The sequence below is a fragment of the Bactrocera tryoni genome, chromosome 2, assembly GCF_016617805.1.
Source record: "Bactrocera tryoni isolate S06 chromosome 2, CSIRO_BtryS06_freeze2, whole genome shotgun sequence".
Lineage (NCBI taxonomy): Eukaryota > Metazoa > Arthropoda > Insecta > Diptera > Tephritidae > Bactrocera > Bactrocera tryoni.
Genome location: NC_052500.1, coordinates 27,377,397 through 27,634,162, shown reverse-complemented (window position 1 = coordinate 27,634,162; position 256,766 = coordinate 27,377,397). Strand labels below are relative to the sequence as shown.

The following is a 256,766-nucleotide window of genomic DNA, read 5'->3' as shown; positions in this document are numbered from 1 at the left end:
TTATTGAATTAACATGTTATTTAATTTTTCACGCAAATCTTAATAAAAGTAATATTTAAATTTTTAATTCCCAATATCGGAATAAAAATAAAAGAATTAAGAAGGGCTAAGTTCGGGTGTAACTTATATATGTATGTATGTAGGATTTCGTATATGTATATTTTAATTAAAAGCATGAAGTATTGCATTCATTACACCGGTCAACAAAAAAAATATTTTTTTGGCGTTTCTGTTCTCATGCTTGAATTCTGATTCTAGACATTGAAAAACACTTAAATATCATCGATAAGTATAATTGGGGTTTAATACGAGCGAGCTGCTGCAAAAGCTGCTTAGAAGAAGATGCGGCAGAAACTAGCCAGCACTTCCTTCTTGACTGTCCCGCATTCGGGAAGTTAAGACTTAGATACTTGGGGGCACATACCTTCAGACATCCTTCCGAACTGGTGGGAGTAGATATCAAGCGCATTTGCACATTTGTATCGGCCACCAAACGTTTTGCCGATCTTTAAGTCCGAATACGGGAGTTCTATTTTCTATGGCATCACAAAGGACTACGTATAGTCCACGTGCGATCTTAGATCGGCCATCCAACCTAACCTAACCTAACGAGAGAGCTCATGTGAGCATAAAAGAAATACAAAAAATATTCACTTTTAGACAGTAATTTCTTGTTATTTTACATTTATATATTATTGTTTATCACACATCTTGAATAATAACGACTCTTGTATCTAAAAAACAGTTTTCTAATTATAATCTATAGTGAAATTGTAGAAAAAATATAAAAATCATCGAAAAATTGCTCTAATTTCTACGAAAGCAAACTTTAACCGACAAAAAAATTTTTTTCCTTATTTTTGTCATAGGCGAAACTAAAATTTAACATGTAGATGTCAGACCCAAAAATCGTGTTGACCGGTGTTATTTACAGTCACAGATACATTACTAACGGGTGATCCAAGTATAGATGCTTTTTTTCTTAGCCTTTCTTTTACAGATCACTCGTTTGATGCCTGAATTGAAGCTCCTAATCTCGGCGACATTTGGTTTCAACAAGACGGCGCCACTTTCCACACATCGGCCAAGATTCGAAAGAGATAATCTTCAAACAAAAATGGCAAAGAATGATCTTTCGAATGCTGATAAACATTTCCCATTAGATTTGAAGTTTATGTGTTACTTCTTTAAAAAGTAGGGAACATCGTAATGGATCTCCCTTTATTATAAAATTTTTTTCCTGAATTTCATTAAGATTTCAGACATATTGACCGAGAGATGCAGTATAAATACAAATGAACTGGGGTCCAGATATTTAATGTCTGAGTCCTCGAAAATGTATAGCTCGATTACAACAACTTTTTGGCGTGAGTTTAAAGACCGAGTTTTCCATTTAGTGATGATGATCATTTTATGGTCCTAATAATCGTCCACCTGTGCTCGCTATTCGTCGAATTGTTGAAAATTTCGAGCGTATATTTTCTTTAGATAATGTTCAAGTGTCAATAAGACAAAAAACCGTTCGATGTAATGAAAATATTGCTGCCGTTCAGGCAAGTGTTACTGAAAACAGCAACTTGTCGCTTGCTTGACAACTTGAAAACGATAACGCTTTTTTACGAAAATCATCTTCCCCGATGAGGCTCACTTTCATCTGAATGGTACAATAAATAAACAAAACTGTTATTCATAAACAATCTAAATAGACAGTTTAGTGTGGTTTTTTGGTCTGGTAGAATCATCGATCCGTACTTCTTTCGAAATGAAGCTGGCGACACCGTTACTGTCGATGGAGAGCGGCATAGATCGATAATAACCAACTTTTTATGTCCGCAATTGGACGAAGTTGATCATGATCTTGACTTGGTTCCAACAAGACGTGGCTACTTGCCACACAGCACGTACAAAAAATGAATTATTTGCGAAATTATTTCAAGAAATTCTGACATTGAATGGCCTTCACGAAGTTGTGATTTAACACCGTTAGACTACTTCTTGTGGAGTTGTTTGAAGTCATTGGTCTTTAGCAATAACCCAAATTCTACTTAAGCTCTAGAAGCCAATATTGAACGTGCTATTCATGACATACGACTTGATTTGGTGGAAAAAGAACTCAAAGATTCGTTAGTGCAAATGCGGTCCGGCACCCATATGAATGACGTTATGTATATTCAGAACTTAATTGTATCGATTGTAATTCACGTTAAATAAAAAAACATTTAAATTAACCTAACAATTAGTGTGTGTTTTTTTTAATCATATCTCTCTTATTGGAAAGCTCTGTACATACATACAAGTATGCAAAGTGATCGCGTCATATTTAATTGATCTGATAAGGAATTAAATTGTATGTGACATGCATTAGGTCTTGGGCCTGGGCCGAGAGCACAAAACTTCGCCGGTTGCCTCTATCGTTTCGAGGTCACGCCAGCTGTACATCCCAAGTCCAGACAGGTGGCTATGCGCTTGGCCCTTCCATTGTATGCATTACGTTGTCCACCCATCAGTCTCGCAACGCTCTTCACTGGACATCGTCTTCCATGCAACCGACATGGACTCCAGATACTTTGTCTTGCCACAACATCACCACATCTCTTTCGCTTCTTTTTCTAGACTGGAAAAGGCTGCGTAGCCCAGCAACATTGTACTTTTAGAGTAATGTGTTCCACTGCCGTTCAGATTAGCGACACATATAAGTCTTTCTAGCATTATATTGAAGAAGACGTACAAGCAGAAATCACCCTGTCTAAAACGTCATCTGGTACTCGTAATAAACGGCTCGGAGAGATCTTTCCCGATTTTGACGTCGCCGTATAAGTTTCGTAAAGAACCCAAGACATGGCGTCGAATAGGCAGCCCCTGTCAGTGCTGTCGAAAACGGCTTTGATATCGACAAAAAAGTGATGGGTGTCGATCCTTATGTCAAGAGACTTCTCCAAAATTTTGCGTATTATGAAAATCTAGTCTATGGTGGATTCTGTGGGTCTAAAGCCACCCTGATAAGGTCTAATCCATTGTGGACTGGATTATATTTTATAAGCCGAAATTTTAACATAAAACTCATGATCATGTCACAAGTCTCATTCCTCTCTGAATAACAAAAATACAAAAAGCTTATACGAAAATCTTTATATTTTTACCTCGGATTATTACTTTCTAAGATGTGCTATATGTATATCTTTATATTTAACAAAGTGTGTGCATTGCACTTGTTGCAAAATTCTCCGACAATGCTGATGGTACTACGCGATGTTTTGCAGAATTCCTTCAAAAAATCTGTTAGTCATTTGCGACTCATCTTATGTTTACGAAATGCGAAGAGTGCATTCATATTTGCTTTGATCTCAATCGCTTCAATCATCAAAGCAACAGCGAAATCACAAACATCGATATTCCAGCTAAGTAAGGGATATATTCTACGTATGTATGTATATACATATGTATATGTTTAGATTAAAGTGAAAATGAGATGATGTAATTCCGGTCAGCACCACTCGCATTGATTACTATTTAAAGGTAATTTCTCTAAACACCTCTTATCTTAGCTTAATTGCTGACCACGGGCACATTTAACTTCAATTTAAATACTGATTTTGCATGATTTTTGGCACAAATTGCCACTTAATTTTAATACGATTTTAATGAAGTTGATTATTCTGCCCAAAACTAATCAAAGTTCACTTACACAGATAGACAGCGCATTTTTTTTTTATGCAACAAAGTTCTTTTGAAGGGTGATACACTGACTATAGCGACAATCAAACTTTTCGATACCATTCTTCACCTGTGGGCTCAAAATTTTGAAAATATAGGCGTTGCCAAGCACTCTAATAGGTCTACTCTACATATGCGCTAGGCCACTAAACTGTAAAAATGGCTAAAATCGGAAGATAACCGAGTCCATTCAAGTAGCAATTGATATACATATGTAAGTAGATACAAATTTGCACTAATACACAAATCCAACTAAAGCTGTTCAAGTCCCCAAATAGCGGAAATTCGGACTCCAATATCTGTATCTGATTTTTGACCGAATATATAGGTCAATGTATGGAATATGCAATAAAAATTCAGAGAAAATCCTCTACTGATAATCTCTCTGTATTAATAATATACAAATTTCTAACTTCTGGTAACTTTATACTGCATTTATCGGTCAATTTATGAGTTATCTCATTGAAAATGAGAGAGTGTATTTTACTCTTAACAGTGTATCTTTGTGCCTAAAATAGATACAATTGGGCGAAAATTTTACCTAGCCCACATATAACTAATATCGGGACTTTCAAACATCCAGCTTTATATGATTGGTGATTGCATGTAGGCTACCTTACCGAAACCCGAGGCACATTATTTCAGTATGGAACATTATATAGTACGTGTTACTGGCTAAAAATATATAAATTCGGTATAATACTACGCTCAACTGCCATATTTTCCTAAAGGAATTTCTCGGCTTTGATTCTTGCAAGTTGCAAGAGTGTAACAATTTCGATTACACACGAACTTAGCTCTTCTTTACTTGTTGTGGTACGATTTATTCATTGCTTCGAAATTGTTCTCAGTTTCGGCGATCACTTCTTCATTCGATGAAACATTCTTCACAGCGAGCATACCTTTGAGATCTGAGAACAGGAATTGTTGTAGGGTTCAGATCTGGAGAATGCGGTAGATGTGAAAGCAATTCCAAGCCCGATTCATGAAGTTTCACTGACTTGTGACACATCCAATGCCTTTGTGAAACAGCACTTACTTTTTCTCCACCCCCACAGAAAAAGTCTAACGATGTGATATCATACGATCATGATATTTGCTCACCGAAGTGTTCTCTCAAAATCCATTGATTGATGCGATGTGTGAGAAGTGACGCTGTCTTGTTGAAACCAAATGTCGCCGAGATCACGAACTTCAATTCCAGGCATCAAATAGTCGGTTGTTAGGGCGCGATAACAGTCGTCTTGACAGTTACGTTCTCACCGGCAAATATGGACTGATGATTCCACAGACCAACAAACCACACCAAACCGTTATTATTCTGGATGAAATGGCAGCTCTTGAATCTCTTCTGGTTACCCTTGGTCCCAAATACGACAATTTTGATTGTTTACATACTTATTGAGCTCTGGCTTCTTGGAACTTTTATGGGCTAAAGCGAAGCGATATGGCTTGGGAAGGTTGTACGACTGCAGTTCTTGCAGAAGCTGTATTTTGTATGCTTTCAATTTAAGATATCGACGTAAAATGCGGCAAGTCGTTTCATACGTCAGTCCGTGTTGCTGCGAACGGCGCCGAATCGCCTCTCAACAGCCTTCGTGTACACTCTCATATACGACTAATATATTTTCTTCAGTGCTTGCTGGATGTGGTCCATTCGTTCGAATATTATCCAATGATAAATGCGGGATCTTCAACTTGGGAAGAGTATTATACCCACGATGCAGCCGAGTTTAGTATTTTTGCTTGTTCTTACTTACTTGCATTTCGACATATTTTATTTTTTACTCTCAGAAGAATAAAAATAAAGTTAAGAATATAGTCCCTGAGCGTGTTCATTGCGCGCACCAAGTGTTGACGCTTTTAATTTTAAATTGTGATGCCAGCAGCGCTATCACAAATTTTGTTACAGTCAAGCGGCTTACACCAGAAGTTGACTTCGCGGAGTCGGACGCTGAAGGTGTCACTATGGTTGTTGAAGAATGCAAACGTGACAGCTGAAAGTGAGAAAAAGAAAAGCAATGCAATATGAAAACGAAATGATAAATAAAAAATGTACAATAGCAACTATTTACATTGTTGTTGTAGATTCACGACTGCAGCCTCAACGTGTGCTGTAATATTGCATACAACTTAAGTTGATAACTTAGTAAGTATTGTTGTTGTATATATCTCCGACGGACGTGCGAATACCATAGTGAACGAACAGTGAAACTTTATGATTTATGAAGTGGAAACTGACACAGGGTACGCGCGACAAACATCTTCCTTTGGCCGGTAGTCCGTAGAACCGCTGCTAGGAGCATCAGTGCTAAGCAGCCAGTGCGAGAAGATCCCATAAACTGGTTAAAGATATACAAACTGTGCGTATGATTTGATTAAAATGCGATGAGATGAATATGAAGTTGGGGAGGAATGTTTCGCCTTCTCACTTTAGCTCGCCTTTTCATTTTAGCTCGCCTTCGAACGAAGATTTTGTGGCCACCCAGAGGATAGTTGGTCTAAGACCGGAAGATTCGTTTGCGGCCACTTCCAAGTGAATGGCGCTCTGAGAACTTTACTCACTTGCGTGAACTTCTACACATGGGTCCATACAAATTCTACAAGTCACTCATCATTCTCGTTTCGCCTTCTCACTTTAGCTCGCCTTCGAACGAAGATTTTGTGGCCACCCAGAGGATAGTTGGTCTAAGACCGGAAGAATCGTTTCCTTCCAAGTGAATGACGCTCTGAGAACTTTACTCACTTGCGTGAACTTCTACATATGGCTCCATATAAATTCTACAAGTCACTCATCAATCTCGTCCTACTATATGGTGCAGAAGCATGGACGACGACATCAGCTGTTGAGTCGGCGTTACGAGTTTTCGAGAGAAAGGTTCTGCGGAAGATTCATAGTTCTTTGCGCATTGACAACGGCGAATACCGCAGTCCATGGAACGATGAGTTCAGCGAATTAAGAGACAGCGGCTATGCTAGCTAGGTTATGTCGTCCAAACGCATGAAAACAGTCCAGCTTTGAAAGTATTGAACGCAGTACTCGCCGGAGAAACAGGGAAAGAGGAAAACCACCACTTCATTTTAGAGATTAGGTGGGGACGGACCTGGCTGCATTTGGTATCTCGAATTTGCACCAAATAGCGAAAACGGAAAAACGACTGATGCGATGATGGAATCGCCGATATCGGACCACTATAATATATATAGATGTCATACAAACTGACCGATTAAAATCAAGCACTTTTGTGAAATATTTCGCATTTGTTTCGGTTCTTGTTTTCGTGTTTACATTGCATGTTTGCTTCTTCTTCTTTTTAGCGAATACGTTTCGAATCTTGGTGATCATAAAACATGAAATAATAAAGTGAAGTACATAATTTATGTGAGTGCCGAAACAAAAGCAATGCAAATTTAAAAATGGAGCAATAAACTGAAATGCCACACAGCCACAATATGACAGCGCTAAGAACAGAGATACATACCAACATCGAGAGACCGCTTCACCGCTCATCCACATGCCATTGTCTGTTTGCACACATACATAATGCATAAGCGCCCCATCACTACTTCGGGTGTGGATAGCCGCGAAACCACCTTTATTGGCAGCCGCAGGAAGGACATCTGCTGTTGACAGTGCGCGGTGCGGCACTCGAAACAATTCATTACGTAACAGTATTCGGCACCCGCACCAAACCCATTTAACACTCCTGGTGCTGCATTTGCATTTCCATATGATTATTGCACGGCTGTTGGATTGTGTCGGTGGGCCAAGGGCGTCAACGAGGCAGTCTTGATGTTCCGTGATTGTTGTTGTCGCAAATTAATTTAATTTTGCATAAATTCGTGTTTGAGCGCCACATTTAAAATGCCACATTTTTGCCTCCGAGTTTTTTATTCATTTCCGCATTATTTTTTGTACAGTTACCGAGGGGCGTTGGTTGAATTTTTAAACACTTTGATCATCAGTTTAAGTTTAATGAATAAATAGGCGCTTACTGAAATATACTACTGTGAGAGAAAAATAATAAGTCTTTGTTCATAATTTTAAAATTCATGATTTATTCTTCAAAATCTATGTTGTCCCTCTCAAAGTAAACGCCCTTGGCACCAATACACTGGAGCTAACGTTTCTTCCAATACTCGAAACAGTTGTTCAAGTCGATTTCCGGAATAGCTTTCAATGCGATTCATGTTTAATGTCTTCAATTGACTCAAATCGGTTTGCCTGGAGCGGTGGTTTGAGTTTATTGAATAGCCAGAAGTCACACGAAGCTAAATTAAGCGAATAAGATGGGTGCGGCACGACATGACTTGAAAATTTGGCGAAAAATTGACGAAGATTCAATGCAATGTCGTGGTGCCAAAAGCAAGAGTTGTCGGCCCATAATTCCGGCCTATTTTTACGAAGAGCTTCACGCATAACACTCAAAAAGTATTTCTTGTTGACAGTTTAGCCGGTCGGAAGAAATTCGGAGTACACCATAGCTCGATAATCGAAGAAAACTTTCAACATAACTTTGATTTTTGACCTGCTTTGACGTGGTTTTTTCGGTTTCGGCTCACCTTTGCCACGATATTCGGCCGATTGTTCGTCTGTTTCCGGGTCGTAAGCTTAGATCCAAGGCTCATCGCCAGTAATAATATGTTTCATGATATCCTGAAAGTCGGAAAGCATTGCTTCACAGATGTTAAGCCGAAGCTGTTTTTCGAAAAAGTTTAGTGATTTTGGAACCAATCGTGTTTTCAGTTTTCTTAAGGCCAAGTGATATTTCGAAATGGTTTTCACTGATCCTTCCGATATTCCAACGATACTAGTAAGATCTCTGACTATTAAACATCGCTTCTCAATCACGAATTCATTTATTTCATTGACGTGTTGATCATCAGTTGATATTGATGGCTGTCCAGGAAGTGGTTTGTCGTCAACGCGTTCTCGATCCTCTTTAAATAATTTGTACCAACCAAAAGCACGTGCTCGCGACAAACTATTTTCACCGAAGGCCTTTGCCAACATTCTGAATGTTTCACCACCAGATATTGTATTCCGCATACAAAATTTAATGGAACTTCTTTGTTGAATAATTTCACTCGAAAAAATCGCCGAATGCACTTTATGTACTTTGTCAGAAAGACCAGCGTATACTAAACTCTAACTATTATTTTGATGTGACATTTGGCACAGATGTCACTGATAGTCATATCAACCTACATAAGAAATTAATTTCGATGATTGGGTTTTCGCGCGAAATTTAAATTAAACAGTCTTACTATTTTTTGCCCACAGCTGAACTTGTGTGGCAGCTAAATGTTATAGCGGTCCGACATCAGTGATTCCAACAATTGATCAGCTTCTTGAGATGAAATGGACAGGTATTACAGATTCAGATCAATATCTAAACAATCGAGTGATTAGATTGCGTATATACAGACAGACGGACGTGACTGAGGGGGTTACATGGGTTTACGGGTTTCAAACAATTTTTTATTGTCGTATTTAATTTTGCAACACCTCTGGAATATTGTCCTAAACTTTCAAGTTGATGCGAGTAATAGTTTCGGAGGTAGTGGCTTAAGAACTTGTGCGCTCGAGGATAGCTACGCTAAGTGCCCCGTCTTTAAACGCATTTTTTTGAAACTGTGTTCTTTAAGTTGGAGGCAAGATTTCTCGATAACTACTCAACCAATCTTCATGAAATTTTACACAGGTCTTTGAGATATAATTCTTAAAGACTTGAATGAAAGATTTTTACTATTACAACTATTTGAAAAAAAAAATGTCGCGAAATTTTCAAATTTTTTTTAAAGTCGACCAAAAATCAAATTTTCAGTCTCTTTTTCTTCGTCCAAGTTCTAAGTCAAAGTTTTAACTGAAACACGTATTTTTCACTTCTTATGATCCCGTAAGGAGTTATCCTGCCAAAGCCGCCGCATTTTTTTTTTGAGGTGTCACCGGAAATAGCGACGCAATATCCGAGTTTGAAATATTTTTTCCCATAAATTTCAAAATCTTTGTTAATAGCGTTTGTTTGAAACAATAAGAAATTGCTATATATATTTTGGCCTAGGGCAACACTAAGTGTTGCCAGGTGCAATCTGACATTTCCATTGGAAAGTTTGACATTTTTTAGCATAACATCACTCAGAACGTTTTGTCATTTAATCGTGAATTGTTTTATTTACAGGAATTAAAAAAATTCATCTCGGCCAAAAAATGGAATTAACTCGTGAACATTTTCGTGCGATCATTTTTCACAACTTTCGACGTGGATTATCACGACAAGAGTGCATCGATGAACTAAAATCTTTGTATGGCTATGAAGCACCATCCTATAGCACTGTGAAAAACTGGTACAACGAATTCAATCGTGGCCGACGCTCGCTCAAAGACGAATTCCGTGAAGGTCGTCCAAAAACAGCCGTTATGCCAGAAAACATCGATGCCGTACGTGAACTGATAATGCAAGACCGTCATGTAACATACCTTCAGATAGAGGCATGCCTATGCATTTCTCCCACCAGCATACATTCGATATTGCGTGAACACAATTTGACAATCGCTCAAAAAAAGGCTCGTGTGGATTGGTGTAAAGAAATGCTGAAAAAATACGATCGCGGTGCTTCAAAAGACGTTTATAAGATCGGTACAGGTGACGAATCATGGATCTATGCGTATGAGCCCGAAACAAAAAAGCAATCGACCGTGTGGGTCTTCCAAGACGAGCCAAATCCAACGAAAGTTGTTCGTGGAAGAAGCACTTCGAAGCAAATGGTCGCCTGTTTCTTCGGCAAAACTGGTCATGTGGCGACTGTTCCGCTTGAGCAACGTTGGACGGTCAATTCTGAGTGGTACACCACCATTTGTTTGCCTGAAGTCTTCGGAGAAATTCAAAAAAGGAACAAGAGAAGACGAATCATTGTGCACCATGACAATGCGAACTCTCACACATCGGCTCAAACCAGCGCCTTTTTGACCGGCCAAAACGTCGAATTGATGAGTCATCCGCTGTACAGCCCTGACTTGGTACCCAATGACTTCTTTTTATTCCCACACATCAAGAAAATAATGCGTGGTCAACGATTTTCGTCGCCAGAAGATGCTGTTGAAGCATTCAAAAACCATGTTTTGGAGGTGTCTCAATCGGAGTGGAAAAAGTGCTTCGAAAATTGGTTTGAGCGCATACAAGAGTGTATAAATCTTGATGGAGAATATTTTGAAAAACAATAAAACTATTTTCCTTGATAAATATTCCTATTTTCATTATTAGGCCAGAAATATATATAGCAGCCCTCGTATACACGTGGAAACACATGTAACCCCTGAATTGATTCAACTCGTCTCTCTGATAATTTTTAAGTGTTACATACAGCGTCTACTAACAGGGATGACTTGACTTTGACAGCTCGCGACGGTTATGTTTGTTTACAGATTTGTGTCAAATTTTATCAGTGTGTTCGATTCCAATTTCCAATTTCATTATGTAACGTTCAACTTGGTACAACGCTTGAATATTATCGAAGATTTTAACGCAGATTCACGTCCCAATTTTGGCTTAAGACTTTCTCCAACAAACAAAATTGTCACTATTAATGTGAGACAAATGTTTGTGTGGTTCAGGAAACGCAATTCCAGCCCCAAAAACTGACCAATTGGTGCAGATTGTAGTATGGCGGCATAATCGCGCCTTCCTTCAAATTTGAAAACATCGATGCGGACAAGCTCTGTTTAAAACAAGTTGGTGCACAGCCTCATATATCACGTCTAATTGTGGACACATTGCGACTCGTTAATTTTGAGAAATTGCCGCCAATATCATGCGATTTAACACCTCTAGAAACGCTCAAGAAGCATGTGGACAACATTCCGCAATTCCAACAAAAATTCTGCACTGCACCGGGTCATCGAAAATTAGCGTAAACGGATGGAGATATGCAAACGGAGCCGTGGAGGCCATTTGCCTGACATTTTTTTTTTTTTCAAATCATAAATGATATAAAATTATCTTCATAACAAAACAAAACAGAACCCATTTTGAAGAAATTTGAGTGTTTTAACATAATATCGTTCTTGTTGGTAGACCCTATAAGGACTTCGTGTTGTGCGATGAATGCGGTGAGGCGCAGAATATTATTGCCACATTATAAATTATTATGGAAATTATGCGAAATCACAATTCCCCATATTTATTAACCCGACATACCAGACACAGGATCTTTTTTGCGTCGTTCATAACCAACTCATCACTGTACAATTGCACAGACACAAGCGGCTGTTTGAATTGCTCGCATAAGCTGTTAATGACATAATTAATGCATTGCATGCCACATAATTTATAGACAGTCAATTGAACAATGCATTTAACACTGAGCGACAGCTGAGCTATATTCATAAATACATATGTATAAGTCGTTGTCGAGATCTATGCTTGTGTGTATTCAACTAGATGACCCTGCGAAAATTGGATGTATTCCAAGCAGACATGCAAAATGTATTCCAGTGGGGTCAGTACCCTACAACATTAAATATCTAAGATCCTGACACTAAATTTTCAAACTACGAAAGAGAAATTATTATTTTTTTTTTGAAAAATAGCTCAAAGGACTCCATTTTGTATGTATTGAGTATTATATTGGAAACTGGTATTTAATCTTTTAATTTTCCCCTTTTTCTCTTTCTTAAGCCTACTTAGCGGAGGATGGAGCCAAGTGTAGAAGGTCACTAAAGTGAGAAAAGTTCTCTAAGCTCCATTCGCTTGGGAGCACCCAAAAACGATTCTTTTACATCTGGCTCAAACAGCTCACGACTTCCGGTCTTAGACAAGTATCCTCTGGCTAGCCAAGAAACATCCGTTTGAAGGCGAACTACAGTGAGAAGACGGAACATCCCTCTCTAAGATTGTGCGCTGGGTTTGGAACCCGTTACGTAAAAATCACCCCCAATGAAAAGTCGGTGTCTCGTAAGCAGTGCCTACGGCAATATAGAGGACACCTTGGCTAACCAGTTGAGTGCACATATTGTAGAGATCACAATAGTCAAAATACAAGCAATGATTATCGAACAAACAGTCCCTGAAAATATTTAAATTTGGTCCGACTGAAAAGAATTGGCGAAGTAATTGTATCTTATTCTTAAGAGGCTAACCTTTTGAAAGCCAAACAGCGAGGAGAGAAAGAGAGCAAGGCATTGGTCGCCTTATACTGTTGCACCTGTATACAGAAGGTAGGTAGGGGCTTAACGCTGAAAGCTGCTATTAGACTTAGGGAAGATGGTTATATCATGGGCTCTGGGCACGGACACACTGGTATTATCTACTGCTTCGATTGCATACCTTACAATCTATTCTGGCGTTAGACCTTTGGACCGCCAGTGAGCTCAGACAGCGCTGATCAACTACCAGAATTTGTACAACTGCGAGATTCTTTTGACCCAGAATGGGTAAGAGGTCATCTGAACTACTGGCCCTTAGCAAAGCAATCTGGCTGCAATGTTAAATATTCTGACTAGACACTATGCAATAAGTTCACACGGGTCGCGAAGTTTTATGAAAGAAGTCGAGGTGGAATCAGCTTGCCATTTCCTTCTCTATTGACCGCCTTTTGTCTCCTGAGATTGAAATATCTTGGTAGACCTTCGGCGAACCTAGCGAAGTGGCTGGGATAGCTTTAATAAATTTGTGGTATCCTCAAAACGCGTGGATCTATGAAGATCGAGTGATCCACGTAAAGAAATTCCTTGGTAACACAAATAACAAATATCTATCACATGTGAGATCCCTCGATTTTGAATCAACCCTACGACCTAACTAATGAAAAGAACTGGTCCAATACTACTTTGCTTAAGAAGATGTTGTAACTATTTTAACCAATTAACGATTCATGTTTCGACGATTGTTTTTACTTGTGTAATAACAAATGTACAGAAATGTTTTACAATGACAATAAAAAAGTACTGCAACAAATGTTTATTTATTTGCATTAATTAAAAAATGTAAATTATAAATATACATATGTAAGTATACATATTAAATACATTTTAATTTTTTGGCCTGATACAGGCACATATCCACGAAGCGTAAATTTACGTCAAAAGTGAAAGTCTGCAATGAAGAGTTGGTCGAGTGCACATTTACCATGACGTTGCGGAAGCGCCAAAGCCAGTGCTAATGAGCGTTGACAATTAATTCCATACGTTTTGGCAAACGCCAGTGATGGCGCAGTGTCTCAAATGCTTTGTACTATAAGTACAACAGTATGTAAACGCGTACGCGTTCTTCTTCTGAAATATATTAATACATATTTGTATGAAATTTAAAGGTTTAACCGCATGACTATCCCTTGAGAATGTTTTTATTTAGACCATAAATTTCGATATGCATTTTGTTACTAGCTAGGTTATTACTTTGGAGCGGATGGTCGAGGAAGAGCGAGGCGCTAAGAAGTATTGCATTGAACTAGTTGGCAGAGAACCTGGAGAATGAAGTCACTTCTGTTTAACCTCCAACATGCTAAGGCGTTATCCACTCCACTGCTCTTTCTGGGAAGAGAAAAGCTCTCAAGCTAAGAATACCTGAGTACTTACGTGACTACGAGACTGGGTATTCCAGAATTTTTGCATACAAATATACTTGAATTATGAGGTACCGATCTTAGACTAGGCCCACATACCTTCTAGAGAACTTTGAGAAAGAGGAACTCAAACAGGGTCAGGGTTAGTGGAAGTTCCACTTTTAGGCTTCATGACAGCGGGCATGGTTTTCTAATCGGAAGTAGCTGCCATAAAAATAGCATTGTATCTACTGCTCCAAAGCGTAGCCCAGCGTTGCTCAACTAAGGGGTTCAATAGAGGCGCTACAAAAGTAGAACTATAGGGACAGGAAACGACGTCAAATCAGTCCCAAATCAGTCTCTCATACGCCGTTCTCAAACGTTGAGCATCTCTGTGACGTCGTTATGGCGAATTTTGCGAAAAGATCCTTACAAAATCAAATTGACGCAAGAACTGAAGCCGTTTGTCGTATGTTCGTGAATTAGGCTGAGCAACAACTTTAAAATGATCCCAATTTTCATCGAAAAGTCATATTCATCGATGGGGCTCCTTTCTGGCTGATTGGTTTCGTCTATAATCAAAATATGTGTTATTGGTCGCATCCGCATGTACTCCCTGAGTCATCATTGCATTCCGAAAAAATTACGGTTTGGTGCGGTTTATGGGCCAGCGGCGTCATTAGGCCGTACTTCATCCGTTATGATCAAGACCGGCACAATACTGTAAATGGGGCATCGCTACCGCTCAATGATAACTGAGTTTTGTTGACCCGCATTGGATGATATAGACTTGGAAAATATGTGGTTCCAACAGGATGACGACACAAGCCACACAGCCCATGTTACAATCGATTTATTAAAACCAAGTTTGGTGAACGTGTGGTCGCCTCGGTTGTGCAATTTGACGCCATTAGACTATTTTCTCGGAGACTACATCAAGTCTATGGTCTATGCCAACAAGCCAGCGATGATTTATGAACTTCGTACGAATATCGAACGTGAAATTGCAGCAGTATCGGCCGATTTATTCTTGAAAACTGTCGAAAATTGGGTTCAGCAATAGTTCCAAATGAACTCAGTTATATCCACTGATTTTAATTTGCCAATTGTTAAGTTGACGGGTTAAAGAATATCAAAACCTTAAGCTACAGAATCCTTCTACAGCACAGTAGTCGCAGCACCCCACACATAACAAGTTATACTCGTATACGCCAGACAATGAGTAAGCAAAAGGAAATGTTGACTTGGAAAGTTATAATAAAGTGCAGACATGCGTGGGTAGACACTTACGTATGTCCACATTATAATCACAATCCCAAGGACAAGTGCAAGGTTGGGCAAGTGGCCATAATTTTGCAGACTACTATAGACAGCAGCTGTCTAGTACGACTGATTTTTATTTTATTTGCATCCTGACATTCAGATTTATCAAAATATGTGCACAAATACAATTAGGCGAATGCGAAGCAATTAAAATAAAAAAGAAGGAAAGACGAGGCTTTTAACGGCAGAAGTTGGCATTGATGAGTAAAGAGTGAACAAGTTGTCGAAGGACAAAATGAAGCTGCAGTGTTTAAAATATCGTCTTCAGTACTCGAAAGCGCGGTTCATTTCTAGCTTTTTTTAGCTGATAACAGAAAGAGATATGGTTGTCCTCGCTTGGCCCGAATCAATTCAGCCATAAAAACTATTCGCGAACATATTCGCACAAGTCCCCCCAGAAAAAAGAAAACTATGTCAAAGGATAGGAATATATCAAACAGATCAACGTCAAGACTTATTCGAAATGATATCCACTTGACAGCCCATTGTCGGGTAACTTGTCATCTTCTGACAATGCGCTCAACAGATGCAAGGCTTCTTCAGTGGCACGCGCTCATCTGCCATGAAAGTATACTTTATTCACATGAAAAAACGTTCACTACTGAGGAACTTTTTAATAAGAAAAATTACAAAAATTACACAAAAACTTTCAAAGACTCAAAAAAAAGTTATTCCAAAGGATAAACGTTGTCACCATCTACCTGCTGTAATGCTTTGGTGGAAGTCTCCTGTAAAGGCTTTACACCTCTTCCTTACTGTGAGAAATGGACTAAAACCTAGACGATTAGAAATCCAGATTTCTCAATTCATTGAAAAACAGTTTGTGTTCAGATTTGAAGAAAAAATATTATATTTTCATTTTTATAAAGCTCTTGTTACCGAGCTTATGGCAGGAGCAAGTACTCATTTCAGTGATCAAAAAGTAAGACAAATTTGGCTATAAAATGTAAATTCTCTATTTATTCCTTCAAATCAATATAGTGCCTTCAAAATAATCCCGTGGGATAAGACACATTTTGGTCAATGATTTTTCAGTTCTACGACCCGTCGAATAGCCTTCAAGATCTTCACCTTAAACGTGTTGAAACGGCGTTCTCGCCTTGGCCTTCTGAATGTGCTGAATAACCCGAAAATGTACAGCGCCAATCAGGCGAATACGCTGGTTTCAGAACAATATGAACCGAGTTTTTGGCAAAAAAAAACCAATGCAGTATATTATGCCAATAGAGACTTGAAGAGTTTGAGACACAAAATATCTTCAAAATGTTGCATAGTTTGATCAAACCAAAATCTATCATTATCCCCGTCCTGATATATGGGGCAGAGTGATGGACGAAAATAACATCCGATTAGTCAACGTTACGAGTTTTCGAGAGAAAGGTTCTATAGAAGATTTATGGTCCTTTGAGCATCGGCAACGGTGAATACCAGAGTCAATCAAACGATACACGACCGTGAATGTGGTTCAGTGAATTAAGAGACAGCGGCAACGCTGACTCGGTCATATGGTCTTATTGGATGAAAATACTCCAGCTCTGAGAGTATTCGACACAGTACCCGCCGGGCGATGCAGAGGAAAAGGAAGACCTCCACTCCTTTGTAAAGACCGTTGTTAACCACCACGAATAAACCACCAACAAAGGCCTTCCACAACATTTTCAACGTTTCTGCAGAAGAATATTCGATCAACCATTTTAGAACACATTTAATTCGGGGATAAGAAGATTTTTTGACAAACAGACACTTAACATATTAGGTCTACAACTTTGCTTCCGCCATTTTCAAATAGATGTCTCTAGGGTCAAGCAGTGGTCGATTAAATCGTTTTATATCGATCTTGAACATTTGTGTCAACACTAACCCAACAAAATATTTGCAGAGATCTGTTTGCAACCCAAACTTATTCTCAATTGAAAAAGTCACTTTTTGAGCCGAATTCTCGACTATATTATACATAGGCCTACGAACCCGGAAAAAAATTTTCCTGCTTTTATTATGCCCAAGAGTTTTAATCGACGACTTCACCTTGCTTTTGATTTGGAAAATTTCGGTCCTGCAGGTCCTCCTATAGCCGCTTAAATTTCTACCACAAATTTTTTGAACGAACACCCCTAAAATTTATATATATTATAAATCAATTTGTAAACTGCATGCCTCGCATTTGTGGGATTGTTGCAGCATTCCTTAGAGTACAACGATTGCCGCCATCTTTTGTATATCACATCAGCTACTACGGAAACTCAAAGCGATACACACAACCACAAAACACTCATGATCACAATCACTTAGTTTTGCGCTCATTACGGACATCAAAACAATACCGTACAGCAACAATAACAGTGGAAATATAAGACAAGCCGTAGCGAACCCGACGCCAAACTGAAACAAGGCATGAAAATTGCCTTCTAGGCCTCCATTAAGTAGCAGTTAGTAAAGTGCGACCGTGTAATAACATGATTTTCAAAGTAGAGTAGAGTAAATAAGAATTTGCGGATGGGGGAATCCAACTCAAACGCACTGGACAACGAGAACCGGCGGCACCAACGCCAAACCGAGGAACTCTTGCAGCAAAGACGCCATCGCTTTCAACGTCGCTCGCTGCAGTTACTGCCACAGATAGTGCTCTGCTGCTGCCTGGCTTTGTAGCGTTTCACCTTCAACACAGATCGCTGCAATGTACAATAGGCGACGATTGTGTGGGCGAGTGAACTGGCTTATCGCCCGCTTAGCCGTCTAACCGAAGCTAGTCGCGAGACATACGACAACAATGACGCAAACAACAGCCCGAACTCTTGGTGTTGATTGTGTAATATCAAGCAATCGTTGATAGCTCGTTATTGCTAGTGGTGGCGACGTGAACTGACTGCCTTGCGGCATGCACTTGGTGAGCGGCACTCAATAACAATGGGGACCCCTCTTTCTCAGACACTTGTGGTGTGTCATACTGGAGCTACCGCGCTACTAGGCACCTTTACAGCACCGAGCCTATGCGCACAATGCGCACCACCTCAGACATACCGTCGTTAAATGGCGCCCGAGGGCGCATTAAAGATATATCAGCGTAACTAACTGCTGTTCGATCGTGTTGCACGGTCGTGATTGCAACAAATTTCATCACAAGCTCACAAGCGTATGAAAACAACTAAAGGCACTATATCAATTATTAGCACAGGGAAGATTCGGCATACCTCGCTGCTTCAGCTGCTAATGGCTGGTAATGCCAAATTTTAAATTGATCACTTTGGCGAGACCCGCACGCTTCTTTTAATTTGCTGTTTACACGAGAACATTACTAGTGGCTAAATAAAGGCTTGCAATATCATGCATTCAGACAGTGGCAATAACAACAACAAGGAGTACCGTTGCACTAAATGAGGAGTTAACAACGTAGGTGCTCTAGCGAATACCCAAAACGGTGACGCTGCAAAAATTTTGTGTAGAAATATCGACTGTTGGCAGCGGCAACGAGCTGGAAACTCATGATGCGGTACTCCATTCAGCGTTGGGTTAGCGAATTGCGGTAGCTAGAGTAAATGTGGCAATAAATTGCTGATGTGGTATAAAACATGGCATTGTGGCAATTGAAAGCGAGGCATTAAGTACCTAAATGATTAGTTTCAATTTCAATTCGGTTTAATGAGAATTGCAGCTGTTAGTGCAAAAACGCTGCTATTATTTTATTAAATTTGCGAGCTAAAAAAAATATGTGGAGACTCCCACTTTGGAATTTTTGGCAATAAATTGCATGTCTGTTATTAATATTAAACAAGAAAAAACATTCGATTTGACTGAAGCTATAATACCCTTCACAAATGCAAAATATTCGTTATGAGAACTTGATTTTGATCGTTCACTTTTTATGATAGCTACGTGGATTACTAGGTCGCCGAACCTTCGAGGAAAGCTTGAGAGGGATGTGCTCGCTGGAAGAGAGCGGCTGTGAGCTCTTTTACGGATGGATGAAAGCTTGCAGAAAGGATTGATGGAGGCACCAATTCTGGGCTTCCTAATCACTTCAGTGTCACCCAAACGGAAGCGGCTTGAAGAAAGATAGCAGTACATATTTTGCTTCGTAGCGCAGCCTCCTACAGAAGATCCACTCCGACAGTACGGCAGTGATATTAGCTTAAAGCTCGCTAACTAATGAGTAGATGTGAAGATTTTTTATCTCTAGCATGAGAGTTATTATACGATTAGACTGGTTTCTGTGGCTGTCCATGTCAGTGTTGCAGTAAACTGCAATGCTAATGAGCATACTAGGACGGATATTTAAGAATCAAGAACTGAAAAATGGGAACGGGTAGGAATTCGTTGGCTTCCTGTGGTTCAGACCAGCTCAGCAAGCGATCAACTACTAGCAGCTGTACATTCGTAATACCCAATTCAAATAGAACTTTTGGTTCGCTTGGCGTCAGATATTTGTTTTGATAACGTTGGACATCTCTCATTCTTTTATGCTTTGCCAACCAATAGTTGCCATTTTTATTCGAGAGAACCTCTGAAAGCGAAGCGTTAATTGTGGCATATACTTTCTTTTCTGCGTTTTGTTTTTTCGGTACGAGGATAGTTGTATTGGAATGGGCATTAAGCTCCTTCTGGACCAGGGTAAATCGTAAGTAGTTGAATGAACTTTTTGCTCTCAGCAAATTCCAACTTTCTATGGTTGTGGTAGTTCTAACTAGACATTGCCGATAGGATCGATCATTCTTAAAAAAGGACGTGTACAAAATTTGAAATCGATATCATCCGGTTGATTTACATCTTTTTGGGCAACATGTTTTTAAATTCCTTACCTGATAAGATATGATTTAGTTGTGTTCAATGAAAAGCTGATTTTTGTTATAAATAAAGTTTGACTTTGAAACTATACACTTGTTCCTCACAACAAAAAAACATGAAATTATTGATATTAGGTTGTCAAAAAAGTCTTGCGGTATTTTCGCTAGTTGGCGCTGAAAGCGCGTAGTTCTAGTTTTATTCGTCGCATCGGGTCATGCTATACCTTTTTGGAAAGCTCATTTCACGCGCTAGCACGTGTTTGATTGATTGTCGTTTCTTTTAAGTCGTTCGTGAGTTATAGCGTCGCAAACATGGAGCAAAATAAAGAGAAAATACGGCATATTTTACAGTACTACTACGATAAAGGCAAAAATGCATCTCAAGCTGTCAATAAAATTTGTGCAGTTTATGGACCCGATACAGTTTCCATTTCCACCGCACAACGATGGTTTCAACGTTTTCGTTCTGGTGTAGAGGTGGTCGAAGATGCGCCACGCTCCGGAAGGCCTGTCGTCGAAAATTGCGATAAAATCGCTGAATTGGTCGAAAGAGACCGGCATAGTAGCAGCCGTAGCATTGGTCAAGAGCTGGGCATGAGTCAACAAAAACTCATTTCAATTTCAATAATAAAAAAAATAAAATTCAATAAAAATACCGCAAGACTTTTTTGACAACCCATTATAATTAACGAAACTGTTGCTTTAAATTCGTCAAGGATAGTGCACATTTCATATAAATATCCACCCCATATAAGTATGTATATCGCTAGAATAATTTTAAACTGGTCTTGCTCGTTCGACGCCTATATTTTTAACAGTGAAATCTGTTATGAGCAGTTGTCTGCTAATTGTTAGAACAACTTTGGAAAAAAACAAGGGCTCACACGGTCTCGAGAGGGCTGACGGTTATTGGTCTAATAAGAGGTCACAGCCTACTGTCACCACACGCGAGCGGGATGGGCATAAATAACGACATGAAAATGTCGGAAAGTAGGCATGAGAGAGGCGCTTAACTCTTATGTAACATTAGCTATCATTATCATTAGAAATCTGCTTAAATACCCAGAAGCTTCACAGTTCAAGGGACTAAATGAAGTATCAAAATTATCAAGTCGCTTTTAAGATTTTCAAAAACGTCGACGTCCTATATGACGAATGCTTCAGCTGAAATTAAACAGTACCTCCATTAGGCTTTACTAAGCACCCCTAGATGTACATATGTATGGTATGATAGCCGCACAGTATAACCTGACCTAACCTAGTTTAACAGTCTATAGAGTCAGCATTCTCCAAGGCATTTCATCAATGTCATCAAATACCAAGCCATCAAAAACATCTCCATCAACTGCGTGTTGCAAACTACATAATTATATTGGAATATTCGTTTGTATTTGAAACCACAATGCTTTTCTACTCTTTTGGTTAGATAACGATTGTATGTATGATCTAAAACTAATCAATATATGTAGATAAAGGGTTATATATTTATATCAATGATCAGGATGATAAACGAGTTAAAATTGAGGTGACTTTCTGTCCGTCTATGCAAACTGTAACTTGAGTAAAAATTAAGGTACTTGTATATTGATGAAACTTGGGACACATATTCCTGTGCACCTTAGGAAGTTTATTATTGTAGATGGGTATAATCGGACCACTCACCAGCCCACAATAAACCATTATTCGAAAACATATAAAGTGCGGAACCAATTAAGCCATATTTACACAGAACAAACTTTTTTACACCAACTATGACACAGTGTCAAAATTGGACGATGGACGCGGCGCCGCCTACTTTTGAAACCCGTGAAACCTCGGTACCTGCTCGACCGAGTGCAACCAAATTCTATACATAATTATCTTTTAATATTCCTATTGGACAGTGCGAAAATTGCTGAAAATGGACTGCAATCACGCCTACTTCCCATATAACAATTTTTAATTCCATCTGATTCGTTCACATTCCAGTATACAAATGAATCACTAATTAATGTAGCGGCATATAACTTTTCCCGAATAGTGCCAGAAATCTCCGATTGCTTAATTCAAATTTAATTTTTTTTATAATTTTTTTAATTTTTTTTCTTACTGTGGCTTCGTTTAAACCCAATATTTTCTCCATTTCGAAGGCAAAATAAATTTTAAATATTGGTTTCTAAAGAAATGTATTTTCTTGTTCCGAATAAATCATTACCGTGCTGCTTCAATAAGTTTGTAGTGCACTAAATTTTTGAGAAACAATGTTTTCTGAGCTGAGAAAAAGTATCACCTTCACTTCTAGATACGTGTTCGATGCCACAGTTCATTTGACAAAATAGGTGCAGCAGAGCACTGAAGCGCAATTTTACAACTTTATACACTTTAACCGCGTTACTCATACAATTTGCCATGTAAAATCGAACGTTGAAGATTGAAACCGATTGGCTATGTTAACTTTCTTAGCTGCTTTTATATACAGGGTGTGTCAGCTACAATTTCGGCCTGTAAGCATTGAATAACTTTAACATTTACTAACCATTTGTGATAGTTAGACTGGTTTTCTAGACCTCAATCTAGTTTTGACAAAAAAAAATTTTCTTTCTTCAAAATCATTTGAAAGATACCGACATCTACAGGGTGACACACCCTACGACCAAGTACGTACATATCTACATACAGGGTGGCTGATGAATTTTGCTACATTAAGAAACTCAAATAATTTTTTTTTTTCAGTGTATGGAATTCATTTTTCTTTTATTCATGTTAAGGCTCATTCAATTTTATTAAATATAGCTTAATTAGTTTTAAAAATATGGAATTTAAATGCCCCTCCTGCTCGTTGATGCATGTGCGGCATCTTACCAAAAAGTTGTTCATTACTGCTTGGAGAGTTGAGACAGGAATAGCCGCAATTGTTTCTCGAATGGATTGCCTTAGTTCATTCAAATTTGTTGGTTTTGCTTTGTAGACTTCCTGTTTGCAATAACCCCACAAGAAAAAGTCAGGTGCAGTAAGGTCAGGCGACCTGGGTGGCCAACGGAATGTGGAGTTTCTGGATATCAGCTTATTGGGAAATTTTCGTCGCAATTCTGTCATAACAGGTTGGGCTATGTGAGGAGCTGCACCATCTTGCTGAAACCACACAGAGTTGAAAGAAATTGTCATTCGGCGTAATTCTGGATAGAAAAACTCTCTCAACATGTAAGTAACGGTCTCCAGTAACCGTAACGGTGTGACTGTTTTCTTCGAAGAAGTAGGGCCCGACAATGCAGCGTGATGAAACTGCACACCACACTGTGGCACGAAGTGGATGCAATTCCGCCTCATGGAGTATCTGTGGGTTGAAAGCACTCCATATTTGACAATTTTGTTTGTTTATGTTGCCGTTTAAATCGAAATGGGCCTCGTCGGACATGAAAAGACAGTTCAACATGTTTCCATCCTCTTCCACCATTTGAAGCGTCTTCTGGCAAAATTCCAAGCGAGTCGGCAAGTCTGCAGCGTTCAGTTTGTTGGCCATTTGAATTTTATATGGGAATAAGTACAAATCTTTGTGCATAATTGACTGTAATGACTGTCTGCTTACACCCATTTGAGCAGATAAGCTTCTTGTCGAAACACGTGGATTGTTTTGTATGGCAGCAGCTACAGCAGCGATTGTTTCCTCCGTTCGAACTGAAGGGTTTCGATGGTAAGGTCTTCTGTTGACTGTCCCATGCTCGGCAAAATTGTTTACAAGTCTCATTATGGTCCATCTGCTCGGAGGATTGCCGCCAAACGTGCGCCTATACTCTCTTTGAACCGAAACTACGGACTCCAGTGCGTGATAGCGGCGGACAATCCAAATTCTTGTTTCAGTGTCCCAGTTATCCATTTTTGTTAAATGTAAAAGTCAATCTATAAAATAAAACAAAATTAACCAGATTCATTAAATAGAAAAAAAGTTATTTAATTTTTTTTTGGTAGCGGCTTTCATCAGCCACCCTGTATATGTTTATCACGTTTAAAAGCAGCGCCTTCACGTACAGTCGTAATTAAGCTATCGTTGAAGAATCAACAAGAAAAGAGGAATAATAAACCTGGAAACATTGTCGAACGATTGGAGTAAGACGGCAACATCGTGTGGATAAAAGTTTTAATATACAAGTATGTAATATGTGTGTAACATGGAAATACTAAGGTATACATCACTGCAGTTAATTTTATAATTTTCCGCCTGATTGAATAGCAGAGGTAAAGCAGTTAAAATGATCAGTCAATAAAAATGGCGTCTTTCTTTTGCGTAATTTCCTATAAAGCTCATACTTATATGTACTTACTTTGCGTTTTTAATACATTATTTTCCGAGAAACACCTCTTTTCCCTCATACCAACATATTTCGACGTACGTGACGTTTTGGAAATATATCTCTACTTTAATTCCATTAAAAAACTCAGCCTTGCAGCCTTTTCTCAATATGGATTTCTTCAATTCATGGGTTACCTCTTTTGCTGCGGTTTGTGATTGCTTGGGTTAACAAGAATGGAAAGTCGAGAGCGAGAATCCTTGGGTGTATGTTGTGATTGCAGCTTTTTGACTTCCAATTATCCCCCTTCACTGCATTAAGGCGTATTCATACTTTGGCCGCAATAAGGGGGTGATATGAGTCGATGTTAGCCCTTTGGATCGAACATACGTTTAGCACGATGGAAGTATGCCTTCCGCCTGTCGTTTTGTTCTGATCATAGGACAGCTAAATAGCTTCGTGGGTATTTAGATGCTGAAACCTCGCGCTACAAACTATATTTTTCCGTTTTCCATTATCGAAGCTGTTGTCGTGAAGATTAAATTTTCAAACCGTCAATACAAAGATGCTTTCTTTGCCCATTCTTTTGTATCGTTGTCCTTTTCTTCTGTCAGGGCGAACGCACAATTTAGTCTTATGTAATGAAATATAGTCTTGATGTAAATTGGGACTATCCTTTCACTATTTCGGTGAATCTCGAGACAAAGTAGCTATATATCCTATTCCTAAATCCTACAAAATTTATGCATCGTCCCATGGCAGTTGCAATAGATGTCACAACCTGCATATTTCGTTCCGCCATGTCCAATGCGTTGATGTCGACTTTGTTTGAGTACATTGAACAGTTGGATAGCGGCACCTCCTTTACAAAGGTTCTGGACATTCGAGGTGAATATCTGTAAACCATGTACTTTTGTGAGTTTGCTATGGTGATCAATGCTTAGGCAGGTCAATATCCGAAGCTTTCGTATTCCTTTCATTGGAATTACATTTTTACGTGGTAGGTCCCGAATTCAGCGACACAACCCCTACATAGGAGAAAGTTTTATTTTTTCACTTTTTTGTAGAGAGCACCTTCCTTCTTGTTATGAGTACTTCAAAGCCATCGTGCAGCCGATTGTGAAGAGGGCTGCAAAAGAACAAAACCACGAGTAGAAGAAGGAAGATAGTCTTATTTTTAACAATAAGTAGAGTGAGGCAGAAAGACGTAATTGCGAAAAGCTTGAAAAGCTGGCTAGCATAAGTTCATCTCGAAAAACGTACCAAAAATTAAGGCAGCAAATAAATAAATTCAAGAGCGGGGCTGGCGTCTGCAACGGCAGTAATGGGAATCTGATAACAGACACCCATAACACACTCGAAATTTGGGTCGAAAACTTCTCAACACTGCTAAACAGCGAAGACAGTGCTGCGACGGATGAAGAAGATCCCGCACCAATATTATCGTCCCGCCCCTCGACCAAGACGAGGTAAAACCAGCTCTAAGGCGGATTACGAACATCAGAGAACGAGAGGTTATGGGTTAGCGGCGGGGAGAAGCTAGAAAGCCGTATGTTCCAGTGTGTAACTCTTCGAGCAGTTCGATATCATACTTGGGGATTCTCCTTCGTGCGTCTTTTTCAACAAAATGCCGGAAATGGTGATACGCGCCACTAATTTGAATTGCAGTGACACAGTCTATACTAAGAATACAGTGCAAAAAAGCTTCTTCGATTCGAGACATAAGAATTGACAACAGAAACAAGGGTGTCCACACCTCCGATGAAAGAACCAAGTGCATAAGGAAATATCTACACTTTGAATGTACAACTGACGTGGCCTCGCCAAGGATAGAAGCAACTAGCGAGGTTTTGTCTTTTCGGTCCAGTCCGACCCACGATTTTAGCGCGAAAAAAGGAGAAAAAGAATTACAAAATTAACTATGTCATTTTATTTTTTTAGGTCCCTCAAAACACACAAGTTTCTCTCTTAATAAAATACTAAAAAGTTCATCACTTTTCCCTAATTATTCTCCAATATAATGATTGCACGAATATGTATATTAATCCTTAAACACAAATTCAGGAATTATTAAATTCATATCGCACTTTACCTACTCCAGTAAAGCGTTCATTACCCTTTGAACTTTAGGTGCATTGGCAGTTTCCTCAGTTGAGCTGCATTTCATGAAAAACCTATTTACAACACAACTCAAGCCTTTCGCTCCGGCTACCCGCCGCTTTCCCATCACTTAGCTTTCATTCATCTCAATTACCCTTCATTGCATTGTATCATCACCTGCGCATCCATGCATGGTTTGAGTAAAATAAAAATGCTCTAAAAAGTAATGGAAAACTTGGTGAATGCAGTTCTAGTCCTTTCATGCACATTCTGCAAGCGCGCTCATGGCAGTGGCGGCGTTACTTTGTTGACTTCATTTCAGTAGGTATGTGCTGCGCGGGACTGAAACCATTGTCTAATGCAGAAATACCTTCGCTGCTATACAGTCACTATTCAGTCTCATTACCTCTATTATACGGTGATATTATTTTACTATAAACAAACTAACAAAGTTGTGAATACATGTGTGTGTGTGTGTGCGGTTTTCCCCACTATTTTCTGTTTTTACGCCCCTCTGTGCTTTTTCTATGTCATTCGTTAATTTTGTTGTTGCAGAATGTGGTTTCAGTAGCACAGCGAGTGAATGACCGAATGACGTTGGTGTATGTATATATAGGTATGTTATATATAACTGTACATATATAATATTTATGGATCTGAGTCTGCATCCCAGCATAACAAAACCTATTTATGGTACATCCAAAAGCCACAATGCATAAATGTCTCGGTAAGCTTACGCATAGCTTCATTTACCGTTTCATACCGCAATCATCGCTTGAATTATTCTATTAGTTAAAATTTAACTTCGCAGAGGAAAAAACAGTTAGTTTGGACAATCTTTATCCAAAAAGTCCAATTAGCAACCACACTTATTAAGCTAAGTCTAGCACTACATCACCGACACCGCTGACATTGTTTGACGTTTGTGTCGCACATGCTGATCTTATTAGAGTCGCTTTAGTACTTTGGCCGGCAATTACGGTGACATTGTATTTATTTTGAAATTTCTTTATTTATTCTTCCAAATCAATTTCATCCCCTCCAAAGTAATCCCCTCCCGATGCAATGCACTTATGCCAACGGATTTTCCAATCTTCAAAACACTGGTTGTAGTCACTTTCCGGGATGGCCTTCAGTTCCGTCTTCGCTGCGGCTTGAATCACCTCTATCGTATAAAAACGGTGTCCCCGTTCCCGGAGCGGTCTTTTGAGCATGGTGAACAGCCAGAAGTCGCACGGCGCCAGGTCAGGTGAATACGGTGGTTGCGGAAAGATATGGGTTGAGTTTTTGGCGAGTTAATCATGAATTACGAGGGCATTATGGGATGATGCATTATCGTGGTGTAAAAACCAAGGATCGTCTTTCCAGAATTCCGGCCTTTTTAGGCGGATAGCGTTACGCAAACGACGCATAACGTTCAAATAATATTGCTTGTTGACTGTTTGACCGGTTGGAAGGAATTCATAATGCACAACACCACAATAATCGAAGAAAACAGTCAACATGACCTTGATTTTTGAGCGACTTTGGCGCGATTTTTTTGCTCTCGCCTCTCTTTTGGCACGATATTCGCTCGATTGATCGGTTGTTTTAGATCCAAGTCTCATCGCCAGTTATAATGCGTTTCATCACACCCTGGTAGTCGGAAAGCATCGTTTCACACACTTCAACGCGACGCCTTTTTTCCAAAAAATTCAATGTTTTCGGTACCAGTCGAGATTTGACGCGCTTGAGGCTCAAAACATCCTTCAAAATGGTATTGGCTGAGCCTTTCGATATGCCAACTTCATCAGCAAGGTCTCTAATTGTTAATCGACGGGTTTTCAACACCAAATCTTTGATTACTCACTATACCACTTGTAAACATTTTTTTAGACATAGCCTCACCACCAAAGGCTTTATGCACCATCCTCAACGTATCCGCAGCAGAAAATTGATTCCATAAACAAAATTTAATGCAAATTCTTTGCTCAACAAATTTCGACATCGCAAAAAACGAAGAACTCGCTTTTAGCAGCTCACAAAACGACACGTATCTCAAACACTAATGAATATTTTGACATGAAATATGACTGACAGTACTACCAACCTAAACAAAAGAATTATTCTCCAAATCCTTCGATGCGCGCAGTTTAAATTCAAATGTCACCTTATTTTTTGGGCACAGTAGTAAATATTTCAGGAATTAAAAATTTTCGAATATCCGACTGAATTTATATCTCGGCAAATATTTGTGTTGTCTTCATAAAATTATGTGAACGTGTTTTCTACTAACGGTGTATTTCCGTACCTAAAATGGATAAAATCGGCTGAAAACTAGGCCTAGCCCACGTATAACTAATATCCGATTAACTTTACTCCTTATATCACTGTGAGCAAAAAATAGTAAGACTTTAATTTTTAATTCTTAATTTATTCTACAAAATACATGTCGTCCCTCTCACAGTGATCCCCCTTAGCTCCAATATACTTAGGCCAACCTTTCTTTGTAACCTCAAAACTGTTGTTAAAGTCAATTTCCGGAATAGCCTTCAAAAAGTCTAGCGGTTCAAGTTTACTGTCTTCAATTCACTCAAAACGGTTTTCCCGGAGCAGTCGTTTGAGTTTGCTGATTAGCCGGAAGTCACCCGGTGCCAAATCTGGCCTATACGGTGTTTGCGGCACGATATTAGTTGAAAATTTGTCGAAAAACTCACGAGAAATCAATGCAGTATGCGATGGTGCATTATCATGGTGCAAAAACCAAGAGTGGTCGGACCATAACTCTCAAATGGTATTACTTTTAGACAGTTTTACCGGTCGGAAGAAATTCGGAGATCACTCCCTCTCGATAAGCGAAAAAAACTGTAAACGGAACCTTGCTTTTTGACCTGCTTTGACGTGGTTTTTTCCGCTTCGGTTTTCCAGCTCCAAGATCCAAGTCCCATCGCCAGTACCACGACCTGGAAGAACTCTTTTAGATAAAATAAAGTCGTTTCGAATAACAACTAGGGAGACTGCTGCTAAAATAAATTTGCCCAACACGACCGTTCCAAGAACATAAAACGTCTAGAATTAGTTTCGAAGCTTGACATATGGGTTCCTCATGTACTCACAGAACGAATTTTGCTATGTCGCATTAACGACTGTCATTTGCTTTTACACTTACTGGTGGTGAAAGTGTGTCGCTTACAGGAATGTAAAGCAAACGAAATCGTGGTCTAAAAAGCATGAACCAGTTCAAACCGATTATGTTTTCTATTTAGTGGGATTGCAAAGAAACCGTTTATTTTGAGCTTATGTCCGACAATTCCACAGTTATTTCTGAACTGCATTGTGAACTGTTGGAAAAATTAAGTGATGGACTCAATCAAAAGAGGCCAGAGTTGATTAAGAGAAAAGGTGTAGTCTTCTAAATGGAAAAGATCTTGGAGCTTGAATGGTATATGCTACCACATCCACCATATTCTCCAGACTTGACACCTAGTCTACTTGTTGCGGTCTCTGCAAAGAGAATCTTTAACGTCAAATCAGGAAGTCAAAACGCACTTGGACCAGTTTTTCCCGCTAGAAAAGAAAGGTATTAGATCAAAATGGATAATAGTAATATATTCAAAAAATGTTATACATATTAAATGTTTAAGTTGCCCTAAACACACGAAATTACTTAGTAAACGACTCAATATTTATAAATTGCTTGAAAATATGATCACGTGTATAATCGATCAATTCCAAGAGTTAACGTAACAAGCCTAAACCTTTCTCTGCCTAAAATATACCCCATATAGTGATTTCCGAGTCTCCACCTCACTTTAAAAGGTTTGGATTAGTCAGGATGTGTTATATTTTAATGATTAGCAGTTCCTGTCATTCTCTCCTGTCCAATCGGGTATTGCTGGACTGCTATTTTAAACGTTTTTGAAAGCTTAGATATTATAATAAGGACTCAGTAAAAATTTGTTTTGTAATTTTTCATTGTGTGAGCCTAGTGAGGCTTCAAATCACCAAAGGCTTTTATATATAGTACACGCTTTCCATGCATAACAACAAAATATGACATTATGCCTTCTGGCATTACTTGGCCACCGCTTCCAAAAAATGAGCCTCCAGCGGATGTAGGAAACTGATCCAGATGTGTGCGGAAAACAGAGCACGGCTCAAAGAGAAATTAATACGGAATAACGAACTAACAAAATTGTGGCTTCTCCAAAGAAGTTGGTTCCATATCATGTCATTCCTCACTCTTCGTCCTTGGCTCTGGAAATGCTTAAAATGCTGAGAAATTGTTTATTTATGTGTGAGACGAACCAGCAACACTAATCCACCTCAATACAGTGTAAAAACAACAACCGTTCTGCACTCAGTTGTTCACAGCTGTGACGAAGCCACGGACAAAGTTGACACTGTTGTGGTTGTATGCAACCTAAACATTGCCAGTGACAAAGCCAGTTGCAACAAATGTAAATTGACTGAATGGTTTCAAGTGGAATTAAATTGTTGAAGGCTACACGAGGTTGCAACAAGTGCAACGGGCAACTATGTAGTTATGTTGTTAATGTTACTAAAATTGGTTTTACAACACAACTTTTTGATGATACAAATAGCTTACTGAGCCTATATTGGTGGGCCTAAAGTCGAATGCTGGACGATTCAATTTTATGTGAGTGAACACGAGGGCCGTTGAGAGTTGATTCGAAGTTCCAAGAAGATCCGAAGTTTTCGAACTAATTTTTGGTCAGCGGTGAGGCCTATTTCTGGCTCAATGGGTATGTAAACAAGTAAAATTGCAGTATTTCGGACGAAGAGCAACCTGAAGAGGTTCAAGAACTGTCATTTCTTCAAAAATGATGCGACCGTTATAGCGCCATGATAACCGACTATTTGATGCCTGAAATTGTAGCTCGTGATCTCGGCGACATTTGGCTTCAACAAGAGGGCGCCATTTTCCACACATCGCTTCGATCAATGGACTTATTGAGAGAACACTTGGGTGAGCAGTTATTTTCATGTTTTGGTCTGATTGATAGGCCACCAAGATCGTATGATATCACAACGTTAGACTTTTTCCTGTAAGGATATATGTATAAAGTCTAAAGTATATGCGGGCAATGCCGCTTCGATTCAAGCCATGTAACAAAACAACTCGGATGTCATTTGCCAGTTACGAGCCTAAATGCTCGAACGAGCCATCGAAAATTGTACTCAACGTATGGACCATCTGAGACGTAGCCGCGACCAACATTTTAAAGAAGCAGGGAACTTTAAAGTACATAGATCAGCCTTTACCTGCATGATCGAACAAAAAAATTTCTCCCTGCATACATGATGATAAATGATACCACGCACCGTCGCAGTGTTTCAGTCCGGCTAAGAGAGCTAACCATATATGGGGGGCGCGCTGAGAGTTTAAAATGTACTCTTAGCGTCAAAAGCTGCAACTCACTCTTATATTTCTATTGAATTATTAAATGCGAGTCAATGTCAGAGCGACTAAATGACAATTATGCCGATGTCCGGTTATAGGAATTGATTTTGTATGAGAATAATAAAGAAAACGATGTGTTTTCCCTTTGGATTAGAGCAGAACGCAGAAGATCAACTCAACCACTCGCAAAGTTAATCTTCCCGCAATCGTAAGAGTTCTTACTAGACATTGTCGAACAGGCATTCAAGTTGTTAAAGTTCTTTGGAGGAAGATGAGATGAAACATCTACACTATCCCGCCCTTGCAAAACTTAGGTTGAAACATCTTGGTAGTCTTATCTTCTCCACCGAAGGAGAGGTAGTCTCGGTAGTTGGTAGTCTTATCTTCCGATCCAGGAGACATAGTCGAAACGGTGTAACAAAGAACCAGGGTTCTTATCTAATATATTACTCACCTGCAAGGTGCGAATTGTAAGAACGTCATTTATACCAGCCAAAAGCTCATTATTCTGATACGTATGGTATATGTATATGTATACGTCACTGTATCTATTTTTATTTTACTCTTGTGAAAGAGCATTCGAGTACAAGATTGCAACGCTCTACGCCATAAACTAAGTGGACCAAACGAAGCCTTCCCTCCTTCCGTTCAAGATGTCACAGACTCATGTACTCTTTTGTCAAATCTCTTCCGAAAATAGTAACGGAACGAACTACCGCAAGTCCTAAATCTCTGTAATACCCTACCAAAATACAAAAGTTTACAGTATAGAAAAGTGGTCCGATCTGAACAATTTGATCGGAGATGATGCCGTTGCCCTACAAGGACAAGCGTTTGATAGATTTGTAAGGCAGCTATATGCTCTAGTCTGTCATCAACCAACAGTCGTCACATTAAGAAGTATAGTCCTTGCGCTACGAACAAAGACCGAATTCTACAAGTCATTCATCATCCCCGTCCTGTTTTATGCAAGTAGTACAGAAGCACAGACGATGACAACATCTGATGAGTCGGCGCGAGCTTTCAAGGAAAAGATTTTGCAGAAGATTTATGGTACTTTGCGCATTGGCAACGTAGTCCGTACCGTAGTCGATAGAACTATGAGCTATACGAGATATACGACGACATTGACTTAATTAAGCGAGTTAAGAGTCAGCGGCACTAGCGAGATCATGTCGTCCGAATAGATGAAAATACTCCAGCTCTGAGAGTATTCGACGCAGTCTCCAATAAACTCGGCTCTAACAGCGTATGCGTTGTTCACGCCAATAAAAAAGAAGAAGAAGATATGCTTTGGTGGCCGACATCGACGGTTCCGACAAATGAGTAGCTACTTGTCTCATGACTAAACCGGCGCAGGTCATCATGCTGATGACTACTTATAGACACATATATTATATAGGGTCTCCGAGACTTCTTTCTGGATGTTACAAACATCGTGGCGTACTTAATATACCCTGTTCAAGGTATAAATATATCAATTCGAAGAGTTCATGGCAGCATCCTTACGCGCAAATCTGCCTGCAGTTGTCTACTCCGTGTTACTACAACAACAATAATTAAGGACATTAGATGGGAAAAGCGACAGCACAAATTGTTGAAGCAACAGGATTGCGCCAATGGCTTCCTGCTGGTCCAGAGTTCGGTCATACTGCGAGCGTTGAATGTATTATTCGAGACAGTGACGTTGTTGTTGTTCCACCGGTTTGTTCGCGCTTCTGTTTCCGGTTGGTAGTAAGTAACCTTCGCGCTGTTGAGAATGCCATTGTTGTTGGCCTTGTTGATTGGATGGTGCTACTCCAGTTGTCTGCTTGCTTGTTTGCGTCTTTTTTTTTTGCTCCTGTTGCTTTCACCTTCCTGGATTATGTTTTGATAATCGAATTTGTGCAAACAAGTGGAAGCGCAACACACACACCTCTGCAGTTACAAATGCAAGGGAAAGCATCTGGCTGTTCTTGCATATTCAGTACTTCGGCAACGTTGCCAAGCCCCATTAACAGGGTTCAATTAACGTTGAGACTAGTGCGAAACGAGCAGCGCCGAAAGCAACAAAAACACAAAAACAACCTCAACTACAACTATACGCGCACAAGTCATCGTAATATGAGTGTTTGCGTCTGTGGATACTTCCTGCCAAGTAGAATCTTTGTGCTATCAAGGAGTTTATTTTCTCCGGCGGCACTTAATTGGCCAAAGTGGCTGCTGACGCTGTCAACCATTTATGCCAAGGTAGTCTTGCTATCCGACGCTTATTATATAAGTATTGTACTCTTCATACTTCTCTTCCATAATTTATAGATATTTAGGTACTTCAGCGCACTTCGGCAATATTGACATACCTTAGAAGAAGTGACTACTCGTAGCGTTATGCAAGGGAAGTATTTTTTGGTTTGGCTGGAGCTGCAGTATTTTAATTGCACTGAAGAAATATTTAAATAACATTCTGAGCAATATTTATTTCTGTCACTGCTAGGTATGATAAAGGTGATGCCATCTTGAAATTTTATATTCATAAAAATCTTCAGGGAATGGGAAATAGCAAACCACTCGAAAAACTCAGCGTTTATATTTACTCTTTAATTACATTCTTTAACGAAATTTTCATTATTTCAAGAAATAACGGGTGGTTTTCTATGATACAATACTTCTTTGGAGTTTGGAGTTGGCTTTCTGACAGCTCTTACTTAATTTATACTCAATTTGGTTGCCATTTTATAATAAACAGACTTGATCCGCAACAACGTTTGCAAATCGTGCAAATTTATTACAAAAATAATCGTTCGCTTCACACAGCAGAGTTTGTAATACGAGCAACTAGGGATTGGTTTCATATTACATTTACTCTAGTGAATAATGCTCAGCCATTGTTGAGAAGCTGTGACATTCTCAAAAAGTCACTGTTTGGTATGCTGTATGGGCAGAGGGATTTCTTAGTTCATACTTAGTTCTTCCGAAATGATTCGGCCGAAAAGTTACAGTCAATGGGAAACGCTATAGAACCAACAACAGGGCGTTACATCCCAGTCAACCAAAGAAACAATCAATTTATTGCAGGAAACTTTTTGTAAGCGCTTTATCTCGCGTCGTGGGCCTATTGAGTGATCTCCAAGATCACGTGATTTAACACCGTTTGATTATTTTTTGTCGGGTAATGAGAAGGCGCTTATCTATGCAAATACTCGTAAGCCCGACACGATTGACCCCTTGGAAGAGAATAATTGGCGCATTATTACTCTTATACGACTCCAATTTTTGCAAAAAGTGGTCGAAAATTGGATCTTTCGGGTAAAATTTATTCGAACCAGCCGCGGCGGTCACTAGCTCAATAAGACCGATATGCTCTCTAATCGCATAGTTTAATCAGTGCGGAGTCGCCTTGGCTTTATATAGCCTACTTCGCAAATGATATTCATGTAGTACGCGAATGGATTTTAAAAAGAATTGATAAAGACACGACTCAGTCCTGATGAGTATCTGAACGGATTTTTCTTTATTACTTCTCCTTTTATATGTAAATTATATTTTTTAAAGAATTGCAAACTTATTTCTACGTAAGGCGGAAGAAGATACAAAAGCTAAGCATACCCTCTAGGATTTGTAAGGCAAACTATGGGTGTTAGCTAATGGACGTTTCCTTACAGCCTATTTTCGGGGAATAGTTTCATCTTTTTGGTATAACCACATACATATTATTAATGGAAAAATGCGCTCTGAGTTCTTATAGAGGGGTTACATAGGTTTCCTCCTAAAAAACAGCCTTTTTTTCAACAATTTTTTTCTAATACACAACATTAGATATTTTATTTAAATTTTTTTTTGTTACAAACATACACCATTAATAAAGAAACATACACCATTAATAAAGAAATTCGCAAAATTAGGGAAAAAAAATATTTCAAACGCGGCCATTGCGACGCCATTTATGGTGACCCCTCGGAAAAAAAGATACGCTCGCTTTGTTAGGATAACTCCTTACAGGATCATCTAACGTGAAAAAATATGTATTTTAGTTAAAACCTTAGTTATAAGTAGGACGACGGAAAAAAACTGAAAAATGGATTTTTGACAGACATTTTTACAAAAAAATTAAAGTTTCGCGACATTATTGTTTTCAAAAATTTGTAATCGAAAAAACTATCCTTCGTCCAAGTCCTTTAGAATTGTACCTCAAAAACCCATGTAAAATTTCATGAAGATCGGTAGAAGTTCTCGAAAAATCTTGCCAACCGACTTCAAAAACACAGTTTCGAAAAAAAGTGTTTAAGCGCACAGGGCTGTATTTCCGAAACTATTACTCGGATCAACTCAAAAATTTAGGAAAATATCCTACAGTTCTTGTAGAATTTAATAATACAATAAGAATAAACGAATTTTTGAAACCCGTAAACCCGTGTAATCCATGGTGTGTGATTCATTTATGGAGTTAAGGCACTCGGATATTATATGTTTGTTATATGGGGGCTGGGTCAAATTTTCTCCGAAATTTATCCATTTTAGGCACAAAAATACACTACTAAGTAATAGAAAGACACGCTCTCTCAATTTCATTAAGATATCTAATATATTGAGCGATATACTATAAGTGATATAAAGTCAACCGGAAGCTCGAAAATTTTTACATGGGAGCTAAGGCAAGTATTGACCAGTCTTAACCCATTTTTGACATACAGGCAACTATTATCTCCCAGATTATCCGATAATTTCGGAAAAAAGTCAGTGGGGTGCCCATATTTATAGTCCGATTTTTACATTAGATGGCATACATTCAAGGTTTGTGAAAAGGTTTATCCCGATACATTCACTGATTCCTGATTTGTATACTGTTAAGTGAAAGAATCATTTAGAATTTGTAGTTCGTTATATGTAAGAAAGAAGGCGTGATTATATTTAGTTCGATCGCGGCCGTTTCCGCTCTCTAGCATAGGAATTTCAGGATAATGTTATGTGTGTTTATATGTAATTGTTGTTTATTTATTTGTAACCAATTTATGTATGCAAAACTCGACTGAACAGTTAGTCGGTAAAACCGCTATGTTAAGCGCGGGATAACTTCGTAAAATCAATTTTCATAATTTATGCCAAAGCAGGTACACTCATGTACATATCTTTTTCCAAAAAATGGCATATACGCCTGAGCAAAAATTAATGTGCAAAATCGCAAAATCCCCTTTTTTGCTCGCCTGTGACATCAATGAATGCGAGTTGGAAAAAGTGCTGGCAGTGAACGGAAACAGTAGCAATACCCATTTCAGTGAAATAAGTCTGAGAGTGAATTTTATATGCTTTCGCTTTAAGTACACAAACATATGTACATTAATAAATACTTTAGAACAACGCCTATGGAGTCGACTAAAACAAGGCTGCTGATAAAAAATTACAAATATTGAAAACAAGAATTTTTAGTTAAAACACTATCAATTTTTATTAATATATGCAGCAACAGAAGTGAAGGCTTAGAAGAACAACTTTTTAGTGAACAAGTAATATGGAATTGCCGCTTTTTCAATGGATGCTCTTGCATTTCTCAACCTTACTTAACATTTTTCAGCGAAATAAAAATGGAGCATTGGCACAAAAACACCTCTGAGTTAAAATTATTCACGTATTCGACACGAATTCCACGTTCAATCGCTTGTCACGCGCTTTCAGTTTCGCACACTTTTCTTTGTTGTTAGGAGCAACATTATCTTATCACCGTTCACCGAATAACGAACACCATGAAGTAATAATAGAGATCGCATGATACCAAAGCTAACAAACATTGACTCGAACGGCAGCCAAGTGACACTGCAGCAGCATTACCCCGAAAAAGCCATTGGCGCGTTCCTGACAACCTAATTGATGAAAGTGACAGACATGTCTCTTGGCACCGTATCAGCCTTGCCATATCAGCCGTCGTTATCCTGCAGCTTGCACGTAATGCAGTAATAACGCACGCCTCAACTCCTACTATCAGATACCTAAAATCGCTTTAAGCAGCAGCTACGATGCACATATTCATAATAACACCCACCTCATTGGACTTGGAGGCTGTGTGGGAGTCGACAGGTTGCGGATAGCCAGAAATTAGTTTCGAAAGGAGTAATATCAAATGAACAAACTCTGAAGAGGAACGCCAGAAGTATAGAATTCGGTATAAAAGCCAAAACATGAAACTCCTGCGACAAAGGTAAGTGGGTACCGCCTCTCTAAAATAGGTGTACTCTTGACCATGCTTATATGGTAGGTAATACAAAAGTCTAGACGCAACGGACTCTCAATGAGCGGCATCTAGCCAACGTCTGTTCACCGAGTTAGGAACGGCTGTAGCTACTATGAACGGTCTATAAAGGGGCGCACTAGGAGTCGTGGTCGAAACACCATCAGCTGTTTCCCACTGTTAGAGTGGATGGCTTTGCCAAAGTGTTAGTTCCTTCAAGCCTGGGTCAGCATTAGTAGACTGCGTTGCTTCGGTTCATTTGTGTATAACGAAAGGTAAACCGAATACAGACCTTATTGAACTGGGGTGAGACATCGTCGTGGCGAGTATACCAGTTACTGTTTATTTTGCCAGGCCTCAGAGTTTACTACGTAGGCGTATTGCTCCGCAAGTTCGGTATGGAAAAACAATGCTAACTGGACGTGGTCTCGAATGTGATATACACTTTATCAAACAGTTCGAATTGTGCTCTGAAGAACCAGCATAATGTAAGACTCCCTCTTCGGTAACAAAATACCAAAAAAGCAGACTCACCCACATCTTAACATACTCGTATTTGCATATGGAAACAGGTTTGTACTTATACATATGTACTATCTAGTAGTCAGTAGACATCCATATACATTATATATTTACACCGCCATATGTACGTGCAAGTTTGTCGTGAATGCACAAGACTTCACTATTCTCGCACACGCTTCGATGTGCGTGGGTGTGCTCAGCACTGACGAGATGACTATTATAGGATAACAAGTAAAGGCTCCATAATTTGCGGAGCTTCGACATTTGCTACTGATAAAGTCACTAAAAAGTGGTACGCACGTAGCGTCGAAAAGGTCAATAATGAAGGGAAGGATATGTTCAAACGGAGCCAAACATTATAGACACACCTAAAAGCTTGAAAGATTCGCAGTTTATTTTTAAGTGAACTATTTGTGATCGAGATCTGATTTTCTTACTTACTAAACCGTATGGAGAAGAGACATATGTATAGATAATCACAACAATCGAACTTCTACCTATTCTAACAGCCTTAACTGAGAGTTTACACGAAGATCATGGAAAGTCGATGGCGCCGTTTGCAGCAATTCTGACTGACATATGGACGAATTGGCACATTTTACGCCAAGATCTTTAATTGAAAACGCACAAAATACAGCTTGTGCAAGAACTGAAGCCGCTCGACCTTCCAAATACACATCGCTTCGCTCTATGGGCTCTTGAAAAGTTCTAAGAAGATCCAAAGTTCTCGAGCCAAATTTTATTCAGTCATGAGGTCCATTTCTGGCTCAACGGGTTTATAAACAAACAAAATTGCCGCATTCGAGACGAAGAACAAACTTAAGCGTTTCAAGAGCTGCCATTTCATTCTGAAAAAACAACGGTTTGGTATGGTTTGTAGGCCGGTGGCATCATCGGTACATATTTCAATGGCGACCGTTATCGCGCCATGATAACCGTCCATTAGATACCTAAAACTGAAGCTCGTGATCTTGGCGACATTTGGTTTCAACAAAACTACTTCCCATACATCGCATCAATCAATGGATTTATTGAGAGAGCACTTCAGTGAGCAGATAAAGTAACGCTTTGGGCCGGTCGATCGTGTGATTTATTTTATTACGTCACCAAGACGCAATCTTGTTTCCATCATGCTTGGTTAATATTTATGCTATCAAATTTAATTCTTCAACACAAGTAGTTTCCGCTTGGTAATTTCAATGCTAAACACGGAATGTTTCTCAACATCCTCTCCCCATATACTCGTAGATTTCTTTGGCGTTGTTTGTATTTAAACACATAGATGCAAAAGTGGGAGTAAGGTCTCTTCGTTGCTATTCAACACATTTTCTTCTCCAAATATATATGGTACATATGGATATAACTCTTCTCGTCTATTTGTATATGTACTACATGACGCGAGTGCGAAATGTCACGCTCTCCGAGCCATTAAAGCATCTTCTCTGGCTGTGGCTGATTAATATTTCGCATGTTCCTACTCGGTAGGCTCGATTAAATGCGTAAATGTCAGTTTGTGAGTAGATAAAGCATTTAGATTATATTTTCACATTTCCAAATGAATTATTAGACTGTGTTCAGACGAGGTCTCTTCTTGTCGCTCAATGCGCAATGGATCATAAATATTCCGCAGAACGTTTCTATCGAAAAGTCGTAAAGCCGACTTGTCAGATGTTGTCATCGTCTATGTCTCTGCAACATATAGCATGACGAGGATGATGAGTTACTTGCGGAATTTGGTCTTTGTTCTTCGAGAGAGGTTAGGTTAGATGGCTGATCAAAAATCAAACGTAGACTAATAATGTAGTCCCTTGTGATGCCATTGAAAAAAGAGCTCCCGTGTTCGCACTTACAGATTGGCGAAGCGCTTTGTAGCCAATACATAGTTACATAGACGCTTAACTTCAACACCCGCCAGTTCGGTAGGATGTCCAAAGGTATGCGTCCCCAAGTGTCTAGGTCTTGACCTCCCAAACGCGGGACAGTCAAGCAGGAAGTGCTGGCTTGTTTCTACTGCATCCTCTTCCAAACAGCTTCTACAGTCAGCATCTGGTAAGATACCCATTCTTACCGCATGTAAGCCAACAGGACAGTGGCCTGTTAAGAGTCCCACTAATAATGAGAGGTTAGCCTTGCTGAGGGCTAAGAGATCATTAGATCACTTGCGATCTATTCTGGACACGAAGGCTTTTGCAACCGCACAAGTACCGAAGTTGGCACAGCGTTGAATTAGCATTCGCGTGGCCCAGCTATCTAGTAGTAGAACACAAGAAGATACAGGAGGACCGATCCGCTCCAATCAACCGATAAAGATTCTAGGGTGCCTTTCCTTGCTAACTCATCAGCTTTGCAATTACCTGCAATTCCGCTGTGGCCCGACACCCATACCGGTCTAATCATAAAAACTCTAGCTGTAGAGATAGCGACGTTAGACATTCTTCGACCAACCCTGAACGCGCTGTGAATGAGTTCAAGGCTAGTATTGCCGCTTTACTGTCGAGAGAGGACTTTACTTCTCAAATACCTACTGAGTCCGAAGTAGCACCTGTTAATACTGCTTTCAAGATAGACGAAATTATCTACGACTTTGAAGTTATGACTGTCAACAGTGACTTGGAGACACGTCGCGAGTGCAACGACTGTTTTTTTAATAACAGGAGATATTTCGTTTTGTGCCAGGACACAACCAGACCTAAACTCTTGACTTCTTTATTCAGTCTGGAGAAAACAGAACTAACGGCGCAGTTACTAAAGTAAATGATATCAATAACATCACAAAAGCGTGCCATCCGAGCACGAACGATACGATGCCTTTTTCCTTCCTCGTCGTCGCCTCGCGTACAAAAACCGCTGTGGGTGACAAAATGAGTCTTCGTGTGAACATAGTCTTTCATATACGTAATTGGGAATTCTTATAGTTTTGTTGTGGTGGTTGCCGTGGCAGTTGGCTACTTAATTCAAGAATTATTCATTAGGTACGCGACTAAATGTGTTGTTAATATTTCTTCACGCAAGATTAATTCGCTTAGGGCCATATTTACTACGGCAGTTCAAACCACAAGAGATACAAGTGTGTGTTAGGTAATAAATTACGTAGCAACGTATAGAATCTCATTAACTTTTGCAACTTAATTTTCAGGAATATCCAGTGGGACCGAAAGTAATCTCCTACTAGGCCGGTCTGCAAAAGCTCCATGTATAAAAAATGTCTTCTAATTTTTCATTTCGTTTCGAGCTTATACATATTCTAGCTCGCTTACGACTGATATTCCAGCCGAATCCTGCATGCAGTGCTATGGTTATTAATTTCATTTATACAAATATAATCTCCATCCATCCACCATAAATTGAATGCGATGACTGCTTGTTTGATGACAGGAAATATTTCGTCTTGTCGTGGTTCACAACCAGACCCAGAAGTGTTACACTCATAACTTCAGTATGCACTGAATATCACTCACTAGATCGCCACTTTGGGACCTACAATAGTTTGTTCCGGTCTTGAAACCTTCCCTTAGTCTCCGCATCTTTTCGTAGAATTTTCGAGCATCATTCCTGTTGACCAGCTTCTCAAGCTCTTCATACTCACGAATTTCCACCTCTTTCTTTTGCGTTTGCAAACGTTTCGCATTCCTCTTCAACTCTCCGTTTCTACCGGGTACTCGTGTTGTGGTCGACCGCAACATTGCAAGGTAGGCTGCCTGCTTTCTTTCCATACAACACGACAATCCTCATCGTACCAGCTGTTCTTTCGGCCTTTACAAAAACGGTTTTGCTTGCAGCTGAAAGTAAGGGCTTGAAATGCCATCCAAAGTTCTCTTATACCGAGTTGCTGTTTACCTAGGTTCCGCCATAGAGGCTACGTTTTCCGACTATTGTACCGAAAATGTTTTCTTTGCCCACCCTGGCGTTAAAATCGCCCAAACACTTTATATAACCGCTATAGTAAATGTCACAAAGACCTACTCTTCTCTGCTTTTGACCTACTCTTCTGATGTCAGCCTTTACTTTTATAAGAAAATCAACCATCTAAGCATCGGCACCTTCCCAATTGGGCATTCTAGGTGCATGCCCTTAAATCATAGTTCTTATTACGTTTGCTCTAGTCGTTATCAAAAGTGAGGTCTTTCATCCGAGCACGTTGTTTCTTTTTCATTGGGAGTGGTTTCTACGTGGCTAGCCCCAAACCCAGCGATCAACCTCTCTAGGAGAGTAGTATACAGCTTTATACACATTTTTATAGCGAGCCGCTTGTTTCAAGGCCGACGCCCGCTCGCAGCCGCACCTCTGGCGAAAAGACGACTTCAGCGATCCTTTAAACGAAATATGCCGGAGTGGCTCGGCTGAAGCTTCCTCTCTTTTAGCCATGACCTCAGGCTCCACACAAGTTGGTACACACATATTCACTACTAAGGTATATATGTATGTATATCCAACAGTGACAGTATTGAACCAGTCATGTACCAGAGGATGCTATACGAGTACATAAGTATGTATTTAAATAAATGTATGTACAGCAAAATATATTCTTACCATTCATTGTTTATATTTTTTCATCATGTTATTTCCACTAGTAGGGAACACACCCGTGCTTACAAACACACATACATGTATATATCTGATGCATACACCCGGAATGGTTGAACCAGATTGTGGCAAGTGCAAGGTGAACTCGCTTCAGTGCCAGGCTGCGTTCACAACCGGACTCTTTTTGTCGCCCAAACCGGTTTTTGTTGGCAAACAGGACGACGAGCACATATGAAAGGACCGTCATGTTCGAAGCTGAACCGTAAAAGAATTTGAGAATGTGAGAAAATGCAGACATTTGTCCGATTGAAGTTGTCACACTCTTGTCGCCAAAAGAGAATTAGCCAATAATGAGCAAAAAAATGAGTACTCTGAACGCAGTCTTAACGAGCAATTTCACTTCTGCTGTTGGGCAGTGAGAAATTCGTAGACTGTCTAGCAATCAGCTGCAACAGTAATGTTTTGTTGCAGATAAGAAGTTTAATTTATGCGAAAACATGTTGCGCCCAACCAACCAAACAAACAGAAGAGCAACACTGAGTTCACACACGTCGCAGTCGTTGTGTAGTGTGGTTATCTAGTCCCCACTGGGGTGGTAAGGTCAAGTTGGTTGTCATCGAAATCGTCTAACGGTAGACCCAGGAGACGTGCTTTTTCGACGTGGACGGAACGCCGGCAGAAAGGTGTTAAGTGAGTGGCTTTGGCGCGGCATATAAAAAGGTGGTTACTGGCTTTGCATTTTTTTCTAGATCCTCAGACCAACTCAAAGTCTGTGTCGGCAATGGTTGGTGATTTGACTCTCAGTACGACCTTCGCTGAGAGGTAGTCGGTGAAAGTGCTGATGGCTTCACTGTGAATGGTGTTCAGCGCGTGTCCAAAATTTGTTAGCCCGAAGTCGGATTGGCGGCTCCGCTTCAAGCAGACGGCTGCTGGATTAGTTTCTACAGAAACATCGCAGGAGACACTGTTCGGTGTTCCTTAACCGAAAGCATGCAAATCCCACTTTTTAAGTGTCCGACAGAAGACATCAAGAGACATGCTGTAACGGTATGGAGTGCTGTATTTTGAGACGTCTGAAGCTTCTTCGTCTGCATTTCACTACATCCAGGCAACCATATTGGAGCAGCGTAGTTGATGACCAACCGGCCGACCAAGTATCTTGCTATCAACGTTTCTTTTCTCTTTCCCGAGAAGCTGCCAGCTAGCGACTTGAATATTTTGTTGCGGGGTGTTTTTGTGTGGGTCTTAAGCAATAATCCTACTAGTATGAGGAGTGAAGAAGCACAGGCTCTCAAGTGTAACGCCTAAAATCATAAGTAATTTTAATGGCAACGTGGGTCATATTAAGATCCAGTCAGATATTAATTTTTCCAGTTAGTGAATATGGCCGCTGTGGATAAACTGAAAAGATTGTCAGGTTTCTTGCAGAGAAGAAGCGAGAAAGATCGGATATAAAAGCTACAGGGATCACTAATTCAAAAAACATGGTTTTGAGAAAAGGTCTTTGATGTTTTACACTAACGTTCCGCAATACCGAGAACCCTTTGTTAATTATCGAAAAGCTCGAAAAGTATTTGCCGGATTTGCTTTAAGCTTTCAAAGTTCAGCTCCGACTAGCCTTAACCTCTTATTTGCACGAAATATTGACGGCTATTTTTTCCCTACTTTTCGTACGCATTTATCGAAGTGCCATAACACTGAGAAGTAAAAATTCATTTTGTTAAAAATGCGAATAACCGTTGCGGTCAAAGCCACTGAAGAGTGTTGGATAGAATTTCCCTTTTGACAATAATATAACACAAAAAATACAGCAACGGCGACAAATGAAAGGAAAAAGTTTCAACATTGCAAGCTCTAATTTGTATTTTCGCACAGCTCGCGCAAACTCTGGGTACCACCTATTGAAAGCCTCATGGGGCCATAAACATAAAAAACAACAGGCGGTTGCAACATGCTCGGTATCAATAACAACATCAGCACAGCACAATAACAACTGCGAAGCCTTTGGGAATGCATAAAGACAAGTGAACAATGGGAAATCGGCGACAATTACAACAACGGTCAAGTTGTTAACAAATTTAAAGCGTTGCACATACTCACATGCATTTTTAAGAGGGCAAAGAAACAAGGAAAAGTCACAACGAGAGAGCCGTTGGAGCAAATGTAATCACGATGCACGTATTTTATCAAAATTGTCCAAAAATAAATGCAGACATTTTAGCGCCAGTGGTGGGAAGCACAATTTCAAGTCGATTGGAGTAAAAAAAATGTGGAAATAAGAAAAAATATTACCTTCTACTGCAGCGAAGCTTAAAATCGAGAAAAGATATTTTCCTTGATTTTGATCGGTCAATTTATATGACAGCTATGTATGTAATACAGCGATCCAATGAGAACAATATGTTCGGAGATTGGCAGCGATGCCTTGGATTAGGTTAGGTTAGGTTAGATGGCTGATCAAAGATCACACGTGGACTGCTATACTTAGTCTTTTGTGGAGCCATAGAAAAGAAGAACTCCTGTACAAATTTACACAGGAGTTTAATTTCCACTCCCGCCAGTTCGGTGGGGTGTCTGAAGGTATAAAGTGTTTAAGTATGAATCTCCCAAACGCGAGACAGTCAAGAAGGAAGTGTTGAGTTATTTCCATCTCATCTTGTTCCATAAAACTTCTGCAGATGGCGTCTCAACAACCTTACGGCATGGACGCCAATAGGGCAATGGCCTGTCTTAAGCTCTACAACTAGAGGCTAGAGATCCCTGGATCTTTTGCTCTACCGATAGTGGTTCTAGGGTGCCTTTCCTTACTAGCTCATCAGCTTTGCAATTTACTGCGATACCGCTATGGCCTGGCACCCATACCAGTCTTTTCACAAAGACACTCTCTGCTATTGACAGCGAGGTTAGACACTCCTCGACCAACCCTGAACGCATTGTTAATGAGTTCAAGGCTGGTATCGCCGCTCTGCTGAGTGAATGATCACCTTTCTGAAGGAGGTCGCAATCCTGATCTACTACTACCTTAATGGCTGCAACTTCAGCTTGGAAGACACTGCAATAGTCAGGAAGTCTGAAGCTGGAGTTGATAGAGAACCCGAACAGTAAACCTCTCCACCAACGTTCCCCCCAAGCTTTGACCCAAGCGTAAAGAAACTCACTGCTTCTCTTCTTCAACGGCTTCTTCTCACCCTGAACTCCCCTGTCGGTATATGGGCAGAAAAGAAGCCGCCAGAGTTCGGTTCGACGATTCCATGCTCCAAGTGATCCGATATGAAGTCAAATTGTGTGAGGATATCCGAGTGATCAGGAACGTTCTTTTAAGAACCTATATTCTTTGAGTCTCGTGGCAACTTTCGCACCTTCCGATGATGACTGTGGACTAGAACTCCTAGGTATGATCAAAAAGATCCTCTCATATCGGCAAAATGCCTAGAGGCAGCTTATATCAATTTCGTAAAAAGTTTGGCTACCGAGATGCTTCAACCATAGTCTGTCGAAGCTGGCTAGTGGAGCAGAAAGTGTCTAGTGTCTGTTTTCACTTCATCTTCCTCCTTGCAACATGTTGTATCCTCGAAAATATTTTGCTTCACTGCGTCAGTGTCAATGGGACAGTGTCCAGTTAGAACAACTATCATTACAGCGATGTGAGCCTTGATAAGAGCAAGCAGTTCAATGGACGTTTAACGTTTCAGTCCGGACCAGAAAGACTTCGCAAGCCTTCAAGTGGTAGCTGCTGACCAACGCTTACTGAGCTCGCGCAAGGTACTTAGTTTCGCCCGAATGCACGAAAGCAGGACAACCCCTGTTCGTTAAGTAAGTTCATACTTCTGCTAGTGAGGTCACTAGCCGTTACAGCGAGCTCAAAGTCGCTCAAAGTCTGTACAGCAGCTCTGCTATCGGAGTGGATGCATACCTCCTTAAATAAATTCGGAGAAGTCTATCTGCTGCTGCCTTAATGACTGCTACTTCTGCTTGAAAGACACTACAGTGGTCTGGGGCAGTCTAAAACAAAATCTGATTGCGAGATCTTGACAAAAGACTTCCTTCCAACCTTTCCCTTCAGTTTCGAGCCATCCGTGCAAAAGCTCATTACACCTATTTTCCAGTAACCCACATATCTCTCGGAGGTATGTGCACGAAGAAAATGTCGCTAGGAAACCGCACCGCGGCACAGTGGTCCAAGTTATAAGGAACGGATTCGAATTGAGAAAGGATTTCGAAATGTGCCTCTCTGGGTGCTTCATAGCAACATTCGCAGCAATACACCTGTCGGCTGTTCCCACGGGTGCTATATGTAGAGTAGAAAATCCATAAGTGCCAATAAAAATTAGATTTTCGAATCATGGATTTTTTTCTTCTTGTTTTATTTACAAGATGTGTTGATATTTTCCAGCATTTCAAGAGTCAAATATACTCGCAATTCTATTTCGACTTATGAATTTTGTGTTTCATTTCATTTCGTCCTTTTATGCCTTGATACTTTATCCAGCGGCTTCAGTTGCCGCAATGCGTTTTCACTTTTTTGCTTGTAGTGTCGCGTCTGTGTGCTGTTTATTTATTTTGGCATAAATTTGTCTAGACTGATAACACTTTTTCAGCACCTCAATAAATATTTCTAGTAGCTGTGCTGTTTTTTTTTTGTCCTACTTCATTGAAGTGGATGATATGTTTTTCCACTTATTCTCTTCACATATTCTAGAAAGTATGTCCATGATTTTGTAGCAGCAATATTTCTACTGTGTGCAACGCTTTATCATTGTCAATTGTCTGTGACTATATCGTATGTGCACTAGCATAAATTAATTAGTTCGAAGCAACCACAATCGCAGATTTTATATAATTACTAGCTTTCTTCACGCCTTGGTAGGAGATGCGCTACTCTGACCACTCGCTCTCTAATAGTTTTTTGTTATGCTGAGATGGTAGTTTAATTTTGTTTGCATAATGGTTATTTTTTAACATAAAACAATCAAAATATATTTTATGTTAATAAATTTTCCGTTTTTTTTTAATTTAAATCTAAATCATTTTTCCTTTTTTTATAGTTTGTATTAACCAAATAAATTTCCAACTGTGAAAAAGTGATTTTGGGATAGAAAATTCAGCGCTCTACGAAAAAGATCTTAGTTGTTTTTCCAATAAACCACTTCTTAAAAAATTATACGCGCTTAAAACTATACTTCAACTGACCTGAGCATTCATCTAAGCGATTTCCCCGTTGCTTATACGACATGGTGTATTCTTACAAGTATTTCCCTGTTGCTCATACAACATGGTGTACTATATGAATACGGCAAATCGTGTTCGCCCATTAACGCCTTGTTCAGTACATAGTCCAAAACAATGAGAAAGAGCAGCGGTGACATAAAACGTCCGTAATTTACTTCAGTTTTCGCATAAATTAGGTTCGATAGCTGTTTTTTGTGTAAGATTTTGTGCTCAAAGCCAACATGACCTTTGATGATGTTTATGCACTTGTCGGGTGTGAGTATTCGCTTGCTACACGATTTGTTTCTTGGAAAGTCTGCTTGCTGCTTCCTCAGCGAACCTTCACGATGGGCCTGTAATTTGTTTAGAAGAAATTCGGTGATAATTTTTTATGGGATGCTGATTAGTGTAATCGCTTTATAGTTTATATACGGATAGAATACCTCTTTTGGGAACCTTCAGCCTGTTAACCATTCGTCCGGTTGTTGTTCTTCGCACCAAATTGCATCAAAATGAGCAGCGAAATAGAAGGCGGAGACTACAGGGTTAGTTTTAAAGATTTTGGTAGGAATCATGTCACCATGTCTATGGTATAAATTTGCAACTCCAGGATTGTCTCTTATTTTGTTTAGGCTTCGGTATTGATTCGCACAGATCAAGAAAAGATTGCTTGATGTTGCGCTGTTCATATCTTACTTTATGCAGTTGTTTAGTGGTGTATATGAATCTTTCCTCCGCTTGTAATCATACATTCACCATACCCGCACGAACTGCATACGCTAATACACAGCATAACGGACTTGAATCTGTGGAGCTACGAATATTGAATTGATGCAATTTGCCGGTATCACATACAGTCTGAACATTCCAGTATCTACTTCAGGCAACTTGTTCCACACCAAATACGGTCATCTACTTACGTTGTTTTCGAGTTTTCCTTCTTTACGTTTTTATTGGTTTCAATAATCCAGAGTTTTCAGAAAAGTAGGCGATTAGGTCAGGTTTCTTAATTCGTTGGAAGGGCCGCTACCTTGGTCTACGAAAAATATAAACCTTTATAACGCAATCCGCTTGCTCCAAGACATACGGCCTCTATAGCCGTAACTATCATGATAAACAGATGCTACAACCTCTTTCGCGGAAGGATTGTGTTATGTGGATTGTTTTAACTTTGGTAATCAGATTCGACCTTACCCCATTTTCGAGGCGCTGCCAGTAGCGAAGCTACCGCGGGCATCGCTGTCAGATTCACTGTACCACGTCCATCTGATGCTTTCACTTTGCAATATACTATACAAATCAAGCACCAGTGAATATATTGAGCGAAAACTTGTATATCATCTGTAGTCTAAAACTTGTAAAAAATGGACCAAAACTGAGCAGAACTGCTTGCCTTGCAGAAAGTGGTAAATAGTCCCTTTGAACCCAGATACCTATTCTAAACATTTTCGAACATCCTGCTGACTTTATATTCCATATGTTGAGATCTTAAATTGAAAGCGTACAAAATACAGCTTATGCACGAACTGAAGCCGCTCGGAAAGGTCGAACTCTATGGGCTTTTGAAAAGTTCCAGGAAGGTCCGAAGTTTTCGAGCCAAGTTCAAGTTTTTGTTCAGCGACGAGGCCCGATTCTGGCTCACTGGGTATGCAAACAATCGAAATTACCGCTTTTGGTAAGAAAAGCAACCTGGAAAGATTCAAGAGCTGCTATTTCATTGAAAAAACGGGCCGGTGGAATCATCGGTGCATATTTCTTCAAAAATGATGCCGATGAAAACGTAATCGTCAATGGTGATCATTATAGTGCGATGACAACCGACTATTTAATGCTTGAAATTGAAACTCGTGAGCTCAGCGACATTTGGTTTTAACAATTCGGCGCCACTTCCCACATATCACATCAATCAATGGATTTATTGAGGGAACACTTCGATGAGCAGATAATATCAGGTTTTGGTCCTATCGATTGGCCACCAATAACGTGTGGTATCAATTTTTCCTGTAGGGATATGTAAAGTCGAAAGTTTATGCGGACAATCTGGCTTCGCTTCAGGCCTTTGCGCAGAGCATCACGCGTGTCATTTGCCAGTTACCAGTCGAAATGCTCGAACGAGTCATCGAAAATTGGACTCAATGGATGGACCATCGGAGACGTAGACGCGGCCAATATTTGATGGAGATAATCATCTAAAAGTAAATGCCAAAGAATGTTCTTTCGAATGATAATAAACATTCCGCATTAAATTTGAAGTTTCTGGTTTTATTATCATAAATTTAGTCTACGAATTACCCCAACTCGCATTAGCTACATATGATGATTTCATTACATTTTATTCCAACAAACCTTATGCCGATTATGTCGGTCAGTGTGTGAGTTGAATGTTTATAAAATTTCTTGAAAATATGTTCTGCCGCAAAAAGCAAAAGTATTAACTCAACACTTCTGTGGCTGCAATATTTACCACTTGATTGTGTCCTGCTTTGGCGAAACCTTGCTTAAATGTATTTCATGGCTATCTACATTTGTGCTTTGTGTTACTTACCACATCATATTCTACGATATAATGCTTTAGATCTTTGCAACCATTTCACTACCTCGCTCCCAAATTTGAAGAACTCATTCAATTTGTCTCTTTGAGCGTCCGAAATGTTTTAAGCATTATCATAAGACTATGCATATTTATATTTTATCCAGTCACACATACTAAAATATAAGTATTACAACCCTTTAATGTATTTACATATTTATGGGCTTTTATGAATATTAATGCGTGCAACGTACCTTGAGATTTATCGCCATTTCAAGTGAGTATGCCTTATAGGAAATATGTTGCAAAGGAAAAAAATGTTTAGCTTAAAAAATACTTGGAATCCTAAAACCAGGATTTAAAAGATACTACAGTGCTTGTCCGGAAAGTAATGGGACTGAGTCGATTTAAAAAGATTTATTGAACCAATCGCTACAATTCTTTAAAAACTTCCATTTAGGCTCATTCTGCGTCGATACAGCGCTGCCAGCGCACTTTCCAAGCATAGAAGGCGTCATGGAAAGCATTCTCCGGAATGGCCTTTAGAGCCAAGGTGCATGTTGCTTGGATCCCCTCTGCCGTCTCAAATGCTCGCCTTTCATCGGCCTTTTCAGGCTAGGAAACAAAAAAGTCCGGGAGGGCCACATCTGGGCTGTAGGGCGGCTGCGGAAGCGTTGCCGGCCTTGGTTAGGTAGCTGTTCACATAAAAGACGGTGTGAGCCGAGGCGTTGTCGTAGTGCAACTTCCAATCGACTGCGATGTCTTGTCGGACTCGAGTCTCTTAAGGACTTCGACGTAAAACTTGGCGTTGACGGTTTGTCCAGGAGGAACAAATTCATGGTGGACGATGTCTTTGATATCAAAAAAGACAATTAGCATCGCTTTCACTAAGGATTTGCTCATTTTTCCCTTTTTTGAACGAGGACGACAGCGACGTGATCATATAAAATGTCTCTGTGGCAGATTTACCGAGTTTACACAGAATTTAATGGCGTACCTCTGCTCTAATGAACGCTGCATTTTCGGCTTGCATCACTCACAGAAACACGCCGCACGAAAATGTTTGTACTGACTCTCCACGTGATCGAAGTCAACTGACCAGCCGCTCGTACTTTAGCTAGAAGCGCTAGGAACGAATCCAGTCGGTGCGTGTGCGCTCCAAAGTACACTAAGAAAATCAGTCCTATTACTTTCCGGAAAAACCCTGTAAATAAATTAAGCCGTTTTTGATGTATCTGAACTCGCCTAACCTCTTAAATGAGGTAAAACTTAAACTCCAACAGCAGAGAGGGAATACTAGCACTGGGATCGCTAACTTGCACTCAAATCTAGTCAAGGAGTGTCTGTCCTCAATGCTTCAAGCTACATCTTCATCAGACTCGTTTGGGTGCTTGATTACAGCTGGTAGCTACAAAGCCGATGCGCTAGTCACCCTTGGCGTCTTGGGTTCTAGCTCTATACGCGAGGTCCGTGTGCTCAATAAGCGATGGTCGACGTTGCGCTCAAGTCCAAGTCAAGACTGCAAGATCCTTTTGGCACAGCAGATCTTCTGAACTACTTGCAATAACAAAGCTTCCATCTCAACAAATTTATATTACGTTCAAAGCACTTTGACGGTTTGTAAGAGTCTTATGATCTATTTTATAGGAGTCTTAGGTGATACAACAGTTCTAGTCTGACCAAGTGAGAGCGCTATTAACATCGATCTCTTAACCTAACCTAATCTTTTAAGTGGCAATTCAATATGTTCCGTCATCCTAGAGCTTAAGATATGTAGTTTTTAAGTTTAGGGAACCACCAGTTTTGGAATTATGTTTTATAACATTAACACTATTTTCAAAACTTCTGTTTCATTTGCATATAATTACATACTTCGTTTCGTATGAAAGACTCCCCTTTTGAAGACGACCACTGAAAATGGACTAAGGATTTCGATTTAAGGGCATGCACCTGGAATGTCCGCCCATCTAATTGCGAAGGGGCCGCTGTCCAGCTTGTTGAAGTCCTTGTGAGAGTAAAGGCTGACATTACCACCGTCCAAGAAGAGTGTTGGACGGAACAAAGACTGAGACGAGTAGGTCCTTGTGGCATGCACTACAGTGGCCATATAAAAGAGCACCAATCGTTAAGTACAGATTTCTTTGATTCAAATCTAGAAGTCGAAAATCTCTAGGTAGCTGACTATTATAAAATGACAAAGAAAACCGATTTCAATTAAGGCTTTTATTCAGAAAAGCCCTTGAATTGAGACGATGTGTAAAAAGCTCTTAAATCGGATTTAAGCAACGCGAAACTAATAGCATTTTGAGATTTATAAATTGCAAAGCGTATTTACCGCAGGGACAGCAGATCTCTCTCTATTTTTATAAATTTATTACCGTAAGCGCTATCCGAAAGTCCTTGTAACACTTTCCTCAGCGTTGCCGTACACTAACTTGGCTTTATGCGGCGGAATTGTGTCAACTGCATCAACACGGTTTTTACTGCTGCATATGCAATTCCCACTTAACGGATTCAGCAGTGTGCTTTAGAGTGTACTTGTGTGTGTGTGTGTGTGGTTGCCAGCAATGCATCATTGAGAAATCATTTAAAAAGCACACATTACTTAAGAACAGGCGGTCGGAAATGAGCGGAAAGAGAATAACTCAAGAATTGGGAATGAATGGCAGCGAAGGCTGCAGCTTCTGCTAATTTTGCCACAATGTCAAAGTGGAAACTGAAAAACACGAAAACTGCCTCTGTCGCTTTTTACCTTCTTTATGCTTTACTGCTTACGAGTATGTACTCATGGTTGTTGCTATGCTTTTGAAGTTTCAGTGTCATGCACTATTTAAGTCGAAGTATAGTATGCTCGTCCGAAAATTATTCCAGCCATAAGGTGCAGCGAAAAGCGTTATTCGGTTTAAGAGTTCGCTGAAGTTGAATTGCAGTATCTGTTCACCAGAGGTGTCTTGGAGCAAACGGCTCGCTTTATAAGTGCGTATTAAGCTTTATACTATTAGCCTAGTGAGGCCAATCGTTGACCATCGAACAGATGTTTCATTGCCCGACTATGATGCGTTCAAATAGCAATTCTTGTTGTTCACTAAGCGGCAGCAGCCTATGGATTACTGGCCGAGCTATTCAAAACGACGAAGAGCTGACAAGGTGCACGCATCAGCTTCTTTGCAAGATATGGTCGGATGAAAGCATGCCCGTCGGACTCCACAATCTGCACCAAATACCGTAGGATTAACCTCCGTATATAAGGTCTTATCGAGCGCAGTGTATGAAAGACTGAAGACTACGGTCAATAAACTTATCATTGTGGCTTTAGACCTGGAAAATCTTCTATCGCCCAGTTTTTAACTATGCGCCAAATCATGGAAAATACCCGTGAAAGGAAAATTGACCTCTTCGTCGATTTAAAGCCGCCATTGACAGCACGAGAAGGAACTGCCTCTATGCCTATGTCTGAAGTTGGTGTTCCCAATAAGCTGAGAGCAGTAAGCTGAGGCTGAGCAACACTAAAAGCTCAGTCAGGATTGGGAAGGACCTCTACGAGTTGTTCGATACCAAGCAGGATTTCAGACAAGGAGACTCCTTATCGTTTAACTTCTTCAAACTATTGCTGGATAAAATAATGCGAGCTGCGGAGCAAAAGGGAGAAGGTACATCTACTATAAGAGTGTAGAGCTGGCGTACGCCAATAATATTGATATCATTATCTTCAATAAGTTCTGCTTGTGAACGAGGACAAGACGAAATACCTCCTGTTATCAAACAAATAGTCATCGTATTCGCGACTCGTTCAGCGAATTTAGAGACGGCGGCTACGTCATGTCGTCCGAATAGATGAAAATACTCCAGCTCTAAGAGTTTTCGACAATATGTACAATATCCGGAGGAAGCTGAGGAAGACCACCATTCCGTTGGAAGGAGTAGCTGGAGAAGGACTAGGCTGCATTTGGAATCTCCAATTGGCCCCAAACAGCGAAAAGGAAAGACGGCTGGCGCGTTGTGGCAAACTGGGATTTAACATCGTAAGCGCTGAAATTTGGACGTTATATTTTTCCATTTAGTCGACATGATGAAAGAGTGTTCTTCTGATGTTTCTAGGAGCATGCTTCGGTTCAAGCTGATTACTGCATATTCTTTAAGCGATTTATGGCCGATTTACTTATCAATTGATAATGAGAGGACAAAAAACAATAAAAATTATAAACTTCAAAATTTAATAAATAATTGTAATGTGGCAACGTCAGTAGCCTCAATACAAAATAAACAAAAACATGTCAAAACAAAAGGTTGTTGACATTTGGACACAGCACCAAAATCAGCTGGCGGTGGATATAAAAAACACTCCATTGTGAACGCACAAAACATTAATACAGAGTGTTTCATCTTCACTTAATAATTGATTCTTTAGAGAAAACCTGAAATATTAAACAATTACAGTTATGTATGATAAAATAAATGCAATAATTATAACTACAGATATTATAACGGTGAATGCCATTAACAACAAACCAACACTAACAAAAATTTTAATATTTTCCTGTCGTTAAGAAATTATAAGAAATAGTATTAGAAACTTAATAAATTGAACTTTTTCTCTTTGAGAATTATATTATATCAATTTTTTTTATGTAAAAATTTTAACATATGTAAAACTTTTAATAAAAGGTGAAGAGTAAATTTATCGGAATAGAGATATAAGAATCGATATTTTATATCAGTTGTCAGCAATGCTATTGTGAATGACTTACAATTCATCAAAATAAAACAAATACACGTGTGGAAACATCTTCAAATAAACAAATATTAAAAATTAATATAAAACACCGAAATGAGTGACAGTGAAGCTGAAGAAAATAAGAAGATTTCGACGGAACCTGTGGATAATGCGTGGACTTTAAAAATTCCCGAGTTCAAACCTGAGCATAATCCAAATGGCATGGTTGAGGAAAGCTCCTTTGCTACACTGTTTCCAAAGTATAGAGAAAAATATCTAAAGGAAATATGGCCGCTTGTAAAGGAATGTCTTGCGGAACAACATCTTAAAGCGGAACTTGACCTAATGGAGGGCAGCATGGTGGTGAAAACAACACGCAAAACATGGGATCCTTACATTATCATCAAAGCCAGAGACATGATAAAACTAATGGCACGAAGTGTACCCTTTGAACAAGCGCGACGAGTTTTGCAGGATGAAATCGGCTGTGACATCATAAAAATTGGTAACTTAGTAAACAAGAAGGATAAGTTCGTTAAGCGACGTCAACGTTTAATCGGACCTAATGGCGCGACGTTGAAATCCATTGAGTTGCTAACAGATTGTTATGTGTTAGTACAAGGAAATACTGTAGCAGCTCTCGGCCCTTATAAAGGTTTACAGCAGGTCCGTGACATTGTATTAGACACAATGAACAATGTGCATCCCATATATAATATTAAAGCGTTGATGATTAAACGTGAACTTATGAAAGACCCGAAATTGGCCAATGAAGATTGGTCACGTTTTCTGCCGAAGTTCAAGAACAAAAATATTAGCAAACGTAAACAACCTAAGGTTAAAAAGCCCAAAAAAGAATATACACCATTTCCACCTTCACAACCTGAGAGTAAAATTGACAAACAACTTGCATCTGGTGAATACTTCCTTAGCAAGGAACAGAAACAAGCACGCAAGCAACAAGAGCGTAATGCGAAACAGAGTGAGGCTGCTAAAAAACAAGAAGAGCGTCGTAACCAAGATTTTATTCCTCCAACTGAGGATGGACCTTCTACTAGCCGTAAAAGACCGGCTGATGAGGATAGTAATAAATTGGATGTTAAAGCTTTAAAGGCGAAAGTGGCAAAGGCAAACAAAAAGATGAAAACTACTTAATAAAATAAAAAATAAATAAAACTAAAGCGAATTTTTTAATATAGTTGAGGTTAGAAATTACTGTCATGCAGTGTTTTAGTGTTAGGGACTATACTGATAGAGTTATTTGGTTTAAAGTAGAATACAGGTCTTTTACAGTTACAGTAAATTTCATCATCATACGACTCAGATGGAATTCGACAATAACAATGCTTCATTTTTGAATGTCTCTTTAATTAATATACCTAGGTGTCACTATTATGAAAATACTTAAGTTCAATTGTGTAAATTGGAAAAATATATTTGCAAAAAAATTTAGAAACAATAAATCGGGAGTAATTTAGTTGGATATGGCTGACTTTTAACAATGCACCAAGAATTTGTAGAGGGATATTATAAATTAAAAGTAAAGAAAATGGATTTAAAGATACACAAGTATTAACAGACAAGCAGGAAACCTAACACTCTCCCCTACTAAATCAACAGCGACCATATTCACTAATTGGATGCCGATGGCGTTAAAATTCCGACCGTTAATTACCCTAAGATTTTAGGAGTGATTTTCGACAGACTGTGCTCCTTCACTCCTCATACGACCGCGATTATCGCCAAAGTACAGAGTCGCTAGCCGGCAGCTCCTGGGAAAAGGACAAAGAAACGTTGTTGGCAACTTACAAGGCAATGGGCCGGCCAGTCCTTAACGACACCGCACCAATATGGTCGCCTGGATGCAGTGAAACGCAGACGAGAAGCTGCAAAAATGTCAGACCACTGTACTCCGTACTACAACGGGATGCTTCTTGATGTCTTCCATCGAACGTCTGCACACCGAGGCCCGCATACTCATACATACCAGTTAAAGACCATAATGAACTTTTCTCCAAGCAGTTTCTGCTGGGATACTTTCATCGAAATCATCCCTGCAGTCACCTGCTTGAAGCGTAGGATTCCGCATCAAGAGGTCCTTTTTAAACTACGTCGACGACTTAAGACAATACGCCGACCAGACTCCGTGGAACCATAAACACCTTCACCGACTCCCTCTCAGTGAATGTTGTACTTGGAGTCAAACCGCCACTCAATGCAGACGACGAGCTCGAGAGTGACCCTTGCGCAGCTTCGTTCGAGATATTGTAGCAGGGTAAACTCTTACTTATCCAGAATGGACCCTGACATATTAAACATATGTCCAGCGTGCAATGAGTCCTCGCATGACAGAACCCACCTCTTTACATGCCCAGCTAACCATCAGACACCCCTTTCCCAATGGTTCGACCCCGTCGAAACAGCATGTTTCATGACCTCGATGACAACTTTCCTAATCCTTACCATCCCAACGGGGATTAGGTATCCGTTACAACCACAACCACAATAAGTCCAAATCAAAATAAAGATCTTTTATAACCTTTCTGCTATAAGCAGCGTACCTATAAAGGGTATTTATTATAGCAACGTTGCAACCAAAATTTAAACTTTTTCTTGTTTTTTTTAATAATATTTTATATTGGTGTTCCTGCTGTAAAATAAAACGAATGGTGTATTTTATATGTATTTTTGTAAGATTTTCTTATTTTTATTTATTTATAAGTAATTTAAATGTTTAAATTTTCTTTTAGTTGAACTTAATTACTTTAATATCATTTATGTATGTATGTATGCAGTAATTAATTTTTTGTTGGTTGTTATTTGTTTGCAGCTGCTTTCTCGCTATTATATGTTTGTTTGTATGTCTGTATGTATGCATGTATGCTATTGTACGCGTATGCAAATCTGCATATATACTAATATTTAGTTTAAATAATATTATTTTGTTTTGTAAAATTACTTTGCTTAAATGATACACATAATGTATTTATATAGTTAAATGTATGAATGTGTGTGCATACGCATGCATATATGTATATGTATGTATGTATGTAAGTATTTACGCTTGTATTGTAGGTTATGAATGTGTTTGTATGCATGTTCACATAAATATACATAAGTAAATAATACATATGTATAAATATTTATATATAAGTATATGCATGTATGTATGTAGTTCATAATAAGTTAATATTATAATTACAACTGTTTAGTTTTATCTTCATTCTTTCATTAAATATGTAGCTTTATTAATATAAAGCAATTATGCTTTGAAAACATAACGACACAGCATGTACATATGTTTTATGTATTTATGTATTATGTGCTGTGTGTGCATGTTTTTATTGACGCAGAACTTTAACCTGTAATATTTACCGCATTACAAGTATATTCGCTTTTGCATATACATACATACTTGTATGTAGCTTCTTCAACATTTCTGTTTATCCTTCTTTTTTTGTTATTTATTTAATTTACTATTTATTAATCAAAATTCAGTTTCTCTTTAAATTGATATTTTTTATGGTGAAAAATGTGTTTACAATTTATTTAGATTTACAATAAAATTTATTAGGCTTTACAAGAGATTGATTAGCGCTTTCTTATCTACACACTACGACCACGCATTACTCATTACTACTTATAACGGTGCAGTAACTTTTTTCAAGCATATACATATATATTTTTTTTTGTTTTTCATTTAAATACAAAACGACCGAATAGCCTATATAAATGACAAGCTTTTAAATTTTAATGTGATTTATTTAAAAATTAGAAATAATAATTAAAAAATTCTAGCTAGCTTACTTTTATTTAAATACATATTAAAAAAAATACCAAAAAATGTTAAAAGTAAAAAAAGTAAAAATGGAAGCAAAATTTAAGTTAAAAAAAAAATATTTTCTTTTAAGTAAAATTAAAAAAAAAATTAATTAAAATTAAATTTAAAAAATAAATAAAAAAAAACAATAGTTTAATATTAAAAAAGTAAAAAGAATTGTAAAAAAAATTAAGATTAAATCAAGTTAAAAATTTTCCTTTTAAATATGTAATATTAAAACATTTAATTAAAGTTAAATTTTAAAAATAAATAAAAATTAAATAAAATAAAAACATTTTAAAATTAAAAATGAAAAAGATATTCAAAATTTTTTAATATATAAATGCATTAAATTAAGATATAAAACACTTTTATTAAAATGAAATTTAATACATTTAATCAATAAACAAATTAAAATTAAGTTAAATAAAAATTGATAATTGATTGAATAAAAAAATATAAATAAAAAAAATTAAAAAAACATTAAATTAAAAAAATAAATAAAAAATAAAATTAAAAAAATAAATAAAAAATAAAATTAAAAAAGATCGGAAGAGCACACGTAAAATTAAAAAAATAAATAAAAAATAAAATAAAAATGTATAAAATTAAAAAAATTAATTAAAAAATGTATTAAATGTATTTAAAAAAAATTAAATTAAAAAAAAAACATTTATGAAAATGTTGTTGCCACTGAGGTGGTACTAAAAAGTAAAAGAATTTAAAAAATTAAAAATGTTAAAAGAACGAAAAAATGTTTGAAATAAAAATAAAATCAAACATTAAATTAATTAAAATTATGTAAATTGTTTTATTAAACAAATGTATTTAAAGCTTTTAGATAAAAGAAAACGATTTTAGAAAGTTAATAAAATACTTCTAATAAAATAAAATTAAGTGAATTTAATTAATAAATAATTAATTATTTGAATTAAAAAAAAAAAACAAAAATTAAATTTAAAAACTAAAAGATAAACTAAAATGTAAAGAAAATAAATTTTGAGACCAAATTTATTAAAATGTCGTAAGAAGAATTGAACTTTTTTTTAATTACAAATAAAAAATTTAAAAATAAAACTAAAAAATAAATAATTTTCTTTTAATTCCATTAAAAACAGAAAAATTAAAAGAAAAAAATACAAAAATACTATTAAAAAAATAAAAAATTAAAAATATTTTTTATTAAAAAAATTTACAAAAACACAATTAAAACAAGAGCAAAATATAAAATTAAGTGATATTTATTAAAAAAATTGATTTAAAATTTTGAAATAAACAAAAAAAAAGATTTTGGGAAGTTAAAACAATACTTTTAATAACTTAAATGAATTAAATTTATCTAACATATTAATAAAAATCTAAAAAAAAATTGCAAAAACATAACTTAAAAAAAAGTAAAAAACAGCGAAAAATTAAAAGAAAAAAATTACAAAAATACAATTAAAAAAATAAAAACTTAAAAATATTTTTTATTTAAAAAAAATTACATATTTAAAAAAGAGAAAAATATAAAATTAAAAGTGATATTTATTAAAAAAAAATGAATTAAAAATTTTTAAATTAAAAAAAAAAGATTTTGGGAATTTAAAAAATACTTTCAATAACTTAAATTAATTAAATTTATCTAACATATTAATAAAAATCTATCTTTAACTAACATATGCATAAATAAAATTAAAAAAGAATATTAAAAATATTTAGAAAAATACAAAAAGGAAAATTAAAAAAAAATTACATTAAAAGAAACGTTTATTAAAAAAATGAATTGAAATTTTTAAATAAAAAAGGTTTTTGGGAATTAATAAAAAATACTCTTAATAAACTGAAATTAATTATATTTATCTGACATATTAATAAAAATAAATCAAAATGAAAAAAAAAAATATTTAAAAAATCAAAATTTAAAAAAAAATTATAAAAAAAAAATGTTTTTTATTAAACAAACGTATATTTAATGCTTTTTGTTGAACAATTTATTCTACTAACCCACAAAATATTAAAAAATTGCGCTTGAATACAGTCGCCTTGAACCTAACATTCCCAACAATGCTAACAGAAGCGGCAATGATTTTGCACAAAATGAACTGAAAATTTGCTAAACCAACACTTCCACATAGAAATTGCGTGCAACAACACATAGCGCCCAATATAGATAGCGCTTAGTAAACCGAAACACAAAATACATGTACATACAAAATAGTTATAAAAAATTTATTCAGAAATAAAATATTTAAATTATAATTTGTTTTATTAAAAGTAAAATTAAAATAACATTTATCAAAGACAATCATGGTACAAGACAACGTTATACATATGTATATAACGATGTACGTATGTGTATGTATGTATGCACATATAAAAAGTGAGCGCAAATATCAATGCATTTATTGGATTTTATATAAAATATAAACTAAAAATGCAAATACAATGTCAATTGAAATAAAATATGTGTGTGTATGCATATTGGTTTGTTTGTAGTTCTGCTACGTGTTTATGCGGCATTATGCTTACAAATTAGTAGTGAATATTAATAATAAAGGAGGCTAGCTAAGTTTACAATGAAACTATTACTAAGTGGTGGCGCTTGCTTAGGGTGCACGTGCACAAATTGTTGTACTAGTCTCAAAAAAATTGAAAAAAAAAATAATAAATTTGGGAAACTTTCACTTAAAGCAAAAGCTCTAGGAGACGCTACAAGTGGCGTTGCAAATTAATTGTATTGCAATTAATCAAAATTAAGTTTGCTTGAAAAAAGTTGTTAGAATTTGCTTTAAGCGCCTGCAAAATTGCTGCATGACAATATTGGAAGTATGAAAATGTGTATGCCTGTGATTAACTGTTATATGTCAGCAACGTGTGACCTTGCATTGCAGCGCCGCTGTGCACAGCTTGCACTAAACTTACACACACTTTCGGCGCTAATTACAAAAAAAAAATATTGCTAAAGTGGTGCAAATTCGATTTTGCTTGCGGCTAACGCTGCTGCAACAATTTCAAGTGTGTGAAAATAGAAAATCACAAATAAAATAAATTTCAAGTGTGTGAAAATAGAAAATCACCAATAAAATCAAAAAATTGTTAGGTTAGGTATTTTTTCTTTGTTTGTATTAAATGACAACAGACTTGTTTGCTAACTTATTCTTAATATGCCTGCATTTGCATTACTTTATTATTAATAATATTTGTTTTTGTTTCTTTGACACTATAAACTGTAATAATTACCATAATATAATCAAAACAAATAATTAGGTTATTAAAAATTAAAAGTTTAAAAATAAAAAATATATATTATATAATTTATAAAATACACACGTTTAAGAAAATATATCTATGTATATGTATGTATATATAATTGTATATGTGTAAGTTTTCTATTCAATTATTTACGCTTTTCGGTTTTTGTATTTAAATTCTGCAAGCGATTTCGAGAATTACGCTCATCATTATTACAAATACAATGCATTACAATACAACTACAACTATCATTATGCGTTACAATGATCGATATCAGTATTATAAACGTCGTAAGCTCCATTTTTATCGTTACGGTCTGTAGTCTAGCTTGTGCATGCTACAATATTAACGTAAATTATTAAGCAATCCAATTAAATTAAATTGTCGTTATAAGCTAAATTGATTAATATTAATATTTTTTGTTGTTTTTGTTTTTTGTTTTCTTTTAGCAATAATTTATAATAATAACTGTTCATTTTTTTATAATCTGTTTATAATTATAAGCGCTTTTCATAATAGATTTCCGTTCAACACTCTGCTCAGCCCTTCAATATTTACTATGTCAGAGAGAACTTATACATATGTATATATATTATTAGATATACGAGTGAGGAGAGAGGCGCGCAACTGCAGCTGAGAGTTCAACAAAGAGAAACGTATGCCACTTGTCGAATTGAAATGCAGCAGTATAATTGACAAGCACATGTGTTTTGGTGATGGGCAGACTGGTCGGCCGGCGCTCAAGCGACCAAATGGCGTTTGCAGCAGTTGCCATTTCGCGCTTGCACGCGCACAACACTTTTTCTGCCCTGGCAGCATTGCATTACAATAGTGTGAAATGTGTGTGGTTTTCTGTGAATTTGCAGCAACTTTCAGAAAACGCATTTCATTTGTAAGCGAGTACCGAATTGCAGCAGCAGCAGCAGTAAGCATTCGATAACTCGTTTAGTTGGTGGCGTTGAACCAGTAAACGTACAGGAAATTTTTTAGCTAATACTAGTAATTTCTGTTGACTCCTCTCTCCTCGTTTTCACTTTGATCCTTGCATAACTATACTTGCAAATTCTTAATGCTTCTTATTAATTATCTTTTGTTTTTGTAGCCGCTTCGTGCGCGCATGTTTGTCCTATTTACTCGTCATCAGTCGCGTGGTACGTCGCAGTACTCATTCGTTCTTCTCATCAGCCTCGCTATTTGTTGACAAATTCAGCGATGTCTCTAGGCTGCCGCTCGATTGGCGCGTGTGACGCGTTGAGCGCAATTCGCGTCGCTTTTCGGGCGGTTGTTCGCTAAGTGAATGATCATTGCCCGTGCGTGGTCGTTTCAAACGGCTGGATGAGCGACGATGTTCTTCGTTGGCGGAAGCTGCTGCCGCCGCCGCGGCCGCTGCTGCAGCTGCAGATGTTGATGGCGTGGGTGTAGTGGTGCCACTGGTGCCAGCACCACCGCCCATGCTAGCAGCTACAGCTGCTTCCAAGTCTTCGACGCTGCCGTGTGTGCTCGATGCAATGCTGGGCGCCGTCGATGTTGGTGTATTTTGCGGCTTCTTCAGTATGGGTTGTATTATTAGCTCGTCGGCTTCCTCGTAAGGTGGCGGCAATTTCGCCGCATCGGCAGCATTTGTGATGGTCAATGAGATGCGCGATTCACTGCGTTCGGAGCGTTCACTGCTGGAACTGGCACCGGAACTGATCGGTGGCGCAATGGTGATGGTGGTCTGCGATGGCAGGTTGGCCGCAATGCCAGCGGAGTTGAGTGGTGTTAATGTGACTTTGTCGGCTTCGGGCATCGTAGCGCCACCACCACCACCGCCACCCATGCCGATACTGCCGCTGCGTAGACTCTTCTCTATGCTGGTCATGCCGCCGCCAAGATTGAGGGGCAGGCCACTAGCCAACATTGCAGCGGATAGTTCGTCCTTGGCGTTTGCTAATGCAGCCGCATGTGAATCGACACGTGAACGCTTCGATTTGTGATGGTCATCAAGTTGTGCATTCGAAAGCGAATTGGATACGCCGCTAGTGCTCATACTTGTCGCAACTGAGGTGGGTATTAGCGAGATGCCGGATCCAAGTCCTAATGTTTTTGTATAGTACTCCATTTGTTGTTTGAAGGCATCCTTGGTCAAGGCATCGGGATCAAGCATATTACTATTAGTACTACCACCGCCACTGCCACCGCCGGCGCCGCCTCGTTGGCGTTTCGATGAACTCGAAGTGCTGCTGCTGCCGCCGCCGCCCATCATTGATGATGCGCTACTGGTTGGTGGCGCAGTCAAGCCCGCCAAACTAGCCAACGAACCAGGAGCGGTCAACGCATGAGCCATGTCGGCTATCATTGCTGGTGCAAAATCACTTGGCAAACCAAGTATTTGCGGCAATTGTGCAGCTAGCGCAGCAGCCGCCGCCTTCGAGGCGTTCTTGCTCGACGAAGCCGACGAAGTTGTCGCCGACGATGACGTGGAGGACGGTTGACTACCACCCGTCAATGAGGCAGGGAATTTGCCTTGCGAAAAGGCTTGCAATGTGGCCAAGTCCGTGGGTAGTTGACCGCGTGCCAAACTCTCCATCCACTTTTGCTGCTCCTTTGCGGCCTGCTTCTCTGCCTGTGCTTGCTGGGCCGCAGCTATTGAGGCAGCTGAATTGCTGTTGGACGAACGTTTATCAGCCGATGATGATTGTACTGAAGGCGTAGCGATTGGTGGTATGCCCAAGGAGCTCAGTAAACGTGTACTTTGTGCTAAGTCCATGCGGCTAAGTGCTTCCAGCAGGTGAGGATCTGTGCCCGGTAATAACAGACTTGAAAGCTGTGCCATTTCAGCTACCTGAGCGGCAGCGCGACTTGCCGCCGACTGACGACCGCTACTGCGCGATGAGGACTGCGAACTGCTTACGCTGGTTGGTGGTTGACCGGCTGCACCCATGCTCGCCATTGCGTTCATAAGACTTGCTACAGAGGCAGCTGATGAGGCGGACGATGTGGATGCACGCGAATTACTGGATTTCGATTGAGATTGATGCGATTTTGACTGCGTTGTGGAGGAGTTGCCTGCCGATGAGGTTACACCTGCGCCACCATTTAATAGGTTGTATTGTTGCGCTAATTGATCATACGCTGAGCCAAGACCCGATGAACCCAATGAATAGGGATTCAAGCCGCCAAGACCCATTGGTGGATAAAGTAATGACGGATTAGGGAACAGATACGGGAAACAGCCTGTCAGTTGCGATGCTGCCGCAGCTGCAGCGTTGGCGTTTTTATTCGACGAGTTTCCACTGTTGCCACCAGTATTGCTGCTGTTGCCAGTATTTCCTGTCAATGCACCCAAACTCATGGCATTTTGCTGTGCATCATTTTTGTTTTTCTTGCTCGATGAGCCACCAGATTGTGAGTTCTTACCAGTACCAGTGTTGCCGGTGCCGGCATTCGGGCCACCCAAACCAGCTAACGTCGATCCAGCAGCCATTAATGCGGCTAGTGTTTGCGGATCCATAGTAGCCAAGTTGCCGAGTCCACCCATGCTTGCTAAGCTGGCAAACAGATTCATGTTGTTCAAATTATTCAGTCCAGGTATGTTACCCATACCGGGCATGCCGGCAAATGGCATTGAGAGCAAAGGATTCTTTGGATCAAAGGCGCCCAGCGGGTTCTTTGGATCAAATGCACCAAGGCCTGGTAAACTGGCTAATAGATTCGGGTTTAGTCCAGCCAATGAGCCAAACTGCATGGCGGCATTTGCCTGATCGATCGCCGATTGCCGTGAAGACTTCTTGGAAGACACAGTGGGCGACGGCGCTGGTGACGATTGTGCCGATGAGGACTGTTGCTGTTGCGTGTGCGCGCCAGAAGACGAGCTGCTCGACGTGGACGATGGTCGACCGCCGTGCGACGATTTACTTGTTGACGCATAATTACTGTTGTCCACAGAGCTAAGTTTGGGCGATGGTATCGACATGGGATTCTGTATTTGTTCCAACCATTTGGGATCAACCTCGTAAGCAGGATTTTCAGTTAACCTAATTGAAAACAAATACAATATTTTATATAACACATTTGTTGGCACAAAAGAAAAACAAATCACTCACCATTGCATCAGACGCTTCAGTTGTGGCGCTTTGCTGCCCGAAATACGTTTGCCGGTCTGTTTATTGACCACAGGCACCGGCTCTTCGCCGGTCAGGCCTTGAGGGCCAGCCATAGCCGATTGCTGCTGTTGTTGTTGCTGATGTGCATGCGATTGTGCGGATTGCGCAGCGGCGGCTTTATTCATCTGAGCCACCGATGATTGATGGGACGCGTTACTGCTCTGCTGCCGATTCGAACGTCGACTGTTTGTATTGCTACTCGTGCTCGCTGCCGCGGCATTGCTGAAGTCCATATTCAACTGGTCAGTCAGTGGTGTACTCATGTCCGTCAACCATTTATTTACCTTAGAGTCAGGCACGTTATATTTAGCGCTGTTAAATGGAATTTAAAACAAATTATAGTATATGAGCAAATGCATTATTGTTTTTGTACTAACCTCAACTTCATGGCTTGTTCTATTTCGGCGAACATGGCTTCATATGCCTTGCGTTGCGCCGGTGGCAAGCACTGCATCATCTTTTGCTGTTGCTTAAGTAAGGTCTGCGGATCCGAAGCCATGGTTTGGGCAACAAAGGCATTAATATCTTTTAATGACAAACCGCCGCTCATCAATGGCATGTTGCTGTTGGACAACGAAGGCGCGGACGCTGGCGAAGGCATTGAAGAATTGCTACCAGACTTAGATTCTATAAAAAATAGAAATAATTGCACGTTAATAACTGTATTTGTTTGCGATATATCAGCAAGCTAAAAAATAGGCTCAGAGACTCAAACTCACTTCCAGGCACTGTCGTAACAGTGATTGTAAACGGCTTTTGATTTTGTTGGTTTTGATTGGAAGCCGAAGTCGGCAGATTGGCTGGCGTTACCGAGACGCTTGGTGGTATTTGCGGCTTCTTTGATGACGGCAGCGAGGGATCAGGGAAGGTTTTCTGTTCCTTGGCTGCTGATAGACCCAACACGATTTCATCGAGCTTCTTGCGTTTCTTCTCCTTGCCGATAACGGGTTCTTCAATAGTCTGTAAGTTAAATGTCACAATGAATGTTATTGTTTTGACACTCTGCCTCTAGTAGAGCGTTTTATTAGCGAGTTTTACTTACGCAATTATTCTTCTTCATTAATTTGTTGAGGGTGTCATCAAGTTTGCTCTTGCCGCCCATAGATGGAAAAGCGGAACTCAGTGAAGCCTGTAAATGTGAGGTCGACGACTTCTTCGAAGGCATTGAGAAGTCTTGTACTTCACTCAAATCAATGGCACCGGACGCGTTAGATGCTGACTTCAGTATGTCGGTCATGTTCATGCGCGGCAAACTATAAGAAAATAAGCAATACATTAGTTATAAATAAAACATTCAAACTAAAGATTCCCCAACGCACCTTGAGGACAAGTCCATGGGTGCACCCATTTGCGTTGGTGGCGTCTTGAGTGGTGGTATGGCCGGTTTGCTGAATTGTCCGGATGATTGGCGCGCTAACGAAGCATGTTGATGCGCAGGTGGTGGCTGCAGTGACATATTAGTGGCAGATGCTGCCGGCGCCGCCGGTGATACAGCCGAAGCGCTACGTCGTCCTGAAGGCTGCGCCGTGGCAGCTAATGGCTCCATATTTGCAATTTCAGTCTCCCAATCTTTGAGGCCCACTAGAAAATTAAAAATTCAAAAGGTTATTTACAACTCGAGTTTTATATGCATGAATTTCTACTCACTATTTTGCGAACTATTTAACAAGGCGTGTAGTTTGGCACGCTCAGTCTCCACATCGATGGCTATATGTCGTTTGCGTTTCTTGCCCGTACTCTGTGTGACCGGTGGTAAGGGCGATGGCACAGTGCTCGGCATATTCGCGGCCTGCGGCACCACTGGTGCGTTGTTCAAGGCCGCCGCCGCTGCTGCGGTGGCTGGCGTCATGGTCATGCCGGGTAACAGTGCTGATAGCGTATTCGCTGAGAGTGCATTTGGATTGTTGCCGGCGGCAGCTGCAGCAACGGCAGCCGCAACTGCAGCATTTATGCTGTTGGCGTCCAACGGTGGCGCAGCCATACTACCAATACCCTTGCCAGCGCCATTAATGCCAGCTACGGCTGCTGGTGGTGGTAGCAGTCCCAGTCCTGTAATATTTGCATTAACCACAGGCGGAGTGGTTACCGGTACTGTTGGAGCTGGCACGGTGCCAGCGACTTGTTGCATCTGCGATGTTTGCAGTTGTTTTGTAACACCCTGTTCGGTAGTTATGGTGATTACATCGGGCGTCGTTGGTGCGCGCTCAATATTTTTAAGATGTGGTATGGCCTCGTGCAGACAGATATTCAGATCAATACCCTTACAACCGGCAAATGCGGTGTAGTTTCTATTTACGGGCCACTTGTTAGTCTCAATGCAGATGACAATGTGCGAAATCCGGCGTTCCAGCGCGAAGTCTTTAAACCAACGTATCATACACATTTCCAATTTGGGTTTATCCTGCTTTTGTTTTACGTTAGCTGGTTGTATAACCTCTAAATCTGGGAAACGTGCCTTCAATTCAGCAGCTTGCTTTTTGCACTCCTCTTCAACAGCCTTTTCTTTTTCTTTCATGACCTCCTCATCATCGGGATCAGTCGCACCGGTGTTGGGCGCGGCCAAATCCAGTATTTCTTTACCAGCCGTTGATTTTTCAGCTGCTGCTGGTTTAACACCGCTCTCATCTTCGATTGTTAGATCATCTACTTTAGATTTGATGTCTTCAGCATCTGCATTAGAAGCGACAACGGCATCTTTATTCGTTCCGTCTTCTTGTGCAATGACAACATCTTCGCTGTCAGCAGATTTGTTTTTCTCACTATCAATAGCCGAAGAAGTTGACTTTTTATCGTCATCATTATCTGCATTAGATTCTGTTTCAACGGTAGGAGTTGATTCAGTTTTTTCTGAGATTTCTGACTTCTCAGCAGCACTGTGCTCAGTTTCGGGTGAGCCACCAACATCGTTCGTCGTCACTTCTTTGGACTGCTCACGCTCAGCATCGTCCGTGTCTTTTTCCGCGATCGCATTTTCATCAACATCCATTTTTTCACATTCGTCTTTGGATATTGCATCAGTAGTTGGCTCTGTCGCAGTAGCGGAAAGCTTTTCAGCCGAAATCTCGTCAGTTGATTTATCGTGCGCGCTTAAAGTATCGGTCTCTGGGTCATCATCTGGTATCTCATGTATCACATCAGCGTCTTTGTTTCCTGCAACCAAATCCTTGGCAGCATCTTGAGCCGCCATTTCACTATTTACTGTCTGCTCAGCGCTTGATTTGCGTTCTTCACTGACATCGCTATGGTCATCAGCGTTCTTACTGACCTGTTCATCGGTCTCAGATGCCGATGTTTCTAATTCGGCTTTTGTTGCACTGAGTTTATCGCCAACTTCTGCCAGAGGTTCGGCTTTCACTTCAGTTTTAACAGGTGTGAATTGTTCCTTTTTGATTAGGCTATCTTTTGTTAGCAATTCATCGTCTAAATCGATTATCTCACCCTTCACAATGGGCATCGACGCTGGCAATCGCTCAGCATTGAAAGACTCCAGCTTGATTGAGCGTTGTATTTGTGCCTCTAATTCGCGTATAAAACGCTTTTCGGATTCAGCAAAACTGAAATTCGGATCATTGAAAATGAACGTCTCCGAACGGTAAAGACCATGCTTCAACACGGCCGCTATGAGTTCTTTATCATGTTTGCCCGGCTCCCACCAGTCCGGTGTGTCTGCATTCATCTGACACAACTTCAGACGTTCCTCCAGCTGTGGATGTCTAGCGACTTCACGCAATTTCGAGAGCAATTCCAGCCGCTCCAGTATGAGTTTGGCGTGATCTTCACTGATTTCATCAATGATGCCCTCAAGACCACGTTCATTTTCATTGAGTTTGACACCGGCCTTGCGCTTGCACATCGCTATGAATACTTTGTAGTAATCGCTTAAAGTTTCATCACTTTTGCGCTCCAAATGCGCCATTTGCTTAAATTTCGTCCAGTCTGGCGCCAATACGATGCCCAGCGAGGTAGGTGGCTGCAGATCTACACCATAACCAGTGAGTACACGCAAGAATTCATATTCTTCGCGGCGATTCCACTTCTTGGGTATTTGTTGTAGACGTTGGCTCTCGCGTTCCTTGGCTGCCAACTCCATTTTGCCTTGACGTTCCATTTTCTGCAAAATTATTGAAGTGAGCAAATGTTTAGTCGTTATATGTCAAAGTTAATTTAGCGAATTTTGTGAGTTTTGTAAGAGTGAGTATGTATATGCATATGCGGGGGTTGATTGTGTTTGCAAGTTAAATGTGTAAAGCAGAAATGTTGTGTTGGTAATTTATGGGTGGAATTATCATGATTTTAGCGGAATTCCAGGTAAGTGCAAAGCATTAGTAAATCCTTCCGAAATTTATATACAAATACAATATAGACAATCATATAAATTGAAAGTGGATCATCAAAGTATTTTAGTAACAGATGTTGATAAGTCTATCGTTAATAAGAAAATAAATGTTGAGGCAAATTCTAGTTTAATTTTTTTCGGTTAGTTTTATTAAAATCATTATTGGGAATTGCGAATGAGTTGATCGATTCATCCTCATCATCTTCAGGGAAGGAAATGAGGATATTAGTTGTTTAAAGAAAATCCCTACCCAGGCTGAAAGGATTCGTAGAAGACGTTCTGAATGCTTACTCAGACTCAGTGGTAAAAAATAGTGTTAAATGATAAACTTATTTTCATTATTTTCGTAAATTAAAGTCTAACAAGTTTAATGTATTGTATACACTAATTATGAAAACGAAAACAATTCAACAGCTGATTTATAGTAGGGTTCCATTTTTTTGGTTCTTTTATCATTTCCAAAATTGAGTATTTTTGCAGGGTGTCATGGAATATTTGCACAATGTTGCTATATAATGAGGCAAAATTCTCATCGAGAAAACAAAACGCTATTAATAAGCCACAATGTTTGTAACACCCACAAGGAAACTTCAGAGGCATGGCAAATTTCTAGTTTCTAGTTAACATTTAAAGTTTGGATTTTAGAGGCGGCCTCTTTTTGAGTATAACATACTTTTATCCATCAAGTCACAAATGGCTGCATAAATTTCCATATGACATTTTTGTGATAATTGCTTAGGTAACATATCAATATCGATATTTGTGCCATTTGAAGACATCCGATTTTATTGTAGTAAAATTTTAGTGAATATAGTTAAGGAAAGATTTTGAAGCCATAAAATACCCTAAATGCTTAAGTAAATTTTTAATAAACGAAGAAGTTTAGTATTTAGTGCATTGCATTTTCTAAATGAATAATTTATATTATCTTAATATGTACACATGAAAGTAAAAATTAATCCAAAACCAACCAAACTCATGCTACCTGAAATACTATATAATTTTATCATGCTTAGTGAATATAATTAAGATAAGATAAATAAATGGATGAGAATTGCACCGCGATCTAAGGTCGCTAAGTCACACTTAACCCCAGCATATTGATAAGTTCCAATATACTGCTAGATGCTAATGAGGAAACATGGATTCAAGGGCCTTTATGGAGTTCTGGAATTTCAGGATCAGGTATAGAAAGTTTTCAGTTTTATATTATCTACATAATAAATTATTTGACATTAACGAGAGAAGTATTTTTTTTAACAAGAATTGAAGAAATTTCTAAGAAACCGAAACAATAGTGATAACACAAATAAATGACAAACACACATATATACATACATATGTACAACATGTTGATTTAAACCGTATCTTTAAGTCACTCACTCATATATAAATGTATGTATGTATATAAATAATATACAAAGTTTGTATGTAGCTACAAATTTTGCAGTAGTTGTATGAAAATGCTTAATTTTAACATTGTCGGAAAAACGATTTGTGAAAATAATTTAAGATTATTGGGTGGTTTATAAGTAAAGTTTGGAAAACAGTATAAATAAGCCTTTTTACAAAATTTTTATGAACTTAGTATACAATTAGAAACATTCCAAAAATAAGTTCGTATATTCGAATAATCATATGCATTTTCATATGGAATTCTTAAACACCGGATAGCAAAGGGCATTCATTTGGGTAATTATTCAGCAATATGAAGAGGTTAGATTAGATATAATAATTTCATATTCGAATATACAAATATTTTATTGTCATTTTCGAAAGTACGGGAATTCATATAGATCAACAGTTACCACTGCTGAACACAGGGTAGTACGGAGTACTACAGTTCATATTCGTAATTATTTATACTATGTATATAAAAGTATTCGGATATTCGAACATCAGGTGATTAAGTTGTAAGACATTTTTTTAAAGAAATAAACAAAAAAGCAAAACAAATTAACGTTATATTTTCTCAATTCCTTATTTCTTTTGGGCCAACGAATATCAACACAGGCTAGATTCAGTTCGGATGTGGCGAAAAAGTTAAATCGTAAACAGAAATCTTCAAAAATATTAAAAAGTAGGAACCAAAGAATTGTTCGTAAATACTGCTTAGTCCTGATGAATGGAAGCTAATGCAGAAAAAAAAACAAACAAAAAAAATAATAATAAAACCATATCGAAATCTTATTCGAAGTATGTTAACTCTAATAAAAGAAATAACGAAAATAAAATAAAAACTATAAAAAAAAATTAGTAAATAAAATAAAAAATAAATTAAATGAAAAAAAAAAATTAAAAACAGATTAAAAATTAATTAAAAAAAAAAATAAATTAATTTAAAAAAAATATAAACGATATTCACACATTTTTTTTAATTGATAAAAACCCAACCTTAAGTAGCATATTGACTTTTGCAGAAAACATATTTCGAAATTAAGTGAAAATCTGGAAAAATTCAAAAGAATCAATTTCAAAAACTTGAAACCGAAAGTTAAGCATGATGAAGGATCAGTCGAGCTGTTTATCTTTAAGTGAATGAATCATTGGAGGCCTCCGAATATATTCAAGTATTTCAATACTGTTGAAAATATCATTATATGGAGATAAGGTTTTGTGAATAAAGTACTTATACGCTAATTAATGTGAACAAAGAATTGGGTTAGTAAATTCTAAAAAAGTGGTTTACGATTGATACGTACAGTAGGGTTGAAATATCCGCAATTAACCACCATAATATCTAATTAATTGTTTTTTAAGGCATCCTATTATAAACATTTTTTTGTTTTTTGAAAAAAAAATTAATATATTTTTTGAAAAAAAAAGTTAATAAATTTTTTGAAAAAAAAAGTAATATATTTTTGAAAAAAATAATAATAAATTTTTTGTAAAAAAAAAGTTTATATATGTTTTGAAAAAAAAATTCATATATTTTTTGAAATAAAAAATGAATATAAATCAAATAAATTCTCAATTTTCTTTTATTTTTTTTTTTTGAAGAAATTTGGTATGCTTCAAATAAATTCTCAAAAATAGTTTAAAAACGTAAAGAGTGAAAAAAGTTAAAATTTAAGCACATTTTTGAAGCACATAAAGCGAGAAGTAACTTAACAATTTTCGAAATTAATTTCGAAACGCTTAGTATAAAGTGTTTTCGTACTCATACGAAAGAAACGTGAAGTACGTGCTAACAAATAAAATATATTGATGACTAAAGAGCCACAGCAATTAAATCCAAACGAACTGAACTGGCTCTACACAATGCCGCTTATCTTAACTGCAGACGAAGAGAACAACGAATATTCAACGAAACACAATTTCAATTTGAATTCCGTTTCACGTTGACTGAAAAAATCGTTTTCCTTTCGTCTTCATAAGCACATGAAATCGCTACTTACTCTGCAAACACATTAAAATAAATATAAAAAGGCGCACAAAACGTTAGTCGCACAGACTGAAAACATACACACACACACACCCACAAACAGTAGGTGCAGACATACATACAAACATATAGGTACAAGCATAAGCTTGGCAGATAAATACATAGTATAACCAAAAGCGGAGCGCGCGCCTGCTTTTAAACTACCCAACCAACATTGCCCAGTACCCAGTAGTTCGAATGTGAACCAGCCAGGCAGGCAGGCAAGGCAAGGCAGCTACATTGCCAGCGCGCTAGTAGTCAATCAGCCTCCCCCATTAATGAGAAATATTCGCAAATCGTTGCGTTGAGTCGAGTAGGTATCTTAAACAACCAATGACAAACGACAAGAACAACACCAACATTAGAGCCACCGAAAAACAAGAGCAGTGGCAGCAATGGCAACGGCAACGGAGCGATACCGATGCCGTCGCCGCCGTTATACTAACTATACTACTGTGAGAGTCGAGACGTCACAACCCAAGTGACAGTAGCGAAAAGGAGGAAATTCAAGCAACGAAAAATAATAAAAAAAACTGAATAGAAATGAAATGAAATAGAACAAAATACACGTACAGATGTTTGTATGTATGTATGCGTGTAGGGAGATGAAGGTGGTTTTATAATGATGGTGAGCGAATAAAATGTATGCTTGATATATACGTATGAATGAATGAATGACTGTGTGTAAGCTTGGATAAAAGCGCTGATATATTCATGTACGTATGTATGTTTGCATGGAAAATAATAAATAAAAGTAAAAACCATTTTACACCCCTAATTTCTTTGTTATAGGTACGTGTATGACTATGGATATTCGAGCATGACAGTGGGCGCTTTGCTTATAAAATAAATACACAAATGAATCCTGTGAGGCCAATTGCATATGAAAGTATATCACACACACACACACACACCCATGCATATTACATATGGTGAGTTGAAGGAAGCGCACAAACGTGGAAACGCCATTGAGCAGTGCAAGTACGGTGTACGGTGTCAAACGCCGAAAAAGGGGGTACCGAAGCGCATCGCATAGTGCTCATAACTCACAGCACACGAACACGGTGTAAAGAGCCTTGCGCAAACTACTACACATACATACATACGAGTATGAATGATTAAAATGCATATGAGCGAGTTCGTTTGTAGTGCATTCACATGTGAATATGTCGGTATGTATGTATGTGTATTATAGAGCGCATATGCCCATATAATATGCCGTATGCAATGGATAAGCACTAGAATCACCAACAACAACACTATGCAATTGATTAAGGTTATTATTAGTGGTAATATTTGGAACTGGAGACACAAGCCAAAAGCATTCTAAACACATACATACATACACAAGTACTATATAGTGCATGAGTAGCACTCAAAGATATATTTACATGTAGTATGTAGTATGTGCAGAATCGAGAGTTTTGAAATGCATTCGACTTAGTATTTAATGCAATAATTACACGGTTTCAAACGTTTTTACATGTGTGTGTGTGTATGTGAAACTGTTATTATTAATCAATTTCAGTGAGCGGGTAAAGATAACATTTGGAATATGGAATATATTTACATACATATGTAGATATATATTTACAAAAAGCAATTAATATGAATAATAATTATTAGGAAATGTGAAAAGTAAATAACTTTTTGCGTTGAAAATCGATAATGCCTGTGGCTAAGAATTTGCGCTAATTTCGAGATTCTTCAAATCAAAAAAGGACGATTCTAATCCTGACGTGGTTCGACACTATGCTGAACAAACACGGTAATTTATGAAATATAGAACTTATAGCTATGCCAAAAAATAGTACACAGGGTTGCCAAGTCTTCCATAATAAGCAGTAAAATGGCTTTCAAATATAGAATATAAAGGTTTGAGAGAAAACAAGAAAGAACGTTAACTTCGGTTACACCGACTCTGATCATTTATGTATGTATGTATATACTTTATAGGGTCTCCGACCCTTCCTTCTGGGTGTTACAAACTTCGTGACAAACTTAATATACCCTGTTCAGGGTATAAAAATAAAATTTATATAAAAGTAGAGGAATCTATATTTTTCTTGGAAACGAAATTCAATATTAATAATTCACCTGAAAGGAAAAGTCTACAACGACCAGGAATAAGAATCCTTAAATCCGATGTGTAATGAACTAGCGAATACAATGCTACGGAATTTCAAACCAAATATGAGATTACTCTTATTTATCCAATAAAGGACAAAACAGACAGATTTAAAGGTAAGAAAGTGTCTGCAATTACAACGCTTTAATTCGCAGACTGAAACCGGCCACTTAAGTTTATGAACCAATATAGTAAAAATTAATTAGTTCGAAAACTCAGAGTTGTATAAATTACACTATAAGGCCAAAAATGATTTTTCCCGGGTATTGGACCAAAAGATTTTTTACGAATTGAATCAAAAAGTAATTTCTCCATTTTTCGAAGTTAGTCTCTAATGTCGAAATATTCGACTTCGATTTTCGAAATTAGGGGCTATCTTCGAAAAAACGGGAAATTACTTTTTACTTGAAAAGATCTAACGAAAAACGGAATGTCCCGATAAGCTTAATTTCGTAGTAGCAAGTTAAAATTTTAAATTTTAAGGGCTGTCATCGAAAAAATCTGTCTAAAAGCGTAATGCTTTCGATAAGCTCAATTTCGAAGTAGCGAGGTAAAAGTTAACATTGTAGAGGCTATCTTCGAAAAACCGATAAATTACTATTTTTACTCGACAAGATCTTTCGAAAAAGCGTATTTGGTCTAATGCTCAGAAAAAATTGATTTTTGGCGTATAGTGTTATGAAATAGCACACCATCCAAGGTTGTTCTGAGCAAAAAAATGTCAATGTTTGGAATGTAAATATATTAGTACACAAATACCCATTCTTTCATCAACACTGAAGTAGCATCTGAAGGATTTGCCTATTTTTCTTATAAGCTTGTGATTTTGCTCCACATTTGAACCAAATGTAGTCCATAACAGATAATTTAACTAGTAGGAGACTGATATATTTTTTTTTGCCGAAAACTAACTTTGGATTTTCCAGGGTACATTTAACATTAAAAAAACAAACTAGTTGCCGGTAAGTAAGAGAGAGATCATTGTAAAAGTAAGAACGCAGTGTAGCTGTCAGCTTAACTAGTTCATTCACTACAGGGGCACCGTACTGGCTGTTTCAAATATTTACAGTAGTATATATGTATGTACCACCATGTGTTGGCGAAACATGCGAGAAAACTTTGCAAAATTATTTAAAATATGATCATCTCAATATATGAATAACAGAATTAACAAACAAATTATCAGATTTTACATTTTATGTACAAAAAAATATACACTAATTAATTGAATAATTAATGTTGAAATATCGAAGCTATATTGACAATATAAGACCATGTCAATTAAGATTATCGTAAATAACACATTATATTTATAGTTTATGGCAAACTAAAAGGGATAGGCAATAAATTACACACAATTTAAAGAATAAATCAATTGATAACCATAAACACGCACACACATACATAAACATATTAACCGAAATTGCGAAAGTTGTCTTTGCTGAGCACTTATTGAACTACATACAGACATACATACACACGAATATGTTTTATAGCACAAATAAAATTATTTAAAAATACAGCGATAATTAGCGAGAGTGAAAATAAGGAATGTAAAACAAATAAAGAGAATGGAAATAATGTTGAAAGACAATTGAAGAAAAAAACAAACATTCCAAAAAACAAAACTACAAACACACATATGTAGTAGCTTCGGGACGAGCGGCAGTTCAATGAACGCGACCTGTTACGAATAAATTTTCTACACGCAGTTTTTCGGATTTTTGTGGTCACAAAAACAAAATAAAAATAAAAATTTAATAAAAAAAATAAAAAAAATAAAAAAAAAATATAATAAAAATAATAAAAAAAATGTAATAAAAAAAAATAAATATAATATTGCGTAATAAAAACCACGCAAAAATGGCAGCTACTATTTAATAAGATAAAGTTTGTGGATTTGAATATTAATTGAAAAGGGTTGGATGGATTTCAGCTTAGAACGAAGACTTCCTCTACAATACAAAGAATCGAAATGTAATAGGCTATATTTACAGCTTCGTTATTCAAAATGCTCGTTAAAATTATAATTGATTTTGATAACAAGGCTCGCAATATGGAAACTAACACGCTTGCATTTTAGTAATAAGGCACAGTTTTTTTTTATAAATATAGATTAATGACAGTTGAAGTAATAAATTTAATAAAAATTGTATTACAAGCTACAGTAAAGCTTCCATAATTTGAACTTATATAACTTGAGTTCACCACAACTCAAACTCTTGAATTGTCAATAGCAGTCAAATTTCTTACAATTTCCTTTCTTAACTCGAAGTCTCTCTAGCTCGGAGCTTATTTTTGGATTATGGTGATTCGAGTTAGAAAATATTACCTGTATTTAGAAATAATTATTGGCCAATCTTGTATTTCATATTAGTTCAAATCTTAAATGAAAATTCATACACTCTGCAATAATGAGCTTAATGATTCACTTCCTGCGTAAATTGAATACAGCGCCTCCTATCGACTAAATTCTGTAAACATTCCCAACAAGCGCAGAATTATACTGCAAATACATGAGTCAAATATTCAACGCCATTTACAGCAAGTTTTTAAGTGTTTCTATGCAAGCAATATATGTACATACATATGTACACATATTATACATTTTTTGCTCTTGATCGAAATTTAAATGTGTGCTTATCAAAATTGCTCAGCGAAGTAGAAGAGCAAAACAAAGTACGTATGTGACAAAGTGTCAATCTACACCCATTGCTTACATGCGATTCGGAACGTTTCGTATACTTCGTCTACTTAGAAACGAGGATAATATCAAATTGTTATTAACAAGTGCTACTTGAAAACATTTATCAAGCGAGTAAGTAGTTTCTTAGCGACTAACTAAAAATTATCGAGTGTGAGCAAAATATAATCAATAAAATTGGTAAATGTGATTGATTGAAAATATTAATAGATTTGCATTTAGTAATTAACAAGAAACATGTATAGCCGAATATTGGAGACATGACTAAAAATTCCTTGCCTCTAGGCTAACTGATTAAAAAATGTACCGAAAGAGGTGACAATAAACAATATAAACACAAATCTTCTATTAGCGAAAAACAAGAAAAAAATTAACATCGCTGCACCGAACCGATAATACCCTTCACAAATAAAAAAGTCCACATAAGAACTTAATTTTGATCGTTCAGTTTGTATGACAGCTATATACTATAGTGGTCCGATCTGAACCATTTCTTCGTAAATTGTACAATTGACTTCACCCATGCTTAATTTCGTGAAGATGACCAGTCAAATAAAAAAGTTTTCCAAACAAGAGCTTGATTTGATCGGTCCATATAAACTGGCAGCTATGTACTATAGTATTCTTTTATCGGCAGTTTTGACGTACCAAATTCTTGGGAACTAAAAATGTGTGCAAAATTTTAGAACGATATCTCAAAAACTGAGTAACTAGTCCCTGCTGGGCGTTACAAACTGCGTAAACTCAATATGCCATGTTCAGGGTATCAAAAAAGTATTGCTACAAAAACAACTTAAATTTTAAATCATAAAATTAAAAACACTCAAATGGAAATTAGATAACTCAAAATAAGTAACTGAAATTTCTGTACATTTCAACACACACACACTTAGTTTTGCATTTCATGGCTTCATTTTACTTGCAACTCAAACAAAATTGGTTGGCCCTCAGGCATAGCAGTTCGATTGTGTCATTCTACATTTTCAAAATCTGGTGTAATACTTTACGGTTTTTATTAAACTTAAACTTATTTACTTGCAACACTACCAAAATGGTTACATTTGTATGTATGTATGTATTTTACAACAATCATAGTCGCTTAGTACCTCGATATACTGATGATAGTTATTGGCGTTGCCGTTAACGAGATTGGGAATCGGGGGTGGCGTTAGTGCTAATGCCAAAGCAGGCGACGCACCAGCAACACCATTCACTGTCGTCGCTTGTATTAGGGGTGTTGTTGTAGCTGTTACTGTGGCCGTAGCAGCGGCAGCAGTAGTAGTGGTGGTGTTTGTAGCTTTTTTCGTCGATTTATCCAAATGCTCGCAAAATGCAGAAAAACTGCTAAAATCCATCGGCTTGATAACTTCCATTGCGAAGCGGTAATAGTGCTTAGGCTACACGACCACGTAGCGTTCTGGCCGGTGTTGCGCGCAAGCGGTGCGGGGTGGGCGTGTGTACACCACCAGCAGACCGTTAGAAGTTGCGTCAATTAAACACAATTCATCGGAGAAAGCATGCAGACTTGTGAGTGTGTTTGTGCGGTTTAAACTTACAAATTTATTTCACAACACTTTTTTATGGTTTTCTTTTTCGATTTTACTTTAATACTTTTTATTAGTTATTTTACTACGCAAGTGGAGGAGCACCAAACAACCGCTTAAAGCCTCGACACAATAATGATCATTGAATTAAATTGAACTTTTTATTTCAAATGCATGTGCACACATTAATTTGCATTATAATAAATAACTTATATGTATATGTGTGTATGTATGTATGTATGTTTAGGTGTACATACGTTTATAAGACACTACACTCTCCACCACTTCATCTTTGCACTAATTACTTATAAATCATTTATTCGACGTCAAAGACGAGAGGCACTCAGCATATGTATGGCAAATTATTCATACATATATGTACATGTGTTTGCATGTATCTGTATGAATAAATGTCGGTTGTATTGTACGTGCGATTGTCTGAATGTACAAAAATTTTTCCTGTTGTTATTCGTAAGTGTTTCTTCTTTTGTTGCCTGCCTGCCTGCTTGCTTTACTTGTTTGCCTACGTTGAGTTGAGAGTCTTGTGTCTTTTGCTTAAATTTGTTGTTGCTGCTTTTTTATTGCTTATTTGCTTTGTTTTTGTTGTTATTATTCTTTAAATTGGCGTTGATTTGCTTGGTTTTGCTTTATTATTTGCATATATTTAGCGCTTTGTGTAGGTAATCACAAATGTGGCGGCCGCACAACAACAACAACGCACACACATATCATCAATATTCACGAAAACCAATAACGACAACTAATAATAATAATACTAATAATTATAATGATTATGTACAATATAAAACAACGCGAGCGAACGAGTGGTACGAATGTGAGCACAACACAAGAACAACAACGACGACGAAAAAACACACACACGCAAACGAAGATGGGAACGGCGACTATGGGCGCACAACTTCGAAATCGACTTCGGCAATAGCGACAGCGACGGAGACGGAAATGAAGACGAAGACGGTGTTGGGTTGGTGTCGGTGACGGCGGCAACAACAACAAACACTTCAACTACTATGGTGACAACGGACGATGATGATGATTTAGTTTAAGCGTCAATACATCTCGTCGTTTAGTTTGGATTTTATGCTTTTTTGTTTACTTATATGCCTTTTGCTACGCTTATAGCTTTGTACATACACGTGTGTGTGTGTGTACGTGTGCTCTTTCTTCATTTGCTACACCTATACACCGCATACAAAGGCATTACTTGACACATCTTCGAACACTAAACACAAATTTTCCTTTTCAAACATTTCGCTTTTAAGCACTAAATTTATTTATTTATTTTTGTTTTTGTATTTTGTGGATTTTTATAAAATTAATTTATTTATTGTTATTATTTAATTGATTTTGTTTTTGTTGAGTGTGTGTGTGTGTGTGTGTATGAAACGTGCATGGTTTTTGCTCTCCAGCGCGCGCTAACGACGTTGACAAAGAGAGGTACGATTTGAAATTCTTTTTACAACTTTACACGACGACGCTCAAACAAATAATGAGCAGCAGGGCGACTCACGCTAAACCAAATTCAACGTAGTAGTACATCGACTGATATGTACGCGTGTATATGTGTACGCGAAGAGATAGATAAGCACAAAGCAAAGCAAAGGCAAAGCGGAGGCCGAGACTGAGACAGAGACAGAGACCGAAGCAGAGACAACGACAAAGTAAACTCAAAGCAAAGTGGTGTGTAGTGAGAAGTGTGGCAGCAGCAAAGGCACCAGCGGCGGAGCGACCAAGCCGCACGCCAGCAGCGGTAATCGAACTGAAAGAGCACACGGGTGGCATAAATGTGGCATGGAATCATTTATATGTATATATGGACACACATATATAAATATATTCATTAAGGTACATATGTATGTTTGTATTTGCTCGCATAAAATGCTGGTGAGCAGCAGCAGCATAGCAAGGATGGATGGATGATATCGGTTGAAATGCGGAAGGAGCGCGGCGGGCCGAGCAAGGCTCAACAAACGGGGGAAAAGTACACGTAATGAACGGAATGAAAATGAGCGAATAAATATAAATGAGCGCGCGCACCAACGCCACCGCAGCTGCAACAAAAGCAAAGACAGCGCAATAGTAGCGGATGGATTGTCAACGCGCTATTACTTTTTATCGACAAATTAAACATTTTAGCGAAACTAAACGAATACAAACATACAAATGTAGGGCTAGTATACATTTTAGACCTAATTAAAAATGCAAATCAACTAAAAATTGTGTATTGGTTAAAAACTTATAAAAATTAAATGTAAGTAATTGAAAAAAGTCGACAACATTTGATACCACAACAACAACAAGGACAATGCAAAACCGCCGTCATTAAGCATGTGCTGCTATAAAACAAGAAAGCTAACACTTTTACCTCTACACCTACAAACAAATGCATGTATCTATGCTTATTCTTGTTCCTACTCTCAATCTCATTATTGTTTTTGTATGCGCTAATACTCTTCCAGCGCCAACAAACATACATACAGCTATTCATATGCACAGAAATATTTCAGTACTCTGTATAACTATATAGAGAAAATACCAAAATGTATAAAGGGATAAAATGCGAAATAAAATAAAATAGTCATAACACAAGCAGGCATACCCTAAAAGATAGAGACACACAGATACTATGTTACATGTGTTTGTGTGTGTGTGTATGTGTATGCAAACGCATTTGAAGTCAATCGTACACGGGCAGAGTGCGCGTTGCCGCGCGCGCACTTAACAGCGCACTGGCACCCCAACTAAAATGGATTAAGATTCAGGTATAAAAGTAATATGTAACGTGAATTTAGCACATGCCGTACAGTGTGCGTTTACCGAGCGTGAGTGTTTAATTGTTATGGCTGGATTAACCCTTTTGCATTCATACCTAAGTCGATATTCTGTGGGTTCTGGAAAAATGTCATATGTCATGTCAGGTAGTACGTGAGAATACATACATATGTATGTGTGTGGCAATATTGAAAGAGATGATTCGCTAATATATCGATAAATTTAAATATTAATCGTTTGAGAAAATTAAGGGTGATGAATGCTTTGAATGCCAAAATAAAGGAGTTGCCATTCTGTGACGTCGAATCGCAAAGGAGCACTAAGATAATGTGATTGACGATGCTTTATTTTAAAGCTAGATGATTTCTAAATGATGTGAAATATTTCAATTGTTGAAGAATAATTCTCTCCACATTTTTATTTTCGACATGTCAGTTATGATTGAAGGACTCTCTCTTGATAGCATTAGTTTCCATATTATCCAAAGAAGTCCGTGGAATAAGCATACTATTTTGGACTTTGGAAAGAAATAGAGCCCATTTCAAATGATTTTTTTTTATTTGATATCCAAAAATAATTTTTAAAAGGAAGATATCCAATGGGATTGGTCACAGCACATACTTTTTGAATTATCATAATTAAAGAAAAATGAGCGAATAAACGTTTGAAGAGAAACTGCTTAAACGTCTCTTCAAAGTACTCTGAACAATCAAATATGTAATTACATGATATTCAACGGGTTTGTTATAGTAAAAATCTTTACCCCAAATAACTTTTTTGAACAAGTTGCCTCGAGTTATCATATTTATTAGTTGATAATCGGAATTCCTTCGAATTATCGTATTTAGAGAGGCATGGACAAATAAAAGGATAAAGAAAAAATTCTGAATTTTAGGTTTTTCTGAACATTTAAGTAAACGTTACCAGTTATATAACAGTTAAAGAACCAGATAAATATTGAAATATGATATGAGCGACTAAACCAATAAAGAGAAACTTTTAGAACAACTCTCCAAGATATTCTAAACGCATAAAAAGAAAAAATGAAGAGTCTTACTGATTCGCACGAGTGTATAGAAAAAGGTTTAAAAAAAATAAAATAGATTTCGACAAAGGAGGGAATTTAGCATTAAAGCTTTTAAATTACACTAAATGTACCGATTCTTTGAAACGCCTATAAAGACTTTCCTCTAAACTCTTCAGTCACACCTAGTGGGAAATTAAAAAAATATATTTGACTATCCCATAAAGTGTGCTCCTTAACTTTCTAATATTTACTAACTCTAACTGTATAACATAACGCTTTGCTCCACTGTACACACTGTAGTGTAATATCCTTGCAGCTTAGGAGGCACCAACCGCACACATACACGCACATGTGCGAGCAACGGTAACGACATGAAGGTGGCGGTGGCAGTGGTGTTACCGGTGGTACGGTCGACAACGGTGGCGGCGACAAAAACAATGCAAACACACAACAAAAACACCGTCGAAGACGACTTTGCGACTTTGTGTGTGTTTCAACTTACATACATACATTGAACTATGTGGGCTAAAGTGAGCGCATTGAGCGCTCAATCTAAATGAGCATAAACGCCAAGATTTGTATATTCTATGAGAATTGAGAAAATTATTTCACTACGTTGTTTTTTTTTTTTGCTTTATTTTGGTTTATACGCGTATAAATATTTTGGGAGAGAAAAAGTGGCAAAGCAGAACATCACTAGCAGGAAGGAGGCTTGAAAATTTAGTTAGATGGAGAGAGTGTGAGAGTGCTCGATTTGGTTTGGTAATTTTGTTGCTTCGACTGACTAGATGTTTTTAGTTGACAGCTTGGATGGCTCGGGTTACTTGGTAGGTTGGCTGGCTCTTTGGTTTCTTGCACGACATGATGATGTATACACAAACCTATTAATGTATCTTTGTATGTATGTATGCACAAGTGGTGTTACGTTAATAAAAATTAACATAAATATTGCATACATACAGACGCACAAGCGTTGGGTACTCTCATTTGAAGCGCACATATAGGCGATGCATATGCAACAATAACAATAACACTACACAATGTGACAGCGACACTAGAAGGCAAAGAAAATGCGCAAGAACCCCGCTGTGGAGAATTCCAAGCCGAGCGCGACACTTGGATGGATGTACGTATAAAAACGTACTCTTTCACATCTGCATACACACACTTATACGCAAATACATACAAACATACGCAAATCGTATATGCCGCGTGTGTGTGGATAAGAAGAGCAGATGTGAGAATATCGTATCCGTTTTAAGCCCGCCGCTCCCACTTGACTTGGCTGATACAAGTGGCATCCACGACAGTAGTCACGCGAGTTCTTCGTCTCACTACTCGAGTATGGAATTGAATTTAGAATAATAGATTGATTTTTGTGTGTTGATACCCCTGTAGACAAAATATTGTGGACTAATCGAATTTCCTCTGAGTTGTTGTTTAATGCATTAGTCGGAAGTATACATACATATGTACATATTTGAAGTGTTTTGAATTTCGAAAAGTAGATAGGTGTAGTTTTTGAATTTCGAAAAATTTAAATGGGGTTTCGCACAAATATAATTAAATATGGAAAAAGGTTGGTTGAGTACATCAGTATGAAGAAGATTACACCAAAGTTTTTCTAAATGATTTTAGTAAAGGTTACAGACTTCAAACTGAAATATAAAACTCCGGAAATAATGAGTTCCTTACAAAATTACTATTTTAGACAGATTAGGCAATTTTGAAATGAAATTTTCTCTCTGCGGTTGTCTGATAACAATATCAGATGAGATAACCATTCAGAGAGTTCGAGAGGAAGATAATGTGAAATATGTATGTTCGGAACAGTAGCCGTTCTTGATTCAATAGATCTTGGACTCGATTACTGCATGCTTATCAATTTTATTGCTAGCAATATTGCCAATGAAGACTGCATATTGCTTTAATTTAGCAAAATCTCGAGAAAGATAGTAGAATTTCTACTTTTTGCATTCTCCTAATAAATATTTATCACCCTCATAAAATTTCTAATAGCCTTGACTGACGGCAGCGTTAATCCGGATTAACTGCGCACTTAATCAGATCCAAATTTGCAGGTGACAGACGGCAGCTATGCGAGTTTCAAACAGCTGATTGTCATTTTTATAATATTTTCAATGAAAATGGATAAAAGGTAAACATCGCGGTAGTAAGCTGACCAAATTTTTACAAAACCATATCAACACGTTATTTTTAAAACTGAATCATAACATAAATATTCTTGTATTCTTATTGAAAATTTGAAAAACAGCTGTCAGTGTTGCTTGTTGCTCATTCACAATATATTAAAATTGGTCATTTTTAACAATGTTGCCAACGAAAATGCAGCTAATTCTCTAAAATTTTGAGGCTTAAATGGAAGTTAGCAACGGAGTTATCTTCACTAACTACTGAATTAACGCTACCGGCTTTCAATGCTATAAACGGTTCAAGAGGTCAAACATATGCTTCGCCAGCACGAACACACCTGCTCAATGTTATTTCGTAAATGATTTAGTCAAAATAAAAATTGTGTCAACCTCAATAGCAATATATTTGACAGTTGGTTGGCAATTAGCTATTGCCTGTGGAGTTGCGGCTCATCAAATAAAAGTTACGGCACCTTCTTTGGAGTGTTTTTGACAGGAAAGTAGAGGATGCATTTGTTGACCATTACTATAAAGCTTTAATGTTGTTATTGTTATACGGCAGAAAACATTCCTCAAGTAATTTGGTGGTATGCTGACAGTTGACAGTACTTGGCCGAATAAAAATCCATATCCGTTCCGATTTTGTCGAACCGTTTCAATTCCGGATCCGTTCCGATTTTTTCCATCCGACTGTCCTCGCCACTTTGATAGTTCGTTGCGAGTTATGAAGGGACAGTTCGCATTCAAGTTGCTTTTCAAATTGAGCGCTTAATTATTCCTACTGGGTATGCACTAGCCACGCATTCACTTACATACATACACTTATACAGACATTTTAATAATAAATTGCAGAATTCTTGTTATGAATACCTACAAGTGCGCTAATTTTTTTTTTTTAGGTGACAGTAGTAAAGATATAAGAAATATACAGAATGTCAAGACATTAATAAAGAAATTTAAGCTTATGCAATGAAGTATTGAAAAGATTTAAGCCAATGCTTAGTTTGGTTATATGAGCACATAAACAACAATTTTTTTTCACAACAATGTATGTTTGTTGGTACGCAAGCGTCATGAACGAGTCTCAAGCTGACTTCTAGCGCTAAATTGGTCGACTTACAAGATCTAAGCAACAGAATTTGTACATTTAAACCGTTACTTAGTCATATTGGCTGAATACATTTGTTTTGAAGGTATTAAAACTGAGGATTGTAGCATTTTCGCAATAACTGCTTAGAAAAACATACATACTTACACATATGTACATATGTACGTATATTATTGGATATTCATCGATATAATGTAAGGGCGTAAAGCTGACAACATTTTGTAAGCTCAAAAAGTTGCACATATGTATGTATGTATGTACGTCTGCATATTCATATGTCAATATGGCGAATAAAAATAAATTAGTTCAATTTTTGCGCTTATTAATAATCTCATTTACCTTGCGTTTGCATCGATCGCATAGCGTTTGAATGACAAACCAAAAGCAGGTAGCGGTAGAATAATCGTCACACACATGTGCGTATGCGTGTGCATGCGTGTAGTTGGACTGTCAGGTAGTTTACGATGAGTGGCGGTCGACGAGTATAAATGAAAATTAATACCCATAATAATATGTGTACATATGTAACCATACATGTATGTATCTACATATGCGTTCATCCATACAAAGAAAGTACCCAAAGCAATGCAGCGAGCAAACAAAATGCTGATGACGACGCCGCTAGTGCAGGCGACAGCCAGCAAAGACAGCGAAAAACGAACGAAATTAAACGGTCGAAACATGTAAATCAACATTTAACTTCACCTTCGTCTTCGCATACACATTCACCGCACGGCGAAATAATACACCTCACCACAGAGCACACACCATTCAGATACTACACGTAAATAATACCACATATCATCAAATTCAAGTGAATGCGATGAGAGTAGCAAGCAGCCGGTAATACGCATTGAAGCCTGCAGAAGAATTGAAACCGAACAGAACCGAGCAGAGCAGACCAGACCAGACCAGACCAGGCCAGGGCAGTATGGTGAACGGCATGGAACAGTGAGTGTGTACTGAAATCGACCTATAGGATAATGCAGCCAGAGTAACAGCAGCAGCAGTAACAAACACAAAGCAAGCGTACAAACAAACAGACAAACAAACGAATAAAAAATGAGCTACGAAAATGGAGAATATAAGCGAAAATACATTTTAAAATTGCCCTCGTTGATACAAAGGGATAGGATAGCTGCTAGCTGCTGTTACTGCTGCTGCTTTGACTGCAGAATTGAGCGTTGATGATGGCTGATGGCTATAGCTACGCTCTAGCTATGCTTACAATTGCTGTTGTTGTTGTTATTGTCGTTTTATATATTATTATTATTATTGTTGCTTTTCTTCTGCTGTCTGCATTATTTTGTCGCCGACGCCGATACAGATGATGATGCTGATGTGGTGGAGATGCAGATGCCGCCACCGCCATAGCCATCAGCAATGCCCAGCCAGTCAGCCATCCAGCCATTCAGCCAAGTGTGGCAGCATAGGAGTAACAGAGATACAAAGTACAATATTTACGTACAAGCGGTAGACAAGTGAGTGGTGTACCCACCAATAATGCCTATTCGTGCACAATAAATGTGGCCAAGTCGCAATGAGAGCGCCACAGTTAAGGCATTATATTACATACATATGTATGTACATACATATAACATAGGTATATTATTATTGTATTGTATGGCAAGTGTTGACCCTGAGAAAGTTGGAAGAGCACAAATACAGGCGCAAAGGAGTAGCAATGGCAAGGAAGTTAAAATTTACAAACGCGTTAATACGTATCGTATGCCAAATAAGCGAATAAGTAATAGTTATGAGGAGTAATGTGCTTATGCATATGTTTGTATGTATGTATGCATGAAAAAAGTCATTATGGAAAGGACGAGCGGGACAAAAAACGATGGGTACGACATTTGTTTGCTTAACTGCAAACATTTAAAAATCAGGGCTGTTCTACATTTCAGTGCTGAGCATTTTCGAAATCGAAATTAGTTGGTGTTTTTGACAAATATTATGCGGTTTGGAAGGATTAAAAAAAAACGTTACAAAAATGTTTTGTTTCATAGTTGAAGATATTTTCAAATGACAGCTTAGCGACTTTAGCTGTCAAAAATTACAATTACTTTACATTAGGGTTAACTATTTTTTTTGTGAAACGCTAAAATATTTTGTAACTGCTTATACACGATGAATTAAAAAATTGATTTTTTTTTTGGTTTTTGAATGAAAATATATTTCAGAACATTCTGCGAAAATTTAAACAGTTCGGATTCAACGCCAAATATTTAAAAGGAATACCAATAAAAACGTTTTAGATTAAATTTTTTAAATATATATTAAAAAATATATATACTAATATTATATAAATATACTGAATTTTAGATTACATTTTTGAAACAAACAATTCGGATTACACTCTGTCTTCAAACAAATATTCTTTCAATAAAAAATACCGCACATTTCGCATAAAATCAAGCCAAATTCTATACATCTAAAGTAACCCTCGTAACATAAAAAATCTGAACATATTTTTACAATCAGAGAACCCCCCTAATAATAGCAATAACCAATTGGCGAGTTCGAAAATCTTTAGAAGGCGAAGGTAATACCGAATGTTGAAATCTGAATACCCTCAATATTCATTCTAATTCTTGCGTTGGATTGTAATCAGTAGCACGTGCTAAATGTCTGCTTACGACGAATAGAGATAATCGGTTTAGAGACAAGACAAAATTTTTTTTCATAATTTTCTTAAAATGTTTTGCAAAATGCTCTATCTACTTGCTCTCTAGACTTGTCCACGTACTGCCATACACTTAATTTAAATGTGTAGATAAGAATAGATAATACCGTACTAGAGTTCGAAAAGCTCTTAATTAGCAAACAAACAAATTGTGTACAAAAATATTCAATCTTAAATAAATAAGTGCTTACGAGCACTCGTAAATGGAGGTATGAATATATAGTATGTGTACTTACATACACATACATTTTTTAACAGACTAACACACACATACACACACATCTGTATGTAAGCTAGATACCACACAGCTCTAGCAATAATTAAATGTTCGATTTATGATCTTCCGCTCTACGCTTGAGCAATCCAAACGAATTCTAGCACAAGCAAATGCCAACAACAGCAAAATGTACATTGACACAAATAAAGCGAACACATAATGTAGTAGATACAAATAAATAGTTGGAATGTAAGTACCTATACTTGTCAAATAATAAAAAAAATGAGACATAAAAGAAAGAATATGCATATAAGTACAGTGTTGTCACGCTATATTGGACAGCATATAAAAGAGTTGGTATTTAAAAGTTACACACTGTAGTAAAAATATTTAAATTTGTGGCGTGCGATCACTGAACGAGAGACAAGGGAAGATCGTGGACAATTTCTCTCTGGCCCAGAGTTCTCATGGGGACCCGGTGTTATGCTAAAAATTTTGTGCAAGTTTCAACAATTCACTATAATCATTCCCGGGTCACTGTTTGCTCTCTACAGCCATGAGTGCGTCTGAATATTATTCGACAAATGGAATCTATAAGGAGGAGGGCTCTATAAAATAATGATACCAATAAAATTCGAGTTTTTTCAAGACGAAAATTCAATAGGGCCGGAGTGGAGGAACAGGGGTCAAGGTCAATTTTATTGCTGTAAAAAGTCCACCGAGTTAAGAGTTTTGGACGCATTAAAATTCGGCACCATTTTGGTGCCAAAAAAACCGACTAAGGTGGGAACGAAGAGAACCCGACTTGTTATTGTTGTTGTTGTAGCGGCGGAGTTGTGACGAGTTTACTGTCCTTGACCGTATAAAAAAAACCGGGTCCGTTTCGTTTACATAGACCCGACAGTGATGGGAACCGTACGGAACCCAAGTCTTATCTATTGCTTAACAAACCTATAATAATAGACAAGGTGAAACAAAATTTGTACATATTCTTAATACACGACTTGATTCTTCTTCTTTATTGGCGTAGACACCGCTTACTCGGTTATAGCCGAGTTTAGTGTGGTTTATTTTAGCGTTAGGCCACTGTAACCGAAGACATTCAGCCGAAGAGCCAGCTACAAGCAGTCATAGAAACAACGATTATCGAAAAGTCATGAGAATAATGCATATTTGGTTAGTGACTTGTGTGATGATGTCAATTCCGATATGAAATTACTACAATTAGCATATTAGAAATTGGAGAAGTGGATCAATATACGCGAAACATACAAACAATATATTTATACATGTAAATATGCATTAAAAATCTATATTGGGTTGTCGACGTCAACATGACAGCCGTGCCACGCAAAACTGTAAAATAGTCGCCATAAGAAATTTACATTTTTGGGACAAAAACCTTTTAGGAAACAAACAAAAAAAAGACAGCAAAGCTATTACTTGTGCGCCGCTTAGCACACCAAGCCCAAAACCTCGATATAGTAGTTAGTCAGCCCACTAACCAGCCCAGCTGCGCACTCGAATGCTCTAATCAGTTTTCGTGGTGGTTTTCGCAGCCGAAGTACAGTAGGTGTTTAGCCACACTATCCAACCAATCACTACATAATTGACACCCGACAACCGACAATCGTCCAAGGAACAAAGCCAACGGCGGCGCACACAGCACAACACACTGTACGTAGGTACATGGTGTAAAGCGCATCAATGCCGCTCTGCTGCGCTTTCGACTTTTGTCGCCGCTTCGCTATGAATGTTCATGCGAGCGATGATGTTTAAAATGGCCGGTTGCCAATGAGCTGCGGCGGCGATGTTTGCATTGTATTTACCACGACACTGCTGTCAGCGTCATCGCCAACGCCAAAGTCGCTACTGCGATTGCTGCCGTTGTTGTTGTTGTTGTGGCTTGCTTACTCGCTTACTTGCTTGCTTATTGACTATTATACACTGTTTTATTGCCCAAATGTCTGATTGTCTAAATGACTCGGAGAAAAGGTGTAACCCACAATAACACAACAACAACAACAAAAGGTACAAAAACAATCACCGGAATAAGTAATATCAAGAAAATTGTATAAATGTGTACATATGCGTATGTATGTATGTCGAGCAAATATTATACTACGCTACTTGTATGTATGTAAGATGGCTGTTACTGTTAGATAGAAAGTGCCACTTGCCGTCGTAAGCAATAAATTCTCTAAATTGAGAGTACTCATACACATATTTTGACTCCTTCTGCCGACACCTACACACAAATATACATATGTACATATGTATGGACTGTGGCTGCCGAGCGTCACAAAGCCGTTGATATATTTCTTATTTTCATTTCATTTTATTTTTTTCGTTGGCTTTGTTTTCCAATGTTCGATTTCATACTTGTACATCTACTATGTGCCGATGTGAAATCTCTTTTATAATTATTGGCAGCAAGCATTGTGAATTAGGGGTTGGTTTTTGTGTGGGAAGCGAACGAGCCCGTTTTACAAACTGAACTGTTCCACCAAAATGAGAGTGGAGTAGTGGTAATATGCCAATCAATGAAAATCACCATAGCTTATGTAACACGCATGCGAGGCGACCAGGCGGAGGCGTTATTGGAGCGTCAACACAAGAAAATTTGACTTCTGAATATTTCCTCTCAAATTCTAAACAAATTTTACAAATAAGTTTTTTTTTTGTATGCAAATTCTACTGCCAAATATGTATCAAAATGATTGAAATTAGCTTAGCGCATTTCTATTTTAGGATTAGCTGCTTGCGGTTGATTCTTTTCACTGCTTTCTAACGTTTTATTAGCGCGAAATTATTACAATTTAAATGACTTTAATTTGCCTCTCATTGGTGACAATTAGCACCATTTATTTGTTGCTCTACACAGTATCCGTTATTTGGTTGATTATACACACGTTCAATGAAATACTAATAAAATACATTATTGAAGTGAAGAAACTATGAAAACCGGTTTTTAAGACAGAAAATTACTCAAAGCCGGTTAAACTGTAGTCATGTACGACATTGTTGTTGTTTTTTTGTGTTATTTGTATAAATGAGATAATTAAATGCTCTGGAGACGTTACACACAGCACATCTCCAATAAAATTGTGTAATCTCATATTAATTCAAATGATGCTTTCCCATTCGAAAGTACACGCTATAAACGTATTGGAATGATCAACACACAGCTGCAAACACACACACACATATATTCATACATATGTATGTATGTAGGTACATATTCACATGTATGATGTTCGCATATAGGAACTGGTGAAATGAATAATTATAAATAACGAAATTAAAATGTGTACCTTTCTTTTAATGTACATATGTATATGTTTGTATATAAGATATGTGAAGTTCGCATGTACATAGATATACATATATGTAAAAATAAAATAGAGAGCAAAATTACTCAGATACTTGGGGTATTTGCATAATTGTTTTAAGACAATTTCTTTATGGAGTGACGCATGAAATTCACATAAGATGAAATTTAATGTGTAAGAATATTTAGATGAATTTAGAGATTTGAATTTTTTCAAAACCAAAAATAATGCTTACTTCGGCTAAAATAATCTTCCAAGGTACAATTCCAATATCATGAAAGGGTAAAAAAAAAGACATGTATCGAGATTTCATCGGTCAGTTCGTATGGTAACCGATCTGAAAAATATCTTGTACCGTGGCCTTGATGAATAAACCATGCCAAACGTCGTGCAGATATCTTGTCAACAACAAAAATTCCGTACAAGAACTGAATTTTGACTGATTAGTTTGTATGACAGCTAAATTATATAGTAGTTCGAATTGAACAATATCTTCGGAGAATGTACCGTTGCCTTGAAAAATTATCATTCTAATTGGCGTGCAGATATCTTGTCAAATAATAAATAATTTTCCATACAAATAATGTATTTTATCGTTCATTTTGTCAGGGTGATTCCGAAATGTGGAGATTTCAAAGCCAATAAATGGCATATTCATCAAATATTTTTAAGTCAATGGAATGTTTTCTCGAATGTATTGATGATCATTCTATACAAGGAATCCGCACCTCGGTGTTTTTCAATAAAATAACCTAAAATACAATGCAACTAAAATTTTCTATCTTTTCTAATTTGCTTAATGTCTGATTACAGTTTTAAGTGCTTCAACAAAGTTATCTGCGTGGGGTTATCTTGAAAAAGAACTTTATGGAAAACTGGTGGGGAAACGGTAGAAATGTATGTCACAGAAATGAAAGATGTCAGTACTGTAATAATTTAACAACAGGTGTAGACGTTACACTAGCAATAGCAAATCAGCAATAGCATGAAAAATGTCTCAAACTATTACGTTAAAGCGAAAAAATATTTATATTAATCGCAAAAATCGATAAAAAATAATAATACCGAGTTAAATGTGGAATATACCACATAAACTTGACTTCACTAATTTTTACGAAATCAACGTTGAGTGCTTGAATGTTTTCAAATGTCAGAACTGACAGCTGTCAACATTTTAGATAAGTTTCCTAGAGGTACAAAATTTATCTATTCAAATAAAGATACTTTGTTTAAAATATGTGTTAGTAGAGTAAAAATATTAAATACAATAAAAACAAAAATATATAACATGCATAGTTAAAAAATTAATATGTTTGGATTAATTAAAATGTATAATATATAAGATTGGCTGAAATGTTGTTTTTTACACTTAAAATTTTCCAATTAAATAAAAAAAAATAAATCTTTTAATTCAAGGTTAATAAAAGCAGAGAAACGAAATTTTGCGGAAAATGCGTATCGCAAAAAAAAATTTTGTTGTTGAAAATCACTTCACTTGTTTGGAAAAAATCACATTTTTTTTAAACTTTAGTAACAAAACACGTCTAATACTGCCTAGTGAGGAGCAAGAAATGTAGGTGTAAAAGCATATGACACACCCTGTTCTTGTCATCTTTGAACAAATCCAACTGTTTTGCAAACGCTATTTTGTGGCAAGGAGACGAAATTAAAATAATGTCACTAAAAATTATATAATATTATATATAATATATAAGTAAATACTTAATTTAAAATATAATAAAATATGCACTTTTATGCCAAGCAATTAGTTTTAGTTGCATAACCTTAGCACCACGAAATTGTTCGAGAGCTTATATACTATAGTATATAGGATATAAACGTATGTATTTATTTAGCGAATGTGAGGGCGGGGTGAGTAAAAGGTGAATTTGTTTTAGGGCATTGTAAGTGGATGTTTTGTGGTTGTATGTCTTAATATTTAATAAAAAATATTGAGAAAAATTGGCGATCATTACATTGTTCATACTAACCAAATACATGGCCAGTTTATTCAGATCCAAATTAGCCAACTGACTGACATCGGTCGTATTTAATAAGCTCAACATTAATCCAATATCGGCGGCAGTTGGCATCTGTGCTGCAACCGTAGCGGCTGTTGCTGCTGCCTGCTGCTGCTGCTGTTGTTGTTGCTGGTGCTGTTGCTGTTGGTGACCAATCGTTTGTTGTTGTTGTTGTTGCAGCTGATGCTGTTGCGACTGTTGCTGTTGTGCCTGCGATGTATTTAGCTGTGAATGTTGCAACGATTGAGCCAAATGTTGACCACCACCAACACCACTTGTTGTCATGCCTTGACCAATATTCGGTACATTAACGACATTCGAGTTGCCGCCATTTGCAGCTGCAGCTGCGGCCGCTGCGGCGGCTGATGTGCTGGCACCTGTTGATAACTGTTGTGGTGTTTGTCGGCCGCCAACACCAGCATTGCCGTTGCCGCTAAGGACATTCGTATTCTGTTGTATCAACGCTTGTAGGCTACGATTGCCCGGTTCGATGGTGTTTGCTTGTTGTTGGTGGGATGGTGGTGCTCCTGTGGCGGCACCACTGCCGACACCGACGCCGCCAGCAGCAGTGGCAGCAGCATTTTGCATCTGCATTTGCATGGATTGTAGAGTTGGCGTAGTGGGCACCGATAATGGCGGTGTGGATGAGACCAACGCTTGCAGCTATATATTTTCATATACGATAAAGAAAGAAAGAAAGGTGTTGGCAATTTGGACAATGCAATTTCAACGTATCTTAATTTCACTTTAATGATGGAGATGTTGAGAGACATTAAATGCGGTTGATGGTTGATTATTTCATTCATTTTTTTTTTGTTTTTTGGAGGGGCACACTTCTATACTTATGGGTATATGATATTTATTTGTATATATGTACATGCCAATGTTTTGTTTGAAAAGTTAATTTTTCAGACGATTTTTAACCTATTTTATACAGCTTTAAATTTATACCTTTCCATTCTTTGTTTGCAATGGTTTTATATCTTTAAAAATATTTTTTTATGTCTTTTTATAATTTAAAAATATTATATATTTTAAAAATACTTTTATAAAGTCTAAAATACGCGTTTGAGTACATAAACTAAAAAACCAAGTAAATACTGAGATAATATAAACTACAGACGTTTGGCAGTTTCACGCAATTAGTTGTACTCATTACTTTATTTTGTCCAAAAGTTTCTCCGATTTTTTGTTTTAAAAATATAAAATAATACGAATGCTTCAAAAGCAAATTGAGGTTATGAAAATATATTTTTTATAATAATCTTTTATATAATTACGTATAATTTTTTAAGTATTTTTAAGAAATATTATTTATATTTTTTTTCAATATTGGGTCTATAACTACATACATATATTCGTATAATTATTATTCCATTATTCCAATATGTCAAAAATGCGTTGGAAAGCTACTGTCATTGTGCGGCTTTTTCAGTATGTCATTCATTAAAAGTGTAAACAAAAATAACTTTTTTCACGCAAATACATATGTATATCGAAGTTTTTTGTGAAGAAGTCTTCCCCATCATATGAAGAAGACCTAAGGCTATATTATTTTTGAATTCATCCACATTATATGAAGAAAAGATCAGCTATAATCATCGTATTTTGGTGGAAAATTGTGAATATGCTCCAGCTGAGCGAACGTGTCAAAAGTGGTTTGTACGATTTAAAAGTGATAATTTTAGCTTGGAAAACGAAAAGCATCCTGGGCTGCCAAAAAAATTGAAAGATGAGGAACTGGAAGCATTACTCGATGAAGATTGTTGCCAAACACAAGAAGTGAAGACACACAGAACTTTTTAGAGTTACTCAAGCAGATTTTCATAATATTTAAATGCAGTCGGATCCGCAATCATTCCAAGGCAAGGAAATCGAGTGGCACATGAATTGAAGCGAAAAGATGTTGAAAAACGACTTGCGTGTCTGGAATGCTGCTTGAACGCCATAAAAAGTAGTAATTTTTTCTTTGAATTAAGACTGTTGATGAAAAATTGCGACAACAGTAAATGCGAAATCATATTTGAAATCTTGCCAAACACTCAAGTCAACGGCAAAGTTGGACAAACATGACGCGAAAATGATACTTTGTATTTCTTGGGATCTTAAGAGCGTGCTCTATTAAGAGCTTCTAAAACCGGGTGAAACTATTAACGATATGATGCATACGAAGAGGAACTCATCAAATTGAAGTTCTATTGAAGTGAACGGTTGCCAAAAAAAACGCCCGGAATTTGAGACTAGACACAAGGCAATAATTTTTCACCTTGAAAACGCACGACCTCATGTCCCAAAACCGGTTAAAAACTATTTGGGGGAAACAGCGGTTGAGAAGTGGTGCTTCACACACCTTATAGTCCAGATCTTGACTCTTTTCACTACCATTTCTTCCGGAATTCGCAGAACGCTCTCTCAGGAATACAGTTCACATCAGAACAGGGTGTGAAAAATTAGCTTTAAATATACTTATTCAGTTCTTTTGGCATGGAAGCCACAACTAATTGCCAGCAAGTTGGGAAAATGTTGAAGATATAATATAATTGTACTTTTTTTTTTTAATAAACGTTCAAAATAAAAAAAAAAATACGCACGAATATAGTAATGGACCCAATAAATATAAAAAAAAATATCATATTTTCAATATATAAATATTTTTATAAGTTTAATTCGGTTGTTATTCTATTTTGCAAATTCTCATGCAAGACAATTTTTCAACTTTTCGAACTAGAGAAAGAAAGCTTTTTGGTTTTTATTAAAAAAATAACGTAAATCGGTACAATAAGTTTTCTTGAAATTTGAAGAAAATCCGCTTCTTGGCTTCTCCGTCTTCCTTTTAATGCCTACACCTAATTGCGTGGAACTGCGTTTCATCATATACACTGTTCAAAAATAAATTTATTAACTAACTAAAAACATTTACAGCCAAATCCAAAAGAGTACTACCCAATTTAGACAAAAATATCGACACAATAGTTAAGCTACAATTGAGTAAGGATAGACATACCCAAAAGTGAATATATATTTTTAAGTGTGCAACTTTCGTTAGAATCTGCTTTTTACCATATTTTTAGAAGGACACACATTTCTTGAGATTCTTTTAGTACTCTTTCTCGTTATAAAAGTATATGAGTTTGACTCGCCTCAATTGAGCGAGTTGTATGAGGACACACATAGAGCACTATGTATAAATGCAATGGTATATGAGACGTATTATGGAAAATGTGGCACTTACCTTGGCTTTTTGTTGTTGTTTCAATTCTTCTTTCTTATAATTACGCTGATAGGCTGTTATGACACGCCTCAAGCGCGTATTCAAATCTTGCATGGATGGCCACATGGTGGCATCTTCCACTGCCATTGTCGTCGGTGGATAACTACTTGCAACACTTTCTTCTTCATCTAAGCCTACGGTGGTCGAATTAAGAGTGTCATTTTGCGTTTGTTCATTATTTGTATTAGAAGTGGGTGTGGTTATGGTAATGGAAGCATTAGCTGTAGTGCTACTGCTGCTTGCAGTGGATTCAATGGCGGTAGCGTTTGTGTTGGTGGCTGTTGCACTATCGACAGCACCGACCGGCGTTTCAATATCATTTTCTGTCGTCATTTCACAAGCACTGTCAATCTTAGCCGTTGCGGCGGCTTCAGTGCCGCTATTATCGGCGGGTGATGCCGATGTTGATGTTGAGGGCGCCGTTGTATCAGTTGAAGTTGAATCTCCACCAACAGTGGCAACCGTGGTGGTCTCCGATTTGCCATCGACTGCTGTATCGTCTGTGTCCATCGCAACTGGTGCTTCGTTTGTTGTTGTGGTTGCTGTCTCAGTTGCGATGGTGGTGGTGGTGGATGACGAAACACCATCGGTTGCCAGTGTTGTCGATTCATTTTCAACATTCTCAACGGAGGCATCAGCATCATTGGTTTCATTTGTAATTTGTTCTTTTGTTTCTGATTTTTCTTTCTTCTTCTCCGAATTCTCAATATTTTCTTTAATTGTCTGATTTTCATCAGATTCTTTAGATTGTTCACTTTCGTTTTCATTTGTTTGCGCCTTATTAGTTGCGTCGGCGGTGCCGTCGACAGTAGCCACAGTGTTCGCAGCGACGACACCAACACTACCAGCGTCAGCGGCTTCGCTTTTCGCCCGTTTTTTGCTCTTACCCGATGAACTGGGACGCTCGGGATCGAGTGAGTCTTTGTTGTCACCAGCCGTTAGTTTGGTGGAATCAGAGTCTTTGGTCGCGGTGCCATCGTCGTCAATCTCTTCGGCATCCTCGTGTTTGGAGTTTGCATCGTCTTCGTTCCTGTTGCGTTAAAATAAATGGCGACTTAGGTTAGTTTCGTTGGAAAATTATTATTTTTTATTTATAAGTATGAAAAATATGAATTATTAATAAATGTATATATGTATACTGTTATGAATAATGAGTATTTGTACATTTAAGGCATGCTTAACACTTGGAACCACATCAAGAGTTTTGGGTACAAAAAGAGTTTACATCGAGTTCGATCGAGTTCGAATTTCAGTAAATGGTATCGGAATTGAGAAATTGATTTTTGTAAGACATATCTGTATGTTTATTTATATATGTATGTATATTTAATTATATAAAAATGATTGCTGTAAGACATGTTTGTAATATCATCTATATAACGGTCGATATGCTTCGTTGAAGTTCAAGTTATGATTTGAAAAATGGAATCTTTTGATGCTGATCCTTGGTAGTTGATATTTTTGGTTTAAGTGGCGTGAAAATCAAATATGATTTATTCGAAATTTTCAAAAATAAATATTAATCATTTTCAATGATTCATGAGTATAAAAAATCTAATATCGAAAGTTCAAAATATATTTTTGAAAATGTAAATATATATACACAACGATTTTTGAAGTTTGTGAAGTCCACAGAAACCCATTAAAGATTTTTCAAACATTTTGCGAAGCTTTTGGATATGAGATTTGAAAATAACTTATAACTTATGTCTTTTGCTTAACAAACCGTAAAAAGTGATAATTAAGGTAAGTACCCTGAACGTTCAAACGCCTAAAATATGCTACAAAAGTAATAATTCATGAAAGTACGCTACAAGTTTGAGCACCTAAATGTATGCTACAAAACTGATATTTAATGGAAGTGTGTTTCCTTTTCGGCGCCAATATGTATGATAAAAAGGTACGCTTTACACGTAAACCCCTAAATGTATGCTACAAAGGTAGGCTTTACGCGTAAAACCCTAAATGTATGCTACAAAAGTACGCTTTACATGTAAAACCCTAAATGTATACTACAAATTCACGCTTCATGTTTAGGCGACCCTAAATGTATACTACAAATTCACGCTTCATGTTTAGGCGACCCTAAATGTATGCAACAATTTGGATAAGCAAAGTTATTTAACAAATTCCGGACATATTCATGCAATTACATATACTTAGTGGATTTTTTGTTTGATTAAATTCTGAATTATAATTATTAAGTTTATACACGAGCTCAGTAAAATATTTATAACTACATATTATTTTAGCGATATTGTGGTTAGTAGTGAATGCACGATTTTGTATATAGTACTCGTACAATCTGTGGTTAGTAGTTATATAACGTTTTTGGCACTTACGTCGGCAAATTCGTTACGGCCGTATCATCACCGGCGCCAACATGACTCACGAAACACAAGTTCGGGTCGGCGCGTATTTGACGGTACATTTCACATCCATGCTTGTATGTTCCGACCAAAAGACTCTTATCACAGCATGCGGGATTCCACCATGATGCTGGCACTTGATCGGGCGTTGCGGGCGGGCGAATGGGGAGCTCGCTACATAGTATATAACATAAATTTTGTTGTAATTATAAATAATACGTGTGTGTGTGGTTTTGGTAAAGAAAAAAATAATAAAAATTTTGCAAAAGAAAAAATAACTGCACGAAAACTAAAAAAAAAGCTTTTAAATAACTTATTACAAAATTAAAAAAACAAGATTTTTGAAAACAATCAAAGAGTTCAAAGCCAATTGTATACTACGTAAAGTTCGAAAATGCGTGTAAATCAACTAAAAGCACTACCAATCCAAATAGTTCACCAGAATTTCAATATAATGCGCTTAATTAAATTTCGAAAGTCATTAAAATTAAATGTAGAAACTTTTTTGGCATTTAGCATAAAAAATTTGGAATTTCTCAAACTCATTAGAAATCTCAAAAATTAATTAAACAACACTGTGAGAGTAGCCTCGAATTCCCTGTTCGCCTGTCATATTTATGTATATAACCTCCAATTCTCATTTTATTTATTTATTTTGTGTTTTTATTTATTAACTATTACGCTTTTCATCATATTACCTTTTTGTGTTATTTTCTGTGTGAGAGAAGGCGCGATAGCTACACGATGGATTTGTATACGTTGAATAAAGAAGTTTATTGTTTCAGTTAATGATGGACTAATTTAACGATCAAACTGATAAGCTATGTATGGTATGTACATATGTATTTAGGTATGTAAGCGATTGAATTAATTAGCTCTGAATTTTATTTTTTGTTTTTTTTTTTTAATAGCAATTCAAGTGATGAGAGTAGTGGTATCATATATATATTACAGGGCTAAACAACTTCGTAAATGCATATAAATCACAGCAAATATGAATACTGAACTTATGGAAGAGACACAGATAAGACAATTAATAATGAAGAGCAATTGAATGTGAGAACACCGAGAATAATGTTAAGTTCATTCGAGTTTATGGCATAATACTGATTTTTTTTTCATTAATGGCGGTAACTGAAAATCATAATTACACACATATATATATGAATGTTTAACGGTAGAAAAAGGAAGTTAGAGGTTTTTAGCATATACTACACCACGCGGATTTAGGCACAGTTTCCAAAAAGCAGATTTTGTTAATTGCTAATGATTTTTGAGGTTAGGCCAATTAGTGATTTGTGGTGTAGCACATTAGTTTCGTAAGCAATACTTTTTTTGTTTGATATTTGGTTTGTTTTTGGCAACAAATGGCAATGCTTTAGTAACAGTACATTTAATAATACTTAAAACGAAAAATAATAATTATTATGTATAAATAATATTAATTATGGGGTCAGGTGTAGTCAGAATTTTCAAAACAAAAAACATATTTTGTTACCAAAATACGCAATTAAGTAAACTTTTAAATTTTTTAAACTAGCGCATGAGCTTAGATTTGAAAGTTTTTTAGCTTAGCTTAGAAAAAATCAGTGAGCATTGAACTTCGGTGGGAAATTGATCAACACAAACAGCCACTACTTATAAAATTATAATTTTTTTTAATATTCCTTAAGTAGAATACCTTAGAAAAATATTCTTGGAAAGCTTGCAGTAAATCTGACAAAAACTTTTCGAGTTATTAGAAATATGAAATTTATACCTTTTTTTTTTGAAAACATGAAAAACTAGTACCCGATCGAAGGGTTCTTAAATTTCGATTTTTTTTTTTATAAATTTTCGTTTTTTTTAGAAAATATGGAAACATTTTTACTGAGGCCGCCTTTTTTTATTAAAGAAAAAAAATAACCTCCAGATTAGATAATCTATTTAAATAAAAATAAAAAAAATTTTCTGCCACTTTAATTTTAGATGAATTTCCGATGATTAGTGATGGTCACCGCAGTGAGCTTCGGTTGGAGCTGAATCAACACCAACAGTCAATACTTTTCAAATTATTCCGTTCCCACGACAGTCGGATCTACGTATTCGGAACGGACTCGGACTTTTATCCGGCCAAGGACTGTCAACTCGACAGAATTCTGCCGCTATAACAACAACAACTTTTCAAATTGTTCATTTTTATTTTGGGAAATTTTTTCTCTAGTGAAGTAAATATTGATGTTTTTACTTTTATAAAAATTTTAAATAAAATAATTTACCTACAAAAATAATAAATTAAAATTTTAATCTTTTCATACCTCTGACTACACCTAACCCCTTATGTAGCAAAGTTATAAATAAATAAATTTCAATTAGCATTTAACCGAAAAGCGTTCATATTAGTCAGTCAAGTGATAGTGAAAACAGAAGCAGCAGCAGATTAGTACATTAAAATGGTTGCCATTGCAAAATGTGGCAACACTAAGCTGTAACGTACCGGCAGAGAAACAATGAAACAAACAATGTGAATGAAATTCAAATTAAAGTTGCTAATATACATTTCAGTAAATAATTACGTGTAAAAGAAAAACTAAAAAATAAACCATTATCAAATGATATGAAAGGTAAAATAGAAAGTTATGCCATACGAAAATGGTTGGTGAAAACATTTGCTTAGAATTTTCTGTTACCTGACGGGTGTGTTATCTTTGATTTGCTGCACTAGGTCGCCGATAACCTCATGTTGAATGTAATAGAGCATACGCACGCGCAAAAGTACTCTGAAAATATAGGCAATGTAAAGTAATAAAGTAAACAAAACAATAAAACAATGGATAACAAAATATTAAATATTTCGTAAAAAAAATTGAAAAAAAAATTTGGAAAAAAATTAATAAAAATTAAAAAAAAAAAAATTAAAAAAAAATTTTTGTGAAAAATTTAAAAAAATTAAAAAAATTTAAAAAAATTAAAAAAAATGCAAAAAACAAAAAAATTAGTCTAAATAAAAAAAATAGTTAAAAAATATTAAAAATATAAAAATATATAAAAAAAAATATAAAAAAAATTAAAATATATAAAAAAAATATAAAAAATTATAAAATTTGAAATAATTAATAAAAAAATTAATTTAATAAAATTTAAACTTTTTTTTAAATTATTAAAAAAATATTATCTAAAAAAAATTATTAGAAAAAATTATGAAAAAAAATTTAAAAAAAAAATTTAATAAAATTATTTAAAAATGTGCACCGAAAATATCGTTAAAGTGTTGAAAAGTTCGCACAAGAATGCGTTTGTGTTATTAAAGAAAGAGAGAAAAAGAGTGAGATAGATTTGACATTAGTGTGAAAAATTCCATTGTAATTTGGGCAAAAAAGTTTTCGATTCCACACGACTCACTTATTCGCGTGTCTGCTCAAGTGCTTCTTATAAGCACATTCCAAAAACGCATCGGCATCGAATTTCTCCTGCTTACTCCAGTGATTCGGATCGGTGAGCGCATTTTGACTAGCGCTGGCATTGGGATTCGAAGTCGAAATCGGTGTGGTTACACTTGACGGCGATAAAGTGGCATTGGTCGGTGATGCGGTTGCCGATGTGGCGGCGCTCGTGCTGGCGCCCGCATCCTTATCAGCCTCCGTTTTGTTGGTTGGCGTGGCGCTAGCAGCCGCAGCAGCTGCATTTGCCAGCTCTTTTTGTGCCTTGCCACCATTACGACCTGCAACGAGTAGCAATTCCATATTAATACTGAAGGCAACTCAAGTTGTAATAAAACAAAAACAAAAAAAAAAAACAAATACTATGCTTTTAGCTGAAAACTTACAAAGATTATTCACATCAGTTAAGTTAAGTATAGTATGTATATTTACAGTTTATATGTAGTACTAAATATAATTAAATTATTTACATTGAATGTGTCGCAGATTTTTAGGTTATGTATAATGCGGGTACATTACAACTTTTGACATGTATGTTTGTATGTGTATGCATTGCTTTACAAAGTGTTTAAATGTGCGTAAATATAAATGAGTTGTAGCTATAAATCTGCGACTTTTCAAAAATAAATAAATACGCTACATATGTATGTGTGTATGTGTATATAAGTGCATATATATGTTGTGTATGTCTAAATTACAATACTACTACAATATAGGACTATATTTCAAGCATTTATTTTTTTATATTTATTGAGCATATTTATAGACTACATACAATGCTAAAGAGACAATACACGCACATCTTTTAAAAACACCCAATAGAGTTTACGTTTACGTTAATTGAATTGAATTGTAAGTATTAAATGCTAAGGCAAAGTATAAAGCAGTTTTGAAAGTTTAACGTTCATATGAGGATATGGCTATTTGTCCATTCGTACGCAAAGAAGTAAAAAAGTTTACTTAATTTCAAGTGAATCTTATATAAATTACGCTAATTACTGCATTTTTATGCATTTCGAGTGAGCAATTAAAGTTTAGGACACCGCTTCCTTTTGCGACATAAGCGTCTATTGTGCTTTACTCTGCCATAAGGTAATATGTAAGGAGCAGCCCATCTCAGCTTGTGACAACGTACATACAAGTATTACGATTTCTGTTTTGTTAAATTTACGGGGTTTGAGCGTGCGTGCGCGCATTAACTACGTCCGTGCAGTTAGAGTGCGTGTTTGTATCTTTTACCATACCTTTTGCATTCCTACCTCGTGGCACCAAATTATGTAGGCCACTATGATCCCTGCTGATCTTCTGCACTTCACCATCCTCAGTCGGTGTTATTAGATCCCAAATGAAATTCTTGATTTTCTCATCACCCTTATACACTTGCAAGCAATAAAGCAGCTGCAAGAGAATACGATGTTTTCAATTGTTGCAAGTGAAAATTATGTATATAAGTGGTACTTACAATTATTCTGGCGCAGTCTTCAACGTCCATTTCACGCCAGCCGCGCTTAAATTGGCCTAATTCGAGAATTTCGGGCCAACGACCCCAGCTTAAAAAAGAGAAAAAGGAATAAAGATGACATTATTTGTCTATTTTACATTAAAGTTATTTGTTGTTGTGATGTGAGAAGCAATCAGTGTTTGAGAAGATTTTTACTCAGCGAAAACCTAAAGTTTTCTCAATATTAGCATGGTTGGTCATCATTTTTAAAACCACTAACGAAATTTATATAATTTCGTATGTTTCTAAGCACTCTTTGTAAGCAACTACTCAGCATTTTCGAAAAAAATTTAAGAATATTTTTTTTTCAGTACACAATGTATCTGTTTTATCGAAATGAATTTCAAATATTACAAAAAATAAGAAATCCTAAAAAAAACCAAAATAAATTAAAGAAAAAAATGTTTTTCTCAGTACACCCTGTATTTCATTTATCGATAGAACTTATATTCGAATTGAATTTCAAATAATAAAAAATAATAAATACAAAAAAAAAATCAAACAAAATCATTTTTTCCTGCTGCTGTACGTATCTCACATTTTTAACTATTTCCAACGATCCTCAAAATGTCGATAGTGCAGCAATCGGATGGCGATTTTACCGCTTATGCCACACAACGCCCCAACAGTTTGGAAGTTCGTGGCAAATTGCCATTTCAAATAAATGAAGGTGCCGTTACCGATTTTACATTGGAGACATTCATCAATAATCTGCAATTGGACCTTTACCGTTTGATGAATGAGGAAGCCAAGGATGAGTATTTGGAAAAATATGATGCCTTGGATATGTTTACGGCCGTGCAAGAAATAAACCGCGAACTGGCTATAGTTAAATTGGAGAATCATTTTCTCATCGATTTTCTCGAACGTAATGATCCGAAAATGCTGATCGGGCTCAAGACTAGGCGTATCACAGCATCAGCGCAAAGGCGCACGACTACAACTAGCTCCGTGGGCAGTGCACGTTTATCGAATGCAACGCCGAGGCGTTCAATTAGTTCGAGACCCTCCGAAACCGTCTCCATATACAACACAAGTCAATCAAACTACACGGGCGCTTCGAAGAAAGGTGGACCGGCGGGTATGCATAGCGGTCAAATGGAGTATAGACTAAATTACAAGTCGAAATGCGACATGGCGGAGAAGGCAACGACCGAAGTTGAAAAACGTGTAAATGAAATTGAGAGCAAAGGTAGGCACAGATTTAATAAAATGAGAAAAGCTTGTTTTCACCGTTAAAAAATATTTCTAATTAAAACTTGCAGCAATGCAGGCGATTAAGTTGCTGAATGCACGTATTGAGGAGCTGCAATTTCGCTATGACGAAACCGACGAAACGATGAAGAATTTCCAATTACATTTTCTCAAGGACGAAAAGGATATTGCATTTTTAGAGAACGCTGGTGAAAAACAAATTGAGCGCAAGTTCAAAAAGTTCGTCAACAATTGGCTGAAGAATGCACGCGCGCTGCTCAGCACAATGCGCTTACGCATAACGGCATTACATGAGAATTGCCAACAATTGCGCAGTGATCTAATAACCAAGTCCGATTTGAGCGGCATCTTGAGCGCCGTTGACTTCGAGCAATTGATGATTAAACGAAATGAGCTACTGAATTCGTTGGATGAGAAAAACGCGCACATGGCGGGTTTGAAGAGTGTCACTGGCAAAGCATCACTGGCCATGTCGGAGGAGAAGCAAATCATGATGAATATTGAGGAGGAGTCGAAATCAATTGCAAACAAGACTGTGGATGTGATTAAGAATGTTTCGCAGCTGGAAAGAGAAGCCAAGGCGGTGGAGGAGGAAAATAAGAAGGAATTGAAAATATTGCAGTCGCTCAAAGAGCAGCTGGAGCGTTATCAGGCGCCTAGTGTAAATCAGTATGTTGAAAAAAAGGATGAGTTATTGATGTTGGAGAAAGAGGAAAAAATGTTGCAACGAAAAATTTACATATTAAATATGAAGCTCAATAATGTTTACAAGCGCTGCGCAAAAATGCAATGAGCGAATGTTGGCTTACTTTGAGTGATAATTATATAATATATATATTTTTTACTTGTACTTGTAAAAAAAAATATTTTTTTTTTATATTAAATATGTGTGAAATGCATAATTTGTGTCGGTTATACACTTACCCGAATGATAGCAGACCCTTTTCCACTTTGAAGCACTCCGATTTGGCCCAATTGCCGTATTGGATTTCATCCAAACCCAGCGAGGCTAAAGCATCGCGCTCTCTTGGTATGTACTCGTCGTTTATGCTTGTTTTCTTTTCGCGCTCACGTTCACGCATGCGTTTTTCCTTGCGTCGTCTTGAACGTAAACCTTAAGAAAAGAATTACAGTTAGCAAATTAAGTAATAAAGATACCAAACTACAAAGAGGGAAAGCAATACAAATACCCGCTTCATACTTACTTATGCCACCCTCTTCATCGCTATTATCGTTGGATGAGTCATCGGAATTGATTTCCATGACGTCCTCGTGACCATAGCGTTTGATTTGCGTGCGTCTACGTGGCTCTGAGAGCACAAGATCTTCGGTTTCGTCACGTTCACAAGCATCCGGATCAATATCCGCTTTCTTTGCCCACTTGGTCCAGAAGTCGGGATCATCGATTTTGATATCCGACCGATTGCCGGAAGCAGCAAATGACGCCTTCGAAAATGTTGAACCCTTCTCGGATTCCATTGTAATAACTTGTGTGCGCCGTTTCAAAATCGAATCAATGTCTTCTTCGCAGAACTTATCGCCAGCATTGTCGTCGTCCATTACAGCACCATAGGCGCCCTTACGCAGCAAATCTTCAATTTCCTTCTTCGACAACTGCCTGTTGCTACCGTCCTTGGAGTTGTGCGTATTCATCGATTGCAAGACGGCTTTATCCAAACCCAACTTAAGCGAAGCCTTATCGAACATCTCACGTTCGTATGTATTGCGGCAGAGCAGACGATAAATCTTTACCATTTTACGCTGACCGATACGATGACAACGCGCTTGCGCTTGTAGATCGTTCTGTGGATTCCAATCGGAATCGTAAATGATAACTGTGTCGGCTGCAGTCAAGTTAATGCCCAAACCACCAGCTTTTGTACACAGCAAGAAAACAAAACGATCTGAACCAGGCTTGGAGTAGCGATCGATGGCCTCTTGACGCAAGTTACCGCGAATGCGTCCATCGATACGCTCAAATGGATACTTGCGATACACCAAATAATCTTCCAGTATATCTAGACAGCGCACCATCTGGCTGAAAATCAGCACTCGGTGACCATTCGCGCGCAGCTTTGGCAGCAGTTTGTCGATCAACACCATTTTACCAGCGGATTGTATAAGATTCTTATAATACGATTCGGGATCATCGCCATGTTGCGCGCGAAAATCGTATTGTATCTGCTCTTCGGCGCCATTCAACAGATACGGATGTATGCAGCATTTGCGCAGCTCCATCATGGTGTTCATGAGATTGGGTATATTCGCGGAGGTTGTGCCTTTTTTGAGGAAAGAAAAGTTCTGTTCCAAAATACCACGATAGTATTTCTTTTGTATGTTTGTGAGTTCGACTTCGATGATGGTTTCCTCCTTGGGAGCAAGCGATTTTTCGACATCATCTTTGAGTCGACGTAACATCATTGGCTTCAGTAGAGCTTGCAATTTATTCACCTCCTCTTCGGTATGCAGACTCCCGAATTCACGCATGAATTCCTCGGGGCAAGAAAATTGATTCGGCTCGAGGAAATTCAACAAAGAGAACAGCTCACTTATATTATTTTGCAGTGGTGTACCTGAGAGTAGCACACGATGTTCTAAATTCAATTGTCTGAGTCCTTCCAACAACTTGCAATTACGATTTTTCAAACGATGCGCCTCATCGATGACACACAAACGCCAATTGAACGATTTCAAGTCCATGTGATCAGTAACAATCATTTCGAATGTCGTAATTAGTACATTGAATTTCACGGGCTCTTTAAGCACTTTACCGCTTTCGGTTTTGTAATAGAACTCGTAGTCTTGTATCATTTGTTTGCTCGTTACAGAACCGTGATAGACCACGATGTTCATATCGGTCCAACCCTCAAACTCGCGCTGCCAATTTGGTATAGTCGACAGCGGTGCAATAACGAGGAAGGGACCACGTATGCCATATTCGTATACCGAATGTACGAACGTTAAACTCTGTATGGTCTTTCCTAAACCCATTTCATCAGCTAAGATACAGTTATGTGAGTTATACCACGAGAACTTCAACCAATTTAAACCCTCCAACTGATACGGACGCAACGTATTGCCACTCTTATAGACGGGCGTCTTTTCGAGTTTCTTCCATTGCTCGGGATGTGGACGTTTTTTGTTTTTCCACTCGGGACGTGGTGGTAATTTATTGAAACGCATATACTGCTCAATTTTATCATCATCCACATCCTCTTCCAGCTCCCACGTGCAGTCTTCGTAAGGTAAGGACTTCCATTTTACCAAATAATGCTTTGTCGTTTCGCCGGTATTTTCATCTGTGTGCACGGACATATCCAATACACGATCGACTTCTACAAAATCGGGATTGAAGGGATCTTCCTCGATGCTATCGAATATGTTCATTTGTTGTGCTTGTTTTTGCTGGAATCTGCGTATCTTGGCAGTAACTCTGCGATCGCCTTTGAACAATTCCTCTTCGGTGCGCCACTCGCAATGCAGATAAGAGAAGTTCCGATATTTAACGAAGAATTCTTCAACGTCGATGTAAACTGGTTCTGGTTTTGTTGTGCTAGAATCTGCGTCTTTGCTCCTCTCATCATCATCATCTTTATCTTTATCGCTCTTATCTTTTTTGTCCTCCTCTTTGGCTTTTTCACCATCATTTTCTTTCTCTGCATCCTTTTCAGTCACGGACGCAGCTTCACCATCTTTAAGTTCTTTCGGTTCAGAAACGTCAGCTTTCTCATCCGAGTCCTGCTTAGCAGAGTCATCGGATTTTTCGGCTTCAACTTTAGCTTCCACCTCGTCAACATCCATTTTCTCCGCTGTATCTTTACTCTCTGTATCAATTTTATCTTCAGGTAAATTTTTCTCTGGTTCTTCTAGTTTATTAGCGTTACTCTCGGTGGATTTGTCTTCGTCCACGTTCTTTTCTGTTTCATTTTTGTTTTCTGTAGCCACTTCCTCATTCTTTTCGTCTTCAGTTTTACCGCTGTCATGGTCTTCTTTATTTTCGCTATCTTTGACTTCAGCATCTTTAGAATCCATTGTGGAATCTTCACTTTCCTTTTCTTTCTTTTCTGCAACATCATTACTTTTAACGTTCTCGTCGATCTCCATTTTCTCAGGAGCCTTTTCTTCTTCTGCGTTATTTTCGATGGCATCAGTCTTTTCAGATTCTTTTTCTAATTTTTCAGCATCCACATCCATTTTGTTGTCTTCAGCTGCATCTTCGTCCTCTTTCTTCAGTTCTTCACTCGGTTTTTCTTTATCTGTTTCTTCGGATTTTTCAACAGTTGTATCCTCCTTGTTATCTTCTTTTGCATCCTTCTCAGCCTTGGGTTGTGTTGGTGGTGGATCCGGTATAAGTTCACGTCTTCCCATGCGCACCGCTAATACATACTGCACTACCATACTATCCTCATCGCCGGTATTGATATACACGTAGTTAGGCTTAGAAGATAGTGGTGGAGGCGCTTCTAATGCGGACTTGTCTTTATCCGTTGCTGTGCTGGAGCTCGCTTCAGTGGCCGTTCCGTCTTCAGTTTCTGCCGTTGTAGGCTTTTCATCCGTAGTGGCGCTTTCACCTTCGGCACCGGAATTCGCGGCACTGGCATCTTTGTCGGCATCGTTGCTTGGTGGAGCTATGGCTGCCGCAGCCGCTGCAGCTGCTGCTGCATTCGAACTTTTCTTTTCTTTCTTAACCGGCGAAGCCATCAAGGACGAATCATCGTCGGAGAATCGTAGCATTACATCGTCAATATACTTCTTTCGTTGGGTATTACGGGAAGAGCGTCGTTTATTTGTGTCCGTTTCGGAGTCGGGTGGTGGTGATGGTGGTGGCGTGCTAGCCAACGTGTCATCCTCACCATCCGATTCGGGTACGATGCGACCGCGATTACGGCGTTTCTTAAGTGCACGTGCAGAGAGCTGACCTCTGCGACGTGTGGTGTAGGTAGCGTCATCGCTGTTATTACCACGATTGCGACCACCTGAACGTTTCTTGCTTCTACGACTTGGCGTGGTTGCGGAATCGCCGGCAGAATCAGGTATTGAGTCTATAGTCTCATCACCGGCTTCTCCAGACTTCTCATCGTCCATAGGCGTACGCGTTGTTGGTATTTTTGACACTGGTATATCATCGTAGTCAGGGGCGTCACCATCGATATTGGTAGATTTAACTTCGCTATTGGGATCGTCCGATGTTGTAGTTTCAGGCTTATTGCCGCCATCAGAGACATCATTTGTGGCATTGCCGCTTTGTTCTGCGGCATCTGATTTGCAGACGGAAAGCGGCTTGTTGTCCTCTGCTTCACTGCCCTCAGCCTTTTCGTCGTCTTCACCATTCTTCTTCTTTTTGGCGCCACTGCGTCGTCGTATTGAAGCGAGCGATTCACTCGAGTTAAGTTCACCATCTTTGATCTTTTTCGCTTTGGGTGTGCGATCACGCGGCGGCTTATTTGGATCTTTTGGTGCTCGTGGCTTACGCGGCGGCTTCTTTTTCTTTCCTGCATCATCTGTAGATGTATCGAGTTCGTTAGCAGAGTGCACAACGTCTTGCGAGTGATCACCGCTACCTTCATTATACTCCAGCATTCCCACGACCGACGTATCACCAGCGCCCTGCGTCACACAATCTTCTGAAACAGGCAACTGAGTTGTTGGAATCGCATTTGGTGGCATGATGTTGCCACTTATGTCCATAATATCGCTGTTAGGTTGTTGCATTTGTTGCAATGCCGCTTTTTCCTTCTTGGTGCGCGGTTTGCGAGGTTTATTGGCACCCTTACCACGACCACGACCGGTGGTGCTCGACACTTGCGGACTCTCAACCATCATTTGGCTGTGGAGTACACTGCTGCTACCATACAGAGCAGGTATGCCGCTGGTCTGGTAGAGAACACATTGCGGTCCGGCGCCAGTACATTGATCGTTTAGCTCGTGTTGTTGCAATATATTCAAACGATCCTGTAGACGCATGATTTTCTCTTGGTGATCGGGACCTGTCGGTGGCATGCAATACATTTCTTGTAATTGTTGTTGCAGTGCCGCAACTTCTTGCTGATGTAAAAGCGGATAGGGCGGATACATGTGACCCGGCGGTGGCACGGGTGCGCCATATGGTGGCATCATCAACTGTTGCGTACCATCATAGCCCATAGCAGTCATGCCGGGCGTATTGGCCATAGGATTGTGAGGCAACAGTGGAGGCAGCATTGGCGCCATCTGTGGCGGTGTTTGCGAGAATGTTTGTTGTGGTGGATTTGTTGCCACCGTTGTCACGTTTGGTACAGCAGTGATTTGAGTCAGGGTATCGCCCACTGCTGTTGTCGGCGCGGCAGTTTGCTGCGCTGGCGTTGGAGTTGGCTCCGTCAGTGGCAGCACTGTCTGTGTGGGCGTTTGCTCAGGAACCATTGTCATTTGCGGTTCAGTTTCTGTAGCAGAGAGCGTCTCTTCTGAGCATTTTGCTTGCTCCATCAGTACATCAGAGACTGTGGTATCTGACGACTTAATTCTTTCTTCTGGCATTTCCACATCTGCAATCGTTGCATTGCACGATTTGATGGATGCACTTTCTTCCTCCAAAGCCTTTGAAACATCGGCAGTTGTGTCGTGTGTTTTGAAACCGTTTTCTGCCGACTGTTCATTTGAGGGCAACTCTGTCGCGCATTGCTGTGCTGTGACATCTTCGACATTCTTATTTTCAGTAATTTGTTGTTGTAGCTTACTGGCATTTTCGAAATCATTAATATTCGTGGCAGCGCCTATAAACGAGGACTGCGAATTACTGTCCAGCATGGCAGCCGCAGCTGACGCGGCCGAAGATGCTGCAGCCACGGCGGCGCTTGTTGAAGACATCGAATTGTTGTCGAAGAGACTGGCGCCAGCGCTGTCCAGTAGGCCACCGTGTCCAGTGGCGGTGGCGGAATTCGAGTTGCTATTTAACACCGCATTGCCGAGACTATCAATGCCCGACATTGATTGCTGTTGATGATGGCTGCTGTTGATCGAGCTTTGCGAATTACTGTCATGCACTGAGGTGGGCTGGTTGTTGACAATGCTGTTGGTCGAACTATTGCTGCTGCTGTTGTTGCTGTCGTTAGCCACTACGGCCAATGTGGAAGAGTCGTTCGAGTTGGCTGTTTCGTTCAGAATGTTAGCCAAATGATGTGAGGGTGTTGAAGTCGGTGTTGGGGGCTGTTGTGGCGGCTGCTGCTGCTGCTGTTGTTGGATTTGCAGCGATTGATGCTGAAGTTGCTGTTGTTGCGCTGTCACAGTTGGGCTGGACGCCATGGGTGACGAAATGTGCGCTGGAGACATAGACGGCTGTGTTAACGGCAGCTGTGCATCACGCTGCGTTGACTGCTGCTGCTGCTGTTGTTGTTGTTGTTGATGCTGTTGTGGTAATGGCAGCTGCTGAGGTTGTGCCTGCGGCTGAGGTTGCGACTGTGTCTGAATCGCTGACTGCGTCTGTGTTAGGATCTGCGTAGGCGTTGACGTCGGCGGCGGCTGCGACTCCAATTGTGAAATCTGTTGTTGTTGTAAGCTTGACTGGAGACTAGCTGGTGCATCTTGGGTCGCCGTTAACATTGCCGCAAACGGATCGCCTAGCAACTGGTGGTTGTGCTGCTGTTGATATGGTTGATGCATTTGTTGTTGGGGCGGGGTTGGATGATGTGGTGATAATTGTGGGTGATGTCTTGGCGACTGCTGTTGCAGCATAGTCTGCTGATGGGGCGATTGTTGCTGTTGCTGATGTGGCGACGTTTGTTGCTGCAGCTGCGACTGAACAAGAGTCGGCTGTTGTTGCTGCGCTTGCGATGTCGGTATACCGCCAATTGTGGGGTCATGTGCAGACGCGCTTCTGTTCATAAGCGAGGCAGTAGTATGGTCTGTAGCTGGTGGCAGCTGATGATGACCTATATGATGGATGCTCGGTAAGCCTGGTGGTTGATGATGCAGTTGTTGCTGTTGTTGAGTAGAGGGCGATACCTGTTGTTGTTGTTGTTGCTGCTGCTGTTGCTGTTGCTGTTGTGTATGCATAGGTGACATAGACGGCAACTGCTGCTGTTGCAACTGTTGTTGTTGTTGTTGCTGCTGCTGTTGTTGTTGTTGATGTTGATGACCACTACCCACAATATCATTTATGGAATGCTGTAACTGCTCATTCAATTGCTGATGCTGAGGTTGTTGTTGTGGTTGGGGAGGTTGCGCTTGCTGCTGTGATGGTTGTTGTTGTTGCTGCTGCTGCTGTTGTGGCGGTCCAATAGATGATGGATGTCCAGCCGGTGGCTGCTGATGGGTCATACCCTGTGCCTGGGCGTATAAATTCATTTGTTGCTGTTGGAGCTGCAACTGCGACTGCGACTGTGCGCTCATCCCACTATTCACATTCAATGGAGAGGGGTTTTGTGGCTGTGGCAAGCCCAAATGTGGGCTCCATTGTAGGTGATTTTGTGGTGAAACCGGCATGCGTGGTCCCATTGGTGACATTGTGGCGTGGCTGGAAGCCTGACGATAGGCTGACGGATATTCCATTGGTACACCGCCCGGACCAGACATAACGCTCTGCGTTGGCATAACCATCTGTTCGAGTGCTTGTAGTGTGTTGACAACTGGTGGACCACCACTAGATTTGGAGCTTGGCGGTCCAGTATTTGGTAGTTGTGGACGTGGCGGTGTAAGACCAACCATTCCCGAAATGCTGTGATGAGTCGGCTGCTGTTGATTGGGTGAGTTTACTTGCTGTTGTGTTTGCGCTTGCGTTTGCGACTGTGGTGGCGGTTTAGCTGGCGACATGCCCGGTCGCGGAGACATTTGCGGATGCGGTGACATTGTCGGTGGCCGCGGTGACATTTGTGGGGATAATTGCGGAAATGGTGCGCGGTATTGTGGCGATGATGATAACTGTGATGACGTAGCCTGATGCTTGGCTGAGGACAAATATGACGCTGCGGCGGATTGTACACTTTGTACATTACTTTGTTGCTGCTGATTCTGTTGTTGTTGCTGCTGTTGCTGCTGCTGTTGTTGTTGTTGCTGCTGCTGCTGTTGATGATGACTACTGTAGCTTGGTGGCACTCCTATACTATGCGGCGGTGGCAAACCAGCACCTGGAAGCTGCTGATGTTGGTTTGGCGGCTGTATTAGACCAACATGATTTTGTTGCTGCTGCTGTTGGATCTGTTGTGGCTGTTGTTGGCTCTGCAACATATGCGAGGTGGGCTGTTGCTGCTGTGGCGCACCCAAACCAGGAGGCAATGATGACTGAGGCAAGCCAGTTGGAGTCTGTTGTTGTTGTTGCTGCTGCTGTTGTTGCTGACTGCCCGGTCCCATGTGGGGTGCTGCGTGCGCACCTAACTGTCCAGCCTGCTGCTGCTGTGCAGTTAAGTGATGCGTTGGTACGCTAGTCGGTGCAGCCGATGTTGGCACATGTTGACCATAAGGGTTAGTCTGATCCAAATGACCGTACGGAACATGTTGAGCAGTGCGACTCGATTGATGTTGCATAGGATTACCGTAAGGACTGTGCGTATAACCCTGTGGACCGCCTGGTACCGGCACAGAAGAACCGGTTTGTCCCGCTGATGTCGGCGCAACTGGATATAGTGGATGTTGACCCGGTGCCTGGGGATAGTTATGTGGCAAGCGAGCTTGCTGTTGGTTTGGTTGCTGCTGTTGCTGTGGAGTAGGCGCTTGTTGTTGCTGCGGTTGTTGTGTCTGTGACAAGGCGCCGTAACCGGCAGCACTAACACTCGGCCCGGGTTGCTGCAATAATCCGCCGATGCCCATTTGCTGCGATGCATATGCTAACTTTTGTTGATCCTGCTGACCATAGGTGGGCATATGCTGACGATAACTGTTAATGCAAATAAAACGTAATTAATTTGTGGTGAAATGTGGAAAGATCACTATTGTTGTTGGTTTTTTATCTAATAAAAACATATGCAAAAACTTACCTTGGTTGTGCGGTTGGCTGCCGCTGCTGCGTGGGTGGTGCTGCTTGGGGATGGCCATACGCGCTCAAACCAGAACCTGGATAAGCACCGACCTGACTTGGCGCTGCACCCCAGCCACCTAAATCGCCCATACCAAGGCCGTGCTGGTCAGCACCCGCCAGTCCATAGATATTATCCGCGGTCGGTTGATACGTTGGATACTGGGTCTGTTGCTGCAGCGGATGCGGAGCCCGGTGACGGGGCGGATAGGCGCCCGGCGGTCCCATCGCACGCGGTGTTGCCGCCGCAGCTGCGGCTGCTGCAGCTGAGGGATCATAGCGATAGTACGGGTCTCTAAAGGTAGAAAATAGTGAAAATTTAGAAATTGTAGAGAATTTGAATATTTGGAGTAAATGGATATTAATGGTTGAAAATAAGAAAAACCTTATATACCTTAATACCTTATATATTTTATAAGAAAAATAAAATATTTTAAATTCAAAAATGTAAAAAAATTTAAAAAAAATTTAATTCAAAATATTTATATTTTTGAAATGTTTACAAAAATAATTTTTTCAAATGTTTATGCATATTTTAATTTTTTATATAATTTTATTGAATAAAATCCTAACATAATATATAGCAACTGTGATAATCTCTATTTATTAGCAAGAGACAATAACTTTAAAAATTATTTGATTTTTGATTTGATTAAATATTTAAATTTACTTTGCTAAAAGCATATTAATCGCTATGTATATTTTTGGTAGACTCACCCTTGATGATTTCCGTGAAACATGTTTTGTGCATTTCCATCCATCTGATTTTTCGAACGTGAAAAATCAAAACCCTTTTCGCTCCACGTTCTTTGCACTTAATTTATTAAATGCAATTCACGTGGTACACTAGATCGGAGCCTGTTGATCGATTCTTGTTGCAATAATGCAAACCTCTCAACACACACGCTCCTTCTATTAGATATACGCTCATCCGTTTAAAGGTAGCATCAAAATGTTTTCCTATCCGTCCCGCCAATATAGGAGGGAGGAAATGATGTGTATATATAAATATCTGTGGATGTGTATGTGTATTTTCACTCGATACACTTTGATATCCTTCTATTTGCGTAGTTGTCTGCTGTATGCGGAAAATGGGAGTCTTTCCCTTTCCAATATTTCAATTGAAGATTGGTTTATGTCAGTGCATTCACGTTGCGCGTTGCCTTTATAAAATTAAGTATCAACATATATTATGTACTCGTCTTCCTTTCACTATCTATCTCTCTTTTGGTCTATTCAACACAATCTCTCTTTATGTATGTATGTGTTATTCACGTGTTTTAGCCATACAAATTGGCTACAAATGTGTCTTTCGAAATTTGTTAAAATATCTATTGATTTAATATTTTCATAAATTATGCAGAACTATTTGCTTGAGATTATTTTCCAATGTAAACAAAGTTGTTGGGACCTTTGACATTTTTTGCCGTGACATATCATTCAAAGCTGCAAGAAAAAATCAAATAAATCCACACATTAGCCAAAAATAATCGATCAAAATTTGCGGTGGCAAATATGTTATTTTTTTGTTTTTGTTGCAAAAAAATATTTAATATATGTAGACGATAGCGCGTTGTTCAAGTTATATGCCATATGTTGAAATGTGTGTATGTGTGCGTTTAGGAGCAGAATCTGAAAGTAAAAAATAGAAAAAATTAAAATTAGTTTTTCAATATTATTATATACATATACATATATGTATGTACATTCATATGTATGTATATTAGTACTTTAGCATGTACACATCACATGCACATTAAATAGAACTAACTTACAGAAATTAAATGGTATACGTGTGCATTTGCTTAAATAGCAACAATTACTTATATTTATAACAATGTTTGCACATACAGTCGGCTCTGAATATAGTGAACTAAATATTTAAAAACTATTGATTTATTTATGCTACAGCGGTCGGATCTGAACAATTTGGTCGGATATTGCACCATTGTCTTTGTCAATAATCCATGGAAACTTGAGGTCGTTGTCACATGACTATACATATACTTTATAGAATCTCTGACGTTTCCATTTTGGTGTTACAAATATCATGGCAGACTTAATATGCCCTGCACAGGGTATAAAAAATTATTTCGAGAATGATAAAATTTTTTTTGCGATAAACTTCTGTATACATAGTCTTAAAACACATTTTTAGATCAATGACAATTTTTTTCTAGGGTTCACAATATCTAGTCATTACGGTATTCATGATTTTCACCTGTGAGCACAAATTAAATTGTGGAAACATATTATAGCGATTTAGGCACTAATTTTCTGGAGTCTCCAGAAAATGTATGAAAAACTTGTACACTAGTCAATACGGAAATTACAAATAGTGAAACCAATAAATTGCATATGCCGATAATATTGATGTCATTGGCCTCAACAACAAACGGCTTGAGATGAGATGAAAGGCACGATACAAAATATATTGAGAAGAAAATTGTATATTTGAATATTGCGAAACGCCCTGTATATTCCTTGGACTTACAATTAACAGTTGTCATTATGAATAGGAGCTAAGTTCATTCTTAATAAACTTCATTTCTTTTGATACCGTGTTTTACTTTGCCCACTCTTAACAAAATATAACATTAAAGAAATATATTTAAATTTGTAGTAGTATAAAAGTATAAGTTTATAATATTAATTATGTTATACATAATCATAAAATTGTGTATTGATTGTCGTTAGCGCAATAACATTTAAGGGGAAAAGCTATACGCTTATGAATATTTTAATTAACATAAACGCACAGCATTACCCCCTAAAGATAATGCAATTTTCACACTTCCCAAAGATATGTGTAGGTATACATATGTATATATTATAATATACGTATGCATGTATGCATTTTGTATGCGATATAAATATTTTTTTCAGGTTATAATCTTCACATGGTACAGTCATGGCAGTTCAAAGCAATAAAAAATAATTAAATAAATGTACAACAAATACTTACATATACATATGCGTAAATGTATGTATGTATATGTATGATTAAATATATAACATAAGTATTTAGCAGCACTAATGTACACAAAACATTTAACCGAACTTTTTCGGTGTCATGCATAATGGCATATGTACATAAATACATACATATGTACATATTTCAGGTATTGCTAAGCATAACGTTTTACAACAACTAATTTTAATTATTTGTGCATTATTTAGAAAAATAAAATAAAAAATTGCTATATGCGCTTAATTTAATCGAAGCATTGAATCACTTAAATTATTAAATAAATATAATTCTCAATATCAAATGAAGGCCGCATAATTAAGTATGGGAGACTCTGGAGATTGTTGTAATCGAGAAATAATTTATCACACGTATGGCATTTTTGTATGTATTTATAGTGTGTATATGATTGTACACACATACATATATAATAATCTATATCAAAAATTAAAGTAATCACAAAAGTTGTACGATCTGTATCTATTAAGATAAGCTTTAACACTAAAAAATTAAATAGTTGGAGAGAGCAAAAGTTTGAGAAAATAATTGTATCTCACTGATGAATTTGTTTAATATAACTTTGTTGTATTGACAGAGTCTGAATATAGACCAAGTATAAATTGAATGTCTGCTTGAAGACAAATTGGCAATTTCAAATTACATATGTAAATTGTGACAAAAAAGTACCCGGAAATTGTAAATAAAACGCAAAATATTTAATAATAAATCCTAAAATATTTAATAATAAATCCGAAATATTTAATAAATAATATTTAATCCTAATAATTAATATATGTCATTCCCACCAGTTGAAATACACTTACTCCAACGATTTTTCCAAAAACATTCGAAACATTTTTTTAAGCACTTTTTAGATTGACCTTCAGCTCCTTCCGCGAATTTTGTTTTCTTTTCGATCGACCTCCGTTTTAAGGGGCGGCAATTTCAGTTTGGGCAACAAGAAAAAATCACTCGGAGTTAAATCTGGTGCATTCGGTGGTCGATCGATAATATTCATTGAGTTTTTGACTTTAAAGTCGGTTACAATCGTACCCGTTTTGAAAAAATGCAGCTTTATCGAGACGAGTCGAGCAAGAACGCGAAAGTCGGCGAGAAGTCAACGATCTCTCGACCGTTTTTGAAGGCTTCGTATTACTCGTATGCCTGTGTTTTTGATAAAAAACTGAATCATCGTAAGCTTTCTCCAACATTCGCTTCTGTACACGAAATTTTATTAGAAAAACAAAATTTTAGACAAATTCTTTGTTCGATATTTTTATCTATTGTAAAAATCGCAACGAACTACTAAGGTTTACTGATTTAAGCAGCTTCTGTAAACCAACTGGTTGACAGATCGCGCTCATATTTGACATAATAATTAAAGACAGTCTTACCAACTTAGCAAAATACATTTTTTGAAATATATTTTCCCGGGTAAGGAAATTTAATTTCAAATTTCGTGTGGTTTTCCCAATGTACTCGAAAAAAGAAGCCTTAAGTGTTATTATTACAAGCGTTGCAATCTAGTAAAAGGTTTCAAAAAGTGCACCATTAGTATTGAACAATTGTTATTTGAGCAGATGGTTTCAATTTCTCTATATAATCCCATAAGGCGCACCTATTCGTACCAGTACTGTGACAACTGGAAGATTCTTAAAGAGAAGCTCATGTTAATGGTCAACACAACAGGATATAATCAGACCGCTGAAACTACAAACGAGTTTATAGAGAATACTCCTTTTGTTTCCTTTCGGGTATTTGAAGTATGAATTAAATTGACACTTCTCGCCCAGTTAGGGGCTGGAGATATAAAACATAGTCCTTAGATATGAAACTGTCTCCAATTAAATAAACACACATTAATTAAATGTATACATATGCATGGACTACGATATATAATACAATACATACATATATACTAAATACATACATACGTATGTTGTACATAAAATGTAAGCGCAAATTCAATCCATTTTGCTTACACTACCCTGCTGTATGATTACAACCGCGCGTATTTATGTACATACATACAAAAATGCATATGTGCCTTGATGTATAATTTGCAAATACACTTATACATAGTGTATGTATGTATTTTTCATACCACTAATTTGCAATTGTTGTTGCTAAACATCACAACTTGCCAGCTCTCTCATTCGTTTGGTGGCCTTTTTTTCTACTTTTCGTAATACTGTTTTATTGTAATTATTATTGTTGGTATGTATGGGCTTGACATGTTCAATTATATATTTTTGAAAAATCCACTGAAATTGGAATTGTGCACACTGACTTCGGCGGTAGCGATGGTGATTGACTGTACTTTTAATTTGGTTACGCTCGAAAAGAAAATACATGTATAGTCAAGTTATATTGATTGAGCTGCATAAGCAACAACAAAATAACTAAAACAAAATTACTAAACATATGTACATACTATATATGTAAGTATACACAAATGTAAATTGTGACATGAGTGTCAAACTAAACTTATGATAAAAAATTAAAAAAAAATTAAAAAAGAAATAAAATAAAAACAAAACATTAAATATTAAAAATTAAAAACAAAAAATTAAAAAAAAAAAATAAAAAAAAAAATAAAAAAACAAACAAAAAAACAATAAAAATAGAAAAGAAAAGGGAAACAACAATTATTATTTGAAAAAATAATAACTAAAAATAAAATAAAACATGTAAGGAAGGCTGAGTTGCAAGAATCAAAACCCGGGAAATACCTTGAGTTTCAAAATGTCAAGCAGGGGATCGAAGTACAATCAATTGCAATATATACCATATACTTATGTACATACATACATACATATATGTAACACATACACTGACCGACATTATTCGGCATAAAACTTGCTGAAATAATAAAAATCTTTATAAGTAGTATGTGTGAGTTGGTAGTAGTATCGAGCCGATTTTAATCTATTTTTCAGTAAAATGTTCTCTAAGATTCATAAAAGTACCACATATACCATACTCATATGGAGTAAGGCCACCCGGACCTTATACGTTTGCTACATGGGGGAATGATCCATATCAAAGGTCTCGTGTGTTTCACCTAAAAGTGGTCGGTGCCACGCGCATCGTCCAATTTTGACTCGGACGCCATTAAAACCATGTCATAAAACATCCCAGTTTGTGGTGATACGTACAACCGTTAGGTGAACAGTCTACTATTATACTCTGTAGCAACATGTTGCAAGAGTATAAAAATAAATTTTCTAATAAAAAATAAAGTGTGTTTGCGACTAGTAGTTTTGACGGAAATCGAGATAAACTATTTCTAACCCTTAAAAACTCAGCTACCCCTGCCCTTTCTCTTCCCGACCTCAAATTCCACGCAAATAATTTTTGTTATTTTATTGCTCTTTTCCAATGTATTTCATTCTAATATGGTTGTTTTTTTGCTTTCAATAATTATCTACCACGGTCTTTAGAACTCGAAGTAGCAGTTTCGCTTTTGAACAGCAATAATTAAAGTAAGCAAAGGCTTACCTTTATCGCACGAAATTCTCAACTAAGTAGACACATTCCACATACAAACATACAATCGTACAAACAGAAAAGCATATGCATGTTTAAAGACATATTGTTGGCAAACACCTTTAAATACTTTTATATATTATAAAATTATAAATATCTGCAATACCTGAATGACAGAACTAGCTGAGAACCAGTATGTACAATACATGTATATTCATGTACATATGTACATATGTAGTTTGTATGCATATCTACAGGTATAAAGAAAGCAATGCGAACGACACGAATGTGTAATCGTAACGGTTAACAAAAACAAGAAAAATTGCCATGAAGTATTTGTTGAGCACAGTTACTTTTAATAATAATAAAAAAAGCCGAGAATACGAAATGCAAAACGAAAGAAAATCAAATGAAATCATAAGCCAGTCAACGGTGTTCAAAGCAACAGTCACAACAACAAAAAAAGCAACATGAACAAGTGAGTATTGGATAGTTGTAACAACAACAAAAAACATTTTAGCAGCTAATACAAAAGTAAGTAACTACAAATAGTGTTGTACAGGCTATACAAATAGACCAGATAAAGCAGGCCGGCAGGCAGAGGGAGGGCAGCTAACTGTGAGCAAAACGACGTACAACTGTGTTGTCTCGTATGGACTTAACGCCAGCAGCGCTACTAGAGTTATGAGCGTAATTGTATGTATGTTTATATGAATTCCCCACACATACACACACGCACATGCATAAATACATATACATACAATTATAAAATATTAGCCAAAGGTATCGCTGTACCTATAAGCAAATACTTACAGACATAACTACATGTCTGTATTTATTCACAAAATACCCGCAGTTAGCTTCATTCCAGTTAAGCATTACTAGCTTGCTCAACGCGGCCAACCAACGCGCTCAGCTCAACTCAGCTAAAGTCAACTATGATTTAACAATTTTTGCAAAATGGAATTAAAATAGACGAAAGAAAAACAGAAAAAAAACCAAAGCAATAGTTCGTTCACCCGGCCTTTCTTGTCGCTAGTCGCTCGCCGGCGCAGAAATTAACAGAAATCAAATTAGTTACTCTGCGATGAAATTGCTGCAACTAATTGCAAAACTCCTATTTTATGTACATACCGTGTGTACTAAATACAAATAAATATTTATTGAAAATAGGAGACAATAAAAATATGACAAATTTTACGATGCCATAGCCGAGCTACAGCAACGCGTCGTCGCGACGAACGTCAGCCACACGTACAACTAGTACGCCAGGTAATGTCAATCCACTAACTGAATGTAAAAGCTTGTACGAGGAGTACATACATACATACATATGTATACTCGTACTACTTACTAAGCAAACCTCGACGTTGGCGAGTGGTGAAGACACAGCTTCAGTGTAAGAGTTCAATTACCTTTGCTTTGGAGCAACAAAAACGAAGGCACAGCACAACGAAATCGCCAACCAAAAACAGACATTAAAAGAGCTAATTATAGCATAACAATCACAGGGACGGTCGGTCTGTTGGTCGGTTGGTGTAAATGCATAGGCCAAATGTCGTTACTGGGTTTGCGTCTTCACTAAACTCCACCATGGTGTTCAATAATATGGTGTTGCATATTTCATTTGCAATTGTGCAAAGTCTTGAATAGCATTCCTTAAAAGTTTCGCAACCAACAAAAAATACATAGATATGTACATATGCATACATATGTATACATATAGCATCAAATGGATATGAATATATACATATGCATATTGATGTTTGCATATATAGTACTTTGTGATGATTTGAAACAAAGTGATGGTCGTCCTACTCTTTGCTAAATTGTATAATTGCAACGAATTTATTTTTGTGCAATTAACCGTTATTAAGTTTTTTAGTTCATTGTTTCACAACAGCCAGCGAACATTTCAATTTTGGATCACCAATGGGTAAAATGTTAAATTGTCATAACAGCTGTTTAATTTTTGTTTACATCCGAAAGTGGAATTCACAATATCCAAACATGGAAAAAATAACTCAGAAGTTTATGAAAAGGCAAGTATTTGTCGATTTTTAAAATAACTAACTAGTATCCTCATTATCTGTGCTTTCAGCTGAGTGGTACTTGAGCAATTCAATACTGAAGCAAAATCCGAGATCCATCCTTAAACCCTTAATATCCATTTTAGGTTCTACTATTAAATAAAGGTTGATTTATAAAAGAAATGTAAAAAAGAGATGAAAGACCAGCGATAACCTTATTTACAAGGTGCATTCCAAGATAAACAGAACTTAAAAAAAAAAAAAACAGAACAAATGGTTTTTTCGGCAAAATCAATTTGTTTTATTCAAAATAGTCTCCTTCTGGTTCAATACAGCTTTTTGCACGGTGAAAAGTATATCGAACGAGCATTTTTTCAAAAAAGAAGAAGTCGCACGGTGGCATATCAGGTGAATACGGGGAGTGGTTAATGGTTAAAATGTGATTTTTGGTCAAATAATCGGTTAAAAGCGTCGATCGATGAGAACAATTTTTGGTCGTCAGTCAATTTGTGCGGAACAAACCGTACACACACCTATCGGTCAAAATGCGATAAATCGATGTTTTGGAGATTATCATTTCCATTTCCATGAATATCAATGATGATTCCGACTGATTTTTTTTTAATTCAAGCACAGTTTCGATGAAATTTCCGGTGATCACAGATTTTGATTGGCCCACATGTTTATCGTCATTTATGTCCTCACGACCACTTTGAAAACTTTGAAACCACTCGAGCACTCTTCTACGGGATAGGCAATGGCGATGATTGCCTTGTTTTTGAATTGAAACGTTTCCAATTTTAAAACAAAATTTAATGTTGCTTCTTTGTTCGAAGCTCATTTTCGCACCGATAATACAAACATACTTAAGACGCAATAACTTCACTTCCAATCGATTTTCTCACTGGACAATCAGATTCTAACGCACTAGTCGACATACATATATGTACATAGATGGCGCCACCAGGGGACTCAAAAAGTCCTGTTTACTTTGGAACGCACCTTGTATTTCTACTGAAGCTTGTTCTTGCTGTCAAAAACAATCCTAATGTGGTCAGCTTAAGTCCGGCAGAGAAATCGATCTTTAAATTCTACCCTTGTCGAAAAGTCTTTACGGCCAAATAACATCTAGTTCTAGCCTAGTAAATGCTGATTTGTCTCGCAGCTGATCACTTTTTCCTGTCGGTATGTAGCTAGATCTTGCGCAAATGTAAAGTCATGCGTTAATAATGAAAAGGGATGTTCATAGCGCTTTAATAGTGAGAAAAGCTGACTTGCGTTTAATAGGCGTTACACAATTTAAGAGATTAGAGATCAGAGGTTAGAACAACCTATTGTTCAAAATACGCCGTTTGCTGCTAAAAATATCTAACAAAAGATTAGACATTAGGGTGTCAGTATTACGAAAAATCTCATTGATGATTCAGGTCGCACAAAACCTCCATATACTTGAGGATCTCTTTATCTTAAACTTAATTTCTAAGCGAATTACCAACTTTGAGACTCGAAATAAAACAGATTGTGGTATTTCGAATTGCAAAACTGATTTTCAAATGAATTGGCAAAAAGAAAACGTTGTTGTGGGCGGCATCGCACTTGAAATCGACCAATGAAATAAGTGGGAAATATATTTTACTCAAATATCTCGCTATTTATATTTTATACAAATGTGTTTGCTTAGTTACTCGACAGTAATGCGATTTTATAAAACATTTCGATCATCAATTCCTCTTTGCATTGCACATTATTTAATAAAAGATACAAAATTAAGTCGAAAATAGGTGTGCAAACAATAACAAATCGGTCGAAAACAAACAGCTAAACAATGCCGAATGCACGACGAGTACTTGTATAAACTAACCAGACGAAACAGACGGCAATGACACACCAACGGCGGACGGCGGCTGGCGAGAAAACATTAGTGCCGCTGCAGCGCTACCATAAGCAGCGTATAGACGAATGTCCAACGACCGGCAATCGTGTGACGAGCCGCACAAAACGTGGAAATGCCACGAGAGCTCGAGAACGTGAAATGAACGAGAGAGAGAGAAAAGTGCAAAAACTTTGCCAGACACACAGATACAGGCAATATGTGCGTATGTGTGTGAGTTCATAAAACAAGAGAACATGGCAACCACTATTAGCCGCATGTTGAATGTGCGAAACAGATGAAATAAAGAAAGCCAAAAGATACATATATATAGAGAGAATTGGAAGAAAGAAAATAAGATAAAATACCGAATTGTATAGGCGAGGTAGTGCGCGCATAAAAGCCGAATAAGAGAACGTGCCAAAAAGACAGCGTGATGCAAAAACGTGGATCCAAAAGGAAATGAACGGACAAAAACTAAGCAAACCGACAATCACGTGCAGGTATGAACGACAAAACGGCAAGTGACGGCAGGAGGCACTACGAGATTCCCCAAACAGAGAGCTCCGTCAAAGGGGTACACGATATAGCATGTGTTGGGTATAAAAGTGGCGCTGGCTGACGTTTAGGCCGGTGACGTAGACGAAACAGAGACAAGCAAAAATAGTCAGTCGACGGACTATAGGCAAGACACTTGAAACAAAAGCGATACAAATACGCACGAAAACACCGGCAAATATTGTTGGAAAGATAAAAGAAAAATGTTAAATAAAGTTAAATGAGTAGCTTATGAATATTATCAAAAATGAGTGAATCAAGGAAAATAAAAAGGAATTTATAATAAGCAGCCGCTAAGGAATTATAGAGCAGAAATTTTCGAAGTACATATTTAAATAGATTATTCAACGCTAATATAATGCTAATATTCTTCGAAAATATCGATAATCCGATAATATTTACATTTCTTTTTTACTATACATGTTTATTTTCTTTAGATTTTTTAGGTTCTGCTGATTATTCTATCTTCTCACTCTGTTTCTTCGTTCACAATGCAGAAGCGCGATATCTTTTATTTAATCATTCTTGCAACGATCTTAATCAACGAATTAAAAATGCAAATGGAAAGTAACGAACATGCTGTATGAAAGGGTTGCCAAAAACTGTATAAAGAATTTTTCAAAAATATTAAAAGAATGATAGAGGAAGGAAAATTTCTTTATTATAAGAGGTTTTTAATATTAAGTTAAAAAAAAAAACAAACGTCGGTTGAGTCGAAGATAGAGTACTAATAGAGGGTTCGCTCAACCAAGGCTTTGTTTGATTTGTTGCTTTGTGCAGTGGGTTTACATTCTAACTTTAGCTCGCCTAGAAAGGATGTTGTGGCTATCCATAATTTAATTGGTCGGTTTGTAATGCAGCTAGAGTGGTCCGATCTGAACAATTTCCATGAATATACTTATATTTCTCAAAAAATTTTCCCATATAAGAACTTGATTTTGCTACAAAATAAAAAAAACGCGGTTGGCAACTCTGATTTGCAGAGGTGAGTTGTCGCGACAGGCACCTTAAAACAAAAAGTGGTGGCACATAAAGCATACTTACTACTCATAATTGTTGTATGGAATGCGCTGCAGAGGTGGAGATTACGTTGATGGAGATGAGGAATTAAAAATGATAGATACAAAACGAAAATGAAGCTACATTTTCTTGTGCGCTCGCTAAAAGAATTTGAGTGGCATTTTATATTGCAATGGCTTTACGCTTTACACAGTTTTGGTATAATATGAAAATACACAAACAACAATTTAATTTATTTCGAATGTCATTCATGCCACATATAGGCACACAATTATATATGTACATATGGATATGTATGTGTGTATATGCATATATACTCGTATAAATTTCTGCTGCAGAGTGCAACATTTGATGAAAAATACGTATGCTCGTAACTGTAGTTGAATGATTTAGCATATCTTACACCACGCAAAGGCAAAAAAAAAGAGTAGAAATAAAATTTTCCATTGCAATTGCAAGATGTCTCGCCAATCTTGTCCCACTACTCACGGCTTCGACACAAGCATTTGCCTGGAGAAAAGAAGATTGACTAGTCGTCGACGGTTGGTCAATTGGCGAAGATTGAGGCGAATGTAGTACGAACAAGAAATGATACGTCCCGCATTGTGGGACGTTGATATTGCCTCTTTCCTTGCTGCAAAACTTGTAGCGGCGGTTGAGTGTTTGTTCTCATTTGCACGTACCTACTCTATAAATTTTATTACTTTGAAGTCACTTTTTTCTTTTGTTTAGGCGGGGCAGAGATGCCAACCTGCATACATATGTGCTTAATTCGAATTTTGCCATTTTGCTCAACACAGAACAAATTAAAAATAAAAATGCAAAAAAAAAAATTAACTTCGGTTATACCATAATAATATTCAAAAATAACAACAAAACTTGATATTATGGGTCAGTTTGAAGGGCAGCTACATACATATGTATGTATGTATGTATATGTGCTATAGTGGTACGATCTAAACAAAATATTTGGAGATTGTACCGTTCCTTGAACAATAATACATGGCACATTTTGTGAACATTTATGTATAACTTGATGGTTGCGATAGTTCAGTCTGTATGGAAACTATATATATGTTGTCCGATATCTACGGTTTCTTCCGTAGAAAAGGACGAGTGGAAGGTTTCAGATAGATAGCTAAAACCATATAATAGATAAGGCGACCTTGACAACTCTGATAGATACTTTAAGAATGGTGTGATTTATAGACTTCTTTCAAACAGGTGACTGCTTATGAAAACCGATTTCAACTAATATGTTTAATATTGTTTACAGAATTGTATAGAAAAACTTTGCGCGAAATCACATACTGCCTGAGGGTTCCACGGAACACCATTTCTCTCATCTATCTGACATTCAAACAAGTTAAATTGAGAATATTACAAATTATTAGAAACTTCCCAAAAAATCAATAGAAAATCAGTTACTTTTATAGCACCTGTGTGCTGCATCTTTCGATAATCACCTCGGATGGCATCTCTAATTTGCAAATTTACTAACGAATAGACAAATGAAAGAGCGAATCAACAACGATAACAACCGAAAAGTCTTGCGCGACCCGTTTCGCCCGCCAACCATTCCATAAAATGCAGGCCGGACGATGATAGAGCGAAACCGTGTCGATTCTCTTGAGCAACGCGACGTAACAACAGCAACAAAAAAGACATTTGACGGCGGCGACACCACCACCACCAACATGAGATCCACTTCGCGTATCCCAACAGCAGCAGAGTCGCAATTTGTTATTGCTTTTACTGTTGCTATCTTTGTATTTATACTATTATTTTTTAATCTTTTATTCACCATTTTCGCTCTCCCGTAAATATATGTACGTATATCGCTAAAATTTTGCCGTCCTCTTTGATAATGTTGTTGCTGTTATGCCTGTTATTGTTGCCATTGTTCCGCCGTTTTTTATCTAAAGAGTTGATTGAATTTTTTATTTTCATATTTTTTTGCCAATATTGCCTGCGCCGTCGCATTTATGGCGAACGCTTACTTGTTAGCTACCTTTCCATCCATATGCTTAAGCATTTGTATGTGAGTATGTATGGGGATGTGGTATATATACCCGCCCTCCCCACTAAAAGGCAAACAGCACAAGCAGCCAGTCAGTCAGCCAATTTTTGTCGACATCTGCGTAGCGGCGCACATACAAACATACATAAATATGAATACAAACACGTGTAGTTTGGTATGTCTCGGAGACCAATATGCAAGTGTGTATACATACTAAGGTGGTACTAAATTGTGTGGAAAAAAATAACATGTTTTATAGAATTTTAACGTTGAAATCACTGTTCACAGTTAGAATTGCGCATCAAATTTGTAATCCAAGATGTTGGAATAAAAAAGGGAAAATCTGCTCAATTAATACTATAATTTTTAATCCAACATCAAGACGCAAATATGCATATGTGTAATTAAAAATAAAAAGTTCTTAGTAATCAAATCTACGATTTAATCAAAAACGTTTGTGGGAAAAATTTAAAATTAAAAAAAAAAATTTAATAAAAATTTTATGATTACAAAATAAAATAAAAATATTTTAACATAAAATTATAAATTACAGTGCCGATAAAAACAAAAAATGTGTACACAAAAATAGAGTATAGACAAGAAAGTCCAAAAAATGCATGCGGAATCCGCTGTATTTCTTATTTAGGACCTAATGGCGCTATCTTTTATCACCAATCAAAATTATCGACAATTTTATTTCTGATTTATACGGATCAAACTAATGTAAATTTTTTTCTAACGAATGCAAAAGATATTGATGACCTTGACGACCGTTTTCAACCACCAATTTTCTCTTTTTAAATACCAACCCTCAAATAAATTGTATTTTAATAGATATTAAATAATATCAAATATTTAAAATAAAAATAAGAATCTCTAATTTAAAGATATAACTTTTGAAATTATGTATCTGTTTTAATTTTCAAATTGAAACTTATGACCCTTCAAATTGTCAAAAAAATATTTTTTTCACAATTCTGCTAACTGCATATAAATATTCGTTTTACGGACCACCTTTATGTGCATAGAACAACTGCAGGGGTGTATCTGTGTGGAATACCATATTTATGTATGCATAAGTGTGTGTGTATGTTTGCATCTGTGCTTTGGCATTACTATTGTTACTTTTGTTGTTGGCTCTGCTGGTGCTGCTGCTGCTATTTGCCACACCGCTCGTTTCTCACTTGCGCTTGATGTTGTTATTCATCGTCGTTTTTGACGATTACTTTTTTTGTTTTTGCCGCTGCCCCTGTATGCATGTGTAGTTGTTGTTATTAATACGTGTGCTACAGTTAAAGATACATAATTATTTCTAAAAAGCAACTTCTGCCTGACCATTGTCGTAAATTTCTCGAAATTTCACGATTCGCCTAAGCAAACCGTAATTGCAGGTTTGCCGATAGCGAATGTATGAAAACTGTACACGCATCCCGTTTAAATAGACGTCTTATTATAATACATGCAAAAGTATATACATATGTACATATGTATACGTATAAACGAACGTTTGTACATATAACTTATGTGTAAATCAAATGTACATGCATATTATAATATAAATATTCGTGTGTACAAAATATTATTAGGTATAGATACACATCTGAGTCGATCAAAAGACGTATCTAAATAACACAAAATCTCTAAATTAAACTTACCGATGGGTCTATTGTGCCATTCTGCGGTTATCGTCTCCATGCAGCTCGGTTTGCAAGTAAACGTCTTACAAACGTTTTATCACACACAAAACACTTCACATATGACGTCTATGACTTGGGTCGCAAAATGTTTAACAAAATTCTTTTTCTATTTTTTCTTTTTATTGATATATCACTGTTTCTTTGAAAAAGTCCTCGACATTAAAAAATAATATGCTATTATACCCAAGTATTTTATAATTCAAAAAATAAATGTTTTGTTAGCATATGTTTCAACTACACTCTTCACTTCTTATTTACGGAATTAAAAAATTTGTAATACGATTAACACTGACTTTAGAGGCTTCATATTGAAATTTGTAGATCATAATTTTCATGTTGCGTGTATTTTCCCGAACTTATTGTGCTTAGGTTAGGTTAGGTTATACGGGCCGGCGATCACGTCATACATATACCCAAAGGTCCTTAATAATGTCAGATAGAAGTTCAGTATAGTTTGAGGTCATTCGCCATACAGGACGTCAACGCTTTTTGCGTACTTTAAGAATGACTTGATCTCTAAATATGTTTCTACTACAAAGCTCCTTAATAGATGAGACGAGTACTAGGTAGAGCTGGACACAGGCAGAGGAGGTGCTCCCGGGTCTGTAATAACAACTTCTCTGCACTTCCTACATGTATCGTCAACTCTTATGCCCATCCGGCTTGCATTTCACGCCAGTAGGTTGTGAGCTGTCAAGAAGCCAACAGCCGTCCAGCAGCCCCTTCGAGACTGTGTGAGTAAGAAGCAAGCGAGTTTTCAGATCTGCCGGTCAGCCCTTTAGGAAAGTTCCTTGTATATAGTTTTTATTGACTTTCGTATTTCCTCTACTTGTTCGGTAGACAGTCTGATAGAACTTTTGGCAAACTCATCAGCAGTTTTGTGCATAATTCAGAAAGATACCATTTTCAAATTGCTGACTGTCTTCCTTGAAATCATAAATTTTAATGCAAGTCAGAAGAAAATTCCTGGAAATTCTGAACCATAAAGTAAGTAAGTAATGCACATATAGTCTAATGACAGCAAAAAAATAAAATTGTTCTGATATTAAAAACAATGCTCGTTGCCCAGATGAAATTTGCCACAAAGAGAAATTAATAACGCGATCCTCACAACTGCCGAAAAAATTACATAAAAAAACAACTTTTTTTTGATAGAATTGCTTAGAATTTTTATGCGGTCAAGGACTGTCAATTCGGTAGTATTCTTTAAAATTATTTCCGGAAGAGTTTCTGCCGCTACAACCACAACAATAACGTTGTAAAGAAAACCAATCAGTAAAACTAAAATAATAAAACCTTTTCATTTGCATTTTTTATATAGGATTTGATTGACTTAATGATAGCGTGCTGTTATTAACTGTATCTTTCATTCAGTTGTTTAAAAACTTTTAGTATACACACTTCATTTAAGCAGCAACAATTACTAAAGTGCATACACATTTAAAAGTGCCATTAAAAAAGAAAAGATAAAATAATATTTTATTTATACATACTCAGGCGTAATGCATACGTAAAGCCATATTGGATTTGAGTGCAAAAGAAAACTAGTAATGAAACATTTGAAGCATTCGCGATAATTATACCATTTGGGAAAATTGTGGAGCAAAATAACACGACGTATGAATATATTTCCTATATATGGAGCTGACGAATACAATATGCGCTTAGGATAATTAATAAGCTTTTAAAACGATTGTAATATCGGTCAAATGCAATAGCAATATATACAAATATATGTATTGTGGGAGATTTCTAATTTAGCAACCTTGTAATTGTAATAGAAAAAAAGTATAAATAGAAATTTATGAATGTTCGCACAAACATATTGGTCTCAGCAGAGTAAGAAAAATAAGCCTTTTGATAAGGTGGTATTATAATAAATACATATCATTTACAAAATTTATGTTACTCTTATTTCTCAACTGTTCATGTCGAAGATGAAAAACTGCAAGTTTTAGTTTAATTGTCACAGGTATATATTTGTACAACGCTTCTGTCAGTTGTTTGGCAATCATCTTTGCTTTTGTATTTTCCCAGCTTGTATAACAGCCTTTCGCGTACGGCAAAGTATATAAATATGCATATGTATTAATAGTATATAAAAGTGCACACAAACACACTTATAATATGAACGCGCGAACATAGTTTAGTTTGAGATTCTTTTACTCATTGCTCCCTCAATTCATTTCATTTCATATTTTATGTAAATCCAGTAATCCAACCAAGTCTTTTTTGTCGTCTTCTCTACACTGTGCATGTTGTTGTTGTTGCCCGCTAATATACGACACGAGCGGTAGTTATTGGTGTTATTACTTGCTGTCGGTTGATGTTTGCGTTGTCGGCGATGTGGTCTTGCCAGTGTCAGCTTGACTTTTTTGTTTTGCCTTTAATGATGTTGTTGTATTTGGTTTTAGATACGAATTAATGCTTTATACAATTTAAGCATCCATTGAAGTACGTACACAGACGCACTTTTAGGTACCTTTGCATGTACATACATACTTACTTTCGTATATATGAATGTGCTTATATAGTACTCAATTACTAGGTACCATAAAATATAATATCAACAACAACGAAATGTAGCTGCGTATACGTATGTATAATGATTTCTTGTGCACATATGTACATGTATGCATGTTTGTATGAGAATACATCAGCAGTTGAAAGTGTGGCGTATGTATCTTTAGCAATCAACTTACACAAGAAGCGTCACAGCGTGGCGCGTACAAACATCAGTACATTATAAAATGCGTACAGATGCTAAAATCGATGTTCGTTCACATTCAAGAGGTGTGTGAAAGAAGCGAACAATAAGTAGAGTAAAAGCGATTTTGTGCGACAAGCAACGTTTTTATTCACATTTTACTCACATTACCACTCTCCGGCTTTTGCATCTGCTTTTCAAAATGGATGTAAATATCTACAAATGTACCCTTGTATATATTTACAGTGCCAACACTCGGCCTGCCGGTTTCTACACAAGCCTATTTAAATATAATGACCTGAATTTTTGTTAAACTATTCTCTATTTGCTCATAAAAATTACTTCATTTAAAATAAAATAATAAACAAACTCATATACAGGCATGTATGTACACACATACTATACGTGTTCAAACATCAGATGATCTCTCAAATATGTATTTGTATAACTCAAAGCTTGTACAAAAACAATAATTTTAATTTATTTCACTAGTTCCTTTCAAACTCAAATTCATCAAAATGATATTTGTATAGGTATATGTATATATTTTGTATGCAATAATTCTCAAAAAATAAACTTTACTCCAGGTCAAGTTGTATTAATTATAGAACGAAAGTTTGAAGTCAAGTTTTTTTTTAATTTTGCAAAAGCGAAGATAGTAGTAGAGTTAGCTAATAGTGGAGAAAGCTCAACGTCAATGTTGGTGCAGGTGCAAGCGACAGCAAAACGTACATATTCATGTATCCACATACACACGAAATAGTGCATTCGGCGACATTCCCGATGACGACAATACAAAAAAAATTACAATGTTCATCGGTTTGAATGCACTTTATAACGATTGCATATACACGAACATTTGCGAATACGCGACTTTTTCTTGGTTATAAAAAATGTATGCAACGACAGACACTGTAGCACTAGTAACAAATGAATTAAAAATTCCATAAAATTAAATTGAACTCTTAACATGCAATTTTACATTGCAACCGGCAGAAACCATTGCGTATGTAGATATACATATATTATAAAGCATTAAATACTGGCACCCAAGTCGTCTTGTAAAACAATATGGTCATATACATTTGTTTTAAATAAAAATATATACATATCATTAAACTATTGTTCCATCATAATCGATGGGGTGGCATCGTAAGTGGTGTCATTGCGAGCGAAGAGCGAGACAAGAAAAAATGAATTAAAAAAGCAATCAACTAATTTTCAACAAACTTCTCTACAACACTAACGCAAACATAGTCATTGACGTCGCCATCGCAATCGCCATCTCGAGTTGCCTCTCTATGTCGCGGAGACAAACGAAGCAAACTCGAATGAAATCAAATCCAGTGGGGTAAGGTGCGATGTGCGGTCGCGAATGGGGAGCACTGCTATGGGCACTGTACGACGGTCAAACGTACATACACGAACACCTATGTATATAGCATTCAAGCACACAAAAGTCCAGTACCACAAATTTTAATTATGCAAATCGCCGCGCTCAGCAAGAATTCCTTCTTTTCCGTCTTCACACTGTGTATATTTTTAACAATCTTTACACAATTTTCTTTTAATATTATCTTCAGCATGCGGTTTTTTATCTTACTGTTTTTTTTTTGTTTTCTCCTTAATATATTTCGTCTCTTTGACAATTATTCTTTACTTGTTTCATTTCGAAGCTTCCTATTTATTATCACAGATATTTATTGCACTTTGTTGTTTATGTTCATTTTGCACTACCGATCCACGATTAATATAATTAATTTTTTTACAAGCAAAAAACAAAAGAAAATTGACTGCTATCGCTTTTTGGGGAAACGCGACCAAATACTAACGATGAACAGCAGAAAATGAAAACGAAAAACCCAACATCGCCTTCGTTGGCTATCGTTGACGCGAAGTACAGAAATTTTTCTTCTACTCGTTTTCTCCTAATTCTCGATTTTCACCGAGTGTCTGCAATTCAACTATAGCGAAAAGTTTTCAAAGTACTTTATCGCTGTAATTACACAATTATTTTATAAAAAGTTTACAACAAACTATAACTGATAGATTCATAAATCAATTAATGAAATATTTATTAATTATTTTTCACTTATTTTACCGTTTACACAATTTTTTCACACTAGCACAGAGACGTACGCACCAAATCAAAGACCTCCATTTTGTTTTCAGAATTCATTCTTTTTGCCGACGACCATTCAAATGACAGTTCAAAACGTCGATCCACTTCACAGCATTGCCATATAATCACACAGGAATCTCAAATATTTAATTCTGGCAAAAAGAGGAATTTGTGGAATGGAAAGAAAATCGACATTCTCCTGCGAATGAATGCGATTTCGCCCTATTTAAAATATATTTTCTAACTACTATTATTGTTAATCATTAGCGCTTTTAGCTAAAAAAAATTCTTTACTTTTAGCCAAAGCCGCTGTTGTTACTTTATATTTCGTTTCAGTATGACTAAGAATATATGAGAACAGTTCAAGATCAGTCGTTAAATGAAACACACTAGGGTAAAATCTCCATATCTAAGAGGTTTTAATGTTTTCATATCTTTGAGATTTGTACTTAAGTTTTGAAACGCAGGATCCGAAGTTTTTCACATAGTATTTAACCCTTTTATGAACTACATTCCTATGTTAAATCAATTGCTAGGTTAAACAAAATTTGGTGCTGCCGTATTTTTTAATAAGAATATTTAGATTTGCTAACGAATTTTGTAAATAGTACACATGCATTTTTAATAAATTCATTTAATTAATTTAAATTAATTCAGTGAATTAGTCCCTTTTTATATGGGTTATATACTAATGGAAAATTAAACGCATTTAATTTTTTTATATTATTTATTTCTAAACAAGTTTCTTTTTCTTTTTACTGGGTGGTTCTGGCGAATTCGTGTCCACAATATTTTCCATTTCTTTATTTTCATCACTATCATCATCAGCTGCTCGCTCGGAATCAGCATCGTCAGAATCAGATGAGTCGGAAAACACCACTGGTCCGGTCGATCTCACGAACATAAATGTTTTACCAATGCGACGACCCTCTGCAAAAATGTGAAAGCGACAAAGCAAACAATTTAAAAATCTTACAATATAAATATGAAAAATCTAGCTCAAAAACAATCATAATTAAATATGTACATACATATACACCTATAATTCGGTTATTTTTAAATTTACAATTATACGTACGAGCTCTCAAAAATAACTGTCTGCACGCTTTATTCACAGCATTCTTTCCTTGGTCCTCAGACAAGCCAAAGATATAAGCCCTAAAAGAGAAATATTACTAGTTATTATAACACTTTGTAGCGTAGTTTAATCCATATATTACAGATTGGCCACATCGTATGGTCCACGCAGTTCAAAGGGATTAGTTGCGCCACTACTGAAAATTATGCTTTTTGTTTTACCACGAACGCAATAATTGTGTGCCAGTTTTATCATATCCTTTCGTACGTTGGAGTCTCTGATTGCTGGTCCATATTTTATTTCGAAAAATAAGCCTCTCTTGACACCTATTTGATATGCTTTTCGATTCACCAACAACTTTACACCCCCATCAGTGTCGAAAGTCACCAAGTCTCCCGCGAAAGTTGTACAACAGTGCTGAAGAAATAAATATACATATGTATTAAAAGTTAATGAATTTTAAAGACTTATTTGAATTACTGTTAGAGCAGCATCCGTTTTTGGTTGACCGGCCACCAGATCGTATTTCTTTAAGTTAAGTGAGTTCGTCTGAAAAATAATACAATTAATTGGATGCATATTACAATTTCTAAAATCGTTTACCATGGCATGCGCTACACTAACGTCAACATATAATATTGTTAACCTTTGTAAAATTTTTAATTGATTTTTAAACTCATCTTCAAACGATTTTAATGCGACAGGTGGCGGAAATATGTCAGGAGCACGCTTGGTAGCATCGCGTCTGCTGTGATCAAACACTTGCTCAATAGCAATAGTTTTGTAACCCACTAACAATGCAAATATGTACATAAATAAAGAACATACGCATATAGCAGTATAATTATCAAATGTCTTACAACTGATTGCCTCTTTAATTATTTCTCTCAGCGCCTTCTCGTCCTTTTGATATGGTATGCATAAGTCATAAAACGGATATGTTTTCTCCATTATTAATTGCAATTTTGCTTCTCTATGCACTAACAGTTTTATTTATTGGCAAATTAAGTTTACTTTTGCTCTTTAGCTAGTTAAAGTTTATTCATATTTAGATTTAACTTTAGCGTTATATTTAATATTGAATTAATACCACTTTTTTATTGCCCAATAGCAAAACAATTCAATTTACAACAAAAGTGACGTTTATATTTTGACGTCGCCGGCTTAAATATTTACATCAGCTGTTTGTTACACGTGCAATCTAGGGTTGCCTAACACATTGAAAAATTAATTTTCGTAAATATTTGTAATTATTGTTATTATTGTTAGATGAAAAAAATTTTTGAGGTTTAAATATTATACTTATAAAAAATAAATAAGAACATCGGAGGCTTTAGAAAGTATACATATGTATATTTATAAATGATCAGCACATTGGCACATTTATTAATCCACTATTAAAAAATTCCAAAAAAACATTAAAAAAAAAAAACAAAATGATCCTCTTGACATACATATGTACGTCAAAATTTCTGCCATGGATCGTGTTCTCAGAAATACAGAACAAAATAAAATATATGTATTGGTAAAACAAATTTTGGCGCGATCTACCAATAAGAAATTTATTTGAATATTGTATTTGGTACAACATAGTTTCAACTAATTTTTCTAAATCTAATACATATAAATATGTACACAATTTAACTAATAAGTACGCTTTAATCATTAGAAATCAACTGTTCCCATTGAGAACAGTATTCGTCTCTGCGCTGTGTAGAATCCTCGTCGGTTTATCGTTCGCACTACATTCGTCTGTCACTTCATCCACATCATCAGAGACACCAGAATCTTGTTTACCCTCCTTTTGATTTTCAAATTTCTTCGCTTTTATACGACGTGATTTGATCAATATACCATGTCCAGGACAATCGCGGTCTTCAGTGTAACATTTCTCACGACAGCAGATGCGGCATAAACGATACTCACATTTGATGCCCACCGGATTCGCACATTGATCACAGCACTCCAAGCTACGGTCGTGTCTGCCTTCTGGCTTATTAGGACGACGTAAGCGTCGGCGTAACTTTTTCATGCGCTTGCGTGATATCTCATTGCCTTCGGTATCGAAAAACTGACGTTTCTGTCTATTGGGATCCTCAGCCAGGCGCACCTTCTCAGCTATAATTTGTTTATGCAGTTCTGGAGGTACACGAACGTACGGTTGACATAGCCACGGTGGCAAGGAGAGATTCAACTGTGAAAAAATTAAGGTCAACTATTAATTAGCAGCATAAAATATGGCTTAATTTAAAAATAGGTTATTTCATTAATTTTTCTTATTTATCGTTTACAATTTATAATATGATGTATTGAAATATTTTTTAAATAGCACTAATAATAATCAAATATATATTAATATTTTTACGACATTGTTTGGAAAACAGTTCTTTTCTGCACAACAATAACTTTTAATTAAAATTGCTGCTTCCCACGCCTTGTGTACACATGTCATGAATGTCATTAAATAATTACGCATACGCAGTGTACCACAAGCCAAACAAGGCCAAAGCACTTAGGCAAATACTTACACCCTCTTCGATAACTAAAACGCTGGGGTCTACCTCCTCCGCATCATAAACCTCCGCACCCACATGGAATGGCTCATATTTGTGCTTAATTTTCCCAACGACAGTGCGAAAATGCTCCAACTGATTCGACACTGCCAATTCTTCGCGTAAGTCTGCATTTGGTCTTAAGTTCATTCTTTATTGGAATCAAGAAAAAATTAAATAAAATATGTGTAAGCGAATAATACTAAAATAATGTATACATACAAATGATGGAAGATTTTGAATAAATGCCCACGTATATAAGACACTGGGCAGGGGTATTGCTGCACAAAGTCTAAATACTCCTCTGCCATATCCCAGGTTTTCACCGATTCGCCCGTAAATATGGCTGGATTGTGTAGATTCCCTTCAGCAGTCATGACACCATCGACTCCTGTTTCCGACAAGCAACGCTTTATGTCTTCGAGACCAAGAATATTGCCATTAGCAAACATGGGTATTTTTATATGTTGTCTATAGAGGATATATTAAGAAAATCAATATTTTAGTTAAGTTTGAAGTGATGTCTATATTGCAAATAAAAATTTTTAAATTAAAGATCGAGGGAATTTTCACTCTTGATATAGATTGATATTTCTAACGACTTATTTCGAATGTTGTTAGTGTTGTAGCGGCAGAATTATACGATTTAACAGTCCTTGACTGGATAGAAATTCCGGTCCGTTCCGTTTTCGTAGACCGGACTGTCGTGAGAACGGGCCTATTTCGAGTCGAATACTTCTATAGACACCGCTTTTAAATTATGGATAATTATTACTAATTGAAAACAGGTACCACTCCTCCTAGCCTCTTTAAATATTCATAACATAGGTATAATATTATTGTTGTTGTTGTAGGGAAGGTATAATTTCCAAAATAATTTCTTGAATGTAGCCGATAGCCCTTGCCAGGATGAAAATCCGAGTCTATTCAGATTACATAGATCTAATTCTCGTAGAAAAAGTCTTGATATTACTCCTAAGAAGTGATAGACCCTTCGAAACTAAAGGCTTTTCTGCACGATTAAATGTTTGTGATAAGAAATCAATCACCTATAGATATATTATGTAGGCTTGGCGTTTTCAACAAAATTTCTAACCCAATAATTGTCTGAAATTGACTCCGCGATCTTCTTCTTTATCGGGCCAGACACTGTTTACGCAGTTATAGCCGAGTTTATAACTGCGAAGGATGTTGTTTTCTGGGTCTCAAACCCAGCGCATAACCCGGGGGTTCTCACTTTAGCTCGCCTTAAAATAGATGCTCTTTGGCTATCCAGAGGATACTTGTTCTAAGACCGGAAGCCGCGAGCTGCTTGAGCCATGTGTAAAGTAATCATTTCTGGCCACTTCCAAGTGAATGGCGCTTAGAGAACTTTCCTCGCTTGCATAAACTTCTACACATGATTCCGAGTTGGGATCTGAAAAAGTCTATCATAAAGTCCAGCTAATTGTAAGCGAGTTAAATTTCATTAAAATAGTATTTCTAGAAACTTTAGGAGCTCGAAAAAATTGAACCCGTTGTTCGGCCATACAATCCATATACATATATAGTAAAAGTCATACAAATGTAAAAATACCGTTATTAAAAATAATTTGCAACCAATGGTGTACTTGTACCTTACTTCTTTGATGTAACTCCAGTCGGCGATGCCCGTGAGCGGACCCTTTTGTTCTCGTGTTCGGCCATGTACGGTGAGCAGTTGACAACCCGCCGCTTCGAGCATTTTTGCATACTCAATCGTGCGCTGACGATCTTCGAATACGCGAATTTTGCACGTCACCGGCACAGAGAGCTGCGTATGTAGTGTATTTACTGGAAATGTTTGCAAGCGTAAATAATATATATGTATAAGGTTATGCGAATGGCGGGAGCAGCAAGAACACCATACATACCAATTTCTGCTAACAGCTCCCACTCGTCCTGCAGAAATGCACCATAATGGCCACGTTTTGCAATCGCCTGCGGACAGCCCAAGTTGATGTCGACAGCGTCACAGTGGTCCTGTGCCAAGAGCGCAGCCTCCAGCAGCGTTTCTGCATCGTTGCCGCAAAACTGCAAATGAAATAGAAAGGTTTTTGAGAAACACATGTGACAAGGAATATGCCTTTGTATGATGGATTGCCATTTGAACAGAGCTCCTTGAGAGACTTTGTGCATTGAGGGGCTCAGTTCAAGGTTTTGTGTATTTCAAATGACTTTCTCTTGAATTTCGCATAAATAAAGGTTAAAACAGCGTGAAGAGTATAACGAGAAATATGGCCGTGAGTGAAGTCAATGCCAATGTCATGACAAAATGCAATTGAAAATCATGTTAATTGTAAGGTTGGCTTTTATTTTCTACTCGCCAGAGATGCTGGTGGGAAATCGCATGGTAGGATACTTAGCCTTACTGCGTGGACGCCAATAAGACTTTGGCCCGTTAAAAAGCCCCAAAACTAGAGAGAAGCTGTTCTAGGGTGCCTTTTCTTGCTATCTCATCAGCTTTACAGCGTCCTGCGATTCCGCTGTGGCCTAACACCCTTAGTAGTCTTATCACAAAGAGACTCCATGCTACTGATAGCGAGGTTAGGCACTCTTTGACCAGCGCTGAACGCACTGTTAATGAGTTCAAGTGTAGTATCGCCGCTCTGCTATCTGAGTGGTAAATCTACTGCTACCTTAATGGCTGCAACCTCGGTCTGGAAAAAAACTGCAATAGTCAGAAAGTCTGAAAGTGGAGTTGATGGAGAGCTCCTGACAGTAAACCACTCCACCAACCTTCCCCCCAAGCTTTGACTCATGCGTGAAGAAGCTTGCAGCCCCTCTTTTCAAACGGCTTCTTCCCACCCACAACTCCCTCGCCGGTATGGGTAGAGAAGGAGCCGCTAGAGTTCGGTTTTAGCGACTCCATGATCCAGACGTAACGGTATTTTTTTTTTATATTACTGAAATAATCGAGAACTCTTTACATTTATCGAATTTTTTCGGATTGAAGATAACTATTACTAGGATCATTATTAGACTAAATTTCACATCTTACATCTCCAAATTCGGTGCACAAAATTTGTGTTACCGATTCTTCAAATTGGACTAAGATCGAGCTCCATTTTGAAACGAGCTTCTAAGCTTATTTTATAGTATTACTTAGGTATATAACTTTAGCACAGCAAAGGTCTTGAAAAAGCATAGAACTTAACTCTATTTTTGTTGTTGCAACAAGTATGGATCGGATATACATAAATCTTGGTTAGTCCCGGTTACATAAATCCAAATATGGTAACTCTCTTTCACAAAAAAGTGAAATCGGTCTATACCATCTCAGCTCTCATGGATCGCATAAAAATATAAAGATTTCCATTGCATTGGCATATTATACTAAAAACGATCTGATTTCATCTGATCCGGACTCTCAAAACACCTAAATTACTCCGGCATATTATACATATGTATATCGGTCAATGTTGTTGTTGTAGTAGCGGCAGACAGTCCTTGGTCGGATAAAAAATCCGGGCCCGTTCCGGTTACGTAGACCCGACTGTCGTGGGAACGGTCAATATCAACATACTATATGATCTGATCACATTTGACCCGGACTATCAAACGTGTCCATAATCTTTTAGTTGTTATAGACGGTCCGGATAGCCATTATAAGTGCTGGCGAGACTTAAGATATCCAAGGCATAAGCGAACCATGGTGGAGGATCTCTTATGGTTTGGACTGCTTTTGGCGCCAAAATATACGAAGTTTGATTGGAAACTGAACCGATTCAATTTGCTGGAGGCCGAAATGAGAGCAATTGGATTTTACAACCGGAGAACGCTCCAATTTAAACCGCGCGCGGAGCTTAAACAATTTTCTCGTCAAAAACTTGTCATGATTTCGTACATACCACTTAGAATGTAAAAATTTTGTGCGAACGCTAATGAGATTTGGTAACGAAAAGCGGTCTGTGACTTCTCTTACTTACTTTATACAACAAATACTAATTTCCTTACATCGGAGTTTCTCATACATCTAGAAAATATTCCAAACATCCTTATTTCCCAATAATCTATTTCAATACTTGGGCGCACCCGAACTCTGAACAACCTTACCAGCTTTCACTTGCTATTTTCCATTACCTACTTCGCTTAACACCTAAAATGCCGCCTGCAATATATCAGCCAAAAAACACAGCCTCTTTTACCTGCCAAAAGGTGGCTTGTACGCAATCTTGATTTGGCTAACAAACCTGTATAATTAATGGTCGATCTTCGGGGCATGTTTGTAGCGCATCCTTGCGATATTTCGGATCCTTGGCAAACAAGTTGCTGTGGAACATTGGCGAGTAGCACAGTTGGGCACCATACTTGCGACAGAACATACGCCAGGCCAATTCGCTTTGATCCACCATGGGCGCCACCTACAAGCGAATGAGATTTGAAGAGAAAACAAATTTTATTTTCAATGTTAGCACACACGAGCAAGGCATGTATAAGCTTGTAAGCACATATGTATTCACAAATTTATTTTGTTTTGGTTGCACCTACCACATACTGAGGTGATCCAAGGACTTTGCGGTAAAATTCATAACCTTCAAGTTTAGGGCGTGTTGCTGTCGTGTCTTTTGCTGCTGTATCACTTTTTGCTATTTGTACATCGGTTGGCGGTGTTGTAGTTGTTGTAGGTGTGGAACTGGCATTGGTTGTTGTGGGTGCGACGATTTCATTCTTCATCTTGTGCTTTTGTTACGGAATTTTACAACTGAAAGTTTAAGCATATGGATTTTAGGAATTAAAAATATTGTCTTTTTGTAAGTTGGTTGCGATTTTCTCACAAAGAGAGAGAGAGTGAGTATGGTAAGTTGTGAATATTTTTGCTAATTAGTCGCCAAAGTTATGCTTGAATATATATCCGCCCAGTCCAACTATAACTGTCTTATTTCAGTTTAACTAACCATTTACCGAACCATTGAGAAAGTTTTTCCAAAGCTTGAGTTCGGGAAATGGTTAGTTAGACTGAAATAAGTTAGTTGGAATAAATTTGACAACGTTACAAAAAGTTCGGTCGGCACGTGACAGATAACAGAAAGTCCATCATGGATGTGCTCATAATCGAACGCGCCATCTGACTATCAGAAACCGGGGTATGATGACCAAGAACCTGCTAATCTAGGTGCGATTCCTAGAAAGGACGGAATCATCTGTAACCAAGCGTTCATAACATTGGTCGTAAGTAAGAAGGTTACAAAAAGTTTGCATCCGTGGAGAGGAAAGGTAGTGAGCACACAAGTTACCGCAAAGGACAACCTGTGACTTCTGTAGAACGGAGAAACGGACAGCATAGTCATGTCCCAGAACACAGAAGTTGCTTTTTATCAATTAGAATCCGTGTACGCTATTAAACTTTCATTCTACTTCTAAATGCAGCTTCGTTTGAAAAGTTATACCAGGCAGAATGACACGATTGTCTCGAATGCGTTACATACGATTTCTGATCATTTGTTTGTTTTAGATTCTGCATTTTAATTCGAAGACGGCTGAATATATTGAAAGGAGCGTTAAACAAAAAGTAAATTTAAATTATAAATGGCCTTTGAATTATCAGCGACCCTACAAATCAATAGGAAAGCAAATATTGAAGGTGGCGTTTTTATAAATCCGCTAAAAGTTTATAAATCCCACGCAGCTATATATAATTATTCATCAACATTTAATCATAACAATTAATATGTATACAAGTAACTAATCCCCACCCGATGTAAAACACTTATGACAACAATTTTTACAGTTCTCGAAATACTTTTCATACGAACTTTTTGGGATGACCTTCTGGCTCCTTCAGAGAATTTGGTTTTATCTCTTCGATCGACTAAAAACGAGTTCCACGATCTAGCCTGTTCTAAGAGACCTGTTTACGGTACTCTTTTTGAAAAAAAATCAGCTTTATCGGAACGAGTCGCGCAAGAACGCATTTCATACCCAAGATGAAACGGACTCGAGAGATATGTCGAGCTTTCTTGCCATTTTTTCATCAGTTGAAGAGATCGAAGATCGTACAGAACGAGGCATGTCTTCAACGATCCTTGACCGTCTTTGAGGGCTTTGTACTACTCGTAGGCTTGTGTTCTTGATAAAACTGAATCACCGTAAGCCTTTTCCAACATTCCGCACATGAAATTTGATTAGAAATACAATATTTTAGACAAATTCTTTGTTCGATATTTTAATCCACTGTAAAAATCTCAATACACTACTAAGGTGAACCGACTTAAGCAGCTGCTTGTTGATAGTCATTAAGGACAGTCATATCAACTTAGCACAAATTTTTTCTGAAATATGATTTACCCGGGGAATTTAATTACAATTTCTACGTGCTTTTTTGGCACATCGTATAAAGCTTTGATTCAACGCTATTTTTGAATAAGAGTTAGACTTACTTGAAACAGCAATGACTAGAAATTACTAAAAAATTTAACACATGTTTTTGCCAGATATTCGATTAGAGGAAAGCTCAGATAGCTCTAAGGCTTGATTTTCAGACATCTGATAAGGTAATTTATAAAACTTTTCATTATAGTAAGATCTTCAAACACAGCCTGACTATATCAAAAAGAATCATTTATTTAACTATCTACAAGAGAATGAAGCTTCTTACTTTATCACAAATAAAGGGTGATCCAAACAGAAGTACTTTTTTCAGATCACGCACGAGTCAAGCTGTCATTTTATTTTTTTTTCTGCATTGTTTGGCATTTCATCATGCAAAGACTTACGCCTGAACAACGTTTACAAATTCTTCAACTTTATTACGAAAATTCACGTTCCGTAAATAATGTATTTCGCGCACTTCGCTCAACTTGTGGTCAATATAATCGGCCTATTGAGCGTACTATTTGCTACAGAGTCGATTCAGCGCCGTTTACAGAAACTCGGACTGACTTATGGACCGACTTGGCGCATTTTAAATTGAAAGTGTACCAAATACAGCTTGTGCCAAAGCTGAAGTCGCTCGACTTTCCCAAGCAATATCGCTTCGCTCTATGGGCTCTTGAAATGTTCCAAGAAGATCCGACGTTTTCGAGCCAAATTTTGTTCAGCGATAAGGACCATTTCTGGTTAAACGGGGATGTAAGCAAATTTGCCGCATTTGGGGCTAAGAGCAACCTGAAGAGATTCAAAAGCTGTCACTTCACCCAGAAAAAGCAAAGGTTTGGTGTGGTTTCTGGGCTGGTGAAATCATCTGAGAAGTAGCCAACATTTGAAAGAGATAATCTTCATAAAATAAATGTCAAAGAATGTTCTGTCGAATGATAATAAGTATTCTCCATTAAATTTGAAGTTTCTATGTTTTTTACTTAAAAAAAGTAGGGAACGTCGAAATCGATCACCCTTTAGTAAGTACTGCGTTGTTGAAAAACTTCAATAATTATTATTTATTTCCAAGAAAAATGATAATGTTTCCGAACAAATTTTTTTATCTAATGAGGCACGAAATTTAAGCTCATTTTCAGACAGAAACAAGACATACAGACATATGTTCGTAGCATTTGGGAATTAAACGAATAAATTTGAAAATTTTTTAGTGTGACAAATTGAGAAAAATTAATTAATAGGTATTTTTTATTAAAATGCGCTTTGTTGATAGAAAGTATACGAAATACATACGTCAAAGCAGAATAAAAAATTTGTGACACTTCTTCATTTCAGTGCCATTTATTGAAAAACGAAACAAGAATGTGCGTTAGGGTAGCTCTTAAAACATTAAATGACATTTTTTACTATTTTTTCTAGCATAACTAGAAGGTTCCGTTTCAGCAGAGTAAAGATTTATATAATTTACACAATTTCATGCCAAATAAAATTAAATTGTTAGTTTACATATGATTTCGTTCGACCGATATTTTAGCATTAAAGATATCAAAAATATTTTTTTGGACTGATTGGAGAGAGAGTTAAGACGTGACGTATATCTCTATTTTTTATCTTAATACATTTGAAATTTTGCAGATTGATTGCAGGAATCTCGGCAGCTGCATTTTCCGCCTTTCTAAAGAAATAGTTGTTGGAAACCAACAATCTCCAATCAGTAGATATATCTCCGCGTGTGTAATGCCATAATTAACTTAAATTGGCACTTATATTATATAAGCTACATTGGTAACGGTTTGTCCTACAGAAAAAAGAGCTTTTACCGGGTAAAGTTGTGGTAAAGTGTTTGTCACAGCTTTGACTATAATGGTATTGATGTAAGGTCTGATGTTTAGGAACTAGTTTTTCGCAAAGTTTGTTTACTGTGGAAGCGATCTAAAGTACATACTTGTATATGTAAAAGTGATCTGCGTAACAAGGTGCGTCGATCTGAGTGAGTCCATCTGTACATACACGAACTAGTCTCTCAGACTTTGAGATATCGTTCAGCATCTTTGAATATGTGCTTTTTTCATCATTAACATATTCATTTGTAAGAATCGTCGAAATTGAAACATTATAGGTTATAGCTGCCTTTCAAACTGATGGATAAAACTCAAGCCCTTGTATGGAAAACTATTTTATTTGTCAAAGGTACTAGATATAGCTCAGCCTAGAAATCCAACGCAGAATAACTCTTGCCAACAGGTGTTACTTCGGACTGAGTAGGCAATTGAGAAGCAAAGTCCTCTCTCGACAGACAAAAACCAAACTCTATAAGTCACTCATAATTCCCGTCCTGCTGTATGGTGCAGAGTCTTGGACGATGTCAACAACCGATGAGTCGACGTTGCGAGTTTTCGACAGAAAAGTTCTGCGAAAGTTTTATGGTCCTTTGCGCATTGGCCATGGCGAATATCGCATTCGATGGAACGATGAGCTGTACGAGATATACGACGACATTGACATAGTTCAGCGAATTAAAAGACAGCGGCTACGCTGGCTAGGTCATGTTGTCCGAATGGACGAAAACACTGCAGCTCTGAAAGTATTCGACGCTGTACCCGCCGGGGGAAGCAGAGGTAGAGGAAGACCTCCACTCCGTTGGAAGGACCTGGCTACGCTTGGAATATCCAATTGGCGCCACGTAGCGTAAAGAAGAAACGACTGGCGCGCTGTTGTTAACTCGGCTATAATCGCGTAAGCGGTGTCTACGCCAATTAAGAAGAAGAAGAATAGATATAGCTTCGGTACACGCATGTTTTTTCTTCTTTTATATATACTTTATTAGGACCAACCTATTGTGTGCACATATACATATGTACATACACACAGTATTTAAAGAAAAGAAGCTTAATTTCGGTCAACGCATAAAATGGAAAGTAAAAGCGCTACCAGCAACTTGTTAATATTGCAACTGAACCGCTAACATGACTTTGACTTAATTTTCTTGTTGCAAAGGCAACAGTAAAAGTGGTCATAATCTCAACTGCAACAACACCAAATACGGTGTGTTTGCATCACTGGGCTAGTTAACGGCACAGCACGCAACTAGGCGCACCCGCGCGTCCATTTAAACACAACAATAATACAATAAAAACAACAACCATGCTATTAACACCAATAAAATCACACAACAACGCTAACAACAGCAATAACATTATCGGCTGGCTACTCGACTACTCGACGAGAAAGTATGGCAAGTAAAAAGCGAGTATGGTATATGGTAGGTACTTGCCGCACTTTGTTGCAAGTTGGCGTGTTGTTTGTTTTCGCTATCAGCAGCCATGGCGCAGCGTTAAGTCAGCGGAAAATGCGCTTTAAGTGAATAAAAGTTAATTAAGCTAATTTTTCTATGCGTTGCACAGCAACAACTGGGGGACCACAAACTTCCACACATACACACACACACACACAAATATAAAGACTTATATATGTATGTGCATATGTGTTGGTATATAGAAAAATAATGAAAATTAAAATATATAAATGTAAGCACACGTTAAGTGCAGCGGCAGTGTTGTTAACTCAATAAATGCTGCCATTACAGCCGGTTAACACATGCGGGGTGCGGGGGTGACGTACAGTTTAGTGGCTGAAAAATAATAAATAAAGCGAAACAAAAGTCGTAATTTGTTGTGAATGTGCAACAATTTATGCACTTGTAGCAATTAGAAATAAGTTGTTTATATCAGATATACATACATACATATATTTGTGGTTATGTTTTCATTCTGAACAGGCAACCAACAACAGTGTGTTCGTGCGCGCTTATTAACACAATATTCGCAAAAATTTTAAATATTATTTTCTGCTAAATGTAGTAGAAGTGTGAAAAAATTGGATTTTGCTGAAAAACTTTTAGTTCATACTAGATCGTTATACTTTGTGGGGAAGGAGAGTGAAAAGAGTTGTCGGAGAGTGAAAAGAGTTGTCGGAGAACGAAGAAATTTTTGTTGCCTGTTGAAAATTTGTTCTACTAGACATTTTTTAGCCATATTAAACAGCGTTATAGCCTTGACAGACGGCAGCGTTAATCCGGATTAACTGCGCACTTAATCAGATTCAAATTTGTAGGTGACAGACGGCAGCTATGCGAGTTTGAAACTCTCATAAACAGCTCATTGTCCTTTTTATAATATTTTCAATGAAAATTGGTAGAAGATAAACATTACGGTTGTTAGCCGACCAATTTTTACCAAACCTTTTTTTATTACAAAAGCATATAAACACATTATTTTTAAAACTGCATCATAACATAGAAGTTTTATTGATATTATATTGAGAATTTGATAAACAGCTGTCAGGGTTGCTTGTATTTCATTCACAATAGATGAAAATTGGCCATTTTTAACAATGTTGCCAACGAAAATCTCACAAACTCCCTAAAATTTTGAGAGTTATTTTTGGATTCAGCAACGGAGTTAGCTGTGGTAACTCCTGAATTAATCCCGAAAAATGCAATTAATCTGGTTTAACGCTGCCGTCTGTCATTGCTATTACTGATGACTAGTCCGCAAAATTAGCTTCAAGTTCACCACGCGACTTTGGCAGCAATCCTCTTCATTATAAGAAGAAATCCACAATTCAATTTACACAATGAACAGTTTAGTATTCAGTAGAACCTGGAACCCTGGAGTCAATTAGCGTCATTTTGATGCACTAACGTACGACCTTTGGATCTTCACATTGATGTCCTCCAGGAAACTACTTATTTCATTTTTGGGTTCCAAAAGTTCTATGTCAGGTTTATGACAGAGCTGAACATTCACAGAGGAAATGTAAGACCGTTTTCTCGTTACCTTCCAGTTTGCAGCATTTTTAACACATGTTTTCCATATGTTTCATCATTCATAATGATTTTTTTCATTGAGTTATAAAATTCATAAGAAATAAAAAATTGTTTCAAAAATAACACTGTGGAACATTTTTGGGATTATTGTCTGGGGGGTGAGAAATTCCAAGTCAGGGTGATGGAACTAGGTCAGTATAGTAAAATCCTCAAAGGATTTGGCGTTCGTATGAGTCAGTTTTTTTATGACCTTTTAAATTTTTTTCTTATCTTGATGTTTTTTCGCTTAGTTGTAACATTTTGGCAAAAAAAAAGAAAAAAATTAAAAGGTCATAAAAAAAATTGTGGAGACCATTTTTGTAGAGCATTCAATTTCCTACAAAATCTAAGGAACAAGATATTTTTGCAAGTAGTTGGAAGCGAGATATAAATTTTTCTATCTGATAATTATTACAATAAGAAAAAATAGAAAACTGTATGTAGGAGGACCTTCCCGTTACAATTAAGAACTCATGCTTGGAGAGGCTTTCTTAGAGGTGTCTAGGAACCTATTTTTCCGAGTACCAAACGAAAAAAAAAAAAAAATTTTTGAATCACCCTAATGTATATACTTTTTTTGGTCCTATTTAATAAGTCCTTAACTCTTGTCTTGTCATATTTTGACCATATCTCTTTCATTTTGCATTTGGTTATAGATTTCCATCTGATCAATCAAGTGGAGCAAGTTGTGGAACACACAATTTGAATCTGAGATATTTATTCAAATAGTGTGCTGAGCTCCTCTTGATTGCACGGTATTGTCTCCGCCTCATATTCGTCTAAAGAGATTACTGACTTGGTCGACTCGCCTGCTTTTTCGTAGCCGCAAAGTTTCCTATGACCATAAACAAAAATTATGGACAAGTGGCGTTGACCTCCTAGTGAGCTTAAAACCTTCCCGCAACTGTTCGACTATACTGGTATCAAAGTCAGCAGTGCCGCCTGACTGTCTGGGTATATGGCAGCTTTCTGTATTCTTGCATGGTTACTTAATAGAACTCCACAGAGCTTTTCTATGCCTGATACATCCGCTTGCAAGATGCTAGTTGAGTTTGGTGAATGGATGGAGAGAGAGATGCCTGGAATATACCCCTGTCCCTACTCCGCAGTCCATTTTGGAGCCATCTGTATTGATTGAGATATTATGCACTTGCCCTACTAAACCTTTTTCTTTGCAATCAAGTCTATAGTGTATTCTCACCTGGAAGTCACTATTGAAATCCAACCTTAAGAGAATATAGTCTGATCTATTTAGATTCGTTATGAGCTGGTTAAAATATCGCTATGTCCATAACTGTTCCTGTTCCAACTACTTATTTCTTTGATTCTTAAAGCAGAAAATGTTAACCCTTTGCATTTAAAAACGTTTATGGGCATCACTGAGACATGACTTAATAACCTTGGTATCCCCTGCACAGGCTGCCTTCTGTATTTTATTTAATTTTCTGATATGAGAATGATTCTTCAATGTTGGTCACCAAAAAAGTGCTTCGTATGTAAGAATTGTTCTAATAACGGCCGTATACATCCATATAACTATATTCGGTACTAGGCCTCGGTTCCTACTGTTTATTCTCTTGCACTTTTTATATGGCATATACGTTTTTCATTCATTTTTCAATATTTACTTTTCTGTTATGTTTGATATTTATCTCGACTACTAGATATTTTGCTTAAGGGAACAAAGAAACTGTTGTACTATCGAATGGTATTTGGATTTATTCGAAAAATACGTCAGGCGGCTGAAAAGGTGTATAGTGGAAGTGGAAGAGTAGGAAGGATTTGCTAAGGGTTCAGTGGGATTGGCAGGAAATCACCTACCATGCGCTACTCTTTTACATACTCTAAATTCGCACCTGTACTGTGAACAATTGAATCATCTGAAAGAAGCATTCACTCAGAAACGGCCAGTTTTGGCCAACAAGAGAGATATTGTGTTACATCAGTATAACGCCAGGCCATACAAAAATCAATAGGTATTCACCAGTTGTTCCAAGAGCTTGATTGAGAGGTTCTTATATGTATATCCATATTTTTGTCCAGACCTGACACCAAGTGAGTGCTACCTGTTACTGTCTATGGCGAATAATTTTCTTGATGAAAGATTCAAAATTAATATTATTTATAAAAGAGAACTATCCTTTCTTCAGTTAGATAACATTGGCAGAACGCATTTTTTCGGTTTAAAAATCTGTATATTTAATTTAACTTAATAAGAATGATTAAATGGTTGTAAAAAATAAATATGAATGGTTGTACTACTATAAGCCTGTTCTTTGAATTTCTGAAGATGGAGTACGTAAAATCCAGTCTTAGTCTCACAACATCGGAAAGTGATTACTTCTCTATCCATCTATTCTCTATCCCTTTTATTGTTTACCCAAATAACTTATTTTTGCAGTCAAATAGTTCGTCCGGAAGTTATTTATTTCAATTTATAGTTTAAAACCGGAATCTTTAAATTACGATAAATTGGAAGTAAAGAAAACTATATTTTTATATTATTATCAGAGATCAAAATACATATCTTAGTTTAAAATTTGACCACTTTGACCTGTTTGTAGTCGGAGTAAAATGTGGGAAAATGTTTGCAGGAAATATGAATCACACATCAAACGTCGGTAGTCAAGAAGAATATGAAAGACATAAACTGGATTTTGGTAATAAAAACCAAGAAGCGACACGCAACACCTTAAAGGAAGTTAACTATCAAAGTAATAGTAGTGGTAGTTATTGTAAACAAAGTCTTCTCTCTTTTCTATCATGACGTCACGAATCATTGTATTTTCTGTCAAATGAAACTGTCGTAATCCATATTCTTCTCATTTATGGGCAAGAAGCTGCATAAAAAAATAGTGTTTTTCATATACATATTAGCAGAAATTTAATGAGAAAGAGCAGTTAGCTTTAGGTCAAATAAAAATCATTGGACATGATAATTACGTACGGAAGAAAGTCTGAAATCATTATATACATACTATCACGCAGATTAAGTAAAAAACAAGAAAAAACGTTAACTTCGGTTGCACCGAAGCTAAATACCCTTCACAGGTGCATTTCTGTTAGTAACTATGTGTTCAGTTTGTGTGGAAGCTATATGCTATAGTCAACCGATCTTATCAATTTCTTCGGAGATTACATTGTTGCTTTAGGAAATAATATATACCAAATTTCGTGAATATATCTTGTCAAATGTGAAAGTTGTCCATACAAGCATTTGATTCTGATCGTTCAGTTTGTATCGCAGCTATATGTTATAGTGGTCCGATATCGGCCGTTCCGACAAAGGAGCAGCTTCACAAAATTTCAAAACGATAGTAAAACAAAGTTTCCGAAATATGATTATTTAATCGCAGGGTATAAAAAATGTTTATGTTGACACGTATAGTGTTTCATAAATTAGTAAAACAAAGTTTCCGAAAATGATTATTTAATCGCAATAGACGACCCATACGCAAAAGGGCTCGTTTATCTATTAACATCAACTCCGCTCCAGTAAACATAGGTAGAGTTCATTGAAGTAGCTTTTTAGGGTTATACTGGAAAATTATTGTAGTGGCGCTTAAGAACGTGGAACCCAGTGTGTGCTTAATAGTCTTACACAATTTTCTCTGCCTTAGTCTATGACGTAACTAGAAAAATAACAGGAAACCCCATTTTACCATAGAATTTAGTCGAAATCTCCGCACATTTTCGACTGCTAAAAATAAACGTAAGGTGATGTATCATCATAGAGATATTTAAAGCATACTGAAACCATGCATTTAGGGTAGGGAACATGAGCATGTCTTTGTCGTGCGATTCTCAGAACAATTACTTGTGCGTGTTTGGGGTCGAGCAATTGAAATATCAACCAACCTGAACTTAGACCCTTTTGATATACTTAAGTGTATATTAACTTTCCCACGTTGGTTGTTACCACCAGATATCTTCAAGAAATTTGGCATGGACTTTTGCCTAAGGCAATGGAACACTATAACATGAAGTTCGCTTACAAACTGAACGATTTTTGGATTTTTTTTATTGTGTTATTAAATTCTATAACATTGCAAAATTATCCTTATTGTTCTAAATTTTCAAGTTGATTCTATTAATAATTTCGAAGATAGAGCCTTGACAACTTGTGCGCTCGATGCTAGCTAGGCTAAGTGGGCCGTCTTTAAACGCGTTTTTCTCGAAACTACGTTTTTGAAGTCGGTTGGCAAGATTTCTGGAGAACTGCTAGCGATCTTCATGAAATTTTACAAAGGTCTTTGAGATACAAATCTTAAATACTTGGATGTAGAATTGTTTTTTCGATTACAACTATTTGAAAAAAATGTCGCGAAATTTTCAGTGAAATTTCCTTTTTTTTGCAAAAATATCTGTCAAAAATTCAATTTTCAGTTTTTTTCCATCGTCCAAGTTCTAAGTTAAGACTTTAACTAAAACATTTATTTTTTTGTTCACATTAACCGTCACCGGTCACCCGAAATGACGTCGCAATGGACGAGTTTAACTTTGCTTCCACCGTTTTCCAATAGATGTCTCTAGGGTCAAGCACTCGTCGATTAAATCGATTAAATCGTTTTATATCGATCTTGGACATTTGTGTCAACACTACCCAACACAATATTTGTAGAGATCTGTTTTCATCCCAAACTTATTCTCAACTGAAAATGTCACTTTTTGAGCCGAATTCTCGACATTTGCGGGAAATTTTGTTTTTCTTTTTTAATTCCAAGAAAAGTGCGGCTGAGGCTCATCGAATGCTTTCGGATACGTACGGTGAGGCTGTCCTAAGTGAAAGAACATGTCGCGAATGGTTTCAACGTTTCAAGAATGGTGATTATGAAGTCGAAGACCGGGATGGTGGTGGAAGGGAGAAGATTTTCGAAGATGCTGAATTGGAAGCATTACTCGACCAAGATGCGTTTCAAACCAAAGCGAAATTGGCCGAATCGTTGCAAGTAACACAGCAAGCCGTATCAAAATGCCTCAAGGCCATGGGGATGATTCAGAAACAAGGAAACTGGGTTCCTTACGACTTGAAACCAAGAACGGCGCTTCTTTGCAAGTGAACAGCTGCTTCAAAGGCACAACCGAAAGGGATTTTTACATCGCATTGTAACTGGCAACGAAAAATGGGTCCACTACGATAATCCTAAGCGAAGAAAGTCATGGGGAAAGACTGGACATGTCTCCATGTCGACGGCAAAACCGAACATTCACGGCGCCAAGGTCATGCTCTGCATTTGGTGGGCCCAGCTGGGGTGATATATTATGAGCTGCTAAAGCCAAGTGAAACCATTACAGGAGATCGATACCGAACGCAATTGATGCGTTTGAGCCGAGCACTAAAAGAAAAACGACCACAGTACGAGGAAAGACACGATAAAGTCATTCTCCAGCATGACAATGCTCGGCCTCACGTCGCAAAAGTGGTCAAAAAATATTTGGAGACGCTGAAATGGGAGATCTTACCCCACCCGCCGTATTCTCCAGACGTTGCTCCATCTGACTACCGCTTGTTCCGATCGATGGCACACGGTCTAGCTAACGAGCACTTCAGTTCTTATGAAGAAGTCAAAAATTGGATTGATACTTGGATCGACTCGAAAGATGAGGAGTTCTTTCCTGGTCAAAAGTAGTAGCTAGCGACGGCCAATATTTTGAACAACATTTTTGTAATCGTTTTTATACAATAAAGCCTTAAATTTACAAAAAAAAAAAAAACACGGCGGAAGCAAAGTTGTAGACCAATATTTTTTTCCAAAAAGTTCAGAATTTCTATGTTAATATGTTTGTAACAATAAAAAATTCTAAAAAAATATTCAATTTTTTATATGAGAAAAAAATTTTTGCAAAAAGCGCACTTTTACCTGAGGAAACCCACGTAACCCCTTAAAAGCCGGGCACATGCGGACAAACTTTCTCTATGGTTCTTATATCGATATGTTGCAACAAAAGATCTATAGATACTCTACATCACTTTTAACCACTGTGCATCGCCTGAGGAGTGCCTCACTAGTAGGATAATGATGGCCTATTTTCGCCATCAAGTTGAAAGTCTGCACGCGCACAGCACAATGGCCACGTTCATGGCTGGTTTGCATGTAAACAACCGCATACATATGTATATATGTAAATGAGTAGCGCACTTAAGCATGTGCATATATACGAACTTATTAAGTTGCATGCTCGTCACTGCGATTGCTCACCAACAACAACAACAAAAACTATATTATGCGTTTTCCTGCAACCTGACGACGACGCATTGCCAGTGGGCGAGCGCGCGTGTGTATGTGTGGGCAGCGTGACTATGACTATGAGTGTGTGCGTGAAATTGATTTTTGCCGTTGCATTTCATAATAAATTTCACTTGCAATAGTTTTTCTTAAAGTTTTATCATTCTTTTGCAGCACAATTAAACGCTTCAGTGAATTTTATGTTTTCTGCTTTGCTTTTCATTTCACTGCCCCAAGGCAGCGTAGTGGCCACACCGCGTGAATACAATGGGCGTAATTAGTAAGACAGCAAAGGCAGTCCTTAAAAAACTATTCCAAGCAACGACGGCACACACATGCACACATGCACACACACATAGCAATGCATAGGCATACATAAGTATCTGCTTGAAGGACAGACAAGGTGGCGACGTCAATGGCGTTAGTGGCAACTATGACGTTGGCGCAACAAAAGTAACAAGTGGTTTAGATTGCCAAGTGGTCGAGCTCATTCCATGCCTGGCCTAAACGTCTTAAGCCTTGAGTCGTCGAGCCACTTGAGGCATCGAGATAATCACTTTGTTGCTTCTTTTTTTTACAACTACATACACATTTACTTATACATGCACACACTGGTTCTTTGCCATCAGCACGTGCTTGCACTTGTGGCTGTGTCTGTTGCTTTTGTTTTGTTGTTGTTGTACACCGGTTGTTGCGTCTTAATTAGTGCGGAAATTGTTACTGACGCGTTCGTCTGGCTAAAAATCGACACAAAGCAGCAGAAAATAGTCAGTTCGTTGCAACTTTTCATTATTTTTTCTTCTGTTTTTGGGTAGGCGGGCTTCGCTTCCGTGTGTGTGTGTGTGTGTGTGTGTTGCAGCAGATCGGCAGATATAGCCCGTGCACATGGTTTCCATTAAACACAATATAGTTTGTGAAAAGCGGAAATTGTCTGCATTTAATTGATGTATACGAAGCGGCTATAAAGTGCAATCATGCAACAAAGTTTGCTTTTGCACGGCAAAATGGCAGCATACACGCCACCTAATTGGCGACTAATGAAAATTCCATGTTGTTGTCTCTATGCACAACAGCTTTCTAAAAAGTGCTTCGTGTTTTCAATTATAATTAATAAGTTGATTAAGTTTTAAGTTAACAAGACTTTTTTCGGTTATCTTGTTTTAAATCGAAAATTTCAAAAGAGCTACGGTTCTCAGTATGCAAAATTTGCCGAGGACTTGAGTAATAAAGTTTTGCAGAAAATATGTAATTGAGAGAAGTAGAGGCATAATGAGGAAAAAAGAGACGAAGAGAAAAATAGAGTAAGAGACTGTTGGATTCTATCAATTGACCCTTCAAACGAAACGCTGCGGATATATTAAAATAATGCGAAGGAGACTCGAATATTTTGAAAAATACTCATTCCAAAAACATATTCTCATTTGTTGGCGTAGACACAGCCTACGCGGTTATAGCCGAGATTACAACAGCGACCAAAAATCTTCCTCACAACCGTTCTCTCCAAAACTCGTAACGTCGACTCATCAAAGGTTGTCATCGTGTATGCCTCTGCACCATATAGCAGGACAGGCGAAGATGAGTGACTTGAACAATTTGGTCTTTGTTTGGCGAGAGAGGACTTTACTTCTCGCTTGCCTACTCAGTCCGAAGTAGCATCTGTTGGCAAGAGTTATTCTGCTTTGGATATCGGGGCTGACATTGTTAATGCTGGTTAGATGAAATTATCTCCGAATTCGAGTTATGACTGTCAAAAGTGCCATGTGAGCCAAATCGCGAGTGCGACGACTGTTTATTTGGTGATAGGAGATATTACTCTTGCTATAGTTCACTATCAGACCCATTTGCTTCGCTTCTTTATATAGTCTGGAGGATGGAGTCACACGATGGGGAGTCGCTTTGACTGAAACCTTGTCGAACAGTTCGGAGAGAATCTTCCCGATCCTGACCAAGCGTTATTAGTTTCGCGTGGATACCAAATTCAGACATAGCGACATAAAGGTAGCACCTTTTCGTGCTGTCAAAAGCAGTTTTGAAGTCGTCAAAGAGGTGGTGTGTGCCGATTCTCTTTTCACGGGTCTTTTCCAAAATTTGGCGCATGGTGAATATCTGGTCGGTTGTTGATTTGCCACACTGATAAGATCCAATCAGCTTGTTGACGGTGGGCTTTAATCTTTCACACAGAACGCTCGATATAACCTTATATGCGATGTTGAGGAGGCTAATCCCGCGTTAGTTGGCGCAGATTGTGGAGTCTCGCTTTTTGTGGATTGGCCAGAGCACACTTAAATTCCAATCGTCGGGTATGCTTTCGTCCTGCCTTATTCTACAAAGAAGCTGATACATTTGCCATAGACAAAAGCAAGTAGTAGACACTTGGTTCCAGGTTCCTTTAAGATGGATGCACAAGAGCCTATCAATGAAGCTCCCGAAGTTTCTGGTGAGTAACTATCAAGCACATAGCAAAACTTTCCCCACCGTCAATCCTGCCTTGGCTATCGTTTGCTCGGGATCACCGAGATTTGGTTATGGCCGTTTTTGTTTGACGTTGCCAACATATTTAAGTGACGCACTTCTAATCATTTGTAACCAATTGCTTCAGAAATGTATCGATTTTGTTGCGATTTAGCAGCGATTCGCAGATGGATATTGGATCTAAGAGGGTTTTTTGTATTACTTGGTGTGGCCGTCGAGCTGATTCTGATAGCCAATATTTTCTGATATTTTTGACAATTGGCCTTCTCGAGCGTGGTGTATGTTTGACGTCAAAAATTTCGGAGCAGAATCGTCGAAATAAACACCAGTCATCTTTAGAGTGACCCGATAGCTCGACGCGAGATACAGAACAGATTACGAGATTGAGATTACTAGATAATGTGGATTTCCTTTTACTAAAAAATATATGCTATATATGTATAAGCATTACTAGTATTAGCATTAAAAGTAATCTGATGCAAATCATCAGCAATGCCGAGTTGGTAATTTTGCTTTCCTGACAAAGTTATTTACATATATAAAAGCTTTCACGGAATTGTTCAAGGATTTCTTATATTTAGTTCGAAGTGAGTTATATTTAAAATTGTGCTAAACTTCATAGAAGTTTAAATTCACGTACTATAAATAGTAAATGCTCATTTAAATACTATGCATACATATTTGCCTTGGTACATTTCCACAAAAGCGAAAAGTCGACTCTGTGTGTATTTCACTTTTGAATGGTTTGGTCGGCGGTCAATGAACTTTACTTAGAACAAAAGTTAATGCAACTTTTGGTTTATGAACTTGCACGACATCACTTTTGGAGTCAGCTACTCGCACAATGCAACAATGGCGTTGCTTTGGAAACTCAAACAATTTCACTTGCACACGACTCCTTTCATGGGTGGATCGGTGGATAGGTGGGTGTGTGCTCGTATATGAGAAATGATATGATACTTATGAATTAGTAATGAGCACGACTATTTGCATGACATTTTACACACTTGAGTGCATTAGCTTGAATATATAATATATTCACGTATGCCTTTTTTCCAATACATTTTATTTTACATAATTTAAGCTTTTGTAATATCATTTAGTGCAACTTTTGTAACAAAAATTATTGCTCCGCCTTTAAAATAGTAGAAATACTACTCATTAATTTTAAAAATAGTATTTTTCACGACTTGTCATTAAAACGATAAAAATTTGTACCAGAGCGCCACCTAGCGTAAGTTTAAGTCAAGGGATTACATGGGTGTGCTCGAACAAATAACGGCCTATTTTCGATTTTTTTTATAAAAACTGAGATATTTTATTTAAACTTTTTATTATTCCGAAGATAAATATTTTACAAAGATTTTGTGCAATATTCAAATGAAAATACTCAAAAATTGGTCATCTCCGGCAGGCCATGGGAATACAGGTGACACCGCGTTGACAGCAGAACTTCTTACAGAATCATATGATGTAAAATGAAACAAGTAAAGTAGGGCTAAGTTCCAGTGCAACCGAACATTTTATACTCTTGCGACTTGCAGGAGTCAAATCCAGGGAAATACCTTACGGTATAAAACGTCAACCAGAGGTAAGGAATCTAAGAAATTTTATATATACTGACCGACATATTCGGCATAAGGTTTATTAGGAAAACGATAGTCATTATATGTAGTATATGGGAGTTGGAGTAGTATCGACCCGCTTTCATCTATTAACTGTTATCATGCGACATACTCATAAAATATTTCCTGGGTTTCATTAAGGTACCTCACATACAATCACCAAACATATGGAGTAAAGTTAGTCGGTTGTTCGAAAATCCTGATATTAGTTATATGAGGCTAGTTTAATCCATTTTAAGCAGCAATTTTACTCATAATAGTGTTAATGAGTAAAGTGCGCTCTCTCATTTTCATTGAGTTATTTCACATATTAGCGGATATATGCAATATGAAGTCACCCTGAAGTTTGAAAATCTTTAAATTAGTTTTATAGGATCTCCGGAAACCGATGCAACCCATTTCTAATACACAGATATACAATCATCAGTAGAGAATTTTCTCCGAATTTTAATTGTATATCCGAGGCGTTGACCTATATTTTCGGTCAAAAGTCTACTATAGATTTAGGAGTCTACATTTCCGGTATTTGGGGGCTTGAGCAGTTTAAGTTGGATTTGGACAATTTTTGGTCCACCTTATGACCCTGCTTATACTTTAAATGTATTATTGGTATAAAGGTTTATTCCATTATATTAATTGCTGCTTGATTTGTGTACTGGAAAGTGAAAGAATCAAATGGAATAAATTTATATGGGAAGTAGACGTGGTTGCAGTCCGATTTCGCCCATTTACGCACTGTTAAATAAGAATCCAGATAGAATGTTATGTACCGAATTTGGTTGAAATCGGTCGGACAGATCCAAAGGTATGTGATTTTTTCTAAAAGTGGGCAGTGCCACGCCCATCGTCAATGTTTTACACCGGCACCTTTAAAGCCTTCTCATACCATCTCGGTGGCAAAATGTCCCTGGCGTATTTAGTTATTGATTTATCGGGCTTTAAGTAGTTTTTAACAGTACCGTTATATGGAGAGTGAGCGGGGTTATTCTCCGATTTCATCCATTTTCCCATTAATGGTAATAGTTTTTATAAGAATGTTCATAAGCAAATTTGCTATTATAGCTGTAGTGGTCTAGGAGGTATGTACATTAAACTTATTAGAGGAAGTGACCACTTCCACTTTTTTGAAAAATGTTAGCCCACAAGTTCCCCTTGATACTGCAATCCTCTGTGCCAAATTTCAGTTTTATAGCTTATGTTATTGGTAGTGCACGACCATGTAAATCGTATCTCGGAGATCTGTCTAAAATTTTATTAAGTTCGGTTAAGTAGTTGGCGATAAATCTTGACAACCGACTTTGAGTCGAGAAAAACGGGTTAAAAGCTTTAAGTGACCCTATAATTGACCTCAGCGCTCAACTTTTCAAGGCTGTATCTCCAAAACTATTACTCGGATCAAATATATCAATGGAATCAAAGGAAAATATTCTAGAGATATTACAGAATTAAATACAACAAAAAACAAACAAACGATTTTTTGAAGCCGTCAAACCCTTGTTACCCCTTAAAGCTAACAAGGATGAATAAATATCTCGATCCAAAAAACTTTCCATTATTTCGCATATTCTTACTAAATTTCTCCTGAATACAGGGTCTACAACTTTATATATAGTATGTAAAAAACATTTTTAAGCTTGGAAGTTTTTTGTTATGGAAGGTGATAGCTTTCCTTTGGTTTTGGTTCCATCACATACAGAGTCATAAAATTCTTGCCATGTCGAGTTTTAGGACTATGGGTATCATCCAACTCCAATTAATAAAGAAGGACAAAATTTCAATTTTATTTCAAGTTTGTGTTATTCAAGATATCGCTCATTTGCTGCAAGCCCGGCATAAATCAAAAAACCTGATTTTTGAGTTAATGATGCAGAATTGTTCGTTATATCATACTTCATGTTGAGTGAAAAATTCATATGAATACCTCTTATATGCTCCGCTTGAGAAGAGAATATGATTCCTGTTTTCGTGTAAGGTTGGAGTCAGTTGAAAACTTTTAACGCGTTTTCTGGCAAATCGATTTTTTTCACTTATGCCGGTCTTGCAGCAAATGAGCGATATATATTTAACAAAGGTTATTTTCTAATAATATTCTCTGTAAAAGTGTCTGTCTTATGTTTGCGTTTAGTCGGAGTGAGATCGACTGAGATTTCGGCCCATGTATAAATAGCAGATTCACGATGAAAATATAAATCTTCAAACAGTCGATTCGAAGTCGGTAGGTGTCTCTATGGCATTTCTGGAGGGTTTTATACAACATATAGCTTGTTTTATATTGAAAGCAAGTTATTTTTTGTCACGGCAGTAGTTTTTATAATTATTTCCGTGTCGACGTTTTTTCTTAAGCGACCATTACCAATCAAACGAGTGTATTTTGAGCACAAAAAAGCTTCTCATAAATTCCAGTAGCCATTAGCCGTCGTAGGCGGTTTAAAGCTCGTCGTAGGTCAGTAAAGCAATAAAGCTAGTATAAGCGTCAAATATACCGCATATATGTACTTATAAACATAAGTAAGTATATAGTTTCAGCGCATCACTTTGTTATATAGTATATTGTGCTTAGCCATGTGCGAGCTTGCTTTTAACGTCGATATAAGACGCAAACACAACCGTTTTGCTTTTGTTGGCCACACTCATGAAGTGAAAATATAAATAAATTGTGCCAAAATGTAATAACTGTTTGCCAAAAGAAAAAGTTTTGCACTAAAAAAATGCGGAAATGTGACGGCTACCGATATTAGATAGTCCTATCTGGGTCGATGTGCAAGTGCAAAGCGAATAAGCATTATATTTACAGCTGTGTTGAAAATAAAAGCGTTAAAAGGAAGTGTTTTTATTTAAATAAGATTCGAGCTTCTTCAAATCTACATGTCTTCCTCCTAAACAGACAGTAATCCGGAACCAGACTATAACAAATCTTATACCAAATATCGAATTATTTGCAGGAACGTGCAGAAGAGGGTTTTTTGGGCTCTGCAACCGCAAGATAACTTTACGATTTAAAATGTATATTCGAAGCGGAAGCCCAGATACATATGTTAGGTCGAAACCTTTATAGTTTACATTATAAAGGACGAACTGAAGAATATGAACGTCTAAAGTAATTTGTGGAGAAAATGCGTTCGAGTTCTTATAAAAAAAATTTTCAAAAAAATTTAACATCATAGATATAATCTTTACTTCGTGCTTCCGATGAATCTCTTTGTGCTTGTTATATAGCTAAGATTGAGTATATTATTTTTTCCCTTAACTGTTCGAAACCGCCATGTATTCTCAGCTTTATGGCTACCAGAACAGCAGACGTTTTTGGCAAAATTGAATTTAAGTCTGTTGGCTCCACATCATCTAGCGAAACCACTGCATTGTCTGAAGTTTTTCTTTGTGTTTTTCCAGCAGGTGCCTTTTCTAGCGCCTTTTCTACTGCAACATTTTCGTAATCTAAACAAAATGTTGAAAACAAACATTGAAAACAATTTTTTTTAATATTAAAGTGCGCCGAAGCATTAAAATTGGCATAGTTAAATGATGTATGGCACTTTTGACATCGGGTAGTAATGCAGATATAGAAGAATTGGCAAAGGGATTGCGCTAGTCCACGTTTACAGTTGGATAAGCAATGCTCAATTCCAATAAATTACGGTTTTAAATCAATGGATAATATTGTGTTCGAAACTTTGATATGATTATCTGAATCCCCAACACAAATGATCTTCCAGCAGGACTCTCAATTGCATAATTACTGTAAAAGCTACAAACAAATATCGGTTTCGCACACACAACGACTTAGTTATAAAGAAAATATAGTCGAAGAAAGTAACCCAATTTTTAAGAAGTCGCCATTTGAAAAACTCATCATTAACCACGTATAACAGCTTTCATATAAATTTAAGCTTTAAGCAATTGGTCGAGACTATTTATAATATCTTGAGACCCAGCACTGCTTATTGAATATTCGCAGTGAAGAAACTATAACAGTTGTAGCTGAGTGTGTACACGAAGACCATTCCCAGCAACTCGGACTGACTTATGAAACGACTTGGCGCATTTTACGTCGAGATCTTAAATTGAAAACATACAAAATACAGCTTGACCTAGAACTGATGCCGTTTGATTTATTATTGTACGAACTTTGGTATGGTATTCCTAGTTTATCAAAAAACACCAAAGTACTATATGAAGAAATTGTGCAAAATATGCCTACAAACTTTAACATTGTAAGATCAAAAATGCGTATCGAGTTAGATCGTTCGATTATGACAGATTATTGCTGATGCTTAAAAGGATATTAACGACTGAAAAATCGTAAAAGAAAAGCTGTATTCTTAAACAAAACTGATTATAATATAATTTATATATTTTTATTATAAAAATATTAAAATATAAATAGAGATTTAAAAATATACGAAAAATCGTTGATAAAGTCATGAATTGTCGGAACAAATGTATTCAAAACCGATGTTATATGTAGTGCATCAAAACGATAGCTCAAAACTGAGTGACTAGTTCGCGTCTATAATGTCAGACATACGACATGGCTAAATCAACTCAACTCGTAGAGGTGATTACTTAATCTTTAAATGGATAGGGAATACTTAATCTTTAAATGGATAGGGAATAATGTGACCTGGTCTACGAAAAGGGGGCTTAGGTGTCAAAAAACGAGAGACTGATAACGATAACGAGAAACTGCCGAAATTTATTTTTAACAGCTTTTCCCAGAAAACTAGTTTTCGCACGTTAGCTCCCTTTTCGTAGACCAGGTCACATATATGGTGAAAGTAAAACTCACTTCGCCAACCTAGAATGCAAGCTATACAATATAAGTACATCTAAGTATACACTTTGCTGTCGGCAAAAATTTGAAAATGACCCTAACACCCCACTTTTTAAACGTTTTGTGTTTTATAATGTAAAATCTTGTACTTATAAATATCAAAGTGGTTAGCAAACTTGTATAGCATGTGTAAACCTACATACCATATGTAGTACATGCCGACATACACTATGATAATTTTGTGTGCAATTACATGGAGACATCGTGGGTGTCAACAGCAGTGCCGGATGGAACTGCTAGAAACTTGGCCGCACATTACGTGTGTATTTGTTTTATTCACACGCTTTCATTGCGCTGAAAACCTTTGAGAATTATAAATGGCTGCGTACAAGTGGCGCTGTTGAAATACTAAAAAAAAAACAGTTGGCAAAAAATGGAAATTTCCTAAACGCTAAATAAAATGTCCTCATAATAGTTTTATAAAATTTTAATGCGAGCACATTTTGCATTGAAGTTTGCAAACATTTTGGAGTTTTGGAAAATCGAGCGTAATTACGGAGATTCCCTTATTGGGCTTGAGATAGATGTGCCCCGAAATAGTTCTCACATAATCAAGGTAGTCAAACAGAGGCACGTAGATCCTTGAAATCAGTATATCGGAACTGTATATATTTCATATTTCGGTGCCTTCATTAGTCCAATAGTTATCGTCTTATAAAGTAATTTGAGCTGACGGAATTCAAAACGGCGCTGGAGCATGAAATATGGAATGTATGCTGGGTTATGGGACCCGCCAAGTAAAAAACAACCCCAATGAAAAGGACACAACAGCCTCGGAAAAGGAACCCTCCTTTGGCCATGACGACCATGGCAAACGCATTAAGGATTACCAGGGCATGCACCTGGTACCGCTACCAAGAAGTGCGATGGGCGGGATAGGGACTGAGGCGAGTAGGTACTTGTAGCTTTTACTAAAGTTATCATATAAAGGAGCGCTAATTCGGTGTGGCATTCGTGTTTGGAGAGAGACTCAGTTGCCGAGTACTGTCATTCACCCCGGTGGATAAGCGTCTAGCCACAATTCGCATCAAAGCGAAGTTCTTCAACATATGACTGATTCGGCCCGATGAAAGAGAAGAACGATGTGACCAATGATGCCTTCTTTGAGCGCTTGAAGCGCACCTATGAGCGCTGCCCCCGCCACGATATCAAAATCGTGATTAGTGACTTTAACACCAAGGTGGGCAAAGAAGGCATCTTTAGCACAAAGATGGTAAATTCAGCCTCCATGATGAAATATCCCTGAATGTGTTAAGGTTGATCGACCTCGCTGGGGCCTGAAATATGGTTATCTGTAGTACACTAGATTCCACTAAGGAAAATTCAGCAAGCCAACCGGCTGTCTCCAGACCTAAAAACCAGTAACCAGATCGAACATGTCGTGATAGACGGATACATGTCTCCAGTGTTTTAGACGTGCGTACGCTCCGAGGACTTAGCATGGACTGGGACCACTATCTTGTTGCAGCGAAGATACGCACCCGCCTCTGTGTAGCAAAAAACGGACGACAACAAACACAAGAAAGGTTCGACGTCAAGAAGCTGTAATCATAACAGACAGCCGTACGATTTCCTGCTCAACTTCCCGGTCTTTGAGAGCATTCATTAGCAACTCGGTATAAGGGAGCACTTTACGTACAAATGCAAACAAAACCATTGGTTTTCGGAATTGGCCAAAGAACAGCCCGTACGATGAGGAGTGCCGTGTCGTAGTTGAGAGAAAACATACTGGCTACCTCGCAACGTTACAATCGACCACAATACGTGCGGGATGGGATAGATAAAGGGACTGTAAGAGGAAAATAAGACGCATTTGTAGGCAATATAAGAGAGAGGCCGAAGTGCATAAGACTGGAGAGCTGGAGAAGCTGGCCGTCAGCGAAAATGCTCGAAAATTCTACGAAAATATGTGGCGACTAAAAGAAGATTTCAAGACCGGTGCATGCTCTTGTATAACCCCAAGAGTCGATCTAGTGGCTGATGCCAAGAGCATACTAAAATTATGGAGAGAACACTTCTCCAGCCTACTGAATGGCAGTGAAAGCATAACATCAGGAAGGACTTATTCGAGCCGTTCGATATCAAACGAGCTTTCAGACAAGGCGACACCCTAAGGTTCACTGTTTTGGGCGTTCATCTTCATTTATAATGCACAGTGTTGAAATTGTGTAGCTTTAACACAAACACCACCGAAATATTAGGCTGACCTTTAGTGTTGTATGTATATGTATGTATATTATAAAATGTATGTATATACATATATATTCTGACCCAAATGAGAACATATGACCAATGTGGGAAATAGAAGGTCGCAAGTAATACCATCCTACGAAGCAAACAGTAATGACCAAATTCATAGAGCAGGAGAAGAAGCTGAGGAGGTGTTGCTTTGTTGCGCATTGTTGCACCAAAACCATTGCAATGTTAGGTGAAGGCTGCCAATGCATTTATACTTATCATCATTTAACCATAATCGCTTGAGTCAGGATACAATAGTGCTTTTGCGGTAGTTTAGTACTGAAAAAAAAAATTATGACATTCATATATCTGTTACCAATACGCAAGAGTGTATCTTGGGCTTCGCATAGTTTTATATTACGCAACCATTATAATTTATTCAAGTTGGGGTCGCAGGCCAATAAGGAAGTGGTGAGTCCATTGAATAGTATTTATTTTAAGGAAGTAAATTATCAGATCTCTACTAGTTTCTGAATATTCCGATGTATAGTACATCAAAGAGAGAGGTTGAGTGGTACACAGTTTGTGGATTTTGTAGGCTTTTTGAGCTTTTGGACGAAGTACCAAAGATGCAAGAATGTGTTTGAATTCCTCTGACCTTGAGCTGTTTTCTACTGCAAAATCGAACTTTAAAACAGCTCAAAAATCTCTAAACACGTATGCTTTAAAGAGGCTTCGGGAGAGTTCTATAGATAGGAACCAACGGAACACAACTAAGATTGGGTATTGACAAACGAGACGAGTCCGTACAGCAAGTCTTAATGCTAATCAAAGCAAATCGATCTAACCTGAGTCATATAACGGGTGATCCAAGCAGAGAAACTTTTTTCAATAGTCTATTTTTGACAGAATGCGCGTAAGTCGTGGAAAGCTGTCATGTTATTTTTGGTCAGTTGTTCTTGAACAACGTTTACAAATCGTTCAACTATGTATTACGAAAATTCTCGTCGGCCTACTGAGCGTACTATTCGCAACACCAACAACTAACTTGCGACCCAGCATTCATCATTGGATAATATTCGATCGAATAGGTCACATCCAGCACGCAGTGAAGAAAATATAGCAGCCGAAGCTGAGATACTCTGTACACGAAGGCCGTGGAGACTCGATTCGGCACCGTTCCAAGCAACTCGAACTACGTCGAGATCTGAAATTGAAAATAAAACTTGTGCAAGAACTAAAGTTTCTCGGTCTTCTCAAGCGACATCGCTTCGATTTATGGGCTCTTGAAAAGTTCCAAGAAGACCCGACGTTTTCGAGCCAAATTTTTTTTCAGGGATGAGGCTCATTTCTGGCTAACCAAGATTGTGTGATATCACACCGTTAGACTTTTTCCTGTGGGGATATGTAAAGTCTGAAGCCTTTGCGGTCAATCCCATTTCGATTCAGGCTTTGGAGCAAAACATCACGCATGCTATTTGCCAGTTACCAATCGAGATGCTCGAACGAGCCATCGAAATTTGGATACAACATATGGGCTATCGGGACGTAGCCTAAAAATGTTCTTTCGCATGATAATAAAAACTCCTCATTAAATTAGAAGTATCTATGTTTTTTCTTTGAAAAAAATAGGAAACCTCGAAATGGATCACCCTTTATAAAAACATAAAATTGTTACTTTGATTGTGTCAGTACGCCATATAATTTTGTAGGTCAGTGCGTCACAGTGTGTCACAAAGTTCTTATAATTGCATTTATTTTTGTATTTGTCTACAACAACAGCAATTGGAACTTGTAATTGCGTGCAGGCAACAGGCAAAATGTCACTTCGAGCAGATTTATTGGATGACCAAAATTAAAGGAAATGAGTTTACTGCAAGAGTTTTCAAACTTAAAATTAATGTGGCGGAGAAAAAACTATTTGTGGAGAGCAAATTGAATGAAAAAAGTTGGTAAAAGCTTGCAGCAACTGGCTTGTGCACAATTTGAAAGCTTTTATTGAGACTAACGTCGATGACGAACAATTATTTAGATTAGTTCAATGGGAAATAATCAATATTGAAGAAAATCGGGTGCCGTCGCTTTAAAAAGCCTCAGGAATTATTATAAGCAAATTATTAACCTCATAAATTTTTCAACAACAATTTAGCGTCTTTGGAGAAGTTAATAAAAGTATTCCAAAAATATACAAATCAAGTGGTCATTGAAAATTACGCTATATTCGCAAAAGTATGCTCAATAATGTACCAGAGGTCCGAATAAAATTACTCAATCCATATTTAAGTAATAAATTCGGAAAAAAGTAATTTTTATACTCTCGCAACAAAGTTGCTAAGGAGAGTATTATAGTTTTGTTCACATAACGGTTGTTTGTAAGTCCTAAAACTAAAAGAGTCAGATATAGGGTTATATATACCAAAGTGATCAGGGTGACGAGTAGAGTTGAAATCCGGATACCTGTCTGTCCGTCCGTCCGTCTGTCCGTCCGTGCAAGCTGTAACTTGAGTAAAAATTGAGATATCATGATAAAACTTGGTACACGTATTTCTGGCTCCATAAGAAGGTTAAGTTCGAAGATGGGCAAAATCGGCCCACTGCCACGCCCACAAAATGGCGGAAACCGAAAACCTATAAAGTGTCATAACTAAGCCATAAATAAAGATATTAAAGTGAAATTTGGCACAAAGGATCGAATTAGGGTGGGGCATATTTGGAAGTAATTTTTTTGGAAAAGTGGGCGTAGCCCCGCCCCCTACTAAGTTTTTTGTACATATCTCGGAAACTACTATAGCTATGTCAACCAAACTACTCTACAGAGTCGTTTCCTTCAGGCATTTCCACATACAGTTCAAAAATGGAACCACGCCCACCTCCCATACAAAGGTTATGTTGAAAATCACTAAAAGTGCGTTAACCGACTAACAAAAAACGTCAGAAACACTCAATTTTACGGAAGAAATGGCAGAATGAAGTTGCATCCAGGATTTTTTTAAAAATTGAAAATGGGCGTGGCCCCGCCCACTTATGGACCAAAAACCATATCTCATGAACTACTAGACCGATTTCAATAAAATTCGGTATATAATATTTTCTTAACACCCTGATGACATGTGCGAAATATGGGTGAAATCGGTTCACAACCACGCCTTCTTCCAATACAATGCTATTTTGAATTCCATCTGATGCCTTCTCTGTATAATATATACATTAGGAACCAATGATGATAGCGGAATAAAACTTTACACAAATACGGTATTTGAAAAATATGTAAATGACGGATGATGAAATCTCGATTATCACTTTATCATGCGAGAGTATAAAATGTTCGGCGACACCCGAACTTAGCCCTTCCTTACTTGTGTTACTACGAAAACCTTAGCCCCCCCCATTAAATTTTTTTTCTACAATTTTTTTTTTAATATTTTCCAATTTTTGTATAGTTACCTTAGTAAAAAAAAACTCGAAGCAATATCCCCTACAACATATACCGTATCCGCTTTGTTTCATGGAACGGTAATTGAAATTGACAATGCAGCAAAAAAGGTCACTAATGTACATATGTATGTTTTTTGTGATTCCCATCCCCGTCGAATGAATTTCAAACTGTAAATAAATTATGCATTTCAATGCTCAAAAGGATTTATAATCAAAGCGCATTGTTGTTGCTGGTGATTTCATTCGGTCACGCTACAAAAATAGCCACGAATAAAAGTTGCGCATGACTATGAAAATCCACACCGTTACGAACGAACAAAAGCATAGAAACGAATATAAAACGCGCTTTTAAATATTAATAGTGATTAAATTTCAACGCACAGATACTACTAATTAGTATACATAGATTTCAACTAGTTATTCATGGACTTATACTTTTCCTGGATTTTATAATCTCTACATAATCTTTTTTAGAGTTTTCTGTTCATTTTGCTTACAAAATATCGAAAAAATCCTCATTACTTTTAGAACCGACATCGTATACTAGTTTAGGGCCCTTATACACCAATAGGTGGCGCCACCAGAAACAGTTTTATTTAAAAAGTTGTTTCTTTTGCGACAGACATTGTATGCTAATGTTAAGGTCGTGTCAAGCTGTCATGTTATTTTTGTTCAGTATTGTTTGGTATTACATCATGGCCTAATCAACGTTTACAAATCGTTCAACTTTATTACGAAAATTCAGGTTATGTAAGGGATGTGTTTCGGGCGCTTCGCTCAACTTATGGTCAACATAATGGGCCTACTGAGCGTACTATTCGCAACACCTTATCTCATCTTGAGAACCAGCATTAATTATTGGATATTATTCGGCCGAATAAAGCATGTCCAGCACGCAGTGAAGAAACTGCTGTAGCTGAGAGTGTTCGATTCGGGCCTTGGAGCAAAACATCACGAGTGTCATTCAACATTTACCTGTAGTGAGGCTCAAACGAGTCATCGCAAATTTAACTCAACGGATGGACTATATAAGACTTGGTCAACATTTGAAAGAGATAATCTTCAAAAAATAAATCGCAAAGAATGTTTTTTCGAATGATAATAACTGATGATACCTACTCAGAATATTTTGATATACGAGCGCTATTTGTGTTTTTACAGTAACTTAAAATATTCATCTCGGCCAAAAAGTTAATTAAATCGCACACTTTTTAGTGCGATTATTTTTTACAACTTACGAGTTGGATTAACTCACCAAGAGTGCATAGATGAACTTAATTCAATTTTTGCCGATGAAGCTCCATGGCATGTTGAATTTATTTATCGATAATATGGTGAATTCAACCAAGATCGTATCACTCCATTATAGAGCAGTAAATTTCCTACAAAACTGTGAGTTTCATCATTCATAATAATTTTTTTCATTGAGTTATAAAATTCATAAGAAATAAAAAATTTTCCCAAAAATAATCAAACTTTAACTGTTAATATCTTTTAAACGTTTGGGTTTACGAAAAAATCTTAATAGACCTTTTTTGTAGAGCATTCAATTTCCTACAAAATCTAAGGAACAATATATTTTTTTAAGTAGTTGGAAGCGAGATATAAATTTTTCTATCTGATAATAAGAAAAAATATAAAACTGTATGTAGGAGGACCTTCCCGTTACAATTAAAAACTCATATTTGAAGAGGCTTTCTTAGAGGTGTCTAGGAACCTATTTTTTCGAGTACCAAACGAAAAAAAAATTGTTTTTTTTTTTGAATCACTCTACTCTATACCCAATTTAAAAGACAAAATAGGAAATCAATCTTCAATCACGACTGAGTACAAATCGAAATACGTATGGATTTCCGTTCAACTTATATGTATGTACATCAACCCTCCTCCGGCAGGATAAGAATGCAGTGCTTATACTGCGAATTTCGACGATATGATTCTCTGTTCTATGTAATGTTAAGAGTTCAATCATTAAACCGAATAGTTCGGTAAAATATTTCGACTGACAAAACTGAATACCCATACAAATGGCAAATATGTACTTGGAATAGAAAGTGGTTATGTCACTTAATGATATATAGAGGTTATAGCATAAATCGAGAAGAAGTAAAACAAAAAGAACAAATACATATGTATGTAAATATTATATTAAAAATCAGAAAAATTCCATTTCCTAACCCAAAGCTCTCACCCTTTATTAGTGAGTGAGTAAACGTATTAAAAACCGCTAGAGCTGAGTTTAGAAAAATTTTTGTTTACAATTTATTAGTGTTAGTTTGGTTAACGACGGAAACACACGCAGACAATCAATAGATACATACATATATGTTCATATGTATCGTATACTACTGGCCTTTAAAACTCTGTAGTTTGCGCGAATGTGCGTTAGAAAATGTATCTATCAAGCTATAAATTAAATTTCGTTGTCTCCTCCCAGCAGAATGAATGTCCAAACCTATTAGCGCACCCACTAGTACAAACATTTCATGGAATTGTGTAATAACTACGATAAGAAGCACAGAAGCTAAAGGACGCGTCATTGTATATTAATAACAGTGGAAATATGCAAATTTTTCAGCAGGAAATAGTTAAAATATTTATTAAATATTGAAGGGGTATTCTGGTCTAGGATTTTGAAAAAATTGATCTGTTTTTGCATAATTTGAAAGCTTAGACTTTCAAAAATATGACCTTAGAAGGATTTTTTAAAATTCGACTTATTTTCGAAGATACAGCCGATTTTGTGACGTGGCGTCCGTGTTCACTAGAATTGTCTCCTAAACTTTAAACGCGTTTTTCTCGAAACTACTTTTTTTGAGGTGGTTGACATGATATCTCAAGTTCTACTGAACCGATTCCTTTAAAATGTGGTATATATCTTCTTTATACAATGTTCTATCGCGTCTGCCTTAGATTTCCAAAAATTTTGATTTGAAGCATTTTTAAAAAATTCGAAAAGGTCGATAAAATCGGGTCAAAAAAATTTTTTTTTCCAAGTCGACCCCATTTTGTTATTTTATATTTTATTATTATTATTTTTTTTTTGAAAATGGTTAACCCGATAACGACATCCTTACTAATGAAGAATCTTCTTATGTTTTGTATTTTAGATCTCGACAAGGGTTGAAATCACGCCAACTAGGACACACCGTTTTTTTGAAGCCCCCACTCCACCGGCCCGTATCTCGACGAAATTTGGTTTTTTTCTTGCAATTTTTTTTTATATTATTAAAATATCAATAAAAAACATATAAAAAAATGGATAGTAAAAATGTTTTTAATTTTTTTTTATCTTAGTTTAAAAAATGTCTAGACCAGAAAACCCCCGTAATACATATGTACATATGTATATTAGAGTGATTCAAAAAAATTTTTTTTTTTTTTTCGTTTGGTACTCGGAAAAATAGGTTCCTAGACACCTCTAAGAAAGCCTCTCCAAATATGAGTTTTTAATTGTAGATAGAAAAATTTATATCTCGCTTCCAATTACTTTAAAAAATTTCTTGTTCCTAAGATTTTGTTGGAAATTGAATGCTCTACAAAAAAGGTCTATTAAGATTTTTTCGTAAACCCAAATGTTTAAAAGATATTAACAGTCAAAGTTTGATTATTTTTGGGAAAATTGTTTATTTCTTATGAATTTTATAACTCAATGAAAAAAAATTAAAAAAACACTCTAATGTATATATTTATTATTTACATGTTTTTGATAAAAGTATATACTTTGAGAAAATATGTGAAAATACACTATTTATATGTTTTACAAAACTACTCATAAACATCATTTTTAGATATAATGGCCTGAACTTGTAAGAGAACTTATGAAGGATGGAGCCATGTGCAGAAGTTCACGGAAGTCTGATCGCCATTCATTTGGGAGTTGGCAGAAATGATAATTTTACATATGACTCGAGCAACTCACGACTTCCGCTCTTAGACCCAGTATCTTCTGGGTAGCCAAAAAAACATCTCTTTTATAGGCGAGCTAAAGTGAGAAGGCGAAACATCTGGTGATGTTGATATCGTTTGCGTCGTTAGTTTTGCTTTCTACAGAATGGATAAGGAAGAAAAAGGGTCTGTTGGCGAACGAGGTCAAGACGAAATATCTCCTGTCATCAAACAAACAGTCGTCGCACTGGCGACTTGGTTCCCACGTCACTGCTCACAGTTATAGTCCAGTCATTTAAGCTTAAATTAGGTAAGAATCTCGGAATTCGATATACGCATTTATATGTATGTAAATACTTGTATATTGACACCTTAAAGTTCTCTCAAAACCTACATATGGTAGGGTATACCTACCATATATATTGTTTCCGAGGTGAACTTACTATAATGACTGGACTATTATAACTTCGAAATCGTAGCTAATTTCGTCTATCTTGGAACCAGCATTAACACCAACAACAACGTCATCTCTAAGCCTCTAAGGTGCAAAGATATGACGTAGTACTGACCGGAAAAGTGGTAAAGTCAAAGGACCTCAAATCAAGATGACTAATTCCATTCGTGAAAATACATTCTTTATCAATATATGTACAACCAAATGCGGAACTCTTTTTCCATACATACCCCATGGTGACATAAACCAGAACTAAGAACAACGGTGAAGACTAAAATAACATAATCAGGCTATATGCATAACAGGATAATAACTCTCGCAGAGATCTCAAAGCCAAACCCTTCAAAACATTAAATAATTGTGCTCAAAATTTCAATACAGTAACATCACCGACTACTGTAATTTCAAGCAGAGATAAAAGGATATAAACAGAATAAGTATATATTGTATGCTAATATCTAACATACATATATAACCATGTAAGTGTCTATAGTTTGGCGCTTTATATTAATTCGCGCAACGCTGAACTTTGTTGCCGGCAAAAATAATTCTATTAACGTATCCAATGACGAGGGTAAACACACAAGTTGCGGGTGTTGAATGAGAGTAGATGTTAGTAACCAGTTAACAAATTCGGAATAACAAGTTGGCATGTTACAACGATAGGGTGTGTCCTTAGTGATAAGTTGGCTGTCTGTTGCCTAAATTTTGCTTGCGAATCACTGTGATCGGCAAGCCTACCGACAGTTTCTTTCAGTTTTTTTTGGGCCGCATATAAAACTTTTGATTAAACTTCAGAAAATTCGGGGATTATTATTGAATTACTGGCGAAAATTGTTGGAAAAAGGATTTCAAAATGAGACTATGCTAAATCAGATATCTTTTCCACGATGATTAACTTAATATTTTCTCTGAATATTCGGCACAAATATATAGTACTACCAGCAATACTACGCCAGTACTTACTCACTTCAGTCATCATACAATGAGTTTATGTAGGTATTTTCAAAAAGCGCGTGATCTTGGTTGGCCTAGAGAGATCTTAAGTGTAAACGAGTACTGTTGAAATTATGGATTTATTTTTGAAGTCCACTTAAATAAAGGACGTTTGCTTAGACGTGTGGTTTTCAATGAGGCCATTCTTGTTCTTGTTTTCAATGAGGCCATTCTTTTTGGTTATTTTGACAGCTGTTTCTACAAGCGAGTAGTGCGCATTGAAGACGCTATGACTACTGTGGAGCAGACTATCAAAGAAGATTCCATTTACCATCGTGCGCAATAATTGAAATTATGTCCATCCACTTGATAGAAGATTTTGCGGCAGAATCATGATTTGCGGGCTTATAAAATCCAACTCGTGGGCGAATTGAATCCGAAGGACCATCAAGCGCGTCGTACGTTTTGTGAATAAGCCCAAAAACGAGATGGCCATCGATGCCGATTTTCACGAGAAAATTTTGTTGAGCGATGAAGCTCACTTCGGATTGAATGGGTACGTTAATAAAGAAACTTTTGCAATGTGACGATGATTTACAAGCCATTAATGAGACGACATTACATCCTAAAAAAATCAATGTTTGGCGTGCTCTATGGGCAGAGAAAATTATTGGTCCATATTTCTTCAAAAATGAAGACGTTCATAATGTTACATTCAATTTGCAATGATGTAGAACCAATATAAATGACTTTTCCGTGCTTAAAAATTAGAGGATATTGATGGAGACAACAAGACGGTCAACGAAACAATCAATTTATTGAAGGAAACCCATTACCTGGCGTCCTGGGCTTGTGGCATAGTCTCTAAGATCGTGCGATTTAACACTAATGGACTATTTTTTGCGCGGATTTGTGAAGTCGTTTGTATACACAGATAAGCCCGAGACGATTGACGTCTTGGAAGAAAATATTCGGAGCGTTATTGCTGATATACGGCCTCAATCGCTGCAAAAAATTAAATCATTTTCAAAACATAATGGCGAACTCTTATCTTAACAGTACGACTTTTTAATTTTAATTTCGCGTGAAACCCCATTCGTCGAAATATTTTTTTAGGTTGGCATGACGGTCGGTGACATCTGTACCAAATGTCACATCAAAATAATCACCAACGCTTGTCTTTCTGAAGTACATTAAGTGCATTCGACGATTTTGCGAAAACCTTCGTAATGTTGGAAAAGTCGTTCGTGGATAATTATTTATCACGAGCAAATGTTTTTGATTGGTACAAATTATTCAAAGAGAGTCGAGAACGCGTTGACGACGAACCATGTCCAAGACTGCCATCAACATCAACTGATGATCAACACGTCAATGAAATAAAGAAATTGGTGCTTAAGAATCGACGATTAATTGTCAGAGATATTACTGGCATGGTTAGAATATTGGAAGGATCAGTGAAAACCATTTCCAAAGAACGTTTGGGCCTAAGAATAGTAAAAACATTATTGGTTCTAAAAACAATTAATTTGTTCCGGTGAACCGAAGGCAAAAAAACCACGGCAAAGCAGTTAAAGATCAAGGTTATGTTGACAGTTTTTCCGATTATCGAGGTGTGATGAACTACGAGTTCCTTCCGACCAGCCAAACTGTCAACAAGGAATGCCATTTGAGTGTTATGCGTCGTTTGCGCAAAGGTGGTCGTAAAAAGACTGTGGAGTTATGGGCCGACAACTCTTGATTTTTGCACCACAACATTGCACCGTCGCATACTCCATTGATTCCTCGTGTGCTTTTCGCTTTACAACTGTTTCGAGGTTTGGAAAGAACGACGGCACAAATTATGAACAAAGTCTTACTATTTTTTGCTCATAGTAGTACATATGTTATCGATATCGTATCTTTATATGATGCTTCAAGTGTTGCGCAGTTAGATTTTTAAAATTTGCTTTCAGTTCAAAAGTGTCTATAAGTATATTAGAGCGTTTAAAACACAGACTTACCATTGTATAACAATTTTTCAATTTTATATACTTATGATAGATGCAGAAAAAACTTGTCCCACGAGTACGGACAGACTATACCTAGCGAAACAAATTAAAACATTAGCGGTTGTTAAGGTTTTGAAATCAATAAATTCCCATTTATTTGGCTATGACGAGTATTTCATTTATGTTTTTGTGTTTTTTATTTATTTATTATTTTCGTGTTTAATTTCCATTTGTGTAAATGTGGGCGTGTTTACTGGAACATTCAACATTCACATAAACAGTGTTCGTATGTCTATATGTAGGGGTTTGGTTCAATCAGCAAGGGTTTGCATTAAAAATATTTTCTTGTCTTCATACATAAATTGTAAATACAACAATTTTTTGTTGTAATGACTAATCTATACTATAGGGTAAAAACTTAAATTGAAATTTTTTATTTAAAATGTTTAAATAATCATAAATTATGACTAACGTGTAGCGGCAGATAATTATTTTACAATGCAATGTTCGAACAGCTATTTTTGCAATTTCGAAATTAATTCTTGTAACTTCGAAAATAACGTTTGCACACGATTTTTCCAAACGCTTGCTCATTTTTTAATAACGCTATTACAATATATTTTATTTTATTTTAATTTTTTATGCTAAAATTTTCTTACGCGGTAAATATTTTTTTTACAATAAAACATGTAAAGCATTTTCGAAAAATTTACCATAACTGGTTTTGTTGTTGTCATTTTCTTTTACCCAATTTGTGCATGTAAAGATTTACTCTAAAACTACAGGGTGACAAGAACTAGCAGTGAGAAACTTGTTTTATTGTTATGAGAACTTTACAAATAATGCTATCAATGTTGAGTTCGCAAATTAGCGACGGTCTGGAACGGGGTCTAAAAGTGTGCATAAGGTAAATTTGCTGCCAAAGTTGTGAAATTTGAAAGATACCGAAAAAACCCTCTTTTATATTGGTTAGATACAGTTGGGACACACCAAGGGATCTCAAATGTGTTAACTTCAATCTAGCTTTGGTTTAACACCTTACTTCCCTCAATTTGATGGCCAATTCCTCGCCTTTGTAGTCATTTCTTTTCGCAAGGGATAAAAAATTGGAGAAAACGGTCGGTTGAAATCATCTTTAGATTGGGATGAACTATAATAAATATGGCTAGTGTATGGACGTGGTCTCCACAATATGGTCCATCTTATTTTGGGACAGACCCCGGATAACACTATATTTAATGGCTAGGAAACATAGGGTAAAATTAGCAATTTAGAAGACATAAAATAAGTTAACGTGTTGACCTATCTATTCCTACGATAAAGACCGTTGGAACAATAGTCTTGACTAGTACGCGTGAATGTACTCATATTCGGGGTCTGGGGTTTGTTGAAAGTAATACAGATTTTAGATTTTGTCTGAGTCTGAGCTTTCTGCTTATTGGCATGGGCTGAATGCATTTTCCTTTCAGATGAATCTATCTGATGGGTCTGTTGTTTTTGTGCGGCGGGGGTAGAGGACTGGGTGAATGTAATTGCAGAATGTCCGATGTACTCGGACATTAGGGATCTGGGCGGTATGGGGATTAGCTGGACTGATGAACGTCTACATGTTAGCGGTGAGATCTCTTTTAGTCGGAATAACGAACAGCAAACGACCCTGTTTGGGCGTGAATTGTTTAGACGGCGAAGGCGTTTAACTGAGGATTAGGGTTAGCTTCTTGTGTGAATGGGGTGATCATGTAATGTGCGTATGGGGTCCAACCCCTGGTCACCAGTGCAGAACAGTATGGAAGCTCAACTGGTAGTAGTTTCGGTTACCAGGTCTGATCGGAGACTTAATTCTGGTACCACGGGGAGCAGGAGTCCTTGGAGTTCGTTCCAACTTGCTCATGCGAACTGGCCCCTTAGGGAGTATCGTGGTGGTTGTAGTTAAAACCCGAATGCGGGAAGAACTGACACTTTGGTCAGTTGAATGTGGAGGTGCCGGACCCATTCCACACTGCCAATTGGAACTGAAAATGGATGCTAATTGGATCCATGTGTAGAAGTTCACGAAAGTGGGGAAAGTTCCCTTAGCGCCATTCACTTGGGTGTGACCAGAAACGATTATTTTACATATGGCTCAAACAGGTCACGATTTTCGGTCCTAGACCAAGTATCATCTGGTTAGTCAAAAAAACATCCGTTTGGAGGCGAGCTAAAGTGAGAAAGCGAACCATTCCTTTGGGACCTGCCACGCAAATGCATACGCGAACTAGTACCCCAGTTTTTGAGATATCGTTCTGAAATTTTGGCCACATGCTTTTCTCCCCAAAAAGCTGCTCATTTGTCGGAACCGCTGATATCGGACTACTTTAGCATATAGCTGCCATATAAACTGACCGATCAAAATCGAGTTCTTATATGGAAAACTTTTTTTGCCAGCGAGATATCTTGGCGAAATTTTCCATGGGTTATTGTCTAAGCCAACGGTACAATATCCGAAGAAAAATTGTAAATCGTACCACTATATCATGTAGATCCGATACAAAATCAAGTTTCTGTATGGAATCTTTTGAAATGAAATTAACATTTTTTCTTGTTTTGTCTCAAGTTTATCCCCGTTAGTTCTTGTCACCTTGCCCTCGTTGCTGCCTCGTTCCACAATTTAGTTTATGTCATATTTGGCCTTTGCTCTTATAATATTCTCATAAATACCAATTAAAATGTTACACTAATATACTATATATCAATTTTAATGCTGTGCGCTGCGTTTTTTATCTACTAATTTTATATTTCGAACCTTTCACATAGAGCACTTGAAGCTGATTTATTTTAATATTTCGTTTTTGAGTTTTTTTTTTTAATTTTGCAAAAATATATATTTACACACAAATGCTTTAATTGACTTATACATATGTATGTATGTATGTGCATGCAGACTAGAACTAATGCTAGCACCAACGCTTCAACACTTTCGCTGTTCAAAAACATTACGAATTCACTTATTACCAAATTTTTCCAGTCTTGCCATATTTATTTATTTTTTATTTTTTTTTTTCTCTTATTAAACAATGTAAATTTATTCGTTTGCATTATTTTTGCCATAAACTTCGCATTTTTTATGCTTCATATTTTGTTTTACTTTCTTATGCTTTATTCGTCCATTTTGAATTTGTTTTTCTATTGTTTTTGTTGTTTTCTTTTACGTACATACATTCGGCTGTTAACAATTTGAAAGGACTATCTTGTATCCAATTACAGTTTCACTAAAATAGACACATTATATATGTAAGTATGTATGTATGTTTGTTGTTGTGTGTCTTTATAACTGTCAGTTGAACTACAAGCACAGAGAATTCGCCAAATTGCTTTCTAAATAAATGAAGAATATAAAAGTTCTTCGCTACATTGGATCGTGCGAGTGTTCATAGTTGAACTTGTCCATTTGGTGTTGTTTCTTTTTATGCACGGAGTTCAAGTATATATGGTACTTATAGATTATATATACATATGTATGTATAATTTACCATATAGGTGCTTCTATGTGTGTTTGCAAAGGTGTGTGTGTCAATGACCTGCGAGCGTAGAAAAGGACTAGACCAGCAGCAAATCAAATCGTATTATCGATTTCTTCGCTTATTTCTTTCTAATGCTTAGTAAGTAAAAGGAAAAGCAGAAAAAATATTGAAACATAAAAAATACATATATATTTTCCATTAGCCTCTGGAAAAGGTTTACTTGTTTGCCATGCTTAAATTGACTTCATAGGGCTAAATGATGAAAATATAACAGATTTTTTTCTTACTGAACTTCGTATTTAAATATTGTAAGCTTTATGGCTTCTTTTATTCAAAATAAATTCTAAAGAAATAAAAAATAAATACATAAAATAAATTCTCAAATAACAAATTTTTCCTTCAACACTCACACAAGTAATTTAGTAGGAATATTATACATATATCCATTGTTTGCATTTTCTTAAAGTATAATCTCTTAGAAATATTCTGTGAAAATTTGAAGTAAATTTGACAAATACTTTTCGAGTTATTCGATAAATAGTAAAGAGTGCTTGGATACTCTGGGACTCACGAGTAAATTTAAAACCTCAATTGCGTTTTGTTTTTTCAAAAAAATATTTTTTAACTGGTGACCAATGTAGCTCGAAACCCGCTCGGCAGATTCTAATGAAATTTATGTAACCTTTTGAGACCAGAGAAATGTGACTCAATCTCTCAACCAGAGATACGGACAGTCACGCTCACGAATGTTCTCAAGAAAGCGTCTCTCGCGTGCCCTCCAATACGCGCAAAGGGTAAATCGAGGCTACCTTGGTGGAACAAGGAGCTCAGATTGCTAAGGCGTAGAGTCAAGGAACTCTTCAAACTACCCAGACTGATTAATGAGTAGTCCTGCTGGGCGAATACGAAAATGTACTTAAGGAATATAAGTTCATAAAGCCAAGAGCGAAACGTGGAGGACCTTCTACTTCAAGTTAGAAAAGAAAACCAATGTAGCTTAGGCTCACGAAATAACTATCTAAGCACCGGACTACCTCTACGCTACTACGCAAAAAATGTTGAGAGAGAACTTGATCACTGGTAGACCTGGTCAACACTCATTTTTCAGGGTGTATAGACGCTATAGATCTCCAACATGTAAGAGATAACGTAGAATATGTCCCAACAGATATCATAACGAAAAACAAAATACTTTGAGCAATCAACGGCTTCGAACCGTTTAAATCCCCGCACATGGACCGTATTTTTTCGGCCAGGATGCAGAACGTATCAAGAACGCTGGTTCCTTACTTAATCATAATTTACGGAGTATGTTTGAGGCTTAACTATGTTTATATCCTTTGGAGAGAGGCGAGGATCGTATTCACACCAAAGGCGGGCAAAGCAGTCTCACTTTATTTGAAAGAATGCTGACCAATAAGTCTCACCTCATTCCTCCAGAAGACTTTTCAAAAAATTCTAGATGCCTATATAAGAGGAAAGCTTTTATTGCCAAGATGATGAAAGCACAGCACGCCTATAGGTAGATTCACGAAAACTGCACTTCATTCGCTAACTCTAAATATAGAAAGAGCACTAGAACATAAGGTATGCTCTGGGTGTCTTTCTGGACATAAGTGGAGCATTCAACAATGACTCCAATAACGCAATCGTCAGTGGTCTGGTAGCAACCGAGATAGAGCCTGCCATCATAGCATGGATAAAAGCTCTACTGAGCTGTAGGAAGAATAATGCGACATGGAACGAAGCCATCCCGCAAACGGGAAATCCGCAGGTGGATGTATTGTCACCACTCCTATGGTCACTTGTAGCTAATGAGCTTTTGAAAAAGTTTGAAAGGAAAGCACCCAAACTCAGAGAATGTTTTTAGAAATAGGGAAACAGTAGATGTATCGGCTGCATATACGAGTATACTCGGTGTTCACAGTCGTATACTCGGTGCCAGGCCATAAAGGAGTTTCGGGAAACGAAGCAGTTGATGATATTGCCAAAAGTGTCATATGTCTGGCTACAGTATAGAAATACGGAAGTCACTTATACCTATATACAACGAAATTTATGAAATTGCGGACAGGATGATCTGGCCGAAATGGAATGCCTCAAGTACATGCAGGATCACCAAGATCATGTGCTAGAGACCCTTAGGAAAACTCGCTTTCTTCTTACTCACACCTCTTGACAGATTACAACCAGCGCTAGCTGGGCATAAGTGATAACGATATATGCAGAAATGCAGAGAAGTTGATATGAGAGAGACGCTCGAACACCTCCTTTGCCTTTGTCCAGCACTATCTTGAACTCGGCTAAAGTATCCAGGTGCTTCGGAGTTCCAAGCTCTAAACGAAGTATCAAACGTAGACACCACGTCGCTCTCAAAGTTTTGCAAAAATTATTGACGTTTTGTTTGACGAATTTTTCACTTGAAATTAAACTAAACTTTCATCTGGCATTACTAAGGGTCAGTATAACCTAACATAACCTATTTAACTTTTTAAAAACACGACAAACTGAACTAATTCGAAGGATTTTTTATAAAACATTAATTGTTGGGTTTTCCCGAAAAGCTGAAAAAATCTGTTTTCTTAACTTAATAACAAAATTCGACGAAGCAAAAAAAAAATTAAATTTTTTTTCTGTCTGACTGATTTTAGATGGGATCTTCAAGGATTAGTGATGGTAAACGCAGGGAGCTTTGGTTGGAACTGAATCAATACAAACAGCCATCACTTTTAAAGTTATTACATATTATGTTTTTCAAATTTCTTTCAAGTCAAGTCGAACCTTATCTAAAAACACTATGTTTTAGGTTTGAGCTATCATAGGGTTCACAACATATACATAAAGAGACATCGTAAATGTGTCTGATAGTGGGACACCTTGGCCGGCTAGCAGTCTTTAGTCTGAGTCGAACTGTTTTAAATAATTCAATATTATAATGTTCGATTAAAAATGTAGATATAAAATAATTCATATTTTGAAAAAATCCTTTCATAAAAAATCTTGCATGAAAGTTAAAGTGCAATCGATTTGTATCAAATAATGCTTTAAGATTACTCCCAGCACTATAACGTTAGCGACTGGTGTTAGTATTGCACATATATACATTATCCATTCTGTAAAGTAGAGTTGCCGACTAATCCATCATATTTAAGTACAACATGAAAAAGGTTTCAACTTCAAAGCTCAATGCGCTTACACTCGTTCGCTCTTCTGACCTGAAGTGTCGTCTGACGGCTCCAACAACAGACTCGACACCTTGCCTGTTACTCTTGCTTATCTATAATTGCAGATATATTGAAATTTTATTTTCTTCTTTGTTAGTCGACTTGGCAACCGCTCTGCGTCCACTCGCTCAAAAGGGATCAACGAGAGAGAGAATGAATGGATGACGTGCCGAGCAGGAAAAATGCTTCCGGCTTAATGGCAATTGTTTTATTGCCTGACTATTACCAATGATAAGCAAAAAACAGCCAGCGTTTGCGCGAAGTAAAGGTGCAGCGACACTTCGCGAATGACCGCGTCCTCCGTATACCGGTATCCGAGACTCATCTTGACTGCTTTCAATGTTTGTCGTGCTTCGACAAGCTTAAATACACGTATAACGCTGTACAATTACATTCCGGTAAGTGCATAGCATTTCATTTAGCTGGACTCATACTGAATTCTCTTTGCTGACTCCGCGCCGCTTTGTTGTAGTAGAGTAAACAACAGTGGCGTAGCAACAAGGCAAATTTTTAATTAGGGGCGGGAGATGTGGTTGAAGTAATTTTGTTATGAATATAAACGAAAAGTGGGTTGAGTAGATGCACAAACCAAGAAAGGAAAAATAATATAAAACAATTGAGTTGTTATAATTATGAAAGGAGGAAAATGAATGAAAGTCAGCCATTCGTAGAAACATGAAAATGGCGGATGTGACGTGTTTAGTAAATGTCTACAATTCTCTATTTGTTCGCAATTATAAATAAGGCTTTGAATACATAATCGTATGGTATCTAGCGGGTCGCACTTGTATTTTCAGTATTTTCCGATTACGGGTTTATCAGTAGGCTACAAAAGTAAACCGATGACGACAGCAAACGACACCAATATTCTTCCCGCTCTTTTGAAATTTCTCTTCAGTAAGTTTTCAATTTCATCATGGAAAGATATACGATCCAACAACGAGTCGAAATTATTATAATTTACTACTGAATTTCGGAGTTAGTGGACTCAACTTTAAAAGCGCTACGTCCAATTTATGGTCGTCATAATCGTCCTGTCACGTCAACAATTGAGCGTCTAGTGGAAAAATTTCAATCCACAGGCACAGTACAAAATGTTCCCATGCCAGTGAGACAAAGAGGTGTCTATAGTGTCGAGAATATTGCTGCCGCTAAAGCATCAATTGAGGAAGACCCAAATCAGTCTCTCACACGTCGTTCTCAAGCGTTGGGCAACTCTGTGACGTTGACGTGTACATCCTAACTAGATCAAATTGAAAATTATCGGAATTTTCATCGAAAAATTTTCTACAGCAATGAGGCTCATTTCTGTCTGAATGGCTGCGTCAATAAGCAAAATATGCGTTATTGGTCCGGCAGCATCTACACGTACTCCAAGAGTCACTATTGTATTCCGAGAAAATTACGGTTTGGTGCGGTTCATAGGCCGGCGACGTCATTGGGCTGTACCTCTTCCGTGATGACCAAGACCGGCACGTTACTGTGAATGGGGCATCGCTACCGCTCAATGATAACCGAATATTTTTGACCCGAATTGGATGATATGGATTTGGACAATATGTGGGTTCAACAGTACGACGCGACAAGCCACACAGCGAATGTCACAATCGATTTGTTGAAAACCAAGTTTGGTGAACGTGTTATCTTATGTTATCTCACGAAATGGCGCCGTCAATTGGCCACCTCGATAGTGCGATTTGAAGCCGTTAGACTATTTACTGTGGGGCTACGTCAAGTTTATGATATATGCCAATAAGCCAGCGACGATTGATGAACTCTTCGTACGGCCGATTGTTGCTTGGAAATCGAAAATTGGGTTCAGCGTCTGGACATGCTAAAGAAATAGAGTTCCATACATAAATGTATCGAATGTACATACATAGAAATAAAGAATTTCATTGACATCCCAAAGCTTTGTAGCACTTTTATTTTAAATTAGATTTCCAAGTCTCAGACCCAAGAAAAAGTTTATGAAAAAAATGATGGAAATTATTGAAATATGTTAAACCAACCATTTGTTCAATTTTTCAATATAACACCAGCTAAACAAAAATAAACTCAACAAAACATATGTATATCAGAGGTACATAATTATTCAAAATATTTTTTTTAAGTCAAAATAGTTCAAGAGCAGGTCACTAGAGCTAATACAGCCGTTTCGATTGCTTATTTGCGAAGTGCGAATTTTTACTGCAAGACTAAGCAGCTGCACAAGGATATACACATAGTATACTCGTAGTTAGGTGATTTATTTGCAAACATGTATATATATATATATATATTCATTATTGGCTCTACATATCGCTTGTACATATGTAAATGTGCAAAACAAACCTAACAGGCTTTAATTGAAATACAACAATGTGACAGGTGAAATATTACCGTGGAAATTCGCAGAAATAAAAGGCGTACTGACCATGAACCTCGGACAATATGCAAATTGCTTATTTACGTATGTATAGAAATACATATACAAGTACATTTGCTAACATGCAATTTCGTAGGCACGAATATCTGAGAATGCATGCACAAGTGTGAGTGTGTATGTATGAATTCGAGGAGAAATTGCTAGGCGAAACAGGCATCCTTCTATACATATGTTATATTTAAGTATAAATAGTAAATTTTTAACGCTTCTGCGGTTACGGATACGAGTATACCACTTTTTAAGGTATATTTTTCGTATGAAAATTGCCTCACATATTCTAAAATATCCAGAGAAAAAGGCATACAAATTTATTTGGTTAAAAATCGAAGAGCTGCACACAAATCCAACCAGTAAAATTAAAAATAATATTAAGGAACCCCCAGAAATACGCACTTTCTCATATAAAATATATTGTAACAGGTTATTCAAGTAGAGCTACTACTTTTTAGCTGTCATATTATTCTTGTTCAGATCTTAAGCCACTCGACCTACCGCGCGAAATCACGTCGTTCTAAGGGCTTTTGAAAAATTCCAAGAATATCCGACGTTTCCGATTCTGGTTAATTTCGAACTGAAAAGATATCAAAAGCTGGCATTTCATCCAGAAAAAACAACGGTTTTGTGTAGTTTGTTAGCCGGTGGAGTCATGGGTTCATATTACTTTAAAAACTATGCCGGTGACCGTTATCGCGCCATGATAACCAACAATTTTATGCCTGAAATTGAAGCTCTCCATCTCGGCGACATTTCCACACATCGCATCAATCAATAAATTTATTGAGAGAACACTTCGGTGAGCAGATAATTTCACGTTTTGGCCCGGTCAATTGACCACTAAGATCGTGTGATATCACACCGTTAGACTTTTTCCTTGTGGGGATATGTAAAGTCTAAAGTCTTACAGAAGGACAAACCCGTCCGTTCGATTCAAAAATTGAAGCAAAACATCAAGCGTGTTATTCGTCAGTTGGAAATTGAACTCAATGGATGAACGACGTGAGACGTAGCTGTGGCTAACATTTGAAAGAGATAATCTTTATATGTGAAATAAATGCTAAGGAATGATATTTCGAAGAGTAATAAACATTCCCCATTAAATTTGAAGTTTGTGTTTTTTCTTTAAAAAATTAGTCGGAGGTTCGAAATGGATCCCCCTTTATTAGGGGTTGGGTGGTAGGCGGTATAATTAAATAAAAAATCGACGAATTTCACATTCCCTTCAAGTATAATATATTGGAAGTATTCTATGGAAATTTCAAGTAAATACTTTTCGAGTTATTCGATAATTGGCAAAGGGTTCATGGGCGCTTTGAAACGTTCGAGTGCAAGAAGCTAGCCGCAGCAGCAGCTTCAAATGCTTTTTTTCGAAATTATGTTTGAACTGGTGACCACTGTAGACCGTATGCCGCTTGGTAGGCAGGTAGGTAGGTGTACTGGCACTCTGGGCTATATTATCGCTGGATGCGCCAATTTTATGGGCTTTAAGTATTCTGTGTCTGGTTAGTGTTGGAGCTGCAAGTCTGCTTCAAAGAGAAAGAGGAAGACGGTTTTCTTTTTTTTATAACAGACCAGTGCCACGCTATAGTAACTGTAAGTCTAAGGTACTATTTTTGGACTTATGTAATAAGTCCATACAATCGCTATATAAGCCTGGTAGCAAGATTCTCTAATTCAAATGGATTAAAAGTCATCGTATATCAAGTTTTGATGATTTTGGAACTAAGCAAAGCCGTTGCACTTTTAAGATCCAGTTATATGGGAAAGTGAAATGACTTAGGTAAAGCGCTGCTCTAAACTTAAACATCATTATGCCTTCAAAGGATAAAAATACTTCAAAATTTACTATTGGCATTTCTATAAAAGCATTTTTGTAGTAAATAAAATAGGAAAATATTTCTGCTAGACTCGACAAGCGGACTGTATGAGTAAAATACTTGGCAATAAAACCCATTCGTAGTTTTTAAGAGAAATTTCACGGAACATAAGACATTATTAAAATTTAACCGATATTGCTACTGATAAAACTACTTTGAAAAACATCTGGTGTTGGGACTTGGTGTAGTTAGCAGCGCAACACACACACCTTTACATCTTACACGACTCTTCAATATTACTCCACAGCTGACCAATAAAAAAAATAATTGGCGAATATGGTAAATTTGAAATATTTAAGTACTGCTAGAGTTGGAACTAACGCTATGTAGTGAACTATTCGATGAATTCTTTCGCGCCAACTCCGCTGAATCGCAAGAGAGACCGCCCGACGAAACAGCGGCATTTGAGCCGGTGGCGCTTGCATTATGGCGACCCGGTTGCGGTGATGTTGGATTCGACAGACCGGTCTCGTGTATTGGCGACAAAGTTGGTGAACGTGTACGTAAGAAATGTTTGCGTCGCTGACGGCGATAAACGTTGCTCAGCGTAGGAAGTCTTTGCACCGGCGACAGAGTGCCCGAACTGCCGCCCGACGAATGCGAGACAAAACTCAGTGTCTCTGCGAGCTCTTCCAAATTTGTAGGATTCGGTATTTTGCGACGCGTCGGTGGTGGCAAGGCCGGTGGCAATGTGATTCCCATGGGTGTCGTATATGTCATGGACGTGTCGTCACGTATCACTGATGTGGGCAGAATCGTTTCAATGGCATTGGGCGTCTGACCTGAGGGGGTTGTGAGATTACTCGAATCACTGTAGAGGCTCTGATCGCTACGCTCCGACGCTGTCGTTGTGGATGAGGGCGGCTGTGGTGAGCTGCTGTCGTTGTAATGTTGTTGCGATTGTTGGTGATTATTAAGATGTTGGCGACTGTAGGCGCCATTGCCGCTAGGCTGCAAATGTAATGGGCGGATTTGATTTTGTTTCACCTGATGCTCATCAACGGCACTAATTGCATTGTTGACATCCGTTTGACGACAACGCGTGCGACGATAACGACCCAGCATACGCATCATGTGTCGTAGGCGTGGCATTGGCCAGGTGCGTGTGTGGCGTACGCGTGAACTTGCTTTGAGATTGGCACTGCGTGGAGAGGTTGGGCGGCTACCACTGAGGCTGGCAGTGCTGCTGTCACCGCTGCCGCTACCATTGACTGTTTTAATGAAATGCACTGGTATCTCTGTGGCATTTACTTTCTTGCCGCTGCTGGTGGCAGTGCTGTGTTGGTGACGCATCGCCAATGCGGCGATAATATCATTCGGCACGTCGGGACTGTCGGGCACATTCGAGCAACAATTCCATTTTCGACGCCAACGCTGATTCTTCGATATCGACTTCATACAGCAGCGTTGATGCTCGCTATTAACCACTTTCGAGCTCGCCGAAAGGGTGCGCGGCGTTGGACTCAACTCTCTCGGACCATGGGCGCTGCGTTGCTTGGCACTGGCCGTACGTGCGCTTACATCGCCGACGCGTTTGCTCACTATGGGACTGCGTATACGAAAGGTACACAACGTACATTGCTCGGTGTACTGCATGTAAGAGCGACGCGCGCTTATCGCCTCCAAGTCGCTGACCAATGTGGCTTTGGACGTTGCAGCGCTGACGCGACGTTGCGTCGCCATCGCGCCAAATGAAGAACAGCAATGGAAGGACTTGTACCCTCTATCTGTTGCTTCAGCGGTGTCGCTTGCGTCGTACATGCGACCGGCTCTGATGCTGTCTCCGCCGCTGATATGCGATATTGCAAGCGGTGAGTGCACCGCGTTCTCCTCGAGCAGCGAACACATGTAGTATGTCTTCGAAGCGGACTGATGATATTCCCTGGAATTAACGCAGCAATGTAGACGCGAGCGCGGACTGTCGTCGCGTTTTGGTGGCGGCTTACGCGCTTCAAAATAATGCACATCAGCGGGATTGATGGCGTTCGGATGTCGTGCACTTGAACAAAAGTAAATTTGGCCACAGTCGTTAGTCTTTTTGGACGGAGTCAAAGGGTAATGTTGATCTTTTTTCGGCTGCTTGGCGTTGGCTTCTTTGGCTTTGAGCTCCTGCGCTTGCCGATGGTTGCGTATGTACTCGTAGGTCGTAAGTCCCAAAAATGAGATGTATATGTGGAAAAAGCAGAGATGCATAAGCAGTCCAGCGGTGATGGCGGCCAGCAGACCTAACAAACCAATAAGCACCAAAAATATTGTATCGCTCACACCAATGCCGGCTATGGTGGCCACTGTAACATTATTGTTCGAAGTGACGCCTGCCGTGTCCGACGTTGTGCCGGCTCCACTGTATGTCTGATTCAAGTGCGACAGCAGGGTGTCGTTGATTGTGTCCGCAATCAGTGTACTCACGTTCTCAGCAAGTGCTGGCAGCGTCCCATTATCCGGCAACAAATCGGTATCCAGCAGATAAGCGCTAATATTGGCGGTAACATTTGTGGCGAATTCAATGTTGGCCGTGGCATTGCCAGCTTCGGCCGTTGTATCATTAAGCGTGCTGGCATTGCGTGCGTAGAGCACCGCAGCGGGGTAGCCGCTTGCAACGTTGGTTCCATTTCCGTCTGTGGACTGCCAGAAGCTCAGCCATTCGGGATGGACGTAGTAGAGCACAATTTGCGCCACCACGGCTGCGACAATGACCACCGTCGCGGCCACTGCACTGACCACACACATTAGAAATGCCGCATAATTACGCGAACCGATACAGTGATTCAACCATTTGCAGTGATGATCGAACTTGCCGACGCACTTATTACAAACCGAACAGTGTTTTGTGCGCTGCGACGAGGTGCGTATATTACACAAATGACAGCGACCGTTTTCAATGACATGCGCGTGACGGTTGCGGTCGAATTCCGGCACTATGCGATCGTTGCGATGCACGCGTTGCAGCTCACGATCGGCGGGGTCGGTAAGGAGTGCGGTCAAATGTGACACCACGTGCACGACAAACAAACCACCAACGAGACCGTATAGCGGACCCTGTATTTCACTCGAGAACGACGGTATCAGTACACAGAATGTGGCTATACCGAAGAGAATGAGCACAAGCCAACCGAATACTTGTAGCGGATGTAGCGGCAATTGTAAGCCATGCAAACGACGGCCGCGGCGATGATGCACATCGGCGATATTCTCTTGATACGAAATGCAACGCGACAGATCACAACACTGTGGGGAAGCGCGAGTTTGTGTTGCGGGCTCCGCGGCGTTGCTGGTCGCTGTATTGGAGACGGTGATCGCTGAAGCTGTCGGTTTCAGATATGTGCAGGAATGCTGACGATCGGCAGTTTCGTTACTGTCTGTTGTTGATTTCGGTGATGATGCGGGGGGCTTTAACGAATGCTCGTCGAGCGCTGATGAGTGACACTCGTCGGTGATGCTGCTCGTGCTGATGGTTATGATATTATCGCCACCGTTCAAAGTGGACTCATGCGGCTTCACAGCGCCATCGTCTGTCGCAGCGGTAATCGTGGCAACATTGCTTTGTTTGGGCATGTTTCAAAAGCATCGGCTATGTTTGAGTTTTGAAGATAAAATCCCAGCTGGTAGTGTAGAGTTTCGCGACGTTTTTGGTGGAGATGAAGATGTAGTTGTTGTTGTAGTTGTTGCTGGTGTAGAGCACGTAGTTTACGGAGATGAAGTGGAGAGATGAAGTAACAGGCGTTATGTAACGGGAATAAGTACATCACAGTGCCGTCAAAGCGGTAACAAAACGAAGCGCTAACTAGTAGAAGCCTTAACGGTACAAAACTAAGCCGAACGGGAGTTTTATAACGGACCCGATTTTGTGAGCACACAAAGCACAAGTTTGCATTAAATTGATTATTTGTTTTTATTGTTGTTATTTTAAATAAATTTAATTTTTTTATATATTTTTTGGTCTGCAGTCTACACTTCAACTCGTTAACTTGGCAAATTATACACTATACACACACACACACGTGACCATTGTCCGTTGCCTTTTTGTCTGCCACTCGACAGTTGTGACAAAAACGAAAACACAAATGAAACTAAAGTCATTCAAGACTGCTGGAGCCGACGAGCTGAGTACCTACATACGTAAGCGACGAGCTTTCGCACGCACAACCATATATATTTTTACATATACATATACATATGTATGTGCGATACACCAAGGTTTATGTATAAAATATGCACACGCAAATAAATGGTACTTTTAACGCTTGAGCGTCTCTGCGTGTGTGCGTGCGCGTGCGAGGGTGTGTAGCAGGCAATGACGCTAAGGAAGTGACTGCTCGTCTGCTGCTATGTGCCGTTATGCGTCTGCCGTTCTTTGCGTTTTCGTCTGCTCGATTCGCTTTTGAATGTAGGCCGCAGGTTGCACGTTCACACATACACACACTAACGGTACACTACACATATGCTTGCATGACTGTGTGTGTGTGTTTAAAGGGCTGGCTGCCTGGCTGTAGGCCGCATGTCAAGGTTACAACACGGATGCTTCCACGTACAGCGTACACGTATTTGCGCCTCGCCTGCCACACTTCACTGCGAATAGCGGATTTTTTGTGTTTTTTTGTTTTTATTTTATGTTTTTTGGTTGGCTGGCAAATATTTGCGCTGCTTAAATCACTCGCGCTAACAAGCGACTATATAATAGGTATTATGCATTGGTTGAAATCCAAAATGAATAAATTCCCTTTTTTCAATGGAGATTTTATTTGCTTGTTTTTTTTCACTTAAATGCACTTTGGCGTGTTTTGGTGCAGCAAGTTTACGTAATCTGCTATTTTTAAGCGTAACTCTCTCTCTTTCTAATGCTGTTCACTCGCTTCGCAACGCCATAAAATATGCAACACTTTTTGTGCGTTGACGCTGTCGGCAATAATCCTTTCGTCTGCAGTTTATTAATCCGCTGGCATTATTCGTGCCACACATAGCATACCGTTATGCGCTGAAAAGTGAAAAATCCACAATGTTTCGCATATTTTATTTTATTGCACACGCTTTGATTTTGGTTGTTTGTGGGTGTGTGTGTGTTCACCCCATATTTTCGACCGGCTGCCCGCGGTATGTTCATTAAACACGCACGTATGTATGTATGCGTATGCTTGTACACAAAACAAAATGTCCACACAACCCACACAGACACAGTCACAAGCTCACTTTGATTTAGCACACGCTTTTAAATTCAGCGCTGAAAGAAACTTCGAAAATTGCCATCGCTTGTCACAGCTGTTTCGGTACACACTTGTATTATTGCTGTTTTTGTTGTTTTTTTTTCTATACATCCTTCGCTGCTTACGTTTTCACATATACACATTCGTACACACACACACTAACAAGGCAACAATTGCTAGGCATTAATATGGACTGCCACCCTCTGGCGACAAACACACGCGCGCACTCACACCACTCTGCGTTTGGGTGGTGAGTTCGTCCAAGAGGAAGAAAAAAATTCACCAGCACAATATTGTCAAGTACACGGCTATGCTTTGGGTTTTTCCGCTTACAACCGTTCCGTTCCGTAATCGCGCAGCAACTGTTCCAACACTCGTGTATCGGCGGCAATGCTTCATCGCGGAAAAGTGGTAAGCGTAAAAGCTGCGTGGTTGAGCTTTTACACTCAACACTCACTGCAATTTCCATATTGTTGTGTGGAAAAGTTTTTTGCGTTCTCTCTTTTTCTCTCTTACTCTCCTACAACCTTTACCTTTTGTGTTTTGTGTTAACAAAGCCATCTTTTGAATGACATTCATTTATTTGCCGGCTAAGTGTTGTTAGCTTGTTGGTGTTTTTGTAATTTTCATACAGTGGTGCGGAAAAATAAACAGAAAATAAATTATTTGTATAACTGAAACACTAAGGCACCACTGTATGAAAATTATAAACACACAAACTGGTTAATGTTTTTCTGTCAGGGGTTCTACAGGGTTGCATAAAAAATAAACATTAGCCAACATGCTTTATTCAAATTGAATTCTAAAAAGCAGGATTAAAAAAAAAATAAGTAAAAACAGTGTAAAATATGTATAAGGTTGCCACCAGAATTAAAAAAAAAAAATTGCAAAAATAGTTTAAAGAGATTATGAGATTGCCATCCATTTGAAAAATATTTTATAGAATCTATTTAATAATGCTACACGAAAAAGGTTGCCATATGTTATAAAATTATATTCAATTAAATTTACAAAAAAAAAATCGAAGAAGCGGAATTTATAAAAATAATAAAAAACAATGTAAAAAAATTATGAGGCTACCACCAGTTTGAAAATTATTAAAAAAAAAATTGTATATAATTTATATCATAATGCTACATGAAAAGGGTTGCCACATGTTATAAAATTATATTCAATTAAATTTACAAAAAAAAAAAATCGAAGAAGCCGAATTTATAAAAATAATAAAAAAATTATGAGGTTACCATCCGTTCCAAAATTATTATGAAAAAAAATGTATAGAATTTATTTGATAATGTTTCATGAAAAGGATTGCCACATGTTATAAAATTATTTTTGAAAAAATTGTATAGAATTTATTTGATAATGCTACATGAAAAAGGTTGCCATATGATATAAAATTATATTCATTTAAATTTACAAAAAAAAAATCGAAGAAGCCAAATTTGTAAAAATAATAAAAAAATTATGAGGTTACCATCCGTATTTTTGAAACAATTGTATAGAATTTATTTGATAATGCTACATGAAAAGGGTTGCCACATGTTATAAAATTATATTCAATTAAACTTACAAAAAAAAATTGAAGAAGCCGAATTTATAAAAATAATAAAAAAAATTATGAGGTTACCATCCGTTCCAAAATTATTATTAAAAAAAAATGTATAGAATTTATCTGATAATGCTTCATGAAAAGGATTTCCACATGTTTTAAAATTATTTTTGAAACAATTGTATAGAATTTATTTGATAATGCTACATGAAAAGGGTTGCCACATGTTATAAAATTATATTCATTTGAATTTACAAAGAAATAGCAAACTAAACAGGTTTAAGATCAGATGTCAGTCGTAGAAATTTTATTGAAAACTTGCCATCCTATTCAAAATTGGGTTTGGAAAAAGGCAAATGAAGGTAAGAAACTAAATTTAATTCGCAACACCATCACCCATCTTGAGATCCAGTATTCATTATTGAGCAATATTAGACCGAATAGACCACGTCCAGCACGCAGTGAAGAAAATATAGCAGCCGTAGCTGAGAGTGTACACGAAGATCGTGGAGGGTCGATAGCTGTTAGCAGCAGCTCGGACTGACGTATGGAACGACTTGGCGCATTTTACGTCGGGATCTTAAATTGCAAGCGTTCAAAATACAGCTTGTTCAAGAACTAAAGCCGCTCGACCCTGCCAAGTGACATCGCTTCGCTCTATTGGCTCTTGAAAAGTTCCAAGAAGATCCGTCGTTTTCGAGCCAAATTTTGTTCAGCGATTAGGCTTATTTCTGCCTCAATGGGTATGTAAGCAAGCAAATAGCTGCCCTTTCATTCGAAAACATCGACTTGGCGTAGTTTGTGGGCAGGTGGAATCATAGGTTCATTATTCTTCAGAAAGACGCCGTTTAGAATGTAACCGTCAATGGCGACCATTACCTCGCAATGATAACCGACTATTTGATACCTGAAATTTAAGCTCGTGTTCTCTGCGACATTTGGTTTTAACAAGACGGCACTTTCCACACATCATACCAATCAATGGATTTATTGAGAGAACATTTCGGTGCGCAGATAACTTCACATTTTGACCCGGTCGATTAGCCACTAAGTTCGTGTGATATCACACTGTTAGACTTTTCCTGTGGGGATATGTAAAGTCTAAAGCCTATGCGAACAATCTCGCTTCGATTTAAGTCTTGTAGCAAAACATCAATCGTGTTCATATTCGCTAGTTACCAGTAGAAATGCTTGAACGAGTCATCGAAAATTGGACTCAACGGATGGACCATCTGAGACGTAGCCGCATCCAAAATTTCAAAGAGATATTCTTCAAAAAATAAATGCCCAAGAATGTTCTTTCGAATGATAATAAACATTAGAAGTTCTTGTGTTTCTTCTTTAAGAAAGTAGGGAACCTCGAAATGAATAACCATTTATAACTATTAGCTCCAATCATATATAACTCCTTTTCCAACAGATTGAAAAAATCCGATCTAACCAAAATCTTTTTATTGGAATGAATTGTTGCTAACCGACTTAATTTTTCACGAAATTTGCTTCTCAATTGGCCATATGAGACATCCAATTTGATGCTGCGAGACTTTTTGAGAGACTACGTAGATTTAGGGATCTATATACATATAGATCAACTACGACCGTCGTGTTGAAAATTGCGATTTCGACAGGTTATTGGCGATTAAAGAGTGTCGATAGGATGATTTTTCTAAGATGCAGTCTCCGATACCGGGGTCATAGCTGCGAAATTCTCTTCGCAGAGTAAATGTCATAAAAGTTGAGAATTAAATGAAGTTTTATTTGAACAAAATGTCTGTGCTATTTTAGATCACCTATTTTAGAGTAAATTGCTCTTCCAATATTGCCGATTGATAAAAATTAGATATATATATATATAGTATATATGTACATATGTAGAAAGTTTAGATATGTATATATGTATGTATAATATACATTGTATATGCACACATAAAAGGTTCGCTTTTCACGCTTAAGGCATACAAGATACACGGCGACAGTTCCATTCATGCAAGGTTCTTCTTATGAAGTCGAAGCTGAACACAGTTTTATATAGATATATTATATTTTATGTGTGTATATGTGTATACATTTCACATAAGTACATATATTTTTAAATATGTATGCATATACTATACATACATATGTATTTGTGTATGTACATTGCATTTAAAATTGTCTCTTCGCAATATGGCGTTGAATAAAAGAAGGAAGTGTCGAGGAAATGATGGCAAATGCGATTAGCTTTAGTCGACTTTGTTATCACTGCACTGTGTACTGGAGGGCGTGAAATGAAAGTGTTTGTTTACATACAAATTGATGTGTGCACAAGCACATACAACCGCCTAACAGACTCACCTAACAGGCAGCCGAGCTCAATAGAAATCGTTTAAAATGTTGTGGTGTGGTATTCTGCTCAGCTGCTTCGAGCTGAATTTTTTTCCAAGAGCTCTAAATGAGCGCTTACCGACAAGCGTGTTATTGCTTAGCACTGCCGGTGATTGACGGAAAATTCATGTTTATGGTTATTACTGAAAATGCCTCTAAGCTTTCACTATGTACGTACATATTTTCACTTGCGCACGTTTTCTGGGTGATTAGATTGTGTGGTGATAAGCGAATTTTCCAACAGAAAATGGCTTGAATGTGCAAAGAGTGCGCGTATTTTTAGAAAACATTTTGAAAAGCATGTTGAGGTAGAAAAAAATAGTAAGTGATAAAAACAAGAAGCTGTAAAACTAAGATTTAAAACTGAATGGAATGGATGCCGACCTGTTTTCTTAGAAACCAATGAAATCACAGCTACGAAATTGTTCGAAAGGTTAGATTAGATAAATGAATGAGAAATGCAGCGCGACCTGAGATCTGTTGTGCCCTCTCCTAAGTCAAAACGACTCACCAAGCCCCAGCAAATTGATAAATTCCAATTCAAATGTGACAGAGGAATTTTCGGGGAGGCAACTCTTTCACGAATGAGTGGTCGCGAAGTCATTGAAAACTTGCCTAATGCGAGACGTCCACCCATCCTCTGTTAACATTGTCATATCGAAAAAGTTAGAGAAATAGTGTTTGAAAAGCGTCGTATGGGCATCAGAGGGATAGCAGAGGAACTCAACATCTCTTATGGATCGTCTCAACACATTTTGCTTACGTTGAAGGTGCGGAAGATCATCCCAGCAGAGACTATTTTGAAGGCGATAATTAAGATTTATATTTAAATATGAAAAAATGTTGTTTTTGTCAGTCCGGTTCAAATTTGATCAGACGGCAATAACGCGCTTTCTCGCTCAAATTAAGCTTTGCAAATATAATAGTGGACCCGGAAATTGCAAAATATTTAATTATTCATCAATATTTATTTTGTCGCTTTCAAAGTAAGTCCCACCAGATGTATTACACTACGCCAACCATTTTTCCAGCCCACGCACTTTTTGGAATGGCCAATTTTAATTTGGGGAACAATAAAAAAATCCCACGGAGCCAAATCTGGTGGTTGATCGATCTTATTCATTGCGTTTTTGTCGTTTTGTGCATTATCATCGTGTAAAATCCATGAATTGTTCTTCCACAATTTAGGCCGTTTTCGACGGACTCCTAATTCACCGTCTGTTTCTCCGGAACAAATTCATGATGTATCAAAAATCCGTTTTATCGAGACGAGTCGAACAAGAACGCGTTTTATACCCAAAATATCCCCCACAGTCATTTGAGAAATGTCGAACTCTCTTGCCAATCTCTAACACTTGCCTGACAATTTCTAAGCACCTTAGCCTTCACTTTGATTCATCACTTGAAGAGGTCAAAGGTCGTCCAGAACGAGGCATGTCTTCAACGATCTCTCGACCGTCTTTGAAGGCCTTATACTACTCGTAGGCTTGAGTTTTTGATAAAACTGAATCACCGTACGCCTTTTCCAACATTCGCAATGATTCCGCACACGAAATCTGGTTAGAAATAGAAAATTTTAGACAATTCTTTGCTCGATATTTTTATCCATTGTAAAAATCACAACGCACCACTGAGGTGTACCGACTTAAGCAGCTGCTGTAAACAAACTGGTTGACAGATCACGCTTATATTTGGCTCGATCCTCCCAACTTAGCAAAATACATTTTTTTGATATATCACGGAAAACATCGAGTTAGACCGGCATCTCGTGACATCGCCCAGAAGATGGGAGTTAGTCACGTCAGGTTAGCGAAAAATGGATCAAATACGACAATATCAAGCGAAAACGGTCGTGGTCGAAGGCCGGTGAATCGTCCCAAACAGTGCCCAAGCCGGGATTCACGACCAGGAAGCTTTTGCTGTGTATTTGGTGGGATTGGAAGGGAATCATCCACTATGAGCTGCACCCATATGGCCAGACGCTTAATTCCACCATCTACTGCGAACAACTGGACCGCTTGAAGCAGGCGATCGACCTGAAGCGTCCAGAATTGGGCAACAGAAAGGGTGTAGTGTTCCATCAGGACAACGCCGGACCACACACTTCGTTGATGACTCGTCAGAAGCTACGGAAACTCGGATGGGAGGTTTTATCGCATCCACCACATAGCCCGGACATAGCACCTGTTCCTGTCCATGGCGAACGCTCTTGTTGGTGTAAAGTTGAACTCAAAAGAGGCTTGTGAAAAGTGGCTGTCCAAGTTCTTGGCAAATAGGGAGGGGGGCTTCTACGAGGGGCGTATTGTGAAGTTGCCATCTAGATGGAAACAGCTTATCAAACGAAACGGCGCATATTTGAAATAAATCCAATTACTGTAACACTTTTTATAAAGCATTGAACAAAGAGAAAAAAACCGGAAGGGAGATATTATACAACCTTTTACATGTGTATATTCATATCAACAATTAGTTACAGGGTTAATTTTCTCTTTCACCACCAACAAACAAGCACTGATAACAACACCGGTGACGTGTTAGTATCAACAATCGGCTAGCGACGAAAGCAGAAACAATAAATAGACACAAATGACAAACATACATACATATTTTCCTTCGCAACAGTGCAGTCATATACACATACATTCATTTGTATTTAGTATATGTACATAAACTCATATTGACGTTGCTTCGGAAACTATGTAATGGCGCTCAAATCATAAGCCAGCGAAGTTGACCGAGACGATCAGCTTACAAACTTCGTGCACAATTTTTATTGGTTAGCTGCGGGCATACCACGCACTGAAAAGTCAATAAGGAAGGTTTTTAGTTTTTGCTCGAATGAAAAAGAATTGAAAAGCTTTGTTTTCACAGGTTCAAACGGAAGTAGAAAAAATGTTTTCTGGGTAAACAAAGTGACACGTCACCATATGAATTTTTTTGTTCAACACACACGTCGACTGCACACAGTGCTCACGTAAGGATTCATAAGAGTGACGTTACTCATACGCACTGTTGATAGCGTATGTTTTTTTATGAAGTTATAAAGACGAAACCTTGGCGAAACAAACTTCTATGGTAGTTCAGAACAATACTAAGTGCAATCGTCACATCTTAGTTGGGCATGAAATGACTGATTGCCGGGCTTACCGTCCTTCTTATGAGGAGGCTTTTGTGGTTTGACAATATTGACTCGATCTTCGAATTGTTTCTCCAACACTACCAGCAGAGCTGCTTCCTTCATAATAAGCATTCCAGCATCTATTGCCAGAGTTGACATACTGATTATATTGCGGAAGCAAATAGGTTAGGTTAGTTAAATAGCGAGCCACAAATAATCCCACATGGACAGCTCGAAACGCCTGTCTGTTGTAACGGTCAGAACTTCTAAGTACGGAACAAAAAGCGCCTACGGCCAGCCATAAATTTATTGAGTCGGTAATATCTACTCCAGCCAATTCGACGAGTACGTAGAAAGAGAAAAATCTCTAAATATTTCCTCATCTTCTTCCCTGCAACATTGACAAGTTTCGTTCTTCAAAAGCTTTAATCCTACCCTGTGAGTGGCACAGTGCGCAGTTAGAACACCTATCACTGCAACCATGTAAACCTTGCTAAGAGCTAGTAGTTTCAAGGGCCTTTTACGTTAGCCTCTGAGACTGGAAGGCTTTCGTAACCTCACAAGTGCTGGTTGCTGACCAACGCTTACTAAGCTCGCTCGAGGCCATAATTCCAGCGCCCGAGCGTACAAAGTCAGGGGGTAACCTGCTCATTCCGTAAGGATACCCTTTCTTGTGAGTTCATCAGCTTTACAGTTTCCAACAATACCGCTCAAATAATTTTGAGAAATGCCGCCGAGTTGACAGTCCTTGGCTGAATAAAAATTCCAATCCTTTCCGGTTACGTATACACGACTGCCGGCGGAGTGATTATTATTCGCTTGTGAAATTATTGGATACCCGGACTTACAAGATCCGGAAAAAATTCGATATCGATTTTTCTTGTTACAATTTTTCGATATGTTTTTCGAGAATCTTTCAAGCAGAAGCCTTTGCTATAAGCCAGTGCATAGAAATCAATCTACAAAGCAACTATCGCAACCAGCGTATCGTTATACTCAGCGATAGTCAAGCGGCACTAAAATTGATCTCAGCTTATGAAGTCAAAACGCTAAATGAGCTGGCCAATGAACTAGCCTACTTTGCGGCGGTTTCCAGTATAGTGAGGCCAGAACCATGCATTGCGGTGGAAATCCACACCATAAAGGAGTCGCTCCTATTGGGAGGTTACAGCCTAGCAAGGTTAAGAGATATAATCAACCTCCCCCCAGGACAAATTCCGTCTCCTTGTAGCGCTCTATACTGGCAGGAAACACTTGTTCAATATGAGCAAAGTCTCCTGCGAAAACTGTTAAGAACTCCAGAACGACTGATTAGCAATTTGTAGAAGCAGACTCAAGATCCATCTATTTGGACAGGTATCATATTATTAGAATTTAAATGTACCTACATTTACATACATACATATATTTTATCGAATAACAATTTTATTAATACCACCTTGTATAATTTTTCACAAATGTACCGTTTTCAAATGGAAAAAACATATTTCATTTATTTTGAGAAGACAAGAAAAATTTTCTCAGTCGAAATTTTGCTTCTGCTAAGAAAGGGATCCGTAAAAAAATTGCTCAAAAATTATAATTCCAATTAAATAGAAACTTTCAGTCCACGCTAAAACAGAACTCAGTTTGGTTTATGTAGGCTAATGAACTATTAGACGAAAAAAGCGAGAATGATTGATATACTTTCATTATCACGGCGGCCGAAATTGGATGTGGTCGAGGTGCCAAATTTAACATTCAAATCTGGCCTGCCGATCAACAGTTTACCAGGCTGGGAGCTTATACCATTAAATTCGAAATTGCCTATGCTGAAGTGTCCCGGGAATCAGGTTATATTTTCAAAGAATAAAATTGGACAATCGGTACATTCTAAAGTGAAATACGTTTATTTTAAGAGTATTACCTAATGTGATAATTTCCAATGCAGTTTAAACATTTGAAACAAGAATTTGATCCCTCTGTGCGGGAAAGCCTACCGGAGTACAATCCGCTACACGATTCGAATTTGAAAACTTTTTACGCCAACGAACGCAATCTCAAGGTATGCGGAGAATGGAACAGGCCGAGCCATTTTAGCCATGTGCCTATGTCTGTCTGTCTGTCCTCCGACCGTCTGTCTGTATATATGTGAACTAGTTCTTTAGTTTTAAAGGTATAGATCTGAAATTTCGCACACGTTCTTTACTAGTAAAGAAGCTGCTTATTTATTGAAACCAACGATATCGGACCGCTCTCTCTTATAACTGTCATACAAATTAAACGATCCGAATAAAGCTCTTGTAAGGAGAACTTTTTAATTTCACGAGAATTCTTCAAGAAGTTTGGCAGATATTATTTTCTAAGCCATCGCCACAATCTATGAAGAAAGTGCTCAGTTTGGACTACTACGACATATAGCTGCCATACAAACTGAACGATCGAATCAAGATCTGGTATGAAAAATTCTTTTATTTGAAGAAATATCTTCACGAAATTTAGAGTGCATTAAGCAACGGTAAAATTTCGAAAGAAATTATTCAGATCGGACCACTATAGCATATATCTGCCATACAAACTATCCGATGAAAATCAAGATAAAGATCTTTGTGAAGGGTTGTATAGCTTTCTTGCAGCCGACGTACGTGTGTTTTCTTGTTATAATTGAATATTTGTTTTTTGTTTCCAACAGCGATTACGCGAAAACGGCGAAATAACGCAAAATAACGATGTGATTTGCAATTTGAAAGATTTCAACGAATACCGTCAACAGCTGCACAAAACGAGACTTTACTACGTATTGCAGGAATTAAATCGACAGGTGGGCTCTTCCGAACGCCACTAATAAAAAGATTAAAATAGAGTAAAAACAATTTATCCATTGCAGGAAAATGAGCAACACGATCGTATGCTCATCAACAATGCCGAAGCAATAACGGCGCGTGATCATCACAATTTGGCCGCACGTCAAAACAGTTTCACCGAAATACAGGGACGCAAGCGCAAGCTGGAGAACATACGAGCCACGCGCTATCAGAAAATGTGGCAACGCACGCAAGACAAGATAGCACGCAAGGCGGCCGCCGATGAAATGGGCAAGGCCTATCATGAGTATCGAAAACTGTTGAATCACATGAAAATGCAGCGGCACTTGGAAGCCGCCGCCGATTTGCAGCGAAAGCATTTAATTAAGCTGAAGAAGGTCTTTCAGTTCAAACAGGATCGTTTACAAAAGAATCTACGGCATCTACAGGAGGAACGGCTGCGTCAGAGCGAGATAATACAAACGCATTTTTGGGAGAAACGTTTGAAGGAGCGCATAGCTTACCAGGATAAAATAAAGGTGCTACTGGAGAAAGTCGCCGCACAACGGCAACAGTTTATCGAGGTTCGTATCAGTATTAAACAAAAAAACAAACTATATTTATTTATGACTGGTTGTTCAGAATCATCGTCAAAAATATGATGAGAAATGGCTGCATATTCAGAATGAAATAAAAGAGCGTGCATGTAAAATTAAAAAACAAAGCAAATTACATCAGCATCGTAAAAAGAAACCGAAACCAATTACACAGCCGAAGCCAAACCTGGAAAACGGTATGGCCTACTGTGATACGCCAAATGAGAGTGTCGATAAATTGTTAGATTTCAAGCTTTGTGAAGCTTTGAATGCCGCTATTGATATGGAAGATCAACCCGCTATGCCGTTCGATGCTAACGATCCGATATACAAAGCGGCAAAGTTCATCATAACGCATATTATTAAGAAGTTCGACAAGGATTTGAGTAAGGACCCGAAAATTTGCAAAAATGTGCGCGAACGTGTGGATCAATTCTTTGATGAGGCAAAACGTTTTGTGCTGTTTGTAAGTATTTTTTTTATTTGACACGAAGTTTGTAACACCTATGCAATATATTTTCCATAAATGATCAGACAACGAGCTGAGTTATGTAATTTGGACATGTCCGTCTGTCTGTATATACGCAAACTTGTCTTTCAGTTTTTTATATATCGACCGGAAATTTTGCACACGTTTTTTTTTGTTGTTTCATATTAATGTTTTGAATTTTAAAATTAAAGAGATCATCACAAATTATTGCGTCTATACGTGAACAAGTAGAGGACGAGAATGCTACAGGCAGCCGACGACCAACCATGGTATCATTCAGCCGGTTGCCATTAACAATTGGTGAATCCAGTTATGCGATACATCCAATGGTGGATATAAAACCGGTGGATGTCCGCACGCCAACGCCAGTGGTAAAGTAGCATCAAATTAACATTCAAATCTGGGCTGGGCTGTAATCTACCCATGTTTTCAGGGTTCACTTGCTTCTATCAAAGTACAATCGGAAGATAATATGTTTAGCAACATACCAAATTTGTGCCGCAACGAGTTGATATTCATTGAACACTATATTATCAAATTCAAGCGTGAGCTGATCGTGGGTGTTGGTAAACGTGTGTTTTCAGCAATTGATTATCATTTCTCGAAGAGAATAATGGACGTACGGCCAGAGCTGCTTAGTAAGTTATTAAATTACTCGTTATTTAAATTATATGACGTTATTTATTTATTTTTTATTTACAGATTTGAATCGTAATTTCCTAACTTGTGAGATGTCTAAAGCTATACTTAGCTATGCCACCAACAAATTGAATTACGAATCAAGCATTAAGCTGTGTATTAGCGCATTGGCCAGTGATATAATTTGGTCGTTGCAGAAACATTTGCTAAAACCTGAACGTGACCCGCGAGGCATTGTGCAACCGAAATCTTGCACTGAAAGTCCATCACCACACATGCGGCTTTGTTTGTATTGTCACAAACGGTAAACGGAGTTATTTGATATTGGAAATTTGTTTAATACTGATTAATTTTAAACAAACAGATATGTAGACCCATTTGTTTGTAATATAAGTATTTGTAAATGGAAACGCACTGAATGTTGCCTTTGACTTTCAGCTTGTTTATGTATGTGGATAGGCTCAATATAAATTATTGTTGTTGCTGTAGTGACAACATGTTACGCTGACAATTTCTGTCCGTATGGAAATTCGTGATGCTTGCAATTAAACAGAACCTACTGTTCTGTCCTGTATTATGTATACATAATGTCAGTTATTGTTTTTTGATGTAGCAACATAAAATTTCCAATTTTGGCGAATGTAGTCGCGTTGAGAGTTCTTGCATGGATATAAATCTGGCTTGTTAAGTTTACAAGTATGCGTTTGCCGAAACTTTATTGTTTTGCTGGCAGTTGAAAAAATTATTAAGCGTTCCCCAACTTTGTCTTGCTTTCTTAAATATAAAAAGGTATTTGCTTTGCTTTTATCACGGCATAAGCATTTAAACACTGCAACTAATACCAAATACTTTTGCTAACCATATTACGATAGCACTACCATAACCGTTTATGGAACAAATTTAAATACAGAAGAATTAATGTGTTTCACAATAAGAGTGTGTTTAAAACTGTATTTCACTCACCGCAAAGTAATTTTATAATTGACACAAAAATAAACAACAGACACAATTTATCAATTCAACTTTTCATATAGCGCGCATGCTGATTTGACAGACTTCTTTATTGTTTTCTTCGTATTGTGCGAGTAACGAACGTAAAAACATCAAAGCGAAAACCGAAGAGTTGCCAACTTTTTGTGGGTGTCCAATTTATAGCTACTATGATATTTTGTTTCTTCGACCAATTTCATCTATTTGCGAGAATAACAAAGTAATGAAAAAAAATTAAATAAATAAAGGTTTTTGATATAATAAATCTATAGATAACGCATCTTCTAATAAATAAATAATGGTCTTCTTAAATAAATAGTATTTTGTTATCGAGTACATAATACCCGTGTTTTAATATAATGAATGAAGTGAAGTGTGATTAAATTGAAGGGTGAATTTTTAATTTATTTCTTTAAGTTGGTACTACTGTCAGTGACATCTGTGCTAAATTTCACGTCAAAATATTAGTTAGTATTTAATATACGCGTTGTTTTGTGAGGCTCTAAAAGTGAATTCTTCGATTTTTACTATGTCTGAATTTATTGAACAAAGAAGTGCGATTAAATTTTGTTTGCGGAATGAAATTTCGCCTTCAGAAACGTTGAGGATGTTGCAAAATGCCTATGGGGATCAAACTCTGTCTTCCAAAAGTGTTTACAAGTGGTATAACGAATTCAAAGCCGGTCGTGAGAGTGTTGAGAAAAATGTCGTGTCAAATCGGCCAAAAACATCAACTGATGAACATCACGTCAACCAAGTCAAAGAAATGGTGCTTGAAAATCGTCGATTAACTATAAGATACATTGCTGATAGTTTAGGCATATCATTTGGATCGGTGCGGGCGATTTTGAAAGACGAATTGGGCCTAAGAAATGTGAAGTCACGACTGGTTCCAAAAACACTCAATTTTTTCGAAAAAGACTGTCGTGTTAACATCTGTGAAACAATGCTTTCTGACTATCAAAACGTAATGAAACGCATCATAACTGGAGATGAGACTTGGATCTACGCTTATGATCCCGAAACAACCGATCAATCGAGCGAATGTCGTGCTGAAGACGAGCCGAAACCGAAAAAACCACGACAAAGTCGCTCAAAAATCAAGGTCATGTTGACAGTTTTCTTTGATTATCGTGGTGTGGTGCATTATGAATTCCTTTCGCCAGGCCAAACTGTCAACAGGGAATATTATTTGAGCGTTATGCGCCGTTTACGTGAAGCTATTTTCCTCAAGAGGCCAGAATTGTGGACCGAAAACTCTTGGTTTTTGCACCACGATAATGCACCATCTCATACTGCATTGGTTATTCGTGATCATTTCGCCACATTTTCAACTAATATTGTTCCGTAACTACCATATTCGCTTGATTTGGACCAGTGTGACTTCTGGCTGTTCAGCAAACCAAACACCACCTGAGGGACACCCTCTGCTAACCCCATATGCTACATATAATGATTTTCGTTTTTCTAACATACCTTATGCCGAATATGTCGGTCAGTGTTTGCATTATAAAAAGAGTATGTATATATGAAATTGCCTAAATTCCTCTAGTTGATATTTCTATATCATATTCAGATCTAAAAAACTGAATGACACATTCGCGGAATATACAGTCAGACAGAACAGACTTGGCCAAAACAGCTCAGCTTAACGTGGCCTTAATCGCCTGAAAGTATGCCTCTAAAAATGACAAACTTCTGATTCTCTTCAATTCTGTGGGTTCTTAGCCGAAAACAATGATGCCTGCTCCAACTACAGAGGCGACTACATACAAATACTTTGAAATTAACGCAAAATATTTTTGTTTTCTTGTGATCATAAAAAAATCGTTAAATAAGACCGATCAAAAGTAATTTTCCATATCCACCTTAATGATTTTTTTCATTCTAAGCAAATAAAAGTTATGTGTAAATTTCAATACTGTCTGATATTTAATAATATACGTAAGGCTTTCTTCAATAAAAACCCGCCTTACGCCTTATCTTCTGGGCCGTGAGAATTATTCCTCAACGAGAAAGTCTTTATTTGATTCGTTGCTAAAATAACTATTACAAATTCTTATTATATATAGCTTTGGCAACAAAATATTCAGCTGTTCCAAGGTAATATAAAGTTATTTTGCAAATAGGATCCTCCAAATATGGGCATAAGCTCACCAAATAACATTTAAGAGGTTTCCTTGGGTAAAAACAAAAGTTTTTCAACAATTTGGCCTTGGCAGGCTAAGTCCTTACGGGATCATCTAAAGTAAAAAAATACGTGTTTTAGTTAAAACCTTAACTTAGAACTTGGCCGAAGGAAAAAAACTGAAAATTGGATTTTTGGCATACTTTTTCCAAATCTTTAAGAATTGTATCTCAAAGAATTTAATAAGACAGTAAGAAAAATCGACTTTTTGAAACCCGTAAACCCATGCAACCTCTAAACCATTAAATCAGGTATCTTTAAATATTAAAAAAAGCAATTACAGTACCTGTCCAATAAATTACGAACGAACAAAAAAATTATCCGGAGTTCTAACGTTAATCATTAATAAAAACATAAATATTTGGCGTATTTTAAAAAAAAAATTATTTTTTATATGCTATATACATTAAACTTAAATTATCATATTTTTGTATTGAATCATATTCAATATTATTAAATTATATTCAAAATATTAAATTTTTGTTTTCGTTCGTAATTTATTGGACAAGTACTATACATGCAATCGCAAAAAATATAAAAAATATCAGTAACTATAAGATAGTTAATTTTGCGTCTTCTGCTTCTATGAGATCTCTCCGAACCCAAGCTTTAAATTCACTTTAATCGCATTGGCACGATCATGAGTCAAAGTATCGTCAACTACAAATTTCTTATTGCTCAACATTTCGAATTGACGACAAAGACAAGCGAGATGTGCATAATATCACTTATATATTAGATGCATTGTTGCTGCATTTGCTGTAGATAACTAGCACTAAAATTTGTTCGTTTGCACTTCCACTACATAAAGCTGCTTGGAGTATTTCACTGTGCAACAACTAAGCAAATATATACATATGTATATGTACATTATATGCGCACAACAAAAAATGTTGTTGTAATTTGAAGTGCTCTTATTGTGCACTGCTTGCTGCTGATCTTAGCAAATTTCTTGCAGATTTGTGTCGTGGTGGCACATTGTGGCCGCACTGCCCGGCTGGCATGCTGGCGGCGAACGTGCTGATCGTGCGCGCGCAATCGCTCCACACCACGCCACGGTCACCCGCCCCGAGCACGCCAACCGTACTTTACTCCTCCCCCCGGGTTATGCTGGCAATCGTTGATTTTGTAAACTGCAAGTATTGGCGTGCAGCGCATGCGGGATTTACGAACCGTGATCACTCGTTGATCGGCATGGACCTCCCGAGTGCGAATTTGCAGCGCAATTTGCTTTTGTTGTTGTTTAGTTTGTGCAGAAAGTAAGCGTTTCTCAAGTGTTATTGTTATTTGTTTTTGCCACTACTATTGTGTTTGTTGTTATTGCTTGAATTAAAAATGGCCAATGATCGCGTTGTTCTTGTTGTTGTTGTGGTCACACTTCGTGTTCAATATGCCGCATGGTTTGCTCTTCAGCCGTTCGTTTGCGCGTTGTTCTCAAACTTCAATGGTGGTGCTTTAATTGTTGTTGATTGTTGTTGGGTGGGCGCGATCAGCCGCTATTTGTTATCCCTTTTAATGTTGCATCAAAATGCTTGCCTCAACTTGAGATTGTTTTGTTGAAGCTGCAGAATGGAACATTTCAGCATAGTTGCACACTTATGGTGCTATTTTGTGGAAAGTGTCGGTTGGTATTATCCCCTTGTAATAAGATTTAAGTTTGTTTTTAGATAAGAGAGTCTTTTTTCCTCATTTAAATTTGATAATTTGTCGATGTTTCTACCATATACCCGATTATGAAACAGTTCTTGAAAGCCTGCGTGTTCTAAGCTCAGGGCTTTTGTACCGTATCAATTAGAAAACGAGGTGTTAGCAACTGGCGGAAAGTCACACTGCGGTCAACATACTACTTTCTACCAAACTGAACTTCAACCGTCACTGAAACATCGCTGGACGACTAGTAGGAGATTCGAGATCAACAGATGGATCTATTAAAACGACAATTATTACTTCTAGTTAGTGAAAGACTTCGTCTAACTAGGGTTCAGCATAAATATCAGCAAGAGCAAAGTCACGAAATCAATCGAAGAATCCATCTTGCCAACAGATGTGATCACGGGTTCAGCAGGCAATTGAAAATTAAAGCCCTCTCTCACAAAACCAAAACCAAAGCTCTGTAAACCACTCAATACAGCCGGCCTGCTATATGGCACGAAAGCATGGACGAAGACAGACAGTGAATCATTCGGCACCGCTGGCTTGGTCAGATTGTCCGAATGCGAGAAAATCGTCCACGACAAAGAAAAGGCCGAACCAAACTCAAATCGAAAGATCAACTCCATTTAGACATTGTCAAAATTCAAATCTCCCACTGGCGGCTTCGTGCGCAATGCAGGACTGGCGAAGACTTTTCGGTGTAGTAAAGATCAACACTCAATCTGATATATTAGCTGAAGTTAGGTTAAACTTGTAGGCCAATAAGCCACGAATAGACCAGTTTTGGTCCTTTGCGATACCAAATGGAGTTCATTTCGTAGGTCCAAGAAAGGTATTATTGGATGCCTGTGCTTGACACAAATTTTAACAGACTCTTCGACTTCACTATAGATACCTCTTCCAGTGTATCATACCTCATAGATGCTTACAGTTTAGTCTTGCCAAGCGGGACAAGTACGTAAGAGATGCTTCCTAGTGCCTTGCTCTAAACATTTCCTGCAGGCTTCTTTATCTGTCAGCGCCATTCTGCGGGCGTGTACCGCCACCAGACACTGACCAGTTAGTATTCCGATCACTTTCTTACAGTCTCTTTTATCGATCCAGTGCCAATAGGAATTTTGTGTATTTCCGATCTATCGTTTTGTACATGTAGTCTTGCACTCAGGTAACCCAACCAGATAATTAAGAGAAAGTTTTCATAGCCTCAGTAGTGTGGCGTCAGATTAGCTTTGATGAGTGGAAAGTGCTTTGTGGTGAGATAGTTAGAGTCTGTAATTTTGTCTTGAACCTTAGGTAATTTGTTGTAATCTATTGAGATTCTTAAAAGTTCCGGCTAGATTCTACCATACTATTGAAAGCTTTTTGTAAGAAGAGAAGAGATAAATTACCTTACTAATTCTCTAGCATTTTCAGCACGTTTCTTCGATAATTCTATTTTATCTCCAGTTTTTAAATGGTAACTTATTTGATTTACAAAATTTAGCAGCAATTGTGATTTTAAATTGAACACACTTCATTCAAAAACAAATTACAAAAAAAAACTATTTATTTAAACGAAAAACCAATTTCTTCAGTTTTGTGTCAGGTGTTTCTTCAGTTTGCTGTCACTCTTCGTCTCTATTGATCTTTCAACTTACTGCCCCCACTTACATCCCCCGAAATCTCAGGCAGATCGCTTCAGAAGCTTTTTGATTGACACTTCGACACAGAGAGCAACGTGTGTCAGCGCGACTGCTTCCAACGGAAATGAAGCAGAATGAAGAGCCCGCTTTGTTTAAAGCAATCGCAAAATATTTTCACAACCCCACTAAAGTTCGGTACTAACAATAAACGTGCCGTTAGTCGCGGTTTGTTTTTAGATCAACTTCACCAACACAAAAGTCAAGAGGTTGCTACGGTATAGGAGACAATATACCATTGATCACTTTACTCACTCCCACCCTGAACTAATGCTCCTACAAAATTAAACATTCAAAGTAATTTTCACCGAAACTCAAATGGTCTTCAGATACCATACTATTTGCTCAGCCAGCAACTACATTTGGATGTCAGTCGAACTGTGACTGTGACTGTGTAACGGGTGCAGATGTCATTACAGCTGTCAAAATTTGAAAGTGTACAAAATGTTTCACCTCACAGGAATATCCTACAATATTTTCATAAGAAACAGCATTAACCGCATAAACATAATGAGTATCTACTAAATAATGAAGAAGAATTAAATTGAAAACTCTGCAACTGCTGGAGAGCACTTCAGTTTTCTCAACTCTTCGTTGAGGAGCTGTCAAAAAATTATGACAAGTTCATTTGGAGTGCGCATGCTTTACTTGCAAAGTGAAATAAAAAATATTTTCAATTTATTTTCGTAGTTTTTTTTTTACAAAAAGCGAGTACTTACAATACGCGGAGTGCGTAGATAAAACACACAGTTGGTAAATCAGCGTCGACTGTCGATTCATGAGAATTAGTGTAACAGACACACCAATTAACATGCGCCTTGACATGTCTTTGATGTGACAGCTGTGTTGTCAACGCTGCTGTTGTGCACTTTTGTTGACATTTTCCGCTAACTCGTTTCGCCTGCCACGAGTGCGGGCACGACATGCTTTCTGGGCTGCTCCTAAAGCGTCTATTTTCAGTTACTGCTCACAACTACCTTAGTGTGCTTAACAAATTGTCGCTAAAACATTTAGTTGCTTGCCATAAGTTTATTATTTTATGACATTTTTAGACTCGCCAACGCACGCAGACAAGGTCACAGCTTTCAAAATAAAATTGTTTCGTCGTTCGAAGAAATTACTTTGTCACTTTTGACAATTAGTTTGCAGTTATTTGTGTTTTCTTCGTTGAAAACAATCGATTAATAAACATTAGAAAAATGTCTTCAAAGTTAGGAAAATTATTCCTTATAATAAACTGTCAGAATTGACAGTTCATAAATACGTGAGGTCTACATAACGCGAACTGTTTGTGAAAAATACCAACGAATAATATATGATTTAATTATATTTAGTCGAAAAAGTTTTTTCGTATTTTGTTAATAGATGTGGTTGCAGTCGTATATCTCGAGTGTCACCAATCACATTGTCATACCACATAGTTTTGCAATGGAGATACTTCAAGCTTCATTTTACCAAAAAAAAAATGAAATTCGGGAGAGTTTAAAAAAAGTTACAACTGTTCAGGAATGAGTGAAAATAATGAAGAAACTCGCTATATTTTGAAATTGTTGTATAATAATGAGAAGAAGGCCACGCAAGCCACCAATGAAATTTGTGAAGATTACGGAGACGATGCTGTATCAGTTCATGTACCACAACAATGGCTCGCTTCCGTACCGGAAATTTCAATGTGATGGATGCACCTCGCTCTGGTCGACCAATCGTTGAAAAAGTCGATGAAATTATGGAAAAGATTGACCAGGACCATCACATAAGTAGCCATGACATCGCTAAGGAACTTAACATTCATCATCAAAGGGTTTGAACCATTTAAAAGAGGCTGGCTTCAGAAAAAAGCTCGATGTTTGGGTACCACATAAAATGCCTGTGAAAAATTCAATTGACCGAATTAACATCTGAGATGCTTTGGTGAAACGAAATGAAATCGAGCCATTTCAGAGGCGAATGATAACACGGGACGAAGAGTGGATAAAATACGACAATAATGTGCGAAAAACATCATGGTCCAAGCGTGGTGAAGCTTAACAAATGGTCGAAAAGCCAGGATTGATCGAAAGGTTATGCTGACTGTTGGTGGGATTGGAAAGGAATCATCCACTATGAGCTGATCCAGCCTGGTCGAACATTTGATTCTACATTGTACTGTCAACAACTGATGAGATTGAAGCAAGCAATCGATAAAAGCGGTCAGAACTGATCAACATAAAGGTCTTCGTCTTCCATCAGGACAACGCTAGACCACACACATCTTTGATGACTCCGCAAAAACTGTGACAGCTTGGCTGGGAAGAAGACATTTTATGTCTATCTACCATATAGCCTGACCTTGCACCATCGGACTACTATTTGTTGCGGTTAATGAGAAACTCCCTTTATTGAGTAAAGTTGGCTTTAAAAGAAGCCTGTGTAAAATTATTTGTCGCATTTTTTCGCCGAGAAACCAGAGAAGTTTTACACTGATGAAATAAAAAAATACCTTGGACTTAATTAAGCCTTATATTGTTTAGAGCAGGGCACCAGTAAAACAATGGAGTATCTATTGTGTACTTGTCTAGCATTGCAAGACTACGCTGTAGACATCTGGAGTCCCCACGATATAATATACCGGAGGGGTTATCGAGAGTGAGGCCGCAGAGTTTGTCAAAATGCCCGTCAAGCGCAGGCATCTTAAAGGATTATTAATTTTCTTGAACCTTGGAACTGAACTCCATCTGGTATCGCAAAGGACCAAAACTGGTCTACGCGTGGCTTATTGGCCTACCAGTTTAACTTAAGCTTTATATTAATTTATATAGTCATCCATTTACTGCAAGACTGATCATACTGTCGGCTGCGTTTTGTATCCCTATTCAAATTTTGCTAAATTTTAATAAAAATCCTTAATATCGTTTTCAAAATATGTTCCGAAGCCAACATAGCACGTCAACTAAAGTCCAATTTAGCAAAGAGTTGTTATAAATTCCGACAGAAATGGCCTTCAATGCCGTCAATGAATATGGGTTTTCCTGTTTTTTGCTCATTTTTGGAGTAAAAGTGGTCAGATTCTTGGACATATACATAAACCCACGTCTCGTCACCAATAGTGATGTATTTCATAAATTTTAGAGTCCTCAGCTCCGTTGTCAAGCATTTTATTTTCGATTCCTACTGAGTCCCTTCCCAAAAGATTCAGATTATTTTCCACCCCTACTCGAAGTCGTTTTTGTGTTTTTAAATACAGGTCTTTTACTGAGAGTCCAGAAATTACACTCTTCATAGCCGAAACATAAAAGAAAATCTGTGTCGATGCATACGAGTTATTGGGATCCGTTGCTATATCTCTGAGGCCTACGCGAGTATTTTAAAGCACTGTTAGCATTATAGGTCTAGGATTCGGTTACAGCGCGCAGTTTAAATGGAATTGGAAAAAACATTGGCACAATTTATTGTGGACAAGGGGACTACTTTGAGGGAGACGACATATATTTTGAAGAATAAATTAAGAAATTTAAAATTATGAACAAAGTCTTATTAATTTTTTCTCATAGCAGTATGTTGAATGTATATATGTATATTTCAAAATATTCTCTGAAATTTAGTTTATTCGGCAAATAGTAAATATTACATTTTTAACTTAGCGTGATCGGCTCCCAAAAAATTTGACGTGTTTTTGGAAACGTTTTCGGAGTATTAGAGATAAATTTCTCCGATATGGTTGGACCGAACGACTTGAAATCGCAACTTTCCTATAGATATTTTTCTGATAATGATTTGAGGAATAAGATTTCTGATAATAAAGCAGATACGTATTTTATGGCACTATGAAGTATAATTTTTTTCAAAATAACGAATTTTTTAGGTAGTTGCCATTTTGTCAAAATTTCAAAATTTTTAATAAGGTTATATTTTTTTTGTTTTTGAGTTTTGGATTTTATATTTGAAGCAGCAAAACATTCCTGACCGGCGGCACGCTTTTGAGCTACTCCTGGAGATGGGTTGCGGGATCAAGAGCATAGAAATGACTATTTCAAAAATAATCGAAATAAAATATGTACATTAAATTGTGTTTATGTTTTATATTTTAATTTATTTGTTCAAGAAAGTGCCTCTTCAAAAATAGTTTAGAAACAAACGCATTTCTTCTAAGTAGGAAGTGATATAACCATTCAATTCATCTGAAAATACTTTCAAATTAGATATATTGAGTAGTATGGCTTCCAATTCAAGTAAATTCGTCAAATTTGCGAAAATCGACGTCAGTTAATCACCAAGCCAAAACCAAATGGTGCGGACTTAACACTAGAAGATTTACACTAACTATTTGAAAAATACTCTCTAACACTGATCCCTCGACAGCGATTACAATATCACTTGGATCAACTCAATAGTCTATCTTATTCTTGTCGATATATTGTATATATAATGTATATTGATTTTTTTATAAATTCTACTCGCCTTGGGTGCAGTTTAAAAAAAATATCAGATTACAAAAACTAAAAACCAAACAAAAAAATGCATTGCTACTTCCATCGCACCATATCTACTTACATATGTATATTTATATTTGTAGCAGCAATAAAACTGCTTACCGCGTGCAAAACTCCGAAATGAGCAATTTTTCTCAATTTTCTGCCAATTTTCGTACCTCATTGCACCACAGCAGAAGCGCTGTGCGCCGGCGCAGTTGCTCATGCTACCGGCCGCCGCAATGTGCCTTCACTTTTACCTGCTTTCTTTTGCGCGTGCAATTCGATACTTTTACCCGACGCTACCGACAACAACCATAGAAACCTTTCAAATTGCAAACCGAAAATTGCTTCGTTGCTGCCATTTGATGGCAGAAATTGGTAAATTATTTCCCCTTTATAATACACATTTCCCAACATATTTCTCGCGTGCAAAAAAAAACGTCGTCTCTTGGAAGACTGAAAAGTGTCAAATGCGTTTCCTCGTTGCAAATGCATTTCCTGCGTTTATCGGAAAATTTGTCCTCAAAATGTTGCTGATTTTTTTTATTTTTTTTCCTCTGTGCCAAGGGTTAGGGTACCTATTCAGCATAGAGTTTGCTACCTTTGCGAAGACGTTTGTTGCTGAGTGTAAGTGTGTATGTGCCTTTCTACCTCATCAGCGCCTAGTCTCTTGAAGACGTTTATCAATTTTCACTTAAATACTTGACATGTCAAAGGTCACAGACAATATGTGCCACTCTTCGACAAATTAGTAACAACGGAAGTGGAAATGCCTTTTCTTGGGGGGTAACGCTCAGGGAAAGGGTTAAACGCGTATATTTTCTTAATTTGCTAACAATGGTCATTTGACATTTTTTGGTGCGAAATTTCGAGGAAAACTTGAATTTTTTTGGTTATTTTTCTTACACGCTTTATGAAGTTAAAAAAATTGCCTAGCTCGTTACGAAAACAATGGTCACTTGACATTTACATAATTTTGAGTTTTCTTAATTGGTGTGAGAATTTTTCCAAAGGGTTAAATAGAAAATAGTAGCGTATATTTATTGTTTGCTCAGCAATAATATCACAATACCTATACATATAGAGAAAATGAAAATAACCGAAGCGAACCTAAAAATTGATGAATAAAAATTTTGAAAAATTATTTTATTTAAATCTTGCATATCGTCACCTAAAATGCAAAATAACGTAACATCACTTTTCGAAAGTTTAAGGGCGAAAGAAAACCGTTATGAGAAGACTCACTCATATTGAAACAAAATTTGATGTTTGGTTATAAAATGGAAATATATTGGTTATCATACACTCATATTTGGGTTATAAAATGGTTATTTATTGGTTATTATATCTGACAGCGATTTTCGATTTTTTGTATATTACGTTGTTTTGCATTTTAGGTGACGATATGCACATTCAATTTTTTACGGCGGTTTTTTGCTTTGTTTCGGCAACAACAGGTTTCAAAAAAATAAGATTTAAGATTAAAAAGTGACACGAAGATTTATTTGCTGTGAAGAAATGTACACATTTGGCTCTATATTTGGTACATCTGGAGTGTATAGTACCAGCATGAGCGCTGTATATAAAGAAAAGTATACTTCCCATGCCTTTTTGCTACTTTTCCATAATTATTGCACATTTTTTGGTTTGGCGTCCCTTATATCTCTTTTCATATCCATAGAAAAGTGTTCGATAGGATGAAAGTCAGGAGACCATGCCGACCAATTCATTATTTTCATATTTTTACTACAAAACCTCTCCTTATCTCCTTTTGGGATGTGCCTTGGATCATTATCTTGTTGGTAAATGCTTAGAAATGGCATGTCCTCTTCGACATAAGTTAGAGCAAGGTCTTTTATAATATTATTAACATAATAAATGGTGTCCCAATTCCTGTGATCCTTGCTAGAAGCCCAACACCATTTCAAGAATATGTAAATATAGTCTTCGTTGTATAGTTTGCATTGACTTGCTGATTACGGGATCGTCTGACATACAGTTTTCCTTAACACATTTGAACTGAACAATCTTTGTCTCTTCGGTACATAGAATCTTGTGCCAAACTGACACACGTTCGCCTACAAACAATTTTTCAACAACTTACCTTTGCTTAGAAGAACAATGTGGAACTCCCCCTGTTTTAAAGGATTAACAATAATTACACTTCTAACTCGCTCAAATTCGCTCTCAAATTAGAATATTAGATTATAATAAAAATTTGTAGAGCCAAGTTCCGAGATATCAATTTGGATAATCGATAAAACCGAATTTTCGATTTGTTTTCATTATTTCGAAAACGTCTGTACATTAATCTCTTCTATAGACACTCTTACTTTACGAAATTTCCCTTAACTTGGTGTTTTTGAAACATTTCTAAAACATATATTTATAAATTATTCGTCCATTCTCAGATATGTACACAAATATATATGTACATACTTGTACATAAGGCTCTCACTTAATCAATCCTTCGTTTAAATCTCTTAATCTGTGCACCTTCAAAAGCCTCAGTGCAGACTAAAATTTTGTAAATGTTTGCCCTAGTTTTAGGCCTAATCTGCTCTAATTACCCAAAACAGATAAAAGGTTCGACGTTCTTATGCTAAATCGCTGTCATTTAAGCGGATAAACTTAAAGAGTATTTAGATGAGAAAGATTAAAAAGCACTAACTACCGAATTGAAATAGTTAAAAGCAAATCTTGTGCCTTATTTTTAAAACTCTTATTGGAAGACTTACTCTTTCGAAAAGCTGCTTTGTTCAGTTCTTTCAAAAATAGCCGAAACAAAACCTTTATTCTAACACAAGATGTCGTAATCTGATGATATTCTACAAATAAGTTCACTGTAGTCGCAAAATGCCCCTTAAGTGCAAAGCCTGGTCATAACTGGAATCCGCCGGTCTTTCGAAATTATCATCACTATATGGTATAGCTGTGGATGATAAAAAAAAATCAAAAGTGCGGCCCATCATCTCATCAAATTCGACTCGCCTTCAATGCGCATAGTATCGTTTAATGTCTTCAATTGACTCAAAACGGTTTACCCGGAGCGGTCGTAGCTGTATAAGTCACACGGAGCAAAATCAGATGGCTGTTGCACGATATTGGTTTGAAAATTTGGTGATAACCTCACGAAGATCGAATGCAGTATGCGACGTAGCATTATCGTGAGGCAGAAACCAAGAATTATAGGCCCATAACTCCGGCCTCTTTTTACGAATAGCTTCTGACGCATAACACTCAAATAGTATTCCTTGTTTTTAGTTTAGGCTGTCGGAAGCAATTCGGAGTGCGCCACGCCTCGATAATCCAGGAAACTTTTTTTTTTTGAAAAATTCTAACAAATAATAGAGAATTGACTTTATGACTATCGCCAAACTGTTGACTTCATTAAACCTTATATACATATAAATTTATATTATTTATTATATATTAGCGACTTGTTTCAAGACTTACTATTGGTTGTAGAACTTTTTGGACTCTTAAAGTGAGTATGTCGAGGTTTTGGTCCTTTTTTTTATCATCCAGAGCTTTAGAACCTGTGATTACCCTGCTATAAGTGTAAGAACGATGATCTCGTTGGACCGATAAAGTTACATTAGGACTCGTCTTTGCACCTTATGCGGTATTTTGCTACTGTAGTGTACTTATTTGACGAGACGTCTTGCGTTAGAATAACGGTTTTCTTCTGAGTGTTTTGAAAGAACTGGACAAGCCAGCTTTTCAGAAGAGCTTTTCGTAATAATACATACCTATGTAAGTATCATGACATCGGAAAGCTTTTGATTCTCAAGCACCAAAGTCTTGCTATTATTTGCTCGCAGTAGTGCCTGGGATGTGATGTTATTTTCCGTGTAATACTTTCATTTAATAACATTTATTGGTAATTAAGGTCATTGCAAATATTTACAAAAATTCGTTTTTAGCAAAAGTTGAATATCGTATTCATTTTATTAGAGATTTTTAAAAAGAAATAGTGGTTGAACTTAGTATACGTTTCTTAGTATACGATTCAAATCAAAATTCATTTAGTTTTCTTATAAAATAGTGTGTGAAAATAACGCCAAAGTCAAAAAACACTGAAAAGGGGTAACAAAATTTCAATTTGTTGTGCAAAAAAAAAAATAAATCTCTTAAGCCTTATTGAGACATCTACATAATATTGGGAAGGTATGAGTTTATTTTTTCTTCAGCCGTTCTTAAATTAAAAATTGGTCAATAATTATCTAAGGTAAGGGCTAAAAGTTCGCAAAAATACGAAAAATTTTGGGGGTGTTTGGCAAATTCCGAAATTCTCTTTCTACTGGACAAGTCCCTCAAGAAAAACGTGATGTTATCCCAGGTCGAGGCGGGGTTGTTCAGAATACTGCATCTCATGTTCTAAAGAATATTTTTAGAAAAATTTAGAAAAAAATACTAAACAATTCCTAAAAAAAGCCGTCACATGGCCGCTTTAAAAGCTCTCGACTTTATTGGGTGGTTGTAAGGCAAGTCTTGCCATCCTTTTTCTTTTTTGCATATCTTGAAGAGGCTAGAGTTAAAACTATTCGATTCAGTTTCGCATTTGCAAGTGCATAATAACAACTCTTTGTGACGATCTGGTACTTTTATTATTTTCATGGTAACAACAGTTTGTTGAGTCATAAATAAAACTTTTATGCTAAAAAATCAACAAATTCTTTAGCAAATTTGTAATAAAATTTGAATTGCAGTAATAAAAGTTTTGTTACTTTTTTTCTTTTAAGTTGACACATTTACAATAAAAAGTTTTATGTTAATTTGTGAAAGTTCGCTGTTAGTTTTCATATACAGTTACAATAAATAAATGCAATGTGCATCGGTGTGTGTAAGTAGCTTTATTATTAATATTGCATGGTTTTGAATTACAGTTTTAACAACAACAACAACAGCAATAATTATTGAACGCAGCGGACATCCGCAATTGTTTTGCTGATAGCCACAAATAATTATGTCTAGCTGTTCTTGTTGCAACATGGCGCTTCTGTTGCTTGTTAAATGAATTTGCGGAAAATTGCATGAGATCTAAAATCAATAATTAAACAAATGCGCAAAATTAGTCACAAATGCGCTTACGTATATGCAAAACAAAATTACGGAACACTTTAACTTAAAGTTTGAGCTGAATTGAGTTTTTTTTTTATTTCTAATGGAAATTTTATATTTTATGCAATTGCGGAGTAAATGTTTGTTTGGTTGATAAAAACATTGAAAAATTAGTAATTTGTTCTAAAATAATTCTAAAAATCCAAAAATTATAAAAGCATCTAAGAAAAGTAACCAAATATTGCATGTGTACTGACAAAATCTGCTGGCAGATACTTCGGTTTGTTCCGGTTTCATCCACTTTGCAGCAGCGGAGACGTTTTTTTTGCCGTTGGAGACCACTTGTTACTTGAAAAATATTTTAACTTAGCAACCCTCGTAGGTACGGGGCTCATACTACATTTTTTTAATAATAATGAATTTATCAGAGCTGTATGTCTTGACAGAGCATAAATACCTTGACTTTACGAAAGAAAAATATTCCAAAAATTTTCTTAAATTTTCTTTCGCAATTTCATTTTTGAGTCGCCAATAAGAAATCAGATTTCTAGAATAACATAAGCCAATAATATGGAGGTGTGCAAGGCGGCTATGTGATAAATCATACTTCCTTAACAAAGGGTAGGTTAGGTCAGGTTAAAGGGTCGATCCTAAGAAGTATTTCACTTGGAGGGCTTTGAATGTCGGTCCATTGCAGTACCTAAAACTAAAAAACACTGGATTACCGCATGAATGCTTATTGGACAGCGTTCAGTAAGAACTCCTGCAATTGCGGAAAGATGAACTTTGCTCAGGGAAAGTAGTTCAATAGACCTTTTACATTCTACTCTAGGCCATGAGGACCTGCTAAGCTAAGATCATTGTTCCAGTGCTAGAAGGTAAGACACCAATGGAGATCCAACTCGCTCTCATTCCAATGTGAACGGGGAAAGCGTGCTTCGTTTGACTTTCAGTTGCCAGTTACTGCTGTGACCAGGCACCCAAACGAGCCCGATGTTGAAGTAGCTTGCTGCTACTGCTTTGATAAGAACAGACACTCCTTTACTAGCTTTGAACGCACAGTTTGCGCGAAAGTATTGACGCTCTGCTGTCGGATTGAATGGTCATCTACATGCACGTCTACCGCCACCTTTATAGCACCCATTTCTGCCTGAAAAACACTTCGACCCATCCCTGAAAAAGTTCACTGTGCCTTTTCGACAGTGACTTCTCCCCATCCACATTTCCCTCGTTGGTATGTGAGCAGAGAAAAAGCTGCCCCGAGTGACCTTTGAGATTCAGTGATCCAAGTTTTCAGGAAAGTAATGGAAGGAGAAAAGAATTTCGGCGCGTCCTTGTTCGTAGCCTTTAATATACCTAGCTTCCCTGAGCCTTAGAGCACGCTTCGCTACTATAGACCTACCGGCAATGTTCATGGATCATAATAATAAAGAAAAAAAAGTCTTTATTTAAAAATTAAGTCTTTTTAATTCAAAAAAATCAATTGCGAACTTGATCACTCTGTACCGCTGAACACCATAAACATTACTCATGTTTCTTTATTCAGCTTGCATCATATTACGAGTATATTTATTTAAGGCAAATATTTTACAAAAAATAAAAACCCTCCTAAAAAAATTAACAGTTAATTAATATAAAATCTGTTTTCTTTCAGTCATTCAATCTGGCATGAAATTACGGCAAGAGGCAGTAATTGATTAATGCTGGCGTTCAATTAGTAATTAATTAGTCGGAAGCATTTCTTTATCAATTTTTTTATTTAATCATAACTTTAAATATACATATGTGCTTACTAGAGCGGGTCGACTTTTTTCTATTTTTATTTCGGCCAAAACATGTTTAAGATCTCACCTTTTCAACACTATATGGTATGGCACAATGTGCTCGGTGGTGCTGGAGATATAGACAGCAATGACATACATTGACAAAATACGAAAAAACTTTTTCGACTACCAAATATAATACAATATAGTATAATATATCGACAATTCTTTTTGATAAATTTTGGAAGTACTCTAAAAAAAGGTGTTTGGCGTTAAAGAAGCTTTTTCTGTTGAAATTATCTCAAATCCAAAAACTATTCAAAATTTAGATTATTGACAAAATGGCGGCTTCTCAAAAAAGTACTAATTATAGTTTACTAATTTTGATAAAAAAACTGAGAGTAAGAGCTTAAAATCGATTGAATAAAGAAGCTCCAACCAAATAAATAAGATTTAATTGAAATTTAAAGTCGATTACTAAACTCCCTTGAGCTATAGACAATGAAGGACATGAAATGAAGAATGCATTAAATAACACAATCAAAAATATAAAGGGTGTAGAAAAAATATTTTCATATACATACATACATACATACATATAACTAAAAAAATATGAATGTGTATGCATTGGAGTATAAACATCATTGTGCTTTACGTGAGTTTATTTTCATAGAATATACAAAGTACTTCTAAGTATGTGTGTGTAAATGTTTACGATAGCAAAGTGGGCGGAGCTAAAACCGCTATGGAAACAGATGCGCCACGCTTTATGCTTGCACAAGCAAATACAAGCAAAGCAAACAAACGCACTGACAACCGGCTAGTTGCCAGCTTGCTCACACACATAAGCCAGTCGTGCGCAGACACACAAACACACATACACATGTATACAACGAAAAAGAGCAGTTGCTGTACAATAAATGTCAACACCTGAGCGATGAGGCGCTGATGGCGTTCGCGTAACATCCCTTCATTCGTGGTTTCATTCGTCAGTGTGTGTGTGTGTACGTGTGTGGGCATACAGCTAAGCCATAAACCAGTTTCTGAGCCGCTGATAGAACACTCAAAGCAAGCAACACTCACACAGTCACCAATTGGAGTGCCCACACACGAACTCATTGGACGACTTGTAGTCACCCCACCACACGACCACCATTTGTATGCCTGCTTATTGCGCTTGAGTTTGTACTCAATGAGTGGAGTGCGTCACTCAAGTGGTTTGAGTGGTTTGTATTTTTATGTCCGCGCCGTTGGGCCAACGCAACCACTGGCATTGGCGATATTGTTTTCCTTTTGTAACTGGCACTTCAGTACGTCCGAGCATCTCAAAGCGTTATATGCGGCGCAAAAGTCGTTTGTGTTGTGTGATGTGTGCACTCTAAAGGCGTGATTTCGTTGCCGTCATTCTCAAGTAGAAACATTTAACGCAAGTTGAGAAATTAAAAGAAAAATATTACGATAAGCAATATTATATTATAAAAAATCATTAAAAACCAAATAGCGTTATTTAAATGCCGCGCTTTAAGTGCTCACGTATTTGATAAAGTGTTAATTAGTAAGAAGAAGAACGCGGCAGTTTGATAATATCACCGGAATATGGTCACCCTAATGCCATACAGTTACTCTGCACCGAGATGTGGGCTAATTGAAAAAATGATTGAACCTAAGGTACCTAAAATATGATTTTCCAAAATATATCAATTGATTTAAGGCCAAGTTACGGGAAAGTTTTGAAGGCGATAGTTTTTAGTGCAGATACATTTGTATTATTCAAATCCATATAAACTCACTATGAGGAAGAGTGAGCATAAAATATATTCATCAAACAAGAAAAAACGTTAACTTCGGTTGCATCGAAGCTAAAATACTCTACACAAGCAATGGAGGTTCCATATAGGAACTTGATTTTGTTTGATCAGTTTGTATGGCAGCTATAAGTTACAGTAGTCTGATCTAAAAAAATTCTTTGGATATTGTAATGTGGCTTTGCATAATAATCTATGCCAAAGTTCATGAAGATATCTCGTCAATTAAAAAAAAAATTCCTACAGGAACTTAATTTTGAACGTTCAGTTTGTGTGACAGCTATACGTTATAGTAATCCGATCTGAACCATTTCTGCGGATATGTTGGCGTTGTTTTGCATAATAGCCTATGCCAAAGTTAGTGAAGATATCTTGTAAAATAAAAATGTTTTCCATATAAAACTTGATTTTGTTTGATCAGTTTGTATGGCTGCTATATGCTATAATGGTCCGATCCGAACAATTTCTTCGAATATTGTAATGTTGCTTTGGAAAATAAGTAATGCTGAATTTGGTGCAGATATCTCGTCAATTAAAAAACTTGTTTATATAAGAACTTAATTTTGAACGTTCAGTTTGTATGACAGCTACATATGTACATATATCCTATAGTGGTCCGATATCAGTGGTTCCGAAAAATAAGCAGCTTCTTGTAGAGAAAAGAACGTATGCAAAGTTGCATTGGTTCGCGAATATGGTAGATTGGTGAACATGGCTAAATCGACTCAACTTGTCACGCTGAAAAATTATATACCGTCCCCGAAAATGCAAAATAACTTAACTTCACTTTTCATAAGTTTGCAGGCGAATAAAAAACGATGTAATAGAAACCACTCATATTGAAAAAAAAGTGAGTTTTGGTTATAAAATGGTTAAATTTTGGTTATATGTTGGTTATGTATTGGTTATATCTGACAGCGGAAGCTGAAAATTATATACCACACATATAATTTATAACAGTTTGTAGTGAATCGTTAGCAATAAAAAACTCAATTTCGATATTATTATTGATGATACGTTATTTTGCCGTTTATGTGACGATGAACATATGTATGCTATGCATCTTCATATTTTTTAGGGTCTCGGACGTTTCTTTCTTATTATTACAAACTTCATGACAATCTCAATATACCCTGTTCAGTGTAAAGAAATATCAAAGAACTGGAATTTCGTTGGTTTAAAATTTTCCATGATTATTAAACGATGCTGATTTTTTTATCTCGAATGCATCTTCAGAATTATTTTAGAAAATCTCGAAATTTTTTAGTGAACAAAATATATTGTTTAGGAGTCGAAAGGTATCTATGTATAGTACAAATCTTAGATTAAACTCTACATTATATATTTGATTAAACCATAAGCTTTATAACATGAATAGTCAGAACTCTTAAAATCTTCAGAGCTTCGTAACCATATATGTATTTAATGTATAGGACAGTAGAATGGATGTCTGATCGCGTGCCTAGGGCTTGAGGAGTAGCATTGTGAAAATAGGATAGTTTACAAGTCAGTATAATGGTTCTCTGATCTATGATAACTTATAGTTTCTACGCATTCATGTTTGTAGGGTACGTTTGATTGAAACTTAGATTAGGTCATGACTTCATGAATAAAAGCAGGTAGGACTTTGTTTATAATTACTATGATCTATCTATATCATTCCCAGGAATATTGAGCTTTACTCGAGATGAATGCATCTTTAAATATATGTATATATTTTTTCGATTGCCTATAGTATCTTCTTTAAAATGGGCAACTTGAGAATTTTCACTTGCTAAAGCCTCAGCAATCACATTTTTGGAGAACCAGGAGATATAGCTGAAACTGACATCAGCCGCCTAAAAAAATTTGTAATAGCCTCAAAACACTTACTAAGCTGTTCAAGTGAGACCCTTGTTAGACATGGTATTTTAACCTATTCTAACATAACTTAAAACCTTGTTTGATATTTTTTCAAATACCTTACTTAAGAACTACTGAAATCTTAGTCAAATAAAATAAAAATTCATTATTTGAGCAAGTTGGTTTTTACTTTCTTACTTCACGGCTTAAAGTCTGAGATTCCTTCACGTTCTATTTGCTGATCTTCTTTAACAACTTTTCAAATCGCATGCAACACACTCAAACTACGAGCACACAAGTGCCACCATTTAATTACCTTCAGCAACAACAACTTCATGCGTAAGTCCTCAATAGCATAAACAAAATCTTCAACTAATTGCTAAATTGCTCGAGTGAGTATTTGTAAGCGCTTACATGGCGATCGAGCACAAGCGCATTCGGACTGCAGTCGATTGAATTTTATGCCCCTTAATGAGATTTGCGAATGTGGAAAATTTTACTAGAGCATAAATTATTGGAAAGTTATGACGATTGTGTGAAGCTTTTACACTGAGAAAAATATTTGAAAGATATGCTTAATTGGCTTCTTCATGAGTGCATAATTTTCGCGTGAGAATTTGATAGTTTTACGGCTAAAAGCAAGTTAATTGCATCAAACGCTTATCTTGGCTCATTAAAGCATTTGTTCTCGTTAACAGCATGTCTGAGAGAGTATAAAATGTAGTCCATCTAAACATCACTGATGTTTGTAACATATTCGGAGTATACGCTAGTCATCAACCTTCAAATTGGTCTTTTCAAAGGATAATGTTTTCTCCAAATCCTCGAGGTAAGATTCCAAGAGATCCAAGATTGAGAAACGGGAGACTGGTATTACATATAAGCTATACAAGACGAGAGCCATTCTTATTATATGTTTATTATATGCCAGTTATCAATTTGATGGACTTTTTAGAACATTATGTTGTCCTCTAATCTTCGAAGCAAGTTTATCAGAATCATTAATCAATTCGGAACCATTTCCAGAACTCAAAGATTACCGCTCCAGTGCTTGATCATCCTCATTTATTTAGTCTCTGGAAGATAGAGATCAGAGCTAAAATATGCAAATATATTATCCTCCACGTTCTACCAATGATCTTTCAAAATTTAGGTGTTTCTTTGAGAGTCCATCGACTTGCATTTAGACGATTTATTAATATGTAGTGATGTATGACTGCTGACAAGGATTTATAAATAATTAAGGGACTGATAAATTATTAGATCTACAAGAAGTTATTTTCTGTTAACTTTTAGTTTATCATCCATTGATTCCCATCAATATATGTAGATGATATGAATTTCAATAATTTCAACCTTTTTAAGGCCGAGGGTGCCTTAATTATACTAGACTCCTAAGTTAGGTTAGGTTGAATGGTCGATCCTAAGAGTGATCTTACTTGCTTAGCTTGTGGCACCTATAGCTCCCATAATATGCTCAATTTAAGTCTAACAGTGAGCTTATAAAGATAGCTCGAGCTAACTCCGAACGATGTCTACGCTGCAATCGAGAGCTTCCCCAAGCAGTTTCTGCTGAAATGTTTTCGCAGAAATTATCACTGCAGTCACCTGCTTGGAGCGGAACCGCCACCTAGTAGCATTAAGTGGTCCTTCCTCAACTACGTCGATGACATAAAACAATATGACGGTCAGACCTCGAACACAACAAACCTCAGACATGTACTGATTGCCATTCACAGTGGAGTCATTAACAACTTCGCCGACTCCCTCTCAGTGAATGGCGTACTTGGAATTAAACCAACACACTTTGCAGACGAAGAGTTCGAGTTGCTGCGGGAATCGTGTAGCATATTAAGCTTTTACTGATCCAGAATCAGGAGTCCTCCGTATGTCACTAACCACCTTTTTGTTTACCCTGCTAACCCTACACATCTGACATCCCTCTCCCTATGTTCCTACCCCGTCGAAACTGCACGCTTCTTGGGTTTACCGCTGGATTACCTCGATGACAACTTATCTAATCCTTACCATCCTAACTGAGATTAGGTACCTGTTACAACAACAATGGATCGCTTTGTGTCGAACAAATTTGTTGAGGCGGCTAATATCAACCTTGGCTATGCCTCCTGGTTAGGCGAAGGTATGCAAAAGCTGGATAATTTTCACCTCACCTTCTTCCATACAACTTTCTTTCTTATATGAGAACCGAATATTTGAAATTTCTCATATCAGATTTTATATTTAGGACTTTTGTTTTGTAGAACTTTTTGAGTTTACTTTTAAACTTCTGTTCTTGGTAGAGTTCCAGTTATTCTAAAAAGAGTAGTCTTAAATCAGTTAAGTGCTCAAATTGGTTGGCTTCATTTTAAGTCTGTTTACAACATAATTTTATAGCTTTCACTCCTCATTCCATATTCCTTGGAGTCTAGTAAAAAATTGCTCAATTATTTTGTCGTAAATTAAAGATTTAAGCATCGCGACTTTAATGATGACAAAACCCAAAATATGAAGTGAAAGAAAATGGGATGAAAACAAATTTAAAAACACTAATTCTCAAACATGTTGACACGGTGGCATTAATCAATTGGCGAGCAGCTAAAGATGTGACCCAAAACTACAACAACAACGTGAGAGTAACACGCCAGAGTCTGAAGATACGTGCATACATGTGTCACACAGAAGAACAAACGCCAAACAATATAATAAAAATCAATAAACAAACCATAAAATGATAAAAACATAAAAGCGAGGTAGTGGACAACAAAGAAAACACAAGTAAAGAGCAACAACAATAAAATCAGGGAAAAATTTACACAAGTGGCAAGTGAGAGAAGAAATAAAGGCAGGCAGCACACACACCAAAGACTGACAACAATAATCACAACAACGACAAATCAATATCATCAAGCGACAATAAAAATTCAACACACCATAATTTTTGATTGTCAAAAGATGGCTTCGCAGAAGGCACGGCTCGCAGAGCGAAAACGAAAAAATATTGAGGAAAAATCAAAACTCCATGAAATTCACCTTATTACGCGACGTCGTTGCACATTGTAAGGACCGTAGTCGCGTTGGCGAGTGACGTAGCAAAGGTTGGTTGACTGGCGAGTGACGTCGCTATGGCTGAACGACAGTCATTTGGGAGCGCGCGGACCCCACGCTTATGCGCCTGTAATTTATGATTCAATTCTCGCGACGATCCTTGCGTGCAACGTGCAACCACAAGGCGCAACACACGCGGCCGTCGGTGTGTGTGCCGGGCAATTAACGTAAACTCACCACGCATGCGCCGCAGCACAGCGCAAGCGCGTAGTGGCCAGCGAAGATGCGATCGTGCAATGTCACAGGAATGCTGTGGCGATTAGCAGCAGCAGCAGTCGACAGAAAAATTGTCACGCAAGCAACATAATTCAAAATTAAAGAATTTAAATAACTCTACACCGCACAGGCGAGCGAGAAAAAATGAGAGAAATAAGGCGAGCTGACTAACTATCGATCTTATCAGCGCCGAACAACACGAATGAAATCACCAATAAAACAAGCCAAGTGCACAGCACATAGCATTAAGAATCACACAAACAAAAAAACAAAAACACACACATGAAAAAGGAAAGACTACAACAAATTATCAGTGCGCGCTGCGCCCGAAGAAATCGGGTATAATAATAAACCGAATCATAAGCCGTAAAGACAAAAGCGATTACGATCGCGCACAAGGAATTTTAGTTCGCTGCAACAACGCTTTAGCAGGCGACAAAAAATTCCAACTTACACACAAGTACATATATCTGTCTGTATGTATGTTCGTGTGTGCGTGCCTTCATTTGTCCAAAAATAAGAATAAAATCAGCTAAAGAATGGTCACCAACAGGTATTTGTTGCCATATACTACACAGTATTGTTGTTGTTGTTGGCTGCTGCGACTGACTGCCGTGGGTTAAGGGCTGCTGGGGCACTCGCTGGTCTTCCCCAGGCAGGCACATTGGTTGTTGTTAAATTAACGTGCCTCTCGTACGCGCTTGCGCCATAAATTAGTTGACAGTTAAATGTGACAAACATGAGATGCTGTTGTGTTCTCAAAACAACAAAAATAAAATATTATTAAAACAATACTTACATACATAGCTAAGGATTAACTATTGAAAACTCACTTGTGAAATGTGTTGAGCTTTTGGATGGACTTTAAAGTATGAAAGCACTCTTTGCACGATTTCAGTTAAAAGTGTAGTGCTTCAGGTGCGACTTTAGAGTATAAAAGCTCACTTTGCGAGCTTTCAGTGGAATGACTTGAGTTTTAGGTACGACTGTAAAATATGAAAGCTCTCATTACGAGCTTTCAGTGAAATGTGTTGAGCTTTAGGTGCGACTTTAAAGTATGAAAGCGCTCTTTGCGAGCTTTTATTGAAAAGTGTTGAGCTTTAAAGTTAAAAAGCGCTCTTTGCGAGCTTTCAATAAAATGTGTTGAGCTTCAGGTGCGACTTTAAAGTATGAAAGGTATCTTTCGAGCTTTCAGTGAAATGTTTTCAGCTTGAGTTCGGAGTTGAAAGTATGAAAGCTTTCTTTGCCAGCTTTCAGTGAAAAGTGTAGATTTTGGGTGCGATTTTAAAGTATCAAAGCTCTCCTTGCGAGCTTTCGGCAGTAAGTTAAGGACGTATTGCCTACCTGAAGCATAGAGCTTTCGCGCTGAAATAGCAGACCATTGAAAACTAACAAAAAACCGTTTATCAAGCTAGATTTTCAGATAAAAAAATGACCGTTTGGAACACATGTTATTCTTCAAACCATCCTCACAGCGTTGCTTAGTGGCAACGCCACAAACTAAATTAAGCAATATTTTCATCGTTTCCCGGTGCCATCTTCTTCCATAGGCCAGTACTCGTACGCTCACATTAACCACTGGGTGGTCGCGCGCTTTCTGTGACGTCCAATCTGTCGAATGCCTCCCGTCGTTCGCCAAGTAACCTTTGTGGCCAACTCGCTTTAGGGCCAAAGAGGCGCATGGTGTTGCGCATGCGCAGCAACAGTATTGACTTGGCGACAATTTCGTTTTGCTCCAGTGAAATTCAATTTCAATTTTAACACCGTCTAGTTGCCTCTGTATTTGTGCGTATCAATGTAGGTGGGTGTGCCTTGGTTTGTACAGCCATGCAATCGTATAAAATGCACAGTTATTACAAAATTTAATTGTTACACAGTTAACCGGTGCGCAGCTCATTAATTTCAGCTGCCTTCGTTACACTTTTAACACGCTGCATTTACTGCGGCGAGTTTCAGGTTAATTTTGACTGATGGAACTCGATATTTTGGACTGACGGTTCTTCTTACTTTCTTTTTGTTTTAATTACCCTACTCGGTATTGCTGATATTAGTTAGGTACTTACACAGGATTATATGTTTTAGGATCTAATTATATAAGTATATAAGCACTGAGGTCAAGAAAATAGTTCTTTAGCATACTAGAATGGAATGCGTACGTGCAAATTGAGCAAATCTTTTACCACTATCATTTGTTTCAAAGGAACCTTATAAAATATTGAAGATAGATATCTCAGAACCTTTAAGTTTATCTCTTGGGTACGGTTTGGTAAGTATCGATTGCGGGGTTATACTCTTCGAGTTAGTTATATCAGCATTTTAAGCTGCCTACAGATTTTAAGCATTTTTGCTACTGGGAAAGTCGCGGAACTAGCCTCAGCTGTATCAGCAGACAACTCCAGAGTCAGCATTTACGTAGACAGCCAAGCAGCAATCAATACTCGTTTCTTATAACGGCCAGAAGTGTCTTGGAAAGCATGGCAGCAGTGGTGAGTGTCGCCAGAAATTAGCGAATTCACTTCTAATGTGTGCCAGGCCACAAAGGTATCGAGTGTCTATGCGACGATCTGTACCGGAGCAGGGCAAGAAAAATGAAAATTCCATGGAACGATCGAACTGGCCACAAAACTGCAAAAATTATGTGTAAAACGGTAGATCAGAAATATAAAAAGTTCCTACTGGTACTCGATAGAATGAAGTGTAGGAATACGATTGGAATACTCACCGTGCACAGTCTGGTGGCGGCACAGAAGAAGACTGCAGGAAATGTCGAGGCGAAACGTCAAGGCGCCAGGGAAACAATGAAGCATTTATTGTTTACTTGACACGCATTGGCAAGACAATGTTTTAGGCATTTGGGATCTCACGACATGAGACACTTCAAGAGTACATTAGTGATGCCACAGAGTCTGTTGAAATTCGTGTCAAGCATACAAAAGGATGATAACTTCTAATGAACTTCTTAACGGAACTCCAACCAGCAAGGGACCGAAACTGGTCTATGTGTAGCTAATTGCCTAGCAGGCTAAGCTAACCTAACTTAACTATTCGAAAATTACACATCTACAAACATAGCTAACCTGTTGGTAGCATTTTAGATCAAATAGCATTTCTTGCAAAATTCGGTTTTAATATCCAAGAAAGTTGCCGTCTAGAGCATAACTTCGATGCAAGCGATATCCCATAAATTAAGCTAAAACTTACCGTTTCAAACGAGGTTAGATCATTCGCAGTGTAACCATTAACACCTACATCGAATCCATTTCAGTGAATGGCGTATTTGGAGTCAAAGCACTACCCATTGCAGACGACGAGTTCGAGGTGCCGTGAGAATCGAGAGTGACTCTTGCACAACTTCGTTTGAGATACTGTAGCAGGTTAAACTCCTACTTATCCAGATTCGACACTGACATATCAAATATACTTATGTCCAGTGTGCAACGAGTCACGTATGACACTAACCACATCTTTAAATGTCCTCATAACCCTACACATCTGACACCCCTCTCCCTATGGTCCGACCTCGCTGAAACAGCGCGTTTCCTGGGCCTACAGTTGGATGACCTCGATAACGACTTAGCTTATACTTACCATTCTAAAGGTTACTAGGTAACCGTTACAATAACAACAATATCATCTTTCATAAATTGAAAATCATTTTTGTAGCACGATTGTTTTATACCTTTATTTAGGTAGTCGAAAAAGTCTCTTCGCATTTCTAATCAAGTTTTAACTTATTTTTTTTATTTATAACAATAAATAAATAATCAAATATGTACCAGTTTGCTCGACCACTTTTGAGATATACGACTGCAACGACATCTATTGACAAAATACGAAAAGACTCTTTCGACTACCCAATATTTAAAGAAAGTTAGTCAAAATATAAACGAAAAATTTATTACTCCACAATGAATTGTAATTTATGCAAAACCGATAAATTTCGGAAGCATTTTCATTTACTTTATTTAACGCATTTAATGCTTACGTTTCCACACGCCAGCAGACACATGAAAAATTCCCACGATTATCATGTGCTAAGCAATATAAATAAAAGTAAAACTATTATACAAAAATAATAAAAAAAAATTTACGAATTTACATAATAAACGCAAGGAGCAGACATTTATTTAGCAGAACGAACAAAAACCACCGAAAAAGCAAAAATATTGAAAATCGCAAAATATATTGACGCAACTGGTGTTGGGCGCTGGCAGGTTTATGCCTATAACATACCAAAATACAAATATGGAAACTTACCATACACATATGTATGTATATATATATTTATGTTTATGTATGAATATATACATATATAGTATATGTGTATATACTTATAACCTGAAAAAGAACAGACTGACTTCAGCTTTCCAGGAAGGCAATCAAACATCAGCAAAAATCAGTAGCATTACTAAAAAAATTAATAAAAAATATAACATCTATATACTTATGTACATATATATTTTTATGTATGTAGTTAAAAAATAAATAAATGCATTCTCACACAGAACTGAAGTGAGAAAATTGATAAACAAAATTAAGCAAATAAACTTGCATTTAAAGGCACAAACTCGCTAGTCAATGCAGAAGTCGCCGCTTTAGAAACAAAATAAACACAGCAAACAATTAAATAAATTAATGTGACAAATACTACATAATACACAAATATACCGTTGGCATATAAACAAATGCAGTCCGGCGCATTTTGTCAGCCACTTGCGCGCTCGAAAGTCAGTTGACTGACTGCCGTCAAGGCGAAGGCGGTAGCTTCTGGTGTTTTTTGTTTTTGTAAATTCGCCTTGCGCGCTTTTGTTTATGCCCTGCGCACAAATGTAAACGAAAATGCAAAGGTTTATGCAAGCATTTATACAATTTGCTTTTTATTTATTTTTACACTGAAATATTTTTATATAAAAACAAAAAAATAAGAAAGCGATGGGAACGCTTAGGCGACGGCGTGAGCACCTATTGCGGTTTTGGCTTTGGCTAAATGCAATTTACCGATGCAACAGTAATCGCATAAATATGAAAATTATAAATATATTGTGAAAATTTGTGATTGTTTGTTTTTGTTGTATACTATTTGTTTAGATTTATATGTGGACCTTATATTTTTTATAAATGATTCCTGAAGTCGCTGAGGTGTAAATACTGTCAATAGGCACTCAATACTAATTATGTATTTATGTAGTTATGTAGAGTTATTCGAATTTTAGCATTTTTTTCTTATTTAAAAATGTTAATATTTTTTTTTTTGTAGGTCAAACGTCCCAAAACAGAGCACACGGATACAAATGAACGAAATCGGTAAGTTTACTATAAGAATTAAAATTTCCTTAAGGGGTTTTGTCGTATAAAAAACAGCTTTATTCAACAATTGTTTTCTGAGACATAAAAATGAAATATTTTATTATATTTTTTATTATTTCAAACATTCACTATTAACAAACAAATTCTGAAATTTATGACAAAAATTTTTAAACTTGTCCATTGCGACACCATTTCCGGTAAGCCCTCGGAAAAAAAATGCACCCGCGTTGGCAGAATAACTCCTTATAAGGACTTGGACGAAAACTAAAAACTGGATTTTTGGCAAGCATTTTTACAAAAAAAGGAAAATTTCGGTGAAAATTTCGCATTTGGTTTCCTTCGTCCAAGTCTTTAAGAATTGTATCTCAAAGACCTGTGTAAAATTTCATGAAGATCGGTTGAGTAGTTCTAGAGAAATCTCGCCAAGCGACTTAAAAAACACAGTTTCGAAAAAAACACGTTTACAGACGGCGCACTTAGCCTAGCTAGCCTCGAGCGCACAAGTTCTCAAGGCTGTGTCGCCGAAACTATTACTCGGATTAACTTGAAGACTTAGGACAATATTCTAGAGGTGTTGTAGTATTGAATAAGACGATAAAAAAAGATTCGATTTTTTGAAACCTGAAGGGAACGAATGCTCAACACGGTTAAAGTTTCAGGTATTTTAGGGGTTACATGGATTTAGTAAGTATAAATAATATAGATTTGAAAAAATAAATGTTAAGCGCCATGGAAAGATATGCTTGGAAATACTCTTTGATTAAAAGCGAACGAATTCTCAAGTCGGTTAAAGTTTGAGGTAAACCCATGTAGCCCCTAAAATACCTGAAACTTTAAACGACTTGAGAATTCGTTTGCTTTTAATGAAAGAGCAGTTCTCCGGATATATTTCTATGGCATTTTAAATTTTCTTCAAATCTATACATTTGTATGAATTTCCCCCTTATACTAGAATATCTCAGCTAGGAAAGAGTTTTCGATATAGTATTTTCAAATACTTGACTTTTTGATTTCCTAATAATACTTTTATATTTTTCATTTCGAAAATATAGATATAAGTTACATATATTTTTTCAAATCCATCGTGACACAGTTCAAAGTCGTCGAATCTTTAATTCGCTAAACCTTACATACGCCCATCTCATTTCTCCCCCGCAAGACCACTGGACAAAGTGTTACTTCATGGGGTAGAAAAAGACATTTAAGTGTCCTCTATTGTACGGACTGACTGACGCCAAATCTGTTGTAAATGTCTGCACCTTGTCATAATTAGAGCTGCCGCTTCGTTGACAGCTTTCCATTTTACAGAGGACTCGCACATACATAAGTGCAGTCAATTTTTCCACCATGAGTTTACCTTTAAGTGTGGTTTTCAGCTTTTACTTTATACTTGAAAACCGAGGGCAATGATAGAGTATGTTTCACTCTATACACGTCGGACAATATGCACTAAATTCATGACGATATTTGTATACTTGTATGTATTGTATTGGGCCCAGTATGGCTGAACACATTAAAAATCTTTGTCTGGAACGCACACAACCTTAAATTGCCAAAATTCTAGATAAAGCATTATAGATTTTATTTGCTTTACATGTTGTATGTGCCAAGTGTTCCTTGAATTTGAGACTTGAGTCCACTATTACACCAAAGTACTTCAACTGTGGCTATGACGTAATCTCATCTTCTCTTATGGCATTTTCATACATACATTTTCTTCAATTTTCCTGGAGCTTATGAGCAAGACTTCTGTGTTCTGCTCAGCCAGCTCTAGACTCATGATAGCAATCTATCGGCGCAAACCTTTCATGCAGCCATTGCATTTTATCCCGAGGTCATCCAGATGTTAAGCTACTGCTACTATTATGATGTCGTCCGCAAATGCGATTGTTTTCACATCTTTCGGTGTCCTCGTATATCAGGTTCCATAGTAGTGCTCTATTGGTATACCATCTATTCCAGGCGGTTATGGATACCTCATTGAAATGGTATAAAACTTTGTTATATGCTTTCATTGTGCGAATATAGTACGTCGTTTATACCAGTTGTTTGTTCTATTCGCAACTCACCAAATTTTGATGAATCGAACGTTAAAAATAATGTCTGAGGTTTTTGGTGTTTGACCTCTAATATTTGGTATTTTTTATTTATGTTTGATTGTTGATTATTTACTTCTTCTTCTTCACGTTTTCTGAAATATCAAAATCGGGAAGTAGAGTAAAGAATAACATTTTTTAGGGAATTTTGATATTCTAGAAAAATTAAGAGAAGAGTAAAGGATAATTTTTCAGATAATTTTGGTATTTAAGTTACCTTTTTCTTGAATAATCACCGGCCATCTTTTTCGTGGAACTTTTTTGCAGTCTTAATGTCTCGCACATAAACGAAAAACTATATTTTTCTAACAAATATCGATTAAAAAATCCGTAAATAACAGTCAAAGTGGCACCTAAAAAATTTTTTTTGGTGACTTTAATTATTTTACAATGCAATTCACAGCTTAAAATCAGAATATAAAAACCAGACCACTTCAAATATTTCCAAAAACCAGCAACACATGAGCAATAAATTGATTTTTTTATAATTATTTCAACGATTATGCGCGCATACTTTTACAGCACACTTGGAAAAGTCGAAAACACTTACGACCTTATGAGCACTTAGAACAAATAATATTAATCTCAAATTTGTAAAGAAAAAAGTGTAACAAAATGCTTAGAAATTCCACTGAAACACTGCCTGTTCTTTTCACATTTTGCATACGCACACATACACTCACACGCCTACAAAACCAAGCACTCGCCCGTTAAAGAACATGTGTAAGAAATTCATAGAAATTTATGTCACAAATCTTCCGAAACACTTTTCAATTGCTACGAACACGCACTCGTTGCCGTACTTGTTCGCCTAAGCGGTTTACGAGTGAAATCAGAAAACAAAAAGGACACCAAATAGAATAAATGTAAAGAAAAAGTGTCACACAACCTCAGTATTTTTAACACTTCACGAGAGCCAGGCGTAGGGCATTTAAATAAGGCTAGAAAAAATTAAAGCAAAAAACAAAAAAAAAAGAGAATTCTAAGCATTTGAAATGCGCTTAACACTTAACGCCTGCGCATGCGCATACGTTTGTGGAATATACCATATACTATGTGTCTGTGTAGGCTATAGAAACCTGCTGCAGATGCTTCGGCAAGATGCAGGATGCGCCCACTACTTAAGGGATTAGTATGCTGAAACGAAAAAGTTACAATAAAGAGGTACGAAGGCATTTGCCTTCCTGGGTCATGTCTGTTGATGTTTAGTTATGTATGTATATATGATAAGACATTTGTATAAAGTATTTAATATATTGTTATATATATGAACAATTATGAGCGGGGTGGCAGAAAAAGTCGAGTACATGTAACCGGAACACGCCTGAAAGTATATCCAACTAAGGTCTGGACTGTAAAAAACTCTATTTTCACACAATTTAATCTTCTTCCTTATTGGCGTAGACACCGAGTTTGAAGGGGGTCTATCATCCGATGCTTTTGTGTCCTCTTCATTGAGGGTGTTTTTTTTACGGGGCGCGTCCCCAACCCAGCGCATAAACCTGGGGAGTACTTCTCACTTTAGTTCGCCTTCAAACGGACGTTTTTTGGCTTCCCAGATGATACTTGGTCTAAGATAGGAAGTCGTGAGCTGTTTGAGCTGTATGTGAAATAATCGTCTTCCAATTGAATGAGAACTTTCCTCGCTTGCGTGAACTTCTACACATGGCTCCATACTCCACTCAATTTAGTACTAATCTTTATTATCGTCTTTAGAATGGGATCCTCAGCCAATACAAGCATGCCAACGGTTAATTCAATTTCATATCTACTTGTTATAAGCCTCGGTGGAGATAGAATCCAGTGCCTTCAACGAGTTTTGATTTTTGCGGTTTTGGCTCAATTTTAGAGCGCCATTCCTTAGATTGTTGAACAGTTTCTACGTCATTTTCATAAACTCACCACTAGTAATGCTCTGCTCGTTGAATGTAGGATCCCCAGTTATCTTGTCAGGTATCTCTTTTACGACATCTTCTTAATGTAATTTTGGCAAAATGTGTGTGTAGCATTGACGCTTTTCATACCCAAAACATTACCCAAAACATTAAACAAAATATGTTCAGTCGATCCATAAGAGATCTTGAGCTTCTCTGTTATCTCTAATATGACAACATCGCGATTTTCAAGCACCGTTTTTGTACCTTTATCGGTGATCGTGGTTAACAGAGCTCGCAAAAGGCAAGTTTTCGATGATATCACGATCTTCACTGAATGCTTTGTGCTACTGAAAAACTTGGGTTCGTAAAATACTAGACACTCCAAGATACTCTGCAACATTTTCAACGACAACGTAGCCGGGATTGCATCAGAAACACACAATTTCAAAAAAAAAACAAGTTTCAATGTAAAAAAAATCACCAGACAGATCTTTCGGGTTCTATATAAACTGCTTCCAAACACACACTAATTGACATATAAAGATTATAAACGGTTGCACCAATCTATTAAAATATCGATCTTTTTTTGTCGATTCGATCAACGCGCTGTAGACCAGTCCGGGTCAAATTTGATCAGGTCTTACATATAGCAAATACAAGCATTGTACAATTATTCATAATATACTAGACTCCAGTGGAGCAGTCCGGGTCAAATTTGATCAGATTATACATATAGCAAATACAAGCATTGTACAATAATTCATAGAATACTAGACTCCAGTGGAGCAGTCCGGGTCAAATTTGATCAGATCTTACATATAGCAAATACAAGCATTGTACAATTATTCATAATATACTACTCCAGTGGAGCAGTCCGGGTCAAATTTGATCACATTATACATATAGCAAATACAAGCATTGTACAATTATTCATAACATACTAGACTCCAGTGGAGTAGTCCGGGTCAAATTTGATCAGATTATACATATAGCAAATACAAGCATTGTACAATAATTCATAGTATACTAGACTCCAGTGGAGCAGTCCGGGTCAAATTTGATCAGATCTTACATATAGCAAATACAAGCATTGTACAATTATCTAATCATAATATACTAGACTCCAGTGGAGCAGTCCGGGTCAAATTTGATCAGATTATACATATAGCAAATACAATCATTGTACAATTATTCAAAATATACTGGCCACCAAATTGTTAAAAGAAAAGTCGTTTGTTCCCAAAATGTATGTACTTAGCTCTGGCAACCCTCAGAAAAAAAAAAAAATTTTAAATTTTTATTTTTAAAATTAACAAATAAGTGTCACATCCATGAAAGCTGCAACAATTACTAATTTCCCACAATATTTTACACGAAACCAATGAGCATTTGGATTCATTTATTTTACGCACAGCTGTATTTCATACAAAAAACATAAAAATAATAATAAAAGTGCTCAATAACTTTACATTAGCTATTAAATTTCACCTAACTAAATTAATCACCGCCACAGCTCTATACATACTTATGTATGTACATACAAACGATAACATGATTATACAAACACACACATATACACAATCACGCATAGACTAATGTTGCTTGTAACCAAATGAAGCCGTACAATTTTCCCACTCATATTTCTGACGCTTTGGAGACATTTATTGAATTTCATTACAACAACAAACAGCATTAGCTACGGCACCTATGCATTAAATTACAACAACAAATGGCAACAACTAAAATATGATCGAACAGCGGCACGACAATGAACTTCATTTATCATCGAACAATTATGCATATTTACATATGTATATATGTATGTGTATCCATATATGTAGAAGTAGCGCACGAGACAAACACAGCCGAGCAGGAAGGGGGTACAGAGTGCAGGCCGGCAAGCAGCTGAGCAGAATTGAATAAAATGATCGTCAGACCAATTTTAGTAGCAAGAAAAACGATGTCAGATATTTTCCCATGCTCATCGTTTAACGGTACCTATTGATATGCATGTGAGTGTGTGTGTAAACGGAGCGCACAAGAGTCCACCTCAACACCCTTTCTCCCACATTACGGCAGATGACAAATTTCATTCATATACGGTGACTTATGCAGATTGCTCAGTTATGTAATTGTGTGTATGCATATAATTATGGATGTATGTATGTATGAATGTGTATTTTTGTGCTTGTGTGCTTGCCTCGTCAACCACACGCCACAGCATGCAGGTGTCAGATTCCATTGTAAAAATGTCACAAGCAACTTTTTTCGGGAGTCTCATTGCCATGTCATTCTAAAATGATTAGTCGTGTTTGTTGTTGGTGTTGTTGTTTTATCCCCTCAATTAGCTGTAAGTTTCTAATTTTGAAAAATTATAACAAATTTCTTTATGGCTAGCGCCAAACTCTTTCTCGGCGCTCCTTTCCTTCTACATGTTGTTATCATTGTTGTTGTGTTAGATGTTTTTTTTGTTGCTAAAGTGTGTTGATTAATTGTCATGTCGCGTAACAGTCAGTTGAATGGCACAGCAGCGGCTTGAGTATCGAAAAATCTTATAGTGTCAAAAAAATAATAATTATTAGTCAAAATGATTTAAATCAGTCATATTTTTTTTGAGAGCTATTTAATTATACATGTATGTATGTATGTAGTATATACGCGAAAGATCTACCAAAAATATTATTGGATATTCAGGGAGTTAATTGGGAGTTGTTTCATAGACTGGTTTTGGTTTAGACTTTGTCGGTATAAGTATGTTCGAATACTCCAATGATCTTCACATCTCTCTTTCGATCCGTCTAACAAACTCAGCCAGCCTCTTCCGGAAGTACTAGGTATAGTGTAGAGTTCAATTCAAAAACTACGGGGGATACATATAGTAAAGCAACCATATACACGGATAGGCAGGCGGAAATGCTTTCCTTGTTGACAACACAGATTGATTCCAAGCAAAGCTAGGAGCCTCTTTAGATGAATCCGATACGGAATTAATACCCCGCCAGATGGAAACGATTAAAATGAAGCTTTTGAGTCTTTCTTTTTTGAACCAACAAATAGCTCAGAGCAAATGGAAGTCTATAACGAGCTGCAAGAAGCAAAAGCAGATATGGTCTAGGTATGACAGGATAAAACCAAACGCTTATTAAATAGGTCCAGAAATAGTATAAAAAAAATTACAGGTACTAAAGTAAAAGGGTCCCTGGTCTTTTGGAGAGCAAGCGCTAAAAATGGGTTTGTCATATAACAATTTTTGCCGCACCTGGAATCTAGAATGAAATACGGAAACTATTTTCGAATTTCTGTGAAACTCTTTTCCACTTTACTCGGAAACTTTTTTCCACTTTTTCTGGAATACCTTGCTCTATCACAAGCCAGACACAGAAAATTACGCACCTATCAACCATCAAACCTTGAAATGCTGACCACAAAGAGCATAACGGTTAAAAGTAGTTTCATTGAGAACACAAATTAAACGGCATTGCAAGATTATGATGTCCTACGATAGTGCATCAAAATGACGCATCCAGCGTTAATTGTGGCTTTGGGAGCAGCAATAATAAATACCCAACTATTGATGCGAGCCTCAACATATTGGTTGAATATTTGGTTACAGTTGCTCTTTTGCTAAAAGAAAGGCATGCAAAACCTTCGACCTTGGTCGTGGCTCCTATCTCATCCTCAGTGAATGTCCTGACATTTTTGAAACAACAAAAAAAAACAAAAGCATATTGAAGACATTTTTTCGTATTGTTCATCTACAAAATTTCGACAAAGACAACGCTTCTCCTTCGGCCAACCTAATAAATAATTAGTTCCATATATGTATGTATGCTAAGATTTCAAGTAGCCGAAGATAGCTAGGAATTTATTTCTAACATTAACTAGGGGTTTTAAAAAACAAGCGATAATTGATTTAGACATGGCTACCTGTTTTTGAGATCAGGATTTGATCCTGAGATCGTAATCTAAGATTTCCAGACCTCCTTTTCATCCTAAAAGCCTGCTTATTGGTTGGGACCGACCACAAATATATCGGATTACTATAGCATGCAGCACCCATACGAACTTCACGATCATAATCAAGTTCTTGCGTGCTAAACTATTTTATTCGATATATTATCTTTACATCATTTGGCATGGCTTATTGCCCAAGCCAACGGAGCAATCTCCGGAAAGGTTGTTCAGATCAAAATCAAAAGAAAGATCTTTTTATACTTGAAGTTGTCATGTTATTTATGTTCAGTATTGTTTGGACCGTGGAGACTCGATTCGGCGTCATTCGCAGCAACTCGAACTGACGTATGGAACGACTTGGCGCATTTTACGTTGAGATCTTAAATTGAAAGCGTACAAAATTCAGCTTGTGTAAGAACTGCCCGACCAACCTTCCCAAGCGACATCGTTTTCTACGGGCTCTTGAAAATTTCCAAGAAAATCCAACGTTTTTGAGCCAAATTTTGTTTAGCGAATAGGCCCGTTTCTGGCTCAAAGGATATGCACACAAGCAAAATTGGCGCATTTGGGACAAAGAAAAACCTGAAGGGATTCTTTTTATCCAGAAAAAACAAAGGTTTCGCGGTAGTTTGTGGGCCGGTGGAATCATCGATCTATATTTCTTCAAAAACGATGCCGGTGAGAACGTTTCCTTCAATGACGATCGTTATCGCGCAATTATAACCGACTATTTGATGTCTGAAATTGAAGCTCGTGGTCTCGGCGACATTTGGTTTCATCAATACGTCGCCACTTGCCACATATCGCATCAGTCAATGGATTTATTGAGAGAACACTTCGGTGAGCAGATAATTTCACGTTTTGGGTCGGTCGTTTGGCCAACAAGATCATGTGATATCACATCGTTAGACTTTTTTCTGTGTGGCCAACATTAGAAAACGATATTCTCCAAAAAATAAATGCCAAATAATGTTCTTTTGAGTGATAATAAACACTCCGTATTAGATTTGAAGTTTCTGTGTTTTTTCTTTTCAAAAAGTTGGGAACCTCGAAATGGATCACTCTTTATACTAAGCCTTTTATGAACCACTCTTTACATTTATGTACTATCCAAAATAATTTCAATCAACCTGACATGATATGATGTTTAGCGGTCAACGGTCAATAATTTCTAACTGGAGTTATTATCATCATCATCATCCAGTTGAATGCATAAAATTATACGCTAGTGGTATAGTACCGATGTATACAATAAGCGTTTGTATGTATGTACATATGTCTTTATAGATACATATGTTTGTATATGCTTAATGTCACTTAAATTTATAACCGTCATCAATCGACTTTAAATACAACTTTTAGACTTCACTTCATCTTCATGCATATGTATATTATAGGTTATAGTACTTGTATCTCATATAGTATATAGTGGAAGGTAGAAATAATAAAAATAAAAAAAATAAAAATAAAATTATTTGTGTATGCCTTGTGGCAAATTTCGGCCAAAACGGCAGAAGATAAAAAGGCAACATTTGCCGCGCACATGTTCACACGTGGTCGCCAGCGCGGCACGGTCCAGCCAAACGGGCAACGGATCAAGTCAAGTGTGTCGCTAAATGGGACCGAAGCAGATGATTAGGATGCGAAGAGTTTTACAATTTTTTATTGTAATTCTGCATAGTTTCGCCTATTTAGTTTAATTTTTTGTGCATATGTATATATATGTGTGTGTAGAAATGTATACGTGAGCCTGTAGGCTCTAAAACCGCCGCTAGAGGCACTTGACAGCAATCTAAGTGTGCGCCCACGTATAAATACATACATACAAATAATCTACAACACATCTGCACAAAGCAACATGTGTGTTACAGTATTTCACCGTTTTATTTTCGCTCGGCTTAAGGATGGCACACTTGACTTTTCTGCTGGACATGCATGTTTCAAGTGTTTATTTTTAATTTCCTTTTCAGGCTTTCCATTTCGTTTAGTTTTTTCTCCACTCCACTTCACTCTTTGTGCGCTATGGTTGTTGTATTTATTTTATTATTGTTAGTGTTGTTAGCGTTTATGTTGATTTTTATGTTTGTGCCAAGAGTTATTGATTTTTTATTGCTCATTTTCGTTGCCGTCGTTGGCGACATCTCCAGCGTTTTGTTACTTTACTTCTATCCTTCCCTTTGTTTTATTTATTTTTTTCTATTTCTTTACGTTTAACGTTTAAGCATTTTATATATTTTTATTTACCATTCTTTGTGTCCGGTTTTCTCATAGTTCACTGCCATTCACTAGCAATTCTTGGAACTCTGGGTAATAATTCTTGGCTTTATTAGCCCATTTGGCTTGTGGGACTTCAGCTCACATTAACTCCAATTTGGTGATTTGTCTGTAGAGTAGATCAAAATGAAAATATACAGATACGAGAGGCCTATAAAATATAAACAGTCAAATTATTTGATTACTTATTTGATAAATTCCATTAAAATGTTCATTAAGCGCTTAGAGGAATATATTATACTTTTAGCGTTGAAGAATATGTATTGGAAAGATGAATATAGTTCATTGAAACATTTCTAAATCGAATGAAGAAACTGTAATCCCACTCGAGGGATAGAAAGATTTTGAGCCTTCTTCCTAAATTTTTATCACAGTATTACTAAAAACGCTTACATATTTAGTTTACGGTTGTGATCTGTAACTTAATCCAGATCTGGAACCATAATTTCTCAAGCTCAGTGTTTCCACCAAAACAAAATTGTTAAAAAATTGGTGTTTTGAAAAAGATGTAACCGGAAAGAATATCCAACTAAGATCTGGACTTACTATTTTTTCATGAATTTTAATCGAAGTAACCGGAACATACCTGAAAGTATATCCAACTAAGGTCTGGACTGACATCTAAAAAATAAATTTTCATGAATTCTAACTCAAATATTTATTATCTCTTAGAAAGTCTCCTTTTGAGCCAATACAAGTATACTGACGCTTAATCAAGTCCTCCATATACACACTTGTTATAAGTCTCGGCTGGTATCGTATTCAGTGTCTTCACCGAATTTTAGTTTTACAGTTTCGGTTCATTCTTGAGCTAAATTTTTGAACAGCTTCATCTTCTTAAATCCACGTCACATCACTATTTTCCCAAAGGTATCATTTGATTAACGAACTCTTAAATTCTTAAGAATCTTTTTTGCGAACTCGACTCCACGTCAATGTTGCAAGCCTCCGGTAAGCTCGTTTTAGTGTCTTCAGCGAATTTTGATTTTGATGAATGGACTCTAAATTCTCAAGCATCCTTCTAGCGAACTCCACTCCACGTCGTTTTTGCAAAACATTCCGATCACTTGGTATGAGTCTAGCACTGAAGCACTGAAGCAAAACATAAACCAAAATGTATTGAGATCCAAATTCAGATCCAAAAGCGATGTTGAGATCCTCTGCTGTCTCTCTGATGGCAACACGACGACTTTCAAACACTGTTTCTTTAACTCTTTCGATGCCATTCGTTGCCATTAACCGAGATGGTTGGACGACACGCATGAGATGAGTGTCGATGACTTCACGAACTTCACTGAATGCTTTGTGACACTCAAATACTTGTATTCGTGGTAAAGTAGACTTCCCAAAACACACATATATTGACGTATGAAGATCAAACTGCCCACGCACTTAAAGAAGGGTTATACCAATCTGAGAATTTGTGTATCCATTCGGCTCATGGACGCAGTTTGAGGGGACCAGTTCGAGTCAAATTTGGTCAGATTTAGGGAGTAATACTTGGGCAGTGTGTTATATAGCTTAGCGCCGCTTATAACTCTAATGTAAAGTTGAGTTGCATTACTTATATTGGTCCTTTCTTAATTCATACCAATAAAACAAAGCCCACATACCGTAAATTTCTAAAAAAAAATATTATTTTCTCTATTCCAGCCTTTGTTCTCAAACCACTGCTCAATCGCCGCATCATCAGCAGCAACAGCAACATCAACAACAACAACAGTCACAGCAGCCTCAACACCATACTTCACAACTTCATCCTCACTCCCTGCCACATACACAGTCGCCGCTGGGCGGAGCTGGCGCCGCTTCCTCCGCTACGTCCGGTCAATGCAGCCCACTGACGCTGCCACCACAATCACAGCCGCTGCAACCAACAATCACTTCGCTGGCGTCACTCAGCGGCCACTACAATGCGGCGCCCAACCTGAATTCAAGCTGCAGCCTATCAACCGGACTAAGCGCCTACCCTTCACTTAACTCAGCTGCTGCCGCTTCATTCACGCAGTCGCCCGGCAGTAGTTTCTCCACATATCAGCATCCACACACGACGGCTGAAGGGGCGTCGAGTGGAGTCGATGCTACAACAGGTCTAAGTAATGCGGGACGACATGGCGACTTAGGTGTTGGTGTGGCTGGCAGCGGTGGCGCGGGAATGTCGCACTGGCTGCCAACTGAAACGCATTTGACATCTGTTAAGTCGGAGAATCGCAGTCCGGGTCTAAATAATAGCGGCGGCAGTGGTGGCACATCTAATGTGAATGCTGGCGGCGCTGGGATTGAGACGCAGTCTGGGCTGGGCGGTAGCAACGCTGCACAGTTGGATGGCGGTAGCGTAATGACGGGCAATGGTGGCGTGCCCGCCAACAGCTCTATCTACAGTTGCTCATCGGTCGGTGTCAGCGGTTTGAGTGGCATGGAGAGCAGTGTGGCGGGTATTGGGACAAACTCCTCCTCCAGCGCTGCCATGGCGGCGGTGAATTCATCAGCTGCAGCAGCAGCTGCGGCGGCCGCATACGACACCAGCAAACACGATTATTACAATTACTATAACAGCATGCAACAGTATACGCCACCCTTCTACTCCACCTACGGCACACCCTACACAACGGCTGCGGCGCGTGCCGCTACCAAAATTGAACCCAGTTCGCCGTACTTAACTTCATCGTACGCCACTGCGGCAAGCAACAACAATTCCTCACAGCTCTACCCGACCGCTTACGGCTACAACAATTTCGCGCAATTCGGCACTGCAGCAGCAGCGGCGGCGCAACAGGACTACAGTGGCTACTACAACGATCAGTACGGCAACTACTACAACCCAGCCAGCTACTCACCATACGCCGCCGTCAGCTCGCCCAGTTCCAGTGCTGCCAGTCATGGCTTTCATGTGGGCGCTTCCAATTTGTCCGAGAGTCCCACAGACACGCACTCGACGACACCGGTGTTGCATGCCACACATTCACCGCATTCGCCGCTGCCGATCTCACCAAATGCTGCCGCGGCAACGCTTAGCACAAACTCCACGGCGGCCGCGTCGGCGGCACATGCCAAGAGCACGCCCACCAGCAAGAGTGGGCGCTCGCGTGGAAGACGCCATCAGCAGCCGAGTCCAACGCGCAGCACCACATCAGACACACCGAACAGTGATGCGGCCAAGCCGCCAGAACGCGTCTTCATCTGGGATCTGGATGAGACGATCATCATTTTCCATACGCTACTCTCCGGTTCCTTCGCCAATCGCTACACCAAAGACCAAAGCACGCTGCTGACGATCGCTTTCCGCATGGAGGAGATGGTCTTCAATATGGCCGACACGCATTTCTTCTTCAACGAAATCGAGGAATGTGATCAGGTGCACATCGATGATGTGTCCTCCGACGACAACGGGCAGGATCTGAGCAATTACAATTTCGCGACGGACGGTTTTCATTCGGGTGCACCACCTGGCGCTCCGCCAAATCTCTGCCTGCCGACCGGCGTGCGTGGCGGCGTCGATTGGATGCGCAAACTGGCGTTCAGATATCGCAAAATCAAGGAGATCTACAACACCTACAGGGGAAAGTGAGTACCGCTATTGCGATCACTAAAGGAAAATTTGTTTACTAACTGTTCGTTTCCTATTTTCACAGTGTTGGCGGCCTGTTGGGTCCCGAGAAGCGCGACGCATGGCTGCAAATACGCTCGGACATCGAGATGGCCACCGACAATTGGGCCTCACTGGCCACCAAGTGTCTGAATATGATTGCGCAACGCGAGAATTGCGTGAATGTGTTGGTGACGCAGACACAGCTGGCGCCCGCCTTGGCAAAAGTACTGCTCTTCGGGCTCGGCGGCATCTTTTCCATTGAAAATATCTACAGCGCACACAAGATCGGTGAGTGTTCGATTACAACAATAATGCACTATTATTTACTTTATTTTTAAACAAATTCTCTTTTCGTTTTGCTTGCAGGCCACGACACCTGCTTCGAGCGCATTATGACGCGTTTCGGGCGCAAGGGCACCTACGTCGTGATCGGCGATGGCACGGAGGAGGAGAACGCGGCGAAGACGTACAATTTCCCCTTCTGGCGCATATCGTCGCACAGTGATATACGCGCGCTCTACACGGCGCTCGACATGGGTTTCTTATGAAAGACGCGCAGCTGCTGCTGGGTATATTGCGCGACAATTACACTGTAAAAAATATGAGTTAAATGATGACTAATCTAATATTAACATTGCTTAACTACTTAACTAAGCGAAAATCTCTTGCATGTAAATTAAATATTATTGTAGCTAAGCAAATGTACGCACTAAAGATTAAAAGACTTAATCATTGTATTTAGTAAAAGTAAAGTATAACTATTAAATAAATTAATAAATAAAATAAACTAAAATAAACATGAAATTTTGAAAACAGAGAGAAAAAACAAAAATTTATTTGTTGCCTAAATGCGTCTCGAACAGACGAAACTTAGAGAAAGTGTGAAAAAATGTCTCTTCTAATTTGTATTATATTTATTGAAATTATGCCTACACAAAACTTCCTAGCCTAAGCTAAGTCTACAGTTTAACTAAAATAGTAATAAAATTATTTTTAATGTCAATATTTTGTTGTTAAGTCAACTACTTAAAACGTCTATGATATTGGGTCGTTCACCAAGTTATTTCGTTTGCTGACAGCAGCTGAACTTATCGAGTTTGTGCCGCAGCCAACTTCGCACTTAAACGATATAACGTTAAATATTTGAACAGCTGATATAGCAAAGTTTGTGTGCAAAGAAATTTAATAAATTTGTTGATAAAGTTTTTGTTTTGAATTTCGAAGATTGAAGTTCGATATCAACATTATTGGCATATTTTCCACTTTTACTATAAAAAAAGGTTAAAATGCAGTTCAAGCAATGCGAAAATTATGTGATGTGTACGGAACGGCAATGGTGTAGATTGAATGCCAAGGCCAAAATTTGTTTGCAAAACTTCGATCCGCCAAATATCGATCTTGAATGATCTTATGTTATCAATAACGACTTTAAAACGTCTTCCGGGACGAGGTTGCCGTGTTGGCAGGTCTTTAGAAGCCGTGGTTGGTAACATACTCGAGAGATTGCTGAAAAATTCAATTTGTCAAATTACTTAGTGAACCAACCAATAATTCAAAAATATATGAATCAATTCCAAATATTTGTAACGATCTGGCAATGATAATCACATACCTATAACAAAATTCATATCTCAAAGCACAGTTGACCAGTTTTCATTTCAAAAACCTGAATGACGTCTTTTCACCCAGAGCCAAGAATTAAAAAAAAAATAGAAAAATCCAAAAATAATTCTAACAATGTTTGTTTTAGAACGCTTTTAGACGCTTTTTTTCAAATTGTGTTACTTGAGAGAGTGTTTTTTCTTACGAAAATATTTTTAATCCAATCTTAGCTTTTTCTCTTGAATTTCTTGTTTACGTTTTGATGATTCTGTATGATTGGTAACCTATTAGTCAGTTATCACTCAAGAAACATATTTTTTCTTGACGTTTATAAAAAAATATAAACTTATAATATTTGCTAGAAATGTCAGTTGTAAAATTTCAACGTTACATAAGTACTTAGCGGTGGGAAGTAACAAAATATTCAATTAAGTACATAATAACCAATCTGTATAAATGCATATTCAGGCTAAATCAAATTTAATAATTAATAAAATAATATTATAATATTAAATTTCTAAAATTATTAATATAGTATTTTAAAGTTGATCCAATTAGTTTATAAAGTAGCAATGACAATTTTCTGGAAAAAAATTATAACAAAATAAAATAAAATGCACTAAATTATATGAACGATTTGAGTTTTCTTACATAATGAGATGAAAATAGTTTTAAAAGCCGATATATGGAGGTTCTCTTCGATAAATGGGACACAACTCTCTCTCAAGGACCGCACTAAATTTCTTAGGAAGCACAAAGCTTTATATTGGTCTGAACAGATGGTCGGCACAATCTGGGTGCTCTTTCCCTCTGTCGTTGTTGTTGTTGTAACGGGTATCTAATACCTGTTAGGATGGTAAGGATTAGATAAGTTGTCGTCGACGTCATCCAACGGTTGGCCCACGGATTTCAGAGCGGCTCAAACAATCGAAATTATTGTCAAACTCTTATTCCTCCGAATATTTCCTAGCAGATATGAATATTCTGGGGGTCGTGCGAACATTTCAAGTTGATTCAGCCGTTTCGGAGAAGTTTTCCTCACCAACTCTGAAAACAGCGTGTCAAGTATAGTTATACTATATATTGTCCTCCCTGAACCACCTAGCGTCGCTGACGAAGTTAATCAGTACGAAAAGTTTTATTTGTGCAAGCTCCGACTCATTGTCAAGAAACCCTTGACCGTTGGTTGCGATTCTTTTGTTTTTCCGTTCCCATTCCTGTCGGGCTTACGTAAACGGAACAAACTCAGATTTTTTTAACCGGTCAAGGACTGTTAACTCAGCAGAATTCTGCCGCTACAACAACAAAAATCATATTTTTTCAAGTTTAAAGTTTTGGGAGCTGATTGGGAATTTCGAAACTATTGGCCGGATCAACTCCAATTTTGTATGTACATATGTATGTATGTCAAATGTACATATGTATATTTCATATGAATAAAAATAGGATTTTTTGAAACTCACTAGTGGATACTACTTTGAATATCTGTAGAAACACATTCTGTAGCTGCATATTTGTTGGCATCCAATCTGTGATTGATTTGACGCAATTTTTCTTGCGGCTACGTAGTTACGTTTACGCCTAGCCACGCCATAAGCAGTGTTGCAGCCATTTCCGTCCATTTGACAGCCACTGTAATACACAGTTCGAGTGTTTCATTGTCCTCAAATTAAAAAAAATATGTATATTTAAATTCTTTAGGGTGCAGCTTCTTTAAATATATGTACATATATTTAATATATATTTATTCATATTTATTTTGCTTGCGTTTTAGATAATGCATTAGATTTGTTTATTGAAACGCACGAAAGATTCCTATCTAAGCTAAATTGTGTCATTTTTATCCAAAACACAAACCAACGTGTTGGGAGCTACACTCGCATTGAGAGTTGAACATTTTGAAAGCGCTGTATGCTGAGCTCAAGAATTGCAAGAGTGTAGT

The 256,766-nt window shown here is 37.4% G+C and overlaps 9 protein-coding genes across 21 annotated transcripts; 5 read left to right on the top strand and 4 right to left on the bottom strand.

The window, feature by feature from the left end:
• The first annotated feature begins 55,874 nt into the window (after positions 1-55,874).
• LOC120769519 (KRR1 small subunit processome component homolog) lies at positions 55,875-57,004 on the top strand. Its single transcript, XM_040096557.1, has one exon. It carries the CDS (start codon positions 55,938-55,940, stop codon positions 56,976-56,978), a length of 1,041 nt encoding a protein of 346 aa, XP_039952491.1. The 5' UTR covers positions 55,875-55,937; the 3' UTR covers positions 56,979-57,004.
• A 6,370-nt stretch (positions 57,005-63,374) lies between these two features.
• Positions 63,375-138,770, bottom strand: LOC120767756 (serine-rich adhesin for platelets). Of its 13 annotated transcripts, none has more exons than XM_040093972.1 (20): positions 138,713-138,770; positions 118,970-119,698; positions 118,215-118,547; positions 109,476-118,114; positions 109,195-109,384; positions 107,017-107,104; positions 106,799-106,952; positions 105,517-105,835; positions 104,805-104,894; positions 102,834-102,872; positions 102,109-102,309; positions 99,728-100,796; positions 96,451-97,158; positions 68,670-71,133; positions 68,342-68,603; positions 68,065-68,275; positions 67,742-67,982; positions 67,400-67,649; positions 66,963-67,334; positions 63,375-66,893 (listed from the first exon to the last, which is right to left on the bottom strand). In XM_040093972.1, exons 2-20 carry the CDS (start codon positions 119,011-119,013, stop codon positions 64,043-64,045), a joined length of 18,525 nt encoding a protein of 6,174 aa, XP_039949906.1. In that variant the 5' UTR covers positions 119,014-119,698; positions 138,713-138,770; the 3' UTR covers positions 63,375-64,042. The 13 variants fall into 13 exon arrangements, with proteins under 13 accessions (XP_039949906.1, XP_039949912.1, XP_039949917.1 ...); XM_040093978.1 differs by having other exon boundaries at positions 96,466-97,158; XM_040093983.1 differs by lacking the exon at positions 102,834-102,872 and having other exon boundaries at positions 99,728-99,900; positions 100,654-100,796.
• Positions 107,534-109,063, top strand: LOC120769466 (MAR-binding filament-like protein 1). The gene is made up of 2 exons (XM_040096479.1): positions 107,534-108,247; positions 108,321-109,063. The coding sequence occupies exons 1-2, from the start codon at positions 107,623-107,625 to the stop codon at positions 109,061-109,063; spliced, it is 1,368 nt and encodes a 455-aa protein (XP_039952413.1). The 5' UTR covers positions 107,534-107,622.
• Positions 138,771-139,388: 618 nt separating the features above from the next.
• Positions 139,389-140,941, bottom strand: LOC120769822 (ribonuclease P protein subunit p30). Its single transcript, XM_040097030.1, has 6 exons — positions 140,672-140,941; positions 140,415-140,602; positions 140,292-140,360; positions 139,954-140,228; positions 139,812-139,891; positions 139,389-139,663 (listed from the first exon to the last, which is right to left on the bottom strand). Exons 1-6 carry the CDS (start codon positions 140,760-140,762, stop codon positions 139,467-139,469), a joined length of 900 nt encoding a protein of 299 aa, XP_039952964.1. The 5' UTR covers positions 140,763-140,941; the 3' UTR covers positions 139,389-139,466.
• Positions 140,942-141,327: 386 nt separating this feature from the next.
• Positions 141,328-210,451, bottom strand: LOC120769821 (tRNA-dihydrouridine(16/17) synthase [NAD(P)(+)]-like). Its single transcript, XM_040097029.1, has 8 exons — positions 210,333-210,451; positions 146,873-147,086; positions 146,575-146,745; positions 144,256-144,415; positions 143,980-144,175; positions 142,586-142,834; positions 142,340-142,514; positions 141,328-142,005 (listed from the first exon to the last, which is right to left on the bottom strand). The coding sequence occupies exons 2-8, from the start codon at positions 147,056-147,058 to the stop codon at positions 141,484-141,486; spliced, it is 1,659 nt and encodes a 552-aa protein (XP_039952963.1). The 5' UTR covers positions 147,059-147,086; positions 210,333-210,451; the 3' UTR covers positions 141,328-141,483.
• On the bottom strand, positions 192,837-196,786 carry LOC120769819. Its single transcript, XM_040097027.1, has one exon. It carries the CDS (start codon positions 196,179-196,181, stop codon positions 192,921-192,923), a length of 3,261 nt encoding a protein of 1,086 aa, XP_039952961.1. The 5' UTR covers positions 196,182-196,786; the 3' UTR covers positions 192,837-192,920.
• LOC120769820 lies at positions 206,397-209,777 on the top strand. The gene is made up of 8 exons (XM_040097028.1): positions 206,397-206,726; positions 206,792-206,905; positions 207,533-207,661; positions 207,728-208,228; positions 208,287-208,706; positions 208,922-209,101; positions 209,164-209,368; positions 209,433-209,777. The coding sequence occupies exons 1-8, from the start codon at positions 206,535-206,537 to the stop codon at positions 209,675-209,677; spliced, it is 1,986 nt and encodes a 661-aa protein (XP_039952962.1). The 5' UTR covers positions 206,397-206,534; the 3' UTR covers positions 209,678-209,777.
• Positions 210,452-210,860: 409 nt separating the features above from the next.
• LOC120767729 (protein GVQW3-like) lies at positions 210,861-211,440 on the top strand (the record flags this gene model as incomplete). Its single annotated transcript, XM_040093938.1, has 1 exon — positions 210,861-211,440. A coding segment is annotated over exon 1 (552 nt), but the record flags the coding sequence as incomplete, so codon positions are not given.
• Positions 211,441-228,753: 17,313 nt separating this feature from the next.
• On the top strand, positions 228,754-253,974 carry LOC120769496 (developmental protein eyes absent-like). Its single transcript, XM_040096526.1, has 5 exons — positions 228,754-228,825; positions 239,383-239,429; positions 251,287-253,197; positions 253,266-253,510; positions 253,589-253,974. The coding sequence occupies exons 1-5, from the start codon at positions 228,754-228,756 to the stop codon at positions 253,768-253,770; spliced, it is 2,457 nt and encodes an 818-aa protein (XP_039952460.1). The 3' UTR covers positions 253,771-253,974.
• Positions 253,975-256,766: the final 2,792 nt, after the last annotated feature.

Excerpts from the sequence above, each read along its gene's own strand:
- LOC120769519 (XM_040096557.1), top strand. The coding sequence starts at position 55,938 with ATGAGTGACAGTGAAGCTGAAGAAAATAAGAAGATTTCGACGGAACCT.
- LOC120769466 (XM_040096479.1), top strand. The coding sequence starts at position 107,623 with ATGTCGATAGTGCAGCAATCGGATGGCGATTTTACCGCTTATGCCACA. Across the intron at positions 108,248-108,320 it reads AAATGAAATTGAGAGCAAAG|CAATGCAGGCGATTAAGTTG; the intron begins GTAGGCACAGAT and ends TAAAACTTGCAG.
- LOC120767756 (XM_040093972.1), bottom strand. The coding sequence starts at position 119,013 with ATGGATGGAAATGCACAAAACATGTTTCACGGAAATCATCAAGG. Across the intron at positions 106,953-107,016 it reads AAGACTGCGCCAGAATAATT|CTGCTTTATTGCTTGCAAGT; the intron begins GTAAGTACCACT and ends ATTCTCTTGCAG. Across the intron at positions 102,310-102,833 it reads ACAGAAAATAACACAAAAAG|CGAGCTCCCCATTCGCCCGC; the intron begins GTAATATGATGA and ends TATACTATGTAG.
- LOC120769822 (XM_040097030.1), bottom strand. The coding sequence starts at position 140,762 with ATGGAGAAAACATATCCGTTTTATGACTTATGCATACCATATCAAAAG. Across the intron at positions 140,603-140,671 it reads AATTAAAGAGGCAATCAGTT|TGGGTTACAAAACTATTGCT; the intron begins GTAAGACATTTG and ends TTGCATTGTTAG. Across the intron at positions 139,664-139,811 it reads ACAGTTATTTTTGAGAGCTC|AGGGTCGTCGCATTGGTAAA; the intron begins GTACGTATAATT and ends ACATTTTTGCAG.
- LOC120769821 (XM_040097029.1), bottom strand. The coding sequence starts at position 147,058 with ATGAAGAATGAAATCGTCGCACCCACAACAACCAATGCCAGTTCCACA. Across the intron at positions 146,746-146,872 it reads TTGGATCACCTCAGTATGTG|GTGGCGCCCATGGTGGATCA; the intron begins GTAGGTGCAACC and ends ATTCGCTTGTAG. Across the intron at positions 144,176-144,255 it reads GGAGCTGTTAGCAGAAATTG|TAAATACACTACATACGCAG; the intron begins GTATGTATGGTG and ends AAACATTTCCAG.
- LOC120769819 (XM_040097027.1), bottom strand. The coding sequence starts at position 196,181 with ATGCCCAAACAAAGCAATGTTGCCACGATTACCGCTGCGACAGACGAT.
- LOC120769820 (XM_040097028.1), top strand. The coding sequence starts at position 206,535 with ATGATTGATATACTTTCATTATCACGGCGGCCGAAATTGGATGTGGTC. Across the intron at positions 207,662-207,727 it reads TGCAGGAATTAAATCGACAG|GAAAATGAGCAACACGATCG; the intron begins GTGGGCTCTTCC and ends TATCCATTGCAG. Across the intron at positions 208,707-208,921 it reads CAAAACGTTTTGTGCTGTTT|AGATCATCACAAATTATTGC; the intron begins GTAAGTATTTTT and ends TTAAAATTAAAG.
- LOC120769496 (XM_040096526.1), top strand. The coding sequence starts at position 228,754 with ATGGTCACCCTAATGCCATACAGTTACTCTGCACCGAGATGTGGGCTA. Across the intron at positions 228,826-239,382 it reads AAAAAATGATTGAACCTAAG|GTCAAACGTCCCAAAACAGA; the intron begins GTACCTAAAATA and ends TTTTTTTTGTAG. Across the intron at positions 253,511-253,588 it reads CTACAGCGCACACAAGATCG|GCCACGACACCTGCTTCGAG; the intron begins GTGAGTGTTCGA and ends TTTTGCTTGCAG.